Below are 213,687 nucleotides of genomic sequence, written 5' to 3' on the forward strand. Positions count from 1 at the left end.
CCAAAACAATCCCATTGATTCAGTGTTTTTAAACGCAATCCTACTGTAATTGAATTATTACAAACATTTCTGGCTGCCTTACTGGCTTTTAAAAAGCTAAATTTGCTCTTTTAATAATGAATAAGTCTGTCTTAGATAAATATTTTAATGATCTTAATAAATTATCAGGCTTATCAAAGAGCCACAGAATGCTCAAGTGTCCCAAAATGTCTGTTCATCCCTGTTTCTCAGATGATGAAGGTGAGGAAAGATAGTAGAAGTAAGTGGGAGAAAAATAGCAAGAGTACATCAGGTTAGAAAGAAAGAAGGATGAGAGAATAGAAGTATAAAGTAATTGGGGAGTTGAGCTGATGGAAATGGAGGGATCAGGAGAGAGAGATGAGCTCATTTGGCGGCGAGAAAGAGGGAGGAGTTTGATTACAGAGACATTTTCCACCCTCTCTCTCTCTCTCCATCTATCCATCCATCTCACACACGCATACTCTGCCAAGGGAGCTGAACAGACGTATCTGGGAAAACAAACATGAGGGATTATATGCCACAGAAACACACACGCACAAACACAAATCAAAACAAACAAACCGAAAAGAGTTTTCCTGATGGAGAAGGAACAGGAAATGGATGCAGAAATTATGCACAATGTAGAAAGACTGAAATATAAATGCAAAGCTGCCAAGGACAACAGGTGGATAGACGCATAGCATCCTTGATTCATAGTTAAAGAGTTTGAAAGTCTCAAATGATCAATATCACACTCATATGATCAGCTTTTCTTTCTCTTTGCACCATTTTTCTTTTATTTTAGTCCTGTAAAATAACACCAACAGCCCCCTCCCCCCTTTCCGCCCTCTCTCCTTCTGGACCCGGAGTCAAAAGTAATTTATACTGACTGACAGCTCCTGACAAACAGAGTGAGAGAGAAAGACAGAGAGAAAAACAAAAAGGGGGGAGAGAAGGGAAGACGGGGAGGCTTGGTGGAGGTGCTGAGATGAAGTATCGGTGTTTGGTCAAAATAAGAGATTAGGAATATATGAGAGAGGGCTGACTAAATTCTGATTGGATGAGTCATGTTGAAAGCAGTGTTGCTATTGGGAACTAAAACAATTGAAATAAAGCTGAAATAAAATATAGATATTAGATGAAAAACTTAAAAAAAAAAGCTTAAATAAAAAATATTAATGTCGCCTTGGAAACAAGCAGAAATTAATTAAGTTCAAGTATTAAAATGACTAAAACTAAACTGAAATTAAATGACAACTGAAAATATAAAAAGCTAATTCAAAATATTAATAAATTCCACATAAATAACACTGGTTAAAACTTTATGTACACCCATCTGTGACTGCACATCTTGGAAAATTCTGTTCTCATTTTGCAAGGGAATGCAAAGTTGTAATTTGCGAGAGAACACAAAAGCACTAACAAATAATTTCTCCTCCATCTCATATTTTTTTCCTTCATCATGTCCCATTAGGGGCTCTGTAGTAAAGAGCTTTCACGCACGTCGTTCAAAATAAAAGTCTCGCATCAAAAGAAAACATAGACTTACGTTTGTTGTTGTTGTTTCTTCTTTTGTTCTCTTTTTTCTGCACACTCCCGTTGAGACCCAACAATTGAGAATCACTGGTTTAAATGATAAATGAAGTTTAAATGAAGTTTGAGGCATTTAGTTACATTAGCATCTAGCTGCAGTCCGTAACTTTTTTTTGTTCAAAATGATTCAAAATCATTTTTTGAGCAAGTACATAACCAGCCAGTGTTCAAAACTATCTCCTTACCTTAGCCTGATTCACAACGGTAAGCTTGTAATAATGTTTTATAATTCAGATGGTACTGGTGGTTAAATTTGAGCATGCAGCCATTCGTCTTTGTGTCATTACGTCACGTCTGTTTACATGAGGAAGAGTCCCAACTAGTAGGCTGTATGACATGTTGATCAGAACAAAAGTGGCAGATTTGTTACTTACTTGTTCAGATGACATTTTCCAGTGAAAATCCTTATTTTGCACAACCCACATAGATGATTGCAGGTTTCGAACAGAGATGGCGACAAAGAGGCAAAACTTACGGACTGCAACTTTAAACAATAATAAAAATTCTTGTTTGGATTATTAGTAAGATCATGTTTTTTTAATTATCTTGTGCCATTGTTTTATAAAAGTTGTGCATTACAGTGATTTTACCACAGTTAACATTGCTCCACATCATGCCTAATGAAACCGTGGTAAAATCACAATAACAGTACACTGAAAAATATTTGGTTCTTCAACCAATTTTCACTCAGAAATTGCTAGTAAATTTAACAAACAATTACAAAGAAACAAAAAGTAATACGTTGAAGTAAATATGAAATTTTGAAGTAGGAACAATTTAAAAGTATTTTCTTGTAAAACACACTCCAATAATCTTTAAAAGTTTTTTTTTGCATTGTAATGCACTGCCCCTCATGGCTTATATGCTAAATGCCAGTAAACCCTCTTGCATGGAAGATCACAGACCTGCAGTATTCAGATCCTGGAGGAGATGAACCGAACAGACAGATAAACACAAAACAAATGAGTACATAGGTTTATCCAAGGCCACTTGCCTCCATTTAGAAGAGAAATGGTATGATCAGGCGGGAGAGAGAGAGAGTATCTGAAATGATTAAAGATAAGTTACCCCCGCCCTGAGCGCTCATTGCCCCTTACTTCTCCCACAAGACCTCTGGACTCATCCGATCCTTCCCTGTGGTGCTGAGAGCCGTTGCTGCATCACAGCAATAATTCAAAAACACAGACCTGGAGACTCATTTTGAGTACAAAGATACTATGGGAACAGGAAGAAACACAGGGAAACAAATGCAATGGGTTCAGTTCACAGAGAACACCTTGAATGCACCGTAAAAGTGATTGACTGTAAATGTGGATATGTAAGTGATCAAAAGCAGTAAGACTGGATTGCGTGAGATGAGTCTCCGTGGCCAGTTGAAGGCTAAGCTTCCCCCACCCCAGTCTCTATTGGCCCCGGCCCGTTTTCTGAAACATCAGTGCTGTAGATCAGCCTGTTTAAATGAGTTAGAAATATTTAACAGCAATCAAAGCCCACAGAGCCACCGGCAACCAAAACACTCAACAAAAACATTATCATATATGCAGATTATTCTCCCTCTGTTCCTCTTGTTCTTTTCTTGACCTCGTTTATTTCCTTGTCTCTGCTGTTTTTTATTCAACTCTCAGTGGGTGAATCTCACGAAAGCGGTCAGGAAAGTATTGTTGTAACCTTTACGATTTGGTGGAGAAATGGGCTTTTTTATAAAACTCGGCAGCCTATACAGTAGAAAAGGTGATTTTTTTTGTATTTTTATTTTTTATTTTTTTGTGCTACCTGACTAGATAAAATGGAAAAAAGGCTGTTGTTCCCTTTTGCCAAATAGGTAGGAAAACTTCAACACCATTAAAGTACTGGGCATGCTGCCATTCAAGGCCAGTCTGCTATGGATACACTTGACCAGAGTCAAATTCTGCCTTGCTTTAATAGGAAATACTTTTTAGCAAACTTTTAGTCATAATGGAGTCGACTTGTATTGTTCCTGGGAATTCAAAGTGGGAATGGATCCAGTGAAGGATCCACAGTGTTGTAGGTAGTGGCTACAGCCTGCAAAGAAATGTAAATATGTAGAGAACACCACAACAGGAAATCTGAAAAACCTCCATGTTTGTAGTCAACATTTCAAACTGAATGACCATGAACACAGTGTTTTTGGCCAAACAGAGGGGAAAAATGAAAGAAACTGCTGTTCTGTCAGTTTCACCCAATGCAAAATGCTGTCGCATACAGGTAAAGAAAGATGCTGCCTTTTTACCAAAATGTTGTTAAAGAGAAGACAGTACAATTTTCAGTAATAAACCTACCCTTACAGTTACTGTTCGCTTGAAGTACACATGAAATCAAAATTGACCTTATTTATTTTGTTAGCTCAAATTGCTAGTTTTGTGGTAAACAATTCATCCGTGCAAGTCAATCCACACAAAAAAATTTTTTGGCTTTGTAATATTTAATCAAAATCTGAAAATGCTCCTCCCCTCTGCAACGGTGCCCCTTCTCTAATGACATCAGTTTGACGGCTTGGGTTGAAATCGCTTAAACCACTCCCCTCCAACCGTTAGTCTGCTATGAGCGAGAGATGGAGAGGAGGAACACTAAAGTAAAACCCTGCCCTCTAATTCAATATTACATTTCACTTGGAAATACGTCACAGCACTGGACAAAAGTCGTTTACAACTTCCGGTTCACGCGGACTTTAATAACCCTTTGCCGATCTGACTGTCCATGGGCGGAAATTCAAAAATTCAGAAGTATAGCCCTGGAGCTGTCAAAATTCTGCTGGATGATGTTATTTGCATCATCCAGCAAATTTTTGCTGAGAAATAAACGTGAATTTCTCGGTCCAGGTAACAAGGAGAATGAATAAACCCCACTTCCCCAACTGCAGTTGCAACACAGGCTCACTGGAAATACTGAGAATGTAATGGTGTAAAAATGTGCTATCATGTTCTGCATTGTTTTCTTTTGAATCTGTATTTGATATTCGAGATATGAGGTAAAAAGAACATTATTTCTTTCAATTAAAATAAATCTCTTTTCTTAGTCCATATTTAATTTCATGACAATTAAGCATATAGTAACATTACATGTTAGTAAACTATAATGCAAAAAATCGCTGAGTACATCATGGTGGTATTTGTAACAAAATTTTAAATTTTTCTGAATTTTTAAAAATGTGTTGGCTGATTCTATAGACTAGAATCATGATTCTATAATTCTATTTTTAATACCCATATTTTATTAAATGGGTCTGTTATCTGTGCACTTACTGTACTATTCTGCTTGGAAAAATCCAAAGTGTTGAACAGGATGATTTTAATTATTGTATTTCGCAACAAATATCAGGAGGAATGCATTTAGTAGTCATGAAAACTGTCACAATGAATCTTATACAGTATGTGTGGTGGTGCCCCAAACATGATTTTTTAAATAAATAAATAAATTTTTCTCAAACTACTACAGCAAAGTTGAGTTGAGTGATTTCGACCACACACATTCAGTACCTGCACTAATACATGTAGCAATTCTATAAATTGCTTTGAATAAATGTCTGCAATTTGGAAATTATTTATTCATTGTTTTTTAGATTAAAATATTCTACATTAGATTCACACATATTTTTGCTTTTACAAGAAAAATAAGACCCATCGTTCCTTTAAACCTTTAAATTTATTCTCTCTTCAGTCCATATTTCTCGCTCCTCTCTTCCATCATTCCTTCCTCTCCATGATCCCTCTGTTCCGTTAATCTCCTGCTGCTTCCTGCCCATCATCTCAGCCAAACCCCAAAAGAGTGCTGCACACATGCCACACATTCACACTTACACACACACAGATCTGTGACCTGCTGTCTTAGTAAACACTGCTGCAGTCATCTGTTGAACCACAAGATTTTGAGAGAGAGAGACAGACAGACAGAAAAAGAAGCAATGGATAATTAACGCCAAGGGCATAGAATTTATAGGGACTCATGTTCCTAATTTCCAGTGACTACTGAATTTTCCCTAGAAATTTCGACCAAATTTATATAATGATTGGTGTTTTAATTTTGGCCGCATCTGAAATGATTCATACAATTGACATTACCTGAGTTAAATTGGCATGAAACAGAAGTTGTAATAATATGTTCTCCACAATGATTAAGAAGCCCCTTAAACACAAAAGTCACCATGATATCAAAATTCATATTATTTTATGGAATATTGCAGTATTTATTATAAATGATTTATCTGTGCACATCATTATTTCTTTAAAAATTCATGTTTACTGATAATTTTGACGCAAAGTAACTTCCCCTCTCTCTTCCCCGATGATGTGTGTACTGCGTGAGGGCGGGGCGTCCTGTCACTCACATGACATCACAGCAATACCAAACCACAACCATCCAACCGATTCCCGATTGACAAAATCAAGTCCCGCCCTACATTTTTAATTGTTCGGGGAGCTATTACACTTAGATAAACATCACAATAGGGAAGAAAGGACTATCACAACTTCCGTTTCATGGTGACTTTAAAGGCTTTATTTGACATGAAATTGTGGTCATAAACACAAAAAAGGTTGGCCTGAACTGCTTTTATGTCCCCATTCATGTTAAAATCAAACCTACGCACTTGACTGACGCACTAAAAAAAAAAAAAAAGAAAAGAAAAAACGGAAAGCAGGTTGCGGAGACAGTGAGAGCAGGTAAACATATGGCAAAGAGGAGGCAGGAACAGACAGAAACAGGGGGAAATGACAGGAATATTTTTGAACAGTGAGAACAAAACATGGGACAAAGGAGGGAGAAGGTGTCAATGACAGAGAAAAAAAAAAAAAGAAGGGTGGGGGGGGCGAGTGAGCAAACGAGATACGCTCATTCGCTCACGAGACAAACTGAGTGAGAGAGAGAGAGAGAGAGGGAGGGAGAGGGAGAGCGCAAGCCACTATCATTCGTTCCTGACTCCACACGGGAACACACCATCCCTGGAACACGGAATCAGGCAGGCTGGGAACGGAGAAACAGGAATGCACTGGGACGAAAAAACTGAGGAGAATAAAGATTACCTGCCATCTGTTGGTCTGCCTCACTCATCTGTCATCCACTGTCACTTTTTCTTTTTCTGAGGAGAACTTCTTCAGAGCCTCCAGTGAAAACACATACATATAGAGATATATCTATAACAATCCTATACATATATCAATATACAGTATGCCTGTTTTCATAAACAGCGTATGGGTAAGCCGATGGATTCAGATTCTACGCTTCAGAAGCATTTCCTCCGTTGTAGGAAGCTGATCTGTTGCATTCTGAGACGTGTGCATCTGCACCGTGCGTTTTGCCTCATCCACATGGAGAAAGACAGACACAGAGAGAGAGCTTAGAGCAGGTGCTTTGGAAGCTGGATTAGGTGTGCTGTTGAGACTTTTAGTGTGTGTGTGTGATCGTTTTGTGTTTTGTGTGGGGTTTCTAAGTGAAGAAACCGAGGAGCTGTAATGCTGAGACCCTCTTTTTCATTCTCTCTCTCTGTGTGTGTGTGTGTGTGTGGTAGATTCAGAAGGACAGCAAAGGAAATAGAGCTGCAAAATGATAGAAAAAACTAAGAAGAGGCCCCAAAGAAGCCACACAAACCCAGAGGAAAATGTGTCGATGTTGCTCAGAGGTTGCTCTTTTATAGCTCAGGAGACTTCTCGCTGTTTGTTTGAGTAGCAACTTTGTCACAGATGTTTCTGATAAAATTTCTTTGAAGAAATAAAAGTTAAACGTAATGCGAGTAGTGTAGATTTTGATTACGAATGAGTTTGAAATTGCAGACTTTGGTGTCTTGGTGGAAACAGAGCACAGTTTGAGACAATGTTGCCATCTCTGTTGAAACTCTCCTCAGGAGAAGCATCTGAGTCCTCCATTTAATGGAGACTGTGGCCTAGGAGAAAGAATGGAGATGTTAAAAGAGATCTCATTTGTGATTTCTCTTTGGGGACTGCAAGTATGTTTGTGAGCGAGAGAGAAGCAGAGAGAGAATATCTGATCAAAAGTGCCCAATGTGAGATACAGCTGCATGTTCACAGAGTTCTGCAGATCAGATCAGCCCTGTTATTTTGAGATCAAATGTGTTTTTTAAATTTATATTTACATATTTAGACCTATAACTATATATTCTGATTAACATTTACCTTTTTTACACTTAGTATAAGGTGAAATATATTTGGGACGGAATATATTTGTATATATGTTCAGAATTATAACATCATATTAGGAGAAATCTTTAATATTTTTCTCCTTTTTTTCCAACTAGAGTCTAAAAACTAAAACTAGAGTGTATGACAATATGTTTGGTGTTTTGTCACAGGGGACAGAACTGAGCAGAAGGAAGACACCTTGATTGTGAAAACAAAAGCATCAGGAGGACTAAAGATCAACAGATATTCCTTTGAGGGAACAGAACGGTGGAAAACACAGAATGACTTGTAGATTACCTACGAACTGTAGCGTGAGGCATCTCTTCCTCGCTGGCATCATGCAATGTTCGGTAGGACAAAGATCACGGATAAGGCTTGATTCCAACGCCGTGATTCCTTCAGGCTTCTGAATTGGAATTCTACCAAGTGCTGTTTTTTTTTCTCTCGGGCCACGAAACAGTTTTTCTCAAGGTGAGATCCTTGAATCTGGAGTCTCTCCAAAAGGGAGGAATCTTGCTCGCTCTCGCTCTCTCCCTGTAGTGATGACAACAGCGAGCATGTTGTGTGCTGAAGTGGAGTGGAAAGCTCTCCGTCTTGTTCACTGATGAGGGCTGCTTTCCCTGTATCAGCTTGCCGTTCTCTTAGGAGCCGGACAACAAGTCAGCAATAAACCTGCTCTAAACTTGGAGACATAACTCTTTGCTCAGCAAACTTGCTTTTTTGGTTCACATTAACTACACTTCCACTAACTTAATTGTCCCCAGTGGCGCTGTTGCATTTTTGGATACGCATTGTGGGATTACTAAAGAGGACCATGGCTGCCTCACACCTGTTTTTGAATGTGTTAACTGCTATTTTGCTGTTGAGCTACGTTTCTTACGGTCAAAAAGCCAACACTGCCAGCACAGGTGTGCAAGCCACCAATCGGACGGCTTCTCCGTCGGGTGCTCCGGAGGTCACTCTTGCGACCCCGGGGTCAGACGCAGATGAGATCCCGTCAGTCGGGAGCCGTTGTTGGGGTTACTACGACGTGATGGGGCAATGGGATCCTCCGTTTAACTGTAACGCGGGAATCTACCTGTTCTGCTGCGGCTCCTGCTTCTATCGATTTTGCTGCCAGTTCAAGGTCCACAGCCTGGACCAGACGTCTTGTTCCAACTACGACACGCCGGTGTGGGCCAACACTGGCAAGCCGGCAGCTCCGGTGACGGATGTCCAGGAGGAACCGGATCGAGACCGCACTCACATGATCGTGTACATAATATGTGGAGTGGTGGCCATCATGGTGCTGGTTGGGATCTTCACCAAACTGGGCCTGGAAAAAAGTCAAGGAGGACAGACGGACATGACAAACTCCAGGTGAGTGGGTGTAAGGATGACTTCATAGCTCAGAGGTTGTTCGTTAATGAAGTTCTCTGATATGTCTCATTTAAGTATCAACTTTGCATTAGATGTTGCATCTGAAATTACTTAAAATGTTGACATGCAGTCAAAATACAGAGCTGTAAAAATCAAACATTTTGATCTTGGTGCACTGAAATCTCTGACTTTCTATTGTAGACTTTTGTAGACAAATCTGAACACAGTTTGAGGTGTCTTCTGAAACTGAAGAGGAAGCACGTGTGAGGTTGTTTTTCTCAGTGGAAAAATCTGAGAAGGAGATTCAGGCAAAATCTCCATGCGTTCTCTATGTAATCTAATTGCAGATGAGCTGTGTACATAGGAGAACCATTTTGAGTTTCATAAAGAACTTTTGGTAGCACTTTATTTTAGGGTCTTTCAACAAGTTGCTTATTAGCATGCATATTAATAGAACATTGGCTATTTATGAGTACTTATTAAGCACATATTAATGCCTTATTCTGCATAACCTTATTCTACACTCTTAATCCTACCCAATACCTAAACTTAACAACTTCCTTAATAACTATTAATAAGCAGTAAATTAGGAGTTTATTGAGGAAAAAATTTTAGTTAATAGTTTATAAGTGTTGCTTATACTAAAGTGTTACCAGACTATTGATCATCTTAACTCTAAAAAGTAAAGGTTCTTTACTTTCATTCATGAAGAACCACTGAGCAACAGTTTGTGTTGGCACATAGGAGCTTATTGAGATATTTCTTTGGTATCACTGTGAAAAACCCCATTTGGAGTGTTGGTCTTTAGAAAACTCTCTATATACTAATACTCAAGGCAATACGCCAATCTAAAAAACATGTAATGTAACATCAAGAAATTTTTTTAACCTCAAAGAACCATAAAGCCAGTTCAATATATAGTTTTCAGAACCTTATATTATTCTTGATAAGACAAGAGATCTTTCTTGAATATTAAGATTCTGCAAAGAACCAAGGAATAACCACAGAGAGGACCAAACATCTGAGACCACTAGTGAAAAAGCTTCTATTTTGGAAATACAAATGTTTTTCATTACAACTTATATTGTTAGCGTAACAATTTGAGTTAAAACCTGAAAAAATGTCTTAATATTTTGTATATGCTTTAAAGACAGCAGCTCTTGAGTTGCATAAATTCTACAAGTTTGTATAAAATCTGATATTCATGTCTCCTGCATAATTTAAGATGATTCAAAGAGTATATTCGTGCTTTAGTGGAAGCAAGAACATCTGACTGTCTGTACAAAGTCACATGATCAGTGTCACAAATTTGATTAGTGAATAATCTGAAATATTATTACATCCTTTTACATCATAACTTTTCATTGTCTTACATATTTCAAAATAATTTTCAGTGTGGTCTTAGACATTTGCACCCCAGAGTACTTCTAAGATCATACGTTCATGTTTATTTCTCAGACCTCAGCTTTTGAAACTATACAGTTCTAGCTGCAATCAGTTCAAAAGAAGAAGCACAATGAAAAATGTAAATGGTTCTACTCCTCTATTATGTGTTCTGACTAAATCATGCATGTAAAAAAAAGAGAAATAATTATTTTAAAGCACTCGACACCATCATAATGTAAATAAAGTTGACACTTTGGTCTTTTCGGCACGAGGGGAAGCGGAGCGCTGTCCTCCGGGGATGGGAAGAGTGGGACGTCAGTCCAGCTATCTGTCTCTCATCCGTAATGTGGCATGGCAGACAGACACCACCATGATTTAATGAGGGCTATTGATAAGGGCTGGAAGCATGCCATGCCCGAGATAGAAAGTGTGCATGAGAGAGAACGGATGATAGATTATCTGCTGTTTGATATTTTAGGGGGTGGGTAAAAAAAACATCTTTTACGGTTTGTGACGGAATAAAAAAGTAACATGGCACAGACATTTCTGAATTTATTAAAGTTTATAAGAATTTCTCTTGGTAAGGACGTACTTGGGTTTCAGTACACACAGGGATTGTATATGTGTGTGTGAGATGTGCACAATGACACAGACAGTGTTGGAAGGGCAAGCTAGCGACGTGTTGTAATTTAACACGATTTATCATAGAAATGCTTAATGAGGCTCGATAAATGGGTGGCAAAAGTAGCAAATATAGTGTGTGTGTCATAATGGCAACATATATAGTGTGTGTTGGGATGAAATACAAAGGCACATCGAGGAGAGCGAGAGAGTGATTCTATTGACCAGCTCTGAAAATCCAATGAGGCCAACATGACTGGATTCATCCAACACACACATCAGCCAGTATAGAGCCCAACATGCTCACAAACACACATCCACAAAGCCCATCCTATGCCACTGACCTTATAAAATTGCAGGGTCAGAACAGTGACTAATGACTGGTGAAATGTCTAGAAACCGAAATGATGTGCTTCATTTGGGTGTGCGAATGCACGTGTGCTCTGAGCAAACAGACCGTGCCGGATTGAGTCCTTCAGGCTTTACGTTTTTATGCATAATCTGACCTTTAATAATTACCTTCAGTGTATTTGAAGGGCGTATCATATGCAAGTACGTTTGCAAACTGCGTGTTCGCTGCTGTGGGTTTGTTTTTCATGTGTAAAATCAGTCCAATTCAGCATGAAATGACGAGTGATGGTTGAACTGTACTGCACAGACGCGCTGCTTTCTACTTGTATTATTTTTATGTGCATGCTTGACAAGTCTCTTGGTCGGACATGCCGAGTTTTACCAAGACAGAGCTAGTAAAACAGAGGCCGAGAGAGTGTTTGTGTGATTACTGAGTAAACACTGAGTGCTGAGTGCATAGTTGCATGATCATCCCGGCAATAATGGACGTGGCTCCTTAATGTTTTTTTAATGTCTAAAATGTGTGAACACGCAAATAAAGAATCACGTTAAGAGGATGGGAGAAAAGAAGGAGCATGAGAAAGGACAAAATTAAGGTCAGAAACTACGTTTTTAATGAGCATGTCCTAAGTGAACACACACATTGTACCAAGATGACTGATTTCAATTTTAAAGTCGGCATCAGATTGGACGTTATTTTATGGAAGAGGATTAGGGCCAAGCAATAATAAAAAAATAAAACCATCTCGAGATTTAAGTTGTTAAATTTCGAGAAAAAACTCGTTAAATTTTGAGAAAAAAGTCTAAATAAAATGTTGAGAATAAACTCATTAAATAACGAGAAAAAACTCGTTAAATTTCAAGAAAAAAGTCAAGATAAAATGTTGAGAATAAAGTCATTACATTTCGAGAAAAAACTCGTTAAATTTCGAGAAAAAAGTCAAGATAAAATGTTGAGAATAAAGTCATTACATTTCGAGAAAAAAGTCGAGATAAAATGTTGAGAATAAAGTCATTAAATTTCAAGAAAAAAGTCGAAATGAACTGTTGAGAATAAACTCGTTAAATTATGTGAAAAAAAGTCGTTAAATTTCAAGAAAAAAGTCGAAATGAACTGTTGAGAATAAACTCGTTAAATTATGAGAAAAAAAGTTGTTAAATTTCAAGAAAAAAGTCGAAATGAACTGTTGAGAATAAACTCGTTAAATTATGTGAAAAAAAGTCGTTAAATTTCGAGAAAAAAAGTCGAAATAAAATGTTGAGAATAAAGTCATTAAATTACGAGAAAAAAATCGTTAAATTTCAAGAAAAAAGTCGAAATAAACTGTTTAGAATAAACTCATTAAATTATGAGAAAAAAAATCATTAAATTTCTAGAAAAAAGTCGAGATAAAATGTTGAGAATAAACTCGTTAAATTATGAGAAAAAAATCATTAACTTTCTAGAAAAAAGTCGAGATAAAATGTTGAGAATAAACTCGTTAAATTATGAGAAAAAACGCGTTAAATTTCGAGAAAAAAGTCGAGATAAAATGTTGAGAATAAAGTCATTAATTACGAGAAAAAAGTCATTAAATTACAAGAACAAATTCGTTAAATTATGAGAAAAAAAGTCTTTAAATTTAGAGAAAAAAAGTCAAGATTAAATGTTGAGGATAAAGTCATTAAATTACGAGAAAAAAGTCGTTAAATTATGACAAGAAATTCATTAAATTATGAGAAAATGTTGTTAAATTTAGAGAAAAAAGTCAAGATAAAATGTTGAGAATAAAGTCATTCAATTACGAGAAAAAAGTCGTATTCTCAACATTTTATTTAGACTTTTTTCTCGAAATTTAACAAGTTTTTTCTCGAAATTTAACAACTTTAATCTCAAGATGGTTTTATTTTTTTATTATTGCTTGGCCCTAATCCTCTTCCGTATTATTTACTTTCTTCATACATGTAGTGGTTACAGTTTATTTCAACAGTTCACTTTATACATTCTTCTAACTATAAGTGTAACTTTGCAATTTTGTCAGCTAACATTAATTTGCAACTGTGCATGCCAACTAATTTTGTAAGGTAGTTGACATAGTTGCAAAGTTACTTATAGGTAGTAGAATCAAATGTCTAAAGTGGACCATCGAATTAAAGTGTAACCCATGTAGCTACCAATTTACCAGGAGTTAGCCATAATAGCAAATATTTGTGAACTTGAAAAAATAGTTACCATCGGCTATGATGCTCTCGAGGACTAACTTCACCTTCAGCCTCCATGTCCTGGTCAAAATTTCTGTTTTCAGCAGGCGGAGGTGAACGGGTCAAGGATTGTCTGGTTAGCATGGTCCAGTTAACCCCTGGTGGTTGATGTCGTAACTACACCATCTGGTTCAACAGGGCATCTTTCACCAGTGATGTCTGATATTTCATGATATTTAATTATATTTTTGTATATAGTTTTTCCACTAGCCAGCTTTTTGGAAGGCTCCTAAAAGTGTGAAATGGCTTGTCATGTGCCAATCAATTCCTGATGGTTTCAAATGATGAATGTCATTGTAAACTCTTAAAACTGGCACATTCATATGAACAACACATTAAAGATCTTCCAGATGGAAATACACACTGAATGTCTTATGCACATGTACATTGGAGGAGCTTGTGGTTCATTTTACGGATAAAACTCAATACAGATTTCTCTTTCTCTCATTTCATAGAGTTTTTTTGCTAGTCTATATTTAGCTTTACTGACCAACAAACTTGGGCCACAGAATACAGTTGTGTCGCATTAAAAATGCATTACTACGTCCGATAGAGATGATTCCCAAAGCTGGCCCTGGAACTATGAATGCACTAGACAAACAAACTCCTCAGTGAGGCAGAAACCAGCGGGAGACGTCTCACAGGTCCTTCCTTACAAACCTCATGAATACAGTGAAACCTGCTGCACTTTATTTACCCACAAGTCAAAAACTCCAGGGTGTTTTTCACAGCTTTTCAGAAGGGAAAAAAGGACAAAAATCACGCTTGACACATTTGGCAGTGTAATGAGGAAGAAATTAATGTTGAAGTGCAAAAAACAAAAAGCAATTCAAGTTGGACTAGGAAAAAAAAAGGAATTTCATCTATAAAATTGTTACATATTTACTTCCTTTGAGAAACTAAAATTGTCCAAACGGTAAAATTACTGCAATATGTATAAATAAAATTCTGAAGATATAACTCCTTGATTCTTTCATTATCTGTAATGGTAAACATATTTCCGCCTCCTGGGGAGTTAATTACCCTGCCCACTCGTAAATTTCCATCAACAACAAATCATGGATATGCTAATATGTCTTGTACTCTTGTTTACCCTTTTTATGAACATTCTAGTAAAGCAATTGTGTGTTCGTAGGCCTACGATAAACCTTATTGCTCTACTTAAAGGATTAGTCCACTTTCAAATAAAATTTTCCTGATAATTTACTCACCCCCATGTCATCCAAGATGTTCATGTCTTTCTTTCTTCAGTTGAAAAGAAATTAAGGTTTTTGAGGAAAACATTCCAGGATTATTCTCCTCAATGGTCTCCAAACGGTTGAAGGTCAAAATTACAGTTTCAATGCAGCTTCAAAGGGCTTTAAACGATACCAGATGAGGAATAAGGGTCTTATCTAGAGAAACCATTGGTAATTTTCTAAAAAAATACAACTGTATATGCTTTATAAACACAAATGAACGCCTTGCATGTGCTTTCGCTTTCCGTATTCTTCAAAAAGCTTACGCTGTATGTCCTACGCCTTCCCTTCCCTAATTGCTTGTGTAATAAAAAAAGTTGTGTATAGGGCTGTTCAACGATAATCGTGATTATCGTGTACAAAATAAGAGTCTGTGTTTGTGTATAATTATTATGTATATATAAATACACACACATACATGTATATATTTAAGAAATATATCTTATATTTCTATAAAAATATGTACATTTATATATAATTTAAATATCTAAAAATATAAATATATTTATATACTTATACATACATGCATATATTACTTAAAGGTGCCATCGAACGTTTTTTTTACAAGATGTAATATAAGTCTAAAGTGTCCCCTGAATGTGTCTGTGAAGTTTCAGCTCAAAATACCCCATAGATTTTTTTAAATTAATTTTTTTAACTGCCTATTTTGGGGCATTATTAAATATGAGCCGATTTATGCTGTGCGGCCCCTTTAAATGCTGACGCTCTCCGCCCACGGAGCTCGCACTTGCCTTAAACAGCATAAACAAAGTTCACACAGCTAATATAACCCTCAAAATGGATCTTTACAAAGTGTTCGTCATGCATGCGTCGGATTTTGTGAGTATTGTATACTGTTATATTGTTTACATTTGATTATGAATGAGTTTGATGGTGCTCCGTGGCTAACAGGCTAAAGCTAACATTACACACTGTTGGAGAGATTTACAAAGAATGAAGTTGTGTTTATGAATTATACAGACTGCAAGTGTTTAAAAATGAAAATAGCGACAGCTCGTCTCTGTGAATAAAGTAAGAAACGATGGTAACTTTAAGCACATTAAACAGTACATTAGCAAAATGCTAACGAAACATTTAGAAAGACAAATATCACTAAAAATATCATGTTATCATGGATCATGTCAGTTATTATCGCTCCATCTGCCATTTTTCGCTATTGTTCTTGCTTGCTTACCTAGTCTGATGATTCACCTGTGCAGATCCAGACATTAATACTGCCTGCCCGTGTCTAATGCCTTTCATAATGTTGGGAACATGGGCTGGCATATGCAAATATTAGTGGTGTACATATTAATGATCCCGACTGTTACGTAACAGTCGGTGTTATGTTGAGATTCGCCTGTTCTTCAGAGGTCTTTTAAACAAATGAGATTTACATAAGAAGGAGGAAACAATGGAGTTTGAGACTCACTGTATGTCTTTTCCATGTACTGAACTCTTGTTATTCAACTATGCCAAAGTAAATTCAATTTTTCATTCGAGGGCACCTTTAAATATATACATGTATGTGTGTGTATTTATATATACATAATAATTATACACAAAACAAACACACATATATTACGTAAACACAGACTCTTACGATTCTTACGATGATGATCACGATTATCATTGAACAGCCCTAGTCCCAGGTGAAAAAAAGTACACTTCTATAATGTACTTAAAGTGCTCTATTTTCATGCACTAATTTTGTACTTAATATACTAAAAAAAATCTTCTTTAGTATTTCTTAAGATCATCTTAATGACATCTAAGTGTACTCAACTGTGCTATTTTGAGACAACATGAAATATTAACTAAAACGTGATTTTAATATACTATATCTGTATTTAAAAAATTATTTAGATACCACTTATAGTACATTTGAACCCATAGTGTACTACAAGTGGTAGCTAAATATATTTTTTATATAGAGATATAGTATATTAAAAGCACATTTAAGTTCATATTTCATGCTGTCTCAAAATAGCACAGTTGAGTACACTTAGATGTCATTAAGATGATGTACTAAAGAAGAATTTTTGTATATTAAGTACAAAATTAGTGTGCGAAAATAGAGCACTTTAAGTACAAGTACTTTTTTTCACCTGGGCTCCCCTAGTTGAACTTCGCTGTTAGCATGTTAACACTAACAAGTAGACTATTATAATGATGTGTTTGGCTTTGAAATCCTGCTCACTGAAATCATTTCATAGCGAACAATAATGTCCTTACCAGTAATTAGCTTCCCAATTAACTGTAGCGTAGCCAGTTAATTGTCAGTGTAATAATCAGTGTCATTGTGATATTGTTTCCTGGATCAGGCCATGAGAATATAGTTTGATTAGTCATTGTCTTATAAGCATCTAAAGAAAAAAAAAAAAAAAAAAAAAGTTGAAGCAATAAAGTTTCTAACTGGAATAAATAAATAAAACTGACTTAAAAATAATTTAAACAAATAGTAATATAAAAAAAAATAAAATAAAAATAAAACAAATAATCTAGTAATTTTTTGTTCTTTTTCAAATTTTATAAAAACCATAATATATAAATATATATTCCTTTCAGGGGGATTTTTAGTAAATGTAAAGTTGAGGCAGATTGTCGTGATTGCATGTAATTTTTTCAATTACAATATATGCTAAAACAAAATTTGTATGGTTTGATATTTTTGTGCATCATAATGTTAACATTTTGCTGTGAAGATATTAAATAGCCTATGAGCAATTCCCACTGTTAAAAGATACCCCATGTGTGTGACAACATGCCCCGCTAATGTGTTCATTAATGTGTTCTGGTCAATAATAGTGGCAATGTTCTTTTTGTGGCCGAGACTTTAATGTCCATGTATATACAGAAACTGACAGTCAAATATCCGCTAAAATATTCAGTGAAGTGTGACAACTAGCCCTGGTCGCCTTTACTGTTCCTCTACAGAATGTCCTGTTGGTTGAAGACGTGACCTGTCAGTTTCTATTCATGACTGGACATATTAATCCGTGGTGCTCATGCGGGTGACAGAAAATGGCAAAATCTCATCTCCTCATAATTTCCTGTCAATTTTATTGACTCTATCTATCATTAAAAACTGCACCCTATAACCCCACTTTGGCGCCCCTGACACACCAATACCCCATCACACGGACAGATACGCGTGTTCACACACACATGTCCTGTTCTGCTTCACTGAAGATTGAGAGGGTTCAGAGGGCTCTTTGGCAGCCCGAGGCTCGAGCAATCAGAGCCCTTTGAGATTTGCAGTTTCACTGCATGCACCTGTCTATCAATGCCTCGGTGAGGAAGCTGAACTGCACGATACACACGGACGGACATCACTCCGGATATAAAGGTGACCGTCTTGTAAAACTACTAAATGGACCATTGCGCCCATGATTGTTGTAATTCCTCTAGGAAACTGCCTCCCTGAGCTCAAGAGCAAAGATGTCAGTGACGGATGCTGCCACTACGGATGGATTAGACACCGATTACAGAGCTTCACCGCAGGATACTGCACTGCCCCAGATTTCATTTTGACTAAAATACCATGAGGAGTAAAAGGCTAAAAGCAAAAAATGATGTATTTTGCTGGGGCGACATAAAAAAATAATGTCATATGGCAAATTGAGACATTACTTAAAGGGACAAAAATTAAAATTGTGCCATAGTCTACTCATACTCATGTCATTTTATAACGGTATGACTTTGATTTCCTATAAAACTACTGAAAAAAAGCATAACATCCTAGCCACTCTTTTTGATATAAAGTAAATGGAGACTTGACAACTCTAGTCTCACATAGCTAGACCTTCAAACTGACAGCTGAAGGTCTGAACTCTATTGCAGCTTTCATTGACCAAGGATAGAGAACATTTGACATGTAACACAACCAGTCAAAGTATGTTTTGTTCCATGTCATGTTTGGGGTGTAAAATGTAAAGTCGATGTACCTACAATAATAGACAGACGTGCATCTAATAAACTATTCATTCAAGAACGTTGTGCAAGTTTACAGCAACAATAGAGCTGCGAACTTCACAAACTTTTAAAAATCCAGCATTTAGTTGATCCTGGAAAGTGCTCATTGTCACATTTGTAAACATGATGGCGTTCTTTTTCCATGAGGGGGTTTGGCATTACGGCATTTGTTTCCAGGTGGACCGTTAAAGAACGCGACACACACGTCTCCCGGACATCCTGTAGAATTCAACCAACCAGATGACGACTTTGAAAATCCTGAAGCCTTTCCAGTTAAGTGTGCCATATGCATCAGATGTTCAACCAACGGTCCGTGGGTGTGACGTCTGAGGCTGAGACTAGGACAACCCAGGCTCATTGAGAAAAACATACCAGTGATGACATTTCTGCGAAATGACACTATGAGGCTTCTTGTATGTTGCTTTCGCAGCATTTGAAAAGTGAAATGTCCAGTGAGTGGCACTAAAAGCATGTTCAAAACCTCTAAAAGAAATGTGGCAGCAATTTTACTTTGTTTTTTGTGAGTACCGTGGCAGTTCGGAAATGAAATGTCCTGTAAGTTTGCTCTATTGCTACATTAAACTCTAGCCTGAACCTAATTAATGGTGTTAAGAAAAGCAAACGTGAGATAAAAACACATTTGCTGAAGCAGTCATTCTATACACGTCTTTGAGCTCCTTTATTGTAGGCTAATTCGTGTTTCACGGGACTTGTTCTCAAGCGCTCTGAATCTCAAGTGCAACACTGTACCAGATGAGCAACCAAGCAATTTTACCACATCAGAAAAGCCATAGGGAGCTGGTTATGTGATGCAGATGTCGAATTGGAAAGTCTATGCACAAAGTGTTTTGCATATTTTACAATGAACAACAAAACGAACAATAAAAACTAGTTTTTATTCATTGATAATGTGCCCCTGTAACCATAATTTGTGTGAAAAGTAATAAAAGTTATTGGTGTCTTACATCCAATGTTCATTTCAGCTGGAAACTGCAGTGAATTGTATATATAGGTATGATTTTAGAGTTTTGCAAGCACTTTTTTTTCCAAATGAGCCTATGTTGGGACTGCTGGGTCTGTCAACAAAAAAATCATAAAGGTGCTTTATTCAACTCAAGCACAATATTCCATGTCTTCTAAAGCCACAGTAGATCTGTGTAAGAAACAATATATATATAAATAATATCATTATTTACTATTAATATTTGCCTCCAAAGCTTTTAAAATGGACTGAAAATGAAAAAAACAAACAAACAAAAAAACAATGGTATATTGATGCCACTGATGCAAAATGACATTGGTTGCTAGATGTCTTATGACCAAGACTTGGAATATTGTGCGCAGGTCATATTGCTGCTTTTTTTTTTTTTTTTTTGTAATTTTTATAGCTTCAGTCCCTTTTCACTTTATGGAAAACAGTTGCTAGGATATTCTTAACAAAACAAACAACCAATCTTTTTTTCTGAGAAAGAAATTCATTGTGGTTTGGAATGACATGAGGGTGAACAAATGAGAAAGAATTAGATTTTTTGGGTGAACTGTCTTTTTAGACATTTCTTTTCAATCAAATATGTTAACTGAACAATAACAATAAAATAACATAAAAGCTGATTCAGGATTTTTTTTGGCTCCTCAATCTAAAACTGTTTGGCTTCAAAATCTAAATCTCCTTTTTTACGCACAACCATAAAATGGACACACTGAACCATACCGACTTCAGTTTAAAAAGCCGTAGATGCCTGTGGTGCGTGTGCGTGTGTTCTGTTTTCGGCTTCCGCCGCATGCAGAGCATATTTGTGGTCCCCAACTGTTTAACGGTAACACACACACAACACATACAGCCATTTTGCAGCATTACATAACATGGGGTGATATTGAATACACCCCGGGCACAGCGTGTGACATCACTTAAATGCATCTCATTTCCCACCCTTGTAATATAGCTAATGAACAGCAAACTTTACACACACACACACACACACACAGTATTCATACAAGCTCTGTTGCAAAGCCTAGTGAACTGCCGTGCTGTCTACATAATGAGCAGTGAAATGGAACTTCACAATGGTGCTCTAGGCTAGCATACATGTACCACACAAATCGAAGTGCATGGGAGATCCAACTTACACTCCAATAGAGTTACACATTAGCATCACAGCTAACAGGGAACATTCTCAGAACTTTGGCTAATGTTCTGGAAAAAGTTCTCTCAAAGTTATGAACAAATCTTCTTCTAGTAACATTAATAGAATGTTCATTCAGTGTTATCTAGTCTTTAATAATGTTCTCAAAACGTTAGCACAAAAATGTTATTTGTGTATCATCCATGACAGGTTTTTTTCTAAAACGTCTTAGTTGGACATTTTTTAAATGTTTGTTTAAAATGTTTTAAAACATTTAAAAACCATTTTTCAGAACTTTCAGAAATAATGCTTTAATGGGAATGTTAGCAAAACAGTCTTAGAACTGATTATTTTTCTTAGCTGGGATGTAGCTTAGCTAATGCTGCTCTATTCAGAAAAAAGTAAATAGGTAAAAAAATTGCATTGCATTCTGGTACTGCCAGAATTATAAACATGCATTTTGAATTGAGGTATCTTATAAGTCAGCCTAATGTTGTTGCCTAATAGAGTTTGACATTAGCATGTAGCTTAGCTAATGCTGCTATACTCAAAAAGAGGAAAAAACAGCACAAAAAACTTTTTTTTTTTTTTTTTTTTTGTAGACTGAACTATTTGTTATGAATACTTTTATTCTGACATCTGGGAGAGTTTGTTGCAATGCTTTCTAGTATGGTATTGCCTTCTGATTGAAGAAAACATGCATTTTGAAATGAGGTATCTAAGTCAGCATGTTGTTGCATACATTTTTTAACAGACTTCATGTCAGGAGCATGCTATGAATCTTGGAAATACTTACAAAAGAAGGTTGAGAGAGCTTACAGCTACACAAGGTCACCGCGATTTTAGTAAGACGTGTTCCTAGATCAACATGGTGCTGATCCTGGAACAACATTCCCTCAACAAGTCCTCCTATCCCTATCCCTACCCCTAAACCTAACCTCACCCATAACTTATCCCTAAAATTAGAGGGAAAAGATAGGTGAATAACACCGATGCAGAAACACCTAACCCTGGTTGTAAACCTAAACTGTAAACTGTCCCTCAAATCTGATTGATTGATCCAAGAACATGTTGTATTTGGTGAAACATGTTCACCAGCTACATGTGTAGCTTCAAGTTCGTATTTAAGTGGAATTAAAGAGAAAACATTAAACCACTAGTGTGTGAGGGATGTATTATGTTACATTACCTCCTAAATATTTATGTTTGGTGGTCACATGTATTAGAGTAACTTTCTTGGGCTTCTCGTGAACTTCATACCTCAAACGCCTGCAGACAGAAAAACAAAACAGAAGGATCAAAAGCTGAAGGGGTGCTTGGTTTGCTATACACCATGTTTTTAATGATATAATTTTTCTTTAGAGTAAAACTAACTGTATTTGCGCTTCTGGAGCCAATGAATAGTTTGTACACATTGTCATAACCAGGTACGACAAGCTATTTTCTAAGTTTATCCAAGTTTTTCTCCAGACCAGCCATGAATGCAACATGACATTTTGGTCTGTATGCCTGTGGCGTTGGGCTACACAGTAAGAAATGTTTTGTCTGGTAACATAAACTGTCTTGTATAATTCTTTTTTACATAACTGGATAAAAGTTTTATGTATTTATTTATTACCTAAAACCAGTTTATTGGAGTTTTTAAACTGATAAAAATCTCTGCGCATTACCAACTTACGGTAAAAAGATCCGTAAATATTAATAATTACAATCAAAAACATACTTCTTGGTACTTATATGTTAGTGATTAAAGTCTATGGTCCAATGGAGCAAACCTGAGCAAAAATGTTATGTTAATGAAAAAAGAATAAAATTATGATTTTCGCTAAGGTTTGCATGCACAGATGTTAAGTATCCTGAAAAGGCAAAATGGTCAAACAGTCAGGTTTGGCTCAGCTATATGCTCAGATAATGTAAAAAGAAAAATGATGTAAAATTGATCAAAAGCTCAGCATGCAACTGGTTTTAAGTAAAAAAAAAACAAAGACTATTTGATATGTCTGAATCAACCTGACACATAGGATCAGATCCGGTAAAAATAGTTAATAAAAATGCATGTCATAACTTTTTCCAGTGTCCTGAAAAGTGAAGCCAAAGTGTCTCGATCGCCCTCAGGTGGTTCCAAAGATGGTTTCTGCCATTTTAGGCAGTTTTTATCATGCTTATGTTAGTTAAAGTGTTCGTTCTTTAAATAAAGTTTAAGTTAGTTATTTGATACTACAAAAACGCGGGTTTTGACGTCATGATTGACAGTTTCTCTGGGCGAAGTCATCACTGAAGCACCAACAGACATTTCTCTGGATCTTCGGTAGGAGATTGGAGCTTTAACTTTAATTGCTACATTTTCAGAACTGTTTATTTCACACCAACATAATGTTGTTCTGCAGTATTAACAACCAATTTTGCGGGAGTGTGGGCGGGACCTTGATATCGCGGCTCCACTACTGCGCAGACTCGAGACTCAAGATGTCAGTGCCATATTGACACACTGGTGGCTTCAGTTCCTACAATGGAAGAGAGGGAAGGTGCATTGTCTATCTTTTTAATAGTCTATGGTGAAGCTCCATCTCCACTGAAATTGATCTAAAATTGGTCTGCAAATATATTCAAGTTGTTGTGTCATGCAGTAATTTTGCTTTCAATTTGATCGACTGGAAAGCTGCCCCGTCAGACCTGGATAAATGACTACTTTTGCAGGGCTCACAAGAAATTCTTGATTTGCAGTAGAAAATTATCCAAACAGATGTACTTTTTAGAATGTAAAACAGTACATGTGTGTTTGGCCTTCACAGTGAGTTGTGTGTTTGTACTTTGTGCCTTAATCACATTGATGGAAAGTCGATGGCTAATTTGCAATTTGTTACAGCAATTGAGTACCTTCTCTCTCTCGCTTACCTTGATCCTGAATTACTGCTGCACAGTTTCCAGTTAATCCTCCATAAAAAAAAAAGAATGTGAAAACACAAAACAGCGCAGTGATAAGTATCACCAATGAGCTGTTCAGAGCCGAAGCCCTGCGGGAGGAACAATTCTCTCCCTCTCCGCGTCTCATCCCTCATTTTAGAAGCTCAGCGCTGCTCACTCATCCTGAACGGACTTGTTCCAGGAAGGGATGGCAGGATGGGGGCTTTGTCAAGGCCGAGTGTCAAAAAGAGAACCTGATTGAGACCAGGGGGTGCGGGGTAGGGATTGTACAGATATTTATCTTGATCTCTTTCCTGTCAATCAAGCTACACACACTGGAGACAGTCGATGGGAAGATGAGGGAGATAGCGTGAGTGGAGAAAGGACAGAGTGTGAGAAGTGAGAGGGAAATGTATATTGTTCATTTGACTGATGAATCAAGTAGAATCAAATAATGAAGGTTCATTCTGACAAACAAAATGCAATGAGGAAAATTAATCATGAGGCTGTAAGTGTAACATAAATATAATTTTTTTTTTACAAATAAATATTTGTTTGTTAATTTACTTGGATAACTTGAGTAGCTCACTTAATTTGGATTTGTAGCAAAAACTTATTTAGTATACTTATATATTACACGTCTTATCTTGAGCAATCTAGACAAGGTTTTGTGAACACGTGCATTTCCACCATACTATTTAAGTAACATTTATTTAAATATTTACTGCTGGATTTGGCTGATGCAATGGACCCTTTTCACATGCTGACGACGTTTCTTTTTTTTAAATATTGCAACATAAATCTAGCAATTTTTCACATATTTCATATTTTAGGGCATTTTTTTTTTTACAGTGTTGTCAACAACAGCCGTGACCGTTGTTTCGCGCCGCACCGCGCAGCTTACGGTCCGTAGACATCGGTCTATACACTGCGACGCATCAATGGAAACTTTACAAATCTATTAATACACCACCTCGAAAACTAAAAGTTTATGGTGCGTAATGCTGAAAAGAAAAATCATTCTGATACATAGAGTATTTACAAATACCAGCAATGATGATAATAATAACATTGCCCGTCTTTTTCAACCCTGCACTGTAAAAAGATTATTTTCATGACTTTATCAGAACTTTTTTCTTTTGTTAAATCAACTTAGATAATTAATGTAGTTCAGATAACATAATATTTTGAGTTTCTGTTGATTAAACCAATAGCCTTCATTGTATTAACTCAAATTTTTCATTTCAATGAACTCAACAAGGCAACCACTAGGTAACTTACTTTTTTAAGTTAAACCAACAATTCTTTTTTTACAGTGACTACTTAATAATGTGTTGCTTACTTTTTTTAGCTGACAAAAATGATCAAATTGCACATCCCTAACAGTGTTCACTCTAAAAACTAATTCAGGGGACCTTTAGTCATTACTTAAGTAAAAAATCAAGTTCTGAAATGCTGTTAGACTTTTTACTTGTAATTGTTATTTTATTGAGCTTGGATGACACACAAATTATGCCTATTGATTCGATATACTATCATGACTTGTCATAGTTTAATATTTTCAGTTAATCAAAAAGGTATTTAATTTTAAGTTCTGTTAATGTAAAATACAATCTGATGACGTGTAAACATGTTTCATTGTTTTGAGTTGTATGAACACTTCTTTTAATTTAGACAAACTTAAGTTAAGTGAAACTGGGCTGGGATTTATATTTCCCATCATGCTTTGCCCATGGCACTTGAAAGGGAGTAAATGCTAAAATAAAGTGTTATATCATGTTTTTTGCACAAGATTAATGGTAAGGGAGTAATTAGTGTTTTGTTATGCTAATTTAGAAGAGTTAATGTGTTAATGTGGGTTTTTGGAGAGTTACCATCATGGTGACAAGCGGTGCTTGGTAAGTTTATGTTACTTAGAAATGCGTTTTATTGTGTCCAAAAAGCACTTTCACCTTACATAAAACATTATGTTGGATCAACTTAAATAGTTGCATTCATGTTGACAATTATTAAGTTCATGTTACTTAGAAATGTGTTTTTATTGTGGCAAAAAAACGTCTTCACCTTACTTAAAACATTATGTTGGATCAACTCAAAATATTGCTTTGAATTCATGTAATTCTCCCAAATAGCTTAAGTTAAAAATTCTAGTGGAAAACGTTAACATATTTTTTGTTGTTGAACCAATGTTTTATTTTTTTAGAGTGTTGTTATTGTTAACTAAAACTAAAATTATTAAAATGCGTTAATTTTAATAAAGCCAAAATAAAATAAAATATAATTATTTGATGAAAAACGTTTAAGTTGAAGTAAAAAAAAAAAACTAAAAATTACTACTAAAATAAAAACGAGTAGTAGTAATTACTAAAAAAAAAAACTAAAATAAAAATGAAAATATTATAATTAAAGCAATTCAAAATATTAATAAATGCTATAATAGTAGATATAAATAACTCTGGATGAGAATATTAACAAATATTAATTGCGACTATAAAAGTATAATAATATATAGTATTATAATAATTTTTGTTTTGAACAACCACATTAACCACAATAACCCCTGCAGACAGGATTCATATCTCCTCTACAAAGCCTGCAGGTATAGTCTGACCTTTACAGAAGGAGGTGCAGGTCCACATGGACGTTCAGGTCATTCATCTTGGAGGTGGAGAGTGGTTTTCTCTCATTTTAGAGAGGGGGCAGTTGGTGCAGTGGTGCAGGATTGATGTTTTTATAAACCTTCACTCAGCAAAGGTGCTGGTGGTTCATCATTTTCCCCTAATTGCACCGTCTTGGACTGTGGTGTGTGCACCAGTTAAGTCAGCCGATGTGTGTGTGAAAGAGAGAGCGTTTTTTTTTTTTTTTTTTTTCCAAGTGGATTAAATACCTATGTGAAGCATTTATCCTCATAAGGGAGTGATAAATGTGCGTGTATGTGGATTTATTTTCTCTCTTTAAAACCCTCATCACATTCAGCCACTCAGTTCACTGAACCTGGTCTAACAACATTCTGGTCCCTCAATACCAAGAACAAAAACCCTTCGGTGTTTCTTCCACAAGCACATTAGTTCGAGAACAGCTGACCCAAATTGAAGTGCTTGGCTGAAACCACATGTCCATTGTGGATGTGTTTGGAATTCTCTGTGCCGCCGTATCCCAAATGGCTGTTGGTTTTCAGACAGTAGAGCAGATTAAGTTGATTTAGGATTGAATTGCTTGCACAACATTTCATTTACTGCATACAGCTGGCTGAAGAGCCCACATCACAAGCAAACACACACAGATTCTGTTTGATGTGCAGTGTTATCCGTTTATCAGAGAAAGTGACAATTTTCAACAATGATAATAAAAATGTTTCTTGAGCATCAAATCATTATATCAGAATGATTTCTGAAAGATCATGTGACACTGAAGACTGGAGTAATGATGCTGAAAATACAGCTTTGACATGACAGGAATAAATATTTAGTAACACTTGACTTAAAACCTTTATATATAATGCATTATAACAATATTTTTGAATGCATTATTAATGCTTTGTAATGGACATTGCAATGCATTGTATGGTCTAATAGTTATAATGCATTATATAATACAAACCTTTATAAAGTATATTGCTTTAGAACACGTGACAAACATACAATTTTATATCTGCAAATATTATAATGTGTTTTAACTTTGGTTACAGGTATTTACGAAAACATATAATAATTATAATGTACATTATTAATACCTTTATAATGCATATTATAGCGTTACCCAATATTTTTGTGGCACACACACACACAATACATATAAAAATTAAACTGCCCCCACAGTAAAATGTCAGTAGTCCAAAATATTAAAGGGTTAGTTCACCCAAAAATGAAAAAAATAATGTAATTTATTACTCACCATCATGTCGTTCCACACCTGAAAGACCTTTGTTCATCTTCAGAACACAAATTAAGATGTTGTTTGTTGAAATCCTATGGTTCAGTGAGGCCTCTATTGAGAGCAAAGCCATTCAAACTCTTAAGATCCCAAAAGGTACTAAAAACATATTTAAATCAGTTCATGTGACTACAGTGGTTCTAATATTATAAAGCGACAAGAATACTTTTTGTGCACCAAAAAACAAAATAAAGACTTTTCAACAATATCTAGAGATGGACGATTTCAAAACACTGCTTCATGAAGCTTTACGAATCGAATCAGTGAATCGAAGCACCAAAGTCACGTGATTTCGGCAGTTTAGCCGTTTGATAGGAGATCCGAATCAGAAGCTCAGAAGCTTCATGAAGCAGTGTTTTGAAATCGGCCCATCACTAGATATTGTTGAAAAGTTGTTATTTTGTTTTGGCAGATACTATTTGCACCTCAGTATTTTTGTACAAAAGTGTAAATGATTATATTTATTAAAAATATTAAATGGATGCTACCTTATTGGGAGAGTAAGATCCCTAACCCTACCCAATACATACTTTTATTAAGCACTTGTTATGCAGTGTGTGATACATGATGGGAAAATGGACAAGAACAAGCTCGGCAAAAGGCGGATTCGTGTCGATCGCGTTAAAAGCCAGGTATGCAAGCCTTACTCGCTACTACCTTACTGAATTCCGTGCATCTGTTTTTAAACTGGCCCAACCAGACATTGGTGGGCGGAGCTAGTGTAACAAGGACCAACAAGGTTTGCCAACAAGGACGCTATTTGCACGTAGTGTTTTTACTCCGAAAAGGAATAACAGATGACACTTGGAATGTATTTTGTAATTATTTGAAAAGGTTAAATAAACAGATGCCACATTTACATTTATCGCTACTACATCAAGTGGCTAAAATTAGAATCAAGTGGAAACTAGTAGAACATCATTAAAAAAAAGGTGTTTGGTCATAAGCTTTGAAATGCATCAAAAGAGCCTTTTGAAGGTTGTTGAGACTTTTCCAAACTGATGCATTGTTTGTTGTTCTTTAAATTATTTCACCTTCACTCATAAATATGTCCAGAATGAGTTCAATAAGACCATGTTGAAAAAGGACAAACCTTTTCACTGTGGGTACTTTTTCACAGCACTAAATTGAATTGAATTCTTTCTTGAATCTGCTTACAGCCTATTAGTTCTCACTTTAAAAAACAAACAAATGTATGCCTCTTCTGGCTCACTCTTTTAAAAATATCCCAGAATTCTCTCTCCACCCTTTTACCTAACACTTTAATTTCAATTCACACGCACACATTGTCAAATCTCTTGTGCGTTCAGACTAAAAGCTCTGTCTCCCCTCAGTAAATACTCTCAAATCGCTCATGGATTTTATCTGAATCTAGCGTTTTATTTCTCACCTCTCTCTGACATCTCTTAGGAAAGTGTGAGTATGTGTGTGTGTGAGTGTGTGTTAGACATCCACAGGCACATAATGCAGTGCTCGGTTTAGCTCAGTCAGCTCTACAGATATTAACACAATTTACACAGTTATAGCAATGCAACCACTAGGATCAACGTGAAGCAACCATAGAAGGACACAGAGTCACACACACACATTCATAAAAAGCGAGAGCATGTGCCCTTGAGTGAAGTGCAGTATATAAACCCAATATTCCCGCTGGCCCAGTTTAAAAACAGGCAATCAATGAAAACTGACCTGTTCATTTGAAAGCGAGGAGGTATGACCCAGCATTTTGCCCTCTGAGTGTGTGAATCTCTCTCTCCATCTCCTTCTTGATAAGGCCATAATGAAACGTGCCGTTAAAACAAAACGAGTTGGTCCAGAGGAGAGAAAATGAGTTCTTTGATGGAGTTCCATAGGGGCGAGATCATAGGACGTCTATATGAGAAAGATCAGAAAACAACCTCAGCAAAGCACGGAAAGAGACATGAGGAGGAGAAATGAAGCTCTTTAATGTGCAGTTTTCTGTGTCGGTCAAAAAAGTTTCTTTTTGCAGAATCATACTGGTTGTACTTTTGCACATCCAATTACAATGAATGGGGACAGAAGTAACAAAGCACTATAAAAGTATCATAAATGTAGTATGCACAATACTCAAAGTCTTCTGAGGCCCATACTGCAACTTTGTGAAAAAGACACACATTTAAAGGGATAGTTCACCCAAAAATGAAAATATGACGTTTATCTGCTTACCCCCAGGGCATCCAAGATGTAGGTGACTTTGTTTCTTCAGTAGAACACAAATGATGATTTTTAACTCCAACCGTTGCCGTCTGTCAGTCGTATAATGCGTGTCAATGGGAACTTCGTCTATAAGAGTAAAAAAAAACATGTACAGACAAATCCAAATTAAACCCTGTGGCTCGTGACGACACATTGATGTCCTAAGACATGAAAAGATCGGTTTGTGTGAGAAACCGAACAGTATTAATATAATGTTTTACCTCTAAAACACCACTATGTCCAACTGCCCTGCACATCTGGTGTGTGAGGTCTGAACGCACTCTGACAACGGAAGTGATCTCTTGCACTCATTGATATATACGGGCGCTGTTTCCAAGAATTTGTTTTATCTGTGAACTACGGTGGCCCAGTAGTGCACAACACAATGAAATTAAAAAAGCAAACATAAGTTCACAGAAATAAAATAAAGCCACAACACAACGGAAATGCTCCCGACCACTAGGGGGCTCTCAGAGCTTGGTAATATTACTATTCCTTGTCACTGCATAAAGTCGACAGTTTTACAAAGATATCAATACCATGATTAGTTTTAAGTATGTAAGCATTGTATATCGACATGAAATATTAATTAAAAATCAACTACGTTCACAATAGCTTCATATTTATACTTGTGAATGATTTGACGCGATAACATTGGCAGACGTTCCCTTCATCATGCGCCGTGGTAGCGCATCAAATAATTCACAAGTATAAATATGAAGCTATTTTTCACGTAGGTAATATTGAATTAATATTTCATGCCGATATACGGTGGTTACATACTGTTTAAACTAATCGTGGTATTGATATTACTGCCGACTCTATAGAACAGTGGCAAGGAAAACTAACTTTACAGAGCTCTGAGAGCCCCCTAGTGGTCGGGAGTATTTCCGTTGTGTTGCGGCTTTATTCCGTTGCGTTGTGGCTCGATTCCGTTGTGTTGTGGCTTTATTCCGTTGCGTTGTGGCTCGATTCCGTTGTGTTGTGGCTTTATTCCGTTGTGTTGTGGCTTTATTCTGTTGTGTTGTGGCTCGATTCCGTTGTGTTGTGGCTCGATTCCATTGTGTTGTGGCTTTATTCTGTTGTGTTGTGGCTCGATTCCGTTGTGTTGTGGCTCGATTCCGTTGTGTTGTGGCTTTATTCCGTTACGTTGTGGCTTTATTCCGTTGTGTTGTGGCTTTATTCCGTTGTGTTGTGGCTTTATTCTGTTGTGTTGTGGCTCGATTCCGTTGTGTTGTGGCTCGATTCCATTGTGTTGTGGCTTTATTCCGTTGTGTTGTGGCTTTATTCCGTTGTGTTGAGGCTTTATTCCGTTGTGTTGTGGCTTTATTCCGTTGCGTTGTGGCTCGATTTCGTTGTGTTGTGGCTTTATTTCGTTGCGTTGTGGCTTTATTCCGTTGCATTGTGGCTCGATTCCGTTGTGTTGTGGCTTTATTCCGTTGTGTTGTGGCTCGATTCCGTTGTGTTGTGGCTTTATTCCGTTGTGTTGTGGCTCTATTCCGTTGTGTTGTGGCTTTATTCCGTTGCGTTGTGGCTCGATTCCGTTGTGTTGTGGCTTTATTCCGTTGCGTTGTGGCTTGATTCCGTTGTGTTGTGGCTTTATTCCGTTGTGTTGTGGCTCGATTCCGTTGTGTTGTGGCTTTATTCCGTTGTGTTGTGGCTCTATTCCGTTGTGTTGTGGCTCGATTCCGTTGTGTTGTGGCTCGATTCCGTTGTGTTGTGGCTCGATTCCGTTGTGTTGTGGCTCGATTCCGTTGCGTTGTGGCTTTATTCCGTTGCGTTGTGGCTCGATTCCGTTGTGTTGTGGCTCGATTCCATTGTGTTGTGGCTTTATTCTGTTGTGTTGTGGCTCGATTCCGTTGTGTTGTGGCTCGATTCCGTTGTGTTGTGGCTTTATTCCGTTACGTTGTGGCTTTATTCCGTTGTGTTGTGGCTTTATTCCGTTGTGTTGTGGCTTTATTCTGTTGTGTTGTGGCTCGATTCCGTTGTGTTGTGGCTCGATTCCATTGTGTTGTGGCTTTATTCCGTTGTGTTGTGGCTTTATTCCGTTGTGTTGAGGCTTTATTCCGTTGTGTTGTGGCTTTATTCCGTTGCGTTGTGGCTCGATTTCGTTGTGTTGTGGCTTTATTTCGTTGCGTTGTGGCTTTATTCCGTTGTGTTGTGGCTCTATTCCGTTGTGTTGTGGCTTTATTCCGTTGCGTTGTGGCTCGATTCCGTTGTGTTGTGGCTTTATTCCGTTGTGTTGTGGCTCGATTCCGTTGTGTTGTGGCTTTATTCCGTTGTGTTGTGGCTCTATTCCGTTGTGTTGTGGCTTTATTCCGTTGCGTTGTGGCTCGATTCCGTTGTGTTGTGGCTTTATTCCGTTGCGTTGTGGCTTGATTCCGTTGTGTTGTGGCTTTATTCCGTTGTGTTGTGGCTCGATTCCGTTGTGTTGTGGCTTTATTCCGTTGTGTTGTGGCTCTATTCCGTTGTGTTGTGGCTCGATTCCGTTGTGTTGTGGCTCGATTCCGTTGTGTTGTGGCTCGATTCCGTTGTGTTGTGGCTCGATTCCGTTGCGTTGTGGCTTTATTCCGTTGCGTTGTGGCTCGATTTCGTTGTGTTGTGGCTTTATTTCGTTGCGTTGTGGCTCGATTTCGTTGTGTTGTGAACTTGGTTACTTTTTTAATTTTGTTGTGTTGTGCACTACTGGGCCACCGTAGTAAACAACTCTAAAGTGAAATGAACTCCTTAAAAGAGCTCAGAGTACAGTTTGCTGTGTGCACTTAAAATGTGCATTGTGAATGCAAAGGTTGCGTAGTTCACATAAAAAGTAGTGATTACATGAAACAACAGTAAAATACCTATTCTAGTATTATGCAGACAGAATGAGGGCTCACTTATTCAATGATCACCAAATACACAAAGAAAATTGAATGTCATCCTTTTGTGCTAAAATGATGACTGTATGGTTAAATGCAATTCTAAATGACTGTCATGAGTGTTTACAAAAAACCTGTGAACAAAAAGTTCTTACTTTTGAGTGTGTAGTAAAAGAGTAGACAAGCTTTGGGACATACTAACACGTCATACAATTGCGTCTTTTCTCTTTGTCGCATCCTGTCACCGTAAACTGCCCTGTCAGTCATCTTACATCCTCCACATTTCATTTAGTTAATTTCCTACCGTATCGGAGAGAAATACAGCATGTTGATCTGCAGTTGCGGGTCTTTCATGTGGAGAACTGTCCTCATATTAATGCATGCATTTAAAAGTTAATGGCCAATCGGATCTTTATAAAAGTCCACATTGGTATTTGCAGATGAAAAATAACACGGGTAACATTAAATAAATATTTTCTATCAGGTTAAACTGATTATTAGTCACTCAAATCTCTCAGCGTCGATCGCGTATATCTGCCATGTTTTGTAGTTTTTTAACACTTTTTACTTATGTTTGTAGTTCTGAACTGAATCCTCGTCCAATGCGCAATGGGTTGTGGGCAATATTAGCCTCTATAGTGTGCACGGATCCACACTTCGAAAATCTACCGGAAATAGTAGACCATCCGGGGACTTTTGGCATACTCTTTTCAACATACTATGCTTTGGGACACACTTATTTTATTCTCACATACTATTTAGGATGGATAGTATGGACATTGGAACGCAGGGTGTCACTGTGCCCAAAATCGAATACTTCCTTAGGCTACTATATAATATGATAAAAAGTATGCCAAAAAAGTAGTATGTCCAAATACATAGTATTCAAAAAAACTGTAAATGAAAAGTACTGGAAGACCTACTATTTCCGGCAAGATTTTAAGGGTGCATTCGATGGACAATTTACTATCCTATGAGGCCATGGGAAGGGATTTCATGAATGTTTTTTTCATGGCACATGGCGCTGCTTGTGTCTGATGTAGACACTGTGTAAGGGGTCGTTTACACAACACTGTTTTCAACTAAAAATGGAAAACATTTTAAGCATTTTGGCTATTCATTTACATGACAACAGTGTTTTGAGGGCCTGAAAAAGCATACTTCTGAAAATGGATTTAAAAGTGCAAGTTTTTGAAAATTGTACTGTTATCGTCTTCCAGTAAACTACAAAAACGAGTATTTGTGAAAATGTTGATGACGCGCATTCAGTATTCCATGTTCAGTCTATAGGCAAGTAGTTTTTCTTTACAAATATCGCCAACTACTGGCCTGGCATGAATAATACAGCATATGTAGAAAAAAAAATGCAAAGGAAAACTTTCCCATTTTTACTACATTGTTGTTGCATGAATATAGCCTAAAACAATAACTGAACGTGACATTAATATCGTGAAATATTACAATTTAAAATAACTATTTTAAAATGTAATTTATTCATGTGACGTAAAGCTGGTAAAGCAGAAGTCATTGTAATATGCTGATTTGCTGCTCAAGAAACATTTCTTATTATTCTCAGTGTTGAAAACACTTAAAATGTACCAAAAAAATTAATGCGCTCTTTCGGTCCCATTTAAGTGGACTTAACTCTTAAAATGTCAGGGGAGTATTTTAAAATGTGTTGAAAGCACATGACTCATATTACTGAGCCCAAAACATGTCTCATGGTGTATTTGTTTAATTTAAATGGCCCCATTTGCTCAATTTCATGAAGAGTGCCAATACGTCTTAAGTTGCCTTTAGACTTCATTAATCTGCATTAATCTGACGGCAGACTGTTGAAAGAGAGAGCGAGAGAGAGAGAAAGAAAGAGAGAGAGAGAACTGCCTTAGGGTCTGACGTCTTGCTAGTACAGCTTCAATCTGTTCTTTATTCTGATTGCTACATGAATTTGCTTGTGCGTGTTTGTGTAATAGGTACGACATTTCAGGATGAGATACAGGACGTTTCTCTTCTTTTTTTGTATCAGCCGACTCGTACAATCACTTACAGCTTTTCAAAGTGCTTACATGTGATGTACAGGTGTCTTAGGCATAAAACATACTCAGTGCAAGTATTTGAACACAGATACACAAGCTTTTTCTATCAATAATATAAACATGTCACTGCAAGAGTTATTGTGAATAAAGACTGAAAGGGCACATTAATAAAAAAAATGATGTGCACGGATAAATAATTTATAATAAATACTGCAATATTCTATTAAAAACAAGAATGATCAGTTTGGGTTGCAAACATGTACTCTGATACCATCATGATGCTCTGGTCAAGCATCTGTGTCTACATTTGCATTCTGACGCAGTATCTCTTTGGCCCTAGATTGTCTGTGCTTGTGTGAGACAGCGAGATTTTGAAGGCTTAAAGCGTCAGTCAAAGAATGTAAATGCGCAGCCAAAAAGCATCTATAAATGTTTATCTGTGTGTGCGTGTGTATGTGTGAATCACAGGGCATTTTGTTATAATACAGCTTTACAGACCTGATATGAGCTGACAGGTGTAGCTAAGTGCAGCTAAACGGCACGTATAACACAGGGACGGCAAGAAAGAGAATTGTATAAACACAGAAATTTTATGCAGTGCGCATAGTCTTTTGATTTATGTAGGGTATGTGCGTGAGTCATTATTCAGTAGCAGCATGTTAGTGACGTGGTCATGTGATCACAGGAGGTCATTACGAAGCTGGGACGTAGATTTAGATATTCTGAATTCCACAGCAGAGATCCAATCAATAGCTGTGAACTGTTAGTAGGTCGCCACCCCTCTGATCAGCATTCAGTACAGATGCAGCTGCAACGAGGAAATAAGAGAGAGGATGCATCTCACAGAAGCTGTCAAAAACATGTCTTGGTCATATTCTACCTCTAAAAAATAAAATAAAATTATAATGACAAAACATATATATATATATATTCATTGGCTCATTATATACATGAAAATCAAGTACATTTGCCTCCTAAATTCTTCTTATTATCCTATTCTTCCTAGGCCTTTCAATCCACCAAACTCTGCACAGTCCTTCAGGCTGTTCTGATATGCTTTCTTTTTTCTAACTATTGAATCTATGTTTTTTTAAGCACCCAAAAACACCATTATGCACTATTGCACTACTCAACATGACAGAACAGTATTTTCAAGTTTACTTAAAAACACAACAATATTGTTAAGGGGCAGTCGTGGCCTGATGGTTAGAGAGTTAGCCTGGTAACCTGAAGGTTGCAGGCTTGATTCTCAATTGACTGAAGTGCCCTTGAGCAAGGCACCAAACCTCCAGTCGCTCTCTGGGCGCCACAGCAAAATGGCTGCCCACTGCTCCGGGTGTGTGTGTGTTCACGGTTTGCAGTGTTTGTGATCACTACTTCTAATGTGTGTGGATTAACTCGATGAGTTAAATGCAGAGGACAAATTCTGAGTATGGTTTCCCATACTTAACATGTCATTTTCACTTTTTATTCGATGTATCGTTTACATAAAAAAAAAAATAATAATAATAATTATAATTTTTTATATGACAGCCCTTGTCAAGTAAGCCATTAACAGTCCTAGAAATATAGATGCATGACCCTTTAAAATGCAAAAGAACAATATGAATGGCATACATTATTAATAATATATAATTTAATAATTTATAAATTAATTTGTGACCCTGGACCACAAAACCAGTCATAAGTCGCACGGGTATATTTGTAGCAATAGCCAACAATACATTGTATGGCTAAAAATGATTGATTTTTCTTTTATGCCAAAAATCATTAGGATATTAAGTAAAGATCATGTTCCATAAAGATATTTTGTACATTTTCTACTGTAAATATATTAAAAATTATTTTTGTGAGTGGATATGTATAGCTTAAAACTTCATTTGGACAAACTTAAAGGCGATTTTCTCATTTTTTTTTTATTTTTTGCACCCCCAGATTTTCAAATCGTTGTATCTCGACCAAATATTGCCCTATCCTAACAAACCATACATCAATGGGAAGCTTATTTATTCGACTTTCAGATGATTTATAAATCTCAATTACAAAAAAATTGACCCTTGTGACTGGTTTTGTGGTCCAGGGTCACATTTTTAAAGCACACTCTATTATTATTATTACTGTAGTGTAGTCTATTTATTAATAATGGAGTCTGTATTAATAATGTTTGTGTGTGTATGTGTGTCTCACATTACTGAAGATGCAGTGTTATGCACAGGCTATTTTTATTCAGCTTTGGCTATGACTCAACAGCAAATGTTTAGACACTTCTCCGCTCCTCAAATACATAAAACATTGACCTTTACATAGTGTTTCTTGAGTAAAGAAAATGCTGAAATTATTCATAGAACCAGTTATTTATTTACCCTTTGTGGGTGGGGTTATTAGATTTTACTGACAGTTTGAACAGCCAATAGAGTTACGAGGTTAGGTCACAAGCTTTTTTAAATACTTTTCATTGGTTTAACCCACAGACAGACCTTGCATCCCAATGTGCATACTATCCACCCTAAATAGTATTGAATATTACTAGTGTCACATACTATTTAGGATGGATGCAGTATGCACATTGAGATGCAGGCACGCATAACAGGCGACTAACAGTAATGATTTAGGGAGAAAAAAAACTTAAAAGGTATACATATATTGTTATGACAGTAATTTTTTCTTCTTTTTTTTTTTTTTAAAATGTATATAAAATGTATATATATATATAGCCTATGTAATGTAAATATGTATATATGGATCTCTAAATTCTTTTATTGATAAAGCATTCCAAATATTACAAAATATACATCTATGCTTTACATTTTCATCATGCCTTGAAACTATTTTTAAACTTTCAGGCAAAGCTTCACCACACCAACATTTTTCTAGTTTGTCTAGTTCTATCATACTAAACCAGAGAAGATTCGAATGACAACATGTCTCGCACATACACCAAATACAGTTATATTTATAGTACGCCACATCTGCTGGAAACTACTGTATTTCGCTAAAAGCACTTCATCTCTGACCACATGTGCCTGACTTCCAGCAGTGTGTGATGGGGTGTCTCGAGTGTAATCACATCAAACACAAACACACTTGATCTGTTCCCTGCGGTCTGGGTATTTTGATATTACAAAACACACTGTGCTCTTTGGTGTGAACCGTCCTATTTTGTCTGTGTGTATCTGTGATTATTTAGCATCCATATTTACTTGTTTAAGTGTGAATATATACACACACAAGCTCTACTTTACAGCATATGTCCACATGCTGACCGTGTGTGTGTGTGTGAGTGTGTTTGATGCATCACACTGACGTCAGTCATTTAGTTTTGCCCTGAGGCTTCATCTGTTCTGGAAAGTGTGTGTGTGTGTTTGCAGCCCCAGTGACATTTACAGAGTGTGTGGCAGTATGGGGGAAGCCTTTTGTGATGTTTTCATTCAGATAATGATGAGAGATAAAAATCCAGGAATCTGATATAGGGATAGATTTACAAATCTGACCGCACTGAAGGCAGAAATTGAATCGAACACTTTCTAGTTTTAATTTCATATTTTTAACAGGTCACATCAATCTGTTTATGACGACAAAGGCCTAAAACAAATATGTGAACACAGCTTCTAGCAAACTCGAAATCACATATTGCTGCGTTCAGAAATGTGTCTGAATGCAATCCATAATCCATTAGTTGAACTGTTGACATGTTTATAAACAGAAAGCATGCTAAACATATATCCTATACTGTAAAACCGAACAGTGAAATTAATTAAATTAAATGAGTTTGTTTCACTCAAATAATAATGAAGGTTCATTGTACTTAATAGAAAAAAGTTGCATGAACTCAAAATTTCATTGTAGTAAGCTGAACTTAATATGATTGAGTTCAGCTGCAGCAGATTTCTAATTCCCAGCATGCTTTGCTTCAGACCATATAAATAACTGTTGAAATTAAGTGTTATTTTGTGTGTTTTAACATATGGAGATATAAGTTAATGTTTAATGTTGTGTTATGTTGGGATTCAGGGGGGTTCTGTTATGTTAGTTTTGTAGGGTGAAGAGTAGAGCCTGTGGTTAGGTTGAGGATGAGCTGCAAAACATTCAAGACCATTGTTTGATTACATATATGCAAGTGTGTAATGACAGTTTCTCTGATAGTTAGCATGTGTTATTTGCTATGTAACATTTAACCAAGATCTGAATGTGATGTTTACGTGAATTAACTGTATGTAATTAACATTATGATGAGATGCTGGTGACGGGATTGTTAGTGAGAGACACCTGTGCACCACATTGACTTTGATCCGCTTCTATGGCTCTCAGCCCCGCCCCACTTGTCACAAAAATTTTAAGTTCTACCAACTTTAAAAAATTGAGTTAGTTTACTTAAATGTTTTGAGGTAATACGTTTCCTCAAATGCTTTGAGTATTCTGAACTTATTGGGTTTTACAGTGTACTTAAAGCACCCCTGTGGTGAAAATCTAGATTTTTGTTGTTTATATGCCTTTTTTTTTTTTGCAAATTCATAAATCATCACCATTGCTGAGTATTTTTTCTTTCAAACTACAGCGAGCTACAGTTTCAAAAACACAGTTTGAAGTCGCTGGTGTTTCTTACGGTCACAAACTATCTTGAAAGTAGCTAAAACTGTTAGTTAAATGTCACTAGATGTTCACTGATCTATACAAACATGAATATAGTGGGCAAAATAAGAATCTAGATAAGGTTTGTCCAACACTCTAAAAAATGCTCGGTTAAAAACAACCCAAGTTGGGTTAAATATGGACAAACCCAGTGATTGGGTTATTTTTAACCCAGTGGTTGGGTTAAATGTTTGACCCAACCTGCTGCACTGTAAAACTCAATAAGTTCAGAATACTCAAAACATTTGAGGAAACTTATTACCTCAAAACATTTAAGTTAACTAACTTATTTTTTTTTAAGTTAGTAGAACTTAATTTTTTTGTGACAAGTGGGGCGGGGCCGAGAGCCATGGAAGTGGAGCAATGCTAGTGTGGTGCACAGGTGTCTCTCATTAACAATCACATCACTGGCATTCCTTCGCTCCCACAGTTCTCAGCCTCGCCCTACTCAAGTACATATAGTTAATTTACATAAACATCACATTCAAATCTTGGTTAAATGTTAGTTAGCAAAAAACACATGCTATTATAATTATCAAAGAGACTGTCAATATATACTTGCATGTATATAATCAAACAACATACAGTATATGTGGTCTTAAAAGTTTTGCAGCCCATCCTCAACCTAACCACACGGTCTACTCTTCACCAGAATGGTAACCCTACAAAACTAACATAACAGAACCCCCTGTCAATCCCAACATAACACAACATTAAACACTAACTTATGTCTCCCTATGTTAATCTTATGCAAAAACACACAAAATAACACTTTATTTCAACATTTAGACAGTCTGATGCAAAGCATGCTGGGAATTAGAAATCTGCTGCAACTAAAACAGTTCAGTTTACTTGAAATATGTCAGTGCTGTGAACTCAAAAGTAAAAAAAAGTTTTAAATACTCATAACTGTTAATTTAACTGAACTAATTTGTTTAATTTAAGTTTGTCCTACTCAAACCAATTAAGTATTTTGAGCGTTAGGGTTTACAGTGTGGGTAGTTTTATTTAACTCAACTATTGTTTAAAAATGACTATATGGCTGGCTTAAAATGAACCCAAAATATGTTGGAAATTAAAAATCAGACACATAATTACTAGAGGCAACAATAATATCAAAAGATGAACATTCATTAAAAGGCAATTTAATACATGTTTATTATTTAATTATTATTAATTAAACATATTAATAAATGTTAATTTCCAACCTATTTTGGGTTCATTTTAAGTGATCAATAAAGTAATTTTTAAACATTAGTTGAGTTAAATAAATCTACCCAGCAGGTTGGGTTTAAGATTCAACCCAACAGCTGGGTCAAAACAACCCAATCGCTGGGTTTGTCCATTTTTAACCCAACTTGGGTTGTTTTTAACCCAGCATTTTTTAGAGTGAAGTTGCTAGTTTTGTCTCTAAACTTTTTTTTAAAAAAGTCTCAAAAGGGGCGGTGAAGTCACTAAATCTAGTGACAAAATCACTAAATTGGCTGCAAAATCATGTTATATAATTTAAAATGCATTATAATGACCATTAATGTCTTTTAAATTACATGTTTCATATACCATGTAGTATATAACTGAAGCTACAGGTTGTGAAATAAAGCATTTCTTGTTCTTACTATTTTTTAGTTAATTTACATTACATTATGTTAATTTAAATACATCTACCCGATTAGCCTGCTATAGCTTAGTTTTTATTATATAGGTATGTTTTTTGCTTCCAATATAGTTCCCAATTACATGTTTCAAATTAATGATGTTTGTGTGTACTTAGCTTGAAAATTAATTTATTAAAATCTATAATAGTAATATTATATAATAGCCTATACCATATGTTTCCAGTTTGTTTTATTAGGCAATACATAGGCATTCGTAATCGTTTTATACTATTTCAAGCATGTTGTTTGTGCACTTAATGTAATGAACATCATACAGTAGAGAAATAGATTATAATTAGTCAAGACATCACGATCAGGCATTACCGCCCGGGTCCCAAAGGAGCCCTGATTCCTAGGGGACTTGATTTCTCATGACACCCACCGGCAGGCTTTAACATATCATTAACTACGACCGCTCTGAAGCAAGGGAGTCTCAAGGTTATTCTGGTATATTTTTCTGTTGATATGAAAAATTGGGTAGATTTAACAATATGGCAGGTGTATGATGTATATTATTATCTTATGATGAACTATATGCACTTCTGCACTGATGTTCTGAGTTGTTCAAAGCGTTTGTAAGCATTGTTTTTTTCCTCCCATGTATTGGGCTCCATACTTTTCATATTTTGCAAATAGGAATATAAATGGAAAAGCTTCAACCTGTGTAAACAGCTAAACAGGAATATTGTTTTATTTATAATAGGATCAATAGTGTTTGCAGTGCTTATAAACCCTGGTTGCTGACACACACACACACACACACACACACACACACACACACACACACACACACACACACACACACACACACACACACACACACACACACACACACACACACACACACACACACACACACACACACACACACACACAAAATCACACATAGGTACACCTCCTTCTGCGTTTCGGGACTGTACTTGGCAGCTGTCAGGTTCATTAGAATTCAAGGGAGATGGAAAGGGATCCTTTTTTTTTCCAGATGAAGAATGACAAGAGAATACAATAGATTGCATTCATGTGCAGATGACAGTAGAAAGGACGGAAAACAGACCTATGATCATGACATATGATCTGTTTGCTGAACTGTGAGTGTGTGGATGTGCAATTAAAATGTCTGTGTCAATTCCAATAGGTGATCAATATCAGTTCATCCATCAAAATATCCACACAAACACCCCCAGGGACAAAACTTTGTGTGTGCAAGTTTAACAAATAGTCTGATCATGTGTTTTCAAGGTATTACTCAGCTGGGCAACTTGAAAAGACAGAAAAAACAATGTGCGTCAAATTTCGATTGTGTCTTCATGTAAAGAATATCAAGGACAAAAGCACAAATGAAGTTGGTTGCGTTAAGTCAAGCTCACATTTATTGTATGGTTAGGTGGTTTTCAAAATTCTTTGTATTCAGCTTCAACATGTTTATACTACAGATTTAAAATGATACCTCAGCTTGTTGAGGATTTTCAAATAAATTCAGAGAAAAAAATCTCATACGCTAACATCAAAGAAGTCATATCTAGAGACCAGAAAATCAGGCTTGAGCCAGAAGGAAATCACCCAGAAACCACATGGAATACCCACAGCACACTGGCATTATTATTATGATTTTATTCAGAATATATATGGGTCACTGACAAACAAAGCTTCAAAAAAGGTGCTTAAAAGCTGATGTAATGCAAATTTTTGATTCGTGAACTCAAACAAGTGTTTACAGTTTTTTACAATCGCTAGGACACATTTCTCAATACTTAGGCCACTTTTTCAAAACTCTTCACACAGTTCTCCTAACCAACTTTCATCTTGGCACAGCAGTTCATTTCACATTCAAAATGCACTAAATCTACCAAAACACTTCATACATGTCTCAAATCAACTCATTCTTCCAGAACACTAGCAAAGGTTTTCACCCAGCAAACACGCTTTGTCACTTATAAAACATCGACCTAAAAACACTAACATCAGTTAGCAATATACAATGTTTTCGTTTTTAAAATTTCTTAACAAAACAAGAATGACACTCTCTACTGCTTATAATTCACTGCAGTTTATGTTACATGGTCCATGTTTACATTGCAGAACAAAATTATTCCTAAGTTTCCCCTTTTGAGTTGATGGTAATGAAATTAAAAAACGAATGCTTGTGTAGGTGTTCAGTTTCATCTAATTGTTTTGATAGTATTTGATTTTTTTTTAGATTCAGAATATATTTCATAACTATATTACTGTAGAAATGTAGCAAATTGCTGTCTTATTCAGTTTTGTTTTATGTTATTGTTTTGAACTCAAGTTTAACAGTTTTGAAAACAGTATGTAAGCATGTGCAAATTGGCCTGTACGTACAAAGAGTTTTGGCAGTTGTTGTGTCTGAGTGAGAAAAAAATTCATGAAATTTGAGAGTTGTAGTCATTGAATGCATTTTGTGCCAAAGCAATGATAATTGATCCTCAGTTTAGCCCACATAGACTTCTGTTGTGCTCACTGTGTGAAGAGTTTTGCAAAAGTGACCTAAGTATTGAGAAATGTGTCCTAGCGTCTGTAAAAAACTGTAAGTTCATTTTTATGCCAGGCGGTACAACCAAACGATCCAAAAGTTTGGAACCACTAAGATTTTTAATGTTTTTAAAAGAAGTTTCGTCTGCTCACCAAGGCTACATTTATTTCATTAAAAATACAGTAAAAAACAGTAATATTGTGAAATATTATTACAATTTTAAATAACTGTGTACTATTTAAATATATTTGACAAAGTAATTTATTCCTGTGATCAAAGCTGTATTTTCAGCATCGTTACTCCAGTCTTCAGTGTCACATGATCCTTCAGAAATCATTCTAATATGCTGATTTGCTGCTCAATAAACATTTATGATTATTTTCAATGTTGAAAACAGTTGGGTACTTTTTTTTTCAGGATTCCTTGATGAATAGAAAGTTCAAAAGAACAGCATTTATCTGAAATACAAAGCTTCTGTAACATTATACACTACCTTTCAAAAGTTTGGGGTCAGTAAGAATTTTTATTTTTATTTTTTTGAAAAGAAATTAAAGAAATACTTTTATTCAGCAAGGATGCATTAAATCAATCAAAAGTGTCAGTAAAGACATTTATAATGTTACAAAAGATTAGATTTCAGATAAACACTGTTCTTTTGAACTTTCTATTCATCAAATAATCCTGAAAAAAAAATATTGTACACAAATATGTTGTACAATTGTACACATTAAATGTTTCTTGAGCAGCAAATCAGCTTATTAGAATGATTTCTGAAGGATCATGTGACATTGAAGACTGGAGTAATGATGCTGAAAATTCAGCTTTACCATCACAGGAATAAATTACTTTGTCAAATATATTCAAATAGAAAACAGTTATTTTAAATTGTAATAATATTTCACAGTATTACTGTTTTTACTGTATTTTTAATTAAATAAATGTAGCCTTGGTGAGCAGACGAAACTTCTTTTAAAACCATTAAAAATCTTAGTGGTTCCAAACTTTTGGACTGTACTGTATATAGTTGTACCACCTGACATGGAAAGTGTACCAACCTACACATACTTGAAATGAACAGTTTTTACCAGTATTTGCAAGAGATCTACACACTTTTTCACTCCACAAGCATCAGTTAGGGTCCTCTGGATGATGTATTGTCATGTTTACTGTTATTGTAGTTGTGCCACCCTGACATTTGAGAATATACAATTGCTGGTAACAACAGCTGTAAAACAATAACATTTAAAAAATTTGTTTCAAAATGATGACACAGTATTTATTTTTTATTTTTGTATTATTAAGACACCATTTTAAATAGTTTTCTTAGTCTGTTTATTTGTTTGGACAGTTGCACCACCTGACATTTCGATAATAAAATAATATGTATTATTTAAATGTACTAAAAAATAGGTTTTAAATAAAGTGATACATGTCATGAATTTATCAAATTATTTTAAAAGGAAATAATGCACCTGGATACAAAAATATGCACTTATATAATTGACCCATATATATATATATATATGTTAGTTATATTATAGTACATTCTCAAATGTCAGGGTGACACAACTGCAATAACAGTAATGATGACAATGCATCATCCAGAGGACCCTAACTGATCCTTGCGGCAGAGTTAAAATGTCAGGTGGTACAACTACAGTATATATACACCTATAATATAATAATATAACATTTCCCAACAATGCTCTTGTTTCAGGTTTAGTTAATAAGCAGAGAGTCTATAAATTCCAGGAGTCAGCAGAGAGAATCTGCTGCTGTCAGATGTTATTGACTACAGAAAATCAGTCAGAAGGGGAAGGATGTCAAACTTCATTGCTTTTCCGTTACCCAGCAAATCCTCCTTTCCCGCCAAACAGATACATGCACTTACATCTGAATGATTTATATTCCAGCATACAAACTTGAACAAGATCACATAATTTCTCATGTAAATGATGCGGAGGGGGAGGGGGGGGGGGACTAAAAGGTCTCTATTACGCAGATTAGTGCGCAAAGACACACACACACACAGTCTGTAGTTTGCTGCTAACCACATCTGAGGCTTTTTGTAGTGTGTCAGGCACATCAGGGCCAAATATTTCCCCTACTGTGATATCGCTAATGGCTAATGCACCAGAAACACACAGAGGCACACATATTCCACACAGACAAACATACACATACAGTCTGTCCCACTGGAGCAGCATTAGCCCTGCGGCTAACCGGGCCAATATGAACCATCTGCCTCACCAGCTCAAAGTTTGAACTAACTGATTCCCAATGCATGACGAGATGTAAAAACCTCTCTAGTGAAATACATTATGATGTTATGGGTGCTCCAAACTTCAATGAAACTATGTCAGGTTAACCAAGCTAAACCCTGCTGAAAAAAATAGCACAGACCAAATGCGCAGGTTTAGTCAAGCTTAAATGACCAAGTTAAATGACCAGCTGCAACCATATTATTGCATAATGATGTAAAAAGAATGTTTTGGCCACTTTCATGCCTCATTTTTGCATGGCTGCACTATTCAAAGTGGTACAATAAGCAGCTTAAGCTGGTGCCATTGCCTGTCTACTACTGCATCAAGGTCATTACTGACAAAAATGCTTACTGACAGAATTTTTTGCCAAAAAGACCAAAAAGATGCATCATGACGTTAACTACATTATTGTAATTATCAAGGAAAACCATCTAATTAAAGAAAATTGTTGGGGATTGAGCCAGTCGAGCTGAAAGAGCTGAGCACTGCCCAAACCTCTATGCTAGCGTGTTAATTAACTGAAATGAAAGCAAATGCACAGGTGAAGTTGAACAGTTACATGTTAGTCAGAATGCATAATTACTGTTTATATGCCATTGCAGAAGCAAAGTGCTACACATGATGCAATATCCCAAACATTAATTAAAGTGAATTAAAAGAGTGGTTAATTCACAACACGTTATCTTCTACAGGGTCAATGCTTCATTGTACTCAGTATTTGCTATTATTATCACAACAAGGCCAGTTTTCACATTCTTTTGTATGCTTTTATATCCTTCCTGTTAAAAGAGGCAAACACCTCAAATGTAAAAATCAATGTTTTTTTAAAATTTAATATTTTGTATTTTGAGGAAATTTTTTGGTACTAAGTAATATTTATGGATTAATTATTATCCATTTGTTTCCATAATTTTTTACAATACAATACAATTAATTAATCCATGCATAAAAAAATTCAGTTAACCCCTTTATTGCTGTGTGCTTTTTTCTGCATCATGGTTGATTTATAGGTTGTAACCCACAAAAAGTTCTCTGTATTTCCATATATTTTTATTATTTCCTATTAATTTCTATGATGGTAATTTCTGACTGCGATGAGTACAATTGTGACTATTTTTTGGACCATCTAACCTTTTCGAATCATGTCCACAATTTTTTTTTGTTTTTTTTGTTTACATTGCAAATGCCACAAAAGTCTTCAAGTACAGCCATTCCAATAAAGTAAAAATAAATAAATAAATAAGAAATTGAAACGTAAAATGTTTTACTCAAAAGTTACCAAAGAGCACCAGGGGGTCAAAAAAACAACATTTTAATTAAGAAAAGATTATTTATTTAAAAAAAAATCTGTGGAAAATGTGGGTGAAAGTTACATTTTGACATTATCATAAACAGTGTTGGGGTAACGCATTACAAGTAACTTGAGTTACGTAATAAAATTACTTGTTTTCAAGTAACTTGTAACGTAACACATTACTTTTAAATTTAAGTTTCCTATTCCCATTTATTGACTGACAGCTCTCCTGTCCCTATGTTGAGAGAAATCATAAAAAAGTGCAGAGGTGTTGTGTGCGCTGTGTATTGTAATGTAAGAATAAATGTGAGAAAAAAAAGAAAAAAAACCCTGATTGCGTATTACTCAAAATGAATAAAAAGAGTGAAATGGAATCTCAGACTATTATGCAAACCTGCAATAATTAAACATATTGAATTACACAAATATACATTATGTGTTTAATCTCACTTTATTAACCAATGTCTTTGCTGCTGACCTTCGATGATCCACTTCAACCATACTATTAAGCAAAAATGACTTTAGATAAACATCACGTCTTGTTTTTACTGTTGAAGTAAGTGTTGAACTTTCTTCTGCATCCTATTCTTCTTCAATCCAGAATGGCAGCACAGCTGAAAGTTTTTTTTAAACTGTGCCCTCTACTGTACAAGCATGAATTTGCATTTCTTTCAGCCTTATTCATTTCATTGTTGGTGTGAAAGGGCCTTTACATTTGCCAAAAATAGAAGGTTTTTGTTGTTGTTGTTATTAAAAACAAACAAGCAAGCTCAGCCCAGATGAGAAAAAGTAACGCAAAAGTAATGTAAGGCATTACTTTTCATAAAAAGTAACTAAGTAACGCAATTAGTTACTTTTTTAGGGAGCAACACAATATTGTAATGCATTACTTTTAAAAGTAACTTTCCACAACACTGATCATAAACTAAAATGTTTTCTCCCCCATTAAGGAAGTGACTATATTGATTAGGACGGAATCTGTAGATTACTATAGTTGAGGCCTACAAGTTCCTGTCCAAGTGCCACAACCAAGTCTTTAAGTGAGTTTAGGAGCCAGTTGGGGGCAATTAAGACTGATTTGGGACGCCTGCAGTTAGTGTTTCCACCTGTGATTATCACTAGCGTCTTAATAAGAATTTTGCTGAAAAGTAACAGTTTAATTAAAGACCACATGTTTCTGTAATGAAAGGGGAACATGCTGAGAAAATAACAGCATGACTGGAAATGTCTCACATAATACACTCTCACGCAATCCAATCCAGCATATGTACGGCCAATCAGAAATTCATTCATCACACACATTAACAACCATCATCATGATTAACGATCATTTTCTATCAATAAATGACTGAATGATGGTTGATTGCTGCTCTGTTCTGAAGTACGGCCGTAGGTGACACAGACTGAGCCGTTTAAAATATTTAATTGCTGAACAGAAAAGCGGGTGAACAGGGATATTCTTATTGAACACAGCTGGGAGCAGATGAATGGAGCATGTGTAGATGTTTCTCAGATTCCATGTCGACATGCTCTGTTCATGACAACATTCTCCTGAGGGCAACAGCGAAAGTGAGACCTGAACCCAAGCTCTGAGGTGCATTTAAAGATCATGTCGCCACATTCCTACAACCCTGATCCATCAGAGATCAATCGAAGTGTTTAGTTTAGGTTTAGCACAGTCCAGATTCAAGATCAATATAACTGGCATTTTAGTGTTTAATCAATTATCATGTCAGGTTTTGTTTTAAATACATTATATTGACATATTTCTACCTAAATTTCCCAATGACAATCAGCATGAATCTCTACACTAAGAGCAAATTGTCCTCTAACTGCCTCTGTTCTGGCTAACAGATCATTATTAATAATATTTTAAACTTATTTTAAAAATACTTTTTATGCCAAATTTACACTGCAAATGTGGCACAGAAGCGCTTCTGAAGTGGCATTTAGGTGTCTTTACACAGACTTTTCAATGCTGCACAGAGTTGGCATAAATGCTTTACACAGCAATTTCAACTGTATACTCTCAAGATCCATTAATGTACTAAAAACATATTTAAATCAGTTAATGTGTTCAAATATTCTCGTCGCTTTATAATATTAATATTGAAACACTGTACTCACATGAACTGATTTAAATATGTTTTTAGTACATTAATGGATCTTGAGAGAGGAAATGTCATTGCTGGCTATGCAGGCCTCACCGAGCCATCAGATTTCAACAAAAATATCTTAATTTGTGTTCTAAATAGTAATAAATTACATTATTTTCATTTTTGGGTGAACTAACCCTTTAAGTCTGCTGTAAGATAGGCCCTTAGACAACCAATTTTGTAGTTGAAAGAGAATTTTCTAAGCTGACATTAATGTTTAATTACTTTGCAGTTTGTGAAATGTCTCCTAAATATGTGAAATTGATAAAAAATAAACTTAAACTATCTGTCAGGGAGAAAGGGCATTTGATGTTGTTATTTTCTTTTTAATTTAACCAATCAGAAAATATCTGATTTTTAAACTGACTTTAGAAGTCTTATTTTCCTGTTAAAATATCTCAAAACTATAAATTTACTTGAGAAGCAACATTGCATTATAAATTTAGATGAGAAGCAACACTGCATAAAACATTCTGACATTGTCAGAAATGTATCTTCAATAAGACAGTATTTTGTCTTACTGCACTGGCAGATTTCATGTTTTAATTATGAATACGTTTAAACAAGTGGGAAAAAAATGTGCCAGTGCAGTAAGACAAAATATTATTGAAGATACCATCTATGTATCAAATTTCACTTTGAAAAGTAAACTTATTTTAAGGATTTCTATATATATTTACATAAAAAATAAATACATTTTATACTTTTGATCAGTTCAATGCATCCTTGCTGAATAAAACTACTAATTTCTTTCTTGAAAAAAAAAAATCTTATTGACCCCAAACTTTTAAACTGTTCCGTATCTATCCATTTTAACATACCTTACCTTCACAATCACCTTAGTGTAAAATAAGCCATCTTCAGGTTCACCAAAGGACTGAATATTATACGGCTCACTGGAGGGGCAGGAAGTTTGTGGGCAGCCATCTTCCCGTGTGGCCTATACTGGCTTTGAGGAGACAGTACAAGTGATTCACAAGGCAGCACATCAGTCACGCATACAGCAGAGAGCTGGCCGGAGCGAAGTGCCTCATTCTCCTGGTCGTTATCATGAAAGACACAGACCCTTCTCGTATTCCACAGCCCAGCGTTCCTGGCAACTGTTGCTTTAGAAATGTCCCAAGGTTCCATCCTGCCCTGAATCTCAGCCTGTGGAACAGAGCATGTTGAGACAATGATGCCACAAGGGAAATAACGGAACCTTGAAGAGCAGCCGACCACAAGTATTTTCAATTGCACTGGAATCAGGTCACGCTTACTCTTCCTGCACACCTACACAATTTTAATGCAACCACTGAAGCACTTGCCAGTAGGGATGAGTGAATTGAGAGGGTTGGTTGTTAGTTAAGTGTTAGTGAGATGTTGTGACAGCACTGAGAGTTCAAAGATGGCTCAGTCCTGGACGATCGGTGAAGGTTACGATCAAGGATTCTCCCAGTGAGGGATCTGGTTGGATGCTAAAGGTGCAAACAGAAGGAAGTTAAAAAAGGACGTTTGGAGCAGTGATTGAAACATTCTGTGAAAGCATAAAGATAAAATGACACAAGAATTGTGATACAGAATTGAAATACAGAATAATTATGAATGAGACTACATATAGGTAAATAAAAATGCACAAAAAGATGAGATTCATGAGAAGTAGTACATAAAATGTTAAAGACTAATATAAAAAATAAACCAGTATGGTGTGTGGTGACACTCAATTCTGTTAGTAACAGCATCCATTTTTAGAGTTCTTATACTATTCCTGTTTAAAAATGGAAAATGATATGTAAGGGATAATGTTCATCCAGCCGTTCGTTATCGCAAAATACACCCCAACAGCATAAGTAAATAATTACACACAAAATATTGATTTGAGTTGAAACATTTTATTAGCTCATTAAATGTTTCCGCAAACAGTTCTTAGCAAGCAGCTTGGAGCCTATTTGAACAAACAAGTTCAAACAAGATGGACATTTAAGGGATAATGTACAGTCCTATCACTTATTACAAGGCTTTTTACCACATGCATGAAAGACGAGGACATGAAACACTGATTTGAGAGGAAATCATTTTAAAATCCTACCTGTTTGTTATTTTGTAATCCATTAGTGTACACAACAATAGTTCTAGCACTTCAGCAATATTATTGTATATAGGCCTAGTATTAAAGGGTTAGTTCACCCAAAAATGAAAATTCTGTCATTTATTACTCTCCCTCATGTCGTTCCACACCCGTAAGACCTTCGTTAATCTTTGGAACACAAATTAAGATATTTTAGTTGAAATCCGATGGCTCTGTGAGGCCTCCATAGGGAGCAATGACATTTCCTCTCTCAAGATCCATTAATGTACTACAAACATATTTAAATCAGTTCATGTGAGTACAGTGGTTCAATATTAATGTTATAAAGCGATGAGAATATTTTTGGTGCGCCAAAAAAACAAAACAAAATAAGGACTTATTTAGTGATGGCCGATTTCAAAACACTGCTTCATGAAGATTCGGAGCACAAATTAATCAGTGTATCGAATCTGCTGTTCGGAGCGCCAAAGTCATGTGATTGGCACGTGATTCGATTCATTTGTGCTCCGAAGCTTCCTGAAGCAGTGTTTTGAAATCGGCCATCACTAAATAAGTCGTTATTTGTTTTTTTGGCGCTCCAAAAATATTCTTGTCGCTTTATAATATTAATATTGAACCACTGTACTCACATGAACTGATTTAAATATGTTTTTAGTAGCCTACCTTTATGGATCTTGAGAGAGGAAATGTCATTGCTCCCTATGGAGGCCTCACGGAACCATCGGATTTCAACTAAAATATCTTAATTTGTGTTCTGAAGATGAATGAAGGTGTTACGGGTGTGGAACGGCATGAGGGTGAGTAATAAATGACAGAATTTTCATTTTTGGGTGAACTAATACTATTAATAATAAGTCATCTGGTTTTATTTGGATAAATACTGTCGATAACTGAGCATTTGAAAGACATGAAAGAAGTGTTAACCTCAAATGCCGCAATGAGGAGACATTATACATCATTGCTATTGATGACAATCATTATAACTGACCACAGAATATCACGAATGACCAATCAGAATCAAGCAATTAAGAGAGCCTTGTAATAAAATGGAATATGGAGTGCTTCTCAAATGGAAGGCTGCATCCTAGTGAGGATTTCCTTCCTAGTCCAGTCCTTCAGAAGCTTGTAGGCTAAAGTCCTCCTCAGCAATAAACGCTGGAATGAGACGGTCTAGTAAGTGTGCATGGCTACATCACACATGTTCCTGCCCCCACGGTCACGGCACAAAAATACTATCGAAACTTAATTTAAAGACTAAAAACTTAGTCTTTTTATTAATGAAATCCAGTGAATGACAACCAGTTTAGTGTTAAGTGATTAATTTACACCAAAACAAAAGATACCATGTATGCCTTCATCTCCAAAAACATTTATTTTTCTCTTATATTTCATAGTGAACTCAGACAATCTCAGTGCCAATTCAGTTCTTTTGATTGAATTGGAATGTGTGCAAAAGATTGTGGATGTGAAGGACACACTTGACGCATCCTTCAAAATGAGCTGAATTAAGGACACAAAACAAAGGCTGCCTTCCAAAGATCCTTCAAATTGAGCTGGCCTTCAGTGGTGCTTAAAGACATGGCAGCTAAGATATGCGGCCTTAGGACGCAGCTTTTCATTTGAGAAACATCCATATACTCTTTCACTAAGTCCCCCTTTAAAGGGCTATATGTAGAATTCAGAAACCTTTGTTATTAGTGACACCGGTGGCCATTAAGTGAACTGCAGCCAACAACTTATTGCATGTGCTTGCACTCGTAATGTACAAAAGACTGAATGTGATTCAATGCCCTGATATACTCACAGCGAAGTTGTGGAATTACCTGTACCTTCTCAGCATTATACTGTTAACAAACAATTCACAGGCATCATGTCGACAGATTAGGTGATTAAAATTAGACTGTTATTATTGTTTGATTATAAAGTATATTTGAGACTACAGGCTATATAGTTGTGGTTATGTGAGACTATAGATTGAATGAATCCCTTTTCTTTGCATAAAACATTGACATTACAAAACCGAATAGCTCGTTCAGCATTATCCTGAACATTGTATAAAGCATCCGTTTCGTGTGTCATAGAATGGAAGAGAGGCTCTCGGGAGCGCATGTAAACGTCATTCTTTTCACTTTCCCGGTAAAAACGTCCTGAGTCCTTAACATAAAAATCAGTCTACAGGCTTTCATAGACAACCTAGGAAGTTGAGGAAGCATTTGTGCTTTTTTTATTTTTATAAAGGATCTGTATGTTCTGGATTTTCTAAACAATTTTATGCAAATGATTCACTTAAAATCTTTACATAAACATATTGATTCAGGTCATTGCAGTGTTGAAAGTGAATGGTTTGCAACAGTTCTGTTCACTTATACTAATGTGATCGGCTATAATCACTTTAAAATAAAGTTCTTCTCATTTTTATTGACTGTAAGAAGTATTTGCCTCAACTTCAATTTGTCGTCTCTGCAGTTTTTAACCACATTACTACATAATTTCAACATTTATTTACAGAAAACATATAAAAATACTTCCCAATGTCATAATTCTTTCCTAAAATAAATCTTCAGCACTTTATGAGATGAAAAAAAAAAAATCATACCATTCACAAAAATCTCATGTTCATTCCTCACCTCAAGACACGTCTTGCCAGGTTTCTAAGACTTGTAGACAAAAGACTTGAATAAGTGAGACGTGACTTGGACCGAATGCAAAACTCTGGTGTGGAATCATGTCTGGTTTGTATCGCTCACCCTGGTTTGCCAAGTGCCCTACTGAGAAACTGATGGTGTACAATCCTGTCTCTTTTTAGGGCCCTGACAGAACTGCTGAAACAGCCAGGCGAGGCCGGGGGCGTGGACAGAGGAGGAGGCCACCACCCAATCGGATCCAATGGCATCTCTGGCAGGTCAATGCGCACCAACAACGGTGAGTCAGAGCTCCAGACGTATACTATAGACTGTAGAGTCTCTGCTGAGCACAATCACAGGGACTCAAAGACAAAATTGAACGTCAAATGAAATACAGTGAATATCAAACATTCAACGCTGGGGGAAAAAGGGACCTTGACAGATTGCTTGCATTTCTGCTTCTATCACCATATCTCAGATATGAGCTCTGCAGATTTTGGCACAGAAATGTGAATTTTTGAAGGTATTGATCATGTAAATATTTAAATATGCGAGTTAAAATACTTTCTCTATCCCGGCTTAATATGCAGCTTAATATGTACTTTATGCTTATCCAGTCAGACTTATGTTTTTAATTCTTTTGACTTGTACCAAAGCCCCTTTCCGGCAAGTCATTTCATTCGGCGACCATGTTTGAAATGCCTCTTGGGCAGCTATTTCAGTCATGCAAGTGCAGCTCCTATCTCTTTGAGTGGGGAAACATCAAATTCTCCAAAGCTGTTCACCAAGCTTATGATTAAATTTCATATTTGAAATCACCAATGAAATCTGACTCATAAATTATACACAACAGCTTAAATAAAGCATAAAATTAATGGAAAACCAAAGTTAAAAATATAGCCATGTTATCATTGTAAAAAACTCTGAGTGAAATCATACCTTGACAAAGGCTTTGTTAATAAAAACTTTTTGCAAGTTAGTGTGCGGTCAAATCTTATGTATATTTAGCCATGTCATCATTTAACATCATTCTTGCACAATCACGATCCATTAAATGATTGTCAGATACACATTGGCCAACAACATTATTGATGAGACCTCAGCAACAGCACTGAGGCTTTAAAGGCTATCACCTTTTGACCCTGTGAGGGTAATGAACTGGAATGAGGGAGTAATTAAATTTGCGGATATGAGAGATCCTACTGCTGCTCCCTCTCAGCCTTGGAAGAGGAAGTGGCTTAACGAAGCAACTGTGCTAATTAAGGCATAATTAAGAAACTTCAGCCAAAACCTGCTCATCAAGAACACACTGTCCTTCTGTCTGAGAATTAGGGACCCATTTATCTCTCTATCTCACACACGCGATTCATCACAGGTGTGAGTATTTCTTGAGAGTGTGAGAATTTCCACTGTGTCAGTGTTTCTGCTCGTTCTTCTTTTATCTTCTTCCTTTTCTAAATCCACCTCTTCATTGAGTGTTTAATTAAGTGCTCATTAAACCAGCTTGATCACACAAAGGGTCACAAGGATTTAAGAACGATCCATCTGCATACACACACACACACACACACACACACACACACACACACACACACACACACACACACACACACACACACACACACACAAAGAGTCGTGACAAGTAAACCCATGTTGACACAGGTGGTCAGGAAGGACGGATGAATGGAAATGAGAGCACCACCATTAAATTAATTTCTTGATAAATATAATCATAATGGCATTGAATAATTATGTTGACATTATTGTGTGATAAAGTCTAATTTCAGTTGGTTCATTATCTTAAAGGGTTTGTTCACCCAAAAATGAAAATTCTGTCATTAATTACTCATCCTAATGCAGTTCCACACCCGCAAGACCTTCGTTGATCTTCGGAACACAAATTAAGATATTTTTGTTGAGATCTGATGGCTCAGTGAGGCCTGCATAAGGAGCAATGACACTTCCTCTCTCAAGATCCATTACATATTTAAATCAGTTTGTGTGAGTAAAGTGGTTCAATAATAATATTATAAAGCGACAAGAATATTTTTGGTGCGCCAAAACACCCAAAATAACGACTTATTTAGTGATGGCCGATTTCAAGACACTGCTTCATGAAGCTTTGTTATGATTCTTCTGTGTCAAATCATGATTCGGATCGCATGTCAAACTGCCAACGGCTGAAATCACATGACTTTCGTGCTCCGAACAGCTGATTCGACACGCTGATTCATTTATGCTCTGATGCTTCCTGAAGCAGTGTTTTGAAATCGGCCTTCACAATGTAAGTCGTTATTTAGTTGGCAAACCAAAAATATTCTCATTGCTTTATAATATTAATATTGCATCACTGCACTCACATGAACTGATTTAAATATGTTTTTAGTACCTTTATGGATCTTGAGAGAGGAAATGTCATTGCTCCCTATGCAGGCCTCAAGGAGCCATCGGATTTCAACAAAAATATCTCAGTTATAAAATAATTTTCATTTTTGGGTGAACTAACCCTTTAACATAGCAATCTAGTTCATTTCAACAAAACAAAAGAGCAGTGTGGAAACATTAGGCATAGAAAAATATATAATAAATGTGTATAAATAAAACAACAAATTATATATAATTATACTATGGAGCTGCTGAATGCTTGAATCTGATTGGTTGACGAATGTTCTAAGGTTTTCAGGGAAATGCATGGCTAAAGTAGTTCCAGGCAGGTCTTGATCACATTAAATGTCCATATCACTCTGCCAAATGATTTCAGTTATTTCAAAGGTCCTTACAGCCTACAACAGCTAAGACACAGAACCCACAATGACACCGACCAATCAAATATAGTGAACAATAGGATAAAAATGGTAAATTAATGTCATGTTTTTTTGCCACAAAATTATGTACACTCACACAGAAGCGTGTTGTCAGTGCTGCTCTGACAATTTTATCAGTAAAATAGTTTAGCAGCTTAAAAGCTGCATAACATTTCACATTAGCGAGAAAATAACTGTTATTGAAGCTTATAAACTTACAGTTTCGCTATTAGTAGAGACACTGCTGCCGAACACTGTTTTGAGAGATGCACAGACTCAGGTAATTCACACACGCTTAATCTCTCTCTCCAATAACTGCTATAGTTATTATAAACTCTAATAGTCTGCTATCAATGGCTCAAGCCTCCGTTACTAGCTCTAAAACGACGCTTCAAAATTAGCAACAGAAGTGTGGGATGAGATGGGATTAGTCCTACACACAAGAGTGTTTTAAGGACAAAAACCTGAAAAATGTCTAAAAATACAACATCTGAACAGTCTTGAGGTGTGGTAACCGTAGTATAAGTGAAATAATTGACTCTGGTCCACCTAGGGTGTGCATTATTTTCTAATAATTCAATGGCCCGTCATCAGTTATTCCTTACATAACCTTAAGTTTTGGATTTTAAAGTGGTCTGCAATCTCTGTTGAAAGAGTCCACCACCTGAAAAAGTTTGAGAACCACTTTCCTTGAGGAAAGAAATGACATTTGAGGAATCAAGAAAACCAATAGGTGAGGGAACCTGGCAGAGAAAAATAGAATTTAAATGAATAAATAGTGAGAGAGAGAGATGGGAGGGAAGGAAAAAGACCTAAGGGGAGGAATAAAGAAAAAGAGAATGAGACAAGAGGAAAGATGAATGAGTGTGGGAGAGGAATGGTGTGGGTGTGATAGGCTGTCGAATGGAAGGAGAATTAGAGTGATGTTTAGAGAGGAGAATGAGAACTGAATGAAAGAACTGTCTCTCCCTCTTTCATCATCCTTCCATCCCAGCTCATCAACTCTCGGAAATCCTAGGGTCATGACATTCTCCCGAAGCGTATGCTTTCAATAAGTACCATTATGACTTTTATAGTTCCAATTATGATTGTTGTTAGGGATGTTTGCGATGAATCACAATTTAATCATATCTAAGTTTTGCATAAACGCAATGCATTAAATTCAGGTGTATAGCTCAACCCACAGTGATTGTGCTACGGACAATTGATTGGTTGAGGAGAGGTGCATTACATTTTCAACTTGTGAATGAAAAATGGGGGAAAACATCCCATAGAATTACATTAAAGGAGTGGCTTGAGCCATATCTAGAGACACGGGTCAGGTCTTTTGACCTCTCAACCACCCAGAGCAATCACATGACAATGCCCTGGCAATCACCCACAAATACCCTAGCATCATAGTGGCAAGTTTTGCACTTTTTTTTTGGTCAGGATTGGAAGGAAAATGGATGCTGCCAAGTATATCTAAATTCTTGAGGAAAACATACATCCCTCTGCTAGACAGCTGAAGATGGGCAGGTCATTCAGCTTACAACATGACAATGATCCTAAACATACCGCCAAAAGAACAACGCAATAGCTTAAGGACAGAAAGGTAAACATCCTTGAGGACCAGGACTTTCCGCTAACCTTAAATCCCATAGAAAATCTTTGGATGGAATTGAAGAGAACAGTCCATTGCTGCTCACCAAAGAATTTGACTGAACTTGAGTAATTTTGCAAGGAAGAATGTGCAAATATTCCCCAATCTAGGTGTGCAAAGCTAGTACAGACATATTCAGAAAGATTAATGGCTGTGATTGAAGCAAAAGGTGGATCAACGAAGTATTAAATCAGTGGACTGATGACTTTCCCAACCCTGTTATTCTAGTTTTTTGATTAATTTTCAGAACTGTTGCTTTTTCTTTCATTAGTTTGATGTTGAAAGGCAAGATTTGTAAATAATGCTAGAAAAGTTTTTTTTTTTGGAATTGGTTTTGATTTCAGGCTGTACGACATTTAACTGTTTCAAAGGGGTTTGATGATTTTCTATGGGCACTGTAAGTATCTTAGCTTTCTTGTAGTCAGCTTTTGAACACAGCACAAAGACTTTAATTTGAGCTACACATTTAAAAAAAATGAGTGTGTGATTGACAGCTTGCCTGTGACAGGTGGAGAGATGTTCTTGTTCATTGTACAGTAAATCTTACAGTTCATCTTTGCTGTCTGACCGAGCAGTCAAACGCCTCTGGAAACGCCTTTAGGCAAAAACACTTCCATTTTTTTTTTCACCTGCTCTGGAGAGATGCATCTCTTAAGCAGACTATTTTACTGCTGAAATAAGCATGTTTTAACTGCATTTCTGAAGATGCAGATCTCACGGGTCTGGCCGAGTGCAAAATGCTTCATATGTGCAGCTAATGAGTGCAACAGCATGAGTTGTCACACTGTTTGCATTTGATGATGAGACATTGCGTTGTTTGTGTGCGTGTAAGAGAGAAAGACTCTGTGCCATATGTGCCAATCATGTTCTTGGCAGACAGCATGTGTGTGTCAGTGTGTGTGTGTGTGTGTGTCGGCCGACGCGGGTTGTACAGACCACCCATGAAAAACACATCCATCACATCAAAAATGTGTGTGTGTGTTGAGGGTGACGTGTGTCCATATGTCTGGGAGTATATTTTTATCAGTGTTGCTACTATACATGCAGTCCAGCACTGGTTGTATGAATAAATAGGATACATCTGAACAGAAATGGCAGCAGGTTGAAGAAAAAAAGAAAAAGACATTTTTTCTCAATTAAAAATGCAATTTTTTGTGAAAAATTACTATAATACTACATGTCTGTTGACTTACTCAGAAGATTATATATATATATATATATATATATATTTTTCTATAATATAAATGCTTGATATAGATTTAATATTTTTCACATATGCCCTTAAGAATCTGCACCAGTGTGACTGGCAAGACATTTACTGTGCCTGCATCATGTGTGTAAAGTGTAATGAAGTGGAAGTTTGATCACACCATCACTTACCAACCAGTTCCAGCGGCCTTCCGCTGACCCCAGCAGCTGTGGGTACCACACACAAACAAACAAACACACACACACACACACATACAAACACACGCACATACACACGCACACACTTCAGTCTCAGATGTACTGAACAAACAGCAGGACATTATCCCAATCTTCCAATCTTCCACAGCAGGACAGAGCATTCATTTCATCGCTGCATGTCTTCATAACAGGGTTAAACTGATCTGAGGCCTGTTCTAATGCTCACTGATCTAAGCTCTTTTGATGTTTCCAGAGAGCAGAGGTGATTTCTGCACTGAGCCTGAAGCTAAACTGGCTGCAGAACCAGTAATCAGGATCCGTTAGCAGCCATGATGCTCTCTCATGGAGAATCACTGCAAAAATACAGTTCTTAACACTTATTTTTCAGACAAAATATCTAAAAAATATTTAAAACAAGATAAATGTACCCGAGAAGCATCAGTGCATAAGATATTAAGACTTGTTTTCAGAGAAAGTATCTTTAATGACTGCATTAAAACAAGTTTAAAAAATCTGCCAGTGCAGTAAGACATAATGCACATATTTTCAAGATGCAAACTATGAAAACAAGTCTTAATATTTTATGCACTGTTGCTTCTTAAGTACATGTATCTTGATTCAAATCATTTTAGATATTTTGACTAAAATATAAGACAAAAATAACCAAACATATTAAGATATTTTTACAGGAAACTAATTCAAAAAGACTCATATGAACATGAATGTCAAATCATGTGAGTTGTTGAGGAGAAGTACTAATACTTTTTCTAAGGAATCGCCAAAAAATAAATATAAAATTGAGATTTTGTTGTTGCTAGTAAACAATCACCCAGAATACCATAGGAACTAAATATCAATGTGGCAAACACCACTTCAAAACATGTAAATGTCTACTGTAAGTAGGGTAGGATGTTGATAATTCTTTACTGTGATGTTCTGCTCTGGCAGGATCTCAAAGCCCTTTGTATTTCTCCTAATTAAGAAGATTATTACAGCGTGACCTTCTGCATACAGCCTGTTACCGCTGAAAGGTCATCTTAGAAAAGGTGGAATCTCAAGAAAGACAAAAATCACAAGTGCTTCATAAAAAAAAAAAAAAAAAAAATCAAATAGAATGTTTGAAGATGTCTTGATGATCACAAAGGAAGAGAAATATTTGGAATGAGCTGTTTGTGTGTTGTAGTAGGACAATATTTGAAATCAATGCTTTTGCACAACAAAAATAGTTAGGGTTAGCTGTGGAAGTTCCCTCCCCTTACATTCACACAAGATATGCGCCAATCACGAAATACATTAAAATGGGCTTTACCAAAATAAATAAAACAATAAAATGATTAAAAGTTACATTCCAATAGACCGTATAGACATAATAGTGATGCACAATTTAAAGTGATGATTCAAATCAAGGTCAAACCAAACGAAAAAAAAAAATTCTCTCCAAACTCATTCTCTCCAATCTTTTTCCAAAGCTAACAAAACAACGTACTGTACTGTGGTCAGACCCATAATCATCTGGTGCAACTGTGCAATTCAGTTAAAGTTGCACTTTGAAAGGATCGATGTCGGCATGTCGCCATGGCAATTTAACAACAGGAAGCTTCCTGCAAATGCACCAATCATAAAGCTGTCATAGAATATGTCAATCAAACATGCATTGATGTCTGTGTGAAAGGAGTATGATTAAAGGGGAAAGAGAAAAGTACAATGTGAGAGTAAGCGAGAGGGAGAAAGAACGAGAGATCAAGTTGAGATATGCTTTTTAGGAAATGGAGTGGAAAGCCTGAAAATACGAAAAACTCAGAACAGTGGAAAATGTTGCCCTTTCAACCCCTCTCCTTCCATCTGAAAGAGGTTTAAATGTCACAAGGCAGATGGTACATGTGGTCTGAACAGAGACACCGAAATGTCAAGCATAGAAGGATGACGTATTTATGCATTTCTGTTAATACGTGACTTTAATCCTAGAATGCTTATGTGGCGAGTTCTTTTTTTTTTTTTTTTTTTCGGCATTTTTCGCATTCCATCCAAAATTTAGTTAGATATATGGGTTTAAAGTCACATTCATGTCCTTCCAATCCATCTGTGGAACACAAAAGCCTGTCACTCTTTTCCATGCAATCACAATGAATGAGGAACTGAGATTTGAAAGCCTCAAAAAGGACACAAAAGCATCATAAAAGTCTTCTTGAAGTAGTGTGTTCAACCGAGAAATAGTGATGCCTGACTTATAAATAAGTCATTCATGGAATGAAAAGTTTTGATTCATTGATTGATTTGAATCACAATGGCTGGAAGAGAAGATTATTAGAAAATAAGTTAAATCTTAGTTGGTTTCTTGCACCAACTTATTGTATGAGTTTGTAGTAATACCCCTAGTTTCTATACAGAGGAATTCAATGCAATGGATTGAAAAATGTGTGCATAAGTGAGTTTGAGTTAAAAACTAATCTGGTATTTGACTTTCCAAAAATTGTATGTATTAAGATAGACAAGCTGTAGGCGCGATGCGTGTGTGTGTGTGTGTGTGTGTGTGAGAGAGACTCATCTAGTTTGACCTTCGTATATGTGACAGATGTTTTCAGATGTCCTCAAATCCAACTGTTTTTCATTGCTCTGTGGAAAACGGATGGTCAAATCCTGCAAAAGCTGTGTCAGAAGAAATGCTCTGATTTAGATTTATGTGCATGAAAAAGAGCATGACAAGTATTTCTAAACCTTTCTAAATTTCAAAGAAAAAAAATGAAAATGTATAATACAACTTATATATACAACTATACAACTTAATGTCAAAAAAGTGGTCTGTAGGAATTCCGTCCTTCAAAAAATTTGGAATATTATGGAGCCCAAGGGGACATGGTGATGGGGAAGAAGAAGAAAAAGAGATGGAAGGTGTTGTAAAATTACATTTCAATGCTTCTGCGTTCTCTCACAACTTTTGTTGTGTTCTCTCGCAAATGTATTACGCTCCCCTTGAGAAACTTTGTGTTCTTTATTAGCTATAGCAAATATCAAAGACTCTCAAGGGAACTCAAATGCATTAAATATAATTTTTTCCTTCAATCAATTTTTTTTTAACCATCACCATGTCCCCTTATGGGTCTGTAGAATATACATCCACATGGACTACTTTCATGGGGTATTTTTGTCCTTTTTGAAGCTTGAAAGCTACAGTATTGCTTCATTGTAATTGAATGGAAAAAGACATGGAATCTTCAAAAATTGTTCCACAGAAGAAAGAAAGTCATACAGTGAGGAAACAATGACAGAATTGTAATTTTTGTCTGAACAATCCCTTTAATGCACAGTCTCTCATGACTTGAGCATTATACATCCTTGTAACTAAACACATACACACCAGTTTCTCTCTAAATAACCACAACGAACAACCATATGACATACACACTTCTTATAAACATGCATTCGCAGTGACAGCATCAGCACATCATGAGAGAGAGAGGCATAAGAAAAGAGGAAAAAAGAGTGAGGGTTATTTAGTGTGACAGTAGAGCAGCTGGTCTTTATGTTAGACATCATACATGCCTTCTTCTCTCCCTCCATCCTGTCTATTCTCATCCCTGTCTTTTTTTCCCTTTCATTCATCGCCCTTCTCCCAAAACACAAGTAACTGCATGAATAATAACTCAAATGTGATTCAAAAGGCCTTCAAAAACCTCTCATCTTCCCTTTGTCATTCAATTTCTGCCATTTTCAACAATAGTTGCTAGTCTTTTTTATTCTGGTTCTTCTATGCAGTCCAATTAGAGAGCTGCATGAGTGTTGGTGAACACCCCTTCTCTAAAGGTACATTGACCTAGCCCGACTGTGCTCTGATAGGGGCGGAACAGGGTCGTACCATCTGAAGAGCAGGGAGAGGGAGGGACGGGGATTGGAGGTGGTTTGAAGGTCAGAATGCTGCCGGTGTGTGTAAGAGCATCAATCAGGTTTAACTGAGCGCGTTCAGCCAAACACACACACACTTACACACTCTCACACACACACACACACAAACTCACAATTGCTTTGCAAGCACTTTGTAGAGATTGGGTCAGGCTGTGCTGCTGAGTGAATGAATTGCATTGTACTACATGCACACCGATCTCTTTAACACACACACACACACACACCTACACCTACACACACACACACACACACACACACACAAACACACACACACACACACACAGACTGTACGTATGAATCGTGTTGGTCCATCAATGTTATAAATGGCTGGGCTGTACTTACCGCTGATTGCTGTATCTGCTATACAGGATCTGATGACACACGCATGAAGTCTGTGGAGACCTGCTAATGTCCTGTGCTAATAATTTTGGTGTGTGTATGTTAGGTTTTTGTACGTGGCTTGTGGATCAAGTGGAATATGTGTCATTAAATTAGTTTCAGTCCATTGAGAAGCGGAAAAATAAAAGAAGCAGCAGAAACAAGCGATAGAAGCATTCATTACAGACATGAACTAGACACTAAACAGCATATTGACGTGATCTACTCCATTTATGTTTTGATCATCGTTCTGAATCGGATCCGGACTAAAACGTAATTTTCTCAGCATTTTGTTCAAAATTTTGTTTTAAAATGAAATTTACCCACATTCAAGTGTTATTTAATAAAGAATGCATGAAGCTAGAACATTTTTTTTAAAAGCAAAAGCTCAGTTCTTTTTTTATATATATGCTCAGATATTCAAATAACAAAATATTCCTGGGGCATGAAGATTTCGTGAAAAAATTATATATATGAAAAAAAAATGCTGGCACTGGCTGGCAACTTTTAAAAAACAAACACTGGCAGGTAAAGAGTTAAGAATGGTACCAGGGTATACTTACAAAAAAAGACTATGGTACGGTGAAGGCATCAGATGGTAATACCAGGGGATTCAGAAATATACCATGAAACTGAAATTCACAGACCATGGTATTTACAAGGTATTTCAGAGAATACCACGGTACATACTTTTTGCTTTATGGTTGCTTAATGGTTTAATCATGATATTTTTAAGCCATGTTATTTTTAGGAAATGTCCCATAATAATCTCGTTATTAATCTTTTTTTAAATAAATTAATACTTTTATTCAGTAAATTAATCAAAAGTTAAAGACTTTTATATTGTTACAAAATATCAAAAAAAATGCTGTTCATTTGAACTGTTTATGAAATCATTCTGAAAAAAGAATCACAGTTTCCACAAAAAAATATTAAGCAGCACAACTGTTTTAAACACTGATAATAATAATAATAAATGTTTCTTGAGCAGCAAATCATCATATTAGAATGATTTTTGAAGGATCATGTGACACTGAATACTGGAGTAATGATGCTGAAAATTCAGCTTTGATCACAGGAATAAAGTATATTTTAAAATATATTCACATAGAAAACAGTTATTTTAAATTGTAATAATATTCCACAATATTACAGTTTTACTGTATTTTTGATCAAATAAATGCAAGCACTGGTGAGCATAAAAGACTAAAAAAAATGTGTTTATATTCATCCAACCAATTCTTTGAGTAGCTTGCATCAAGAGACCACATACTGATGCAAACACACACACTTCCTCTTGCTCTGTCAGTTACGTACTTCAGTCTGTGTTGTAAATCCCCAGATGTGCATTACAGCATCTCACTGAAGCCCTTATGCTCAAGAATATGGAAAATATCAGCTAGAAATATGCTAATAATGCAAACATCTGCATACAACCTTGTCCCAGTTGATCTGTCCTGCTTGATTTTGTTCCATATTGTTCAAGCTCAAGTCAGTGTGCCTTAATGCGCATTTTCCTCTTACTCTCCCACACTAACAAAGAAACTGTTTAATGATGAGAGGAGAAATTAAACGGGGATAAATGTTCAGATTTTCTTAAGAAAATGTGAGTGGTGCTTGTCCATGCAAAACTCACTGCCACATGGTGCTAGAGTGTTCTGGCTGGTTTCCAGGGTGTTGCTATGCAGTTGGTGGTGTGGTCTGGGTGGTTACCAGGATGTTGCTAGTGCAAGTAGCACTATTTAGGAAAAGACAGTTTAAATTAAAGGCACAAATAATTGCAAAGAATTTGCCTTTGAAAGCCTCTGAACATTGCAAAATTATATTGAATATAAACAAAACATTTGCCTGGTTCTCATGTCTTTAAGCTAGCTCAGATATTCTTCAGTATTCTATTATAGTGTAATATCATATACATATATAAGTTTAAGTATATATATATATATATATATACTCGTTTTCTGTGATGGGGAGGTTTAGGGTTAGGAGATAGTTTGTACAGTATAAAAACCATTACACCTGTAGAGAGTCCCTGTAAACCCCATATTCAAGTATGAGTGTGTGTGTGTGTGTGTGTGTGTGTGTGTGTGTGTGTGTGTGTGTGTGTGTGTGTGTGTGTGTGTGTGTGTGTGTGTGTGTGTGTGTGTGTGTGTGTGTGTGTGTGTGTGTGTGTGTGTGTGTGTGTGTGTAAATAAATGCATTTTGACAGCAGTAAACTGTGTCAGGTTGTGTGTTGTGGCATAGATCTGGGGCCAAATGTATTTGTTTGACAGAAAAAGGTGTGTGTGTGTGTGTGTGTGTGTGTGTGTGAGAGAGAGAGAGAGAGAGAGCCAGTAGAGTCACACAAGCCATCGCTGTCACTACTCATTATTTGTCAAATTATATCAGAGCCAATTCATGTAAATTCTAAGTGTGTAGTTGGAGAGGTGTGACAAAAGAGCTGATCTTACACACACACACACACACACACACACACACACACACACACACACACACACACACACACACACACACACACACACACACACACACACACACACACACACACACACACACACACAACCGCACAAACTCAATTCCTCTTCTGAAGCGATAAAGCAATGTGGCCTCGTCTTACTCTCTTTTTTCCTTGTGGCAGTCAATATTTCTTTTGCATATTAGGTTATTTTACCCTTCCTTTATCTTTTTTCCCCCTGTCTTGCTCTCTCATTCTCTCTCATCCTTGCTGTAAATGCTCTTCAAAGCCTAAAAAGGGATGGACAGTAATATTTAAAAAGCTAAATGAATATGCATGTTGATTGCTCTTTCTTCCTGAGTGGGATTATGCATTATTAATGAGAAGTACGGCGTTTTCTGTGGCGAGCCTTGTGTGTTTGATTGAATTCTATCCCGAGGGACCGCCTGCCCTCAGAGAACAGAATTCTCCAACTCCAATGGAGCAGATCCAAGGATGGATATCAAACGCTTTTCCTGCCGTACACATTGTTCTTCAGTGAGAAATCGCTCTACAAAGTCTGTCTCAAAAAGTTAAGCTGAACCTCCTGTGGATGCTCAAGAACAGCAGGACAATTCCTTCTATATACAGTAAATGAAAATGATTTAATCTGTGAGGTTCAACATACAGTACTTTATGTCTCTTCAGTGTGATTCTCCATTGATACCTGACCTTTACTTTCAGAAAACACTACAAGTTTTATCTTCCAAACACTCAACTGTGATTTCTTTTGCAGTTCCAATTTGACAGTATATTTATATATATCTGTATTATATATTACTTCCTACTCAGTATATTACTCTGCTTTCTACTTTGTCGAAACAGAAGCACAGGGTGAATGGTATACAGGGATGGTGTAACCTAAATAATTTGCATAACGCAATTGTTTGATATATTGTTTGGATCCTAGCTTGACTTTTTAAAAATCTGCATATCAGTTATCAGACACTTAAACATAAAATAATCTATCAGAAAAAAAGCAATATCATATGTTCGCTAGAAAATAAAACAAGATCCATTTTGGCTCTTTTTGTGACCATATTGTAGGCATGTAACCGTCAGTTTTGTGTACCGTTCGGGACGTACCTCAGTTTTAAAGTCATATTTTGGTATGGTACGGTTTGGTACAGGAGGGGGAGAAAAAGCATCAAAATTGTTTTTTTTTAGTTAAACAGGGATTTACTGAACAAATTTTGTCTCTGTCATCAAATGTCATTTCTTAAGGATAAAAAATTAGCTCTGCTAATGCTGTAATCTATAGCCTTACTGGCACATTACTATAATATTAAAGGTTAACAACAGATCCCTAACTATTTGCCTAAATTCAGTTGCCATTTAATTTTACATATAATAATCAACACTCAAATAACAAATTGTATGCAAACATGTAAACTGCACAAAGGCAGTTTTTGCATTAACTTCTAAATCGAATTATAAAATTATGTTTTTACTTCAATTCGTTGTTGAAATATAATTATTTACACAGTGGCTGTCATTTTCATGACAGATTTATTTAAACATACATTAAATAATCAAGACATCACTAACAAGTTAAGAAAATATAATGAATATATAGGCTAATATAGTGAATAAATTTAGCAAAAGAGTTCATTTCTCTGGCGAACTAACAAGCTGTGGACTCACCTGAGATAAATGCTGTGACACTGTCTGTTCCTGTCAGTTCCCGGATTACATCTCCCATCATCCTCTCTGCCACTCACCTGCACACACTTCACACTAATCACTAATCACAACACCCAGCTGCAGCTCATTACCAGGACTATAAAAGACTCTTACACACATCACTTCATTGCTAGGTCTTGTTTTCCCAGTGTAACATTTCCAAGCGTTTGTCCTGTTTATCCTGTCTGTTCCGGTTCCTGTTTCTGATCCCTGTCTGGTTCTACTGTTCGGTGATTGATAGCTGCCTGCCTTTTTACCACTGCCTGTTCTCTGACTACGTTCCTGCCTGTCTCTGATGTTCCTGTTTGCCCCGTTTGACCATGCCTGTACGACTACGCTCAACTTGTAAATAAATGCTGCACTTGGATCTCCTGCCTGAGTCTCCATTCGTAACAGACACAGTGTTTACAAGCTGTTTTATTGACATCTTTCCGCCAGTGAAACACTGATTGAGCGATTACACAAGATATTACACTTTCAGTAAGTTGTACTGTGTCTTTCAACATACCTTCAGATGTTCATTCATGTATATTCTGTAACTATAGTAGTCAACATTTGAAGTGGATCAAAACGTTTCATCAAAGTTGTCCTAAAACCTTCTTCTTAGGACAACTTTGATTAACCTTTTTTGATCCACTTCAAATGTTGACTACTGTAGTATTAAAGAGGAAGGGATGATCACATTCACTCTTGCTCCGCGCTGACGCATGAACTGAGGCGCATGTACAGAGATCTGTCATGGCACATTAAAGAGCGTCAAAATGGCATTTTTTTGTTTGAATTTCATGATAAAATAGACAGAATTTGAAAGATGACACTTTGTTTCTTATCAAAAGTAACGAAACATGGAGCTTATTGGTGGTCAATGGTGATTAGGCTACAACACTGTATTCATTATGTAGATCCAATGGGACAGAGCTGGGCGGGGCAGCAGGGGGAATGTTCGGTACGCCATGAGAGTATCGCGGTACGTACCGTGGGTGGTGAATTGTGGTTTTTCAGTTCGGTTTGAATATCGTTACACCCCTTCTATATTGTGAACTGTGTATCACTGTGAATCTATTGTAAATCCACTGGAATTCAATCGTAATATCATTGTTAACCATTTTGCTTTCAGTATGACCAGTGTTGGGTGTAACTAGTTGTCAAGTAATCAGTTACTGTAAATGAATTACTTTTCCTTTGGAAAAGTTTTTATGTATCCTTCTCACTTTAAATACTTTGGTGAGTACATAAGAATAATGGTAACACTTTAGTTTAGTGTCCAATTCTCACTATTATCTAGTTGGTTATTAGCATGAATATTAATGGGATATTGGCTATGTATTAGTATTTAAAAAGCACATACTAATGCCTTATTCTGCAATACCTTATTCTACATCCTTAATCCTACCCAATACTTAAACTTAACTACTTAACCAAGTATTAATAAGAGGTAATTAGGAGTTTGAGGAAAACGTTAATAGTTAGTTATTAGTGAGAACTGGACCCTAATCTAAAGTGTGACCAGAATAATTTATGTAGTTTTATATTATTTATTTGAAAGAATTAAAAGAGCCATTTCATGTCTATCCTTGTATTATTTATTAACTCGTCGAGGTTGATATAGGACTTAGAAAGTAACTAGTAATAAGTAATTAAATACTTTTTGGAGAGAGTAATTTGTACAGTAATCTCATTACACTATTGAATATGTAATTAGTAACTTGTAATTAATTACTTTTTTAAAGTAACTTACCCAACACTGATTATAACATCATATTGACTCCATACTTTGATTTCCGCTTTAACTCTACATTGTGACTCTTGATATAAATTTCTTATCGAACTCATTCCTTATCCAAGCATAATGATATTCCCTCATGTACCTTCTCTAAGCCAGCCATTAAAAAGGAGTGGAATGAATGTGGTGTGCTTTAGCCACTGAAGAGCAATTTGTGAACTGATTTATACCAACCCTGACTGACATTGATCAACAGCTCTCAAAAAAGAGAAAATAATAACCGGGTTGAAGCAACAAACAGCCAAAACCAACCTAACCATTTCAACAATCCTTAAGCAGCAAAATCTCATCAGTAATCTAAAACAAACAATTATTCTCCCGTATTTGTTCTCACTAGGTCAGAGTCCGCACCTCACCAGGGTACCAGATCCCTGCAGTTATCGTCATACAGTTATTATTAATTATGACGTGAACGTCAGACTCCCATTGGGAAAAGGGGCCATGACAGGGAACTATTTCAATTGCCATTTAGCAGTTCATTAAGTTACGCATCTCCAGAGAGGAGCGCAGGTTGCCCACCCATCACCCAATCATCTACAATGAGGAACAAACGATGGAGTGCAGAGAGAATAGAGGCAAGCAATATATATAACATGTCACATGATGTCATTCAGAAATAGTGTCCCCACCCCCCAAAATTTTGTAGTATCAGATGGATTGAGTTGTGATCTTTAATTCTTCATTTCTTGCTTATTAATTTCACAGTAATCAGTGGAGAGAATGAAAGAATAATATGCAAACAAATCAAGAAAAGAAAGAGAGTGAGAGGTTGGGGTGAGGGGCAGGGACAGTGCGAGACACTATATTGTATGTCTGATTTCATCAGAGTCTGATGCATGTAATGGAGTTTAGATTATTAGATTACAACTTCAGCCTGACCGCAGAAATATCGTTTAGAGCCTCGTGCTCGAAATGTCAATCCACCAGCGCTAGAACTTGGAACAGCATGGACTTCCAGGCATTGTGCACTGACAGACCAGGAATTCTCTCTTCTGGCAGAAAACTTACCCTCGCAGCCGATTTCAGACCAGTCTGTAATAGCAGCCTATCAACAACCGTCATCAACAGCTATTGTACATAGACTAAAAGGTAAAATATATGATTTGTAAAGTTCAAAGTTTAAATATAGCTGCAAGCAGTGATGAGAGGTCCAAACCCCTGGTGCCATCCTGGTGGCTTAACAAAACCTGTGCATGATGGGCAACATACAATCTTAATTTAATTTAAAACATACAATGATTTTACATGATATGAGACACTTTGTGGTTCTCTTTTTTTGTCATTTAATCCCTCACCATAGCAACACTGTTCAAAATATCCTATAATCATTCGCAATTTAGCATCTTCAGTGTCTTTGTTTTATGTTGACCAAGTTTGGTGGTGATTGCATGAATCTCCTACAAGGAGTACTTAAAAACTCAGAGCCTTATTACTCAAAATATCCTCATTCAAACCAAAATATCTGACTTCATGTTGGTCGTTTTCGCTGTTTCGGGGCTTGGGCCTTAATAACAGGTGAAGATGAAGTTTTATCTGAAGTTTTAGCAGATATATGCATTTAAAACTTAAATATTTTCTTCTCAGGAAAAAGACCCAAAATATTGGTTATTTATCCTGCACTATACTCATTTTTGTCCAATCAAATGCTATCTAGAATGAAAATGTCTGTGTTTAGACTTCCCAGAAAAGGTGCTTTTTGTTAACACCGTTATTGTACTTTAAACATCCAAAAAATTACATTTTCAAATGCACATTAAAATTAAGGAGGCCAACCCTACAGAGTTTAGCTCCAACCCTTATTAAACACATCTTTCCAGGCAGATGTTTTGGAACAGGATTGGACACTCCTGCATTGGAGTATCACTTCACATGCAAGAGGGAGGAGGACCCTTTGACCAACATAGTCTAACGAACAGAGAAAAAAAAAAAAAAAAAACAAGAATCAGAAGAAACGGAGAAAGAATGCAGTTGCAATTATTTGGAGTCTGACACTTCTATTCTAGAACAAGCCTCTGGAGAGAAACACTAGATTGGTGTGGAGCGTTAGAGATATCTTATTTTATATGTCCTTAAAGAACACAGTCTGCCCAGAGAAGAATGATGCAAGAATCTAGTTACAGCAAATGATACGATCCAGAAAGAGACAGAGAGAAATGCATGTCTATTAAATTTATATATTTAAGTATAATGTGGTATTAGTTAAAGGCACCAAATTCCACCCTTTTATAGTAGTTTTTAAAATATAATTTTTTTTTTTTTTTCACCAAAACATAATTCATAACATAGTTTTATATGCTCATGGCTGTGATGATAAATGGTGTTTTCGTGTTATGAAGGCTAGAGTACTGTAAGTCATTCGTTAAAAAAGTCATTTCAGGTGAGCATTACAGAACTACATCTGAGAATTTAGTTTGAAACTTTTGCTTGTGAATGAATGAAGGACTGAAATGAAGAGAGAGAGATGAAAGAGAATTAAAGTGGAGGAATAGACAGAAATCTCCTGTTGTGAATGAGATTGGGTTGGCCTGGAGTTTGACAGAACATGGTCTAAATCAGCCAGGTTTTACTGCAAAGACTGAAACTGTGGAGAGAGACCAGAAGAAATGTGTCTTTTAGTTGCATAAAACATGATATAACCTATATAAAATATATAAAAGTATTTTAAAACACATAGCACTAGTGCTGAATGCTTATTGGACAATACAATGCTACAGCTGCATACACAATGAAGAAACAGTTCTTTAGCTGTGACTATATTCAAAATAAATGAATGCATCAGCCAGGTCCCTTAAAGTAAAAATCTCATTCATTTTCACCGCAGAGAATTTGATAAAAAAATAAAAATAAATTAATCAATGGTATATGCTTCTGTAAAAGTCATCAGCATTTTTTCAACTTAAAAAAAATCTTATTTAATAGGAAAATTCCAGGTGTTGAACAAATCTCTAAAGAAAACAATCCACCAAAGAATCAACACAAACACATAAAGACAAAATAGTTCAGAAACTACTTACACAAACAGCTGAAACTACACTAACATTCAAGTTTGAGGTTGGACATTTTTTATGTCTTTGAGAGAAGTCTCTTATGCTCACCACCACGGCTGCATTTATTTATCAAAAATACAGTAAAAGCAGTAATATTTTGAAATACTGTTACAATTCAGGGTATGTTAATTACACGACAATGATGCACTAAAAATGTTTTTTCTTTGCATTTAAAAGTGTCATGTACAGACAACAACATTGTCAAAATAATTTCCGTTCACATTGATCCGCGAAAATGACTAAAAATGCTGTATTATGATGCCAGGCCAGTAGTTGGCGGTCACTTTGTAAAGAAACATTACGCGCCTATAGACTGAACACGTAAAACGCATGCGCAGGACATCACTGTTCTCACACAAATTCATGTTTTTGTAGTTTACACAGAGACAATAATGGTATCGTTTTCTAAAACTTGCAAAAGTTTGCATTTTCAGGCCCCCAAAATGCTGTTGTTGTGAAAATGAACGACCAAAACGCATATGTTTTCTGTTTTTAATTGAAAACAGTACTGTGTAAACAGCCCTTAAGAATAACTATTTTATGTTTCAATAAAATGTAATTACTATTTTACGTTTCAATAAAATGTAATTTAGTTTAATGGCAAAGCAAAATTTTAGAATTCTCAAAAGAACAGAATTTATATGAAATAGCAATCTTTCCTAAAAATGTTTTTACTGTCACTTTTGATCAATTTAATGCATTCTTGTTGAATAAAAGTATTAATTTCTTTAAACAAAAGTTCTTAATGACCCTAAACTTTAGATGGTAGTGTGTATGTGTATGCACTGTTAATAAAAAATACATTGTAGGGGAATTTACAATTTAATACCCAAAGTCCAGATATGATGAATGAAGCCCTGGAGTCAGAAATAAATAAATAAATAAATAAATAAATTGAAGAAAATTTTATTTAAAGGGTTAGTTCACCCAAAAATGAAAATAATGTCATTAATTACTCACCCTCATGTTGTTCCACACCTGTAAGACCTTTGTTCATCTTCAGAACACAAATTAAGATATTTTTTATTAAGTCTGATGGCTCATTGAGGCCTCCATAGACAGCAATGGTACTTCCCCTCTCAAGATCCATTAATGTACTAAAAACATATTTAAATCAGTTCATGTGAGTACAGTGGTTCTATCTTAATATTATAAAGTGATAAGAATATTTTTTGTGTGCAAAAAAAAACAAAATAACGACTTTTTAACAATATCTAGTGATGGTTGATTTCATAACACCGCTTCTTGAAGCTTTGGAGCTTTACGAATTAAATAAGTGGATTGGAGCGCCAAAGTCACATGGTTTCAGCAGTTTGGCGGTTTGACATGCGATCCGAATCACTGATTCGACCTAAAAGATTCATAACGCTCTGAAGCAGTGTTTTGAAATCGGCCATCACTAGATTATTGTTAAAAGATTATTGTTAAAAAGTTTTTTGTTAAAGATTATTGTTAAAAAGTCGTTTTTGTTTGTGTTTGGCGCACAAAGAATATTCTTGTCGCTCTATAATATTAATATTGAACCACTGTACTCACATGAACTGATTTAAATATGTTTTTAGTATATTAATGGATCCTGAGAGAGGAAGTACCATTGTCTATGCAGGCCTCGCTGAACCATCGGATTTCATCAAAAATATCTTAATTTGTGTTCTGAAGATGAACAAAGGTCTTACGGGTGTGGAACGACATGAGGGTGAGTAATAAATGACAGAATTTTCATTTTTGGGTGAACTAACCCTTTAAGGATAGTTTGCAGTTTCATCAGCAGAGGTCAGCTTCAATACTCAGGAAGGAGTTCATAGACTGCTCTGCGTACACATTCAATTCAGCAGCAATTATAATCTACCTGAGTCCACTAACTACGTTATTACTTCAGGTTGAATGATTCTGATTGGATAAGAAATACTTAAAGTTAGAAATGATCGACAGATGGATTGATAGACAGAAGCATGTCTCCATAGATTATACAGATGACAACAAAACCCTGGTTTAGGCATGGAGTGACTCTCCAAGGTCATAGAACTGCTCTTCTTAGTGCCAATTTGTCAGGAAAAACAAGTCATTCCATCATCCAGGGTGCAAATTGTAACAAGGGATACTAGCGCACATACACAGATACATAGATAACTTCAGCCAAGGCTGAAGTCCGTTGAAGTCCCCGGTAGAGGAACAGACAATATTCATCATTATTCTCTATGTTTGAAGATGCTTCAATATTTAGAAGAATAAATATTGGTTAATAACTTGACTATAAATCACTTAAAAGTTATATATTGAAGCAGCAGTGGATTCCAGAATCTACCCCTTCAATAGACTGCCTGTAAATTGATAGTTTTATATTGTACCAATATTTTTTATTTGATTGCATCATTCATAATGCTTCATGGGATTGTAGTTTAATCATTACAAAAGACTTATTTTTCCTGATTTTAATATACTCTTTAGTTTCAAATCAAAGTGTGTAAGGTTATGATTTATCTTGGAGATTGCTGGTTTGATCCCTTGCTTTGAACTTTTACTGAATAACTGTTTGTAATCCCTGTGGAGAAAAAGAATGGGAAAAACACCAAAGTAACCAAAATAAATGTCAGTGCTGTTCTTTACATATCATTAGCCTTTAGTGCTGCAATATTTAATTGTCATTTTCAAAATGACCAGAATTCATCAGGCTGTGAAAAGTAAACAAACAAACACACAAATATATACAGAAATCACATTTGAAAGCATATTTGGACTGCAAAATAGAAACATACTTTTCATAACTCTATGTGTGATTGCATACGCACAATTACCCCTTTTAAAATGTGTCAGACAGTGTCAATAAACCCAATGCCTATGACATGTGCACATGAACTATTGTTCGTGACCTGCGTCCATTTGCTGTGATATAACCTGGGGATTTAATTGTAACTGGACTGTGTGTATGTGAGTTTTGGTGTATGTGGAGTAACGATCATTCCTGCCACACTAAAAGCACGCATATGCAATTACACTAACATACATACGTTAAGTGCATATACACACAAGCACATAGTGATCTGACAGAATTGGGTCAGTGTCCACACATCTCCGCCCAAAGGGGAGGACACAGGAGGTGTGTCCTAAATAACCTTTAGTGACCTCTGCACAGCATATAGACCGCAGATAATCGCGTATACAGCAGTCTAACAAACATCCGCCTCAGAAATGGACATAAATTGCATGCATGAACAAACATGCCCATAGGAAAGAAAGAAATATGATCTCTTTATCTCAGTTGTTTCTAATGTACTGTTCCCTTTCGATACTTCACTCGTACTGCGTATGGGGAAAGGTCTCCCTTTTTCCCCGCTGCTGAAGCCTTTTTCAATAACGCAGTGTAACTGCACCGTCATTGGTTCACTCATAGACAAGTTGTTGAACCAATGGCGGCGCGGCATAGCTGCGCGGCCTATGGCGACAAAGCGCGCGAATATTCCCGCCGAAATGGGCGGGGTATAGGGCTATATAAGCAGGCGTTTCGCCATAGGATTTCAGTGTTTTCTCCTTCAGCGACGACATCTACTTCTCTTCGCTGATCTCCGCCTGAAGCCGAAGAAGCTCGCCGCCTTCTGCTCTCGCCGCCGTCTGAAGAGGCTCCCGCAGCGGACTCGCCTGGACTCGCCGGTGGAAGAAAGCGCCGGCGCCCTCGCGGACTGCAGCTTCTAGCGCCGTCGCCGAGCCGCCGCCTCCCGCTTCCCGCTTCCGGCCGCTTCCTGTGCGTCCCCTGCCGCCATCCGGCGCGCCGCCTGAGAGCTTCATCCGCGGCTTAAACGCCGCTCTAAAGAGCGATTTCCAGCGGTTTTCACCGCTTTAAGAGCTTCCGCGGCCCTCGCCGCTCTAAAAGAGCCACCCAATTGCCGTTTCCACGGCAGCGGCGTCTCACGATGCCCCGCCACTCATGTGGTACTTGCAGGGCCCCCTGCACGACGACGATGGACACAGCGAGTGTGTCGCTTGCCTGGGCAAGCCCCACGCAGACGGCGCGCTCGCTGGAGACTCATGCCCGCACTGCGAGTACGCATGAGTCTCGCTTCCCTGCGCTCGCGGGTCGCCTTCTTCACTGAGGGCGATCTCGCCGCTCGCGCCCTCCCGTCTCCTTCCTCCCGCGGTCCGGCGAGGAAAAGACAGCGGGGTAGAGCGACTCAGCGCCAGGAGTTGAGCGAGCTCACGCCGGCCCAGCCCCCGCGTGCCTCGCCCTCTCCTCCCAGGGAACTCTCTCCAGTTCTGTTCTCTCGCCCTGAGCAGCGTCCCTCCGCAGAAGCGAGTGACCTCGTCTCATTCGGGGGAACAGACGACGAACAAGACGACTCCATGTCTCTTGCGGCTTCCGAAGCGGAAGGATGGGCTGGCGAGCCGGAAGACCCCGCTCCACCGCCTCCCTTGGAACCCATCGAGCATGGCCAGGGCATGGATGCCGAGCTCTTCCGCATCCTGTCTAGAGCCGTTGAAGAGCTGGACCTCGAGTGGGCCCCTCCAGAGGAGCCGTCTCGCAGCCGCCTGGACGAATGGTTTCTGCCAGGCCGCCGCCAAGCACCTCGCCAGCGTTCAGCGCCCTTCTTTCCTGAGGTCCACGAAGAGCTGACGAAGTCGTGGCGCGCTCCTTACTCTGCCCGCCTCCACACTACGCACCGCTCCGCCCTCACCGCCGTCGACGGCGGCGGGGGGAAGGGAGACGAGCGCTTGCGACCCCTAGATGAAGCGGTGGCTGCTCACCTCTGTCCTCCCGCGGCTGTGGGTTGGAAGACGAAGGGGCCCTTCCTTCCAAGCCCTGTCGGACCACCTCTACTCTGGCTGGACGGGCTTACACCTCGGCGGGCCAAGCTGCCTCTGCGCTCCACACCATGGCCATATTTCAAGCATTCCAGGCCAAACTCCTCCGCTCTCTGGATGAGTCTGGAATCGACGCGCCAGCCTTCAAAGATCTCCGCAGCGCCACGGATCTTGCCCTGCGAGCTACGAAGGCTACGGCCCAGGCCATCGGTCGTTCCATGGCCAGCCTGGTCGTGTTGGAGCGCCACCTGTGGCTCAACCTAACGGAGATCAAAGACCTAGACAAGACGGCCTTCTTAGACGCCCCGGTCTCGCCTTCTGGTCTCTTCGGGCCTGCAGTGGATGGCTTCACTGAGCGCTTTACTGCCGCGCAGAAATCGTCTCAGGCTATGAGGCATTTCTTGCCTAAGCGCTCCAGCTCCGCTTCTGCGTCTAGCCGCCCCAGGACTGCGCCGGCTCAGCAGAACAAACCAGCCCCACCTGCAACACAGGCAGCGCCGCCCCAGGAGCATCGCCAGCGCTCGCGCCCTGCGAAGCGCCCTCCCTTCCCGAGGCGCCAGGGACCCCGGCCCAGGATTGTGCTGGACCCGGTGCCTCCGAAGTCGTCCTGATTCGTCGGACAGGAAGAGGATGGGGACCGTCCCGTTACGACCGGACCACCCCAAAAGCTCCCACGGGTAATTTCCCCTCCGCCTCGTTTATTTCCGGGCGTGGGAAACATACTCCAAGTGACAGCTGGGCCCACACCTGTTGCGCCCACTCCAAACGCCGTTTTCACGGCGGACAAATTTTTACCTCATCACAAAAAGAGCAAATTTCCTCTTCCACCCCTCGCGGTGTACGACCCTCTCAACGGCGGTCTGTCACCCAACATTATTCAACCCCTAGCCACTCGGGCCGAGGCCTGGCAGGCCATCCCCGATGTGTCAGAATGGGTCATGGGGATCGTAAACCAGGGCTACTCGCTCCAGTTTGCACGACGGCCCCCCCCGCTTCGCCGGGGTGCTTCAAACATCGGTCAATCCGGACGACGCTCATGTCCTCCGGGCCGAAGTCATGTCGTTGCTGGAAAAAGGAGCTGTGGAAATGGTTCCTCCGTCAGAGAGCGAGACAGGCTTTTACAGCCGCTACTTTCTAGTCCCAAAAAGGATGGCGGTCTCAGACCCATCCTAGACCTCAGGCTTTTGAATCACTCCCTCATGAGACGGAAGTTCAAAATGCTGACGCTGAAGCAGATCCTCGCGCACATTTGCCCCGAGGACTGGTTCTGCTCGCTGGACCTGAAGGATGCGTATTTTCACATCCAGATAGCCCCCCGTCACAGACGATTCTTGAGATTCGCATACGAAGGGGTGGCATACCAATATACGGTCCTGCCCTTCGGGCTGTCTCTGGCTCCCCGCACTTTCACCAAGTGCATGGACGCGAGCGCTTTCCCCTCTGAGACAGATGGGAATCCGGGTTCTGAATTACCTCGACGACTGGCTCATCTTAGCCCGTTCGCGAGACGAGCTGGAACGCCACAGATCCGTGCTCCTCAGCCATCTACAATGCCTGGGTCTCAGGGTCAACTTAGCCAAGAGCTCGCTATGCCCCACTCAACGAATTTCGTTTCTGGGAGCAGTTTTCGACTCGGTCCGTATGACGGCAGTAGTCTCGCCAGAGCGCGCCCTGGCAATTCAGCAGCTCACGGCATCTGTCACGAACAAAGCCTATCTCCCTCTGAAATTTTTACAGAGGCTCCTAGAGCTGATGGCTTCCGCCTCCCCGGTGCTGCAGCTAGGCCTTCTTCGGATGCGGCCTCTTCAGTACTGGTTGAAGTTCCGGGTTCCTCCCAGCGCATGGCGGCACGGCCGCCTATGTCTCAAGGTCAATCGGGCCTGTCTTCTAGCCCTGAAACCTTGGATGGATCCAGTATGGTTCCAACGCGGAGTCCCCTTACAGGCGGTCTCACGGAGGACGGTGCTCTCAACAGACGCCTCCAACTTGGGCTGGGGCGCTGTGTGCGAGGGCAGACCGGCCTTCGGCTCGTGGAGCCACGAGGAAAGCCATCTACACATCAACTGTCTAGAGATGCTAGCAGTGATGAAAGCCCTTCAGTTCTTTCAGGCTTACTTGACGGGACGTCATGTTCTAGTTCGGTCAGACAGTATGACGGTGGTGTCATACCTGAACCACCAAGGCGGTCTTTCGTCCAGCCGCTTATGCGCTCTGGCGAAACGACTGCTGGAATGGGCTCTTCCGAGGCTTCAGTCGCTCAGAGCGACTCATGTTCCTGGCAGGAACAATCTGGGTGCGGACATGTTGTCACGGAGCAACATCCCCCTCCGACGAGTGGATGCTCCACCCCCAAGTGGTCCTCACGATCTGGGAGTTCTTCGGGAAGGCAGAGGTAGACCTCTTCGCCTCAGAAGACAACTCTCATTGCCCAACATTTTTCTCGAAGGAAGTAGATGCTCTGGCCCACACATGGCCCAGCACGCTCCTTTATGCTTTCCCTCCGATCGCACTGATCCCCCAGGTCATCAGGCGTATCAGAGAAGACCAGCACAGAGTCCTTCTGGTGGCCCCGCTCTGGAGGAACCAGGTTTGGTCCTCAGAGCTATTCAGGCTCTCTCTAAGAGCCCCGTGGCCGATTCCCTGAGACGGGACCTCCTCTCTCAGGCAAACAGAACAATCTGGCACCCACAGCCGCAGCTCTGGGCTCTGCACCTCTGGTCCCTCGATGGGAGCCGACTAGCCTCCCCGAGGACGTCCTAAATACCATTTCTCAGGCTAGAGCCCCATCTACGAGGCGCCTCTACGACCAGAAGTGGTCAGTCTTTGTTGATTGGTGTTCAACACGCAACATAGACCCTGTGGAGAGTGACGTATCTTCCATACTGTCTTTCCTCCAAGAACGCTTGGAAATGGGGCGCTCCCCTTCCACGCTTAAGGTTTACGTAGCAGCCATTGCAGCGTTCCACGCTCCTATTGCTGGCCAATCGGTGGGACGAAACGGGCTCGTGATCCGTTTTTTGAGAGGTGCTAGGCGTTTGAATCCTCCTCGCCCTCTCACTATTCCCTCCTGGGACCTCTCGTTGGTCCTCAGGGCCTTGAAAGGAGCCCCATTTGAACCAATGGGTTCAGCCGACCTCAGGCCCCTAACACTAAAAACCGCTCTGCTACTAGCACTAGCATCGGTAAAGCGTGTTGGCGATTTGCAGGCCCTCTCTGTGAACCCTGCATGCCTCGAATTCGGGCCTGGTGACTCTAAGGTCGTTCTGAAACCTAGGCATGGCTACGTCCCTAAAGTGCTCTCAACTCCGTTTAGAGCTCAGGTCATCTCGCTCTCTGCTCTTCCTCCCTCGGCGGACGAACCAGAGCTGCAGCTACTCTGCCCAGTCAGGGCATTGAGGACCTACATAGACCGATCACTGTCTTTCAGACTGTCGGATCAGCTCTTTGTTTGTTTTGGCGGCCGCACCAAAGGGTCTCCGGTCTCGAAACAACGCATTTCCCGTTGGATAGTGGATGCTATTAACCTGTGCTACTCCTCACTGGGCACTAATTGCCCCATAGGAGTCAGGGCCCACTCCACTAGAGGAATGGCTTCCTCGTGGGCTTGGTCCAACGGAGTTTCCATCCAAGACATCTGTGAGGCGGCCGGCTGGTCTTCGCCGTCCACCTTTGTCAGGTTCTATCACCTCGATGTCCCGACCTTACAAGCTCGGGTCCTGTCGGTGTGATTAGCGGCTTCCAACAGGTCCCGCTTCACGCCACCATAGGAAGTATCTTCCTTCAGTGTAACCATGGGTTCGGTTAGGCTTTGCCTCCGCTTGTCCTTTTTGCCCCCTCTGGGTGGCCAAATGCAAGCTATATCGTTCCCAGCCGTGGCACGGCGTGGTTGAATTCGTTCCCCATACGCAGTACGAGTGAAGTATCGAAAGGGAACGTACTCGGTTACTAACGTAACCTCGGTTCCCTGAGATACGGAACGAGTACTGCGTCACTTGCCGTGCCACGAGGCTGCGGCTCAGGGTCGTCGCTTCAGTCGATTGACACTGAAATCCTATGGCGAAACGCCTGCTTATATAGCCCTATACCCCGCCCATTTCGGCGGGAATATTCGCGCGCTTTGTCGCCATAGGCCGCGCAGCTATGCCGCGCCGCCATTGGTTCAACAACTTGTCTATGAGTGAACCAATGACGGTGCAGTTACACTGCGTTATTGAAAAAGGCTTCAGCAGCGGGGAAAAAGGGAGACCTTTCCCCATACGCAGTACTCGTTCCGTATCTCAGGGAACCGAGGTTACGTTAGTAACCGAGTACGTTAAATGTGGTTAAAGTTACCATCGTTTCTTACTGTATTCACGGAGACAAGAGAGCAGTCATTATTTTCATTTTTAAACACTTGCAGTCTGTATAATTCATAAACAACTTCATTCTTTATAAATCTCTCCAACAGTGTGTAATGTTAGCTTTAGCCACAGAGCGTAGCCTCAAATTCATTCAGAATCAAATGTAAACATCCAAATAAATACTATACTTATGCGATTAGACATGCTGCATGACAAACACTTTGTAAAGATCCATTTTGAGGGTTATATTAGCTGTGTGAACTTTGTTTATGCTGTTCAAGGCAAGCGCAAACTCTTGGGGCGTGGAGCACGAGATTTAAAGGGGCCGGGTACCCTGAATCGGCGTATTTATAATGATAGGCAGTTAAAAAAAATAATAAAAAAAACACTATGGGGTATTTTGAGCTGAAACTTCACAGACACATTCAGGGGACACTTAAGACTTATATTACATCTTTTGAAAACATGTTCTTCGGCACCTTTACATTGTGTGTAATGCTCGCATGTCTCCTTCAATTTCAGAAGAGATCTCAACAATGGCTCAAACTGTACTCAGATTTGCACTACCCACAATCTCACATTAAGCTTGACTTAATCAAAATGTACATTCTCAATAAACATTTATATTTTCCATTTTTTCAATTGTCTGTAAAGATGCTTTTGAATAGTAAAGCAGTATAATAGTAATAGTAAAGCATTTCCACTGGAACTTCCCCCAGGAACTAAATGAAGTTCCGGGTAAAAATGTACCCCTTAGAAAGTCCCTGCTCACAAGGTAGTACTTTATCAATGTTCAGGAACTTTTGGGGGTGGGACTTGAGCGCTGAACATGCTGACTGGTTGAGTTCACACAGCATTTTGATTGTTTGTCTCTGCAGCATTTTATTTCAACCACCATTTTTAAAAGTCTGTTGCACTGCATGCAGTAAGAGTTGTTTGCTATTCGAATCAACAATGGGTGGATTCTAATGTCTTTTTTATAGTCAGTAGTCTTTTATTAAACTGTCATTTCTGATTTGACGATGTAATTAGCAATACTTTATATCATAATTAGTTTGTTCTCACATTAAAAGATGTTAAGTACATAGACATGTACCTTTTTATTTTCTTTCTTGTGATTTATATTGGAGCTGGTTGGTTTTGCTTTAAAGGGGACCTATTTTACAAAATTCATCTTTAAATTGGGTTTTTACATATAATGATAAAAATGTACCCACTCCTTTTTTAATCCCCATAAATCATAAGCAGAGTCTCAGAACAAGCCGTTCACAGATTCTCTACAAAATGACATCACTTTGCACAGGCCCCACCCACAACTGTTGACGGACAGTGCCGTATTAGCATAGACCCCGCCTTGAGTGAGTTGTACACTGTCCACCATTTTCTTGATGCCGGAGCAGCTGTAGCGACGAGGATATCAAATAAGCAGTTGAGGTGTTTTGTTGTTGGATGTAAGAGTGAACATAACAGTCTTCATTTACTTCCGACACCTGAGACGCTGCAGACGCAGTGGATTTGTTTAATTTTTGAAGAGAATGCACTACAGATCTAACATACACATGCAATTTCTGTCCTGCTGTTTACTTTCACAGATATAACTGACTGTGTTTATGTGAACTTTATAGGTGTTAACAACTGTATGTTTTTGAAAACCTTGTGTGTATTTGACAGTTTAAAGCTGCAGACCGCAACTTTTTTTGGTTAAAAATGATCCAAAATCAACTTTTGAACAAGTACATAACCAGCCAGTGTTCAAAACTATCTAACTATCTTGTCTCGATTCACAACAGTAAGCTTGTAATAATGATTTATAATAAGAGCGACATGGCGGATTTCCACGGGAAATTTGAGCATGCAGCATTTCGTCTGTGTGTCATTATGTCCGTAAACAGAAAGAAGGAGTCCCGTCGAGAGGCTAGTCAGTAATGGCATGTGAGGATGCTGCCGGTAGTGGCACATTTATAGCCTTTTCTCACAGCAGCTGAAATAATTAAACTAATCATTTTGATGGCGGATTGTAATCCAGAAAGATCCAAATGATCCAATCATCAGTGACAGCTGGAGATTCAGCCGTAGCCAAAAAGCAAAAGACTTTGGACTGTGGAGTGGATACAGAAATTGAAATCTACAGGTAACGCTAATACACACTAAATACACAGTCACGTAATGCTGATGTTGTTAACATTAACAATTTGAGAACAATATAACAGTAATAATAATTTGCACGGTTTGGCATGATCCGAGTTAAGCCATCGTTAGATTTAATCATCATTGGCAGCGGGATTTATTGTAGGCCTAAAGTGGCAGAAATGTTACTTACATGTTTAGATGATATTTTCCAGTGAAAATTCTTATATTGGTCATACTTTCAAGACGTAGAATCTGTGATTCTGAAGTACAGTATCCACACCGGTGCGGTGACTGACAGCAAACATTAGATTCATCCGCGCTGACGAGCTGTGCCGACGCACAACGCACATACAGATAACTGTTCCGCATATGACTGCAATCGCAGGTTTCAAACAGAGATGGCGACAAAGAGGAAAAATTGCGGACAGCAGCTTTAAGCACAATAAAACATGAAAGAGAACTTAGAATATTACTCACAAGATGTGTGCGCTCAGAAAACAATAAATTAGAAGTTTCAGCTGATATAGCTTTAAAATGCATGCAGATAATAAACTTTCATGATGAAAGTTCTTGTTAGTATTTAACAGAGTATCCAAAGCATGCAGGAGCTGGGAATGAAGGAAGCGCTATTCTGGATTGGGGCGGGGAGCAGCAGCTCTAGAGTTGGCAAAAGTACTGATTACGGTACCAATCGGTACTGAAATTTTAAAAATGTGATGCTTTGAGCGCTGTTGAGGGGATTCGTAAACACCTCTGATTGGCCATTGTGTTCACACACTCATCAGACATGTCTGTGATTGGCTACAATGATCAACACATGAAAGCACATGGAAGTGTTTGTATTTGAAAGAGTTTTGAAAGCGGGAGCATTTGAAAAAAGGTGTCTATCAGTGGACCGGTCCGCGATAGATGCCTGCTTTCAAACGCTCCTGTACCTGTGTAAGCGCTCAGTGAAGAGCGTCATTGATGACTATTTACAACGTTTGAAATGTTGATCATTGTAGCCAATCACAGACATATCAGCGTGTCAACACAATAGCCAGAGATATTTACCAATCGCTCAAAGCGTCACATTTTTAAAATTTCAGTACTGACGTGGTACCGAAGTCGCCAGTTTTGACAATTCTAATAAGCAGCTCATTTGCATTTAAAGACACATACACAAAAACAGCATGTTTGTTAGCACTCAAAAATGGGTATTTACAACATGGTATAATAAATTATCTGTGGGGTATTTTGAGCTGAAACTTCACAGATGCAATCTGTGGACACTTGAGACTTACATTACATCTTATAAAAAGGGGGATAATAGGGACAAAACTATTTTTTGAAATGCCTTTGAAGAAAATAAATGGGGGAAAAACATGCAGAACCAAAACTGCTAAAAAAAAAGTGGGTGGATGTTCACTGTTGTCCTTTATATGAACTCACATACATTTCTCATCAAATTCCTCCAAGACTAACTGATCTGAGCTTTGTTGTCCACATCTATTTTACAGTTCTACACTTGTATTATGTTTCAACAATTGTGTATTTTATTTCTCCAAAGGAAATTTAAAAGAAACATCAGAGACAACGTTAATGCACCAGACAAGACTAAACCTTTTTTTTTTTTTTGTGCAGTTTAAAATATCTAGAAAAACCTTTAAACAAGGTTTGTTTATTTGAGAACTGACATTGCACAAGACAGGCTTGGTTTGAATATATGTGTATTTTGTCTTATTGTGCTGGTAGATTTTTTTTTTTTTTTTTTTTTAATTGTTTATACTCAAAACAAAATACACGTTAACTGTAAAACCTGACATATGCAATATATATATATATATATATATATATATATATATATATATATATATATATTTTAAATGGAACATGTCATTGAATTTAGAGAATCTAAAATTGCATATGTGTTTTTTGTTGATTATCAGGCTTTTATGGCTCACATAACATGATATATAAGAAACTATGGAGTTTGAGGAGGAAACTGGTGCAGTTGCTGATATTTATATGGCAGACATTCCCATAGCTTTATGAAATTATAATAAATTCTAAAAACTCATTCAGCAAAGCTTTGATCATGTTGATAATTTAGAGGCATTGGAAATTTGCATATCAAATATTATACAGTAGGTTTTATAGGGTAAAAGAGACTGTATATTCTCTGAAAACTTGTCTTAATATCTTATGCATTGCTGCTTAAACAGATCTTGTTTTAAGGATTTTTAGTATTTTAACTGTCATCAATTTTTGCAGTACACTTACATAAAACATTAAGATAACCTTATGCAAGAGCAGCCTACATTTAAATTTATACAACAGACACTTTTATTTAGTGAATAGAAGTGCATCCATGGCATTAGTTCACATGTTCCCTGAGAACTGAACCCATGATTTTGCCGTTGCTAGCGCTGTGCTCTGGAACCTCTGAGCTATAAGATCTTCCTCTGGCTATGCATGTCCTACGTTCCCCTTTACTCACTTAAATTAATGGCAGAGTTTCTCCTATCACATGCACTCATCTGTCTATAAATGTGCTGATTTCCCATTTACTAACGCACCCCTCCTCCTTGTGTCCCCTTCTCTCCTCCTTCTCCGTGCTCCTTTGCGCTTTCTATCTTCCTTCAGAGCATAACCACCTGAATAACGTCACACTTCCTCCTTTGAGTCCTGCAATGGCTCTGTCCCAGCCACACAACAACCTGGGCTACAACAAATACTCCTCTCTCAAGACTATGGGTAAGACACACATACACACACACAATATCCACACAAACAGTGTCACATCTTGTAATGTACACCATAAACGCCACGCATGTTCATCAAGGTCACTTTACCCATAACCACTGATTACCATTGCAAATGATTCTCAGTGTCATTGACTGCAGGGAGAACACACAACCTTGCATATATTAGGACGATAATCACATAAGCAAATATCACCTCTCAGATCAAGAGGAAAAATCCCTCTGACATGTTATTAATATAACAGCGCTATTAATGTCTCACGGATGATCTTAGGAGTGCGTAGAGTACATATACGGATATGCTAATGGACACAGACACAAACACACACTTAGTAGTGTGGCTTTATCAATCACAGAAGGGGCAAATTCACAAAACAATGAATATTAAAAATAAAGATAATGTTCGTTTTTAATGCACCCCTCCATGCATACATACACCATTCAATTGTGTTGAAACAAGTCTCCTACACTGCATTTATTTGATCAACAATAGTTAAATCAGCAATATTGTGAAATATTATGACAGTTTAAAATTACCGTTTTCTATTTGAATATAATTTAAAATGTAATTTATTCCTGTGATCAAAGCTTAATTTTCAGCATCATTACTCCAGTCACATGATCTTTAAGAAATCACTCGAATATGCTGATTAGACGCTCAAGAAACATTTCCTATAAGTATCATTTTTTCTTATAAGTATCATCAGTATACATTTAGTTTTACAATTTCAAATAGTACGTTTAAAATCATGACAATCATGACAACTCAGAATAGTTTTAGCATGTTATTGAATATGGCATTGTTGATGTATTTGGTCTTGGCGGGCTGGATTTGCTACACTGCTGCTGTTGATTATGGCTGCTTCTGGAATTACTACTGCTAAGAGATACACAGACATGCTATTGTGAGCATGTAAGATATGCTGCTGCTGCATAAATAGACATAAATAAATTGTAAATGGAGTCTAAAACGTTTTCAGTTTGTCCACTTTCGGCCACTTCCAGAGGTATTCAAAAACACATTTGACTGGATTGCTTTTGTAGTGTAGATGCTCATGTGGTCGAATGAGTTCAAACTGCCACAAAAGTCTGCCTACTCTCCGCCTACTCACCTAATGCTTAAATATTATGGGAAGTGCGCTAGCCAGATTTAAACTTTGTTGTCCGATTTCTAATTTTGTGACTTGCGTCTATCAGAGCAGAAGTGAAAGCTGCTGCTTTCCGTGTGTTTTTCTGTTGTCTCCTTTCGAGTTCATATGTAAATTGTGTTAGCTTCTTTTGTCCATTAGATAGAAGGATCTAAAGAAGCCCATACACCCTCCCTTTGAAGAAATCAGGACAGAAGTGGTTGAAAGAGGACAAAAGAGATGGATTAAATTTTAAACAGCAGGTGTAAATGGGAATGTGTCTCCCTCGTCTCCTTGTGATCTGATCAATCGACCAAATTAATACCTTAAGGGTACATATTACTAAAGGTACTATGTTGAGAACCATAGACATACTGTATACATCAAATTCTTCTGCATCTTAACATTAATGTAAGAATGAATGTATTCCCCTTACGATCTGCTCACCATCTCAGCTAATTTGGCCCTTCTGACAGTCAAATTGTGGTCTTTTCAGATCACAATTATCATTCACAACACAGGTTGAGAAAGCGGTTTCTTAAAGCACCTGCTGCTAGGACTGTGTTGATAAGGACACATTTACAATTCAATGCGTTTCAAACTACATATGTGACACATACACACAAACACACACTCACTGGATGTCAATGTGTTTGTGTCAGAATGCAAGTCACTTGGCACAGCAGGCTGGCACACATGACCAGCAATGGCATGACAAGGGTGATGACAGCAGTGCACAGGCCACACACACACGTTTAATAGGGACTTTCCATAGACAATGATTTTTATACTGTACTGATTTTTATACTTATACTGTACAAGAGAACACTGTACCTGAACCTCACAGACCAAAGCTTGTTATTTAAAAGCAGAGTATGTGATTTTTACAAGTTTAAAATTTTTTTTTCAATCACAGTTTAATGTCCAGAGTCAAGTTTAAAATTTGTCCTTTTTCAAAACCAGAAAGATGCAGAAAAATGTATTCAAATGATCTCAAGTAGACTCAATTACTGTAAAGCACTTTTTACTGGTCTCCCACAAAAATCAATGAACAGACTCTGCAGTTCAGTTGTTAACTAGAACCAAAAAAAGCGTAAATGAGTACACCCCCTTTGAAAAGTAACATTTTAAACAATATCTCAATGAACACAACAACAATTTCCAAAATGTTGACAAGACTAAGTTTAATATAACATCTGTTTAACTTATAACATGAAAGTAAGGTTAATAATGTAAATTAGATTACACATTTTTCAGTTTTACTCAAATTAGGCTGATGCAAAAATGAGTACACCCCACAACAAAAACTACTTCATCTAGTACTTTGTATGGCCTCCATGATTTTTAATGACGGCACTAAGTCTTCTAGGCATGGAATGAACAAGTTGGCGACATTTTGCAACATCTATCTTTTTCCATTCTTCAGGAATGCCCTCTTTTAGAGACTGGATGCTTGATAGAGAGTGATGCTCAACTTGTCTCTTCAGAATTCCCCATAGGTGTTCGATTGGGTTCAGATTAGGAGCCACTGAATCTTTTCACCCTGTTCTTCATCAGAAATCCAATAGCTGCCTTAGATGTGTGTTTAGGATCATTGTCATGTTGGAAAAGTGCACGACGACCAAATACACGGGGTGATGGTGGCATCTTCACTTTCAGTATAGAGCAGTACATCTGTGAAATTATGATGCCATCAATGAAATGCAGCTCCCCGACACCAGCAGCACTCATGCAGCCCCACATAAGGACACTGCTACCACCATGTTTCATTGTAGGCACCATGCAGTTTTCTTTGTATTCCTCACCTTTGCGACGCCATACAGTTTTGAAGCCATCAGTTCCAAAAACATTTATCTTGGTCTCATCACTCCAGAGTATAGAGTCCCAGTAGTCTTCATCTTTGTCAGCATGGGCCCTGGCAAACTCTAGGTGGGGTTTTCCTGGGCTTTAGGAGAGGCTTCTTTCGTGGACGGCACCCATGCATGTCATTCCTCTGCAGTGTATGCCATATTGTGTCACAGGAAATAATCACACCAGTTTGGCTTTTTACTACTTTAGATAACTGCAGTGAACTTGCATGCCGATTTTCTTCAACCCTTCTCATCAGAAGACGACCTGGACGTCTCTGTGAGATGGTTGCAGTTCCATCTTTTTAAAATTTTTGTACCACTTTTGCTACAGTATTCTGACTGATAATAGCCTTCACCTTTCTGCTGTAAAGAAATTATTTTCTTTCTCAGGTCTTGTGACATTTCTCTTCCATGTGGTGCCATTGCTGACAGCATGAAATGGGAAGGGTTTTAACACCCTTTTATAGTCAACTGTCTGCTGGACACCTGTGTAATGAATAATTAGACTCACCTGTGGTCGAATTCTTGTTAAATTAGACATTTGTAGACTAAAATTTAGCTTTCAGTGGGGTGTACTCATTTTTGCATCACCCAAATTTGAGTAAAACTGAAAATTTTGATCTCTAAGTTAAATTATTAACCTTACTTTCATGTTATAAGTTAAACAGATGTTATGTAAAACTTAGTCTTGTCAACAATTCGGAATTGCTCATTTATGCTGAGCACTGTATAACACCACTCCATCGGCTTCCTATAGAATTTAAAGACTGACACGCAAAAGAAATATATGCTTTCTTCTCACCAAGTTCTGAATGTTCTCTTATGCAAGAAATAAAATAAGACAAAGCCCATTTGATTTTATTTCTGTATAGCTATTGTGGGATCTTACGGATTCAAAACATATTGCAGGCTAAGTATGTGAAACAGGAACATCAAAAAGATAGGAGAGGATAAAACACAAAGATGGAGAGGGATTTATTTTTCCCCCTTCAAACACTGTGCAGTTATACAGTTCGTCCGTACACATGCGCATGCAGTCCCTGGCACGGTGTCTTCTGTTGGATTATTGCATTTGGAAAGCTTGCAGTGGATCAGCCCTGACTGCGCTGGCAAAGAGATCGGATGGGGAGAGTTCAGCAGGGCAAGTGGAGAGAAAGATGAAAGGATGACGGGAGAAAAGGAGGGGGAACATGCGCATGGGGAGGGGGTATAATGAATAGGGTTGGAGCCAACTTGTGGCAGGTGCCTAAGAAAGCTTCCCAGCATCATCTTAATTAAAGAATAACGATTGGAAAGAGACGGACAGATATAGAGAGAGTTGTGAAGAAGGAAACAAAGATAGAGGCAGAAAAAGAGATATAAGAGAGAGAGGAGAAATTGTATATTTGGTAAAGAAGGGAAGAGACAGTAGGAGCAGAATTGGACATAGAGGCTGTCAGTACATTTACCGTCTGTTCATTAGTTTGATACATATGCTCACTCTCTGAGCACTTCCTGTGTCTGACATCATCAGGCGGTTATGTCACATTCTCTCCTGTTGCAGCCTGAATATTTCTGAGGACCACACACACACACACACACACACACACACACACACACACACACACACACACACACACACACACACACACACACACACACACAACTATCATGGTGCTAACTTTCCATTGACGATGACTGCATTTATACCTAGCTAATGATCTGTTCAATACATTAAACCAAACCAAACTTTTTTGAATTTTTACATTTTATTACAACATTATTTGGTTAGACATACCAAATAATGTTGTAATAAAATGTAAAAATTCAAAAAAGTTTGGTTAGACTGCAGCAATTAACATGTTGTCAGAACCTCTTGTAAATTACTGTACATGTTGTTTTGTTTAATTGTCTGTATAGAATCAGGGGAGAATAGTAATCTCTATTTAAAACAAACAAACAAACAATTCTTAGTTGATCCAGAATGGTGCTCTACTAGGTGCTTTCCTCATGGTGTCCCAAAAAATAAGGCAAAACCCAAACACATCTAAATTAAAACATACTTCTATTGTTTAAAGGTAATTACAGACTAACCATAACCCTAACCTTAGGACTAAAATAACACTTCTTGCAGTGATAAAGTTATACATAATTTATAATTCCCAGTCAGGATGTCCCTAGAGATCCAAAAAGACGTTTTGTCAGATTTATCAAACCTTACTATTATGCAAAGGCTGCAAAAATAAAACTTGAATGAATGAATAAATGAATGAATGAATGCTGTCGTTGTCTATGCATATTCAAATTTCTCAATTTTCCAGCCTATAATTTAAAGTGTGTGTGCAGTTGTGTAGCTGTGCAGTACTCTTTTTCAAGCTATTTGTGTGTATATGGCATAACTGTGTACGTATGCATGTTAATTCTGTACTTCTTTTGCTCATTATCAGTGTAATATATCTTAGGGTCCTTCTCTTTAAACACACTTCCTAAATAATTCATGCCTACTCAACGCACACTGCCCACATTACCTATTCATTGGTCCTTCGCTGGAAATCGACTGAATTGTGATTCTTTAGCTCCTCTCTTCTCCTTCAAATTCAAATCAAAACACTCCTGAATTTAAAAGCACACGAATGTGCTAATGGATGTGCACGAAATAATATGAGCTAATCTACATGTCTAACCGCATTAGCAAATTACTGCTTGATTTACTATCCACAGGAAAAAATTAACATCCTCATTTGGGTAAATTGTGTCATATTTCTAAACACAGATTTTGTCACTTCTTCAATCAATTAAGATGTGCAGTGCTGAGACATGGCTTTGGCCCACAGCATGTGGCATTGTCTATAAAACCCCTTCAGGTTTCATTTTGACCTTCTTAGCTGATTGTAATAGTAACCGACATTCGCTCATGCACAGCTACAAACAGTGAGCTCGTCCATACTGATGCGGTCAAAACTAATCATAACAGTGGTGGCTAATGCCAAGTTACCAGTTTTACTGACTACAGTATTTTGGCAGAAACAATGATTACCATCGGGCCAGGATACATGTTTGAGAGCACACATGCATTGAAATTGCTATGCTTGTGTGCCTTGCCGGCAGCTATTTGCCTCATGCATTAGCTATGACTTAATCGATAACGAGAAGGGACAGTATAGGAAGGATGGATAACGAGAAAATGAGAGAAAAATGACAAAACAGTAAAGCAAGGTTGTTTATGTCTGAAGGCAGTGAAGCAAGAGACCCTGTCTATAGCTTGCAGTGCTCAACGGAGATGGGCTAATTTGACGAGACAGGCTAAAAGGCTAACCCTCTGCTGTCAATTGTTGCTAACATGCTAACCCACTTCAACCTGACAAAGAATAAAATAATCAGCCATTAATATACTTGTTTCCATTTCATAAGCAGCTAACTTTTACCAAGCCACTTTAAATATAACTAAATAAAATATTACACACGACAATGAATAATAATTATAGCTCACCTGCAGTTTTTGTAGTGAGACTATAGTAAACACCAGGTAAAGCCATGGATGGTTCCCCCCAGCAAGTACAAAACATTCAACATTGTTGCTTTTTGCTTGTAGTTTGGTAATGTTGCAGTACAAATGTTCTTAAAAACCTGCGTCTTAGATTGTCTTTGTGCCTCAAAATGTCAATATAACATATTTTTACCATACAATCAAAACCAGACCAAACTGCAAACTGATCTACTTTCAGCTATGTTCATCAGTACCTCTTCACTTGAAATTTCTTGTATTGATTCTTTCAAAAAGTGTCTGGCCTCAGGACACATATATTCATTTTTCATCATGACCATGATGTGTACAGCCATAGCTCCCTCAAATGAATGCATGTGCGTGCCTGCATGTGTGTGGCGTGATGCAAAAGCGCTGAGGGCATCCTCATGTCACACTTGATGACCCTCTGCTCCAGGTGTTTTACTCATTAGATCCTCTGAGCACTAAATATAGCAACTATAGTCTGTGACAAATACATTAGGTTTGTACACTATATACTGTAGGGTATGTGAGTTAGAAGCAACACTATTAAACAAATCTATTGCATATTTGTCACAATGCTATGTTGTATTTCAGCCTCTATCTCTCTAACTCTTTTCCCTGCCCTTTTTCCCTGCAGACACTACAGCAAGGGATTACTACCCCAAGAGCTACCCTATGATGGATTACACACACCGCCAATCCTCGCCTGCAACCTTCCAGCCCATTGCTTTCCACCCAAAAGATAAACCCTTCCTTCCACCTCCAGACATCCATACTCCTTTGGCCATCACCATTACATCGGCCCAAGTTCCCAAGCCCAAGATCTCCAAGACCAATACCCACCCACTCACCTCAACCTCGGCCTTCAAAGTCTGGGACCCCAACAAGAGTCATGTCCAACATCAGGTCCCTCTCATGGCACAGTCACAGCCACCACTGTCCCAGCCTAACTGTCGGCGCCAGGCTTTCACCAACAAGCGGCAGTTTAGCATTGAGACTCTTCCAGAGTTGTTCACCCAGCCTCTGGGGTATGGACAGTCTCCACACCTTCACCCGAAACACAAGGGACTGCCCACGAACAGCAAAACGGAAGTGACGGTCTGAGGGGACAGTCTAGAAAGGACACAACCACAAGAAAGCATGATTTTGATTAGACACTGCAACTGGATGGATGTGAAAGCTTCTGCACATGTGTTTCAGTTATATTTGTAGTATATTCCCTACTTGTACATGTTTTGGACTAGATTTATATTCATTGTTCTATAATATAGAGAACTGAAGGGAAAAATGTTGCATGGTCTAGATTCTGATTCGTGATGGGCCTCGAATCCCTAGTGATCCAACTTCCCCCTAACATTCTGGCCTTGTCCTGCTGGCCTTCAGATGTCTCTTGTGGCCCTGACCCATGTGTCCGATAGCAAAAGGCAGGAGCCCTGCACCTCAGGAGCTTCACACCCTTTCAGACAAGGCCATTGTGCTGTCAACTTCTATCAGCCAAGAGCTGCCACACAGTGAGCTATTATTCAGACAATTCTAGACCACTGAGGACAAAGAACAGCAAGGAAGCATAAGGAAGAGGACAGTGAAGAAACCAAGGTGTTCTGTGAGAGAGAAGGAGAGAGAAAGAGAGTTTATGATGTCCAAGGGTTTGTTATTTCAGTCAATGGATAAGGGACTAGGTGAAATTGGCAAAGTCCAACGTCCCTAGGACTCTTTACCTCAACACCTTCATCAAAGGATGCATTACAGCACTCGTTTAGGGAGCAGAACACCAACATCACTGCAAGTCATAGCTATTCTGGCTGCTTCTATTTCAAACTCTTGTTCGAGAGGTAAAGACAAGGTCAATGAGCAAGTCTCTATTACCGACAGACCTCAAGAGAGACTTTTCAGGGGACAAAAGTCGCCCGCAGAGATAAGGTGCCATAGTGACGGAGGAGCACACAACTAGGTGAACATGTCCGGCAATGTCATATGTAGCACTGCCAAAACAACTTTCCTAAAATGACCAATGTGTATTCTTTGCAATATCTGTCAAACAGCCTGCTTCCTCTGAATACTTCCAAATGTAAATAACTACACTTTTGGTGAAACAAGACGTATTTTACCGATTGTTTGGTGGCCAAATTTAGCATGTAGCGGCAATACCTACACCCTATTGTAGCATCCTAATGCACACAGCATAGAAAACCATTAAATCTGGTGCTGGGCATCGTTTCAGAGTGAAGAGTTTAGGTGTCTCTGGAATTGCTCAAGAGACCAGGAAAAATGGTAGCAATGCTAGGCCTATCTGTCCTCTCCCGCCTGGGGCCAAATGACTGATGGATACAGCTGTCAAACTCACTCACTTTCTGCTCTTCCAAGCTGTTCCCAGCCAGGCGTTTGGCTGCCACACTGCCATAGAACAGCAGGGGGCGCTGTAATTGATGACGGCCTGCTTCTAATACAGCAGATTCAAAAATATATTCTCCAACGCTTTCTGTAGACTTGTTCTTTTCTTGTCTGTTTTGTTTTTTTCATCCACAATGGATCTGAATGGAGATTTAGCATTCTTCCTCGAAGGCAAATGCAAGGTGACAAAACAAAATTTAATTATGCACCAATTTAAAGGAGACCTGCAGAAATGTGTGATGGTGACCTCTTGCTTCTTTACATGACAATAAAGCATCTGTGTACTGTGCAAACAGATGTGTCAAAAAAGTAGCACACTTTGTTTGAACAGCCTTGTGAGATTTTACGGGCCAATGACAACTAATGTACAAGCCACCTAGGGACTTATTCAAGAGTGTGAAATGTTCAGAGTTCATTGAAACTGCTCCTTTGGGCTGCTTGCAAATAAAACGGCAAGAGGCAGAGATGGATTATTGAACTCGGAACGAGAACACTAGATACCATTATACTCATTGCAGTACACTTTACAGTAATTGAGCTTGTAATGAACTATAAAAAGGGACAAAAAAGGAAGTTCTCTCTCTCTATTCTCACCAGATTCATTTTGGAGTTAATTTCAACTTCTGGACCAACTCCAGGGACAGCAGCTCCAAAAATATGACAGCAAATACAGTTACAGCATGTTCCTGGATGGCTATTTTCAACCGTTGAATTGATGTGAGGATGTATCAACATGCTCTCATGGGTCAGCGTCGAGTCAAACTATCCTGAGCTACAGTGATGCTTCATTTTGTCTCAGTGGCAATTTTCTTCAGAGTGTCATTGGGTTTCAGGGGCAAACCCTGGAGGACAGACACGTCTGGCACAGAGATGTCAAGCGATGCCAAGGTGAGCCAGCTACACAACCCTCTGCCTGGAACGGAGCCACTTTGTTTGCCAGAAGGTCATGAAGTCTGTCTTTGAGGAATGCTCGAGAAGAGCAGTGTAGATTTATCTGTCAATAAAACCACAGTGACAAAGATCAGCTTAAAACCTGAATCTAATGAGGAATAACTTCCTGGAATAAACTTTGTACAAATCAAGTACAAATCAAAGCACTGGATTGGTCAGGTTACTTCTTTAATTCTGCAGGTTAAAGACTAAAAAGTGAAATCAAGTGATGTTGAGTGCATTCACATCTGTCACAAAGAAACACAAGGTGTAAATATCTTCTTCCGAATTCCTTCGGTGTGAAGACTTGTTTCCAGTGGTTATTTTAAACCACCCAAATAAGCTGAATGACTGTTGTTTCTGAGTTCTTCTTAACATACAAGTGTTCTACCTGTGATGTGAATGCCACCGGGTAGCATTTTATCTTTAGCAATATATGATGTACTTTTTACTGTTTATGTACTATTTGCAATGTTGTTTTTTTGTACCGTAAGCGTAAACGGAATCAGAGTCGAGCCTGCCGCAGTTGACAACCATTTGACGGAGATGAAGTGCTTCCGAATTTTAACACCCTTCTCACTTTCCTTACTAACTTAAAAGATGTCTTGCCATATTTTAAGCTTGCGCTATATGTATAAAGCATATGCTTTATTTAATCATTTTTAAAAGATGTATTATAACCAATGCTTGAATGACATCTTAGTTGCCAGTCCAGAGACATGTAATATGTATATTAGAGAATCACATTGTTCCCATTTGTTTGATGGCTCCATTCGTTTGGTGGTATGTTTGACCAATCTAATCTTATGCACTATTCTAAGCTGTACCTTTTGTCGATGTATAATTAGGATGAATTCTACTAAGGGCTTTTAAAGAGGTGTGTGCTCTTAAGAGGAGTTGCCCGTGTTCAACATGGAAAGGGTTAGTTTTTCCCAATGCAATGAGGAGTACATCTGCTTGTGTTGAGTGGACAGAGCTTACTTTGGTGAATTCTGTTTTGTGATCAAAAGTTGAGAAAGTTTCTAGCTATAACACACTCATGGGTTGTGTAATACCATCCATCGTGAAGCAAAAAATGTTCCCTTCCTAAGAAAACAGGAATGTTCTTGTTTGAACCCAGAAAAGATATGCAAAAATGTGAGCTTATTACAGGCATGGAAAAAGACAACTGCTCTAAGATTGAACTTACCAGCATTAAAGGAAATCCAAAGCCAGCTACAGCACTGCAGGTTGATCCTAATTAAAAGTCACTGGTTAAATCATCGATAAAAAGAACGTCAGGAAGACTAATTAGGCTTGTCTGTTAACTTAAACAAGGCCAGTTTTTTTTACCGCAGCACTAGCATTGAAAAATATCTCCTGTCACATTTGTGTTTTACATGTTTACTGATTATATATACACCCGTTTATTCATACATCAGGTTTTAAAGAGCAAAAAGTTTAATATATATAAATAATGTGTAAAAATGTATGTATATGATGTGAATATAATGCAGCATTAGTTTACAGCCTTTCACAAATACACACACACTCTAGAGCTGAGAATTTGACATTGTAAACACAGTGTTTTGTGCGTGTAAACTTTTCAAATGCTTTTCTGGGTGCAGTCATCTGACGTTACATCATGTCCTGAGATGTGTCACGACACGTCTCCAAGTAATTTATTTGTCCAAAATGCCATACAAACACTGCAACAGTGACAGCCTGGTTTCTGGAAGTATTATTTCCAAATGATATTTCATTGAACCAAGCTAATGGCTCTGAGATCAATCATTCAATCAACATTTAAGAAAAAAGTATTTTGGATTTAAAAAAGGGAAAAAGAGACAAAAGCATAAGACTATACTTAGCATTTTTTTGAAGTTCACTGGCAGTTTTCAAACCAAGAAGCACTGCAAATGATGTAACAAAATCAGCAATAATGGTACAATGTAAAATGATTCATTATCAAAGTCATTGATTATCAGAAATAATATTGAGTATAATGTTTGAAAATATTCAAACATAAAACTTTAATTATGCCATTAGCAGTGCTTTATGGGATCAATGGGGATTTTACTTCCTGTTGTGCTCTAGCAAGCATGATTTTGGACCAATAAGATTTCACCGTGGGCGGGGCTACCCAACACAATGCTATAATAGTCATGTCTGGTTAGGACACAGGTTCCCTTGCTGAGATAAACAACACAGTATACTCTTTCCCTTCCTTTAGCTCGGTGTCATCAGCATTCACTCTCTCTTTTCCACTCATCCTAGCTTGCTCTTCTAAATCCTCAAGGCTCAATGGACGTTCACATTAAATTCGATTAAATTGTTGGGGGTCACAGAGTCTACCCTGTCTGCATTCTTAATGGCAGTCACCATATTACATGGTAGTTTATTTGCATAAAATTGAACCTACCTTAACTTTGGGGTTCTTGTGTCACCCAGTTAATTGTCATTCCTCAATAAAAATGGCAAATCACCATCAGTGTGAACGTCCAGTCATCATCCATCTTCAAAATGACATAAATGTACAAACAGGACCTGTAGACAGGGCTGAAAGAAATACTGAGAAAATATACTCTGTGTCGATCAATATCACGTTTTTTGATCATGGTGAGACTTCTTTCAAAAGTAATTAAAATTCGACATCAAACCCTTGAACTGTAGTGTAATTGTACATAGCTTTTGAAACAGATGAAATCATTTTGGCATTTCAGACTTTGTTTTGTAAAGTAACTGTGATGCAAAGCATATTTAACCGTATTTGTCTTCAATGTCCCGAATATATAAGACTCTAGGACACTAAAATGCATCTAGTGCTAAACTGAAATTAATATTCTGAAAGGTAAACTGTGCATTGTGTAGATCGAACATGTTTGAGTCAAATTCATCTTCAACAATGGTTACAATATGTTGTGGTGATTGATTAGATGTCTTTTAACAAGGATGAATGACTATACTTTGACCAATTACAGTACATTTTACATTGATTTTACTGCTGGTTTCTCTGGATTCCAGGACCAGGGTTGCCAAGTCTGCGGTTTTCCCGTGGAACTACTTTTACACTGTTGCCGCGGGTTGTTTTTCATGTCTGCGGATTGAATCGACCCAAAATAATGTGATATTTAGCCCATGAAATGCGGGGGAGCCCCACCAAAAACGTGAATTTTCACCTCCGGAAAGCGATTTTTACCATGGGGCCCCCACTAAAATGCAATTGGGCTAGTTTCGGGCAAGTTTTGAGGAGCAATTGGGCGGGTTTTGTTGTGAAAACCTGGCAACCCTGTCCGGGACCTTGATATGCCTTTTTTAGTTAAATAAGGCTAACAAAATTATAAATTTTTAATAAAAGAATAGAAAAGAATTTCCAGAACAACACTTTAGTGATGAAGCACCTTATAGCCTTGCCTACAGGAACCCGAGCAGCCAGAACTTCAACTACTGCACCATCTCACACTTGGACAGTTTCATTGATTATAATCTAGTTTTGTCGTATCACGCACTTGCAGTGTAGACCTCATATTACAGTAGTCTCTCTCTCCTTCATTCTTTCTCTGTCACTGTCTCGTTTGTGTTTGTTCCTCCGTCTCTCATCGGAACAGTGGGAGGCGCAAGTCTCAGCTGTCGGTGATATCTAAGTTAATATGGGTCTCCTGAGGCTGGGGAGAGAGAGAAATGGAGGATAATACAGTACATGATGATGAAGAACTGTGGGTGGAGAGAGGAGATCTGTCATCCTCTCCTCTCGTTTCCATGTACTCCATTTCTTTTGCTTGTCTAATGCCCCATTTCCATATCTGCCATGCTTTTTTTCTCTTTAAGTCTGGTTGCACTTTGAGGAGACGTTGAATAATTCAGAGAAATAAAAATTTACAGGATGGTAAAAGAGAGAGACAGTCAGAGAAACACAGCTGTAGAAAGCACATGAAAAACTGGCAATTCAAAAATGAAGCCGGAATGCACCTATTTGAGTTGAACCACAATTTATTGTCGTATAAGTGTGTAAGTTGTACGTTTTTAGAAGACATTTATGGACTGTTATGATGTCTGGGAAGGTTTGGCTTGACTATTAAGGAATATCCTAGGTTTGAAACAAGGTTAAAACCCCGTGAATTCGCTTGATTAGCACCATTTTGTGCCCTGTGTTGACATTTTCTATTAAAACAGGAAGTTTGAGTGGGAAACATTAAAATCTCATCCCTTTCTTTTCTTTTTTTTTTTAAAGTAGCCAACAGGAATGAATCATGATTTGCTACAGGTGGTATCAAGGGGCGGGGCATTCTCATTCTACAGATCTGATTGGACAAAAATCTGTTCAGTGCAGGATGATTCATCAATATGTCTGTCTAAGAAACTTTTTTTTTTTTTAAATGGAAAGTTGTGAATGTGCAATATGTGCTAGATATTTTTAACAACTTTTAGGAATACATTAGCCTATAGGTTGTTTCAAAAGCTGTCTGACATGGGCTAAAAGCAACAAAAACTATTTTCATTGGGTCTTATCATCAAAAACATCTGTAAGCTGCTGTCAGTAACCTTAGAAAATATTGCAATCACAACCTAAAACAATTTAATGAATTTACAATGAAATATAATAGCATAAACATCACCATTATTCAAAATTATAAATGCTAAACCTTAAGATTATGTGTGTTAAAATGTTTGATAATATTTCTTACAGACTTTAAACTTGTTTTGAGCTAGTATATTCCTTAAAGGATTTACAGAACACTGACTACTAAAACTGTCTAATAATACAAACTACAAATCCCATGATTTAATGCAACAATTGTTGTAACCATCAGGTAGAAAGATATCTGTAAATGCTTTCTGTTAGGTCAGCATGAGATCGACCTTATTCAATAAATAATGATTATTAATATTATGAAACCAATTTTCTACTTCGCAATGAAACTGAACACATGGTAGAGGAAATGTGATGTTAACGATAACAAGAGCACTAATGATGATGATGGCAACAGTAATCATGCCTACACAACAGCAAAGAAAATGCCAATTGTTTCTACGACACTAGTTGCAGTTTATAAGGAACCTACGGACATGGTCCAACTGATTTAATGGCTTTTTAAACATCTCTTTATAACAGAAACATTGTTAAGTGTTCTTTGTATAAACTTGTTTAAAAAATAAAAGGCAGAGTGAAACACTCCTCTGGACTGAGTCTGATTAATGATGTCAGGGAAGGTCACCCAGTGATCTATCTATTTCTGGGAGTATCTACTTAAAATCAACATTTACTGAGTAACAGAGAAAGTATAGGGGAGAGTGGGTTTCAGGATGTTCCCTATCATTTTAAATGATCAGAATAAGTCTATGACAAAGGGTTCTAAAAAATATGGCTTCTTATATAAAGTGTTCCTGTGGCTCAACTTACCCCCAACAAGTCAGTAGGTGGGTATAAACTGACCATCTAACTGAATCCTGAATCCGAATTTCTGTTTACAAATATCCATATTTCTTTTCTTAAAGTTAACTTAAACAACATAAAACCAACAAAATGAAGATGAAATTTCAATTTCTTTAATTGTTTGCATTTCTGAAACAATATGTTGAACACCAAAGTTGTAACCTTCCCCAAAACAGACTAAACAGAGAGCTTGTTAAATATAAACCAAATTAAAATGAATAAATGTCACTGAAACTAATAAACATTTTAGTCAAAAGGTTCTTGACATGGTAGTTATTCTGCAATGTCGATTAGGGACTACAGGTGGAAAGATATATATGATTAAGCAAAAGACAAAATAACAGTTGCATAATATTACAATGAAATTATACTAGTTTATACTTCAGAGGTTTAACAACTTCAGTGCCTTATGGTGGGGTAAGTTAAAACACTGGCTCAATTTACAGCATTTGGCTTACTTAGCCCCATAGCTGCCAAATTAGGCTAATATTTAGCTAAATGACTTGCATGGTTTTATACGTTGCTAAATCACCAGTAAGCATCATAAATATTTTTAGACCTGGACAAATTTGCTTTGATGAATTAGACGATTCACTGGCATGCCTATTGTTTTTAGTAGCCTAAGAAATGAATAATTTGGAAAGAGGTAACCACAAAGCCGTCTATCACAGCAGTTTAATTGGAAAGAAACCCGAGGAACAAAGACATCTTCACTCACTCATTCACATTAGAGGTGCTGGAACCAGGAGGGGCAACGACCTCCTGCGAGTTTGGCTCACATTCAGCTGGCTGATTTTAAAATACACTTTCTGTTGGATGTGCACTGAAAATAAACTATTTACAGTAGTTTCAGAAACCCAATATTATTTCAAACAGATAAAAGTGGCAAGACAATGATGGTAGAGAACCAAATAACTCAAGCAGATACATTCATTTTCCCAATTTTTCTATTTAATTCAGCTCTAGAAACTATAGAGCACTGCAGTGATCATGTATATTTGTAGGCTGGCCTAGAATTTACCATCACCCTGGTACACACAACAAAAACCCAATAGGTTTTTCCCATTGCATTTGAATTATTGCAGAAAATAAGCTCTGTGACCAACAAAAGTTTATGATCCTTATATTTCAGGCATTTAATCAAAAACCCCCAACAACATTGACTTGAAGACTACAGATCCATGCTAACCTTTTTTCCGGGTTTTGGCCTACAAACATATGTTCTCTATGTCAGCATCATGAGCTAAGTCAGTGCCATTTATTATGACTTGTTATGACTATTATGCATTACCCTCAACACTGCTATTAAAATACAACATTTGAGACATTTGTGCCAGCTGACATCTCTAAAGAGCGTGTGCTTTTGTTCAGAATTTCCTGAACTTATGCAATTCAAAACCAATGAAATGTCATTATTCACAATGAAACTGTGAGGAATTCCCAGCCTAAATGAATGATTTATCCTGTCATTAATGATTTCACACCAATATTTGCACATCAAGACATGGAATTGAACCTCAGCGTGTTTCCACTGACAGAGTTCTACCTGCAGATCCCAAAAGATGATAAAGTTTTTCTAGTGGCGCCAGATCAGATGTCTCATCCTTCCTTCTGAACATCTGTCTCTCACTCTGGGCTTGTAGATGGAGAAATACACATGCAATATCTGCAACAACAACTGCAGAACAAAACCAAAAGTAGAAATAAACTGTGTTCCAAAACTTATTGAGGTACAAATGCTGCCTTCATTTCCTGGGTAAAAACTGCACATGAACACTCTTTGAACTTGAATGCAATGAGCTCGTAATCACGACTTAAGCACGCGAATAGCAAGTGAAGGCAGCATTAGTGACAACAATCTAGACATGAAAGCTTGGCCAAATGCTAAGGCATCATCACATGTATCTTTTGCAGAGAAGAAAATCCCAGAATGCATTGCCAAAACATTATCCAAGATGGAAGACGAGGTGGGAGAAGTCTGGTATATATTTTATTTAGTATCAAGAATTATGCATAAGTAATTTTAAATAAAATTCACTATTTTACCCAATATTTGCTTGCTGTGTATTGCTATTAATGTAGCCTTTTTATTTTGTGGAATGAATTAATACTTTTATTCAGCAAGGATGGATTTAATTGATCAAAAATGACAGCATAGACATTTATAAAATGTATAAGATTTCTCTTTCCAATATATACTGTTTTTGTTTTTAACTTTCTATTAATCAAAGAAGCCTGTATCAGAGTGTTTTTTTTTTTTTTTTAATGAATCAGTTTCCATAAAAATATTAATCAGCACAACTATTTTCAAAATCAATAATATTATATATATTTATATTAGTGGCCGAAAGAGATGTCTGACAAAAGTGACGTCAAACTTTATATTAAATATTTAATAAATATTTCGTATGCATATTGTGAAGTTGTGCCTGAGTGTAAAACTAATGTAAGCCTTTCACATTTCAGCTGTATCTTTTGTCATGTATTAGCTATATTATTAGATGATATTTTGTGGGTTTTAGTGAAAATAACCAGATGGAAGGAGCTGTCCTCAGCAACCAAGGAGGATATTGTTAAAATAACTAAATCTGAATATTGCTCATGTGCCGGATGTGAATGGTCAGAATCAAGTAACTAATGTAATGCATTACTTTTAAATTGACAAAAAATATCTGAGTTATGTTTCTTTGTTTTTCTTTTTATTGACTGTTCTGGACTAACCATGAGCATTTACTCATCTCACAGATTCAGTTTTTCTTAAAATGAATGTGAAACAGTGAAATGCAAACTTAAAACATTACACAAACTTCAAATAATAAAATATACTTTATTTATTTAATCTCACTTTATTAACCAATGTATTTGCTGATGACTTTCAATTGTCCAATTCAACCATAAGCAAAAATTACTTTAGATAAACATCACATTTGCATTTCTTTCTTTCTTTTTTTTTTTTAAGAGTTAAAAAGAGTTTAAGAGTTAAAAAGAGTGTTCTCCAGCATGTTCTTTTTCAGTCCAGAATTGCAGCACAGCTGAAAGGTTTGTCTGAGCTGCGCCCTCTACTGTACAAGCATGAATTTGCATTTCTTTCAGCCCAAAGTATACCTAGTTTTTTTTGTTTTGTTTTTTTACGCGTATGCGAGCGAAGTTTGCAGGGTTACAAAAATCTGGTAGTGCGTGTACAATACACACATACTCTTTTGATGAAATCTGCATTAAACGCACTGTACACTTTTCACTTTTGGTATGAAAGGACCTTTACATTAGCCAAAAATAGCACTTTTTTTATTAATATTAAAAAAAACAAACTAGAAAGCCCAGGGCAGGTGGAAAAAAGTAACGCAAACATGACGCTACGGATTACAAGTTACGCATTTAGTTACTTTTTGGGAATAACACAAAATTGTAACACATTCATTTTAAAAATAATGTGATTCCAAGCACACCATGAATGTAACAAAGTTGCACACAATGAAAGTATTCATGCTCAGAATTTTAAAGTCTTCAAGTGGTCTCCTCTGTCCCCTGACCTTAAAGCCTTTGAAAACCTTTGGGAAATTATAAACCTGAACTTCCAATGAAGCTTAACTTTAAAACTTTAAAAACTTGAGGAGGGTTAGAAAGAAGTTAAGCATGACACATGCACAAAGTTTAGTGACTCAATGCCCAGGAAAGGCGGCTGTAATCAAAAATAAGGGAGAACCAACAAAATATTAATAACTGATTACATTGTAGTCAGCATTTCCTGTGAGCTTTTTGTTTTACTGCCTTTAAAATAAAAAATAAGCATAATACAATAAAACCAATATTTAATTATACGTCTTTCATACCAAATAATGTTGTAATTTTAATATCTTAGCCAAGTTTAGTGTATTATTTATCCCAATATAACATACTCCTCAAATTTTGATTGTTTTATAACCATAGTTGTCCTCAATGTACCATTTTCAAAACCATAAAATTTTTTTACCAACCCTAAACTTTTAAACTGTTGTGTAAAAGTATGTGACTTTAGGATTGTTTCCGGTAGTGTGTTTATGTGATAAATAAATGTCTGAAATGGGTCATGTCTCTCTCACACTGCAGCAAGATGAACCTTAAACACAATGGAGACACAGAGATGATGAAATAACCAGGAAGGATTGCCAAAAGAAAGAGGAAAATTGCGTGCAAAAAAAAAAGAAAAAAAAAAAGGAGAAGCTTTTTTTTATTTTTAAATCAATAGAGAAGTAAACAACAGGGAGAGACACTCACAAGAGCACACACACACACTTTCTCATCTGTATCCATGTCTGCGGAGAATGGAGGCCATTACACTCCTCCCTATAGTCAGACATAAACGCACACACTGCTCCTGCAAACCCCCAACCCTTTTTGTTACCCAGTTAAAACACAGAGTCAGCTATAGCTCCATCAATCATTTGTGTGAGAGCGAGAAGAGGGTGGACACATGACAATAGTCACACAAAAGATAAATGTTGGACTCATACGGAAAAGAGGTCTACAGAACATGGTCACGGCAAGCTCCAGTTCTACAAGCACTATATCTGCATGTGTTCTACAACGTCGACCTGTCAATCACAGTGCTACTGTCACTACATGGGTCACCTGGGAAGGGTTGCACCAGCCATTCATCAAGTCTTTCCTAAACTGGAACATAAAAGTTCACACTAGGAGCTTAGTGACTACTAGTTTGTATTTAACAAAGTCTGCTCTTAATTTGGTTGTATCATTTTTGTCTTAAAGTTGGGATGTAACAGAAGTAGCAATATATCTTTTCTTCTGTATTGTGACATACATCCAAGTGAAACACATTTAACAAAGAGGAAAAGGGGACTTGGTTCTATGCATCAGTTGATGGATGGATGGAAGCAGATCTGATTGCGAGCTTGTAGTTGATTGTAAGGAAGAGTTGGAGTTTAAGCAGAGCAAATAGTTGGAGAAGACTAAATTTAAAAAATGAAACATGTACGTATGAATCGTTAAAGGGTTAGTTCGCCCAAAAATTAAAATTCTGTCATTAATGACTCACCCTCACGTCATTATACACCTGTAAGACCTTCGTTCATCTTCAGAACACAAATTAAGATATTTATGATGATGAAATCCGATGGCTCAGTGAGACCTGCATTGACAGCAAGATAATTTACACTTTCAGATGCCCAGAAAGCTACTAAAGACATATTTAAAACAGTTCATGTGACTACAGTGGTTCAACCTTAATGTTATGAAGTGACAAGAATACTTTTTGTGCGCCAAAAAAACAAAATAATGACTTTATTCAACAATATCTAGTGATGGAGGATTTCAAAACACTGCTTCATGAAGCTTTGAAGCTTTACGAATCTTTTGTTTCGAATTAGTGGTTCGAAGCGTGTATCAAACTACCAAAGTCACGTGATTTCAGTAAACAAGAATTTGTTACGTCATAAGTGTTTCGAAATTTCAATGATTCACCACTGGGGGGTGTGAGTTTGGCAGTTTGATACACAATCTGAACCACTGATTCGAAACAAAAGTTTCGTAAAGCTTCAAAGCTTCATGAAGCAGTGTTTTGAAATCACCCATCACTAGATATTGTTGAATAAAGTCGTTATTTTGGGGGTTTTTTTGGCACACAAAAACTATTCTCGTCGCTTCATAACATTAAAGGGTTAGTTCAACCAAAAATGAAAATAATGTCATTTATTACTTCATTAAGCTTCGAAACGTTATGATTCTTCTGTGTCGAATCATGATTCGGATCGCGTGTCAAACCACCAAAAAATCACGTGACTTTGGTGCTCCGAACCGCTGATTCGACACAAAAGATTCATAACGCTCCGAAGCTTCCTAAAGCAGTGTTTTGAAATTGGCCATCACTAAATAAGTCATTATTTTGTTTTTTTGGCGCACCAAAAATATTTATAATACTCAATAATAAATAATACTCACATGAACTGATTTAAATATGTCTTTAGTAGCTTTCTGGGCATTGAAAGTGTCTTTGCAGGCCTCACTGAGCCATCGGATTTTATCAGAAATATCTTAATTTGTGTTCTGAGGATGAACGAAGGTCTTACGGGTGTGGAACGACATGATGGTGAGTAATAAATGACAGAATTTTCTTTTTTTTAAAAGCCTCCAATTCTTGTCTTTAAAAATCTTATCCAGTTGAATTTTGGTTGTCTTAATGGTTCAACACTTAAATATTCAGTGATGCACAAACTAGAAGTTGCCATTTACGCCACAATCGTGCAAAGTTTTAACTTACACACAACTGGAGAACCTGACCCGTTCATGGAGAAAGCAATAAACTGACATGATGCATTTCAAAGATATAGAGAAAAACTAAAGTGTGAAAGTGGAAATCAAACACGCAACCAAAACTTTTAGTGCAACGCTCATAGACATCCATTAATCAATGAGAATTTATGACAAATTTGCCCTAATTTGCTGTATTCCTGCTCAGTTTCAATCTCAAAACACCTTACATGTGTCAAAAGCTTTCTTTAGTCTTCAAGTACCCTTTAATAAATGACCTCATGTCTAAAAGTCATGAGGAAGCACCAATGAAATGCATCACCAGACGGCTCATAACTGCTGAGGAGAAACCTGCCCAACAGATAATGAAGAGATGCAAGACCCCCATAGTTTCTTTCGTCCATCAGGTTTTGACCTGCTCAGCTGAATCACCTTATTGTGTTGAATAAATTACATATGATGCTCTATCAATTGAGCAATACAACGACAAGCCCTTCCGTCTGCACAAGCCATTATTTAATTAATTCGGGTCGTTAAGAGAGGGGCTGTCTGGGAAAGGGGTTGGGTCAGCAGTCCATTACGGCTGATTGATTTCTGCATCTCTGTAAATTGATTAAACAATGTGATGAATGGACACTGAAACACTCAGCCAGGAGGAAAACATACGGGACAGGGGCGATGATGTCATCGGGGAGGGCATGGAACGTGGGAACAGACTGTTCCATTAGAATTTGAGACTCCTGGACGGCTGCAGTTGCAGTGATTTATTATCTTGAATCGCTCATCCTAAGGTCAAGATACACTCAAATAGGTTCATCAATGGGTGCATTCGACGCCAGGGTGTGAATTAGTAATTTATGGGCATTTGTGAGTGTATGCTCTGCTCTTACACTCATCTCACCAGAGGAAAGTTATGAATTTATAATCATGCCCGCACCATCTAATCTAACAAGCTGCCTGGAAACGCAAGGCTCACTGAACATGCATGAAATAGAGTAAATTTTCTGCTTGAGAGTCTGCTTTCACACTAAAAAAAAAACAAAACAACATAAAAATACAAATGAATGAAAAAATGTCACTCAGAAGGTTTAGCAAGGAATCATGAGTGTGCCAAACCTCCACATTAAGAAAGAATAAAGTAATGTTTATTGAATTGTCAAGTGTCAAAAGTTCAAATTGTAAACTACATTTAGGTTCAAATACAATTTCGATAGTTTTGTGCTGAAATGTAATCATTGTTCACACACTTGCTCATTTTTGGGTGAACTGTCTCTTTAATGAAGTCCTCTTTAAATAGACCGGTTTACGGTCGCATCCACCAGACAGATTTGCAAGGGATATATGGATGTCAAGTGCTAGTTGACCATTCTGACCCAACCTGGGTGCATACTTTTTACCCCAACCACAATAATAACAATATATTTTGTTAACCAAGACTGTACTTTCCATCCTGGAAAGCACAAACCGCATTTATTTTTATTTGTAACATTTAATTTTCCAAAAAAAAAAAAAAAAATTAAAGATATTAAGCCCTGAGAGGCTCTGAAGCCCCACAAAACAAGACATTCAGCCAGTGAAGCATTGAGGAGTTTGATTCTCCAGCATACAGCAGGGGACGGTGGACTGGGGACCATGTGGACATGAAGTTCAATTTGGGCTCAACCACAGGAAGCACCAGCCAAAACTCTGTAAGTGCAATTTCAAACAGATGGAGAGCGTGAATACTGCGGACAGTAATGCTGTTCCCACAAACAACGTCACATATGCCACACACACTCGCACACGACACAATTCATTCCTGAGCTCATGTACAATATGCCGAAACACTGAAAATTGCACATTCAAGCAATGCATAAAGAGAATAATATAAGTGTGTTTAAAGGTCCTTGAAATATTGATAAAATGCGATTATGCCTTGTTTATATGCGATTAGAATCTTCTATACACAAAAATATATACATTCAAATCATCTTAGAAACATTCATTATCTCTTAGGCTCATATTCCTTTACCAAAACTTCAGCCTGCAGACAGAAGTATTGATAAAATACAGTGCAGTATGTACAGTACGCTGTGTACTGTGATAGGCATATATAACATTTCAGTTCATATACAGTGCAGAATATTTACAGTAAAACATTTAAAAATTCCCACAAAGAGCTATAAGTAATGTTTTTAAAAGAAACAGGCATGTTTGATTTTTTTTAAGAACGTTAACATTAATGCAGCTTAATGTAATAAAGTAATTTTCCAGCACTTACCGCATCTTGTATATAACATGTGCAGTTTGAGCAAAATATATAGGATTATTTACTGGGCCTGAAACGTATGAAGCAGTAATACTTCTTTTAAGTTTGCTAAAATTTGATAAAAATGTGTCTTTTGGTGGTTATTGATAATGTAAACCTGGCAAGGAAAAGGAATAATAAGGCTAATAATTGTACTCTCAACTTCAGAGCTCAATATGTTAAGCACTCTAAATTAATTTGTACTATTAACTTAAGCAATCAAAACTTCTCATCGGGTGGCGATGCTAGCAGGCTAGCAAAAACAAGGTTTGAATGGCTTGTCTTTCCATATTGAAAAAGATAACTAATGTAGAACAGTCCATTTGTATTATAATTCAATCAAATTTTGAATACCTTACTGGCTATCTATGTAGCCATAAAATAATATTTTTGGCACCTCTACAAAATGTTTAACAGATAATGTTGTGAATAGTAGCTACACAGATACACACACACGTTGAGTCTCTTGTACTAATGAATAATATTAATAATAATAATAATAATAATAATAATAATAATAATAATAATAATTATAATAAAAGCAATACACTGTAAAAAATTTATATGATCAAGAAGTCATGGCAACATACTTTTCTATTACCTTAACTCATCAAAATAATTAAATTAGAAGATTCAACTCAATTTTTTAAAGTCAATTTAAATTAGTTGAAATTACTTGTAACGCCAATTTGATTACATTTAAAAATAAGGTGTAGGTAGAAATGTTTACAGTGTAATATTAATAATAATAGTAATAATACTAATACTAACAATTATTATTAAATGTAGTTGTAATAGCAGTATTACTAAAATGCTTATGCTAAAATACAAATGTCAATACTAACAAAATGTAACGAAATCTGTTGGCTTATGCTATAAATTTTTTTAGCAACATTAGCTCAACACTATAAATAGGTGCATATTCTGTAGCTATATGATAAATAACCAGTATGCACAAGTTGACCAGTTATATTTGGTAAAGCAATTTTGAAAAACTATTTGTTTACTGCCACATATTCAAATTTAAATTCAAAATGTGCATGAATTTGCTAAAATTGAGGCAAAAACTGGATATATACTGCTTTTCTGTATGCCTACTTCCATAAGCACATGTATGTCACTAAAACATTTGAGCAAATGCATCATCTAGAAAGCATCTTGTTTTGAGTGTCATATTATAAGAACAATTCACATATTTGAATTGATGAAAGCACAGAAATATTCTTGTTCTCTTCGTTTCCAAATTTGGAAAGGTTTAGATGTGTTTCAGATAAGCAAATGCTCAAAAAATGTGCTTCTGGATAAAAACAATATATCAGATAGACTGCTCTGTGGGGGGGGGGGTAACATAATGTAACAATATGTAACATAATCCAAGTTAAATTAGTATTATGAGAATCCAAACTTGTTGAATCCAAACTGGAAAAGTCACTGGTGGAAACGAAAATAAAAGCGGTACTGTGCGAAGGAAGCTAATCCACTATAAACTGGACCAATTCAGATCAGAAGTGTCCAGAAAGTCGGCAGAAAATAAGCTAGAGGAGTCATGTCCATTCATAGGTACCATCCCTGGCTCCTCCCCTCCGGTCCCGCCCATTCCGAGCTCCAGCCAATCCATAGGATCAGGGACGGAGTCTACCAAATCTGAAACTGAGTGATTGGAAAAACTCATGTCACAAGTATCCATCGGGGAACGTGGGTGGTCTAGGATACTCGGTGTGCTGAGCATTTGGTTGTGGAGGTCGACGATTAGCGTTGTCGGTCCCCCTGGCTCCACTCCCAGCAATGGTTTGCCAGTAGTGCTTTCCAAGAAGTCTTCAAGACGCCCACCTCCTGTGTCACAATTGCTGTGAGCCTTAATGGAAGGAGGTTGAGGGTCTAAAATCGATGTTTTGACGGGCATATCAGAGGGAGGGGAAAGATTGAGAGGGGAGGAGTTTGAGAAAAGGGGCGTGTTTGGCCGAAGCCTTTCAAGAACAGGATCAGGGCTGGCTTTGAAATTCTCTGAGATTTCTGTAGGACGCAGGAAACAAAGCATGAGTGTGAGCAACTACACACTTTTCTCATTTAAATGACTTTGGATGACAATAAATATTCAAATAAATCATCAAAAATCACCTCCACGCTGAATTAGGATGTCAAACAGGTCGTCAACTTGCTGATGGCAGCCATTTTCCTGCAAGAACAACAACATCATTAGATACGCCAACATGGAGAGCTATTGGGATCTCATTCAGTAATCAGATCTTGGATCTGCTCCCCGAAATCCATTAAATCATTCAGTAAACAAATTAACTGGGAAAACAATCCTAAATCTGCACCATGTGGTGACAAATCATGGATTGCAACACAAATTAATGTTCAGAAAAATGATTATGAAAAGAAAACAATCTCACAGAGGAACAACAGAAATTCGACAGCAGATTGAGTACAAGACAGTACCTGATGGCAAAGAGCTATGGGTGAACACAAGGTGGAAGGAGAGCGCAAAGCATGCTGGTCCAAACTCAAACACATCTTCTCCTGGAAGACAGATATGGATGCATATTACAGGATTCATTCTGTCATTATTTACTCACCCACACGTTACTCCAAGTCATTTTCTCATGGAACACTAACAGAGGAATTCTGAAGAATGTTCATGCGGTTCATCCTCATAAACAAGTTTACAGGACAAAAACACCAAAATGTGACATTTGCACCATAAAAGTAGCCCATTGAACTTGTGCGTTATATTCCAAGTCAAACAATAGCTTTACTTGTAGTAGTCTATATGATTTTAATAGTCGTTTGAACCATATTTGTGGTGTTTATTTGATGTCTTTGTCGTTTTTGTAGATAGCATACAAGTTGGAATGACGTGAGGGTGATAAAATGACAGAGTGTGGCGGGAAGAAATAAAGGTATGAATGTGGTTAAAAGAGAATTTAGAGTAAGATTAAGTAGAGTTGGTGAGGTTCATGATGCCATGCCAAACTATCAAAATAGTTCCCATGCATGTTGCAATAAAGATGTTGCCAAAAACAAGCTAAGCTTAATTTATGTCACAGACCTACAGCATAAATCTGTACTCCACTAACAGAATCTGTGCCATAGTCTAGACAAAACTGCAGTTCGACTGAAGTTCCTATTAGAATTCCTGCCTCGTATAACACAGATTTTGTTATTTAGCTGTAGAAAAGAGTCTTGCTGGCCTCAAGACAGTCTTTACATAGAGTACAGACACAAACATGAGCTCTGCTCCAAAATCCTTTTTTGTAACTCTTTCCAGCTTTACACAGTCAACAATTCTTAATCTTAGGTGTTCTGAGATCTCTTATGCTCAAGGCATGCTTTATATGAGGCAATACTTCTTGTGAAGAGCAAACTCAAAAAATATCTATATTTTTTGACTAGAGTCCAGGTTAGCTGAATCATGATTCCAGTTAGCTTCTAGTGAAGACTTCAGAGTAAAGGAATCACGTTTTTACTGACCCCAAACGTTTATACAGGATTGCTTTGCTTGACTATTATTGTGATTAAAACGAAGATTTAAAGGATTAGTTCACTTCAGAATTAAAACTTCCTGATAATTTACTCACCCCCATGTCATCCAAGATGTTCATGTCTTTCTTCTGTCAAAAAGAAGTTTTTTTTCAGATTAAATCATTCCAGGATTTTTCTCCATAAAGTGGACTTCACTGGCGTTCAACAGGTTGAAGGTCCAAAGTGCAGATTAAATGCAGCTCCAAAGGGCTCTACATGATCCCAGACGAGGAATAATGGTCTTATATAGTGAAACGATTGGTTATTTTCTTTAAAAAAATAAAAATTATGTAATTTTAAACCACAAATGCTCATCTTGCACTAGCTTTTTTTTAGAAGAACAGAGCAGTGCAAGACAAGCATTTGTGGTTAAATTTATATAATTTTTATTTAATTTTTTTAGAAAATGACCCATTGTTTCGCTAGATAAGACCCTTTTTCCTTATCTGGGATGGTGTAGAGCCCTTTGAAGCTGCAATTTGGACCTTCAACCTATTGGTAGCCACTGAAGTCCGCTATAAAGGAGAAAAATCCTAGAATGTTTTCCTCAAAAACCTTAATTTCTTTTCGACTGAAGAAAGAAAGACATGTTGAACATCTTGGATGACATGGGGTGAGTAAATTATCAGGAAATTTTAATTCTGAAGTGAACTAATCCTTTAAATGCATAAACCCAAAGGGTTCACATACTTTTTTTTTCATACTGTACATGCAATGCTACATTTGAGTTTAGATAAAAAAAAACATATATTAGAAGGCACCATAATGTAAACAGCATCTGGATAGGCATCAAACAAGGTTTTGAAACAGATCTTTGGTGCCTACACAAACAAAGCACTTACATGGTTGTTGTTGGGAGATGAGGGGACGGACTCTGTGTCATTCATGGAATCCACTGAAGAGAAGAACTGCTGGAGATTGGCTGGTGCTGAGATGGATGTAGAGCTTGATGTTCTGTAATTGCTCGTCATGTTCAGGTCTGGCTTTAGTGCCTGTCAAAGTAAAAACATGCATCTCAATTAGTCTCGATGTTAATGGGCTAATAGCCCATGCCTGCAGCCCTCATTTGAACACCAGTGAAAGTGATTAGTCATTAACATTTTAATAAGCGAGTTTAAAAGCCTCATAATTGTGTTCAATGACTTGTCAAGAATAAGTGATGCTGCTTTATACATATCATTAATTTATATGAAGGAAAGTTGACCATTTTCGGCAAAAGTCCTTCCCTATTAACTTTCATAGACTCTCAATTACACTGACATCTTAAAGAAGGAATGCTATATTCAGAATAGCATACTAGCACAATATGAGTACGATTTTAGGTGTATGTAACATACTGAGTGTAGTATGCACATTTTCTATATGCATATAATTCCCCTATCAATATTTGAGAAAACATGCAGCATACCAAGTCAGTATTGAAATTTAAAAAACGTGATGCTTTGAGCGCTGTTGAGCGGATTCGTAATCACCTCTGATTGGCCATTGTGTTCACAAGCTCAACAGATATGTCTGTGATTGGCTACAATGATTAATGCACGGGAGCGTTTGAAAGCACACGGAAGTGTTTGAATTTGAAAGCGGGAGCGTTTGAAAGCAGAAGTCTATCAGTGGACTGCTCCGTGATATACACCTGCTTTCAAACGCTCCCATGTGTATCTGTGAAAGTGCTTGGTGAAGAGCGTCACTGATGACTATTTACAACGTTTTTGAAGTTGATCATTGAATCCAAATCCAATCACAGAAATATCCGATGAGCACGTCAACACAATGGCCAATAATGAATAACAAATACACTCAACAGAGATCAAAGTGTCACATTTTAAAAATTTCAGTTCTGACTTGGTCCCAAAGTCAGTACTTTTGACAACTCCAACCAACAATGCAATGTGCATTGTGACTTGGGATGTGGCGATTGAACAAGAATATCATCTGTGACTTATCTTTTTCTCATTTAATTGATCAGACTGACAAAAGTTAATATTTTTACACAAAATCATGTGATCATGTATGTGTTCTGTAGTAGTGCAGAATTATTTCATTCCAAGAAGCACAATGCATAAAACAGTGGTTTTGAACAAACCTTTTTGATTGGCTGTTTCAAGATGACAGTTTGTATGGGCTGTTCAGATTGGATGTTATTGTTAGGCAGTTCAGTCACTGATTGGTTGGGTAATGTTGCGGATGTAGATTGTAGTCTCTGAAAATGACATAAACATCAATAATTACATAATAATTTAACAGATTTTGACAACTTTAACCATTGATACTCAACTCCTTGAGTATTACCTGTAGTTTGATCTGATTGGTTACTTTGCCCTGGGGGCGGCGGCCTCTGGCTGGTGTGTCTGTGTTTTGATTTGACAGTGTTAGCAGGAACTGGTTGCCATTGCAGTCGGTCACTATCGTAGGGGTGGAGTTTGAGTTATGTCCGTCCACTGGGAATGAAGCAACTGGATTTGACTGCTGGTTGGTAAGTGCTTGAGGCAACTGCTGGAAAAACAGAAAAGACAGAGGGTTAGTAAAAAAACATGGGATGCTCCACGATTTTCCATTACAATAAAAGTTAAGTGTCTGACTACTGCTGTGCTGCAAACATAACCCCAGGGGGACGCAATGAAGAGCTAGGGTGTCAGGGGAAATGTTCAGGGAAAAACAGTGTAAAAACATGTAGTACGATAATAATAATAGCAATAATAACATAAAATATGTACAGTTTACCAAACGTGACATTCTTTCTTTTTCATAATGCTTTCTAAAAACTGTTTCTTTTTTCAGTTCTTTTAATTACCCTGCTAGATGAAAACGTGATCATATGACAAGTCAGAAACACTGTACTGACTTGTTTTTGTTGGTTGTGCTGTTGTTTTTGTGTTTTCCTCTTCCTCTGATGTGCTTGTTGCTGCAGGTTACGTTGATTCTGTTGCATCACAAGCTGCTGCTGCTGCCGTTCCTGCTCCAGCTCTGCTGCTACCAGCATCCTTTGCTGCTGCTGCTGCTGCATCTGCTCTGCCTGTGGGAACACCTGTGGCTCCGTTACCATCTCACTCTCCTCCATCACCTCTATGACCTCTTCCTTTATGGTCGCCCTGACCGCCTCCATAGTGACACCAGGAAGTTCCTCTTTGACTCGGATGGGCACGCCCACCCGTTTGCCCTCCAGCTGTGAGCGCAGCGTTTCGACCAGCTGCTGCTTCTGCAGCAGCATGCGTGTGAGTTCCTGAATGCGCCGGTCTTTCTCCTGCAGCATCTGGTCTTTGTCTATAGGGGGCACAGCAGACTGGGATACCAGGCAGCAGGAGGAAGGAGATGTCCGGCTGCCAGGCTCCTCTTTAATGCAGATTGCTGTGGGGAGAGGGGAAGAAGGCTGCAAGGACAGCTGGGTAAGAGGAGAGGTCACCTAAAATAGACATACATAAATATTATGAGCTCTTATACAAAATATGACTAATTAAAACAATTCAAAATACTTGTTGTATATAATTGTATAAATGTAATAATTACATTCTTGGGGAACCGACACAAGTATAATCAACAGAAGAGTCTACGCTGGAAGCGGCTGACATATTGCAATGTGCAATTAGTTGATGAATGCACTGTGTGATTTCTGACTCGCAGCACAGCTACTTTACTATCAAATAATAATACAATTTTATTTGTTTTTATAGGTTTTATGTACGTTAAGAAATAAATGATTGCCATGGATTTTATTTGTTAAAGTGCCCCTATTATGCTATTTTAAATGTTCCTAGTTTTGTTTTGGAAGTCTCCTACAACATGCATCCAAGGTCAAAAAAACATTCATTTTCTCATAATACACATTGTACACCTCATTTCTCAAAAAGTCTAAAAATGGCTCGTTCGTAGATTCAGTCTCTCTAAACTCATCCTTTCCAAGAGCTACTCTGCTCTGATTGGTCAGACAGCCCATTCTGTTGTGATTGGTCTACTGCTTACAGCGCATGTCAGAAAAGAAATGCATATTACCATCTACATTTCAGCTCCAGAGGCTTCTTCAACACTTGATGCACAGTGGTACAAATGGCATTGGTTTTTCTGTGCGAGTCAGTACGAGTCCTCATCCTTTTGAAGACAATAACTTCATTTGTAGTGCACTTTGATCTTTAAAGTATGCAGATATTTTACATTCACACACGGCTGTATTACAAAGTGCATGAAAGGTACTATTCGAAAAAGCATAATAGGGACACTTTAAATACGTTCTGATCATTACAAGCCAGTATGATGTTTCTGTCGTTCTAATGTAGATTGACATTTATTAACCAAATAATTAAAGAATAAATAGAACAAATACAATTCATAACAATCAACATATGATACACAGATATAAATAATTACTAAATTATATTATTTTATTATTTTTTTTAAATGAATTATTTAATTATTAATTAAATACATTTTTATTATATCAATTATTATATAAAATATATATTTAATTAAAAATACATTTTTTATTTTCATTTTACTGTTGCTAACATCTAGCCTAATTATTATTTTGTAATAATTTATTTTAATTATTATTATAATAAAATCAATTATTATATTATCATCAATTATTAGACCAACAGATTTTCATAAAAAAATATATATATAAAGCAGGATTTTATTTTCATTTTACTGCTGCTAACATCTAGCCTAATTATTATTTTATTAAATAAAATAAATTATTTAAATTATTATTAATAAAATTGATGATCACATTATTATAAATTATATAACCAACAGATTTGGGGAATTTATTTTTATTTTGCCACCGCTGAAGTCTAGCCTAATTATTATTTTGAAATAATCTTAATGATTATTAACAAAAATATATTACAATATTACTATCAATTATATAACCAAAATTTTTCATTAAAAATAAAGTAGGATTTTATTTTCATTTTACTGTTGCTGAAGTCTAGCCTCAAGCTCACATCTGATTGGTTTGTGGTGAGTCGACATTCGGAGGTGTCATGCAGCTTTCACACTAGACAGCCTCGGGCTCTAGCTGTTGTGGTGCAATGCTTCACTGGGTGCTTCCAGTGCAGACACAGTGTAAAGTTATCTGTAAATGTCACTTTGTACGCGCTTAGTAACGTTTCACAATCACTAATCCAGAAGTTTTTATTTATCTGAAAGCTAGTGATAAGAGAGCATTTACCATTTCCCCAAAAGCATCCCCATTACAGCTTGTTTCATCTGGGCTCAATCCAGCTGATGAGCGCTCTGAGTGGGCGGGGGAAACCGGAGGGGAGGAGCCAGTGCTGCCAAACTGCATTATCTGTGGTGCCGTCTTCTGAGCTCCACCCCTTTCAGCAGTTGCAACAAATGGGAAGGAAGCGACCACCATGCTCCTGTCTGTTAACTGGTAGAGAGAAGAGTCTCCTCCTGCTACAGGGGCAGCTGTTGAGTGTGTGCTGGTTTTAGAAGATGTTGGTGCAGTGGTGCCACCATGCTGCTCCTGAAAATTCTTCAGCCGTTCAATAAGGTCATTTTTGGTGCCCGAGACGGTTAAGCCACGCAGTTTTAACTCCTGCTTCAGCTCTGCCACCTGCAGGAAACGAAGAGAACGACAGGATGTGACAGGAGTTCATTTGATTAAATGCAATTTGAATAGCCTGTCAGTGATCAGTACTGTAATTAAGAATGACAAGCATAGCACGTGATTCGACCTTTAGCTCCTCCAGGTTGGGAGGCAGAGGCCCTATATTAATCCCTCCTCCATTTGCAGTGGTCTGTTGATTTTGACCAGTCAGATTAGTAGATGATGATTGAGGTTGCGTGTCATTCCTGGATGGTGATGGGCCATTGGCTGAGGCAAGCTGCTGATCAGCAGGAGGCCTAAATAAAGTGTAAACATAAAAAAACATAATTACAACAATAATAATAATATATACAAGTTTTTTTTTTTCTCAAAGTTTTCAAAGCAACGATGCATTAGATTGATCAAAAGTGACAGTAAAGACATTTATATTGAGAATCTTGAGAATATTAGAAGGATTTCTGAAAGATCATGTGATGCAGAAGACATGAGTAATTGCTGCAGAAAATCAAAAGAAATCAAATAATAAATCTGATATTATGAAACTGAAATTTGAAACTACAATAATATTCCACAATATTACCGTTTTTACTTTTTTTTATTGAATAAAGGTATATAGTTTTAATTTTTTTAACAGCCTTTTGGCAGAGGTTTTATGCCGGATGCCCTATCTGACACTATCCTGCACTGAGAGTGAACTAACTTGTGCATAATTTAATATAGAAATATATGGCGTATCTTACTTGGGAGGAGCAGGTAAGATGGTGTGGTAGTTGTAGTTTTGTTGCTGTTGGTTTATGATCTGAAGCTGGAGGAAGAGCTGCTGCTGATAGAGGAGTTTGGCGTAGGAGGAGTCGAGCAGAGGAGGAGGCTCACGCTCGGCTTTCTGGTCCGGAGGAACATACTGGTGATATTTCAGCTTCTTTACTTTTGGTTTATTGTCTCTCACCTTCTTAGATCGCTGAGCAGGTCGCTCACTACTCACTTTACCACCCTAAAGCAGACAGAAAGAGATTACGATTAAGCATTAACATGTTAGTTATTCAGACTAATCACCATCCTGTCAAAGTGACAATAATCTTTAAACTGGTGGGGAATGTCACCTTTTGACCAATGACATTTGATGATCATGACGTTTAATGGACACTGAAATCCAACATAAGTTTTCATATTTTTCACTCTGCCTTTTATTTTTTAAACAAGTTTATACAAAGAACACTTAACAATGTTTCTGTTATAAAGAGATGTTTAAAAAGCCATTAAATCAGTTGGACCATGTCCGTAGGTTCCTTATAAACTGCAACTAGTGTCGTAGAAACAATTGGCATTTTCTTTGCTGTTGTGTAGGCATGATTACTGTTGCCATCATCATCATTAGTGCTCTTGTTATCGTTAACATCACATTTCCTCTACCACGTGTTCAGTTTCATTGCGAAGTAGAAAATTGGTTTCATAATATTAATAATCATTATTTATTGAATAAGGTCGATCTCATGCTGACCTAACAGAAAGCATTTACAGATATCTTTCTACCTGATGGTTACAACAATTGTTGCATTAAATCATGGGATTTGTAGTTTGTATTATTAGACAGTTTTAGTAGTCAGTGTTCTGTAAATCCTTTAAGGAATATACTAGCTCAAAACAAGTTTAAAGTCTGTAAGAAATATTATCAAACATTTTAACACACATAATCTTAAGGTTTAGCATTTATAATTTTGAAAAATGGTGATGTTTATGCTATTATATTTCATTGTAAATTCATTAAATTGTTTTAGGTTGTGATTACAATATTTTCTAAGGTTACTGACAGCAGCTTACAGATGTTTTTGATGATAAGACCCAATGAAAATAGTTTTTGTTGCTTTTAGCCCATGTCAGACAGCTTTTGAAACAACCTATAGGCTAATGTATTCCTAAAAGTTGTTAAAAATATCTAGCACATATTGCACATTCACAACTTTCCATTTAAAAAAAAAAAAAGTTTCTTAGACATATTGATGAATCATCCTGCACTGAACAGATTTTTGTCCAATCAGATCTGTAGAATGAGAATGCCCCGCCCCTTGATACCACCTGTAGCAAATCATGATTCATTCCTGTTGGCTACTTTTAAAAAAAAAGAAAAGAAAGGGATGAGATTTTAATGTTTCCCACTCAAACTTCCTGTTTTAATAGAAAATGTCATGATGTATTTTCGTTACAGTACTTGTATTCGTCCCAAACCATCACGGTGCGGTGCATACAGTCAGACAACGAATACAGACAATCCACAATCCAATCCAGAATGGGGCATGCATGGTAACGCAACGCTGTTTGCTTACCGCCACAAGAAGAGGAGACGATATATGCACCAACCCAAAACAAGAATGGTGAGTTCAGATCACTCAAGAGCCTATTGATTAATTTTTGTGACACGCTCTACAAACTTCACAGAAAGGAAACTGGGACAGCAGAAAGCAGCATGCTGTTTGTTTTCTTTATTTTACAAAAGCACAATGTTTTGTTTTATTAAGAGTGTACACAAACAAAAACTAGACCCTTATAGTTTTGAATGATGCGTTATTCTTATGTATGACCATACATGATGGAGTATTCAAAGCTGTTTTTGCTGTTATAACGAGAAACAATCATTTGGCATTGTGCCGATTTGTGGCATGGAAGTCTCACAACTACAGTCAAGTGATGAAATTTGCATGTCCTGAAAATGGGAAGCCTCAGGTGCTGCTTCATTGGCTGTCTCTGCTTTGTTTACTGCTTAGTGCTTAATACTCTAAAGGGGGCTGTGCTGTACCAACCACCTCAGGGAGGACTAAATGCTGCTAGGGGGAACAAACTGTACTTTGATCTACTGTCTGTTCAAAATAAATGAAAAGAAACCTAGCATTAGGGATTTGTTGCCTTTTTCCTGTTGTAATGAACTTGTATTGAACCCCAGAACTGAGGTATGTGTATCATTACAACCCTATTATTCAACAGGTAATAAAAAAAATGCATGGTGATATTATATATATATATATATATATATCAGGCTATGTAATTAATATAGTTAAATGCTACTTAATAGTGTCAAAAAACTAAGATTAGCATGGAAGAGGATTGTGGCATTATTGCACTTTGCATGATAGGACACGTGTGCAAGACATTCAAATTGTAATTACAGCTGTCCTGGGTTAAATGAGGAACCATCACCTTTTGTAGTGCAGGAGCTTGCTTGTGGCCTGTTGTTCCATTGGCTAGTTTCTGCTGAGGGGCGAGGCCAGCTGCATTTGGCAGAGGAGGAGGAGGAGGGGGAGGGGGTGGGACCTAAGAGAAAAAGGAGGAGCACATGAACTTAAGGAACTCTATCATGACTGTGTGACTTTATTCAGTCATGTGTGTACAAATGTGACTACAGGACCAAAACATTAATGTGTGTAGATGATCAAGAGCGATTACACGCATTCTTGTTAGAATAAGTGTGTGCGAAAGTGTCTGTGTGGATGTTTAATGAGCTGAATGAAGATGGTGAGTGTTGCAAATAATTCAGAGCTCTAGAGAGCTGACTGAGTATGAAGAGCTACACGAAGACTTCAAAGTGTGTGTGTGATATTCTGATGATGATAGATTATTACTTTATAAACCTTGAGGCAGGAACACACCAAGCCAACAGCGACGAACTAGTGGAGACAAAAGCAGACTGAGGGGTTGGCTCACGTCAGCAGCGTCTGCGTCCAAAGTTGGCTTGACACACCAAACCAACGCTCGACAGCAAAGTAGCACGTCCGTGAAATGCCTTTCCATACCAGCAGGTGGCAGTAGCTGCCAATCAGAATGATCAGATGGCACGACGAGCTCCGACGGCGATTCAACAAAAAAAAAAAGCCGTCGAGGACCAACTTCAACCGATTATGCGGAACACGCTGAGAAAACTTAGTCGGCCGATGAACAAAAACTGCCCAACGGTCGGCCGTCAGCTTGTTGTGTTCCTGTCTAAGAAGGGGATTTACTGAAACTGCCAAGATTAACGCAAGCTTAATGGAAAACAAATTGAGACTACCTGTATGTGTTTGAGACACTCAATTCATATACTATGCCCTTAAAGTATATACATCACTGGTGATGACAAAGTATATACTTTTGGCATACTGTTACATACCTCTAATATACATACATTACACTAATATACATACAATTATATAATACTAATAACCCTTATCACACATCATTAGCAGTTTTATTTTAGTATTATTTATATTCTATTATAGTATTTATTCATATTTTGAATTAGCCTTTATTTTTATATTTTCAGATTTTAATTTTAATTTTGTTATATGCTTTTGTCATTTTAAAATATAATATTTAATATTTTCTTTATAAAAAATATTTAATGAAATTAATCCATTTTTTCTTGGCCTGCTTTGGCTAGTGTTAAGGTTGTTGCACACAGTCAGAAATTTTCGTATGCATTTTTTCATATTCGTCATCTTAAACATTTGTTATACACAGAAACCTTGCAAATTAATCCGTTGTGAAAAAAAAAAAAAAAAAAAAAAATCGCAAAACAATACAAAATGAAGTCTTCAAGCATGATTTTGTTGTCCTCTCTTACTTAAAAAGAGAAAAAGAAAGAGGAAAGTCCTGAGATGGCATAGAGAGGAAGGAGAGTTCCACCTCCTTGTCAAAGAGCTGCGGGATTATCCAGAGGGATTCAAAGTTTACTCCAGGATGTCAGTGGCTCAGTTTGATGCTTTGCTAGCGATACTGGAGCCACAAATTAAAAAGACGACCACCAATATATATGTATTCCACACTTTGTTTGCCATACAGTACTTTGTGCTGCGAATCAACTTGCCAGACACCATTCTGGATTTTGGCGTTCGCTTGTATGGTGGCTCTGAATTGTCAAAAACACCTCTCAAAATGCTTGCTACGGATGCGAAAAACACAGAAAATTTAACCCAATCCAAAAAATTTTATGATGGGCAAAAGTTTCGGAGGCAGTGTGTAAACGTGAATGACATAATATGAGGTCGCATTTATTTATTTATTTTTGTGCAAAATTTTTGGATGAAAATTTCAGATATATTGCATGATCATCACACTATCTGGATTCCACTCGCCAGCTCCATGAACTGAGAGAGAACGGCCGGCCTGTGTTTGCATGTAGGCCTATCCTATGATCGGCCAATCATTCATTGAAGTGTTTTTAAACTATTCAAGTGTGATAAGATGTAAAGGAGAACTCAGTTCGGTACTGGTGCACTGTCTGTGTAGCAGATCTCAAACAGTGTGCCAGCACCGATTTCAGTTCTCTTTTATCAAAACACACAAAAATTGTCAAAATGTCTGTTTTTGGCGAGCATCCTCATAAGCACAGTCTTAAATGAGTTAAAATGCTTCACATTGGAGCTGCAATAATACCATGGATGTGCATTATATTTCTAATAATTCAGTGGCTTGTTGTCAATTACTCCTTAATTAACTGACATTTTTATTTCAGCTTTATTTCAAATAACAGAAAAGATCTGTAATAGTTTTAGTTAACAATAACAACACCGAATGTTTGCATGTTAAGCCCAAAGTAAACTTCCATCACTTTGAGGTATAATTTTATGTATGCAAATTAAGATATGGCACCTGTTTTGGTGTTGTTTCATTGGCTGGTATCTCAGGTGGAGAAGGTATGTGGGTGTGGCCAAGGGGAGAGTCCTGACAGAGTAGCTGCTCCGGTGAGAACGCATCACTGCTTTCCTCATCAAACGAAGAGTTCTCTGCGTCTACTTTTGGAAACTCCGTCTCTGATGGTGAGACAGAGAAAAAAGAATGGTTAGAGTAGAACATACAAGATTTTTACTTTTTCTAAAGAAGACATCAGTGGCATTTACCAACACAAAACTCACTGCCACAATGCCAAAGTGTTGCTATGTGGTTATACTGTATATAAAAAACTATATATATATTTTAGCAATAGAAATAGTCAGCGATCTTAAATAAGGAAAAGAATGCAATTGATAAAACAACATGCACTATTTCCCTGTTTCACACTGCACCGATATTGTCCCAGAGTGAATAATAAAACCTCTAAACGTCACTGGATGATATTTATATTTAATTTGAGCATGCTCTGAGAGTGGTATTATGTCGATAATCATTAACTCTCTAATTAGGGTATTTAGGGATTAAAATAGTTTTCTGTTTAAACAAGTCATTCTGTGCAAACGTCTTTCAGTGTTCCTTCTCTGTGCTGCATTGTGTGACGCTGCATAAACTTCATGGTTAATCGACTCTTGCCACCACAGAGTGGCATATACTGTATGAACATTAATGTAAATTAATTTAACTTGGTGTTTGATGCACACCGATCTCATTACCATAACTCCGCATTAAATTATCGCCCTCTGCACCGCTGCAGGAACGTGGCAGAATATAAATATGAAGAATGGAATGAGCAGTGGAGTGCCTGTGTATGGATATGCTGTAGGGAATGATCCCGCAGAAATGTTGAGTGAGAGGAATATAAATGTGAATGTTAGCTTCGATGGGAGAATTATCCAAATCGTGAAAATAGAGCTTTGTTTCGGTCACTCACAAAAACAGTGAATAAAGAGAAAGATGGAAGGACTGAAAGGGGCACATAGATAAAAGATAAAGATTTAGACAGAATGAGGATGAAAGAGAGTCTGAAAGTTGTAACTGCTATCTTAAAGTTTCATTTTTTGATATTATGGCAATATACAGTATATAAGATTGCAACAACTAATCAACAAAATCGATAATGAAAATACATAACTAATTTCTTAGACAATTAACAGTAGGCTTGTTTTCCTTTAATATTATCTATTTTGTTTACACTTAATATAATTAATATTTCTTCTAGGTTTCTTATTTAAACTTGCAAAAGAAAATAAAAAATCAGTTTGAAAGCAGTAGAGCAGTTTATATAGTAATTGCACATAAAGTATTGCATATACACTGCCCTTCAAACGTTTGGAAACACCCCTGCAAAGTGTGGTTTTGGACGATATCAGCATAAATCCTTATCATTTTTTTGGTGCAAATACATTAAAGTAACTTGCCATTATCATTGAAGACCAGCAATAATAATTTTCATTTTGATTACATAATAATGGCAATATATACATGTCAAAATCAGACATGCTCCTTTGCCAGCTGTGATGCCTGGTTACTGGTTTAAACTTGGCCCAGGTTTGTATTGATTTTTGGGTCAGCACACCTTAATAGCTTCAACAAATGATTGCCAATTAAGTTTAGATACAATGAACCAATTAGAACCCAGTTTAGGTCAGATAAGCTGCTAATGGTGCATATTTTGATGAATTGAAAATTCAAAAAGTTTTTTTCTATATATAAACGGTTTATGTAATAAAATATGTTTTCATAGTTTGTGTTGTCCCTTATCAGTGCAAAATTATCACAAATTAAAAAGGATTCACACCAATGTTGTCCAAAACCCCACTTTTCTAGGGCGTTTCCCAACTTTTGGAGGGCATTATACATGCATATATAAACATAGAATATATATAATATGATAATATATAAGAATATTACAAAAATAAATAATAATAATAATAATATTTATATTAAATAACTGACAGATTATCAGCCAAATTGTTATTTGTAGTCCTAGATATATTATAAAAATTCAATATAATGATGGAAAATGAGACATACATACATAATAGTTTAAATTAAGTACCAATTACTACATGTTAAATGGCTGACTGTTTTTGTTGTAACGGTTTGTATATTGGTCTATAACTAGATAAAGCTTTTACTGAACTGTGTGTTTACATTATTAGTGTTGACAAAAGACTCCTGTGTGTATCTGTGTAAGCACTCGGTGAAAAGCGTCACTGATGTATTTTTACAACATGTTTTTGAAATGTTGATCATTGTAGCCAATCACAGACATGTCTGATGAGTGCATCTGTAAACACAATGGCCAATCAGAGGCATTTACAAATCTGGTCAAAGCATCACATTTTTTAAATTTCAGCACCAGCTTGGTACTAAAGTCAGTACTTTTGACAACACTACATATTATTGTGTTTCTGGCTTTACTTTAGTACCTATGATGACTTGTTTGAGGCTGCTGTCAACTGGAAGGATATTTTTGTGAATGAGCTCCATCGGACCAGGCCGCTGGGAGATTTTATCGTTCAGGTCGTCAGCTAGACGAGCTCGTTTCAGCAGAAGCTGCCTGGCCTGAAGAGATGGCTCCGCTGACGTCTCTATATACAGGAAATACATACAGTTAAACATTCTGTATATAATCCAGTCATATTTTTTAAAACGTTTGGACGCCTCTGTATATGTCTTCACCTCTGGACTCTCTATGAGGTGTGTTTTTGTGTTTGGACTGGAAGGGGTGTTAATAAAATACTCACCTTCAAGAATGTGCATCCTGATCAGCTCTGACCTCTCTGGGCGACTGCGGATCTTTCTCTTCAGGTAGTCCTCAGTCTAAGATACAGGAGGAAAGTATGAGAAATAAAGTGAGTGTGTTTATTTTGGCTTCATTGAGAAGAGATGATAAAAAAAAAAAAAAACTATCTGCGTTGGAGGACTTACCCTAGCTCGTTCTAAACTTCGTCTCTGCTCATGAAAAGACGCAGAACTTTTCAGTGCTACAAAGTAAAAAGACACAAAGTGAAAAGACTATTAAATCCAAGTTGACATAAAAATGGATAAAGTTTCTATTTTTAAAAAAAGAAAAGAGCTGTGAGAATGGAAAACATTTTTCAATAAATGAGAAAAATCATAAATAGCAAACTTGTTATCTACACTGTGCAGATTGCAGGCAACGTTTTTGCTTCAGTGTGGTGCAAATACTTTTCATAGTTTTTTTTTTTTGGATCAGGTTACTTTTATATAAATGAAAAAAAGTGCTTGTAGAAGACCTTGATACAGGAACAACTTATTACACCACATCTCTTTATACCAGGCACACATACGCATTTGTACATGCAAAATCTAAAAATATTAAATCGTAACAGGCACATCTGAGAGACAGTTTAATCCTGCAGATTCACAGTCTGAGTGTGCGTGTGTGTGTGTGTCTGTCCCATATTTAATACACTTTGAAACAGAGCTTCTCCTCCTGGTTCACAGTTGTCAGCACAACGTTTCTACAGAGACTGAAAGCAAAGCCCGGATGGTGATACAAAAACTAGAGATTAATGAAGAAAAGATGAATGGTTCTTGCCCATGCAAAAATTCTCAGTGGTTTGCTGGACAGTTTAAAGTGGCTAAATATTATCCCCTCTCAAAAGAACTGAAACTAAACATATTATTACACTCATATTATATATATATATATATATATATATATATATATATATATATATATATATATATATATATATATATATATATATATATATATATATATATATATATATATATATATATATATATTATATATATATATATATTATATTATATTATATATATATATATATATATATATATATATATATATATATATATATATAAATAAAATATACACACACACATACACAAACAACAGTTCTTTCTGGTTCTCGAATCTGATTGGCTGATAGCGTGCAATATTTTAGTGATAACAGCACTCCTACCTTCCGTTTGTATCACTACGCTTGAAGCGACTCATGTCGGCCAAGCAAATCCACCATTTTTTTATACAAATACCACAAACTGTAGTTTTAAGAGTTTTTTAGGTGATAATGTAGTTGTTTAGACCTGGAATATGTAACTTAATCATAGCGCCTATTTTACAATTTGCTTAAACTTTTTCGCTCCAGGCCAGTGCTCGTGTACCCGCCGAGAACAGCTTCATCTCGCCAGTGCTTCGAGAATTTGGCGCTGTCTCTTATAGTGGTTAAACACGAGATATAATTGATTTTGGGTACATAAAACAGGTGATCTTTGGTCTTATTAATCTATTACTTGTTCCTGAGCAAATTGAATTGGGCTATGTTATATTTACTTTTAGAGACTTTTAAATTGAAAGGGACTTTTGTAAACAAAGGATGTTGTTTTAGCGCTGTATGTTATGGAAAATTCCCTTAGCTATAAAAAGGACAAATACAAAGATGGCTTTCCTCAGTGGACATTCAAACTGATTTTTATAATGGATATAATATTATGGACATTGACCTGAAGAATAAATGATTTATCAGACACAGTTCTCTCTCTCTCTCTCTCTCTAATACTGTACAAAATACAATGAGTTTCAATGGAGGGACTCAACATTCCTTCATCACTAGTTCTAAAGTGACGTTTTAGAATTTTTGAAATGGAGGCTTGGTCAAACTGTCAACTTGAGATTTGAATCAGACACTTGGTTGTTATTTCTTATTTATTTACACACTCGTGCCGTCGAACTGTTGTATAAACGCAATATCACACTTGTAGCCATGAGATAAGGCTGTATATCAGCACGCTGTGATTACCTACTGTACAGCACTCAAGCCTGCAAATCACAGCCGTGCTGATATACAGCCATATCGCACGGCTATGCATGCGATACTGCTCATAATATATATTATTGCAACATAATAATGCATAACATTTACAGCATTTAACATTTAATTTAAAGGAACATTTTCAATCTAAAACAACTGAAAATTATTTTTGTTCCTATTTTCCCATTAGACATTAGATTGTTTTCGTTATGTTTTGTCTCTTCCCTTTTCATGATGTTACAGGAATTCAATCTTTCGTTTTGATGTTTATGATATATTGCACCCTGCATACAGTGAATGAGAATTACAAAGCCACAAACACAGAAAAATAAAAAATAAAAAACAATATATAATCTTAGAGATAAATGCAATGACAGCATGAGGAAAGAAAGAAAAAGAGTGGGCTGGAATAAAGCAAGAAAAATAAGATGAGTACTGGTTGTTGTTTGTTGAGAGATTCTGGTCTGTGAGGTCAAAGTGGTTCATGCACTGCCCACAGCAACACAGACACACAAATACACACACAATGCCCTTTAACCCTGACCAGCAAAAATGCAATTATCTGCCTGAAGAGAGAAAAGTGTGTGAGAGAGAAATTATGAGGTTAGTGTGAAAAACCACTTCTGTGTGAATTCTCATCAACATTTTCAGCTCTAACACCCCATCAAACGCCACGTCACCCAACCGCCATCTTTATATTAGTGATTCATTGCATAATACAAATAAGGCTGCTTTATCTGACATCAAAATCTTGGACAGACCAATTACTAAATCTGATTATGAGTTAAATGAGGTTCCTACATTCAAAACGGTCCACCACAGTCAAAAACATGGCGATGTTTGTCGTTTATCTACAAATGAGAAATTACTAAGACTGAAAAAGTTAAAGTTAAGGCTCAAACAATTAATTTGTGTTGTAAAACCTTTAGAACTGCATTTGTAGATACCTGTTGAGGCTTTATGCAGTATCCCTATCACACACCTGGCAGAATGCGGCAGCAGGCATAGTTTCAGCCCAACGCAGTTATCATTTTCACACCCTGCGCCACATTGTTTAAATGGCAAAGGCATTTGCGCCCATGGGCATGCTGGTCTGAAAACGAGGTGTGGTTGGTACATTACTATTTTGAGGCAAATGAAATAGACTGCACCATTGACCAACTGAAACCTAGTCTAAAGTCAAAGGTGCAGTATTTGTTTTGTTATTTAAAGAGCGTGTTAGTAAAATGCCTATATGCGGGTGCACAACGCGCGTACACACAGGGACATACAGCAGCACACAAACATGCCAAATATTAAAAATAAAAGGATTACAATATAAAAGATGTGTTTATATGTTTATATGGGATTATTATGTGCATAAAGATAAAAATGCTTTGTTGGAATCTGGCTTGTCCTGTAGATGGTCTGCTTGCGCGCTTCCGTTTCCACACTAGAGAAGCGTTCAGTTTTTCTGCTTGCAAATTATGTAAATAGTGAATCCGCCATGGCGTGAGCGCAACTGGCTTTTAAAGGGAATGGGAGATGAGACTCTGATTGGTTTATTGCATGATACGCCCAAAACACACCCATTACTCATTAAGAGACTAGGCACAACCCTTTAAGACCATGTGCCAAGTGCGCCAACCATTTTTAACTAGCAAAAGTGGATTCGGACATGCTTTAGCGCACTTGCACTGTGCGCTTTAGACCACGCGCTTAGATCGCTAAAATAGGGCCCTAAATGTTTTTTTTTTAGGTTATGCAATCAGAATTTTAAGCAGAAAGTCCCTGCAACCACATCCACGTCAAGACTCAAATCTTCAGGTTTCCTTTCTGAACTGCATCCTGGATATGTGATTCACTGTGCTGACATAAACAAACAAAATGCATGAACTTTTTTTAACTTCTTCTGAAAAAAAAAAAACTAATATAAATGCAAAAACCTTTTTCATATAATACAATTTAAAGAAATATATAAAATTGGCCACAAATTGTTCTTAGTTTTAGTTTTTGATGCAGAATAGTCAATATAGTGTAATATTTCAAATTATTTTATAAGATGACTTCTATAGACAGTTGTGATAATTTAGTACAAACATACATAAACACAACCTAAAGTGTTTATAATTAATTTCATTAGTACACTTTAGTCATTCTACGAACTATAAGTAACTTTTAAACTACATGTCAACTAACACTTATTAGAGTATAAGCAGACTGTTAGGGTTTGGGTTAGTAGAATAAGTTGACAAAGTCACAAAGTTACTTATAGTCAGCAGAATGTCTATCAAAATAAAGTGTTACCCTAAAACTAAATCCAAAAAGAACTCAATTTAAACTATATATATTACACACACACACACAAAACTAAAACTAAAGGTTAGAGTGAAAATGTAAAAATAATCCAAATTAAAAGGACAAACTGAAAATAATCAGGAATAAACATTAAAATCAAAACTATAATAATCACTGTTAAATAATGATTCTTAAAATTAGAAAAACTAAATTTACAATCTGGCCAGATGGTTCTAATGCGTCAAAGGTCAAATTGTACTTATTTCTGGAGGTTGTATTAATGGGTTTTATAATAGGGGAAGCATTAACTTGAAAGTAGGAGATGTTGACTCAGTAATCAGGGTGATCAGAAAAGGCAGATAAGAGAGAATGAGGGCATTCAAGTTGACAGGAAGCGCAGACATACACAGGAAGTGAAAGGGAGAAGACAGTGAAAGTAGTGCTTAGGAATATTCTAAAAGAGCTGATACACATTTGCACATTTGCTGGTGGCTTTTCTTTCCCCCTGGGATCCATATTTAGATCCAGACAGTTATTGGGTGAGAGCTGTAAAGATCCCCCTTAGGTTGCCATCTGCTGTCATTGCTGTTTATTTCTATTCTGGAAAGACCATTTCCATCCAAACGACTTTCTATATTCTCTCCACAAAGTATGTAGTTTGCTTCGTATAATCAAAAGGATTAGGAAAGCAAATGGAAAGCGAATGGCTTTGATGGTTATAACAGGCGTCTGACCTTTTACTACCAGATATAATGGGAAACATGGCATGTATTTAAATACACTGCTTATCACCTGCTCACTGGCTCAACTGAGTATGTGTGTGTCTGTGTGTGTATATAACCCACTCAAATGAAGAGCATGGCTAGTCATGCACTCACTATGAGTAAGACCCGCACAAAATATCTTTAACTTAGACTCATGTGTAAGTGTGCTAATGTGTATTCGACACGCTTCATGTCTGCAATACAAATAACAGCAGATCTACTGCGACTGTCTTTCAAGCTACTGGCCGACTAGTTGCTTGTTTATGATACGAATTTAATTACACACACATAAATTATATATATAATGCTGACTCTCATCTCTGCAGTGTAGTGGATGCGTCTATAGAGAGAAATAAATGTGAAGTTAAATATGTCGTGCAGTAAGCGCTGTACTAAGTTAGCTTCCAGACTCCGCAAGAACACTTGGATTTGCGCACATTTTCTAATTTAACATTAATGTTAGAGCTACCTGCCATGTAGAGTGGCTAACGTTAAGCTAGCTACTGACAAGTTTTAGGTAAAAAAGAAAATTGGATTTCCTGCCTGACATAATTACCAAATGGAACAGGAATGTGAACAATCTGTCCATCAGACTGCGTGACTTTGACAATTCCTGTGGAGTTTGTTTTTTCTGTGACTAATTAAAATTTGGTTAACTAAGTCTCTTCTCACCCACTAACAATTAGTCGTCTATTAGGGGGCAACCCTGGTAGTGTATGAATTTTATAACTATTTATACTACCAAACGTCATAGAATAGTGCAAAAGTATGCAAATTCAGACGCACCTTAGAATCCTGGGATAAATTTGCAATGACTGTTTTCAAACAGGTTCTTCTTTTTTCTGATTAACTGTACACATGGTATTAAAAATAAATGTAAAAAATTAAATAAATTAATAATAAATAAATAAATAAAATTGCAGGTAATTAAGTAAATCACAAAGAAATTTTCTTGGTGTATTCTATGGCATCATTGTTGATGGTTGAACAGTTGACAGCTCAGTCAATGCGCCAAGCAAAATGCTGATATCAGCAGACACTGGGTTTAAATTGGATCACAGATGCTGGAAGATAATATGGGACCAGTATGAAGCATTACATAAAACTACTAAAGGGAAGTGTCACCTAGTCTGAACTCTCTGCTTCTTCTTTTCTGGTTTTCATTTCTTTTTCTTTTTAAGACAATTCTAAGAAGAGATCTTAAGCAAGCGTTCGGTGGTTCCACTATTGACACGCCTTCTTAAACAGCCAGTCACACAATCAATATTTAATGCAAAACAAACATAAAATGACATCAAATTTCATATTGGGTGTTGTGTGCATGTTTTAATAAGGAATGTGCATTTAATATATCTGTAATCATATCATAATTAGAGTATTGTAGGTTAAACTGGCACATATTGGACATTTTTTCCCCCTAATTCAAACAGTAAACTAAAATACTTAACTGTTATATTTCATACTGTAAATTCAAATGGAAAAAAAGAGACACATATGCAAAGTACATATGCGAAATTAGACCAGATCTCTGGAGACAAAATTAGATGGTTGCAGGGTATCTACAAATTTGAGAGAATGAAATTTAAGACCTTTAAATAAATACTCAAAATGCAAACTAATATTCAGATGCAAATGAAGGGCCAGAGCACATCAGTCCGATCATTTGGATTATATAACTAGATATGCTCCAGAATAACTAGTCTAGCCTATTCCCCAGATATCCTCAGAAGTTTATGTCTATTGTTTGCATAGGAGTAGAGCCAGAGATGAATGCTACTAGTGGTAAGTTTGTCATGTACATGATTAGCAGTGTTGGAAACTTGGAAACAAAATGAGACAGATTCAGTGGTTAAAATAAAATACAACCTTTACTGCTCCTCTGTCCTTCTCTTAAAAACATTGTATGGAAACACTGCTTGTGTTATTTGTGTAATAATGTGATATTCAGTAATTCACATTAATTCAATTTGCAAACATAGCTAGTGACATTTAAATCATACCCTACAATATAAAAAGACTTTCAGTTCTATACAACCATAATAGAAGTACATCGGAATAACCCATAACAGCTCATACAACAGCGTTTAGAATATCTTTGAAGGCTGATAAATGGATCACATTTATATTAAGATCTTTTAGGTGTCTAAAACATTTTTTAAACCGTGCTTCCTGTGTGAGCCAAGTTAACTGTTAAAGTCTCAGCTATGTGTGAACAAGACGCTCAACATAAAGGTCTCAGACACATCACCAATCTAGAATGACGTGACTCAAACTTCTCACCTGGCTAAACTTGACAACCACTAAAAAACTTTGTAAGCATGATCGAACCATCCTGAACATGGCAGCTTACGTGCACTGATACAAAAATGTCTTTAAAATAACAAAAGTCCCTAATTACATAAGCAGACCGAATGCTAAATGTCAAAAATTCTGCTTGCACAACATCTTAGCTACTGTATGAGATGTACCTGGAGTAATTAAAGGATTAGTTCACTTTAAAATGAAAATTAGCCCAAACTTAACTCACCCTCAAGCCATCCTAGGTCTCGAGCCAATATCTAGCTTCCGCCAGAACGGCTTCCGTATTCTACTTACGTATTCAACTGTAACTTGCAGTTCAAAGCGCTTGCACTACGTCTAACACCTTCCGTATTGAACTTACGGAAAAAGCGTAACTCACGCAACGTCAGTAACCCTTTTTTCAAGTTCAATACGGAAGACGGTCTTGGCGGAAGCTAGATATTTTGTTAACTTGTTTTGTTTTGTTTTTTTTACACAAAACGCATCGCTTCGCTTCAGAAGGGCTTTATTAACCCTCCGGCGCCGTGTGGAGTATGTTTATGATGGATGGATGTGGATGGAGACACTTTCTTCAGCTCCTACTCGTTGATCCCACTCACTGCCATTATAAAAGCTTGGATGCATCAGGATATTTATTAATATAACTCCGATTGTGCTCATCTGAAAGAAGAAAGTCATATACACCTAGGATGGCTTGAGTGTGAGTAAATCTTGGGGTAATTTTCATTTTAAATTGAACTAATCCTTTAAATATAATTTGATAATTCTTCTATAAGACACCTGGTGAAGTAGAACATGTACAAAAGAAAAAGTGTGAGAGATTTGTTGAGTTATTCAGGCTAAGCTACTTTAAAGTTTTGACCTTAAAAAGAGCTTGTTCAAACATACATTGGGATCTATGTGTGGTTGAGACCTCTGGGTGTACTCGTTTTACTCATCATTACGCATACAAATTATCATGTAAACTATCTTTTAAATTTAAGCTGACTTAAATCTAAATCATACATCTCCAGCCAATACAAGATGGAAACATTTTTGCCAAAATCGAGTGCGTAGGCTAGGCATCATCAGAATACTGATGACCCGACAGTTAAGCAGAGAAATCATAGTTTTGAGATGAATGGGCCAACCTTTCTTGCTTGGTGAAACCACAACGCAAAAGGAAATGAGTTCGACTATGTTTACCAAACCAAATCAGCATCTTACACAGGATGAGAGAGACTAGCTATACCTGCTAGGTTTAACCACAAGATAAAGCTACATTTTACTTAGATTCACAAATGGATTTAAACCGTACACCAGGTGTGGGACGAAACTTGTGCAAAAGAAGGAAAAATATCTTCAAGATACAAATCAAGAGAACATTCGGGATGAACTACAGAACGTCAGTGGAACAAAAGATCCACTAACAGAACCGCATAATATGACAGATTATTAACTAGTACTACTAGGAGAGTGTGAGTGGTTCTTACGTGGCATGATCCCCTGGCTAACCAGTTCTTCTCGGGTCCGTCTCTGCTGAAGTTTTAGTTGGAGCACTAGAAGAAAAAAAGTCAAAGATGAAGACATATATCATATATATTATTATCAAGGACGCAGAATGACTCCAAATCAATTCTGAATTAGACAACAGGTTAACTAAGAGGGTTAAAAATACTCATTTAACTAATTTAATGAATTATTGGGATATGATGTACCACTGTTACACAATGAAAAGGTTGACAAACTGTACATTTAGATTCAGATAGGCATTAGCAAGTGTATATGTCAAAAGTGCATACAAAACTATACATATATACACACAAAATGAAACATTTCTTAGACTGAAACTGAAGCTAGATGCTAACAGGCAGGTCTTGCGCAATAAAAACATTTGAAAATCTCAAAACAGAAACACAACTGAACTGAAAAAAAAGTTACTCTGTACAAAATGATTCAATGTATTTCATTACTATTATAATGCCTCAATATTTGCATGTTTACGAGACAGCACGCTATAAATGTAAGGAAATACATCATGACAGAAGACACACAAGTTGATAAAATACCCGGCGAGCAGCTCGATCTGTCTCCTTCATCCTCCCCTCGAACAAGCTCTTCCTGACAGCCGGCAGAGAGCTTATCAGTCAGAGAGGAGAGAGTACAGACTACAACATACTTCCTCTTCCTGTTTCTACATTCAATTAAAAACAGAAGCAAGTGTGTGAGATGTTTCTACGGCTTACCACAGGAAGACAGACTGTCAATTCCATGAAACTGCAATGAAGAGTGTTTGAAACTATATTACACCTAGATGCTTGTATTAAAATGATCATGGCACATCTACCATGAATAATACAATATAGACACTAGAGTTATGGACATTTATAATTCTTAAAGCAAACATCTTCACAGGTTATCTGGGGTTGGACTGAAACCTCAAAGATACAGTCACAACAACAAAAATGTGCTTGATCAAGTGATTTACCAGTAAAGCGACAAGACATGAGGTAAAATAATGAGACAGAGCACAAGGTTCTTGCTCATTGGCTCATATTTGGATTAACCAAAGTTTGTCAACAACATTAAAGTACAAATTTAATAAAGTTACAAATGCCCACCATTGCAAATCCAAAAGTCAAGCATCCATCTCCTTCATTAGAAGAAACACCAACAGTAGTGCAATAAAAAAAAAAATAATAATAAAAAAAAAGTTTTATCTGAAACATCAGGTGGTTAAAAACTTAAAGCATCGGAATTGTATTTTACTATCACATCTATGAGAATGCATAACCAAGTCGTTCATGTAACAAACATGCAACTAAACACCACCGTGAGGGAACGGGCTCCTCTGTGTTAGATTAATAACATGATATGAGGCTAAATCGAGCCATCTCTCGCTGTGGTTTTACTTCTCGCATCTGACATTTTTACACATTTGCTCCCTGGTTTTGTCATTAACCATGTGGTGGTTTAGAGTGAACATGCATGTATCTAAATGTTAGTGGAAATACAGTAAGAGCTGCCAAAACAGGCAGAAAAAAACATTCCGTGAACAATATTAACAAAGTATGATAGATACAAAATATTTATTAAATATTATTACATTTTCATTAAAGGGTTAGCTCACCCAAAAATCTTCAAAACACAAAAGATATTTTAAATGTAATGTTCTGTCCCTCCAATAAAAGTGTATTTTGAGCTTCCACAAGAACGCTGATGTCCATTTTCATGTGTTACGCAGCACGTTAGAGCTTCCTTAAGAACCAATGAGGTTCATTCTAGTGTTACGCAGCACGTTTGAGCTCAAGAACCAATGAGGTTCATTCTTGTGTTACGCAGCACGTTTGAGCTCAAGAACCAATGAGGTTCATTCTTGTGTTACGCAGCACGTTTGAGCTCAAGAACCAATGAGGTTCATTCTTGTGTTACGCAGCACGTTTGAGCTCAAGAACCAATGAGGTTCATTCTTGTGTTACGCAGCACGTTTGAGCTTCCTTAAGAACCAATGAGGTTCATTCTCATGTTACGCGTGTGTTTGAGCTCAAGAACCAATGAGGTTCATTCTTGTGTTACGCAGCACGTTTGAGCTCAAGAACCAATGAGGTTCATTCTTGTGTTACGCAGCACGTTTGAGCTTCCTTAAGAACCAATGAGGTTCATTCTAGTGTTACGCAGCACGTTTGAGCTCAAGAACCAATGAGGTTCATTCTTGTGTTACGCAGCACGTTTGAGCTCAAGAACCAATGAGGTTCATTCTTGTGTTATGTGTGTGTTTGAGCTCAAGAACCAATGAGGTTCATTCTTGTGATACGCAGCACATCTGAGCTTCCACAAGAACCAATGAGGTTCATTCTTGTGTTACGCAGCACGTTTGAGCTCAAGAACCAATGAGGTTCATTCTTGTGTTACGTGTGTGTTTGAGCTCAAGAACCAATGAGGTTCATTCTCATGTTACGTGTGTGTTTGAGCTCAAGAACCAATGAGATTCATTCTTGTGTTACGCAGCACGTTTGAGCTTCCTCAAGAACCAATGAGGTTCATTCTTGTGTTACGCAGCACGTTTGAGCTTCCTTAAGAACCAATGAGGTTCATTCTCATGTTACGCAGCACGTTTGAGCTTCCTCAAGAACCAATGAGGTTCATTCTTGTGTTACGCAGCACGTTTGAGCTTCCTCAAGAACCAATGAGGTTCATTCTTGTGTAACGCAGCACGTTTGAGCTTCCTCAAGAACCAATGAGGTTCATTCTTGTGTTACGCAGCACGATTGAGCTTCCTCAAGAACCAATGAGGTTCATTCTTGTGTTACGCAGCACGTTTGAGCTTCCTTAAGAACCATTGAGGTTCATTCTCATGTTACGCGTGTGTTTGAGCTTAAGAACCAATGAGGTTCATTCTTGTGTTACGTGTGTGTTTGAGCTCAAGAACCAATGAGATTCATTCTTGTGTTACGCAGCACGTTTGAGCTTCCTCAAGAACCAATGAGGTTCATTCTTGTGTTACGCAGCACGTTTGAGCTTCCTCAAGAACCAATGAGGTTCATTCTTGTGTTACGCAGCACCTTTGAGCTTCCTTAAGAACCATTGAGGTTCATTCTCATGTTACGCGTGTGTTTGAGCTCAAGAACCAATGAGGTTCATTCTTGTGTTACGTGTGTGTTTGAGCTCAAGAACCAATGAGGTTCATTCTCATGTTACGTGTGTGTTTGAGCTCAAGAACCAATGAGGTTCATTCTTGTGTTACGCAGCACGTTTGAGCTTCCTCAAGAACCAATGAGGTTCATTCTCATGTTACGTGTGTGTTTGAGCTCAAGAACCATTGAGGTTCATTCTTGTGTTACGTGTGTGTTTGAGCTCAAGAACCAATGAGGTTCATTCTTGTGATACGCAGCACATCTGAGCTTCCACAAGAACCAATGAGGTTCATTTTCATGTGTTACGCAGCACGTTTGAGCTTCCTTAAGAACCAATGAGGTTCATTCTCATGTTACGCGTGTGTTTGAGCTCAAGAACCAATAAGGTTCATTCTTGTGTTACGCAGCACGTTTGAGCTCAAGAACCAATGAGGTTCATTCTTGTGTTACGTGTGTGTTTGAGCTCAAGAACCAATGAGGTTCATTCTTGTGTTACGTGTGTGTTTGAGCTCAAGAACCAATGAGGTTCATTCTTGTGTTACGCAGCACATTTGAGCTTCCTTAAGAACCAATGAGGTTCATTCTCATGTTACGCGTGTGTTTGAGCTCAAGAACCAATAAGGTTCATTCTTGTGTTACGCAGCACGTTTGAGCTCAAGAACCAATGAGGTTCATTCTTGTGTTACGTGTGTGTTTGAGCTCAAGAACCAATGAGGTTCATTCTTGTGTTACGTGTGTGTTTGAGCTCAAGAACCAATGAGGTTCATTCTTGTGTGTTACGCAGCACGTTTGAGCTCAAGAACCAATGAGGTTCATTCTTGTGTTACGCAGCACATTTGAGCTTCCTTAAGAACCAATGAGGTTCATTCTTGTGTTACGTGTGTGTTTGAGCTCAAGAACCAATGAGGTTCATTCTTGTGTTACGTGTGTGTTTGAGCTCAAGAACCAATGAGGTTCATTCTTGTGTTACGCAGCACGTTTGAGCTCAAGAACCAATGAGGTTCATTCTTGTGTTACGCAGCACATTTGAGCTTCCTTAAGAACCAATGAGGTTCATTCTCATGTTACGCGTGTGTTTGAGCTCAAGAACCAATAAGGTTCATTCTTGTGTTACGCAGCACGTTTGAGCTCAAGAACCAATGAGGTTCATTCTTGTGTTACGCAGCACGTTTGAGCTTCCTTAAGAACCAATGAGGTTCATTCTCATGTTACGTGTGTGTTTGAGCTCAAGAACCAATGAGGTTCATTCTCATGTTACGTGTGTGTTTGAGCTCAAGAACCAATGAGGTTCATTCTCATGTTACGTGTGTGTTTGAGCTCAAGAACCAATGAGGTTCATTCTTGTGTTACGCAGCACGTTTGAGCTTCCTCAAGAACCAATGAGGTTCATTCTTGTGTTACGCAGCACGTTTGAGCTTCCTCAAGAACCAATGAGGTTCATTCTCATGTTACGCGTGTGTTTGAGCTCAAGAACCAATAAGGTTCATTCTTGTGTTACGCAGCACGTTTGAGCTCAAGAACCAATGAGGTTCATTCTTGTGTTTCGCAGCACGTTTGAGCTTCCTTAAGAACCAATGAGGTTCATTCTCATGTTACGTGTGTGTTTGAGCTCAAGAACCAATGAGGTTCATTCTTGTGTTACGCAGCACGTTTGAGCTTCCTCAAGAACCAATGAGGTTCATTCTTGTGTTACGTGTGTGTTTGAGCTCAAGAACCAATGAGGTTCATTCTTGTGTTACGTGTGTGTTTGAGCTCAAGAACCAATGAGGTTCATTCTCATGTTACGTGTGTGTTTGAGCTCAAGAACCAATGAGGTTCATTCTTGTGTTACGCAGCACGTTTGAGCTCAAGAACCAATGAGGTTCATTCTTGTGTTACGTGTGTGTTTGAGCTCAAGAACCAATGAGGTTCATTCTCATGTTACGTGTGTGTTTGAGCTCAAGAACCAATGAGGTTCATTCTTGTGATACGCAGCACATCTGAGCTTCCTTAAGAACCAATGAGGTTCATTCTCATGTTACGCGTGTGTTTGAGCTCAAGAACCAATGAGGTTCATTCTTGTGATACGCAGCACATTTGAGCTTCCTCAAGAACCAATGAGGTTCATTCTTGTGTTACGTGTGTGTTTGAGCTCAAGAACCAATGAGGTTCATTATTGTGTTACGCAGCACATCTGAGCTTCCACAAGAACCAATGAGGCTTGTTCTCATGTGCTACACAGCACGTTTAAGCTTCCGCAAGATCCTTTGAGGTTCATTATTGTGTTACGTGTGTGTTTGAACTCAAGAACCACTGAGGCTCATTCTTGTGTTACGTGTGTTTGAGCTTCCTCAAGAACCACTGAGGTTCATTATTGTGTGTTATGCAGCATGTTTGAGCTTCTGCAAGAACCAATGAGGTTTTCTCCTGCATCATTCAAGTATGTTTGAGCTTCTGTTTACTATATTTGAGTACTTTATGAATGTTCGCCGATCAGTGTTTATAAAAGCATAATTTAAAACTGTTCATCATGTAAAGTGATTGTGTCTCTTCAAAAGACTTTAAATGAGCATTTTGAAGCATAAGAATTTTAAATAAATAGGCTTTCAATGGAGTGACAGAAATCTCTCAGATTTCAATAAAAGATATCTTCATTTGTGTTTCGAAAATGGACAAAAGTTTGGAACGACATGAGATTGAGTAATTCCTCACAGAATTTTCATTTTTGGGTAAATTATCCCTTTAAATAAATTGTATATGTTACATCAAATACAGTACATATCACACACACACACACGTTAGGTTTTTGTGAATTGTGGGGACTTTCCATAGGCATAATGCATTTTACACTGAACAAACTGTACATTCTATCCACCTACACTGCCCCTGCCCCTAAACCTACCCATCACAGGAAACATTCTACATTTTTACATTTTAAAAAAAAATCATTTAGTATGTTTATAAATCCATTTACATTGTGGGGACCGCTGGCTGTAGGTGATCAAAGTTACCATAGGTACCATAGTTTGTAACAAATTTGTTTTATCATTCATTTGATAACCATGAAAGCCTGAAGATATGTTTTTAACATGGCTTGGGATCAGAACCTGTCAGTACTGCTATATTTATTAACCAAGTGCCTATAGCACCTGTTTGTGTTGTGGAATAGAGTCAGTGACGCACCTGTTGTGCAGTTAAATTGTGATCTGGCAGTGGCATCACAACAGCTGACGGGCTGCTGAATTTTGATCTGGCATGAGGTCACTAAAGATGCTCAGGAGGTGAAATCGAGATGGCTGACAGGAGTCGTGTGCAAAAGGTTCACGAGGACAACGGTGCTAACAGACATTAAACCTCAATATTGCGAGTTAATGATTGTCACACCCACCGTAAGCAAGATAATTGAGACCTATGACTCATAATCATAGTATTAGGGATCGAAAGTTAGTCTGGGAAGATTGTGTGTATGATGTGCGAGAGAATTCCTTCAGTGTCAGAGTGAGTTGCTCAAAATGCAGCAAAAAAATCAAACAAACAAACAAAAAAAAAAAACCACAAACAACAAAAATCTGTATTAATGTGGAAAATATAATGTCAAAATCAGACACCTGAAGAGTGTGAACAAATAAGAATAAAGGGATACAGGTCCTAACTAGGCTGTACAGTGTACACAAGCCCAACAAACTTCTGCTCTATTGTGGTTTTGTAATTTATTCTAATCCCTTGATGACAGTGCTTCTAAATAATCCATGGCACATTTACTTATAGTTTAACAGTCACAATTTTTTTTTTAATCACATATAAAACAATTTATTTTTAATTATTATTTATAATTAAAATGGTAATATGTAAATAGTAATATAGATTAAAAGCAAAAATATAGATGAAATACTGTATTATAGCCTATATGCAATTATGTCGCATGTGTCACAAACTGCTCTGACACACACAGGTCTAGGATCCAAGTGCATTAATTGTAAATATAATTCTAATAACAGGCAAGAGATAGTAGAAATCACAGGCAAACAGGGAAATCCAGGAAACCAGGCAAATGATTAGAATTGTAACACAGGAAACCAGAGAGAGAGAGAGCTCTCAGAACTGCAGTGTAACACTTACAAGACTTTGCAAACAATAACTGAAAACACAGGGCTCATAAAGGCAGAGTTAAAGGTGCTAAAGAGGATGTTTTGTTTTATACATTTTTGCAATATTACTTGAAACTGTCTTTACTAACTAATAAAAGACTATTTATTAGGTGCACTGAAAGTAATAATATTAATATACATCATCTGTGCACGAGGTAGGGCCTTAAAAACATCAGTCAATCGTTTACGCGTTCATCGTGTAAACGATTGGCCCTCTGGCTTGTCAATCACTGCCGTGACGTTCCTTGTGAGAGACGAGCGCGGATGCGCGCTCCAGTAACTTTCCACACTCCACAGGTGCTGCATGCAACGTTTTTGTCAGGAGACAGGAGTAACAACTGCAGATTATGAGTTACCAGCGGTGAGTCCGACATAATGAATCCTCTAACACGACACAGCGAATGCCGGTGGTAAACACTCGTGTTCCAATACTCGTGCACGAGTTTTAGGAGGCGTTCCTTTGAAATGAGCTGTGAAGGAGGGGGGCTGTTCTTACGCATGCGCTCATTTCAAAAACTCAGTAACAGTCTTTGGATTCTCAGTCGACGAAAAAATCATCTCTATCACCTTTAACAAATTACATGGCTCAAAGTAATGAAGAACATTGTTGGGGATAACGCATTACAAGTAACTTGAGTAAAGCAATCAGATTACTTTTTCAAGTAACTAGCAAAGTAATGCATTACTTTTTCAATTTACAACAAAATATCGAAGTTACTTTTTCAAATAAATAAGTTACTTTTTCACATTTATTGACTGACAGCTCTTCTGTCCCCATGTTGAGAGAAATAAAGTGCAGAGGTGTTGTGTGCGCTGTATAAACATGGGGGTTATTATATAGTTCTATCTAGACTAAATGTAAACATGCATTTACTCATCACACTTGCACTAAAACATTCAGTATTCCTCAAAATGAATAAAAAGTGAAATGCAATCTCAGATTTTTACGCAAACATGTAATAATATATTACACAAATATACTTTATGTATTTAATCTCACTTTATTAACCAATGTCTTTGCTGTTGACCTTCAATGATCCAATAATTCAACCATACTAATAAGCACAATTTTCTTTAGATTAGATTTAGAAATAAGAGTGTTGAACTTTCTTCTCCTGTATCCTATTCCTCTTTAATCCAGAATGGCAGCACAGCTGAAAGGTTTGTTTGAGCTGCGCCCTCTACTGTACAAGCATAAATACGCATTTCCTTCACCCTGAGATTTATTCATTTCACTTCTGGTGTGAAAGGGCCTTAATACTGGACAAAAATTGAACTTTTTTTGTTGTTATTAAAACAAACAAACAAACAAGCCAGCCCAGCCCAGGCCAGGCGAGAAAAAGCAATGCAAAAGTAATGTAATGCATTACTTTTCATAAAAAGTAACCATGTAATGCGATTAGTTACTTTTTTTAGGGAGTAACACAATATTGTAATGCATTACTTTTAAAAGTAACTTTCCCCAACACTGATGAAGAATAATAAGTCCAGCCAAAGGGTCATGGAAAATGCAGTTCATGAAAAAACGGCAATAGACTAGGAAGCAGTGCCCTCTGGTGGAGATCAAGGGCACTCCAGCTGGTGGATGTGACACCATGAATACATTTGGTTAAATGGTGAAACTTAATATTTAAGTGATATGAATATATGAAAGTAAAAATTTAAATTACCATCTAATTGAGCAGCATATTTTTCTTGAACTGAATAATGCTAAAATAAACATAACTAGATTGCGAATCCCCCCAACCCCCTAGATTATCAAGACATTTTTTGTTAATTTATAATCCTGGAACTATATAGCCACGTAGTTAAAGAAAATTAATCAATATCCCACAACATCCGTCAAACAATCAAAATCAAGGATTCAACAATGGCAGAATATATACTGATCTAAAGGAGTTGCTTTACTTTCTATGTTCTTACCAAATTTTCGCAGTTAAACTCACAATGCAAGACTAGTTGTTTAGAATCTCTCCATCTATCTCAGTAGCTTGCTCTCCATATGTTTCTATTTGTGTCTTGACAGTTATTCTGTACCTGACACTCAATCTGCGTGACAGGCCGCTGAGCTGCCGCTGAGTTATTGAGGATATCATTGTGAATTACGCCTCATGTCTCCAATTGCAACCTGCAGGACACTTAAATGTGCTGTTAAAGCATGTGCATGTGTGCGTGCGTGTACATCAGCTGATGCTTCTTCATCCTGGAACTAGGGGAATGTCATCGCTCCGGTTCCCTTATCACCTTTAGCACAGCACAGCACGCACAATCACACAAACACGTGCAAAAAGCTCAGTGGATCACGCCTGCTGTCTACATGTCTCACTAATGAAATATTCAATAATACAACATCACAGCTCACATTTGATCGAATTAGATCTCATTGCTAATCCACAGCCAATTTATAAACTAGAAGATGCACACATTTTGAGGCTTATAAACACCTAATTACGTGTTTGTTTTTAGACTTTTTCAAAAGCATTTTTAGTTGACTGACAGATTAATGGATGTAAAACAGACTCAGAAGAAAGATACTGGGTTTTGATACGATTTCCTATATTGCACAGCTATAATTGCACAGTTGCAAGTTTGTAGACTGTATTAGACTAGAAACATTCTCTATGAAAGTACGTGAGCACTTGGGCAAAGTATGGCCCAGCTGAACATACTTTAAATTCGCTCATGTATTAGTCTGAAATTAATAAACCCCAGTACACCAGAGGGCAACAGAGTTACTTTCAAACTTCTGTGCTCCTAAATAAGGTGTGTTATTATTCATGCTATAAAGACATACTAACATGCTTAGCAATATTCTATACAATCATTGCTCTATTATGATGGTAGTATTTATTTCTCTATTATGATTGTAGTTGACCTGAAAGAGAAATTTGACCATAAAAAAAGGCATTTACCCTATTAAGCAAGATTGTTGGATAATTGGTGGCATACATACATTTTTTTTTTTTTTTTTTTTTTTTTTACACACAAACATGCTTTTAAGGAATGACTTACGGTTAACTACGATTTAAATAAAATAATTTAAATAAAGCTGAAATAAAGTAAAATATAAATATTTCATGAAAAAATTAACCATCCTAATGCATTAAAAAAGACTGTATACACCTGTTGCATTCCTGGGTCTGTTTGGACCCTGTGGAACATAAGCTTATAAAACAATCATAACTTAAAAAGTTCAGTAAAACTTTATTTTAGTGTCATAGTTACACGTTACTACATGTACTTACTATAGTAATAATAGTAAAATTATGCATAATTACAAGTAACTAACCCTAAACCAAACCCTAACCCTAACTGTAACTCTATAGTAAGTACATGTAGTTAATTAATAGTACTCAGTACTTATTTAAAGGTGCCGAAGAACATGTTTTCAAAAGATGTAATATAAGCCTTAAGCGTCCCCTGAATGTGTCTGAAGTTTCAGCAGAAAATACCTCATAGTTTTTTTTATTTTTTTTAATTAATTTTTTTAACTGCCTATCATTATAAATGCACCGATTCAGGGTACCCGGCCCCTTTAAATCTCGTGCTCCATGGCCCAAGAGCTTGTGCTTGCCTTAAACACCATAAACAAAGTTCACACAGCTAATATAACCCTCAAAATTGATCTTTACAAAGTGTTCGTCATGCAGCATATCTAATCGCACAAATATAGTATTTATTTGGATGTTTACATTTGATTCTGAATGAGTTTGAGGCTACGCTCTGTGGCTAAAGCTAACATTACACACTGTTGGAGAGATTTATAAAGAATGAAGTTGTGTTTATGAATTATACAGACTGCAAGTGTTTAAAAATGAAAATAGCGACGGCTCGTCTCCGTGAATACAGTAAGAAACGATGGTAACTTTAACCACATTTAACAGTACATTAACAACATGCTAACGAAATATTTAGAAAGACAGTTTACAAATATCACTAAAAATATCATGATATCATGGATCATGTCAGTTATTATTGCTCCATCTGCCATTTTTCACTATTGTTCTTGCTTGCTTACCTAGTCTGATGATTCAGCTGTGCACAGATCCAGACGTTAATACTGGCTGCCCTTGTGTAATGCCTTGAACATGAGCTGGCATATGCAAATATTGGGGTCATACATATTAATGATCCTGACTGTTACGTAACAGTCGGTGTTATGTTGAGATTCGCCTGTTCTTCTGAGGTCTTTTAACACTAGAAGTCCCAGAGAGCAGCCATTTGGCTTTTCTACCTATAAAACCCGCAGGACAGCCGATGGGCTGGAAGGCTTTAGGCTAATATCCTTAATCAGCTGTGAACAGTTGCTTTTGTTATGTAAACAATGTGGGGCCATGCTGAGCCACTTCAAGGAAACTTGTGTTTCACTTTGCCATCTTAGGGAGAAATCAACACACGTTTTTTTTTTTTCCTTTGTTGCTGAGATCTATTGATAAAAATAGTACAAAATAAAATAAAGAAACCAACCATTTGTACACATATTTACAAATAATATTAAAAAGTGAGTGAGTACATTCCAGCAATCACTCACAATCCTGGCACTGCCTGGCAATATATTATAAATACATTTTGTATATATTCATTATATATTAATCTTATATTTGAAATACATCATAAGTCCATTTTTAAAAGTGTTTGAAAGATGGGTTCAAGTGTACTACAAGTAGTAACTAAATACATTTTTCTATACAGAGATAGTATGTTAAAAGCACATTTTAGTTCAAATTCATGGTGTCTCAAAATAGCACAGTTGAGTACACTTAGATGCTCTTAAGATTATCTTAAGAAGTACTAAAGAAGAGCTTTTAGTATATTAAGTACAAAATAAGTGCATGGAAATAGAGCACTGTACATTATGGAAGTGTAAAAGTGTACTAAAATAAAGTGTATTTTACTGCACTTTTTTTTTCACCTGGGTAGACACTCCAACACTTTCCGTTTGCATTAAGATTATTTTTATTACCACACTGGCAGATATTGATCATTTTACTTAAGTAAAATGCACTTAATTTAGATCCCCCCAGGAAACAAGACTAAATATCATATATAATTTTCTCAAATAGAAAATCCATCTTGATTTAAGATTTTTTTTTTTTAAATTTACTTGAAATAGGATAAAAATACTCAGAGTTTTCACTTAACCTCCTTTCTGAAACCGGCCCATGGTCAATCAAGTTCTCTGCTTTTAGCAGCCCTCCCTCCCCCACACATACAAACAAGCCACCAGCAACCATTCACACACAGACCCCCAACCCCCCTGCAGATTGCTCAGGTAATGACCATATTTACACATGAATTGATGCTAATGATAGCCAAAAGACTAGCCAGTTAGCATCCACTTGGCTAAAGGAGGGTTACAAATCTCTGGGACTTCTAGTGTTAAACAAATGAGATTTATATAAGAAGGAGGAAACAATGGAGTTTGAGACTCACTGTATGTCATTTCCATGTACTGAACACTTGTTATTCAACTATGCCGAAATGAATCTAGGGCACCTTTAAGTAATTACAATGCAACTAAGGCACTGAAATAAAGTGTAACCAAAAATTCTTCTATAACAGTATCAGTAACTTCTCATTAATGAATTCCGAAAAGTTAAAGTTTTGAATGTTATCATGTTTTTACCATACTATTACTTCATTTACCCCTTTTTATTAACTAAAAATTGAGATATTCGTTGAAATATAAAATGTTACAAGAACTGCAGCAAAAACCAGTGTGATGCAAGAAAATATATATCAATATTTATGAGAAATTTTATTTGAATAACATTCTATGAAATTTAAAAGAACATATAATATGAGAATCACCAGTAAACTCCACTGATTTCAAGGGATTTAATTAAATTCCTTTGAACTTAAAACTCATGACTGCTTAAAACAGTCTACATTTATAAATATATTCATTTTACTTGCATAAACTTTTACTTTCAGATGAAAAAAAGATGATAAACAGCCTGAATCTCCTTTTTCATGCTGCAATGGTTCATCAATAGGTGGCAGTAGAGTGAAATAGAGACTTCTTTTTCGACACCTTTCCTTTTTCAAATTTAGACTGTTTGGTCGATAAAACTGATCTACAAACAGACATTTAACTTGTCATTTTATTTTAAGGATGTTAAATAACACGTCTTTAAAAAATGCTATCCAAGTGAGAAGGAAAAAATGTGTTTAAAAGGTGCAATATGTAAAATCTGAGAGGATCTATTGACAGAAATGAAATATAATATACATAACTATGTTTTCAGTGGTACATAAAGACCTTACATCATGAACCGTTATGTTTTTATTACCTTAGAATGAGCCATTTACATCTCATACACCACAGGTCCCCTTACATATCAAGTCGCTCTTTGTGTTGGCATGTTTCTACAGCAGCCCTAAATGGACAAACTGCCCTACAGAGCGCGTCTCATCACTATGTTGTTCTTCTAAATCATTCGTGTTTTTAGAGGCAGCTTGCATCATCGCTACGTGAATACGCACAAAGTAGTACTAGTAGTAATAGTAGTAGTCGTCTGGTTTATTAGAAGCAGAGACCGGCCAGACGGCCACCATAGCTTCTCTGAAAGGGAGGGGTGCGAGGGGTGTGCGCCCTTAGTTGCAGTTTGCAACCTCACTGCTAGATGTCGCTAAAATTTACACACTGCACCTTTAGTAGAAGTATTTTGACTCTTAGCACATATTAGCACATATTTCATTCATTCTCATAATAAACACTATGGATTTAAAAAAAAAAAAAACTATTGGGTCCCAACAGGAGGGTTGAACGCAGTTGGACATAGTGATGTTTTAGAGGTAAAAAATTATATAAATACTGTTTGGTTTCTCGCACAAACCGATTGTTTCGTGGCATTAGGACATCAATGCATCCATTCACTCCCATTATTTGACTGACAGACGGCAGCGGTTGGAGTTAAAAATCATCATTTGTGTTCTACTGAAGAAACAAAGTCACCTACATCTTGGATGCGCTGGGGGTAAGCAGATAAACATCACATTTTCATTTTTGGGTGAACTATCCCTTTAATTTTTTTGCCTATTTTTATCATCCTCCAGGCTAATATTGAAAGTCCAATTGCTTAAAACAGTAATAGTACCCCACAGTTCATGTCTGTAGCACAGGATTGATCTAAGCAGGAAAATTTGAATAGAGTTAAGGCCCTGTTCAAATACCTGCTACAGGCTTTAAATCTGTTTGTTGGTCTGAATGCACATGCAACACGACTCCACACCTTCTCTCAGACTCAGGCAGGCACGCCGCTCACGGTCCAATCGGACAACTCGTTTCCTCATGACACGGCTGACTGAAGCAGATCCAAAAGAGGCGGGGCCGGGTAAGAGCCAAGAGCTGGTGTCCAGCATGGTGGTCATGTTTTCAAAAGTTAAATGAATCTTTCTGCAGCAAAAAGACGTGCTTCACTGCTTTTCCTTCAAAGAGACGTTCAAGTTTGAGACTCAAAAACTTAATTCAGCCTTTGTGTCTTTCATATTTCATCTGTTTCAGTCATTCATGTTGAACAGCCAAACTGCTGATCTGCTCACAGGAATCCGGATGAGGAAAAAAAAAGAGATGACGGAAAGCAAAGAAATAAAAAATAAAGAAGGGAGATATCTGATGAGTAGAAACAGCCACATCAAAGATCCAGAGCTCCTGCTGTTGCAGTAGCAGCATTGAGACTGAAGTTATCCGCAGGGAAAGGTGTGTGTTTGTGTGTGTGACAGCACTACCGCACAACCGCAGCTGTTCCTCAAGTCATTCAGTCTACATATACACACACACACACACATTTGTGCTGAGTAGTGTGTGTTTTATTAAAGCAGCCCACTCTGCACTCAATGACCTCTCTCTGCCAACAAAATGACACACAGAAACGTACATTCACAGAAGTGTGTTTCTCAGTACGAATATATGGCTGAAATTAAAATCTGAGAAATAGGACTTCCTAAGAATGATTTTCCGGCAGCTATACACACACACAACATCACAATTGTCTGGAGCAGCTATTTAAGGCTGCAGAATTTATGGAAATGCATCTTAAGTCTGTCTGACAGCCACACCTCGCCGCTGAGGTGTAAAGTCGCTCTGTTCAGCAGGTGTTTTAGGAGCCATTTTTAGCAAACGTGCTGCAGACTCTTTCCTGAACCGCATGTGATTTTACACGCTGAAGTGTGAGGGTGTTAAATATCGAGACGAATCAAGAAAGATGCATGCACTTTATTGATAAACTTAGCACTTAAAGGGGGGGTTACATGTTTTTTTTCTAGGCTTGATTGTGTTTTGGGGGCACAGTTTAACATGTCTTAATGCTTCGTTTTTTTTTAAATGCTGTATTTTTCATATATTTTATCTTAATTCTACACCTCTGTTTCCACTGTCATATGAACGGCTCGTTTGACTTCCTGCTTCTATGAAGCCACTCCCTCCGACATACGCAATGTGCTCAGATTGGTCAGCAGGTTGGTTACTGGCCCAGTCTGTCGTGATTCGCTGAAGCGTCCGGAAACGCCACGCCCCTTCCCATTTGTAGGTACGCGCTTAGGTGGAAAGTAAATAATAGCGCCTACATTGCTGCATCAAATTGAGCCGAATCAGACCCAGATGAAGAGGAAAAAGTAGAACCTCTGCAATCGCGGCTTTTGAAGGATGTTTATGAATGGTATTTCATTTAGTATTTGTGTCAAAGTGTTTAGATAAGCTGTCACTGCTGTTTGTTAGCTTTCAATATACAGTTTTATCCTGATTAAAGCTTTCCTGTAGTAAATACATGCCTGAGTAGTCGCATTTTTGTAAAGGTAGCGTTTAATTTATAGCATGAACAACTGTTTGTCTATGAACATAGAAGTTTGTTGGTGTTTGTTGCACTAGAATTTAGCTAACTGGCTAGCAAAAACGAGTTGCTCTTTGTATATGTCCTAGATGCATTAAAAATAGCAACAGAACTATTTTTGATGCGTCGCGTCGCGCAGCTCGCGTTCGGTGTAAACAACTCTTCCGCTTTCATTATGCTGCGCCACATGGCCTCGCCCACTTTGTTGCGTGTTCCCGGGGGCAGTGTTTATGTTAATAGCAAGGGTTTATGATGTCACCAACCCGGGAAGAAGCTCGTTGTAGTCCAAACCGGCCATTTTTGTAGACAATAAACTGCCATAACTTTAAAAGACAATATCTCCGTGTGCATTGAAATTTCAGCGCTGTAACTTTGCAGATACTGTTTATGCTCAAGCAGCAACATTACACACTAACTAAAGTTAAAAAAGTGAAATCGCATGCAACCCCCCCTTTAAGAAAATGTGATGGGCTCAAGGGTAAAAGAAATGAAAGTGAAAAAATTGTAACTGAATAAAATGTGTGTATATGTAAACACAGTTTTGTCTCCTACATCCTGAGTGCATCATGGAATACTAAAGTATTCAATTTAAATTATTTATCCATGTACATCAATATTATTTTTTAAATTCATATGCTCTTATAATTTTGAATAAAAATAACTTCCCCTCCCTCTTGCAGTGACAGCTCTTCTCTTCTGTGATGACGTGTTTACTGGCATGAGAGTGGGGCAACCTGTCACTCACATGACGTCACAGCAATAGCAAACCACAACCATCCAATCAATTTCACATGGACAAAAATCAAGTCCCGCCCTACATTATTTCTTGTTTGAGAAGCTGTTTCACTCAGATATACATCACAATAGGAGAAAAAAGACTATCACAACTTCCATTTCAGGCAGACTTTATGTAAAACTAAAAATGGTTTTCATTAATCTAAATAAAGCTAAAATTAAATAAAAAGAAAAACTTAACATTGAAAATTAGAAATTTTGCCTTGCCAACTAACTGAAATATGTTGACATTGAAGTACTAAAATTGCTAAAAGTGAAATAAAAAAAATACAAATAAAAAAAGCACATGAAATTAAAATGATAAAACTTACAATGCAAAAATAAACGCTAACTCAAAATTGTAATAAATACTATAGTATATAAATAATATCTCATCCCATCTGAGATATATGGTCTCTCATCCCGTGTGATGTTTACAACATAATCTGGTATGCAATGTGTCCAAATAAACGCACATTCGCCACAAAAATTATTCAGACACCTGCTAAAAAAGTTACACTTACAGTATACAATAAATGACTTTGGATAAGAGAACAAAACATTAAAGTGTTTAAAAGCACAGAACGCACACTAACCATGTCCACTGAAACACATATCACATAAGTGTCAAAACCTCTCACAACATTATGCAACTTATTTCCAGTTCCTGTACAGAGAGTGCAAGTGACATTGGAGCAGACAGAGTAGAGTGCATGTCTGCGGCCAGACCCTTCTCGCTAGGGCCGATCCATTAGCCTGAATGAGGCACTTAAAATCAGGTCACTCAGGGTTGGTTAAAAGCATCTGCTAAATGACTACTCACTTGCCAGACTGTATATATAAAGGGGTTGAACAATGAAACTGAAACACCTGGTTTTAGACCACAATAATTTATTAGTATGGTGTAGGGCCTCCTTTTGCAGCCAAAACAACAACAATCCATCATGGGAATGACAGATACAAGATACTGAACTCTGACATATCTCCTATTATGTTGTGTGTATTGCAATATTTTATGTGCAGCTGTGCTGTTGCTCTGCTAATTCAACCTTCACACTCTGCTCTTACTGATTGAATGTAAATCGGCGAAGATTTGACACCAGGCCACGCATATATAGGTGTGAAACCTCCAACGCTATATTGGCCAGTGTTTCAGTTTCATTGTCCAATATCTGTCATGTACAGTTAGTGATTTCAGGCTGTCCAAAACTTTCCCAGGATAAAAATAAACAGACCAAATTGCTGATAAGATCCACTAGATGGCAGTCGTGAAACCTCACAGATAACAGTACCTATAACCTGATTTTCACCCTGAACATATTCAGAGACTGTGGGATGTGAGTGTGGGTGTTTACAAAGATAAGTAATGCAAAATAAACCTAGAAACCAGTATTAGCCAGGGGCCGGTCATCATATTCTAAACATGTCACTGCTATGAAGCAAAATATGGTTAAGCATGTTTCCACCATGTGCATATATGCAGATCATAACATTAGGCTTATAATATCATTATAACATTATGTTATTGTGCAGTTGTATACGTATATGTCAGTGGAAGCACATTTTTGTCCTGTTTATGATTTTAGGTAACAATTTACAATAGATTTCCATTAGTTAAACCCATTAACTAACAGTGGGTAATACATACTGTATTTGATCATCTTTGTTAACATTAGTTACACAACTGTTCATTATTAGTTTATGTTAGCTCAGGTCCATTAAATAATATTAACAGATACAACTTTTGATTTTAATAATGTTTTAGTACTGTAAACGTTGAAATTAGCATTAACTGATATTAATAAATGCTTTTTAAGTTTTTTTTTCATTGTTAGCTTCTGTTATAGTAGTTAACTCATGTTAACAAATGGAACCATTTTGTAAAGTGTTACCATACTTTTATATTTGATTATTGTGACAAGCCACTCAAAATTTTTTTTATTATCGCACACAGAGGGTCCAAAATCTGCATCCGATAAGTGCTAAATGAGAACAAAATGCCCTGCCATTTGGCTGCTAGATTTACAAATGATCTGCAACACTAAACTTTGTCTAAAATGAATCGTACCTTCCCACTTTAAATCTTTTGGTGGAAAATTTACCATCAGAAGTTTATCTAGGATAAACTCAATGAGGTGACAGTGACACTGCCATTTTCGTGAAATATTCTTCTCATTAAGGCACCCAGACAAAAATATGAGGGACAAAAACTGTCCGGGTATTGAGAGATGGTGCCTTTTCACAGGTTATTTTAAAATAAACTATTTTTTGTCTGAAATGTGTCACTGGTTTTCAGTGGCATTGCATAGGTTGTAAGTATACACTAAAGGTGCAAAATTTCTGATATGATATTATGATTTATCTTTGTTTAACTTTTTAAATTACATAGGTTTTCATGCTGGACTGTTCAAAAAAAAAAAATCACATTAATTTTCACATATTTTACATTGTTGCAGCACCTCTCTTCCCAGTCTGTCAGTGACCCTCTGTTTAGTTCTGGTCTCTAATATATGAAGCCCCTTCTTCTGAAAAGCACAATGTGCTCTAATTGGTTGGCTGGACTAATGTGTTGTGATTGGTCAACCATTTGGAACGAGTTTCAGAAATGCCACCCCGTAACCAGAATTTAAACACACACTACAAATGCAACTAAATGCCTAGTCCCTTTTTTGCATGTATGCCTTGGGCGAAAAATATTTAGCCATAATTAAGAATATTGTGACTCATACGCTCTCGGAAGAAAATTTAAGACTGCAATCAAGGCGTTTCAGGGAGAAACAGTGCTTACTGATATAGAGAATAACAAAACAGCAATATTACACACTAAAGAAATTGTAAAAATGTAAAATGTGAAAAATTGTGAAAATGTAAAAAAAAGCATAATATGACCCATTTAAAGAATTCCAGTGTGACTCAAAAATTATTTGAGTGAGATATTTATATCAGATAAATTGCTTGTCATTGGCTTGTGTGGCAAAAAATTACATTTGGACCATCAACTTAACTCTATATATTATATGCAAGCTGCTTGGTAACAATAAACAGCGTCCAGCGCATTCACAAAGGCTGCAGTCTGAATTATTCAAGTTTCTATGTTTTTAGATTAAGTAATTCGATGTAATTGTTTTGGAATTATGATAAGCTCACCATTCTTTCTCTCGTGAATAGGAAGCAAGTTGGGGGCGGGCTGAAGAGACAGTTCTTGCAGCTCATTGGTTACTGCTTCACTCTGCGGACTGGAGGCGGAGCCTGCAACAGCAGGGGCGGTGACACTGGGACTTGACTCCTCCCCCACAGTTGCCATGGTCAAAAAGGAAGCCCTAACAGAAAAAAAGAGAACGCAGCATTACTAAAAGTAATTACATTAGTGCTTCATTGTTAACCTACTTTTTCTTTCATTTGTTAGTAGGCAAACTACTAGTAGTAAGAAACTATATAAAAAAAAAGTTTTACAGAATATGTACAAGGATATCTTCCATGAAAATGTACAAAATTGTGAATATGACCTTTAGTTACATAAAGAAATGAGCTCATAAAGGGTGTGTGTGTGTGTGTGTGTGTGGTGAAAAGATATATGATCTCACTGCAACAGAAAAAGGAAATGGTAACACAAACTCTGCTGCAAGCATTTTAAGCAGATGACAAACACCTTCACCATGGTAACATGTTATAACACTTCACATACAGAAAGCAGCATCTTTGCAGTGACAGGTTGCGAAGGTATCCAACACACAAACACATGCCATCATCCCAACACTGAGTCAGAAAATCCGTCATGGCCACATCTGCTAATGAGGTCACTCTTTCCAACCATAAATGTCCAATGTTAGAAAGCTTGAAAGATTATTTGAAAAATGAGAGCATGTCTGCTCTGACCTTTACATATTCTTTGTCATGGGGAAATGTCTTGGCAAACCTGAAGAGCTCACATTACACTTTTTACACTCAATTACAGAACCTGGAAGATGGTTTAATGTGCTGAATGTGACAAGATCGATTTTTAAATGTTCAAAAACAGAATTTTAGAATGTCCGCAACATCTATAACATTGTAGATGTCGAAAAAAGTAACATTTTAGAATGTCTGCAACATCTATAACATTTTAAATTAAACTTTTTTTTCAATGTCTGCACTCTCTGCAACATAGATAACGTTAGAATTTTAGAATGCCAGAAACATCAAGAACATTCAAAAATGTGATTTTTATAATGTCTGGATCATCTACTATATTGGAATATTCAAAAACAGAAATTTTGAATGTTTTCAACACTTAAAAGTTCAAAAACAGAATTTTAGAATGTCTGCATCATCTCAAACGCTTAAATGATGAAAAATTCTATTTTGAACATTTAACACATTTAAAATGCTCAAAAACAAAATTTTAGAATGTCTGCAACACCTGTTCAAAAAAAAAAAAGTGATACATGTTTCAAAGGGTTCTCATATAAAAAAAAAAAAAATTATATATTCTAGACTGTTTGACTGTGTTGTTACACACAATTCACTCTTTTGAAAGAACTACTGTACGATAGTGTAGTATTATCATTACATTTCAAAAGACAGATTTCCCTTTTTCAGTGGAATTTCAATAATAACCTCTCGAGTTCCTCAGTAAAATGGAGTCTGCTTCCATCAAAACTGATCTCAAGTTACAAAATCCCCCCTTCAGAAAAAAGATCATTGTCAGATCCTATTACCTTGCTTTGAATAATAGGGAAATAACATTGTTAATTCAGCTAGTTTACTGAGAAGTAGCAAGCATCATCAAAGCCACATATAAAGTATGTACTTGGTAAAACAAATTAATAATGGAGCAATATTTTTTCTTAGTTTGAGTCCAATTAGGTGAAAAAATTAATAAAGAAAAAATGTATATGTTTCCTGTTCTTGTCAAACAATGGCATGAATCACAAATGACAATGTCAGTACATTTCACTGATGTAGTAAGGCTTCTCACTGAGCTCTTGGTGATTTGATGGTGTTATTTGTCCTGTATAAGCTGAAAAAATATGATTCTGATTTTGTGGAACAAAAAAAGTCATACAGATCAGACAATCTCTCTACACAGAGGGTTATCAGAAACTGAAACACTTTGCTGCAGAACAAGAGAATTGGTTCTGATAGGAGTGTCAGGTGTTTTCAGAAATGCATTTCTCTCTACAGGGTTCGAGTACAGAGATAAAGAGAAGAACAGATAACAGCTTAGTCATGTGGCGAGTGAGTCACACAAACGCACACACTTCATCCTCATCAGACCATCTGAGCAAAACAGTGCTGCTGGAATCTATCGCCATGGTGATGAATGATGTCATGATGGGAAAACATGATTGACAGGTGCATTCTGTTTACATCTCAGTTTTTCAGCACTGCAGTAAAATTGCTTTGCAAACTCGCTTTGCATATTTTTCTGTAATATGTTTCTTTTTCTTCCCTTCTGTTGGTTTACAGAACATTTCTGTGAAGTAATACTAAAAATATGAGTGGGAGTATTTGTGGTCAGTGAAATGTGCTGAGAGTGACGATGAACACAGGGAAGTGTTGGGAAAAGGGACTGCAAGACACCAGATGTACTGTTTGGGCCAGACTTTGTGGGTGTATAGATATAGAAAGAGATGTATAGAGATTTACAGTACATTTACATACTGTATTTAGCACCAAATCATGATCATGTGACACTAAAGACTGGAGTGATGATGCTGAAAATTCAGCTTTGCTATCACAAGAATAAACTATTCAATATATATTTATTTGTATAGCGCTTTTCACAATATATATCATTTCAAAGCAGCTTTACAGAAAATGCATGGGTCAATGACATGATAGGTCATTTTTTTTTTGTCCAAAGGCCTTAATAATAATAAAAAACAAACATATGATATCCAAAGTATGTAAGGTAGTACAACTAAATCTCTTTTATTGAATCCAAAATGGTTTAATTATATTTTGCAACATATAAAGGTATTTTAACGGTCAAAAGGCCAATACAGCCATTTCATTTGTGATTAAAACATCTTAAAATGTAATAAATGTATATAATTTTTATTCTGGCATGATTTTATAACATCAAATATCAACATAGTGCAAAATGGTATTAAAATTATGAGTTGAAGTCATTGCTTTGTTATGAGAAAGAATGTCCAGAAAAATTAATTTCATTGATGTCATTTGGAGTAACCAGTATAAAGGGACAATTTTGGATAAAATCATGTGGTCAATATCATGTGACAGGATGTGACATCATTCAGACACCTGCAAAGGACCACATGGTCGTGAAACAAAGTAACTAACTATTTGAAACATTCATGTTTTCACTTGCTCATACTCATGTCCCGAAACATCAGGTCATGCGGTACAACCGCAATAAAACATGGAAAATGTTGCAATATTTAAAAAACTTGTACTAAATATTAAATGTTTGATAGTCCTTTTTCTAGCTAGCTAGATATCAGTCTGTTAGCATTGTTAAAATATTGTCATTCGGTATAACCAAAAGTGTCATTCGGTAAAACTGATATTTTGGTTAAACCAAATTACTTTTTTGGGGGAAAATTTTGTCCATCCTTTAAAAAAAAAAAAAAAAAAAGACAAAAGCAGTGTTAATTGATTATAAAAATCACATAATCTCCTTGTTAACACTTAATAAAACTTCAATTAATTATATCTCCATTATGTTTTTGTTTTTTTTACACTTTTAAAAACTGCATGTCAACATTACAATTTACAGTAATCTGTTATCAGAGGTGACTGTGTTCAAATTATGTAATTTCAGAAATGTATATATACAAAACAAGCAGTTAGCTATGTATTACAGTTTTTTCCAATTGCTAACACACTAAAATGACATGCACAGCACAATTATTTAAACTGACACACAGAGAGCAAAACTTCTTCTCAAGTCTCCAAAAGTCTAAACACCTTTTCTGTTTTACACACATTTTGCATTTCAAAATAGCACTTTTTAAATTCACTAAATACAGTTCTCTGCATAAGACACAACAATCTGACATAAAGTCACATGTTTGCCATTTCAAAACACTGCCATTCAAAATGACACTACATGAGCTAATTGGCCAATTACATGTGCCACCTGGCCAAACACCTCAGTGGTTAATTGTTAACACTTCAATCAGGATGTAAGCACTATGAAAAGACCACAGGTGAGAACCTTTTTTTTTACAACAACAATGGAAGACATTGCAGAGAGAGGAAGAGGAAGAGGGAGGTTGAGAATAAGAGGGGGAGGAAGAGTGAGAGGTAGGGGTAGAGCAGGTAGAGGAGTTCATGGCCAAAGAAGACAAATACTTTCAAATGAAATCAGAGCAACCTTAGTAGATCATGTCATCAACCATGGGTTGACAATGCGTGAGGCTGGACAGAGAGTGCAGCCAAACTTGAGCCGTTTTACTGTCGCCTCTGTCATCCGGACCTTTAGACTGGAGAACAGGTATGTAACCAAAATTTCATGTAGTACACATGTAGTATACCCCATGTCATAGTGTATCAGTTGGGTGACACCTGTTTACTTAGTGTATGACATCAGCCATTCATGAACTGTACAAGTTTCCTGTACAATGTACTCTACTGTGGGGGAAAATATTTAGGCTGCATTGTCCAAGCCCTATATATATTTTTATTTTATTTTTTCTAAAGGACTGAGAGACGACACCATGGTGGAGGAAGGGGCCAAATGTTCACCAGGGTACAGGAAGCTGCCATTGTAAACTTGGTTTTGGAAAATAATGAAATCAGATTACGAGAAATTCAAAGCCACATCATCCAAGACAACACCTTATTCAACAACATTCAACGAGTTAGTCTGTCCACATTGGCTCGCATTCTCAAGCGAAACCAAATCAGAATGAAACAACTTTATAAGGTGCCGTTTGAGAGAAACTCTCAAAGAAACAAAGAGTTCAGACGAGCATATGTGGATGTAAGTACTATATTGACCGCAGTACACTACACACAACATTGTTTCCCAGTGTACTGGATAACACCATATTGAGTGATTTTTGTTCTTTGTTTTCAGGGAGTACTGGAAATGGATGCTCATGCAATCCCACATGAGTTCATCTTTATAGATGAGGCTGGGTTCAACCTAGCAAAGACCAGAAGAAGAGGGAGAAACCTCATTGGCCACAGAGCCATTATAGATGTTCCTGGCCAACGTGGTGGGAACATCACAATGTGCACTGCCATCTCCAGTATGCATGGTGTCCTCCACCGTCATGCCAAACTTGGACCATACAACACAGCCCATATTCTCACATTTCTGGACAGACTTCACAACATTCTCATACCACCAGAGCGTATGAATGATGCAGACCATCAAAGAAACCGGTACGTTGTAGTATGGGACAACGTGAGCTTTCATCGTGCAGCCCCAGTCCAAAACTGGTTTGCTGACCACCCAACATTTCTCGTGCAATACCTCCCACCATACTCACCATTTCTGAACCCCATAGAAGAATTCTTTTCGGCATGGCGGTGGAAGGTATACGACCGGCAGCCCTTTGTGCGCATGCCTCTTGTGCAGGCCATGGAAGAGGCATGTGATGAGATTGATGTGGGTGCAATTCAGGGATGGATAAGGCACTCAAGGCGCTTCTTCCCTCGATGTCTGGCAAGGGAAGATATTGCCTGTGATGTTGACGAGGCGTTGTGGCCAGACCCGGCTGTGCGGCAAGATGCTGCCTAATTTTTCTTTCCTTTTTTTTGTTTTTTGTTTTTTTTACTGTAATATATTTTTTTTCAGAAATTTTCTTTTTCAGTTTACTTTTTTGTAAGAATATTTTTGTTCAGTCCCATGTAAATATATCTGCTGTGCTTATGTTGTACTGACTTGTTTACTGTAGTGAAGGAAAAAAAAATAAAAAATGTTGCAACAGCATGTGTGTGTATCTGCAAATATTTCTGTGCATGTGAACAATCTGATACATATTTTAGTATTATGGCAAAGCATACTAAAGATGGGGGTGCTTTTCATTATGCCCAACAGTGTGTAGGTGGTTAGGCAAAAATCTGGTAATATGAATGAAGTGTGTGCCATTTCATGCAAAAGTTTGATTTTGATAATGCTCTGTGTAGTTTCGGTTGCAGTGCTTCATTTTGCAGGATATATGAGGTATTTTGCAGTTTGGGTGTGTGGTTTTGTGAATTGTGTTAAGTGTTTTGATAAAACCAGACTAGTTTGAAAAATTGTGTGTTAGCAATTGGAAAAAACTAATTTAAGAACTGTAATAATTTAGGGCAGAAACAATGAGCTCATGGAAAAAAAATGAAAACATGCTAACAATGATTAGGATATATAACAAAATTTGGAATGGTGTATGTTGATCCAGAGTTTGGGCCATCTTAAGTCCTCACAAAATTATGTTTAAAAATATATTAAAATACAAAATATTTATTTTAAATTATAATAATATTCCACAATATTACTGTTTTTGTACAGTTTTGATCAAATAAATGCAATCTTGAGCATAAGAAACCTTCGGATGGATGGATGGATGGATGGATGGATGGATGGATGGATGGATGGATGGATGGATGCTCTCTGACATCCTGACTGTGCTGCCGGACACACTCATGCTAATTACACACTTACACAATGTATATGATTTATTGATCTTTATGGGAAACTGATGCTCAACTGCTGGGAACATATTGCACTTGCTGACATCACTAATCGTACATTGCTATTACTAATACACTATGCAGAAGTTATAGTCTTTCCGATACACTGTTTTACTGCCTCCCAGCAAAAAGACAGTCCAATTAAAGCCAGTGCACAAACAAATTCTGGGAGTTCTGGCTACTTTCATGGGTAGTGGAATGGGATATGACTCCAGCCAGGCCTCCAGCACAAGCAAAGTTTCCCTCAGGTCTTTGAATTGTAAAACTGTGGTCAGGTTTCTTATTTTGGCTTTGGTGGTCAGGCCGTTTGCTTTTATCTGGGCCAAAATGCAAAACAGCATTCCCTCTGGGATGAACTGTCCCTCCACAAATGCTCTCTGGCGTTATGATCGGCTTTAACAGCAGGCAGTTGGATGGTTGTTTTTACTGTTTACCAAGCTAAACAAGTAGGGCATAGACAAGTCAACATTTTAAGACTACACACATCACCCAAAAGATGAGGTCAGTGGGTCAGAAATGTCATGCCGTGTGCCTGGTGCCTCTGCAAAGTGGCAGCTGGCTAATCCATGCCAGGAGCGGCCGGGCCAACAGCTTGGACTAAAGTGGCCTGCAATGCCAAGTGACTTTCAGTCATTTGTTTTTTTTCTGAGATGCATCAGATTACAGAAACAAAATGGGTTGTGTATGGCATTTCATATTGACTTTTACTTCTAGGATATTTGGCTACCAACTAGCGCTGGGTACTGACACAAATTTCACGATTCGATTTCGATACACAAGCTTGTGATTTGATTCACCTCAATTCTAGGGCTGCATTACACTGCAAGTCTTAATGCACAGATCCGATCTTTTGACCATATCTGATTTTTTGGCCAGCGTGTTTACATTCACTTCAGATGCGACTGGTATCCGATATCTGTGTTTACATTACTTCCTGCCCCAAAGTGATTGTCATTGATAGTTTTACATGCACATAGCAGACCCTCTGGTTTTGAATGGCTGTGCTGTTAAAATTAATTATATATTTCATGTCGAGTGGCCATGATTAGGCTACCTGTCAGAATGGATAAGTTAACAGATGTTAGTGTCATGGAAGTATTGCAGCACGAATTCTGACTGAATGGATACAGACCGGAAAAATAAAGTTAATTTGCTTTTAATATTTCATCTACAGTTATGTTTTAGAATTCCATTTTTTTCCATTTCTCTCTGAGAGAGAGAGAGAGAGTAGCTACAGTGAAGCTTTTGGCTTATAAGAAAAACAACAACACGGCCGTCTCTTTTAAATTAACCGGGCAAAGGGCAATTTCTTTCTAGAAAAATAGATAATGTTAGACTTATAAAAGTTCCCACCTCAATAATAAAGCTGCAAAGTTGTAGTACGAGTGCATACAAGCACATCTGCCTCATAATACAACGTAAAAGCTACCTTTTAGTGAGCAAACGTGCCGCCCTCGCCTTGTGATGGCTTGGAATTCCAATGGGAATCAGATATGCGTGTTTGGACATAGGTCGCATGTCCAAAGATTGAATATGTATCGGAACTAATGTGCAACTAATTCCGATCTGTGTCAGATGTGAGCAAAAGATCAGATTTTTTTGTGCCAGTGTAAACGCAACTCATTTTCATTTAAATTCAGTACAATATTGATTCATTTGGATGTATATCAGGTAGAGTACATGTCAAACTTTCTCAAGGAAAACAATATCTGTCAGCTAATGCTGTAAACTATACAGGGAACCCTGCCAATTGGTACATGACTATTAAAGGTTCAAATTAACTGTTTTTAAATGATTTATTTAAACATATATGAAATATTGTAGAACAGGTGTAAAAATACCCATTTACCTGTGATTCAGTTACCCGATTTATTCCCTGTTCAAAAGAGTCCAGAGTAATTCCATGTCAGGTTTGAGGCACCACCAACTAAAAGAAAGAAAAATAGGAAAAGAAAGAGCGAAAGATTAGCTAATAAAATCTAATAGATCTGTTTACATTAGCCGAATTAGGTAACAAGATCATCGGGATTCAACAATAATTATTGTTTTGCCAGTAGTTTCATTTTTTTACTCACTCTGTTAAAAAGTTTCATTTAATAAATATTTTAATAAAGTATTTTAAATACTTATTTTAGAAATATTCATATTTTTCTAAACAAAAATTATTTTTCTTTGGAACTACAAAACAAAAAGCTGGAAATTATACAGCTTTAATTGAACTTCTTCTGGAAAACAATGCATACATGCATACAAGGCAAAACAGTACTAACTGGTTTGTGGTTATCAACATATACATATACATATCACAAGTCATTTTTGTAGTTTCCACAAAACCTCATCCGTGTCAGTAAGCTAGACAACACTGCTGTTGCAAATTTTGCTGATTTGTCACCAAGATAATATGAAAAAAAAAAAAAAGTATTATATATTATATTATATATATATAAAAAACAGAATATATAAGCAAAACTTTTGCAAGTTAGCAAAGAATAAAAATGCATGTGTTTTGTACAAGTTCAAAGAACCCAAGATTTTCAGTATTTTACAATACAGTATTATTTATATACCACAGCATTAATATGTTCATATTAACTTTGATTTTAGTTTAAGATTTAGTAATTTACTATTTTATTTTAGGTTTTGTTTTGTTTTATATTTTTATTTCAGTTTTAGTCTATTTACTTCAACTTAAACTTGTTTATTTCAGCTAGTTGCCAAGGCACATTTCTAGTTTTTCAAGTTTACAGTAAGTTTAACCTTATAACTATATTTTATTTCAATTACAGAACATAATTTTTAATAGTGGAATAGAGCTTGAGCATTTAAAGAGACAGACAACAAAACTGCAGTGCGTGCTTATAATAAACAGAATGATAACATATGCTGGTGTGGACGCTAATATAGTTATCGTTCTTGGTGCATACGGGCCTTTACACTGGCCCTCGGCCTATATATACACACAGTATATATACTGTAGGCCTATATTTTTACTTTTTATAAAGCATAAGGGTTTGTTGCACAGAGGAATGTTCTGAGTTCAATCAGCTCCATCAACAGCATGCCACAGAAAATCATTTTGACTCGTCATCCCTCAGTACCAACATGATCCGCACAAAGACCGAAATCCACACACCAGAATTAAGGCGGTTACCCATAACCAAAAGTCTTTCCACCTAAAACAGCAGTTCCACAACTAAAAGGACAAATTAGACAATCTCACAGCTCAAGTAACACATATTAGCAGAAGAACCAATATAAGTGCTTTATCTAAAGTACAAGCTGTACATGTTTGCTGTTGATAAGGTTGAACTTGAACCTGGAACATTCCTTGAAACCTGAGCTGCAAGACAAAAGCACAAAAGTAAATGTGAAAAGAAAAAAAATGCAAGCATGCAAGATCTATTACACAAATAACTGTTGTTTTACAATTTTTAACTGGTTTGTCTCAAAGTCTCTATATAGTGTGAAATGAAGCAGAAGTTGGAGTTTCTGTCCCACTTTATTTAGTCACTATGAATCATCAGCTGACCTAGTTTATACATACACAACGTGTGAAGCAGAAGTCATGCTTGTTGATCATAAACTGTGGTATTATTGTGTACATGCTGACTATTGTATACCAACCTGCAGTTAAAATGCTGATGCGACAGAAAGATCAAGAAGTCTTTTGCATCATGCAATACATCCCAAGACACTTAACAGAAACTTGATCTCATTTTATTGTAATAAATAAAAAAAAAATTTTTTTTAGAAATACAGATTTTCATAAACACTTATTATATTTTATATTAATAAATAATTTAAAAAAAAACTTTCAAACCATCTAACAATCATTTGAATTAACAAACCAACAAAATTAATGCAAAACAGGATATTAAAACTATTGCTTATAAAGGAATAATGCAGTTCAAATTCATCTTTATTGCCATCAGCTTCAACCTGACTTTAGTGTCTAAATGATTTAAAAACAAAAATGTATACTTTCATACACCTTGGAACTTGATAACCACCTTCATATAATCTGATATTACACATGATATTATGAAAATAGCCTAATGCCAGAATAAACATGGGCAGTATCATATTACATGTGCAGAAAAACATATTATTTACCATAATATCGTGTACAAATATATATGATAAAACTATAGCACTTTTGAACCAATACAGGTAAAACAACAGACTTTAAAAGCTTTAAATAACACGTTATAAGAGCTGTCACAATACGCAAACTCACCTAAGGACAGATGCATGCATTCAAAGAATAAAGACAACATATCATGATGCCGGTTACATAACAGTCCCACCTTCACAGCATCAGGACCACAGGCACCCTCCTGTGCCCACTGTGGCCAAGGTGACCCGTATCCCTTATATTCTTCAGTCACACGTATGACAGCCCAAAAAAGATGCTGTCTCACCCAGCAAACATATGGCACAGACTGTAACCTGACAAGCAAACTCAGACCATGTGCTTGCTGTTCCCAACTACACAATGCAACTTCCAGAAGCTCATAATGCAATATAAACACCCTGGACGTATTCGAACAAAAGATTGCGCGTGCACAGCAGTAGCATGTCAAAACAAGGCTTAAACATGACAAGTTTAACAGTTGTCTTACTTTACAATGGTTGATACATCTCATCTATTGGTATTCCACTGGACTGGACTTCACTAATCGTTTCCGATATCCAGTAAACTTCAACCGGAACCCCGCCCGTTTTTAAGGTCCATCCAATACTGGGAGAGCACTTTGAAGACTGGCATTGCAAATAACCAATAGGCTCATGTAAATGACTTCCGCGAAAGAGACGAACGATCGACTGTGTTGAACGATGACCGACTGAACCAATCACATCGCTGCTCGCTGTTCTCGGTGGAACCAGAGGGCCAATTGGAATCCTCACCGGTTTCGGTTTGAGGCTAAGCGTTGAGATTTTACAACGGGAAGAGAATAACATTTTTGTACAATGGAACTTAGCATGATGTACGTTATTGTTTATACAATATAAAATATATTTAAATATTTTAAATACTATGCGTTAAAGTGTACAAATATCTCCAATAAAAATAAAAATATATTTATTTTTAATATAGGATTCGGATTTGCCTTAGTTTCTAAACAAATAAATTATTAATAATATTTTAGTACAAATATTTTTATAATTAAAATGTTTTAATTATTAGAAAAAAAAATTGATTAGTCACTAAAATCATGATGACTTTAAAAACGTCTTTGCACGGACACTGGGGTGAAGACCAACGCAAAAATAGCGACTTTACTGCCTTCTGGAGGCCAATTTATGCAATTGTCTGTTTGTCTGACCCTGTTAAAATGTAGGTTGCTTCCCTTGAAAACCAAAAAGCAAAACAATGCATATACCACATAATCATGGAACAATTATTTTATTGTAGAAAAAATATTACACAAATTTTATGTGATATCAATTATAAAATCTAAGAGGTCATTAATGAGTATAATCTCTTAAATTATTTATAATCTGAATAAGTCTGACTAAAATCACATTTTACATTCATAAATAACTGTAACTGCATGCTGATGATTTAACTTACATTTCGGTACAGAGTGAACATCAGCGCTGAGATAGATTTTTGAAATGCTTTTACTAAGTGCATCGTAATCTCAGTATGGATTCCCATCAGTCTGCCAATAAAGCATGTACATAAGCCTAAATTTCTGCGTGCAACATTCAAAGTTCAGATGAGGTGATTCAGACTCACTAACTGGTTAAATAAGATATTTTAAAGTTCAGACTATAGACTTTTTAGCTTAAAGGTCTGTTACAGTCTCAGTGGCTTTGTGTTGTCAAGTAGAATCAAGTATCACTTACACAGAACCAGAAAAACCAGCCTGGTTTCCATATGGTATATCAATGCAGGACAGCTGATCTGAGATCAGGGTCCACTGTTGACAGCAATGATCTTTATCGCAAAACAGATCCGTCACAAGCATTATTTTCATTTCGACACTTTGTAAACCAGTCCAGGGGTGCGTTTCCCAAAGCGAACTATGGTCGCAAGTTCCGTCGTTACCAATAGAGTTCAATGGGACTTACGACCATGGTTCACCAACGATGCTTTCAGGAAACTCACCCCAGATCTGCTGTTATTCATAAACGAAGTTAGTTCAGAATACTACATAAAAGAGTGACCTATTAAGGTAATTTTGCATCAATGAGTACACAGTCAATTAATTACTTAAGTGGGTTTGATTTCAGTAATTTTGCATACATCTATTTGTCATCTTTAATTTGTTTTACTATACTATCAGTCAAAAGTTCAGACACACTCCTTGTTACTATTTGCCACATTCTTAAATAAAAGTCATTATGAAATAACACCATTGAAAGTAAAACCAAAAAAAGTTTCACAAATAATAAAAAAAAGTGTCTTATATTTTATCTTCTTCAAAAGTTAGCCACACTTTATATCCACTTTATACTTTAAACCTAGTCATTGGCCAATCAGTGTTATTTTAGTATTATTTACCACAGCATTTATCAATAATTTGAATTAGCTTTTATTTTATATTTTAATTGTAGTTTTTATTATAGTAATTGCTTTGTTAAACATTTGAAAACAACACTGTTCACTCCTAAGACAAATTGCTTGTGATGTTTCTTATTTTCGAATAATAAAAGCATCTGTTAAATTAATAAATGTAAACATCTAAATCACAGCTCTGCACAATCTGGATATTTTCGCAAACAAAGAGGTGCATCCTGGGATACTTTTTAAACAGTACTGAAGGAGTTTCAATGAACCCTACAACCTGGCTGAATTTCCTTCACTATCCAGTCTAACTCAACCATTTAAAAAAAAAAAAAAAGAGAGAGATTCATATGTAGGCAAAGCATACATTTGCCTACACAGTTTATATCAAATATGTAAGCATAAGCCTATAAATCAAAAGATCATGAGGAACAAATTGAGGCAAGTGCGTCTAAACTTTTGACTGGTACTGTATAAAAACAAACAAAAAAGCACACGTTATTTGAGCACTGCTCATAACACAAGCACCCATGTCAGCCCATGAAGTTCCTTTGACATCAGAGAGCTGCTGAACACCCTCAGTGGGGCGTCACTGTGCGTTTGACCCCCATGACCCTGAAGGTGGCGTTGGCGATCTTCTCGTATAGCAAGAACATCAGCGCGGCAGTGAGGACCGTCTGAAGCAGCTTCGCCTCCAGGCCTTTAAACAATCCCAGAATGCCCCACTTCCTGCAGTAAATCAATCAACAAACGTTTGACAGGAGGAGTTCGGATGTCATAAGCAGCCAATAAATCACTTGACAACAACTTGTGTGACAGCTCAGCTACTAAAAATGAACAGCAGAGCGGAATATTTGCACTACACAGGCACACAAGTGAAATGTGTGTTATTGTACCTGACTCTGTTGATGAGCAGATACATGACAGATCTCAGGCTGTTCAGGAGTTTGGACTGATCTGCCGGCTGCCCGTGCTGTCCGAACTGAACACAGATGAGGATGACAGTTTAAACAGACCATATTATCATATCAGTACACAAATTAAATAAAAACTTAGAAAAGGTGTGATTCCCTGATGTCTAACAGTGGTTGTGAACTGGTGTGCGGCAGATCCGTTCTGATAGGGACAGCAGAGGTAAATCATGCTGAATGAATGCAAGCAAATGAAACTAACCATATAACCATGCATAGTTAAAGGGTTAGTTCACCCAAAAAATGAAAATTCTGTCATTAATTACTCATCCTCATGTTGTTCCAGACCTGTAAGACTTTTCATCTTCGTAACACAAAGATCTTTTTGACGAAATCTGAGATATTTCTGTCCCTCCATTGACAGCTATGCAACTGAAACTTTGACACTTCAAAACGTTCATAAAGAGATCGTAAAACTAATCCATATGAATTGAGCGGTTTAGTGCAAATTTACTGAAGAGACTTGATTGCTTTGTGTGAACAAACTGAATTTAGGTTTTTATATCAGCAAACATAAGCAACATAAGCTCAACTGAAACTGCTTGACGCGCGAGAACAAACCTCTCAAATGTCAAGCAAACATGCTTGAGCTTACGTTTACCACAACTAGGGCTGGGCGATATATCGCATGCTCATTTCGTCAGTAAAGCCGGTTCCCTGATTACCGCTAAATCTCCATCACCTGCTTTCAAATGAAGCGGCATTTAATAGACAGAGCCGTAGTTCACTGACAAGCTACGCAATATCGCGTTCATTATCACAGATGAATCGCCGTCAATTGAACGCGATATTGCGTGGCTTGTCTGTGAAATACGGCTCTGTCTATTAAATGGCGCTCCACTTGAAAGCAGGTGATGGCGATTTAGCGGCAATCAGGGAACCGGCTTTACTGACGAAATGCGCGTGACAAAAGCATTTTATATATATCGCCCAGCCCTAAGCACATCTGATATGTGAGTTGAATGTTTAATACGAGAAAAATCTAAATAGGTTGTTTGCACATGACGTCATTGATGCAGCGCGAAATGCGGCTGGAGGGCAGGGAGGGTTTTTTTCTATATAGGAATCCTATCACAAACTCAAAATTCTTATGTTTTGCGTCATTTATGGTTGCTCAAATCTATCAAACCGAGCATTTTGTTCTAATAAATTTCTTTGTTCTGTTGAACACAAAGGAAGATATTTTGAAGAATGTGTTAAACTGAACAGTTCTGGGGCACCACTGACTGCCATAGTAGTTTTTTCCTACTATGGAAGTCAATGATCCCCCAAAGTGGCCTGGTTACAAACTTTCAGCAAAATATCTTCCTTTGTGCTCAGAAGAACAAAGAAATTTATACAGGTTTGGAACAATCTGAGAGTGAGTAAATGATGACAGAATTTTCATTTTTGGGTGATTTTTTGTTTATGCCTTTCCCTTTAACGTCACTAGCGGAAAGGCAGCGTGATATAAACAAACCAGGCTAGAACTGAACACGGCATGACGGCAGCTTCATATTCTTTATATCTACCTCCTCGATGGCAGGAAAGTCTTTCAATTCAGTAGAAAAATCGCTCCTCTTCATAACATAAGGATCACGTCCAACATTTGTTGTGATTTTTTGTTTATGCCTTTCTAAACCAGCACAGAAAGGACTTTTCTCCATCTCTTCCATTCTAATTTTCACTTCTTGCCCTCCACCTGAATTGTGCGCGTCACCAAAACCACGTGACTGCAAACAACCTATTCAATCTGTTCATCATATAAAATGACCAAGTCTCTTCAGAAAATGTGGACTAAACCGCTGAATTCATATGGATTAGTTTTATGATCTCTTTATGAACTTTTTGAAGCGTCAAAGTGTGGAGTAGTTGTGTGGACTGTCAATGGAGGGACAGAAAGCTCTCAGATTTCATCAAAAAGATCTTAATTTGTGTTTCGTTTAGGAGAAAGAAAGTCTTACAGGTTTGGAATGACATGAGGGTGAGTAATTAATAACAGAAATTTCATTTTTGGCTGAACTATCTCTTTAAGACAGCTAAATAAATTAAAAGGGCTTGGCACAAGGACAATGCTTCCCTCACTTATCTTTTGGTATTGACGTCAGTGGTCACGTGTCCAAACAAACTGTACAGGATTTTGGTGCAAATTCATCTATATATATACATGGTTTGATTGAACACATGACCACTTTTTTTATTTATCCTTTATTACCAATGTTATTAAAAAGTAATTTATTCCTGTGATGTCAAAGCTGTATTTTCAGCATCATTACTCTAGTCTTCAGTGTCACATGATCCTTCAGAAATCATTCTAATATGATGATTTGATGATCAAGAAAGATGTCTGATTACTATCAATGTTAAAAAAAGCAGTTGTGCTGCTTAATATTTTTGTGGAAAACAATTTTTTTCTATGGTGAATAGAAATTTCTTAAGAATAGCTATTTTTTTTTATATAACAAACTAAAATCAATTCATTGCTGAATAAAAGTATTAAAATAGCTTTGTCGTATGGACTACTTCCCCATGACCCTAATGGATATCTTTCAAAGAATAACATTTCTTTTGAAAAAGTATTATTTTATTTCAAAATGTCTTTCTTAGTGATCCCAAACATTTTAACATATATGAGACCTGCTGGGGTAAATATAATACAAAAGTATTGTGGCCTTACCCGTAGAACAGACTGAACCGTCTGTAGTGGGTAGGTTATGGTGGTTGCTATGGCTTTAGCAATGGCTCCAATAAGAAACACCTCCACCGAGGACAGCTATTAACAGAATCATAGTGAAACATATTAATTAATTAAAGGGATAGTTTACCCTAAAATGAAAATTAAGCCATAATTTATTCACCCTGGTGTTGTTCTAATGCCGTATGTCCTTCTTTCTTTTATGGACCACAAAAGGAGAATTTTTTAAAAACGTCCCGCTCATGCTCATCCAGATAATGACAGTGAATAGCCACCAGCATTAAGCTTTCTAAAAAAGATGCAAAAGTATCAAAGAATGATCCCATGCGACACGTGTCGTATATTCCAAGTGTTATGGGGGTATACAATATGGATCGTAATGTATTTAACGAAAATCCAGACCTTGGCTGTTGGTCTTCTCTGCATGGTGACATGATGTGTGCTTTCATAAGACCCTGTTAGCACCCCAGTTCACTCCGTATCACCCAGAAAAAGCACACAAGCTGTGAGAAAACAAGATTAAAGGTTCCATCGAACGTTTTTTTACAAGATGTAATATAAGTCTAAGGTGTCCCCTGAATGTGTCTGTGAAGTTTCAGCTCAAAATACCCCATAGATTTTTTAAATGATTTTTTTAACTGCCTATTTTGAAGCATAATTAGAAATGTGCTGATTCAGGCTGCAGCCCCTTTAAATCGCGTGCTCTCCGCCCCCTCCCGAGCTCTCTACTCTATCATTGCATAAAAAAAGTTCACACAGCTAATATAAAATGGATCTTTACAAAGTGTTCGTCATGCAGCATGTCTAATCACGTAAGTATGGTGTTTATTTGGATGTTTACATTTGATTCTGAATGAGTTTGATAGTGATCCGTGGCTAAAGCTAACATTACACACTGTTGGAGAGATTTATAAAGAATGAAGTTGTGTTTATGAATTATACAGACTGCAAGTGTTTAAAAATGAAAATAACGACAGTCTTGTCTCCGTGAATACAGTAAGAAACGATGGTAACTTTAACCACATTTAACAGTACATTAGCAACATGCTAACGAAACATTTAGAAAGACAATTTACAAATACCACTAAAAATATCATGATATCATGGATCATGTCAGTTATTATCGCTCCATCTGACATTTTTCGCTGTTGTTCTTGCTTGCTTACCTAGTCTGATGATTCAGCTGTGCACAGATCCAGACATTAATACTGGCTGCCCTTGTCTAATGCCTTGAACATGAGCTGGCATATGCATATGCGTACATATTAATGATCTCGACTGTTACGTAACAGTCGGTGTTATGTTGAGATTCGCCTGTTCTTTGGAGGTCTTTTAAACGAATGAGATTTATATAAGGAGGAGGAAACAATGGTGTCACAGCTTGTGTGCTTTTTTTTGGGTAAGACAGTGAACTGTGGCGCTAATAGACTCACAAATGTGTGCAGAGAAGAAAAAACAGCCAAGGTCAAGAATTTAGTTAAACAATACATTACATTTCATATTGTAAACACCCAGAACACTATATGGCGTGTGTCACATGGGATCATTCTGTGATAATTTTGCGTCTTTTTTTAAAAAGCTTGATGCTGGTCGCTATTCACTGTCATTATATGGACAAGCACGAGCGGGACATTTTTTTTAAAAATTCTCCTCTTGTGGTCCATAAAAGAAAGAAGGGCATTAGAACAACACCAGGGGGAGTAAATGATGACTTCATTTTCATTTTAGGGTAAACTATTCCTTTGAATGTAAAGGTTAGTTTAACAAAAATGACAATATTGTCTTTTTTCAAGGAAACCAAACATGTGCGCCTCGCCTAGTCTGAATATGTGATAGTGTGAAATGTGAACAAGATTTAAGGTTATTATGGAGAAGAATTTTGAGCCTGTTCCTCCCACAAAGGCTTCAGAAGACCTGAATAGTGCACAAAATCTTTTATGTAGTTGTTCTGTACTTATTGAAGCCTGTCAAACCATGGTCACTATATACTTTAGTCATATGGAAAAGAGCTGCGAGTGCACACATTTTTCATTTAGTTTCCACAGAAGAAAGAAAGTCAAGGGTTTGGACATGACATGTGTGGGTAATTTAACACATTGCAAACTCAGTCACAGTCACACTGTTAACACAGAGGAAACAGTACATTAAATTTAAACCAAAAAGCCTGATTTGTATTTAAACTGCAATGGAACTTCAATGGAATCTGAATGTTCTGTGACATCATGCATGGTTGCCAAGGAGTTGCATAATCTTATCGCTAGGTTACTATGGTAATAATGCACGTCTATAGCCATGTGTGGAGTCGTTTACTCATACTCGACAGATGCTGGCTCATGAGTGCTGATCTGAATGGGCAAATCCACTCTAACATTTCTAATCATCATCTCCACGCTCTATAATATCAGAAATGCTGCAGTTACTGTTTCCCAGGAAACAGAGATCTTGTGAACAGACTCGTCTGTTTATTCAAATGCTGTCATAATCGGGTCTGCTGAGAAAAGCTTATAAATGAAGATAATTCAAAGTTGTAACATTACTGCATTAGCATTAAAATTGTATCTAAAAATGTTTCAGACTATGAACATTAAAAAACCCAAAGTCTGTTTTTGAATAAGCAGTCTAACCTCTCCGTTCACGCCCTTCAGGAGATGTCTTTTCAGACCCTCATAGATCATGAACTGCACGGCTGGATTGAGCACCAGCAGCAGGGAAGGAAACGTCCCGTTCCATAACGCTCCCACTCCTTCCTGCTGCATGATCTGTACAAACGCATCTACGGAGAGACAGATCAACTAATGATATCACTGGACACACATTTTACTTAAAGGGAATTCAATTAATATCATGTCTGATACTGTAACTTTTACCCATAATTCCTTTGTAGTGTGTGGGCTGTATGTCCTCATTTCTGAATTTCGCCCCCTGCAGTTTCAGTCTGGTATTGACGACCCAGAGTGGAGTGGTCACAAGAACATTCACTACACCTGAAGGCAGACAGTCAGCTTCATTTTAGTCCAAGCACGAGATACATGCATATAGTAGAAGATGAGAAAACATGAAAAAAAATCTGACGTTCACCACTGCCAGCAGACGTGTACATGTTCTGCCATAAAAAAAAATTAAATGTAAAAAAACTAAAATAATTTAAATATATACTGGTCTAATGTTTGAAATAATTAAGATTAATTTATTTGATCAAAAATACAGTAAAAACAGTAATATTGTGAAATATTATTACAAATTAAAATAACTGTTTTCTATTGTATTATATTTTAAAATAGTTTATTCCTGTGATGGTAAAGCTGAATTTTCTGCATCATTACTCCAGTCTTCAGTGTCACATGATCCTTCAGAAATCATTCTGAGATGATGAATTGATGCTCAGGAAACATTTCTGATTATTATCAATGTTAAAAACAGCTGTGCTGCTTAATATTTAGGTGGAAACCATGATAAACCATCATTCAAAAGCTTGGGGAAAATAAGATTTTAAAAAATGTACATTAATATTTTTATTTAGCAAAGATGCATTAAATTGATCAAAGGTGTTATAAATGGTTTCTATATAAAATAAATGGTGTTCTTTGACCTGTTTATTCATCAAAAAATCCTTAAAAAAATGTATGACAGTTTCCACAAAAATATTAATTATAGAAAATATTAAATAGAAAATAATACATAAAATATTCAAATAGAAAACATTTATTTATTTGTCTGATTTTATTTTGTTGGCATTTTTACTTTTATAGGGAAACAAAGAGGGAGAGAGGATCAGGAAAGGTCTGCGAGCCGGGACTTGAACTTGGGTCGCCCGAAGCGCAACGGCGCTATATGTCGGCGTGCTGCCCACGAGGCTATCGGCACCAACAGAAAACAGTTATTTTAAATGCTAATAATATTTCATAATAAAACTGTTTTACTGTAATTTTGTAATAAATAAATGCCGCCTTGGTGAGAATATAAGACTTTTTTCAAAAACATTAAAAAATATTAATTATTCCAAACTTTTGACCGCTAGTGTACAGGGGCCGGTTGCACCAGTTGTGCGTAAGTTACAACGTAGCCTAGTTTTGATGTACATGGGCACTACTTATGCACTACTAAATATTTTTGTGTTGCACCAGTAAACTTAGTTGAACGTAACTCTACGTATACACTAAATATTTACAGAAGCCTCCAATCAGGAGTAACAGTTGGAATAAAACATCAGACTGACTGAACTGCATCAATAGGCTCTTGTTTTACCTGACAGACTTCATTCTTTACACATATATGATGCTGCTGACATTTACACTCTTACATTTTAAGAGAGAAAACATTATGTGAACAGATTACTTTGTTAGCCACTCTTCAACACGAACCCATCCTAAACAGCGCGCCGCTGTGTGCGTCGGTCCTATCACTCCATGTTGTGCATGTCAAATAAAATCAGTCATAATCATTTTGTATCAGTATTTATTTATTGATCCTTATTCATTTTTAATTTTAATAATTATTAATAAAGTTTCTGAATGCTATTTACATATAAAAACATATTCATGATTAAATAGGCTATTGTACGGAAATGTATTTTTACTGTTAGCTACGTGAGGCAAAATAAGTCAGAATGAAGGATAAACTGAAATTCAAGGCATTTCAACAACTTCTGCTCACGTATTTGAAGGATCACTGAGGGTAAATGTCATATTATGTGACTACGCATTACTTTACGGAGACCTTACGAGCTTCTAGCTACATTCTGCCTTAAGAACAAATGGTGCAACTGAATAAATTACAGAGTTAGTTACAAACTAGCTAGTAGTTACTAAGCCGCTAGTGTGGACTTTACGTTCCAATTTCAGAAAGAATGAACGGCTGGTGCAACACTACCCAGGTGTGTATGCATCATAATTGATTAAATAATATAAGAAATAAAAATATATAAATATATATAAATATTTTTCAAATAAGCAAACCTGCAGCTATGCCAATGACGAGGTCTCGCCCTGGCGTTGACCTCTGACCTTGCAGCCAGGCGGCCTTTAGACTATGGAAACAATAGAAGTAGACGAAGTTTGAGCAACAGAGGCTGCAGATTACTGGAAACCAGCCTCTATATGGAGCTAACCTGGAGAGAGAGAGAGAGAGAGAGAGAGAGAGAGAGAGAGAGAGAGAGAGAGAGAGAGAGAGAGAGAGAGTTTTGTTGAGAGATTTGTCACTGGTTATGCTTGCAACCTGAAATGAAAAAGACTTTTGACTTTGGCACACACAAAAAAAAAAAAACAATGCATGTGAAATAACTTACAGACCCTCCTCCTTGATGATCTCTGACAGAATGGCTGGAGTAGATTTGGCTTTCCGCTTGTCATCAACTGCACAGAAACAGAAAGAAATGCGGTCACATGTTTTAACAGAACAGAAGGGGAAAAAATAAAATCAAACAAACTCATGTGTTTCACTTTTTTACCTTGCAGCCGGAGCCGAGCTGTGTCAAGAGGAAAGAAAACAGTCATTGCTGTAACACTGCCCTGCAAACAAATAACTTATATTATTATTTTAATAATAAAAACATTATATATATATATATATATATATATATATATATATATATATATATATACATACTACTATATTCATATAAGTGCAAATTCACCATATTATTACCATATTCAGCATATTTTGCCACATCTAATGTGCTGACTTTAAAGGTACAAAGCCAAAAAAGCCACATTTTATGAAGACTTATTGATTGCTTTATAATTATTTCAATTTATTTACTTTCCTCTGTCATGCAGCAGGTGGAGGTCAGAAAAGCAGACAAAAGTGCGATAACTCCACATGTGTCATCGTTCAAAAAGCCGTCAATCATATAAGAACCCCACAGACATAACGTGATCAAGTAAAGCTTGTTTTTACCATCGCACCGGCGACTGCATGCACGAGACTCTCGTATGAAAACACATCCATGAGTTTCATATCTTTAGATCCCATCCTCACAAACTACGAGGTGCAACTGCAAGGATACTTTCTTTTTTATTGCTTATTTAGATTACAAACAATGAATATGATTTCTGAGTTCAAAATTGGGAAATGATACACAGCTCCAGAGAAGATTTCCCTGTCAACATCAAGCTGATCAACTTCCGGGTCCGTTTGAGCCAATGAAAAAGCTTATAGATATTTCCTAAACGATGATTGGACAAAAGTTGTTCTTGACCTCGCGTTGTGTAGACAATCACAAACGTAAACGCTCCCTCAGGTTTAAATAAAAGGGACCTGTAAGGGATTTTTATTTAGTTCTGCTGAATATACACTTTCTAGGGGAAATATGACTGTCTCAGATATGATTAAATGGGTTTCTCTTTCAAATCAGTCAAAAACATTCATACAAAATTCTCATGTTGACCTTCTTTATTGTGTTATGAAGTTCAGTTTACAGCAGCTGACAGTAGAGGTGAATCTGTACTATGTGCCAGAGCAAAATTTAGCCTACATAATGTATAATGCGACTCACTAGTTCACAATACCTGTTAAGAATGGATATATTTTGAAATGCAACCACACAACTCAGACTACAGTGAAACAGAGTATTTTGACTTTCCACACAGGTGTGTGCTCAAATATAGTGAGTTTAACCTTTTACTCAGGTTAAAATCTAAATTCCACTTTCAAGACTGGAGGGGCATTTTGCATTCTTCTCTTGCCAAATGCACTCTATATACCTGACTAACATGTTGAACGAGTCCTCGTTCCTCAATGAAACGCTTGTTGAGTGAAGTGATTGCATCCTTCAACAAGACCAGCCCCTTTACTAAAGTCGAAACCTGTGTGAATTATATTACACATCTTCCACAACAAACTCAGCATAGACGAAACCAGTATATTTCCTAGAGACTCATCACATGTAAGTGTGGAGGTGCTGATCGGTGCATGTAAACAGGTTTAACACTGCTGTACCAACTTTACCAACTGTGGTAAGTCACTTTCTCATCTCTTTATACTTTGATGATCCAGAATAAACAGAGTCAAACTAAACTTTTCATAAAAATAACAGATCAGAGACTTTTTTTTTTTTTGTCTTGTTTTATGCATAAATCTTAGAAAAGTTAAAGAGATTTATGCTTAAAACAAGAAAAAAAAAAAAAAAAAAACATGCTAATGAGATAAGAAAAAACTTATTTTCTCTTAACATATCTTATATTTCAATTTATTAATAGTCTTACTGGAAAACAAGACAAAAATAATGGATAAGAAAAGGTATTCTGCAGTGTGATACTTGAAATGATCTTTTTTTTTTTACATCAAAAAACGACTCTTCAGGGTAAGATGGACAGTAAGAAGCCAGATGAAGAGATAGATGAGTCTGAGGAAGATGGGATTGACTCTGAGGAAGATGAGAATGATTCAGCATTGGACTCATCAACGAGCTGTGAGTCACAGAGGAGTTAAACAAACAAACAAACAAACAAAGAAAAAATCCAAACTATTATAGCAACACTTTGATACAATGTTCCAACAGACTATCAGGAAGATCAATGTCTATCATTTAAAATAAATAAATAAAAATGGAAGATTACACAAAAAAAATGGTCTGTCAACATGAAATAATGTGTTTTATTCAGAGAACTTATTCAACTTTATTCACAGATGCAACATCTGAAAAACTGTATGAAAATGTGCATAATGTAGAGGAAACCAGTTTAACTGCATCAACAAACTTTCACAGTAAGACATTTTATGGCATCCATATTTTCACATTCTAAACATTTGTTTTTAATCAGTTAGGAAACGTCATGTTCAACCTGATACTTCAATTTTAATAGCATTTTTCAAGGTATTAAAGTCAGCATGAAACAGTTGAGACAGTCTTTTCTTCCCTATTGTGACGTATATCTGAGTGAAACGGCTTCTTGAACAGGAAAAAAATGTAGGGGGGGGACTTGATTTTATCCATGGGGGATTGACAAAATATGGTTTGTAATTGCTGTGATGTCATGTGAGTGACAGGTTGTCCCGCCCTTGTGCCAGTAAACACATCATCAGAGAAGAGATGTATGGAAGCTTGTTATAAACTCACAAGTACGAGAAAAAGGTCAGAATTGCGAGTTTACATATCGCAATTGCGAGAAAGTCAGAATTGTGAGATAGTCAGGAATCGGACTTTATTTCTTGCAATTGTGAGTTAACTTAATAACCTTTTTCTTAGAAAGAATATAAACTTGCAACTGACCCTTCGCCAGGAGTTTGATTGACAGGTGATCTAACCAATCGTAATGACAAATCCGCCATTTTGTTCGACAAAGCAGTCAGGGAAGTTAGCAGATTAACGTAGGTGGACTTGAACTTGAAAAATGGAGTATACTGACATCTTTCTTTCTTCTGATGTTCATCCATGTTTATTTGATGCTATAAATTAACTATTAGGAAGAGATGATCGGTTCACGAGCCGCTTGCGCTGAAGAGCTACAGCGATCTGTCACGACACATTAAAGAGCCACAAAATGGTATTTATTGTTTAAATTCTTTAAAAATGACAAAATTTGAAATTTGACACTTTTCATATCAAAAGTAACCTGCTCTGTCTTATCTGTCAACGCATTGTCAGCGTCCCCTTTGCTCCGCAATGTATTTTTCACTCTGTGAGAACATGATGTGTGATGAGAGATCGGCATGGCTTGTCGGACATAGCAACAATAACTAAAGTGGGCGGGTCTTTGCGAACGGTCAATTGTGAGAAAGTCAGATTTGTGAGATAAAAAGTCTCAATTAGTTTTGTTTTTTACATTTATTTTTTATTGTGTGGTGGAAACAAACTTCCATAGATGTCCTTACAAGAGAGAGGGGAAAAGATTATGAAGGCATATGATTATTTTATTTTTTTTAATTATTGATGTGCATGGATAAATCATTTATAATAAATACTGCAAAATTCAATTAAAAAATTCCATTAAAAAAAAAAAAGAAGAAGAATTGTCCATTTTGATTTCATGGTGACTTTAAAATGTTCTTGGAGAGACTATGAGGGTTTAAGCAGTTATATTAGGGTCTTATTTTGTATGATTAAAACCTTTGTTTTTCATGATTTTAGCAGAGGAATTGCGCATCATGTTACTGGGGGCGAGGGGGTCTGGAAAAAGCTCAACTGGAAACACCATCCTCGGGTTCAGCGCTTTTAAATCGGACATGCAGCTGAACAGAGTCACACAGTTCTGTGAAAGAGCATCTGGAAACATCAACGGCCGGCCCGTGGCCATAATCGACACGCCGGGACTGAACAGGATCGGCCGTACAGAGAGGGAAGTGACCCGAGAGATCCTAAAGTCCATTTCTCTCTATACTCCAGGACCGCATGTGTTTCTGCTGATTATGCCTGTTGGGAACTTAACTAATGATGACAAAAGCATGCATAAGCTGATTGAGAGCATGTTTGGGGAGAGCATCTGGAGGTACACTATCATTTTGTTCACTCACGGTGATCGTCTGGAAGGGAAGACGGCGAATGATGTTATCGCATACTCAGACAAGGAGCTACGCAGTTTTATTCATAAGTGCAGCGGTGGGTTTCTGTTTTTCAATAACAAGGACATGACCAACTATGAGCCCGTGACAGAACTCCTGAAGAAAGTGGAGACCCTCGTGGCCATCAATGGAAGGAGCTGCTACACGTTGTCTTTCTACCCGGCCGCTGAGAGAAAGATCAGGAAGAAAATGGAGAACGTTTTAGAGATGAGAAAAGACCAGATTGCACAGAAAGAGAGAGAGCTGCTGATACACTGCAACACTGAGCAGGAGGTGGAGAGAAAAAAGCAGGAACTCTGGAGAATGGAAGAAAGTGATGCAAGAAAATTGGCTGAGAATCCAGCCAAACAAAAACTGTCCATCAAACTAGCCAAACGGCACCTAGACCGAAAGTCTTCCGTCTAGAAACTTGTCCACTTATTTGACAATGCTTGTGTTTTTATTTGTCCTGCTTGCATAGTAAGATAGAAATGGACAATGCAAATTCTTCTAATGTATTTTTTTGTTTGATGGAGCAAAATTATGCTATTTAATACCATTAAAAGGTGCACTATGTAACTTTTTGTTTTCTTCAAAATTAACCAAATAATGAGTCAATACACCATCAGTCTTACTTCCAGAATGTGTTATAAGCCCATTATAAGTGTTTATATTTTAGGATGATTTTTAAAATTTATTTATTTATTTATTTTATTTTGCGGGAAATTGCATGAGTTGCTCTGGCTACTCTGAAGTGTGTATAATGTGGGAGTGGAAAAGTTAGTTGTCATAAGCGAGAAAGGTTGACATGGAGCAGCTAAATCTCGAAACGCCAGAGGCCTTTTACATGAAGGTAGTTAAACAAACTCTGAGTTTCAGAGTATGTTTAGAGTTGACAATTCCATATAAATCCAACCTGGTTTAGATCAGGCTCACAACGGTATAAACGTTCTCTGTCAAATCATGTTTAATCCAGAGTTTACGATTATCTCTGAAGCTCATGTACGGCTCGTGCCGCAAACATCCAATCACACGGAACATGGAGAGCGTCAGTTTGATTAAAGATGCCCTAGAATTAAAAATTGAATTTATCTTGGCATAGTTAAATAACAAGTGTTCAGTACATGGAAATGACATACAGTGAGTCTCAAACTCCATTGTTTCCTCCTTCTTATATAAATCTCATTTGTTTAAAAGACCTCCGAAGAACAGGCGAATCTCAACATAACACCGACTGTTACATAACAGTCGGATCATTAATATGTACGCCCCCAATATTTGCATATGCCAGCCCATGTTCAAGGCATTACACAAGAGCAGACAGTATTAACGTCTGGATCTGTGCACAGCTGAATCATCAGACTAGGTAAGCAAGCAAGAACAACAGCGAAAAATGGCAGATGGAGCAATAATAACTGACATGATCCATGATATCATGATATTTTTAGTGATATTTGTAAACTGTCTTTCTAAATGTTTCGTTAACATGTTGCTAATGTACTGTTAAATGTGGTTAAAGTTACCATCGTTTCTTACTGTATTCACGGAGACAAGAGCCATTGCTATTTTCATTATTAAACACTTGCAGTCTGTATAATTCATAAACACAACTTCATTCTTTATAAATCTCTCCAACAGTGTGTAATGTTAGCCACAGAGCATAGCCGCAAACTCATTCAGAATCAAATGTAAACATCCAAATAAATACTATACTTACATGCTGCATGACGAACACTTTGTAAAGATCCATTTTGAGGGTTATATTAGCTGTGTGAACTTTGTTTATGCTGTTAAAGGCAAGCGCGAGCTAAAAGCGGGGAGCTTGAGCATTTAAAGGGGCCACAGCCTAAATCGCTCATATTTAATGATGCCCCAAAATAGGCAATTAAAAAATTAATTAAAAAAAATCTATGGGGTATTTTGAGCTGAAACTTCACAGACACATTCAGGGGACACCTTAGACTTATATTACATCTTTTAAAAAGACGTTCTACGGCACTTTTAACTTCTCTTCTGAAGATTAAAGTATTAGTTCACCCAAAAATGGAATTTCTGATATGAATTACTCACCCTCATGTCGTTCCAAACCTTTGTGTTTGTTCATCTTCAGAACACAAATTAAGATATTTTTTGATGAATTCCGAGAGGTTTTTTATCTCCCATAGAAAGCAACAAAATTACCACATTCAAGGTCCAGAGAAGTAGTAAAGACATCATTAAAATAGTCAACGTGACTACAGTGGTTCAATCTTAATGTTATGAAGTGACGAGAATACTTTTTGTGCACAAAAAACAAAACAAAAATAACAATTTTTCCATTTAAATTTTTGAACAGTGTCCATCTTGGCCCACCTTTGGAGTGTATTGTAACCAGAGCAGAGGCTCCTTGGGTTACAAAGCTAAATCAAATCACTAAATCAAATTACATTTAATAATATAGGCTAATAATAATAATAATAATAATTTGAATGATTCGACCCAACCAGGTTATGATGAATAACGTACTCGGTTACTAACGTAACCTCGGTTCCCTGAGATACGGAACGAGTACTGCGTATGGGGAAAGGTCTCCCTTTTTCCCCGCTGCTGAAGCCTTTTTCAATAACGCAGTGTAACTGCACCGTCATTGGTTCACTCATAGACAAGTTGTTGAACCAATGGCGGCGCGGCATAGCTGCGCGGCCTATGGCGACAAAGCGCGCGAATATTCCCGCCGAAATGGGCGGGGTATAGGGCTATATAAGCAGGCGTTTCGCCATAGGATTTCAGTGTCAATCGACTGAAGCGACGACCCTGAGCCGCAGCCTCGTGGCACGGCAAGTGACGCAGTACTCGTTCCGTATCTCAGGGAACCGAGGTTACGTTAGTAACCGAGTACGTTCCCCTTTCGATACTTCACTCGTACTGCGTATGGGGAACGAATTCAACCACGCCGTGCCACGGCTGGGAACGATATAGCTTGCATTTGGCCACCCAGAGGGGGGCAAAAAGGACAAGCGGAGGCAAAGCCTAACCGAACCCATGGTTACACTGAAGGAAGATACTTCCTATGGTGGCGTGAAGCGGGACCTGTTGGAAGCCGCTAATCACACCGACAGGACCCGAGCTTGTAAGGTCGGGACATCGAGGTGATAGAACCTGACAAAGGTGGACGGCGAAGACCAGCCGGCCGCCTCACAGATGTCTTGGATGGAAACTCCGTTGGACCAAGCCCACGAGGAAGCCATTCCTCTAGTGGAGTGGGCCCTGACTCCTATGGGGCAATTAGTGCCCAGTGAGGAGTAGCACAGGTTAATAGCATCCACTATCCAACGGGAAATGCGTTGTTTCGAGACCGGAGACCCTTTGGTGCGGCCGCCAAAACAAACAAAGAGCTGATCCGACAGTCTGAAAGACTGTGATCGGTCTATGTAGGTCCTCAATGCCCTGACTGGGCAGAGTAGCTGCAGCTCTGGTTCGTCCGCCGAGGGAGGAAGAGCAGAGAGCGAGATGACCTGAGCTCTAAACGGAGTTGAGAGCACTTTAGGGACGTAGCCATGCCTAGGTTTCAGAACGACCTTAGAGTCACCAGGCCCGAATTCGAGGCATGCAGGGTTCACAGAGAGGGCCTGCAAATCGCCAACACGCTTTACCGATGCTAGTGCTAGTAGCAGAGCGGTTTTTAGTGTTAGGGGCCTGAGGTCGGCTGAACCCATTGGTTCAAATGGGGCTCCTTTCAAGGCCCTGAGGACCAACGAGAGGTCCCAGGAGGGAATAGTGAGAGGGCGAGGAGGATTCAAACGCCTAGCACCTCTCAAAAAACGGATCACGAGCCCGTTTCGTCCCACCGATTGGCCAGCAATAGGAGCGTGGAACGCTGCAATGGCTGCTACGTAAACCTTAAGCGTGGAAGGGGAGCGCCCCATTTCCAAGCGTTCTTGGAGGAAAGACAGTATGGAAGATACGTCACTCTCCACAGGGTCTATGTTGCGTGTTGAACACCAATCAACAAAGACTGACCACTTCTGGTCGTAGAGGCGCCTCGTAGATGGGGCTCTAGCCTGAGAAATGGTATTTAGGACGTCCTCGGGGAGGCTAGTCGGCTCCCATCGAGGGACCAGAGGTGCAGAGCCCAGAGCTGCGGCTGTGGGTGCCAGATTGTTCTGTTTGCCTGAGAGAGGAGGTCCCGTCTCAGGGGAATCGGCCACGGGGCTCTTAGAGAGAGCCTGAATAGCTCTGAGGACCAAACCTGGTTCCTCCAGAGCGGGGCCACCAGAAGGACTCTGTGCTGGTCTTCTCTGATACGCCTGATGACCTGGGGGATCAGTGCGATCGGAGGGAAAGCATAAAGGAGCGTGCTGGGCCATGTGTGGGCCAGAGCATCTACTTCCTTCGAGAAAAATGTTGGGCAATGAGAGTTGTCTTCTGAGGCGAAGAGGTCTACCTCTGCCTTCCCGAAGAACTCCCAGATCGTGAGGACCACTTGGGGGTGGAGCATCCACTCGTCGGAGGGGATGTTGCTCCGTGACAACATGTCCGCACCCAGATTGTTCCTGCCAGGAACATGAGTCGCTCTGAGCGACTGAAGCCTCGGAAGAGCCCATTCCAGCAGTCGTTTCGCCAGAGCGCATAAGCGGCTGGACGAAAGACCGCCTTGGTGGTTCAGGTATGACACCACCGTCATACTGTCTGACCGAACTAGAACATGACGTCCCGTCAAGTAAGCCTGAAAGAACTGAAGGGCTTTCATCACTGCTAGCATCTCTAGACAGTTGATGTGTAGATGGCTTTCCTCGTGGCTCCACGAGCCGAAGGCCGGTCTGCCCTCGCACACAGCGCCCCAGCCCAAGTTGGAGGCGTCTGTTGAGAGCACCGTCCTCCGTGAGACCGCCTGTAAGGGGACTCCGCGTTGGAACCATACTGGATCCATCCAAGGTTTCAGGGCTAGAAGACAGGCCCGATTGACCTTGAGACATAGGCGGCCGTGCCGCCATGCGCTGGGAGGAACCCGGAACTTCAACCAGTACTGAAGAGGCCGCATCCGAAGAAGGCCTAGCTGCAGCACCGGGGAGGCGGAAGCCATCAGCCCTAGCAGCCTCTGGAAAAACTTCAGAGGGAGATAGGCTTTGTTCGTGACAGATGCCGTGAGCTGCTGAATTGCCAGGGCGCGCTCTGGCGAGACTACTGCCGTCATACGGACCGAGTCGAAAACTGCTCCCAGAAACGAAATTCGTTGAGTGGGGCATAGCGAGCTCTTGGCTAAGTTGACCCTGAGACCCAGGCATTGTAGATGGCTGAGGAGCACGGATCTGTGGCGTTCAGCTCGTCTCGCGAACGGGCTAAGATGAGCCAGTCGTCGAGTTAATTCAGACCCCGGATTCCCATCTGTCTCTGAGGGGAAAGCGCCGCGTCCATGCACTTGGTGAAAGTGCGGGGAGCCAGAGACAGCCCGAAGGGCAGGACCGTATATTGGTATGCCACCCCTTCGTATGCGAATCTCAAGAATCGTCTGTGACGGGGGGCTATCTGGATGTGAAAATACGCATCCTTCAGGTCCAGCGAGCAGAACCAGTCCTCGGGGCAAATGTGCGCGAGGATCTGCTTCAGCGTCAGCATTTTGAACTTCCGTCTCATGAGGGAGTGATTCAAAAGCCTGAGGTCTAGGATGGGTCTGAGACCGCCATCCTTTTTGGGGACCAGAAAGTAGCGGCTGTAAAAGCCTGTCTCGCTCTCTGACGGAGGAACCATTTCCACAGCTCCTTTTTCCAGCAACGACATGACTTCGGCCCGGAGGACATGAGCGTCGTCCGGATTGACCGATGTTTGAAGCACCCCGGCGAAGCGGGGGCCGTCGTGCAAACTGGAGCGAGTAGCCCTGGTTTACGATCCCCATGACCCATTCTGACACATCGGGGATGGCCTGCCAGGCCTCGGCCCGAGTGGCTAGGGGTTGAATAATGTTGGGTGACAGACCGCCGTTGAGAGGGTCGTACACCGCGAGGGTGGAAGAGGAAATTTGCTCTTTTTGTGATGAGGTAAAAATTTGTCCGCCGTGAAAACGGCGTTTGGAGTGGGCGCAACAGGTGTGGGCCCAGCTGTCACTTGGAGTATGTTTCCCACGCCCGGAAATAAACGAGGCGGAGGGGAAATTACCCGTGGGAGCTTTTGGGGTGGTCCGGTCGTAACGGGACGGTCCCCCATCCTCTTCCTGTCCGACGAATCAGGACGACTTCGGAGGCACCGGGTCCAGCACAATCCTGGGCCGGGGTCCCTGGCGCCTCGGGAAGGGAGGGCGCTTCGCAGGGCGCGAGCGCTGGCGATGCTCCTGGGGCGGCGCTGCCTGTGTTGCAGGTGGGGCTGGTTTGTTCTGCTGAGCCGGCGCAGTCCTGGGGCGGCTAGACGCAGAAGGCGGAGCTGGAGCGCTTAGGCAGAAATGCCTCATAGCCTGAGACGATTTCTGCGCGGCAGTAAAGCGCTCAGTGAAGCCATCCACTGCAGGCCCGAAGAGACCAGAAGGCGAGACCGGGGCGTCTAAGAAGGCCGTCTTGTCTAGGTCTTTGATCTCCGTTAGGTTGAGCCACAGGTGGCGCTCCAACACGACCAGGCTGGCCATGGAACGACCGATGGCCTGGGCCGTAGCCTTCGTAGCTCGCAGGGCAAGATCCGTGGCGCTGCGGAGATCTTTGAAGGCTGGCGCGTCGATTCCAGACTCATCCAGAGAGCGGAGGAGTTTGGCCTGGAATGCTTGAAATATGGCCATGGTGTGGAGCGCAGAGGCAGCTTGGCCCGCCGAGGTGTAAGCCCGTCCAGCCAGAGTAGAGGTGGTCCGACAGGGCTTGGAAGGAAGGGCCCTCTTCGTCTTCCAACCCACAGCCGCGGGAGGACAGAGGTGAGCAGCCACCGCTTCATCTAGGGGTGGCAAGCGCTCGTATCCCTTCTCCTCGGCGCCGTCGACGGCGGTGAGGGCGGAGCGGTGCGTAGTGTGGAGGCGGGCAGAGTAAGGAGCGCGCCACGACTTCGTCAGCTCTTCGTGGACCTCAGGAAAGAAGGGCGCTGAACGCTGGCGAGGTGCTTGGCGGCGGCCTGGCAGAAACCATTCGTCCAGGCGGCTGCGAGACGGCTCCTCTGGAGGGGCCCACTCGAGGTCCAGCTCTTCAACGGCTCTAGACAGGATGCGGAAGAGCTCGGCATCCATGCCCTGGCCATGCTCGATGGGTTCCAAGGGAGGCGGTGGAGCGGGGTCTTCCGGCTCGCCAGCCCATCCTTCCGCTTCGGAAGCCGCAAGAGACATGGAGTCGTCTTGTTCGTCGTCTGTTCCCCGAATGAGACGAGGTCACTCGCTTCTGCGGAGGGACGCTGCTCAGGGCGAGAGAACAGAACTGGAGAGAGTTCCCTGGGAGGAGAGGGCGAGGCACGCGGGGGCTGGGCCGGCGTGAGCTCGCTCAACTCCTGGCGCTGAGTCGCTCTACCCCGCTGTCTTTTCCTCGCCGGACCCCGGGAGGAAGGAGACGGAGGGCGCGAGCGGCGAGATCGCCCTCAGTGAAGAAGGCGACCCGCGAGCGCAGGGAAGCGAGACTCATACACTCGCAGTGCGGGCATGAGTCTCCAGCGAGCGCGCCGTCTGCGTGGGGCTTGCCCAGGCAAGCGACACACTCGCTGTGTCCATCGTCGTCGTGCAGGGGGCCCTGCAAGTACCACATGAGTGGCGGGGCATCGTGAGACGCCGCTGCCGTGAAAACGGCAATTGGGTGGCTCTTTTAGAGCGGCGAGGGGCCGCGGAAGCTCTTAAAGCGGTGAAAACCGCTGGAAATCGCTCTTTTAGAGCGGCGTTTAAGCCGCGGATGAAGCTCTCAGGCGGCGCGCCGGATGGCGGCAGGGGACGCACAGGAAGCGGCCGGAAGCGGGAAGCGGGAGGCGGCGGCTCGGCGACGGCGCTAGAAGCTGCAGTCCGCGAGGGCGCCGGCGCTTTCTTCCACCGGCGAGTCCAGGCGAGTCCGCTGCGGGAGCCTCTTCAGACGGCGGCGAGAGCAGAAGGCGGCGAGCTTCTTCGGCTTCAGGCGGAGATCAGCGAAGAGAAGTAGATGTCGTCGCTGAAGGAGAAAACACTGAAATCCTATGGCGAAACGCCTGCTTATATAGCCCTATACCCCGCCCATTTCGGCGGGAATATTCGCGCGCTTTGTCGCCATAGGCCGCGCAGCTATGCCGCGCCGCCATTGGTTCAACAACTTGTCTATGAGTGAACCAATGACGGTGCAGTTACACTGCGTTATTGAAAAAGGCTTCAGCAGCGGGGAAAAAGGGAGACCTTTCCCCATACGCAGTACGAGTGAAGTATCGAAAGGGAACCTGATATTTGAAACATATCTTCCCCTTTACTGCACCCCAAATCTTCTTTAGTTTATAACACATAAAAGTTGATATTAAATGTGACAAATTCAAATATCACTGTTATCCAATGCAGAAAAATTCAATCTAACCTCAATGTTCAAGTGAAATAAATCTGAATGAATTGTCAATAAAAAAGCAAAGTTTTACATAAGTCTTTGAATTCTGGTCAGGTATGATTAGTGATGACCGTCTGACACCGATGCTCCGACACAAGCTTCGAACTCGGAGCAGCATTTTTCTTGAACTACTGCTTCGGAGCTTGCTTTGGTGCGGAAAAACACACGTGACCGATGACGTCCGAAGCAGTAACTGCTTCAGTTCTCTAAGTGAATCACGTGAGTGGTTCAGACCAGTCGATACTGCTTCGCATCGCGAGAGGCTTCATGACGCGAGACTTTGCTGCGCGCACGCTTCAGCAGCTTTTTAGGTGCGTAATAGGACTATATAGACACCCAAAATGATGCACAAGATGTGGATTTGTTGTATTAGGAGTTTGCATAGTTGTTATTTTCACTGCATTGTTTCATCATCTTCATGGAGCCAGCTAGGAAGAGAACCTGTTCTCCAATGTGGGAACATTTTTATTTTTATAAGTTAAATTGCTTTATTATACCTTGGTTATCCTACTGCACCTGGCTTATTTATTTCGTGGCTGGTTTATTTACATCATTCACACAAACCCTAGTTATACTTATACAGACATTATATTGCTATCTACAATTTCGCCACTAGATGTCACTGAAACGAAGCTTTGAATGAATGAACCCATTTTCAAAACAATTGATGAAGTGGTTCAATACTGATTCGTTGCTTCATTTGGACATCACTAGGTATGATTATCTCAACTGATCTGTTGCAGTTTTTCACTTATTGACCTGGAAAAAAATATATAATGTCATTATTATTGTTACGAATGCGCAGGCATGAAACAGAGTGAGAATCCAAATGCAAGCACCAACGTTTAATAAGAAAAGGTAATCCATTCACAGACAGCTGACGAGAGCAACGACAAGAACATACTCACAAACGCATCGACCAACAAACAACAAATGAAGCATAAAGGTTTAAATAGACACGTTAACAATGGGCTGATAAGGGACAGGTGTTGGTGATATGATGTCATGGTAACTAATGAGGGTAACTATAGCGACACACAAGGTACAGGCAAAACAGAAACCAAAACACAGGAAATGAAGATTGAAACAAAGAAAACCGATTACACTTCAACAGAAAAGTCCTACAAAACACAAAACACCGGGATCCTGACAATTATAAACACAACAATTAAAAATGAGCCATGTTATCTACTGTCTGTACCATTCTTAAATGTGATACATAGAACACTAGTGTAAAAATAAATTCTATTCAGGATAAAGATAGTTAATTAGTAAAATATGTTAAAGTGTTTCTTTTAACAAACCAAAACCTAATTATTTTGCTGGACAGTTTCCAATATACAGTAGCTGCAAAAAGACTCTTGTGTTTTACTTAGATGTGTCATTTTCTTCCGTCAGAAATTCTTTATTTCTTTTGAACTCCATGAAGTTGATGTTTACACAACACACCAGAGTACTCTATAGGGTAACACTGGTTTGACTTCATGCTCAGATTATTCCATGATCATGGGGATCGTCTCAGGGCTGCCCCCCACTGGTTACCAAAGTACAACAGTAAAGTACCTACTGCAAGTGTGCCTTTCAAAGAGTCAGGATTTTTTATTTTTTTATTTTAATTTCAAATTTTTTAAATGTCAAATTGTCAGTTTTCATTTGTGTATTCATACAGTATACTCCTGTCTTGTAAATAATAATTTTCAAGCATTTAATCTAGGGTTCTTGTCTCAATTTTAAAGAATGCTTCATGCCAGAAAGGTTCTATAAAGATACATGAATGCATCAGTGTTGGGAAAAGTTACTTTTAAAAGTAACGTGTTACAATATTGTGTCACTCCCTAAAAAATAAACAAATTGAGATATTTAGTTACTTTTAAATAATGAATTACATCACTTTTCTCACATGGGCTGGACTTTGTTTCTATTTTTGGCAAATGTAAAAGCCCTTTCATACCGAAAGTGAAGGAAATGCAAAAAATCACGGCTGTCCATTAAAAAGCGCAGCTCAAACCTTTCAGCTCTGCTGCCATTCTGGATTGCAGAACAATGGGATGCAGGAGAAGAAAGTTCAACACTCTTACTTCAGAAAATAAAATATGAAACAAACATGTGATGTTTATCAAAGTCATTTTGCTTATTAGTACTGTTGAAATGGGTCATTGAATGTCAGCAGCAAAGACCCAGTTTCTCTCAACAAGGGGACAGGAGAGATGTCAGTCAAAACAAAGTAACTTGCATTACTTATTTGAAAAATGAATAGATATTTTGTTATAAATGTAAAATTAACGTTACTTTACTCAATACTTGAAAAAGTTAATCTGATTATGTATCTTGCATTACTTGTAATCCATTACCCCCAACACTAGATTGCATACTTTCATGTTTAATAGGTTATTTAGGTTTTTTTTCTGCCTATGATCTGCTTAATTTGTAAAATGTAATACAAATTAAATATAAATACAGACAAAATGTATTAAAACTTATTGCATAAAATAAATGCCTAAAAGGCAGTGCCTGACAGAAGGTTCCACATCTTTTCTTCTTAAAGTTTGCTGATTTGAATTTACCTATGCTTAAGTTAGATGATGAAAAACACATCTGAAAATAGCAACAGATGGCATCCGGAGATAACAGAGTTTGATGGGTTTCTTTGTTGTTGAGTTGCTGAGCTCATAGGTGTTTTCTCAGTATGCACTTCCTGACAACAAATCACACATCACATCCTGATACATCATAAGACAAAACTCTTAACATGATCATTATCATATAAAAACCTCCAAATAGGGCTGTTTTGCATTCAACTTGTTGTGTGAATATTTAAAAACTTGTGTGAGTATTTAAAAAAGTCATCTTAAATGTTAAAATTAAACCCATTTTTACCCAAGCAGGAAAATATTTTTGAACAATATTTATAGTTTATATCAAAAGAGAAACTATTAAATGCAGTACAATTAAATCTTTTGGCTGCTTTCGTAATATTTTTGAATTCAGTTGACAATTACTTGATTTATGTTTTTTTTTGTGATTCAAACTAAAAACAGGTCATCAAAGCTTCATTCCTAATTAAAAAACCTCATTCCAATCACATCAGCTCAGCATACCTTAGAAAAGTGTCAGATTGCAAACGGAGGAGTCTAGATGAAATCCTTCAGTAAAGCTCAGTACGATCAGCCCTCCCATGCTTGAAACTACTGAAATTGTTTGCGTATCTGAAAGATGTTTAGCTCATTTTCTTATCATAAATGCCTGTTAGAAGACAGATAGAAGTCTTCTCGTTGGGTTTGTGCAAGCCTTAAAGACACTTGTCAAACAGGATTCCCAGTCATTCATAGTGGCGAAGGAACTCAGATTCAAGCACTTTACACTGTCTGTGGATCCAGAATCATAAACATCTGCTCTGAACATTGTGAGTATTTTCTTGAATATATATTTTATATATACATATGCTAGAAAGAAGTAAAGACACTAAAAAAATAAAATACTGAAGGCAGGTATTTCATTCATTAAGTTATTTTCTATTAAACAGAGTGATGACTTCAGAGGAGAAGTTGTGGGACAGTCTGAAGGCTGAAACAGAGAAAGAAACCTTTGAACTGGAATCATCACTGAGCTGTGAGTTACTCATTCAAAATATAAGTCTGAACCAATTCATTCAAATCAAATAATTCATATAATCTTTTACTGGAAAATATACGTTGTCTATAAAATAATTAATATTAATATCTTACGTAGCTGAGATTGATGAACTATACGAAAACGTAAGAACAAACTCAGATTCACCAAGCCTCAAAGGTAAGTAAAAATTGTGAGGACAATAATTTAAACACACACACTGTACAGTCCAAAAGTTTGGAACCACTAAGATTTTTAATGTTTTTAAAAGAAGTTTCGTCTGCTCACCAAGGCTACATTTATTTAATTAAAAATACAGTAAAAACAGTAATACTGTGAAATATTATTACAATTTAAAATAACCGTGTATTATTTAAATATATTTGACAAAGTAATTTATTCCTGTGATGCAAAGCTGAATTTTCAGCATCATTACTCCAGTCTTCAGTGTCACATGATCCTTCAGAAATCATTCTAATATGCTGATCTGCTGCTCAAGAAACATTTAATGTGTACAATTGTACAAAATATTTGTGTACAATATTTTTTTTCAGGATTATTTGTTGAATAGAAAGTTCAAAAGAACAGTGTTTATCTGAAATCTAATCTTTTGTAACATTATAAATTTCTTTACTGACACTTTTGGTTGATTTAATGCATCCTTGCTGAATAAAAGTATTAATTTCTTTAATTTCTTTTCAAAAAAATAAAAATAAAAATTCTTACTGACCCCAAACTTTTGAACGGTAGTGTATAATGTTACAGAAGCTTTGTATTTCAGATAAATGCTGTTCTTTTGAACTTTCTATTCATCAAGGAATCCTGAAAAAAAAAGTACCCAACTGTTTTCAACATTGAAAATAATCATAAATGTTTATTGAGCAGCAAATCAGCATATTAGAATGATTTCTGAAGGATCATGTGACACTGAAGACTGGAGTAACGATGCTGAAAATTCAGCTTTGCATCACAGGAATAAATTACTTTGTCAAATATATTCAAATAGAAAACAGTTATTTTAAATTGTAATAATATTTCACAATATTAATGTTTTTTACTGTAATTTTAATTAAATAAATGTAGCCTTGGTGAGCAGACGAAACTTCTTTTAAAAATGTTAAAAATCTTAGTGGTTCCAAACTTTTGGACTGTACTGTATATTAATCTGCGCTTTATTTGGTTTAGATATTCAAGACTCGAAAGCAAATTCAAAATCACCCTCCTTGAATGGTAAGCATGATATTAATTACCAATGGCACTAGATATAAATGAATGAATGAATGTACTAAGCAGGTTCAGCTGGTTCATTGTCTTCTAGTGCTTGAGTCTGAAGAAGCAGACAATGGTCATTGCACATGAAATCATGCCAAACTTTGCTGTAAATCAAGGAGAACAAAAACAAGATAAAGAATCAAACACATCAGATCAGAATACCAAGAATGCTCAGAACTGAAACTAAAGAAGGATTTGCAAAGTCATAATTGCTCTTCCAAATGGGTAAACATTTTAGGCATAAGAACATTCCTGACACAGAGAAACCCTTTTTTAAGCAGATCTTAAAGAATCGCAGAATGCCTTGCAATGAGCTTTATGAACATTTTCCAGAATGTCAATTTGAAATATGTTTCAGTTTAATTGGGAATTAACTATTTCACCCAATATTTGAGAGTGCTGTGTTTATTAAGTCTATTAGTCTATTAAGCCAACATGCTAACATCGAATGGTAAATTTTGTTTAGGAAGCTCCCTTACAAGGCTGCATATGTAGAAAGTTGACACTGAGGGAGCATCTTTCATTGTATATACTGAATTTGATTACTTCTCAATATCAACCACTGGTGAAGTACATTCTGCATTCAGTGGCCGGACATATACTATGTTTGACATGTTGCCATTGTTCTTTAACTCAGGCATTCTTTGACCTTCAAATTCAACATTTTACTTGAAGGGTTAGTTCACCCAAAAATGACATTTCTGTCATTAATTACTCACCCTCATGTCGTCCCAAACCCGTAAGCACTTTGTTTGTCGTCGGAACACAAATTAAGATATTTTTGATGAAATCCAAAGGGTATCTGTTCCCCACATGGGCAGCAAAGACATTGCACCTTTTGAGGTCCAGACATCGATAAAATAGTCAATGTGAGTAGGTTCAACCTTAATGTTATGAAGCGATGAGAATACGACTACATAACGACTTTATTCAACAAATTCGTCTGTCCTGTCATACTGCTACGCTATTTTCGTTGCAGTTTACGTCCGAGCTGCGGATATTTTTGATGAAATCCGATGGTAACTACGTGAGCTCACACATGACACACGATAGATGTTTTGAAAAAACAATTCATTTCATGTCAAACCCTATCTTTACACCCAAATATACAAGTATACTTGTTAAACTCAAAGGGTTAGTTCACCCAAAAATGAAAATTCTGTCATTTATTACTCACCCTCATGTCACTCCACACACACATAAGACCTTCGTTTGTAGTCTGAACACAAATTAAGATATTTTTGATGAAATCCGATGGTATATGATCCACACATAGGGTGCAATGTCGTTGCTGTCTGTGTGGATCAGATAGGTGCCATATACACCTATAGGATGGCTTGAGGGTGAGTTTAAAGTGAACTAATCCTTTAAAAGGATGGTTCACCAAAAAATGAAAATTCTGTCATCATTTACTCACCTTCATTTTGTTCCAACCTGTTTGATTTTCTTTTGTGGATCTCAAAAAGCTATATTTTGTTATTTTAAAAAATGTTCCAAATGACACTTTGTGTTCCACAGAAGAAGAAATGCACACAGGTTTGGAAAGATGTATGGGTGAGTAAATGATTTTCATGTTTGGGTGAACTGCTGCTACCAAGTTTAAAATCTCAACATATTGAAATATATGCATAATCTTTCTCCAGCAGAGGCAGAGGAATTGCGCATCATGTTACTGGGGGCGAGGGGGTCTGGAAAAAGCTCAACTGGAAACACCATCCTCAGGTGGAACGCCTTCAACACGGACATGCAACTGAGCAGAGTCACACAGTTCTGTGAAAGAGCATCCGGAAACATCAACGGCCGGCCCGTGGCCATAATCGACACGCCGGGACTGAATAAGATCAATCGAATAGAGAAGGAGGTGGTCAGGGAGATCATGAAATCTGTCACGCTCTATAAACCAGGACCACATGTGTTTCTGCTGGTTCTGCCGGTGGGAAATTTAACCAATGAGGACAAGAACATGCATAAGCTGATTCAGGACATGTTCGGAAAGAATGTTTGGAAATACACAGTTGTTCTGTTGACACATGGAGATCGATTAGAAGGGAAGATGCCGAATGACGTTATTGCCAGCTCAGATAAAGACCTTAGAGACTTTATTCGCACTTGCAGTGGTGGATTTGTGTTCTTCAATAACAAGAACACGGGAAACTTTGAGCAAGTGACTAAACTTCTGGAGAAGATTGAAACTTTGGTGGCCATCAATGGCAGAGGCTGCTACACAAATTCGTTTTACCCGACTTCAGAGAGAAAGATACGTGAAAAACAAGAGAAGATTCTGGAGGAGAGACAGGAGGAGATAGCGCGAAAGGAGAGAGAGCTGGAAGAGAATTATGAAGATGAGGAGGAGTTAGAGAAGAAAAAGCGTGAGCTCTGGAGAGAGGAAGAGGAAGATGCACGGAAACTAGCGGAGAATCCACAAAAACGCAAAAGTCTGACACTGAAACTCACCAAAGCCCCCACATCTGTAACAAAATCACAGACCATTCATTAATTCAACTGATCTAACTGTACGGGAACTATCTGAAGATTAATGGAGATAATGTAATATTGTCTGTAGATGATTGTCTAATCTGCATTATTGAGCTTTTACATTGTTGCTGCATATTGTAGGTGCGTTGTTTTATTTGGTGTCTCATTAACTTTGTATGTAATAACACTTCATTGACACTGAATAACCTCTGCTTCCACATGTAAAAAAAAAAAAAAAGTAAGAATCTTAAATTGAAAATACCGTGATATTATTATGAAATTTTTTAAATTATGAAACAATTCTACTGGCAGTAATCTCCAGTGCTATAAAAAATTGAATTATACCTGCTGTATTCTATGAGCAGTTCTGTTTCTGACCTTCACTCTTACTGATTTTCATGATTTAATGCTGCCCTCTTCTGGTAATGACTGTTAACAAGTGCAAACTTGGCTTCAAGGGGAAAAATACCTACATATTTCACAATAATGTACAATCAGCCAGTTATTATAGCAAAAAAACAAAAACATAATCTCCCAGACACAGCTTGCAAACAAAATTTCCTAAATCATACTTTCTTACCTTAAAATTGTTTTTGTCCTACAAATATTTTACTCTAAGGAACATTGTATACATTAAGAAAAGCTCAAGGGAAATAAAGTTTTATTAAAATTATTTTTGTAAAAAGTACAGTATAATTGTATTGGAATCCTAAGAATATAATGGTAAATTTAAAAATGTTACTAAAAACTTCAGTTACAAAAAAACTTTTTTACAAATTATGTAATTAAAACAATTAAAATACCAATCAAAAACCCTGAACATCAAAGAAAACCAATGGTACCCATGATAATTTCTATATAAAATAATTAAAAATCTGACATAAATTTAATTATAATGACATCTTTCATAAAAAAAACTTTAGAAAGTGGTGAGAACAACAGCTTATTGGAAATAAACTCAAACATTTAAGGCATCAATTAAACTTACAGGTATTTCTCCAAACTCTCCAAAGCTTGATTTTTGGTGTAGGATCTCCATTCTTTTGGAATCTCACCATAACCACTGAAAGTTTTGTTATAATGCTTTTCCAAATCATTCTGAAATCGACACACAAACCACTTCCAGAATGGCAGCTCTGAGACATCAGGCGTGATGCTCCAGTTCTCAAAATCGGGACCTGCTGTTCTATACTCCTTCCATAAAACTGTCTCATCCGAGTCAGATGTTGGGTAAAAGGATTGGCTGTCACTCGCCACTGAAGATGTGCAGAATTCCAAGCAAAGATTATCTGTACCTCTGTAAATCATCCCTCTCATCCCACAGTTACGATGGAAGGGAGCAATGTGATCTCCAAGATGGTCCTCCATTGTGTTAACACAGACGACACCACAGAAGGGACACTGAAGCCAGCAGCACTGGCAGAAGTGTTCAATCAAAATGTCATCTGGTGGTTTCCTGAACATTTTCATTTCAATATCAGAGGGCTTTTTTAAGTATTTGTTTGACTCTTCTGTGATGGGCTGAAGTTCTTCTTTCACAACCTCATTTAGAAGTTCAAAGTTAGTGATGTCCTCACAGCAGATATCAGTGAGATGTTCTTTACTGTATTCAAGCTCGTCTTTCAGACAGTCTGAGAATATCTCCAGCCACATATTGGCATCTCCATGTTTCATTGAGACTTCAGTTGTTGCTTTTTCAGCAGCCGTGATGACGCATTGCCCCTTGTTCTTGATGTTCCCATTAATCATTGCAAGAGCTGAGGAGTTCTCCCCTGTTATATATGCTTTCACTTCAGCTTTGATAAAATCTTCAAAGTGGCTCCTTGGTAAATGTATGTACTGAATGAACTTTTGAAAGTCCTCCTCCTCTGCTAGTGCTTTCAGAATGTGTTTCTCCAGGTTTGACCTGTTGCCTTTAAAAGCTGGAATATTTGTCCGCATTTCTCCTGCTAGATCATTTGCAGCCTTGTTGTAGGCACTCTGGAGAATCGGGTTTTTCAGCTCACTACAAATCAAGGCTCCAAATATTGCAGCAGATTTTGCTCCTTTGCAGAATCCCTGGAATACACTGAAGTATTCTGGTTTCTTTCTCTCTAAATAAATCGTAGGATCATTGTTGTTTCTGAACACCTGATGAAGCACTGCAAACTTCTCACCTGCCCACTTACATGCACTGATCGTCAGATCAACTGTGAACTCTTTCTTGAATTCATACTGTGCTTTTTTGCACTTGTGGTTTCCTACATTCATTTTTACAAGTTGTGCAATTTCTTGAATGTAGCTTGGGTTGTAGCCTGTGTTTGCAACTGATTTTGACTTCACCTGGTTCACAGTTTCACGACCAATAGTGTACACCAATTGTTGTATTAACTCTTGTTCTTCTGGTGGAAGGCCAAACAGTCTGTTTTTCCAGAATTTTCCAATGAGATTTACATATGTGGTGAAATCAGTGATTTGATGTATGCGTTCAAATTTATTTAATCTGTCAAGCACAAGCGCTTTTTCATGAATTTCAGATATTATTGTAATAATGTCACTTACTACATTAAGTTCTTCAAAAGGTTGAACATTCCCTGCCAACTCAGAGACCCACTTTTCCCACACTATATCAAATTGTGCCCTCAGCTCATTCTCATCAAGACCTTTTTGTTTGAGCCTGAATGCAAACTCTTTGCTTTTCTCAAGGAGTTTTCGCTCAAGCAGAGATTTCTCTCCATCCAGTTTGGTGAGAGCTTTCTTTTGATAGATAATGTTCTCTAGTTTTCTTTTTGCATCTCTCACAAGCTCCCAATGAAGGTGGTTGATTTTCTCTTGAAATTTCAATTTCCACTGAATCAGCATCTCCTTTTCTTTGTGTTCTTCAAAGTAAAGCTTCATGGACTGCTTCACCTCTTCATTGGTCTCTGCCATCTCCTTTTCCAAGTCTCTACTCTCAACTTTATGCAGTTGCTTGTTATTGATTCTGTTGTGCAATTTGTCTTCAATCTCCAGCATGGCACTTCTGAGACTCCAGGTCCACTTTGCATACTCCTCTTCTAATTTTCTGTATGTTGCAATTTCCAAAGTATTCTTAAAACTGAAAACAAAGTTTTCATTCAGAAGAGCGTTCCAGAGGTCTCCAATACGACCTTTGAATTGTGCCAGTGTCACACAATTATATTGTGAGGCACGGGATAGGATTGTGTTCTTAAGCTCCTGCACATTTTCACTGTAACCTGGATTGGGTGGAGCCATTGGTGGGCTGCCTTCCCAGAGTTGGGCAAAGTACCTCACATCAGTCTTTATATCAAATCCAATTACGTCACTGAAACATTCTGCACCACAGACCTCTTCTTTAGCAGCTAGTTGAGTCATCTCATCTAGTTTCTCCTGCAAGCGCCTTTTCCCTACCATGTTCTTCTCGCCTGCTGTGATGTCTCCAACATTCTGATGCACAAACATGCAACTGGGATTCAGTCGCACCTTCTTCATCCTCAAGAAGGCCTGAACAACAATCTGAAGAATGTCCTGCATCTCAGCTGGATTCTCACCAAAGATGTTGATCAAAGTCATGCTTCCAAGACCGACTACAAATGTTGCCATTTCATTATCATGATGTCTTGTTGACCTGCCAGCCAACTCTACAGCATGAAGTCCCTCAGTATCGACAACAATAATGTAGTCAAAGTTTAACTGGGTTTTCAGTTCTTCTGACACCTTGATCAGCTGCATGAAGGCTCCTCTGGTACACCTCCCAGCACTTACAGCAAACTGAAGTCCAAACATGGCATTCAGCATGGTGGATTTTCCAGTGCTCTGAATCCCCAAAACTGACAACACAAAGACTTTTTGGTCTCCCAGCATTTTGATAAGTTCATCTAGAACTGCTTGAACCCAAATCAGAGGAACATGTGCTGCATCACCATCCATCAGCTCCAGTGGGTATCCACAGATCATAAGCTCTGCAGCAAACTGTGGGAGAGAATCTAGTTTACATCCAGATCTTTTATTCTTTCTCACAGATACGTGTGATTCATATATCTGGGCAATCTCTCTTAATATGTGCTCCAAGCCAAATGATGTTAAATTCAATTTTTCAGATAGCTTCTCTAGCTGTGACTGTTCTTCTGTCAGTTGCGCAGATTTATCATGTTCCTTTTTCAAATCCAGCACTTTTGACCATGTTTCATAATACTCATGATGAAGCTTGCAGAGATCTTTTGAAGTATATTCGTCCAGGAAGATCCCCAACCATTTAAGGGAATACATCTTCTCAGCTCTACTTATGGAATTTTGTTTTTCAATAAACAATTTTAAGAATTCACTGAGGCCAATTTTTTTCTGCTGCTCACGGATTTTGTGCATTTCTGTTTGTTTTTGGCTGTTATGCATTTCAATGTTGTTCCCTTGAGGTCGATGTAGTTCTTTGTTCTTTAGACACCAGTTGTGCCACAGTTTTCCCTGACAAGGCAGAAATGTTTCTTTGATTTTGGACATCTCCTTGGTCTCAAGTAGTCTCATCATCTTCTCTGCTGCCTCTTTTCCTCTCCTGCAGTCATCATCATTCTCATCAACTTTGATTCCTGAATGTTCACCCATATTCTCAAGTTTGAAAACTGACAGTGCTTTTGAGAGGCACTCATTGATGGTTCTTCTAAGTTCCTCTGATATATCTGATCTATTTCTTTCTTTCAGGCCAATTGTATATTTGCCTTCCTTTATCTTGGAAACACCTGAGTCATCTTCAGTCAAAAGGCAAATGAGTGGCTTTGAGCTGTTGAAAAGCTCTTCCACTATTTTCATACTTTGGTCACTCCTATCAAGATTTGGCAAAAGCACTACATTTATTGAGGACTTATCAGTCAATATTTGTAGCTGTGTGTCATTAGCTTGTGCATCACCATGAAGATTACAGAAGGCAACACAATCCGTGAATTTATCAGTTTTCTCTCCAGAAGGGCAGTACCAGGCGATCTCAACCACTCCATCCATCAGCAGGCGGGATTTGCTGCTTCCACGGCAATGTCTGTGAAAGAAAGTTTCATGCCGTTCATTGATCAGGTTGTTCATTAATTCAGATTTGGATGACGAAACTGCTGAAAATCTGAAAAAGGCAACCATAGGTGTCTCAGCCTTGTAGATTGTCTGGTTTTTACTGATGTTTTCTTCATGGGACTTCCAGCTTTTCTTAAATTGCCTGAAGGTCCACAGGGGAAATTCAATCTCCTTGGTAAATATATTAGGCACAAGCAGAGGAAGAGCATACTGACATTGTGAGAGTTTTGTTACCATGAGCTGACGAAGGAAATTATCTGCACAGAGAAACACTGCCATCTGAATGTCCATTGGGTGAATGGGATGTCCTTTGCTCGTATCAACATACACAGACCTCTTGAAAATGCTTTCAAAGGCATTACCCCCTTGCACATCAGAAACCATGGTGCCTTTTGCATTAAGCACCTCACTTTTTTCTTCTTCCATTGGAATGTATCTTGCTGTGTAATCTGCCATCAGGAGTCCTTGTATATATGTTTGAACCAAATTCTTCTCATTACAAGGTTCATGCCTTTGTTGTGGAGGAGTTACCTGCAGAAAGTCTCTTGACAGTTTGTAAGAGTTTTCACGACTGAGTTCGAGTCTATTAAAGAGCTTGTTGATGTTTTCCAATTTGATCTGATCCTTGTCTTCACATTGGGATGGTTCTTTTCCCGATTCTCTTTTCTCACTGTCTTCTCTCTGCTAAATCAGTAAAGGGCATTTTAACTGTTAATCCCTTGAGTAAATTTAATTTAGATTTTATGGATGTTTACATATTTTTAACAGAAAACTAGAGAAAGATACTTATTAAAGTAATGTTAATGATTCAATGCATGTTATATGGCATTTACTATTATGTGACAGTTACTATGTTCACCGCTTTACATGTAATGACATTAAAGGTAAATGATTGGATATAAATTTACACCATGTCAGTAAGTGATTCTATTACATGTAAAATGTTTAAGTCTTGTAGCTATATTTTTGAAAGTATGATTTCATTATCCTTGCTTTGCTGTGTACAGTACTTCCACAGTAAATGTATAAGTTAGTGACTACAATTTTAGCTTTTTTATTTACAGAATATAGTAAAGTTTTGTGATAATTAATATTATGCCACACATGCGATCAATAAAGCTGTATGCTTTATGTAATTCATTATGCTGAAAATATGTAATATATGATTATGCCTGCATTGAAATGCATTACCTTACCTTGCAATCGTGTTGCAGCTGAAGAATGTTGCCTAAAAATAAAGATAAAAATAATCTACATCATGCAGCATTTTACCATTATTCTTCCATAAATATGAATGATTTGTTTAACATGATTTTTTACAATAAAAACATTAGCAGCTTTAAAGAAAAAAAGAACTGTCATACATATTAGAGCTTACAGACTTTCAATGGAGAGACAGAAACCTCTCAGGTTTTATTAAAAATATCTTAATATATGTTTTGAAGATTGGCCAAAGTCTTATGGGTTTGGAATGACATGAGGTTGGTTGAGTATTTTTTTTTTAATTTTGGGGTGAACTATCTCTTTAATATTGTATTCCAATCTGACAGAGTTCCCAATAGCTTTCAGCATTAATTTAGAGATTGTGTTCCTTAAGAAAAAATTATATGTACTGTGCAAATATATCAATATTGAATCAAACTGGGTAACACTTCAGTATAGTGAACAATTATCATTTTTAACTAGTTGCTTATTATCCTGCATTTTTGTTGTTTATTAGTACTTATGAAGCACATATTAATGCCTTATATTCTACATCCCTTATTCCTATCCAAATACCTGAACTTAGCCACTACAACAATTAACTTACTAACTATTAATACACTCTAAAAAATGCTGGGTTGTTTCAACCCAAGTTTGGGTCAAAAATGGACAAACCCAACCATTGGGTTAAATTTTTAAATGCATTTTTTAACCCAACGGTTGGGTTTGTCCATATTTGACCCAAATTTGGGTTGAAACAACCCAGCATTTTTTAGAGTGTAAGCAGTAAACTTGGAGTTTATTGAAGGAAAAGTCATAGTTAAAAGTGAATATGTGTTCCCCATACTAAAGTGTTACCTTGAATCAAGAGCTTATGAATCAGAATCAGATTGATTTGTGAAAGAATGGCTACTTTTAACACTGAAAAATATTCTCAAGGTATGTCTAATCAACAAATCAAGAAAGCTCAATTGCACTTATATTTAAGTAACTTGCCATGTTTTTCCTTTTTTCCAGGTTCCTGCCCAGTTGCCATGTTGTCTTTACGCTCAGCCACTGACTGGTGTGTATCTACTTACAAGAAAAAATAATTATCTTGCATGTTTGAGGTAACATACTGTGGGGAAATGTCAGTTACTCAAGAATCAAGGCTAAAGGCTTCATTAATAAAGAACAATTCAGAAATATAGCTGCGAGCAGCGATGGCGGGCCCAAGCCCGGTGGCACCGCCACCCCGGTGGCTTCAGGGCAACTGTGCACAGCGGGCAATAGGCACTTAAAACGGTTAAACATCAAAGGACTATGTGAAATTCACTCCACATTTACTGCACTACAAGGTGCCGCTATAGAGCCCCTCCTCCCTGCCCATTTTCAAAGGATTACATGTGCCAAGTTTTAACATTATTCTGATGAATTTTGAAGCAAATCAGGTAAAAATAAGAGGGTGATCTCAATGTATGCTGAAAGTGACACATTTTCTGCTTCCAGTTGGTGGCGCTATGACTTTGAATCACAATAGTCAAATCCATGTGATCAGCCTTGTACAACGAAGACTAAGCCAAAGTTTCATCAAAATCAATTAATGTATGCAGAAGTTATAACACTTTGTTTCCCTTTTCTCGCCATAAATTCGTTGCCTCGCCACGGCCAAACCGTTTGAGATATCCAAAATCCGTTTGCAATTAAACAACTTCAATGTGTTCGCAACAAGTTAAAAAAAGCTTGGTGTAAATTGGATAAACCCTGTAGGAGTAGTAGTATAAAATTCATAGCCTGTTTTTTCAAAAAATTAACATTCAAACCAAAATAGCTGACTTCCTGTTGGTCGGAGCTAATGAATGTAAATTAGAAAATTGTCCGGCTTGATGAGAATAATATGTGTACCGAGTTTGGTGACTGTAGGAAAAACTAACCCCCACTTTTGTCAAAAGGTGGCGCTACTGAGCCCCTCCACCACGCCCATTTCTATGGCTTTGTCCATGTCTACTGGTTGACAATATTGATGTGTGTGTCGAGTTTCATGCAATTTGAAGCATGTTAAGAGCCTCAAAAACACTCAAGAATATTATTACAGTTTGACCTGTTGCCATGGCAACAATATTTCAAATATCAAAAATCCTGTCATAGGTCTACATCTGCTGTGTATTGACATTACACTGATGAAGTTTGAAGCAAATCAGGTAAAAATAAGAGGGTGATCTCAAAACATTTCAAAAAGTGATACACTTCCTGCTGCCAGTTGGTGGCGCTATAACTTTGACTCACAATAGTCACATCCATGTGATCAGACTCCTATAACGAACACACTCGTGAAGTTTCATAAAGATCAATATATGTATTAAGACGTTATAACACATTTCCTGTTTCCTTTTTCTCGCCATAAATTCGTTGCCTCGCCACGGCCAAACCGTTCGAGATATCAAAAATCCCCTGGCAATTTTTAATCATCAGTGTCTTGACTTCATGCTGACCGAGTTTGGTGGCGATCGGATTAATCGTCTAGGAGGAGTATATCAAATTCCAGAGCATGCGTTTTTCTAACAACCCTTAATAGCTGACTTCCTGTTGGCGTGGCGATTAACTTAGAGCGCGAAAGTTGTTCGGCCCGATGAGGTCTATATGTGTACCGAGTTTCATACTAATACGTGCAAGCATGTTTAATATATGGACCAAATTTTCAGACTTTTTTCAAGGGGGCGCTGTCGAGCCCCCCTGCCACGCCCGGGTACCAGCCTCTCCGGTGTCCTAATGGCCGCGGATTCCAATGTGTGTGCCAATTTTCAAGAGTTTTTGAGCATGTTAAGGCCCCCAAAAAGCCCCGGAAGACGGAAAAAAAAAAAAAAAAAAAAAAAAAAAAAAATAATCCTTAGAAGAACAAGAGGGCCCTGCGCGAATTTTCGCTTGGGCCCTAATGATGGGAATGATAAAGAGATGAGTATGTAGACCCAGGGAGAAAAAGGGATTTTGTAGCCACAAGTCAAAAGGTGGATATAGTTACTCTGCTTGAGAGAGAAGACCAAAACAGATCTATACATGCAACTAGGTCAGCATTCATTGCAAACACACACAACTCAAAACAGTGGCAGCAAACACCATACCGCAAATATCTGTCTGCGGTACAAACCATTACATGATTCCATAAACTCTGGAGGACTACGAGTGGCACTTAAAAATAAAATGAAGAATCAGTTATCAACTCACAGCATAATTCAAAGACATGCAGACACTCTTTTGGCAGAGGTGTCCTTGTGTTAGAATACTCTGATAAAGTACAGATTGTTGAAAAATGTAATGTACACAACAGTTGTATTGAGTTAAAGTTGTAACTTTTATGTAGATAAAGTTTTATCCTTTTAAAAACAGTGTTTACAAAGTGTTTTACAGAGGAGAAATTCAGAAGCAGCCAGACTAAATCGACCATTTGCTAGCTACCTCACATCACAGAAGTCTGATAAACCCCAACACATAGCTCTTTCACCTAGATATCATAATATACTGTAGAGACTGTGATACATACCAGCATGAAACGTTAACACACAACAAAGAACAGAAGAAGGCTACATTAAGCAGCTGACTTGTTGTCTTGCTGACCAGGCAATGATCTTGCAGGCAGCGTGAAGGACGAGAGAGGACCAGGCCTGGACTATTTATGTTTTGTGTGCGGCAGTCGTCCGTGAGGGGCTGCGGGTTTTACTTTAGTTTTGGGTGTTTATTTTATGATTATTAAAGTGTGTTAAACATTCACTGGTTCCTGCCTCCTTCCTCCCGGGTTTTGGCAGCACACTAATTTTGTACTTAATATACTAAAAATCTTCTTTAGTACTTCTTAAGATCATCTTAAGAACATCTAAGTGTACTCAACTGTGCTATTTTGAGACACCATGAAATATGAACTTAAATGTGCTTTTAATATACTATCTCTGCATTTAAAAACAATGTATTTAGATACTACTTTGTAGTACATTACAGTGTACTATAAGTACAGTGTATTTTAGGTCTTCTTTAATGCGGCATTGCGTCTTTACACTGAATTCTGAGCACGGACCCGCAGAGCAGCCATAAATCGGCTGTGTAAAGATGCCTTAAAGGGACAGTTCACCCAAACATGAAAATTTGATGTTTATCTGCTTACCTCCAGGGCATCCAAGATGTAGGTGACTTCAGTAGAACACAAATGATGATTTTTAACTCCAACTGTTGCCGTCTGTCAGTCTTATGGGAGTGAATGGGAACACAATTTATAAGAGTCAAAAAATATGCATAGACAAATCCAAATTAAACCCTGCAGCTCGTGACGACACATGTCCTAAGACACAAAACGATCGGTTTGTACAACATTATGTCCAACTGCGTGAATGAAAAGTACCTATTAATTGCCATTAAAGTGCAATTACTGAACCTAAACATACAAGCTTGATAAAAATGCTCATTTTAGAAGAAAATTTCAGATGGCACTTAGAGGCTTTTGCATCTGAAGTCTTCATATATTATATATATATATATATATATTAATTAAATACAGATATATTCTTTTTAGATCCCAGCCCTATGGCATGCTTTGAATACTGAATTTTCCATTTTTTAGATAAGCAGTAATGATACACTATTATATCACTTGTTAAATGATTATTTAACAATTAGCCTATTCATTCCAGCATTTCTTAAAATAAATAAATAAATAAATTGCGCCCCACCAAATTTTTTTTGCACCAGCCGCCACTGGGTAAAAATGATATAAATAATGTTTGTTTCGTGTCTTAGGACATCAATGTGCCGTCATGAGCCGCAGGGTTTAATTTGGATTTGTCTATGCATATTTTTTGATTCCTATACATTGTGTTACCATTCACTCGCATTATAAGACTGTCAGATGGCAACTGGAGTTAAAAAGCATCATTTGTGTTCTACTGAAGAAACAAAGTCACCTACATCTTGGACGCCCTGATAATCATCACATCAGATAAACATCACATTTTCATTTTTGGGTGAACTATCCCTTTAAGATTCTGCATGATGCAAAACACACCATTAACTGTGAGTTTCAGTGATATGCTGCCATCGGGAAAGAGATTAAGAATTGCCAAGATGTAGATTAAACCGGTTTAAAAACTCGTTTAATTCCTTCTGCATTACTATACAGAACCTACTTTTTCAAAGGTCATGGGGTAAATTTAATTTCAAATAGCCTACCTACACAACAGTAGGCCTATGAGATTTCGGACGCAGCTTGACTTTTGTAATGCAAGATAGGCTAACAAAGTATAATGTTATAAATATTAGCCTATGTTGTTGTTGTTTTTTTTGATTAAAAAAAAAATCAAAAACTTTCCTAGATTTACTATGTTAATCATTGCAGAAATTATGCCATAGTATCTTGTTATTGGATACAAAATGCATTGCTTTACCTTACAGCATCGGGTTTCTGTCTTGCAACCTCACCCACAGATGAAAATGAAAGAAAAACTGCTAAGAGGAGTTGTACCAATCTCACTCCCGGGCACATCGTCAGGGTTGCCAGGTTTTTACACAAAGTTTTTACCCAGTGTAAAAATCGCGTTTCGGGGGTAAAATCCGCGTTTTTGGCTGGTACCCCTGGTAAAATTCGCATTCCAGGGGTTAACTATAGTGTTATTTGGGGTCGCTTCAACCCGCGGACTTGAAAAACAACCCGTGGCAACAGTGTAAAAGTAGTCCAATTCCGCGGACTTGACAACACTGCATACCGTTCTCCCCCTCGCGTGCACGCGCCTCATCAACACGTGGTGCAGCGACTGTGCAGTTTAAAACCACAGCATACCCGTTTATCGATCGATTTTTCTCACAGAACGCATCAAGAACGAACATGAAGCTTTTACCCTCTACTGCACACATGTTGATGACACATGAAAAAAAAATATTCCACATAATTTTTTGGTTCATTTGGGAACATTTTATTGATAAAAAATAAATAAATAAATTGCCCCCCACCCTCCCCCAACCCCAAAATATTTTTCCGTTGCCTCAGGGCAACGTTGTGCGACAATGGAACAGAGTCATAGAGAAAAATTATCATCAAAATCAATTTAAAAAAAATAAATAAAATAAATTCAAGAAATCATTAAGTAAAAAGGGAAAAACACTTGAAAGACATTGTTATATTGTATTTGATACATGCATATTTCTGTATCATGTAGTGTCATGCCATATAATGTACCCCTTATATCGCACAATGTTGCCTTGAGGCAACGAAAAAAAAAACTTAATTTCTGAACATGCAAAATAAAAAAAAAACTTCATAATACCTAACAAAAGGCTTCTCTACACCTTCATACACGCACACATATTTTTTATGTACAGTTCATGTCGTTTTAAATAAGATTACTAAAGCAAATACTATTGCCTTCTTCTCACACCATGTGCTCCTGTGAACATGTGTCAGAACAGGACGTCCCACCTTTAAATGGTGCTTGATATTGACTCCAACACCTTACTGAACTGTTCTTTGGTACTTTCTCGACCTTTCTAATTGGTTGTTATCATTTAAAGAAAAATTTACTAAACATAGGGCTAAAGAAAACTTTCCGTTGCCTGAGGGCAACGCTGTGCTGTAGAGGGTTAAATAAATAAGTAGACATTGAAATATTGTGGCTAACGGACCATGCAAAAAACATGACAGATCGATTCAAATTGTAAACTTCCAAGGCTTTGAAACCTTAGAATTTTTTCTAAACTCATTGCTATGCTTTTATTTGTTTGTTTGTTTCATTTTTACATCTTGCATAGTTTATGAATCTATAATTCAAATAACCGGAGCAATTGCTTTACAATCAGGAGCCCTTTTTAATAAGAAAAACTGCTGCCATGTTACAATGAATAAAGAGTGATAAGTGCATTAAAGCCTTAACCTATTGTTCATTTAACTGTTGTATAAAATAAATATCACATTTGCAATCGTGCTGATATTTGGGGGAAAACTTTTGATATTGTAATAACGTTTATATCATATTGGCTAATATAGCCTAAATAAAAACCCATCTGGGCAAAAATACCCATAGGCCTATATTCATCCATACTGCAAACCTACATCACACAGTAATCGTGAGTGACACACTTGATGTCAGCTTGCACATCATTAAAACAATGACGTACTCGGTTACTAACGTAACCTCGGTTCCCTTAGATACGGGACGAGTACTGTGTTATCATTACAAATCACACTGTGCGACGTGGATCTACTAAACTTGGGTACATGTAGACTGTACTATCATGACACCTATTGACTCGTAGGCTACGATGGAAGTTTCTATAGAAGAATAAAACGTCATCAGCCTGCATTAGTGCTAAACAAAACACTATGTTGAATCACACTTTGGCAATTTTATGTGTGCTGAAAAAAGGAAGCGGCGAAAAACAAGGGAAAAGAGCTTTAGGTATGCAGTTTTAAGTTTTAGCGCCATGTCTCGTTGATTTCATGTCACATTTTTATTGGCTGGTCAGTAGAAGACAGATACACTGTGTGATGATCATGCTGAATTTCTGACACTGCCAGAAAACTATCGTAGGCTATCTTTGGTCGCAAGACCGGAAAACGGCCATCTTTGAATCTCACTGTATGACATAGGATGACCAATTAAGAGCCACAATCACAAAAAATCGCCACAATTGTTTCATGATGACAATTTCATCTGGGACAGCCAAAGATTGTGACACATTGTGCCAAATAGACAAATGGTTCCGGCCGGGACTCCGCCAGGCCCCTCCCCGAGGTCCACGAGGAACTCACAAAATTGTGGCACGCCCCTTATTCTGATTGTCTGCTTCACACACTCTCACCTCTGTTGATGGCGCTGAACAGAAGGGATATGAAAAGCTGCCTCCACTGGTCGAAGCTGCCGCCATTGGATGGAAGTCGAAGGTTGCCCATCCCTCAAAGCCCTGCCATACTAGGCAAGTAGTTCTCAAACCTGTCCTGGGGACCCCCCACCACTGCACATTTTGCACATTGCCCTCATCTAACACACTTGATTCAAGTTATCAGCTTATTAGTAGAGACTGCAAGAGTTGAATTGGGTGTGTTAAGCCCGGGATACATTGCATGATTTTAGCAATT

At 37.6% G+C, this 213,687-nt stretch overlaps 6 protein-coding genes and 1 long non-coding RNA gene across 12 annotated transcripts; 4 read left to right on the forward strand and 3 right to left on the reverse strand.

Moving 5' to 3' along the window:
* The first annotated feature begins 8,559 nt into the window (after positions 1–8,559).
* On the forward strand, positions 8,560–94,885 carry LOC137010397 (protein shisa-8). Its single transcript, XM_067372556.1, has 4 exons — positions 8,560–9,104; positions 54,354–54,469; positions 87,199–87,309; positions 94,419–94,885. The coding sequence occupies exons 1-4, from the start codon at positions 8,560–8,562 to the stop codon at positions 94,883–94,885; spliced, it is 1,239 nt and encodes a 412-aa protein (XP_067228657.1).
* A 15,022-nt stretch (positions 94,886–109,907) lies between these two features.
* mrtfaa (myocardin related transcription factor Aa) lies at positions 109,908–168,588 on the reverse strand. Of its 5 annotated transcripts, none has more exons than XM_067381569.1 (19): positions 168,506–168,587; positions 165,733–165,810; positions 157,398–157,570; positions 137,378–137,443; positions 128,690–128,745; positions 128,506–128,581; positions 128,188–128,349; positions 125,735–125,895; positions 123,308–123,421; positions 120,859–121,109; positions 120,246–120,414; positions 119,735–120,124; positions 117,413–117,937; positions 116,860–117,063; positions 116,654–116,770; positions 115,413–115,562; positions 113,488–113,568; positions 113,164–113,221; positions 109,908–113,058 (listed from the first exon to the last, which is right to left on the reverse strand). In XM_067381569.1, exons 3-19 carry the CDS (start codon positions 157,552–157,554, stop codon positions 112,526–112,528), a joined length of 3,270 nt encoding a protein of 1,089 aa, XP_067237670.1. In that variant the 5' UTR covers positions 157,555–157,570; positions 165,733–165,810; positions 168,506–168,587; the 3' UTR covers positions 109,908–112,525. The 5 variants fall into 5 exon arrangements, with proteins under 5 accessions (XP_067237670.1, XP_067237668.1, XP_067237669.1 ...); XM_067381567.1 differs by having other exon boundaries at positions 117,413–117,970; positions 168,506–168,586; XM_067381568.1 differs by lacking the exon at positions 168,506–168,587 and adding an exon at positions 168,191–168,404 and having other exon boundaries at positions 117,413–117,970.
* On the forward strand, positions 157,479–159,803 carry LOC137017376 (uncharacterized). The gene is made up of 3 exons (XR_010894590.1): positions 157,479–157,605; positions 159,414–159,584; positions 159,699–159,803. It is a non-coding gene; the product is annotated as an uncharacterized lncRNA (long non-coding RNA).
* Positions 168,589–169,333: 745 nt separating the features above from the next.
* slc25a17 (solute carrier family 25 member 17) lies at positions 169,334–180,148 on the reverse strand. The gene is made up of 9 exons (XM_067372557.1): positions 179,938–180,148; positions 179,489–179,549; positions 179,327–179,393; positions 178,998–179,149; positions 176,910–177,026; positions 176,667–176,815; positions 174,025–174,120; positions 171,294–171,379; positions 169,334–171,126 (listed from the first exon to the last, which is right to left on the reverse strand). The coding sequence occupies exons 1-9, from the start codon at positions 180,010–180,012 to the stop codon at positions 170,976–170,978; spliced, it is 954 nt and encodes a 317-aa protein (XP_067228658.1). The 5' UTR covers positions 180,013–180,148; the 3' UTR covers positions 169,334–170,975.
* Positions 180,149–181,347: 1,199 nt separating this feature from the next.
* On the forward strand, positions 181,348–183,945 carry LOC137004242 (GTPase IMAP family member 9). The gene is made up of 3 exons (XM_067364429.1): positions 181,348–181,450; positions 181,669–181,746; positions 183,110–183,945. The coding sequence occupies exons 1-3, from the start codon at positions 181,348–181,350 to the stop codon at positions 183,943–183,945; spliced, it is 1,017 nt and encodes a 338-aa protein (XP_067220530.1).
* Positions 183,946–195,532: 11,587 nt separating this feature from the next.
* zmp:0000001062 (GTPase IMAP family member 7) lies at positions 195,533–199,383 on the forward strand. The gene is made up of 3 exons (XM_067364439.1): positions 195,533–195,614; positions 195,735–195,794; positions 198,530–199,383. Exons 1-3 carry the CDS (start codon positions 195,533–195,535, stop codon positions 199,381–199,383), a joined length of 996 nt encoding a protein of 331 aa, XP_067220540.1.
* Positions 199,384–200,117: 734 nt separating this feature from the next.
* zmp:0000000912 (interferon-induced very large GTPase 1) lies at positions 200,118–211,270 on the reverse strand. Of its 2 annotated transcripts, XM_067381572.1 has the most exons (4): positions 211,004–211,270; positions 206,595–206,669; positions 205,592–205,623; positions 200,118–205,079 (listed from the first exon to the last, which is right to left on the reverse strand). In XM_067381572.1, the coding sequence occupies exons 2-4, from the start codon at positions 206,632–206,634 to the stop codon at positions 200,346–200,348; spliced, it is 4,806 nt and encodes a 1,601-aa protein (XP_067237673.1). In that variant the 5' UTR covers positions 206,635–206,669; positions 211,004–211,270; the 3' UTR covers positions 200,118–200,345. The 2 variants fall into 2 exon arrangements, with proteins under 2 accessions (XP_067237673.1, XP_067237674.1); XM_067381573.1 differs by lacking the exon at positions 211,004–211,270 and having other exon boundaries at positions 206,595–206,772.
* Positions 211,271–213,687: the final 2,417 nt, after the last annotated feature.

Source organism: Chanodichthys erythropterus, chromosome 3 (genome assembly GCF_024489055.1).
Source record: "Chanodichthys erythropterus isolate Z2021 chromosome 3, ASM2448905v1, whole genome shotgun sequence".
In the NCBI taxonomy this organism is placed as follows: domain Eukaryota; kingdom Metazoa; phylum Chordata; class Actinopteri; order Cypriniformes; family Xenocyprididae; genus Chanodichthys; species Chanodichthys erythropterus.

Excerpts from the sequence above, each read along its gene's own strand:
- zmp:0000000912 (XM_067381572.1), bottom strand. The coding sequence starts at position 206,634 with ATGGCAACTGGGCAGGAACCTGGAAAAAAGGAAAAACATG. Across the intron at positions 205,624-206,594 it reads TGGAAAAAAGGAAAAACATG|GCAACATTCTTCAGCTGCAA; the intron begins GCAAGTTACTTA and ends CTTTATTTTTAG. Across the intron at positions 205,080-205,591 it reads AGCTGCAACACGATTGCAAG|CAGAGAGAAGACAGTGAGAA; the intron begins GTAAGGTAATGC and ends TTACTGATTTAG.
- slc25a17 (XM_067372557.1), bottom strand. The coding sequence starts at position 180,012 with ATGGGATCTAAAGATATGAAACTCATGGATGTGTTTTCATACGAGAGT. Across the intron at positions 179,150-179,326 it reads ATCATCAAGGAGGAGGGTCT|GTTAGCTCCATATAGAGGCT; the intron begins GTAAGTTATTTC and ends CTCTCTCTCCAG. Across the intron at positions 171,127-171,293 it reads CTGCTCATCAACAGAGTCAG|GAAGTGGGGCATTCTGGGAT; the intron begins GTACAATAACAC and ends GATTTACTGCAG.
- LOC137004242 (XM_067364429.1), top strand. The coding sequence starts at position 181,348 with ATGGACAGTAAGAAGCCAGATGAAGAGATAGATGAGTCTGAGGAAGAT. Across the intron at positions 181,451-181,668 it reads ATTGGACTCATCAACGAGCT|ATGCAACATCTGAAAAACTG; the intron begins GTGAGTCACAGA and ends CTTTATTCACAG. Across the intron at positions 181,747-183,109 it reads TGCATCAACAAACTTTCACA|CAGAGGAATTGCGCATCATG; the intron begins GTAAGACATTTT and ends TCATGATTTTAG.
- LOC137010397 (XM_067372556.1), top strand. The coding sequence starts at position 8,560 with ATGGCTGCCTCACACCTGTTTTTGAATGTGTTAACTGCTATTTTGCTG. Across the intron at positions 9,105-54,353 it reads ACGGACATGACAAACTCCAG|GGCCCTGACAGAACTGCTGA; the intron begins GTGAGTGGGTGT and ends GTCTCTTTTTAG. Across the intron at positions 87,310-94,418 it reads CTCCTCTCTCAAGACTATGG|ACACTACAGCAAGGGATTAC; the intron begins GTAAGACACACA and ends TTTTCCCTGCAG.
- zmp:0000001062 (XM_067364439.1), top strand. The coding sequence starts at position 195,533 with ATGACTTCAGAGGAGAAGTTGTGGGACAGTCTGAAGGCTGAAACAGAG. Across the intron at positions 195,615-195,734 it reads ACTGGAATCATCACTGAGCT|CTGAGATTGATGAACTATAC; the intron begins GTGAGTTACTCA and ends TATCTTACGTAG. Across the intron at positions 195,795-198,529 it reads AGATTCACCAAGCCTCAAAG|CAGAGGCAGAGGAATTGCGC; the intron begins GTAAGTAAAAAT and ends ATCTTTCTCCAG.
- mrtfaa (XM_067381567.1), bottom strand. The coding sequence starts at position 157,554 with ATGGCAACTGTGGGGGAGGAGTCAAGTCCCAGTGTCACCGCCCCTGCT. Across the intron at positions 128,582-128,689 it reads GAAGTTTAGAACGAGCTAGG|ACTGAGGACTACCTGAAGAG; the intron begins GTAAGTCCTCCA and ends CCTGTATCTTAG. Across the intron at positions 125,896-128,187 it reads CCTCAAACAAGTCATCATAG|AGACGGAGTTTCCAAAAGTA; the intron begins GTACTAAAGTAA and ends TCTCACCATCAG.